The sequence below is a fragment of the Schistocerca piceifrons genome, chromosome 6 (genome assembly GCF_021461385.2).
Source record: "Schistocerca piceifrons isolate TAMUIC-IGC-003096 chromosome 6, iqSchPice1.1, whole genome shotgun sequence".
Classification (NCBI taxonomy): domain Eukaryota; kingdom Metazoa; phylum Arthropoda; class Insecta; order Orthoptera; family Acrididae; genus Schistocerca; species Schistocerca piceifrons.
In genome coordinates this window covers 142,468,061-142,730,641 of record NC_060143.1, presented here as the reverse complement: position 1 = coordinate 142,730,641, position 262,581 = coordinate 142,468,061, and the positions used below count along the sequence as shown (strand labels likewise).

The 262,581-nt window shown below is 39.2% G+C and overlaps 2 protein-coding genes across 2 annotated transcripts; both read left to right on the top strand.

Moving 5' to 3' along the window:
• The first annotated feature begins 35,515 nt into the window (after positions 1-35,515).
• On the top strand, positions 35,516-206,209 carry LOC124802525 (exportin-2). Its single transcript, XM_047263370.1, has 20 exons — positions 35,516-35,844; positions 35,970-36,115; positions 69,831-70,023; positions 76,226-76,371; positions 76,980-77,087; positions 121,757-121,849; positions 121,988-122,155; positions 122,286-122,415; positions 122,501-122,664; positions 127,138-127,324; positions 133,441-133,639; positions 164,152-164,255; positions 164,338-164,494; positions 172,912-173,003; positions 181,879-182,081; positions 190,495-190,592; positions 190,669-190,836; positions 198,584-198,730; positions 205,160-205,320; positions 205,421-206,209. Exons 1-20 carry the CDS (start codon positions 35,760-35,762, stop codon positions 205,573-205,575), a joined length of 2,904 nt encoding a protein of 967 aa, XP_047119326.1. The 5' UTR covers positions 35,516-35,759; the 3' UTR covers positions 205,576-206,209.
• Positions 206,210-233,465: 27,256 nt separating this feature from the next.
• LOC124803197 (ATPase family AAA domain-containing protein 2-like) lies at positions 233,466-241,835 on the top strand. Its single transcript, XM_047264378.1, has 9 exons — positions 233,466-233,471; positions 238,241-238,308; positions 238,652-238,658; positions 238,747-238,995; positions 239,414-239,605; positions 239,865-240,046; positions 241,110-241,258; positions 241,493-241,606; positions 241,717-241,835. Exons 1-9 carry the CDS (start codon positions 233,466-233,468, stop codon positions 241,833-241,835), a joined length of 1,086 nt encoding a protein of 361 aa, XP_047120334.1.
• Positions 241,836-262,581: the final 20,746 nt, after the last annotated feature.

Sequence of the window (262,581 nt, the reverse complement as noted above, 5' to 3'; positions counted from 1 at the left end):
ATGGCCAACTCTTTCTTTCTTAGGGAATATTGTTGACAGGAGGGAAGGCTACAAAAGTCAAGAAGCTGCATCCTTTATTCAATATTCATTTATTTAAAAGGTCGCTTCAGTGCTCGCCATTCACAAATGTTTGACTTTTGAAATATTGCCACTGTACAGATCCGTCTTCAAGAGAGTGGTCTGCAAACCATTCTCTTCTTAATGCGGCCCTCCTTCGAATAATTACTTCTGTTAATAATTATTACTGTTAATGTTAATAATTATTGGTGTTAATGAAAAAGCGTCATCACCAATTAAAACCGCATTTTATAGCATGCCATGTGTTCTCCATTGTAATGCACACAATGTAATATGTAATTTCAGTTCTGGCGACAGTGCTTCATGCATTACGGTATCTTTATTCCTTATCGCATAATTAACTCTATGTAGAAGAATCGTGAACAGTTCTGGCTACATTTTAAGATAATTAAAAGAACTTCTTGGTCTTCTATTACAAATTATTTCAGCAAGAAAGCTAAGCAACCGAGCTGACAATTTTCCTTCACCCAGTCACAAATCGAAACACGTTTCTTATTTTTTTCTTATGCAGTGATTCCACGCAACAAACTTTAACTCCATCACAACTCGTACGACGTGCATCTGCCAAAACTTTCATTTCAGACACGACTTAGGAACCCACAAAACGATGAAACTGAAGTGTATACTTGTTTCGCCATGCCTACAGTCAAATATGAAACCATTTGCGTGCAACTCATTCCACGCAACGAGTGCTGCAACCCAATGTCGTCGTGTAAACTGGGCTTTACACTTCACTTGACTACATAAAACACGAATATTTTTGTAAATGGAATTACTTTAGTTTCAAAAGCGCATGTGTTGACTTTTCTTGCTATTTATGGGTCAGATTTAGCAAGAATAATGTGGAATTGGTTTCTTCTGTGTTGGGAAACAGTTTCTTTACTCTTTATTACAACATTTGTGCGGTTTTTCCTTAAGTTATAGTTGTGGCGGCTTATTTGACACGTTAAATAATGGAGGTATTACATTCCATACCGGTTTACTGCGTTTCACAGTCACTGATTTGGCTGAAAATGTAGCAAATAAAACTCTGCTTTGTTGGATAGATATATGACGTCTTTTTGCAAAAGGTTGAGTCGTCTGGTATTTACTAGCAGTTTTATGTTATTAAACGGAAACGACGTTGTTCAGCACATGTCTGTACATTACATGAGAGGTGAAAAAAACCGACCAGTGAAATACTGTGCCGTGCCTCCCAAGATGGTAAGGAAACTAAATGATGGTAAATAAGGTCTCATTTTTTAGTAACTGTTGATTTTTGTGGCATTACACACACTCCCTATTGTTAAAACTATGTTACAAATCAGTATAAATGTTAGTGTTCGCACTTATCTGATTTCGTACTCAGAACTGCCAGTTGCTGGCTGCTTGGGGCGCGGCTATCGCTGTGGGTAACGAACATGAGAGGGAGTGTCGTGACTGTTTTGTCAGACTGAGAAGATACCTTGACAACAGAAACATCTATGGATATGTTTGAAAGGAGCACAGCCACAGTACTTCTCGTGGCGTATGTACAAATAAAGGTATGTGATAGCTTCGTCGAAGCACGTACACTGTTAATATTGCTGTAGGTCAACGCCAGCTTAATGTTATGTATTCCTGTGCAATATCATGTGTTCATGTGTACTTTTAGTTCTCTATGGAACAGTGCATTGACATATGGTCGGTAGTGAGTGAAATGAGGATACAAATATGTATCTAGCAAAACCCAGGGGGCCGCACATAAGGTCTCTCTGGTTAGTCTGACAAACAGGATCCACGTGCTGTCTGTGGCTCATTTGTCCCCCAGCCAGATGCAGTCGTTTGATCTGATTCAGAGGAAACCTCTCAGCCTGCAAGATCTGGGCAGTCAGAGAGGGTGGGGTTATTGGTAGCTCGGAGCTCCAATGTTAGGCGCATTAAGGGACCCCTTAGGGACATGGCTGCCAAGTGAAGAAAGTCGATGTGCACTCTGTGCGCTTACTGGGTGGAGTCATTCCAGACATGGATCAGGTCCTTCCAGTTGCAATGAAGAGCACAGGGTGAAGCCAACTGCAGGTAGTGGCTCACGTTGGTACCAACGATGTGTCACTTTGGACAGGAAGGGATTCTCTTTGGATTCAAATGGCTAACAGAAGTGGTAAAGGCTTTGTGAGATGAAAGCAGAGCTTACCATTTGTAGCATAGTTGACAGGACTGATTTGGGACCTCTGTTACAGAGCCGAGAGCACGGTCTGAATCAGAGGCTCAGACAGTTCTGTGTTCCTTGTCGGCCGCAGGATTCACGACTTGCGCCATAGGGTGGTCGAGTTTCAGGTTCCGCTGTATAGGTCAGGAGCCCACTATACGCAGGAGGTAGCTACATGGGTAGCATGGGCTATGTGGCATGGACTGGACGGTTTTTTTAGCGTAGAAGCTCTCAGGGAAACGTAATTCGGGCTGAACTCTCAACGGGTGCGGGTCAAACACAGGAAGTACATAGATACAGGAACCATGGGTATAACAGTTGCAGACTGTCGTAGATGTGTTGAGAAAGTACCAGAGCTCCAAGCGCTAATAGAAAGCAATGATGAACAAATTGTTATAAGCACTGAAAACTGGCTAAAGCCGGAGAAGTTCAGTTGAAATTTGTGCAAAGAACCTAAAAGTGTTCCGAAAGGATGAACTAAACGGAGTTGGGGGTGGCGTGTTTGTTGCTGTTCATCTAGTAGCGAAACTGGAGTACACAGTTCAAGTGAGTTAGTACGGGCAGAGGTTATTCTTGGCAATTGGAATTAAATAATTGGATCGTTTTACCGACCTCTAACTCAGATGATAAATTTGCTCAAAGAAAATTTCAGTTAAGTTTCAAACATGTACCCGACTCATACAATGATAATTGGAGGTGATTTTTATTTACCCTCGACATATTGGTCAAAATAAATGTTTAAATTTGGAGGTAGACATAAAACATCATTGGAAATTGTGCTAAGCACATTGTCTGAAAATTATTTTGAGCAGTTAGTTCACGAACCCATGTAAATAGTAAATGGTTGTAAAAACACACTTGACATTTTAGCAAAAACAATCTTGAGCTAATTATGAGCATAAAAAAATACAGGGATTAGCGAACACAGGGCTGTTGTAGTCGGACAGAATATTCTAACACCAAAATCCTCCTAAAATAAACGAGAAATATACTTATTAAAAAAACAGTTAAAATTCACTTGACGCCTTTCTGAGAGACAATCTCCACACCTTCCAAATTAACAATGTACCAGTAAGTGTAATGGCTTGAATTCACAGAAACAGTATCAACAGCAACTGAGAGATTTATACTATTAGGAGGTCGTTTGTGTTGTTACCCCCCAGACGATAATTACACGAAATATTTGCCAGTATTTGTAAGCAGTGGATCCTTGAAGTACAACATACATGGACACCGAGAAGTAAGTTTAAACAGTTTATGAACAAAAGACTGATTATAAAACATGCACGCTACGCGCATCCATCATCACTGTGTCTGACATCCTAACACTGGCTATTTATGGTCGTATCAAAAGGCTCCGTGGTGAGCTAAGAAGAGAGACATACTCGTGCTCGAGGCCGCTTTAGTTACATGCCACGCTGCGGATGGCGGCCAGTGGTTTACTCTCCTGTGGCGCACTGCAGCTGGACGCACGTCTACTGACCAAACAAATTGTCAGTATTCCGAGATAGGTCGGCTGGCGAGCACGTGTTACATACTGTACAGTTAGATGCAAACCGGTAGACTCTCCCCAGAGAAAAAGAGCAACCCTAGGTGGCTCAAAACAACCTCCTGGGCGCTATGAATTTATTTCGCCATTCGTGGCATCAGAAGGCATTGCAACATGTATTTCATTTGCAGACACAGTAACGTTTGGTACAGAGAAGCAAGCTTTCAGGATGACAGTTTCACACATGACAAATGCTGTTGACAAAAGACAATTATTAAAAGCAATAAAAACACAATACTGACAATCAAGTATGCATTTACATTACTGGATGAATCGGAGGACTTAATTCTATTTGCTGCTTTTAATGAAGTTTAACTCACTATTGCAAGAAATTACATTTTCATGGATATCCTTAATTAAATCGCTGTCTTCAGAAAAACTTGATTACGAATGCTTTCCATATGTTAAAATGTAGGAATCATTGTAATAAACAGATAACATTCTGGTAAATAGCAAATGTCCAGTTGCATGAAATGTAGTTGGCAATACTCTAGGCATATCAAATAGTTCACATCATAAATCACAATGTGTGGCATTCTAGATTAATCCACTATCATTCAGTTTGAGTGCAAAGGGTAGCTCAGGCGTATCATAATTTTTACATGTAAATGTTATATAAAGGGTTGAGTGAAATGAGAAAATTGTACCTTCAGAACTTGGTTTAAGAAATGGACGATATAGATGCGTTAAAATTCTAGGGCACTCTTTTCTTGGGGGATGATTCATAAACAATTCTTCCTCACAGCTGCTGTAAGTAGGCTGTTTATGTTTTCTCTATGTAAGTAGGCTGTTTATGTTTTCTCTATGTAAGTAGGCTGTTTATGTTTTCTTATTGGCAACGTTACGTAGCGCTCAATATGAAAATCACTGGCTGTGCTGTGTGCAGTCTGTGGCTAGTTTGCATTGTTGTCTGCCATTGTAGAGGGGCAGCTGGATGTTAACAGCGCGTAGCGTTCCGCAGTTGGAGGTGAGCCGCCAGCAGTGGTGGATGTGGGGAGAGAGATGGCGGAGATTTGTAATTTGTCATGAACTGATATATATATTATGACTTGTGATGATATCAAGGTAAATACATTGTTTGTTCTCTATTAATATCTTTCATTTGCTAACTATCCCTATCAGTAGTTAGTGCCTTCCATAGTTTGAATCTTTTATTTAGCTGGCAGTAGTGGCGCTCGCTGTATTGCAGTAGCTTGAGCAGCGAAGATTTTTGTGAGGTAAGTGATTTGTGAAAGGTATAGTTAAATGTTAGTCAGGGCCATTGTTTTGTAGGGAATTTTGAAAGTCAGATTGCGTTGCGCTAAAAATATTGTGTGTCAGGTTAAGCACAGTCGTGTAAAATTGTTGAGAGGGGACGTTTCATATGTCGACCCTTAGCCTAGGATACCTCACTGGAATCTTCTGATTTTTTTCTTGTAGTTTGTGTAATTAGTGTAGCTTTTGTTTATTGCTAGCGCGTAATTGTAGAGAGAATTTCCTTTGTAGTTGTAGCCTTTCATTGTTGTATAGTAAAACAGTTGTGGCATGCATGTAGATTTGCACCAAGTATTTCGCAGCTGCAATTAACTAGATATTATTTTCAGTGCTATGTTAATGTGTTCTCTTATTTTTGATCTTCAAATTGTGTTTTTCTGTGTTGTCGTGTGAAATATTGTGACAATAATGGCGTGTGAAAAACGTAATACTAGGCTCCAAAGTAAACTGAGAAATGACAGTGAAGACGAAAGCAGTGTGTTAGCGCCACCGAGTAGTGAAGTAACTGATGTTCAAAGTAGTAATTTGGTAATTGTGAATAGGGAAATGGAGCGGGCGGCGAACAATGGCATGGACAGTGAAACAATTAGTGAAGAGGGAAGCATTATCGATCGATCGGTCGGCAACAGCTCGCCTCAGGAATCCGAAATGACAGGACACAATTTCGCAAATACTGTAGATTCAGGTTTTGGGTCATCACCGTTTTCTCAAATAACTCAAGACACATTTTCTGCTTGTCAAAATGTGAATGTTGCCGGTGCAAATGCACTGCCGAAAAGCGTAGAGAAACAGATTCCAGACACTAATACATTATTATTGCAATTAATGCAACAAATGGAACAAAATCAGAGACAAACACAGCAAAAGCTTCAAAAGTTAGACACACTGGAACAAAATCAGAGACAAACACAGCAACAGCTTCAAAAGTTAGACTCATTGGAACAAACTCTTGAACAAACGCGTGAAGATTTAACTGCTGAGTTACATAACATTGAATCGAAATGTCAGAAAGTGTGTAATGACGTAAAAACACAAATTTGTGAGCATTTTCAACCTATTTTTTCGCGGCATGAAAATGCATTACAGAATCACGAAGCAGCCATAAAAGAACTGCAAACCATTGTTCATGAAAATCATGAGACCTTGTGGGCTAAAATTGACTCAGTTGCATCTACCGATTCGGTTACGCAACTTGCAAAAACTCAGGAAAACTTAAAGGACACAGTAGATTCGATTTCAACACAAATGGACACTCTGAAGCTTGGTTCAGAAAAACACACTGAGGAAATGTGTTCATTATCAGAGAAAGTAGTTGAACTTTCGGATCAGCTAAATAATTTATCTACGAAGGTAGATGATAATCTGAATGACGCAGAATCTGAATGACACAGAACAGAGCGAACAAATTAGGAAACTGAAACAAAATCTGAATCAAATTGATACGCAACACCAAAGAGAAATCCGGGAAGTACAAGATCAGCTGACACAGGTAATACAAGAATTACGTATTTCAGGAGACACTCGCGCTCCAACACGGGAAGAGGGACTTAGAAATACGCAAAAGCCACAAAATAATAACACAGGGCATTTCGGTAATTATGAAAGAAATTGGCAAGGTACACCGAATTTTGAGATGGAACCGCCGACACGACGTAACTATGACCGAGATGCTACTCGCCGACACGATGATTTTGACTATAAGTTGTTCATTACTACACGTAAATTCAAAACGTTTAAGAATTCTGCCAACGACATTCATCCACAAGCGTGGCTCCATCAATTCTCTCATTGTTTCCCTCCCAACTGGTCATTGGAGCACAGGTTAGAATTTATGTGTGGCTACTTGGAGAATGAACCAGCTGTAAGAATGCTATCGGTAATTCACGATTGCCACAGTGAAGGAGATTTTTATCATGCCTTCCTCTCAGCGTATTGGTCTCAAGCTACACAAGATCGTGTAAAACATAGCATCATGATGATGAAACACTTTGAACAATCTGAATTTTCCAGTCTTGTCAAATATTTTGAAGACATGTTGCATAAGAATCAATATCTTTCAAACCCATACAGCCCCTCAGAACTCATCCGCATTTGCTTAATCAAACTGCCTGAACATTTACGACATATTATTTTGGCAGGACGTTGCAAAGACGACATTGAAGCATTTCAGGGACTCTTACAAGAATTAGAAATTGACACTGACAGTCGCCGGATGCGAAAACAGGAAAACAATCACTACAGGTCACATACGTCACAATTCCGTGACGACAGAAACAATAACTGGACACGACAAGGCTATTCTTACAACGCAAATCGTGACCAAAACAGACACCACCCATATGACAACCACTGGCAGAGTAATAATAGTTACAGAGAAAGATCGCATTTCCGTAGTAATGAATATGACAGAGATAACCAAAGAAACAGACAATATGGGAACAAAAACGATTATTATCAAGGGAAACAGAATAATTTCAGACGCAACAGTTCAGCGCGCAGTTACGATTCAGGGAGAAATTCTCCACCACGTGACCGACACGAAAGAAACTGTGTAAACTACCGACAAAACGACAGACCTGAATTCCATCAGAACTGGCGAGCTTTAAACAGAGCTGGGCCCTCTCGTCACGGTGAATTTGTAGAAGTTAGGCCTCCTAATCCCAATAACGACGCGCGCCAACAAAGGAACAGACAATGACTCGCACCGCAGGCAGCCGCGTGCGCCAGGTGGCTCAGAGAAAAATAACATTGACGCTAACCTTGTGAAAAATTTCAGTATTCTTTACCGACGTATACTGCATGATAATTGCGTTCAAGCTGAAATTCTGAGTACTTTGAAGAGTAAAGGACTGCACCACGTTTCTCATGTAAAACCGTTTATTGAAAGATAATCTGCTTTTTAACTTTTTCATTGCCATAAAACTTTTCACTTTACATTACTAGTATGCTTGTCAGATTTAGAATCTGTTAACATGTAACAATGTTTGAAGTTAAATATCCAATCAAGAACCAAGAGAACTTATTTAAACAGAAATGACGAATGCATTGTTATAGTAAACAGACGTCACAGTGTTATTGTGTGTGTACATTCTTGCTTGTTTGTTGCACGATTACGTAACGACTATAAGGCTCACATACTTAGAACATTTACCAGTACTGCTAATGAGATTTTAATGCAACATTTTGGTTTATTTGAAAATACATTCTGAATATAAGTGCTTTCTGAGAGATACCAGATGACACAGAGGTTAGTTTATGTGACAGCTACACGATTTTTATCACGACGCTACTAATGAGTGACAATTTACAATGTTGCTTTTGCGGTGTATCTGTTTTATATCTGCACAGTTTTCTGAATTCTTCTGGAAATCAAAACATGTTTTATTAGTAACTTTTGTGGTATAGCTACAAGGAGACAGCCTTTTCCATAGCACAACAATACGTTACAGCACAGTACTTTCATCATCACAACTATAAGCGTAATAACTAAGATATCTCTACGCAAAGCATTTCACTTTTGTTTATCATGAGGTAAGTACATTGGCTTCTGCAGAACTTAGCTTTTGGAGGAAAATAACTACGACACTTTCACAGAGATTATCTTACAACAATATGCACATTTAACGCTACAGGACACTTATTTGAGTGATTAATTTTGTACTTAAAATATTTATTTTTAAAGAGTTTTGAAGTACAAAGAAAGTTTTTCGTGATACATTTCATTCCATTGCTGTAATTTGTAACAACTGAGGGCATAATTACATTTATCCTCAGGGGGGTACACGCTTACTTTGTGTACCATGTGTGTGGCAACCACAAGGAACCCTAGCTAATATGGTATTTGCTTATACAACTTTACACGTCGGTACCATATTTCTCTAACATACAAATTACACAGCTATCTGATCATTTAACTGAGAGATAAACATTTTTTTACTACGTCAGTGACAGATGTTTACGCAATTACAGAGTTGGATTACTTCACACTTACGAAATTGTATTTCGTCTGTACTGTGTGAACTCTTCACATTTTTTCGGAACCATTGTGATACTATGAGAGCTTTGAATGATATATTTGGTAAGGGAGCATGATTTTAAAGTACGTTTGAGGCAGATGACACTTTTGACATGAGCAGAGAATTTTCTTTAGGTTTGGAATTATTGCAGAAAGCTACGACGATTTTGAGATTTGACTGAGGTGTTAATGATGTTATTTTTACGACGACGATGTGTATTATGCTGCTGAGGTATGTTTATGATTAATAGGCTGAGGCTATATGAGTTATTTGATTATGCTTCATATTTATAATGACGAAATATTGACGAGTGTCGATGGATACGTATATGTGTAATAAGGTAAGGAATAAGGAGTAGGGGTTAGGGACTCTGATTTATGAAAAGGTTGTTGGAAACCAAGAATCGTACTTTAAGAGTTATGAAATGTGTGTCTATATGCATGAATGTATCACAATGCCACTGAAAATTTTTTTGGACACTGTTATATTTATAGGGTTTTGTTTCTACAGATTTGCAACGCTAATTCTTGACCTGTGAAATATTTTTATATGAGACTACCACGGTAGCAGAATCTCCTGTCGTAAATATTTCCGTACGAAAGTTAAGTGACCACCTGCACGTAATGCGTCGCGGGCACCCAGCTGTGTCAGACGCCTGGAGAAAAAGCCATTATTGCGAGCCCTTTTCAGCGGCACAGGTAGCACAAAAAAAAAAAGGGGAGGCCATTATCCTTGGAAATATTCGTACATCTGCACACCTGATTATGACAAGTGTCTTTCTATGAGAGTTGAGAGCTACTGACTTACGAAATGTCACATGACTATTGAATGATGTTTTTATGCTTTGCTTTTCGTAGTTGCTTATTTCACTTGATACCTGTTTTTCAGCTGTGTTGCAGCATTGCTTTTATAAAATGAAATGCATTTGCTAATGTAAACACTTTCTGTCAACAGATCTATTAAATAATTATTTTATGATCCACATTCTTTAAAAAAGGAGCACTTGGAAAGGAAAGAACAATAAGAAGGAACTAGTAACTGCATTCATAATTTTCTTTTCCAGTAATTGGTAACTTTTTGGTAGAATAACTTCTTGTGGTGCACCACTTTAATTACATAGACATTAAGATGATACATTTCCCTTATCTGCATTGTTGTTTAGTGTAATATTTTTTCTGCTTGCGCTATGTCATGTTTAGGTATAAGTTGCTGCTGTTTGCCAGGCATAGTGTTATTGAATTTGACTTTTGCTCATTTATGCTGCTAGCTTTGCCAATTTGCATTTTTTGCATTGCTGTTTGTGTTGATTTGTTATGTGATGCTGCATTGCCTCGTCCCTTAGTTTAGCATCTGAGCTCAGTAGATTTAAGTTAGCTTAAGAGGGGGTAGCCTCTAAGAGAATGAGTTGCGATGAATTGGAAGAAATGCATTGAGAAAACAGGTTTAGGTAGGATTTTCTTGGAAATAAATGTTGAGGTAAGAAATGTGTGAACATATAAATACAGAAAGCATGCTTAGATAGAATTTTTTGGTGGAAACAAAGGATGAAATAAGAGGAAAGATATATGAAGTTTTGGGTTGGACTGCAGTACCAAATGTTACACTGAAAACGAACCCTGTCCTTTCCTATTGGTGTTATCCCACTATGTGTGTGTGTACCCTTGTGTATTTGTTTTCTTCCTGTCTCTGTGTAGTTTCATAGAATTTTTTCTTCTTTTAATATTAAGCTACATTCACTATGATGAGGAATACTGTTATCCTCAAATATAATTGGCATTAATAATATGTTATTTACCTTATAAATATGCTTACACATTATTTATTCTGTTTAATGCTCATGTGTGAAGTTGATGTTTCAAAAGTTATTGTGATCTTTTATGTATGTACTCATGTCATAATTCCTGTAACACTGACGTATATGTCTATTTCTATTCTTTTGTAACGCCTGTTTTACTACAAATGTTATCTGTATTGTTATGTTCTTTAATGATGTATTTTGTACCTTTGTTATTGTATTCTTCTGTTATAAAATTGTAATTGTCACCAGTTCATGATATTATTAACTTGTAAGTTCCATTTCACTGCACACGTTTCTGTTGGTCATAGTATATGGACAATATGTGAGAAGTAGGGACTGATAGTGTTTGCACGTGTGTTGGTAATTCAGCAAGGGACTGGATAACAGCACTGCTGGTTCTAAGGACAATTAAAAGAAAAACTTTCTGAGTGCACAAGTGGTGGTTTATGGACTTGCTATATTCTCTGCAAGAATCTTCGACGGTGATTGTGCACCTGCACAGTCACAACAGATGGCTGCTGGCTATCTCTACAAGGACTACAGTGGGTCTGCATCTATGATGACCCACCATGCCATTATTTCTACAAGGACTGCAGTGGGTCTGCACCTCTGGTGGCCCACCAATACCGTAATCTCTACCAGGACTACAGTGGGTCTGCTCTGTGATGACCTACCTACCAATACTCTTCAAAATTTCGACTGGCTCTGCTGTGGGTTTGCTCTGTTGTGGCCCATTACCTGTATGCATATCAAGAGTCAGCACTGTCTTTCCATTGGAAGAACAACACTACTTCTTCAAGACTGCATGGAAATCCACTACTTCCATGTGCATTTTCTTTTACTGCTCAGACTTTGAGAAAAAACACTGCTATTCTACTGTTATGTACGATTAGGACTGTCTTTATGGACTGTGAGAAAATTTTAGCTTTTGACCAACATTGTATCAATAAGTGTGTGCATTTGACATGTTTGTTATTTTAATTATGAAAAATTTTATCAAATCATTATTGGCCACTGCCCAAAAAATATTTTGTAAAATTTTTGTGGGGAGCATGGGGGCTATGTAAGTAGGCTGTTTATGTTTTCTCTATGTAAGTAGGCTGTTTATGTTTTCTCTATGTAAGTAGGCTGTTTATGTTTTCTCTATGTAAGTAGGCTGTTTATGTTTTCTTATTGGCAACGTTACGTAGCGCTCAATATGAAAATCACTGGCTGTGCTGTGTGCAGTCTGTGGCTAGTTTGCATTGTTGTCTGCCATTGTAGAGGGGCAGCTGGATGTTAACAGCGCGTAGCGTTCCGCAGTTGGAGGTGAGCCGCCAGCAGTGGTGGATGTGGGGAGAGAGATGGCGGAGATTTGTAATTTGTCATGAACTGATATATATATTATGACTTGTGATGATATCAAGGTAAATACATTGTTTGTTCTCTATTAATATCTTTCATTTGCTAACTATCCCTATCAGTAGTTAGTGCCTTCCATAGTTTGAATCTTTTATTTAGCTGGCAGTAGTGGCGCTCGCTGTATTGCAGTAGCTTGAGCAGCGAAGATTTTTGTGAGGTAAGTGATTTGTGAAAGGTATAGTTAAATGTTAGTCAGGGCCATTGTTTTGTAGGGAATTTTGAAAGTCAGATTGCGTTGCGCTAAAAATATTGTGTGTCAGGTTAAGCACAGTCGTGTAAAATTGTTGAGAGGGGACGTTTCACTGCTCACTCTACTATCTAAAGCCCGGTCCACACGCAACGATCTGTCTGCGCAGACATCGGTGCAGATGTCTGTACATGCAAAAGATCGCTGCAAATGTGGTGTGTTCACACGACACAAACCCCAATCTACTACTCGCCCGCCATCTGTCGGTGTAGAAAAGAAATATCAGTGGCAAGCGACTACGCTCCCCGTAAACGTCAAACATTTAATTCAGTTATTTTGAAATATAGAAATGGAGGAAGTTCTGTTGTGGCCTGTGTTCGCAACTTGTGTTGCAAAAAACATTCAGACCAACCGCAGGAAACTGAGAAAGCGGGCAAAATGGTGTAGACAGTGGCTGCTAAAGCGAAAGCAGTTTTCTCACGTAAATTTACTGAGAGAGTTGCAGGACGAACCTAACGACTGGCGAAATTATTTGCGGATGGATGTCGAAACTTATAATTATCTCTTAAAGCTTGTAACCCTTCATATTATGAGAAAAAATACTTGTATAAGAAGGGCAATTTCTCCTCATGAACGGCTGGCGGTAACATTGACACTCCAATTTCATCTTCAATTGTACTCCTGCTTGGTCTTGGTGTTTCTTGATCACTAAGAAAGCCAAGCAGATCAAAATACCATAACGTTGGCTGGTATACTTGATCTACTCCTACACCAGATCTAGATTTCTGAACTTTGGATAACTCAATTAGCGCATTGTATGCTGCAGTCTTTTTGTCTCGGTCACTATATTCTTTACTTTTAATCTTCCACAAACATGGGTGGTTTCTACATATTTCAATGAATTCACTTACAAACTCTTGAGAACACTGACGAGTATCAGCCAATTTAATGCCCTGTGCACGCAAACACTAGACTGAGCAAACAGCTGTTTCGCGCCAGATTTGCGGCGATCTCCTGTCCACACGCTCCAACTTGTCTGCGCAGATGTGGTTTGAACCCACAGATTTGAGAGGTTTCGCTCAAACCTCCAACTCCAACTTCCAGGTTTGCACACACTTCAGGTTGGTGCAAATCTTCTGTCCACACGCAACGATCTGTCTGCGCAGATGTGATGTGCGCAGACATTTGCGCAGACAGATCGTAACGTGTGGATGGGCCTTAAGAATACTGCCATTTCAGGGCAATTTAACTTATGATTACGTTTACACATATGAAAATCATTTTTAGTTAGAACAAAAAATATCTTCAGTCCTTGCTTATCAGTAGATAATCAATTACAACATACTTTACATGATACCTGCCTGTCTTCATTTCACAGGGTAAATATAAATATTGTTGTTGTTGTTGTTGTTGTTGTGGTCTTCAGTCCTGAGACTGGTTTGATGCAGCTCTCCATGGTACTCTATCCTGTACAAGCGTCTTCATCTCCCAGTACCTACTACAACCTACATCCTTCTGAATCTGCTTAGTGTATTCATCTCTTGGTCTCCCTCTACGATTTTTACCCTCCACACTGCCCTCCAATACTAAATTGGTGATCCCTTGATGCCTCAGAACATGTCCTACCAACCAATCCCTTCTTCTGGTCAAGTTGGGCCACAAACTTCTCTTCTCACCAATCCTATTCAATACTTCCTCATTAGTTATGTGATCTACCCATCTAATCTTCAGCATTCTTCTGTAGCACCACATTTCGAAAGCTTCTATTCTCTTCTTGTCCAAACTATTTATCGTCCATGTTTCATTTCCATACATGGCTACACTCCATACAAATACTTTCAGAAAAGACTTCGTGATACTTAAATCTATACTCGATGTTAACAAATTTCTCTTCTTCAGAAACGCTTTCCTTGCCATTACCAGTCTACATTTTATATCCTCTCTACTTCGACCATCATCAGTTATTTTGCTCCGCAAATAGCAAAACTCCTTTACTACTTTAAGTGTCTCATTTCCTAATCTAATTCCCTCAGCATCACCCGACTTAATTCGACTACATTCCATTATCCTCGTTTTGCTTTTGTTGATGTTCATCTTATATCCTCCTTTCAAGACGCTATCCATTCCATTCAACTGCTCTTCCAAGTCCTTTGCTGTCTCTGACAGAATTACAATGTCATTGGCGAACCTCAAAGTTTTTATTTCTTCTCCATGGATTTTATTACCTACTCCGAATTTTTCTTTTGTTTCCTTTACTGCTTGTTCAATATACAGATTGAATAACATCGGGGAGAGGCTACAACCCTGTCTTACTCCCTTCCCAACAACTGCTTCCCTTTCATGTCCCTCGACTCTTATAACTGCCATCTGGTTTCCGTACAAATTGTAAATAGCCTTTTGCTCCCTGTATTTTACCCCTGCTACCTTCAGAATCTGAAAGAGAGTATTCCAGTCAACACTGTCAAAAGCTTTTTCTAAGTCTACAAATCCTAGAAACGTAGGTTTGCCTTTCCTTAATCTTTCTTCCAAGATAAGTCGTAAGGTCAGTATTGCCTCACGTGTTCCAGTATTTCTACGGAATCCAAACTGATCTTCCCTGAGGTCGGCTTCTACTAGTTTTTCCATTCGTCTGTAAAGAATTCGTATTAGTATTTTGCAGCTGTGGCTTATTAAACTGGCTGTTCGGTAATTTTCACATCTGTCAACACCTGCTTTCTTTGGGATTGGAATTACTACATTCTTGTTGAAGTAAGAGGGTTTTTTGCCTGTTTCATACATCTTGCTCACCAGATGGTAGAGTTTTGTGAGGACTGGCACTCCCAAGGCCGTCAGTAGTTCCAATGGAATGTTGTCTACTCCGGGGGCCTTGTTTCGACTCAAGTCTTTCAGTGCTCTGTCAAACTCTTCACGCAGTATCGTATCTCCCATTTCATCTTCATCTACATCCTCTTCCATTTCCATAATATTGTCCTCAAGTACATCGCCCTTGTATAGACACTCTATATACTCCTTCCACCTTTCTGCTTTCTCTTCTTTGCTTAGAACTGAATGTCCATCTGAGCTCTTGATGTTCATACAAGTGGTTCTCTTATCCCCAAAGGTCTCTTTAATTTTCCTGTAGGCAGTATCTATCTTACCCCTAGTGAAATAAGCCTCTACATCCTTACATTTGTCCTCTAGCCATCCCTGCTTAGCCATTTTGCACTTCCTGTCGATCTCATTTTTGAGACGTTTGTATTCCTTTTTGCCTGCTTCATTTACTGCATTTTTATATTTTCTCCTTTCATCAATTAAATTCAATATTTCTTCTGTTACCCAAGGATTTCTACTAGCCCTCGTCTTTTTACCTACTTGATCCTCTGCTGCCTTCACTACTTCATCCCTCAAAGCTACCCATTCTTCTTCTAGTGTATTTCTTTCCCCCATTCCTGTCAATTGTTCCATTATGCACTCCCTGAAACTCTGTACAACCTCTGTTTCTTTCAGTTTATCCAGGTCCTATCTCCTTAAATTCTCACCTTTTTGCAGTTTCTTCAGTTTTAATCTACAGGTCATAACCAATAGATTGTGGTCAGAGTCCACATCTGCCCCTGGAAATGTCTTACAATTTTAAACCTGGTTCCTAAATCTCTGTCTTACCATTATATAATCTATCTGATACCTTTTAGTATCTCCAGGGTTCTTCCATGTATACAACCTTGTTTCATGATTCTTAAACCAAGTGTTAGCTATGATTAAGTTATGCTCTGTGCAAAATTCTACCAGACGGCTTCCTCTTTCATTTCTCTCCCCCAATCCATATTCACCCACTACGTTTCCTTCTCTCCCTTTTCCTACTCTCGAATTCCAGTCACCAATGACTATTAAATTTTCGTCACCCTTAACTATCTGAATAACATCTTTTATCTCATCATACATTTCTTCAATTTCATCGTCGTCTGCAGAGCTAGTTGGCATATAAACTTGTACTACTGTAGTAGGCGTGGGCTTCGTGTCTATCTTGGCCACAATAATGCGTTCACTATGCTGTTTGTAGTAGCTTACCCGCATTCCTATTTTCCTATTCATTATTAAACCTACTCCTGCATTACCCCTATTTGATTTTGTGTTTATAAACCTGTAGTCACCTGACCAGAAGTCTTGTTCCTCCTGCCACCGAACTTCACTAATTCCCACTATATCTAACTTTAACCTATCCATTTCCCTTTTTAAATTTTCTAATCTACCTGCCCGATTAAGGGATCTAACATTCCACGCTCCGATCCATAGAACACCAGTTTTCTTTCTCCTGATAACGACATCCTCTTGAGTAGTCCCTGCCCGGAGATCCAAATGGGGGACTATTTTGCCTCCAGAATATTTTACCCAAGAGGACGCCATCATCATTTAATCACACAGTAAAGCTGCATGCCCTCGGGAAATATTACGGCCGTAGTTTCCCCTTGCTTTCAGCCGTTCGCAGTACCAGCACAGCAAGGCTGTTTTGGTTATTGTTACAAGACCAGATCAGTCAATCATCCAGACTGTTGCCTTTGCAACTATTGAAAAGGCTGCTGCCGCTCTTCAGGAACCACACGTTTGTCTGGCCTCTCAACAGATACCCCTCCATTGTGGTTGCACCTATGGTACGGCTATCTGTATCGCTGAGACACACAAGCCTCCCCACTAACAGCAAGGTCCATCGTTCATGGGGGGAGGATATAAATCTTATACATTTCAAAATTATGCTTTGATCTAGCAATGGGTGTAGAAACAATAACAGTTAGTTCATCTTGAATCATTAAAGAGTGTGTGGTGGTTAACTTGTAGTAAGCATATAAATTGTTAAGAGGGTAAATCATATTAAAAGTTGCATCTAGCTTCCGTTCAATTGATAGTAGGATCTTTTTAAAAGTTCTTCTGGGTGTAGTAGTACAAACAATCATTTGAACTACTTCCTAAGGCTATTCTTAAGTTAAAGGCATTAGTTTTAACATTTGATAAACTATCAGTAATCCTTAACAAAAGAGTGTTTAAATCTAAGTGTGCACTCACAGCATTTAAGCCTTGGAATAGATCTTGGATATATACGTTCAATTCTTTACGAATTACGTGCAAATGTGAGACAAATTGCTTTACAATTTGTTCAATGAAAACTGTGTGGCTTGTAATGGTTCATTGAATATTCTTTATTACGATAATTTCATTGGAGGGGTTAGTTGAATTTATACTGGACTGTTGTTCAAGAGCTAATATTTTGCCTTTAACTTCCAGTAGAACTCAACTAGTTAAAGTACTAAATACAGTATGAAGGATACTCCCTCCAAAATCAAACCAGTCACGATTATGCCTAATTAAAGTCTTCTGGATCAAAAGCTAAAAAAAACAGTTATCTCTTGTTCATAATTAGCAAATGTAGACTCCACCTGCATTTTGGCTGTGATCCAGTTATTATACCAAGATGTACCCATTTCCAAAATTGTATCATTACCCTTAACAGAAAGCATTAGATCAATTTGCAGAATTGAACTATTGCTGGATTTCACTCAGATTGTACTTGAGTACAAATTTTGCATTACTGTTGAAACTACCATGTCTGATCGTGGTTGAAACAAAAACACCTGTACTCTGTGGTACTACTATTTCAGAATTGGTAGAATACGCTATCATAGCAAACATTAGAATAAAAATGAACATGGTTAATTAGTTCTAAATACTAGAGTTAACAATGAATAAAAAATAAATAAATTTCTTGTGATAACCTGTTGAATACAAGGTTTAGCCTTACATGTGGACTCGTGTAATAGCTTCAATACTAAATTATCACAACACATTGACATAAGCACGCGGCTGAAATAAACACACACATTGCACTCTCACACACTACACACGTTTACGCAGATTGTAGGGGTGTCTGGAACAGGATCGCTCAGAATGTGGCAAAGTCTCGGCCTCGAAAACTGGACTGCAACCTCGCAATTCTCGCTTCCTGGGTTTGAGAACAACAGGTCTTCCTCTCGGTCAGTCCTCATCCTATTTTTACGCTACAAGAAATCTGCCCAGAAATGGTTTTACGCGATTGACATGAACGACAAAGAACTAAAGGGCAGTTGGAGCATAAGAGTGACTGGCCACAACATCTCCAAGACTGGATATGGTGCTTTCCAAAACTTCTTAAACTTTTTTACTTGACTCTTCCTTAGCATCATATTGCTCAGATACAGAAGATCTCCAACCCTATACTGTGGCACTGCTGCTTGGCGGTCGTGTTGTCATGCTTGCTGACGAAACGATTGATGATTTCGCTGTTTCACTTCACTCCATGCTTCCTTTAGTTTGCGTGCTAGATCCCTTATGTGTTCATTGCTGATTCCGGAAGTCGATCGTGCCAAGTCTAAGGGTGAATGCATTCTTCTTCTGTAGACAATTTCATATGAACTTAGGCCAGTTGAGCTGTACATTTTGGCATAGCAACAACTTACCAAGTATGGTAAACAGACATCCCAATTGTCGTGTTTACTGCTGGCTAACCATTTCAATAATTGTTCTGTGGACTCGCTCGCCTCTTCCATTTCCTTCAGGGTGTGATGGTGTAGTCCTTAATGGAGTGATTTGCATGAGCTTACAAGTCTGTTTAAGTAATTCACTCATAAAATTCGTTCCTTGCTCACGAATTATACTTAATGGTGATCCAAACTACAGAATCCATTCTTTCACAAAAATTTTAGCTATAGTCTCAGCGCTCTGATCAGGAATTGGTATCATGAGAAGTTATCTATTCAAATTATCTAACATTCTCAATATGTATATGTTTCCATCTTTTGTCTTTGGCAACGGTCCTGCAACATCTAGTCCTACAATCTCAAATGGTTCACTTGTCTCTGGCAGTTCTTGCAGTGGTGCTCTACTTCTTCCTAAATTATTCCGTCTGTTACAGGAACAAAATCAAACACGTCAGCTTTGCGACTCGGCCAGCAAAACATTTGAGGTATTTTAATGTCTGTTGCTTTCTTACTGCAATGCCCTGATAATAAAGAATTGTTTTGTTCTCTCATGATTTGCTCTTTCATGCTTTCTGGAATAACTAGGCGGTTTCTTTTACTAGTGATTTTGTACAATAATCCATCTATTTCGACAAAACGTTGATCATTTTTCCATAATTTGCATTGTGGATCATCTTCATGAGCTGCCTTTAACTCATCTTCTCGACTTCTTGTAAAACAAACATTGACTTTTCGGCTCATTGGATCAGCATTGACATGTTGTTTACCAGGTCAGTGAATAACCTTAAATTGGTACTCACTCAGTCTTAAAGCCCATTTTGTTAATCTGGAACTTGGATCCTTTAAGCTCAACAGCCATTTAAGTGTGGCATGTTCTGTAATACCTGTAAATTGTCTTCCTATTAAGAAACATCTGTTGCGTGTTATACCAAAAACCAAAACAAAAAGATCCTTCTCAGTACCAGTATAATTACTTTCTGCTTTGTTTAATTGTCTGGAAGGAAATGAGGTTGGATGTTCATGACTGTCAACTTATTGAGACAAGATTGCACCTATGGCAAAATTGGATTCATCTGTTGAAAGATTAAAAGGTTTACTGAAATCCGGATAGGTTAACACTGGGGCTGTGGTTAGGGCAGTTTTAAGTTCTTCCATTGCCTTTTTGAATTCTGTTGGCCAATTACATGTGGCTCCTTTCTTCAGTAGCTGTGTCACTGTACGTGCTGTATTTGCAAAACCAGTTATAAATCGTCTGTAGAAATTTGACAGTCCCAAGAATGATTGTAGTTCTTTCAAACTCTGTGGTTCAGGAAAATTCTTTACGTCTTCAATTAATTTTGAATCAGGTCGAGCACCTTCACTGGTTATAACATGACCAAGGTAATTAACTTTGTGCAAAATGACATTTATCTATTGATAAAGACAGGTTTGCACTTCTTATAGGCTCAAAAACAGCTTTTAGCATCATTTAGGTAAACAAGTGCTTGTGTTGGTGTGAGCCCTTGAAACACTGAATCTATCAGGCATTGAAATGTAGCTGGAGCATTACAAAGTCGAAATGGCACACAAAGATACTTGTATACTCCGGTTGCAGTTACAAATGAAGTTTTTGCTTGATCATCAGGATGCACTGTTAACTGGTGATAACCACTTGTTAAATCACATAGTGAATAAATTCGAGGAGGAGATTAGTGTTTAATGTCCTGTCAACTAGGAGGTAATTAGGGACAGAGCAGAAGCTTCATTAGGGAAGGATGGGGAAGGAAATCGACCATTCTCTTTCACAGAAACCATCCTGGCATTTGCCTGAAGCAATTTTGGGAAAGCACAGAAAACCTAAATCAGTATGGTCGGACGTGGATTTGAACCATCTTCCCCCTGAATGAAAGCCCAGTGTGCTAACCCCTGCGCCATCTCGCTCAGTGGTAAAAAAAAACAGCATCTGCACAAGTAATCCAAGGTTTCCACTAAATTTGGTTAGGGGTAAATGTAAGGTGTGGTCACAGCATTCAAAGATCGGTAATCAATACAAAAATGGAACTGTGGTTCTCCAGAAATTGACTTCTTCTTTACAATTACAACCGGCAAACACCATGGTGGGTCTGAAGGATCTCTTGGTTTTATAATTCCAGCTTCTAATTGTTCTTTAACGATGTCTTCTACCAACTCTCTTTGACTGAATGGTATTCGGTAAGGTTTCTGTGTGATTGGGGCTGCATTCCCTGTATGAATACGTTGCTGAACTAAATGAGTGACAGGTAAATTTGCAAGTTCTTGGAATAAATCTGAATAATTCAGCAAAACTGGCGCTAAAATCTTCTGTTCATCAGCTGACAAATGTTATATCTTCTTCCAGATCTTGCTCTTCAGTTCATTATTAACTTCGTCTCCTTGATGAAATTTTGCGGTACTGTTACAAAAATCTGCGTATAACTGCAGCGTTTGTTACCTCATCTGGAATCTGTATTACGTTACTTTTACTTACGCTCAACACTTCAGCAACTTTCGTTCCTCATGGCAAAATAACATCCTCATTGCTCATATTCGTTATTGTAACCCGGACTTTTGTGACATTCTGTCTCACCATTGAAGCGACACCTAAAGTTCTACCAACATAACAATGCATTGTATCCAGTAACTCACTTTTCTCGGATCGCTCAATTAATAACAAAGTTCCTTCTTGCCTCAGGGTGACTTAACTTCAACATAGATTGTCTTTCCTGCTCCCTTGGGAATTTGTTGAGGCTGATCGATTTGAACATTGACACGGATGGTCTGAACTGATGCATCATTTGGGCCATCCATTCCTGCAACATCAGTATTGATGCCCCTTTGAGTACGATCTAAAGAACGATTTCCTTGGTTGTAGCTGCTACAGCCTAGTCTGATCTTTCTTTCTGCGACGAATATCTCTGCCTCGTTAGCGGACAAGAAATCAAATCGAAGTACACCATCGTAATGCGTTTCGTTATTTGAAATTACTTGCACCCTTGCTGTGTATTTATCATTATCTTTGCTTTCACCTTCATCTTGGCCTTGCCCAAGAATTAATTATCGACTTCTCCATAGTTACGGAGTTTTCCTTTGTTTAACCCTCGCACTTTTAATAGCGGCGGTTTCAATTTACCCCGTTTATCTATGCAACACCACATTAATGAGGTCTGTGCTCCTGTGTAAATAGTCTGATGTTTCTCCCACGATATAAAGCACCTGTCACGAAGTCATTTTCGGTCTGATTTTCGCTGGAACTAACAAGAATCATTGACTCTGACAGGGGGCTGACGGAGTGGTGGCCCATGTATGCCGCAGGGGAGTGTCATAGGACCGTTGCTATTCACAATATACATAAATGACCTTGTGGTTGACATCGGAAGTTCACTCAGGCTTTTTGCGGATGATGCTGTAGTATATCGAGAGGTTGTAACAATGGAAAATTGTACTGAAATGCAGGAGGATCTGTAGTGAATTGACGCATGGTGCAGGGAATGACAATTGAATCTCAATGTAGACAAGTGTAACGTGCTGCGAATACATAGAAAGATAGATCCCTTATCATTTAGCTACAAAATAGCAGGTCAGCAACCGGAAGCAGTTAATTCCATAAATTATCTGGGAGTACGCATTAGGAGTGATTTAAAATGGAATGATCTTATAAAGTTGATCGTCGGTAAAGCAGATGCCAGACTGAGATTCATTGGAAGAATCCTAAGGAAATGCAATCCGAAAACAAAGGAAGTAGGTTACAGTACGCTTGTTCACCCACTGCTTGAATACTGCTCAGTAGTGTGGGATCCATACCAGATAGGGTTAATAGAAGACATAGAGAAGTTCCAACAGAGAGCAGCGCGCTTCGTTACAGGATCATTTAGTAATCGCAAAAGCGCTACGGAGATGATAGATAAACTCCAGTGGAAGACTCTGCAGCAGAGACGCTCAGTAGCTCGATACGGGCTTGGTTAAAGTTTCGAGAACATACCTTCACCGAAGAGTCAAGCAATATATTGCTCCCTCCTACGTATATCTCGCGAAGAGACCATGAGGATAAAATCAGAGAGATTAGAGCCCACACAGAAGCATAACGACAATCTTTTTTTCCACGAACAATACGAGACTGGAATAGAAGGGAGAACTGATAGAGGTACTCCGGGTACCCTCCGCCACACACCGTCAGGTGGCTTGCGGAGTATGGATGTAGATGTAGATGTAGATATTCGTTTAAAGATTTGGCAGATTGTCTGTTGTTCGCATTCCTTTTTTTCTTGTTGTGACAATCTCTCGAAACATGACCATGCATTCCGCAATGAAAGCAGATACGATTCTCTATCCAATCCTTATGCTTGTGACCCAGCTTATTGCATCTGCAGCATTGTACTGTTCTGTTGAAAACTATGCGTTCTTGTTTCTGCATATCATTCAGTCGTCTTAGTGATTCAACGAAACCAACAGCTGATTCTATTGCTTCCTGAAACGTTTTACAACGTGCCAAACTAACAGATTTGCTTACTTCCTCTCCGTACAACCCATGCATAATGTGTCCAAGGCTCCCTGGTTGGCTTCGAACAACTGAACGCGATTTTCATTTTTCATATTTTACTAACTCGTTCGTTTGAGCCTTGATGTTTCGAATTCTGTCGGCAAACTGCTCCATAGATTGGTCTTGTCGCATTCACCAACTGTAAAGCTGCTCTCTGTAAAATCTGATCGCGTATTTATGTTTAAATCTCTGAACTACAACCGTTCTAAACTCATTGTAATCTTTTGTTTTCACACAAGTAGGCTCCACGCTAATGATATCTTGTGCTTGTCCCTGAATTCTTAATTTGGCAACCATTAGCTTATCGGAATCTGTCCCTAACAGGGTGGCACTTTCAAGTTTACGAATAAACATTTTCACATCTTTGGGTTTCCCACTAAACACTGGTACTGATGACAATAATGAAAAATTCTTTATTGTAGTTGTACTAGGACTGCATGAACAATTATTTGACAAGTCTTTCGGAATGTTACGTTCGCTTCTTTCTGCTTTTATCTGCCAAACCTCTTCTTGCAGTTAATTGATAACAGTTTGTAGATCGACAACGTTACTCTGGCTGGATTGTGGCATTTCATCTAATTCAATGCCAATAAGTCACTCAAGCGTAAAATAAAAATCCATCAATCCCTTTTGTATTGTAGCCAAACTGGAGTAGACCAACCTGAATTCTAGCATTGGATGTCCCTGCATAGTCGGAAGATGTTCATGCTGCTGCTGCTCGAAGTTCACATTGTGCTGCACCTCTTCAGGACTGTAGATTTTCCATAATTATCCTACTTCTGACACCACTTCTATAAGGAAGTTGCTTGTGTTGTTGCCCCCAGACGGTAATTACACGAAATATTTGTCAGGATTTGTAAGCAGTGGGCCCTTGAAGTACAGAATCCGAGAACACTGAGAAGTAAGTTTAAACAGTTTATTAACAAAAGACTGGTTATAAAACATGCACGCTACGCGCACCCATCATTACTGTGTCTGACATCCTAACACCAGGTATTTATGGTCATATCGAAAGGCTCCATGGTGAGCTAAGAAGAGAGACATATTCGCACTGCCAATGGCTTACACTCCTGTGGCGCACTGCAGCTGGACGCACGTTTACTGACCAAGCAGATTGTTAGAATTCCACGTTTGGTCGGCTGTCGAGCGCGTGTTACATACTGTACAGCTGTGTACAAACCCGTAGACCCTTACAATACTAAATAAATTAACAAACAAGAGATGATTCCCCTTGGTACCAAAAAGGGTCAGAACACTGTTCCTGAAACAACAAAAAAAGCAAGCTGAATTCAAATGAACGCAAAATCTCTAAGATTGGCGATCTTTTACAGAAGATCGAAATTTAGCACAGCCTTCAAAGTGCGATACTTATAATAGTTTCCACAGTGAAACTTTGTTTCGAAACCTGGCAGAAAACCCAAAGAGGTTCTGATTGTATTCTAGCTTCAAGGCACAACTAATGTTTTCTCTGGGCAGTAGCAATGGAAATACTATCGATGACTGTGCTGCTAAAGCAGAGTTGCTAAACACAGCCTTCCGAAATTCCTTCACCAATGAAGACCATCGAAATATTCCAGAATTCGAGTCAAGAACAGCTGCCAACATGAATAAATTATAAGTAGATATCTTCAGAGTAGTAAAGCAAACTTCAGCCATTTAATAACAGTAAGTCTTCTGGACCAGACTGTATACCAATTAGGTTCCTTTCGGAGTATGCTGATGCAATAGCTCCATACATAACTATCATGTACAACTGCTTGCAGACAAAAGATCCATACCCAAGGACAGGAATGCTGTACAGGTCACACTAACATTCAGGAAAGGTAGTAGGAGTAATCCATTAAATTTCAGGCCCTTATCATTAACGTCGATATGCAGCAGTAATTCGGAACATATATTGTGTTCTAACATTATTAATTACCTTGAAGAAATGGTCTATTGACACACAATCAACAACGATTTAGAAAACATCGTTCTTGTGAAACATTACTAGCTCCTTACACACAAGAAGTTGAGTGCTACTGACAAGGTATTTCAAATTGATTCCCTATTTATAGATTTCCAGAAGACTTTTGACACTGTACGATCGAAGCAGCTTGAAGTGAATTGCATGCTTGTGGAATATCGCCTTAGTTATGGGACAGGATTTGTGATTTCCTCTCAGAGAGGTCACAGTTCGTAGTAACTGATAGAAAGTCATCAAATAAAACAGAAGTGGTTTCTGGCATTCCCCAGGGTAGTGTTATAGACCCTCCTTAACTATATAAATGATTTAAGAGGACAACCTGAGAAGCCTTGTTAGATTGCTTGCAGATGATGCTGTCATTTTTTGTCTAGTAAAATCATCAAGAGGTCAAAACAAATTGAAAAACGATTTAGCAAAGTTATCTATATGGTGCGAAATTTCGAAGTTGACACTAAGTAATAAGAAGTGTTGTCGTCCACATGAGCTCTAAAAGGGATCTGTTAAACTTCGGTTACATGATAAATCAGTCAAATGTAATGGCCGTAAATTCAACGAAATACCTAGGAATTACTATTACGAACAATTTGAATTGGAAAGAACACATATAAAATGTTGTGAGGAAGGCAAACCAAAGGCTGCGTTCTATCGCCAGAAGACTTAGAAAATGTAACAGATCTACTAAAGAGACTCCTACACTACACTTGTCCATCCTCTTTTCGAGAATTGCTTCATGGTCTTGGAGCCTTATCGGATAGGATTCACGGAGTGCATAGAAAAAGTTCAATGAAGAGAAGAACATTCGTATTATCACGAAATAGAGGGGAGAGTGTCACTGACCTAATACTCAATCTGGTGTGGCCATCATTCAAACAAAGGCGTTTTTCGTTACAGCGAAATCTTCAGACCAAATTTCAATCAACAACTTTCTTCTCCGAATGCGAAAATATTTTGTTGACGCCGACCTAAACAGGGAGAAACGATCATCATAGTAAAATAAAGGAATTCAGAGCTCGTATGCAAAGAAATATGTGTTCGTTTTCTCTGCGCACTATTCTAAATCGGAATTCTTGAGAATTAGTGTGAAGGTGGTTCGATTAACCCCCTGTGAGGCACTTAAGTGTGATTTGCAGGTTGTCTGTGTAAATGTACATGATTTTTATTTATGAGGCGCACTAAACAATAAAGTGTATTCTGAAAATCCTCTCACAATAGACGATCTTAAACGGAACATTACTACAGATTTAGCAACATCACGCTGGCAGTATCACATGTGTTGCTGGTAACGTCATCACACGAAGTCAGCAATGCCTGAATGCACATTGTCACCATTACCAACATCTCTTGTAAACCGGTAACTACGTGTTTTTAATGTTACTGTCATCTATTCTTTTTTGGTTTAGGTATATTAGATTATTTGTTTTAGTTGTAAATATTTGTCATGTACTATTGTTTCTCTGACATGTTCTACATTCTGGAGGACCTCCTCACTACAGATCATTTCGAATGAAAGTAAATCCAGTCTAATGGAACGTTTTGAGTTGGTTTATTGTTTCCTGAATCTCAGACATGAGGCATACTGGTTATATGTGGGATACCATGTGTATTTCCTACCGGTAACTCATCACTTATAGCCCTTTATTCATTTCAATAATGATGTTATTCTTTTATGTGGCTGGTTTTCCTGTCCCTCATATTCCACAACGACTTTGCCAGAATTACTGATTTCTGATGTTATGTACATGTTCTTTGATTTTTCAATAAGTTTCCTTAGTAAATTTGAGTAGATTTATAGCATGCAACTGCTGTAAGATCTCTACTTGATCTTGCCAACATGTAGATGTCACTTTTCGTTCCACAAGATAGTATAATCCCTCTAGTGATCCATGGTTTTTTACATGACCATTCAATATCCTCTCTGATTAGCTATTTGCAAATAATGCTATGAATTTATCAGGTAATACATTACATTTTATGTTTGCATTTGTTTCATCATATATTTAATCCCAGGTCGTCTCTTGTAAACTTTTTGTAAAAACATTTGTCCCAGAGTCATTAATTATTCTAACATTTCAACTGAGGAGTATTGATACTGCAACGCACTGTGTTCTTTATCAAAACAGATTGTGGATCACGATCAGAGAGGGCATTTGATACTGGGTAAATAATTATTTTCTTGCTTTGAGCATCACTAGAGAACATTATTGATTAGGATCCCACTGTCCTTATCAACGTGTGTTGTACAGTAAATTAATGAAGTCAACCAATATGATCTAAATAAGTTTTCCGAAAAAAATTCTGTCAGAATCCTTTAAAAATCTGCACTGAAGTCACCACAGATCATTAACTGCTTGTTGCCATCTGACAGATAGCACAGCAAGGAGTCCAGATGGCTCATAAGTAGTTCAAAATTGCCCAATGGGGGCTATATACAGTTTGCAATTAAAAGTGTCTATTTTTCAGTATTGATTCACAAACACACACTTGTATGCGCTGTTCACTACATACTCTATTTTTCTCAGTATATTTGAACTTGCATTCTGTCTTAATGTGTGTAAGAATTACTCCTTTTCCCACTTAGTTCTTCGTGAGTAAGATGGTAGAGTGTAATGTTTTGTATGTAACTTATCTACACCCATGGTTATGTTGTGTTCTGACTGGCACGCACAGGATGCCTGTCTTCTTAGAGCTCTCTAAATTTTCCAGACCGACAAGAAGCACTTCTAACTTATTACTCAATCCTCTAATACTTTGATAAAATAAGCCCACTTTCGTTTTCTGAGCATTCTGAAGTACTTTGTGGGGTTCTTCTGCTTTTTCGACTTATTTCAAAACAGGGTGTCTAAATCCTGATTCTAACCTAAAGATTAAGCTTTGTTGCTAGTCCAGTGCAAATTTTTGTATAATAGTCATGTCTCCCTCAATATCTTTCTCTTTGAGGTATATCTGTTTCCTTTACATGTTGTATTAGGCTTTTAGTAGTTCAAATGTCTTACTTGTACTGGAGTTAGCTAGTGAGACCTCATAAATATTGACCACTGTTGCCTGCAAAACTACTTCACACACGATCCAGAAAGCCACTTAACAATAAATAAACCGCCACAAATTTAAACAAACAATTTGCAGTGTCTGAAGTTTTCAGTCAATATTTTTATGAAACTCTACAAATTCTTGGCGATATACAAATAAATTCCACCTACTAATCAATCTGATTTTACCCACAGTATTTTTTTCACTTCAATTTGCAGCTATATTGAATGCATTTCTTTGTAAGATATTAGATACCCTACTGGTATGTATAAAAATCAGCTTTACAAATGTAGTAGAGGGCAAGTAATTTGGTGGTCTTGCGTCATACAATTCAGATTGCTCTCTCACTGCTTCAATTCCTCTTTCGTCACTTACGATAAATTTCTACAAAAGAACGAAACGAAACAATTTCATAACAAATAATAAACTGATATTAACCACTAAACCACAACAAAACTAAATATGAAGATCTGCACATGGTTATATCTCGAGAGGAATGACTCAAATGTGCATGGGGATCACATGATCAACAATGGACATATAACATCAGCTGTCGAAACTGTTTTGCCAAGAAACCTTCATGATGCCATGAAATGATGTGATGGGATGGGATATCCAGTGTGGATGCCGCCATTTCAAATGCATTGTAGAATATTTTTACGGGATTGAACATGACATGATTTGATGTGATGGCCAATGTGATTTGGCCTTTACATATTTTTTCGTGCTTAGCACAACGCATTTCAAACTTTAATCTTTTATCAAGGGCAAATTCTTACAGGTAAAGATTTGTGCACCATGATGAGATGAAGCCCTTGAATCTTGTTAGTCGGCTAAACCTGAAAAAATATGTGTCTGGTGCACTGTCTCATTTTTTAAATCATAAGTAACAGTTTCAGGCTCTACAAAAACATCGACTACGATGAATGAAATATGTTTGTTTCAGAATGAAAACCGGGACCTAACAAATTTAGTTATGTTACCATCATGGAGGTAAAAAAAAAAGAAGGGAGGTGGCAGTATAGATTTATGTTGTATGTTGTTTTGAAGCCAGAGTGGGAGGGGCCTCCTGCCATCTCAAATAGCCCAAACAATTAGCAGACTACTGTTTACGTTTGCTTCTTGTTCATTATTTCTGTTGTGAGCACGCAAAAACTGTTTTAAATACTGAAGAAGTGTAGTGTGAGGTCGGCAATTTCGAACGTTTTTCTGTTCTTAAATGCGTATCTGCTCTAGTAATACGACACATATGGCCTCGTCAGTGTTGATCTATTTCGGATAACAAGAAAAAAAGGGAAGTGATGTGAAAGGCATCGGTTCGTTATCTGTTTAATTCTGGTTTTACTTTCTTTGTATCGATAGCAAGTGAAGCTGGAAATTCGAAATCAATGCTTGTTTGCATACTGGTACTGATCTCTTGTTGCTTCTTTTTTGTTATATCTTCAGCTTTCAGCTCATATACACATAGTTTTTCATGTTCACGTTTGCAAAGAAAGATACCTACGTGTTCTTTGATGCCTATAAACGTGCGCAATGAGGGAAGAATCAAGGAATGCAGTCATATCTTGTGCATGTCAGTAATGTGAACGATTGTTGAAATGTCAGAGAAACAGAGCTTCCATCCAGGCTAGTTTATTGGATTGTCAGTGTATTAGTTTCACTGTAGATTACCCATGTTCTCTTACGAGACGTCATTCAGTGTGTGACCAATAACAGCAATTTACAGGGCAAAAAAAGATGTAATGCTTTAAACATATTCCAGCACTGTGCTATACTGTAAATACGATTAAGGGAATGCTCTCAAATGCTTTTATCCTCTGAACTGGATATTATACTCTAACATGCATGTAAGTTTTTTTTGAGTAATGCCACCATAAACTGTGTAATATATAGGGTTACCTTTCCAACAACAACAGGTTTGCTTCTTTTCTCAGAATACTTCTCGCCAGTAATGCTGTCAGTTTTTCAAGGATAACCAAACATATCACAATTTGAATGTACATCTACTTTGATCATCTGCTTAATTTTGCTTCCGAATTTCGTGTAGAGGTATTCAAACAATAGAAGTCTTTACTATTCATTGCGATACACCAGTAGTTAGTTAGTTTCGTGTTCCATGCATCATCTGTACGATAAATCTTGAGGAACGAGTAATTTTATTTTAACATCAATTTTTCTTGTAGATATGCCTCCGAGCTGATAATTTATAAGCTATTTGTTTTTTAATTAAAGACAGATGTTAGTCAGTAAGTCTTAGTCATTACCATTTACATATTACAATAATAGATGGTCTTCTGTCGAACAGAAGGGGCTGTCGAAGATAAATGTTTTCAGTTTTGTTTCAAATGTTACTTTGCTGCTTGTCAACCATTTTATATCACTGGGTAAGTGATGAAACGACGCAAAGCGAGAACGTGCTCTCGCGCACACACACACACACACACACACAGACACACACACACTACCGCTGCCTCCGGCTGTTCTAGGCAGAATCCTTTTTAAAGAGCGAGGAAATGTGAACAATGAATAATTATGCTTGAGATGCGGCACCTAGCCATGTGCTGTGCAGGGACGATAGCATTGATACAGGGCGGATTCCAGGTCGTTTGCGATATGGAAGGCAATGAAAAGAATATGAAAGATGAGAAAGAATAGACACTCGGCAAAATAAGGGAAATCTAAAGTCAAACGAAAGAAATAAAATCACTACATTAAAAGAAAACAGTGCAACCATAATTCATGTATATAAAAGAAAGTATTGTTTGGGCTGCCCCACTTACCAATTAGATCTGATTCCTTCAGACTTTAAATTATGGTTTGGATGTATTAGTACATCCATAAACAATGCAAGCTGGAATTTTTTATGAAGCAACTACCTCTCCATACCATCAAAGCACCCAACAAGCTCGAACTGGGCACCAACTCGTCAGAGTGACTTCATGGGGAAGTATCACAATGGTGAACCTAATTAGATTAGATTAGATTAATTATTCATTCCATAGACCCACAAAAGAGGGTATCCTCCTGCATGTGTAACATGTCAGATAAACACATTACAAAAATGTAACTAGGAAAAACTTAGTTTCATTAATTTTAATGATCCTCAGTCAATAAACAGTAAAATTATGTACATGAATTAAAATTAAACTTCTAATATTTACAGGTTTAATACTTACATCTGCTTTCATTAAATCCATCATTCACACAGCACCTAGTTACTTGGCTATTACAACCAAGTATTGTCAAAAATTAAAGTAAATAATTCGCTTCAATGATTCTCAGTTAAGAACAGTCAAATTACGTACAAGCTTTAAAATTAAACTTCCACTATTTACAGACTTAACACTTACATCTGCTTTCCATACATTCATCATTCACACAGTAGGTAGTTACTTGGCTGTTACAACCAAGTATTTACAAACGTAAGACATACATATGCTTTCCATACACCCATCATTCACACAGTAGGAAGCTACTTGGCTGCTACAACCAAGTATTGTCGAAAATTAAATATAATAAATTTTCATTAAAGTGGTCTACTGCACTTGTTGAGAAATTCATCGATGGAATACAAGGAGATGGCCACCAAAAATTCTTTTAAATTATGTTTAAATTGTGACTTGTCTGAAACTAAACTCTTTCTGGTTGCTGGTAACTTATTGAAAATATGCGTTGCTGAATACTGGACTCCTTTCTGGCCAAGAGTAAGTGCTTTTAAATCTTTATGTATATTGTTCTTATTCCTAATATTGATACTGCGTACTATGCAGTTAGTTGGAAAAATAGATTTATTATTTACACCAAACTTCATTAAGGAATAAATAGGCTGGGAAGCTGTGGTTAGTATGCCCAGTTCTTTGAATAGGTTTCGACATGAAGTTCTTGGGTTTACACTACACATCACCCTTATTGTGCGCTTCTGTACCCTAAAAATGTTTTCTCGGTATGTAGAGTTACCCCAAAATATGATACCATTGGACATAATGGAGTGAAAATAAGCAAAATATGCATTTTTTAAATTTATATCTCCTGTGTCTGACATAATTTGCATTGCATTGCAGACATGTTTAGGTGCTATAAAAGTTCGTTAGTATGTCGATCCCAACTAAACTTATTATCAAGCTGTACTCCCAAGAATTTCACACCCGCAACTTTTCCTATTTCCATGTCATATTTTATACACACACTAAAAGGAAATCTCTTGGAAGTTCTGAGCTGCATATAGTGAGTCTTTTCAAAGTTTAATGGCAGTGAATTGGTTATGAACCACTTATTAATCTCAGTAAAAATTTGATTAGCTGCCGTTTCTAAATTTAATTTCTAAATTTATATTTGATTTACTATTTATTGCAATCTCAAATAAGACAAACTTGACATCTGGTAATGTAACAGATAGCAGGTCATTAATATACACAAGAAAACGAGGTGGTCCTAGTATGGAACCTTGGGGAACACCCCATGTAACTTCTTCCCTGTCAGATGATGTTTGATTGCCTACTGCATAAGTGTTTTGTAATGACACCCTTTGTTTTCTACCAGTGATGTCATAATATTTTAATTTACTTAAAGAATGCTGTGATTCACACAGTCAAAAGCCTTTGACAGGTCACAGGATATGCCAGTTACCTCTTATTTGTTGTCTAATGAATTAAGGACATTTTCACTGTAAGTGTAAATAGCCTTCGCAATATCAGAACCCTTAAGAAACCATAATTGTGACTTAGACAGTATGCTATTTTCACTAAGGTGCTTAAGTAGACGCTTGAACATAACCTTTTCAAAGTTTTTTGAAAAAGGTGGCAAAAGTGAGACCGGTCGGCAGTTTGGCGCTATTTCTTTGTCCCCTTTCTTGTGGAGAGGTATAACTTCCCCACATTAAACCCAGTCCGGGAATGTTCCTGCGATAAGTGATTGATTACACAAATAACTTAAGATACGACTAAACTCACATGAACACTCTTTTATTAACTTTGTTGATATGATATCATAACCACTAGAATGCTTTGCTTTAAAGGTGTTTATGATGGATTCTATTTATTTGGGTGAAGTAAGTGCCAATTCCATTTTACTGAGATTGCTTGAGTGCACTGGTCTCAGATATTCCATTGCATTATTTACTGAACCTGACAAACCCATGCTATCAGTAACAGAGACAAAATACTTGTTTAAATGGTTTATGGAACAATATGCATTTGTTACCAGGGTTTCATTTATTTTTATAAGTATTTGTTCCTCCTCATTTCTGGTCCTACCTGTCTCTGTCTTACCTATATCCCATATTGTTTTTATTTTATTGCTGGATGTATTTATCTTCTTCTCATAATGCAGGTGTTCAGATTTTTGATAACCTTCTTCAGTAGTTTTCAGTAATTTTTGTAATGAGCTGTAATGTAGTATCAAAGGTGTCCCTACATACCAGATAGAGTTTCCTTTTTGTCTCATATGATATCTTTATCCTTTGTGTGATCCATGGTTTCTTGTTAGACTTCTGCTTAATTTTAGTTACCTTAAGGGGAAAACAAGTTTCAAATAAGGCGCTAGCTTTATTAATGAATGTTTTGTATTTTCATTTGTGTCTTGGATGCTGTAAACATCCATCCAATTAATTTCTTTGAGCAATCTCCTAAATTTCTTAGTTTTTGACTGTTTTATTGGACTTCTGTACTCAGTTCTGATATATGTTTTACCATGACAATTTTCAAAATTTAATGTTAGGTGTTGCATGTCATGGTCAGATAGCCCATTTACTACTGGTTTTGTAATGTGGCTTAGTTGCCTAGAATTATCTATAAAGATATTACCAATGGCAGGCTTAGAACATATGTATATCATAGTTGGGAAAATTACAGTAGAAATTAAATTGAATAACAATGTAACTGATTTCAGTAACTGTTCACTGATAGTGTTTTTCAGGACATCTATATTAAAATCACCAGCAACCACTAGTTCTTTTTTAATTTTAGATGAGGTAATAAATCTTCAAGACCGTTTATAAACAGGTTGAAATTTCCTAAGGTGCTCTGTATATGGCCACTATTATAAAGGACCTATTATGAAATTCTATCTCTGTTGCAAATGCTTCTAAGTGCTCGAAGCAAAATTTATTAATGTCAGTGTTCTTAATTTAAAACTGTTTTCAACAAATAAGGCAACTATCCCTTTCTCCATATTTTGTCTACAGAAGTAAGAGGCTTACTTAAATTCTGTAAGGTTTAACATATCTATGCCAGTGGTCACATGATTTTCAGAAAGGCAGCATATATCAACTGGGTTCGATTACTCTAATTCATCAATGCACATAAGTAGTTCATTAATTTGACATCTAAGCCCTCGAATATTTGTATGCAATAAAGATTGTTGGCATTTCACATTTACCGAGACGAAATGGATTGGAAATAAAATTTCCGCTGATTGCTTTAAATTTTTAACCAACAGCTGTGTTCACTGATCCAATGTGCCAGGATTTTGCTGTTTGATTTCTTTCTGAAACTGAAGGTTTGTTTCAGTCTTTACTTCTCTCCGATTTCGACTTCGTTCTGTCCTACCTATCCTAAAAAAGAAGGTGCTGCTTCAACACCTATGACCACTGGTATATTACCAGTCATGTGAGTGCCTCCCCCGCTTACATTTCTTGCTATTAGCCCAGTCAGTTTATCCTTCCATTTCCTGTTGAGATGTAGGCCATGTCTATTATAATCCCACCTACTGAGAGTATCAACAGGAACCAAACCAATATATGACATCACACCTGACCCAAGTACTCATTCCAGCTCCAAATTAACTCTGCCGACAGAAGAGTTTAAATGAAGTCGGTCATGGCGTCTCAGAACAGACACTGGTATGTCTTGTTGCTGATACAATAATGTTTTGGTCTTCTTAAGATGGCGGACCTCGGCTTAAAGTTTGTGACGTAATTACAACTCCCTTCCTACTCATAGAGTAAATATCTACTCTATGTTCCTACCAACAAGATTTGCATGTCAGAGATGAGTCTCATTGGTCTGCGAACTTCTTTTTTGTATACACGACGGTTTTAATGTCAGTTTACGGTTAGCAGTATATCTTTGAAAGAAAGACTTTGGAACGGTTTCTGTTTGTCGCCGGGAAAAGTTTGTGATACTCAGATTTACGATTGCACAATTATTCTTCTTATTCGGCATGTTTTTTGCTACGTAGTTTTCTGTTGACTGTTTATGCACGGACGGTAAACATAAGGCTTGAGAAGTTTCATACTCGTCGTTTGTACAGCGGCCAAGTTTTAGCAGAGCCGTTGTGTCACCGGCAGTGCCACTTTCATAACATGGAGTTAAGTGACGAAAATTTGAAAACGTTATCCCAGTATCTACAGCACACACTGAATCCAGACAGTGAAATCAGGAGACCAGGTAATAAATCCATTTAAAGAAAGTGAAAGTCAAAACTTAGAACATTGGGGGTGTTGACAAACTGATGTTGCTGTGTAAATCCCAGAAGAATAGATCATTATTTTATAACCTCCTATTCATTACAGCCGAAAAGTTTCTGGAGTCAGTTGAAGTGAATCAAAACTATCCTCTACTGCTGTTGCATTTAGTCGACAGAAAAGATGCTGACATGACTATACGAATTGCTGGAGCAGTTGCCTTTAAGAACTATATCAAGAGAAACTGGAGTGTGGTGAGCACTAAATGTACTGATCTGTTCACGTAATACGTATGTACCACAGCGGATTGATGTAGTATGTATTTCTGTGCTCTTTAAGCTGCTGGTACAGAGGCTTCATGGCAAAAGGATCAAGAACTTTTATTTCCTTTCATCCTTGCACATTCTCTTTGTTTTTATAAATTTATTTGCTGAATGACCAATGTTGATTATGATAAGTAATTGAAACTAAACACTCCAGTATTAATTGCACTCTGAGAAATAAAATTCTCTTTTCAGAATGAGATTTTCACTCTGCAGCAGAGTGTGCGCTGATATGAAACTTCCTGACAGATTAAAACTGTGTGCCAGACCGTGCATGGCTAAGCCATGTCTCCGCAATATCCTTTCTTTCAGGAGTGCTAGTTCTGCAAGGTTCGCAGGAGAGCTTCTGTTAAGTTTGGAAGGTAGGAGACGAGGTACTGGCAGAAGTAAAGCTTTGAGGACGGGGTACGAGTCGTGCTTGGGTAGTTCAGTTGGTAGAGCACTTGCCCGCGAAAAGCAAAGTTCCCGAGTTCGAGTCTCGGTCCGGCACACAGTTTTAATCTGCCAGGAAGTTTCAGAATTCTGTTATCTGAGACCTTATGTAAGATGGCCCATGGCATATGCCAAATTTTTTACTTTATGTAGTGTACAGCCTCAAGGTACTTGAGAATGCTGATTTGTCTGTTGCTCTCTGGTGTTACCCTGAATGTTTGTTTATTATTGACTATGTAGGGACCTTGCAGTTAAACAACTTCTACTGAATTGTACTCATTAAAGGTAAAAATATGAAGAACTTAGGTTGTTGTACATGGCAATTCTTTGTTATATATTGATTTCATTGTGTCTGTCTATTAAGGTAGTTTGGCTCTAGGAATTAGAATAAAGAAAGGAATATTTAGGGTGTTTATTCTGTTGACATTCAGTTTACTAGGAAGAGAGTACTCACTCTGTTGAAGTGCCTGTTCTGTTGTTGGAGGAACAGTCACAACATTTCCATGAAGTATAAAAGAGAAGCCTGCATGGTTTGATATTAGTGAGACTCCCCAGCCTTCTGAATTCTTCTCCATTGTCATTAAGGATCTACCACCTTCCATGGGAAAAGCCAATAAGTTATTTGATTTACACATGGAGACAAAACACCAATGCCCGCAAGTAAAACCAGCCAATACCCTTAAAGAATGGTAGGATAGCCTTTACTAAGTCCTTATTAGACACAATTTCTTCAGGACTTAATGACCCGGATATTTATGCCGGCCTCCAGTGTTTAGTCTTGGAAGATTAAGTGTGGTGCGCTTTCATCCCCTGTAACACTCTTGTGACAGGCTTCCCTAGAGAGATCACACTCCCCGTTCTAGGCTGGCTCCAGTACCTTCTTGACTGGTCATTACATCAGACTGTCTCCTGAATATTATCATGGTTCGTTCTTCCCCTACTTCCAATTGTTACATTGAAAGATTTATTGAGGCAGCTGGAAGATATTGTCGAGTCAGCAATCATTTTCTGAACCGTTCGTGTATTTACATATGATTTGACTCTCAGCAGCTGTATGAAATATAATTCCAAATTATTCACCGAATGCAAATTTCATGACATCATCTACAATGGGTATAGACGTATTACCCATTTGTGACATGAATCTTTGTAGCAGAGTGGGATTCGAACCAGATTTCCTGCTGATTGCGCGTGGTCAACTCAATCAATTTTGTCTATCCATGCAACCTCCCTGGTTCGATTCAAACCTCCATATGTCACTGTCTACTTCCTTATGTTGTAGTCTTATGTATGTCTACCTACAATATAAGGAAGTGGTCAGTGACATGGAGATTTGGATCTAGCTGGTCAGCATTTGCAGATAGTTAAATTGTTCATGTGTATGCTCATGATAAGTGGGAAATCTAGGTTCAATGCCCAGTCCGGTGCATATTTTCACATGTCACAGCTCAGTAATATGTCTATACCTATTGCAGGTGATGTCAAGAAATTCGCATGCAGCAAATAATTCGGAATAATGTTTCAATATTTACCACATTCGTTATACAAGTTGGCACAGAGCCAACTGACACATTTCAAATGTGAATAGTGCGCTGCCACGATAGCTTGTCATTGTTGCTAGTAGGGGGAATGAGAGAGGGGTTTTCATGATACGTGCCACCACAGTATTTAGGTCACATTGGAGTGTTGGAATATGCAACACTGTGTTACTTGTGTTCATAATTACTGCAAAGCAAATTCTGTCATGGAAGTGCTGCATATCTGTCGATGACAGTTCAGTATTGGCCAACATGATTGCATTACAGTATTGGTTTGGGGTAAGAAATTTGAAGGAACTGGTAGCATGTTAGACGTGAAGCATGGAGCTCCACGAACGGTGCGAATGCCAGAGAACCTGTAGATAGTGAGGGAAGCTTTTAAACACAGTCCTCGCTGTTTGGCACACCAGCAATATCACATTTTAAGCATCAGTAGGGTTGTTAAAACCTGATGCTAAAAAAAGAGAAAATTTCACACTTATAAGCTGCAGGTTCCACAGCAAATTAACAAAAGAAATAAGGGAGCAAGACTTGCTTCCTGCACCACCATGAGTGGTTTGTTATGGAGAAATCCAACCATTCTGAGTAGTGTGCTAATGACCAACAAAGCACATTTTCATGTTTCTGGGAGGGTAAACAATCAGAACATGAAATACTGGTCACCAGTGAACTCCAAGGAACTACCTGAAAAGCCCTTGCATTGTCCTAATGTGATGGTTTGGTGTGGAGTCAGTGCTTTCAGAATTGTAGTCTTGTATTTCATTCAAAATGACAATGAACAGTGATGTGTGGTTAGAATATTATTGGACTGTGTTGAAAGGCTTTGTAGGACAAAAGTTAAGATACCTAGGAATTGATCCTAATAATCTGTGTTTCCAGCAGGATGGAGCAACAGGCCATACCATATATGAAGAGTATGGCTGTAGTTGGTAAAGTGTTCAGAACTGTTATGTCTCGTTTTGGTGGAATCGCTTGACCAGCTCAGCTGTCTGACCTCAGTGTACAGATTTTCTGCTGAGTGTTCTTGATGTGTGTTGCATAGGCATATCTTGAATATTCATAAACTTAGGAAGCAATTGGTGATGAAGTTGCAGCCATTAATGAGGACCTATGGAGGTGCGTGTATGCCACTTCAAGAAGTGTTTGCAATAAGGCATTGATGCAAACAGAGGCCACATGCCTGAAGTTGTTTAAAAAATAAATACCTTGTAATCAGAGGTAAATAAATGTTGTACTTGGTCATATGTATAGGCATAATCTGTATCACTTCGGCAGTGGGGCTACCTTCATAGTCTCAGATGTTATTGAGTTTAGCATATGTTAAAATTCAGGAGGAAGTAACAAACACGTGTTTTTTTGTTTTCTCCAAAATAATTCCTACCCCGAGATACAGGCCTCTAAAGATGACAACCGTGAACACCATTTTGAAAATGTGAATTTCGGAAACATTTTTAAAATGCTGTATCTCTGTAACAGTTCTAGATATTTTGTTTTTTTTTTTTTTTTTTTTTTTTTTTTATTTGAAAGATAATTGCCTTATGATTACAGTGGTATCCTCTATTTGGAAATAGCTGTCAATGTTTTTTTACTGTCGCCTTGTGATTTTTTTTTTTTACAATTTACAGATTTTTTTTTTAATTTCAAAAATGCCAATCCAGAAAAGTTAGATTTTTTCCTGTCAATTAGTACCTTGTAGTACTATATTCTCTGCAGAGGAGAGCTTCCACATTTAAGTTGGGCAGGTTTTGTTTTAAAACAATCATTTTTTTTTAACTTTCATGCGAAATACGGAAGCGTCCAATCCCGCCCGTCTGCTTTGACCCATGACGTCACAAATATGGCGGAAACGACCATAAACCACATTTCCAATATGGCGCATATAAAGTCGGTACGTACACATTATGAGGACGAAAATACATCGAAAAACAAACACACACAGTTTCCACAAAAAGCCTAATGGCACTAACGGGACAAGTGCGGGAAATGGGGTGTTTTTGGGTGGGGGCAAACTAAATGTAAACAAATTTAGACACCCGCCTCCATACAAAACCACACAAAAAGACGAAAAAAACTGACATCACAAAAATCCCCAAATACCACTAAATATATCATCTGGAATCAGACACTTCCCTTGACCTGTATTGCTAAACAGCAGCTCCCGATCCCATAAATTAGGATCAAACAATTCCCTTGGCGTATATAGCTCAAAAACATCTCCTGATACCAATATCAACATACACAGCCACACATTGGGATCGAACACTTCCCTTGACCTGCGCACTTTCAATTTTATCCATCATATCCATTCCTGAACAAAAACAACAACCGATTAATTTTATTAAAATTACCAGACGATGTACAGCGAACAACACTAAATTAACCTTCACACAAAATCGTTAACTCACTGAAACGAATTCCACTACAAACACAGCTGACATTTGAACAATTCTGGATAATGAGCAAAAGCAAACTGAGCCCATTACACCACACATACGAAAACCCTGAACATACCACCAGAGAGCACAACAAACCACAACACGATGACATCTACAAACACGCCACACACACAAACCAAATTCCGCGCCGTCGTGACGTCACACACGGCAACACCCTTACATCACGGGTCAAAGCCGATGCGTGGGATCGGACGCTTCTGTCGACCCCTTTCATGGGTAATGTATGTCTTCACTGGAGTTGTTTCTTACTAATTACTTTGTTACAGTATTTATTTCTATTGTCTTTGTTGCAGTTATTTCCTATCACTTTCTTTGTTGCAGTTATTTATTTTCATTTTCAATGTTGCAGATATTTTTTACTCTTTGTTGTCGTTTCTTGTCAGTTTCTTTGTCGTGGTTGTTCATTGCAGGTTTCTGTATTGTAGTTGTTCAGTGCTAATTTGTTTACTGAAGAGGCTTCTGAGTAATCTGAGACCATCCAGTGAGTCCGGTGTTTTTGTGAACAGTTTGCCAGTTGACACTGTTGCAGTGTGTTTTGTGAAAAGAACTATTTGAAATGTCTTCTGACTGAGGCCACAGGAGAGTGAAGTGTGTTGACTATTTGCATATCCATAAAAGGGTGATATCTATAAGACCGACAAAAAGACTTTGTTCAGGTTGGGAATAAGTGTTCTCATTTGGAGACTGTTTCAAAGTGAAGATGTTTCCAGTGACAACTTTTTGTGTTCTAAATGTTGTGACAGAATAACAACAATGATAGTACTTGAACAAGGTGAAGCCTCCCATGGTGCAGATGATTAGATGATCCAAATTTTGCATCAATAGAGGAAGAATTAAATGCCCTGAATGAGTTAACTACAGAGGTAGGTGTTTCTCCTGTTAAGAAACCGTGGTCAGCGAAGTTGAGTCATATGCTCAGTGCATCACGAAAGCACGGAGAAATTGCTAAAGCTATTGATGAATACACTACAACAAAACTGACCACACTCTTCAAAGTAGAAATTCCATCTTCAGAAGAAAATGAACCAAAGCACTCTTGCAAGCAATTTTTCACAAATATCATTTCAGCTGTTGAATATTGTGCATCCTGCAGTGAAAAGGTGCAAGTTTTAACTCCTAGTCCAGAGAAATTTTCAAAGAAAACAATTTTGAACCACGTTCCATCAGTATCAAAGTACATTGTAGACAAATCAGGGAATGTGAGGTCTGTAAAAGGAGTCTTTGGAAGACCAGATCCCTGTTATGGTCATTCTGTAGAACCAGCTCAAGTTCAAGTAGTACAGTCATTTTATCTGGAAGAGAAATGGGACTGTTCTTGCCAGAGTGCCAACAAAAAAGACACTATAACTGTAACAGTTTAAGGTCAAAAAGTTGTGAACGTGAAGAGGTACATGACTTGCTGTATTAAAGAAACTTTTGCAATTTATAAGAGCAACTTCACATATTGGAAGATCAAAATTTTATGCACTACGACCTAAGTGCGTAGTTTCACACCCACCTAGAGGTGTCTGTTTACGTGTGTACTGCGCAAATTTTGAACTTTGTGTCGTAACTTTGAAGAACTTACTGGAGCATGTGACATATAACACCTTGATTGGGCATGTGAAGTCATTAGTAGTCTGTGACATAAAGCAAGAGACTTGTTTGTTTCAAGAATGTGGTGACTGCCCTGGAAAGGGAGGACTGTCTTTACAGGCACTTGGCCTGGAAGACATAGCACATAACTCTGCATAAATTACATATGTGACGTGGGAGGAGAGTAAACTAATTAAGAAAACTGTTGCCTTCGACAGTTTCATTGATGAACTTGGTAAATGGTCTGTGAAAGCAGTAACACCCCAGCATCTGAAGAAAGTGCAACAACAACATATTGCAGAAGTGAAAGGGTGTGTACAGGCTGAAGAACTACCTTTACTGCTGCACTGTGATTTTGCTGAGAACTGGTCTGTGATTCTCCCACAAGAAGTACAAGGGTATCATTGGAGTAATGATCAGGTTTCAGTTTTTACTGGAATGACATATTTTTAACACAAGACCACAAGTGATGCAGTTATAAGTGATGACACAGGGCACTACTCAGCACATGCTTTGCTAGCAATGTGCAAAATTCTTCAACTGCAAACAGGGGCAGAGAAGATCATAATTATTTCTGATGGTACTCCTAGTTATTTTAAAAATCATTACCAGCTGTTTGAATTGAGTAAGTTGCTTCTAGGAGGCCTGCTGAAGCACCATGCTACAAAGCAATCTTTCCAGATGGAATACAGCTGTGATTCAGAATGCTGAGGATTTTACGAGAGTCGTGAAATCTTATACATCCACTGCCCTCATTCTTTTGTCCAAAGAGGAAATTGAAGAATTCCGTGAGCAGAAACGAGAAGATTGGTCCAAACTACTCTAGGGAAAGGAATTCATAAGACACATTTGTGGACTCAAAGTGATTGGCAAACTCATATTGCACGCACTTTGAAGAGCAAGAAAGAAGAAATTTCATTCGTTCGACCAGCACCTCAGAAACAGCAGGATAATATTCAGAATCACAACAGCAGAATAATATTCAGATTCACAACAGCAGGATAATATTCAGATTCACAACCTGAGAAGGTGTGTGTGTGTGTGTGTGTGTGTGTGTGTGTGTGTGTATATGACTGTGACTTGTGGATTGCAGATATTGTAGACACCAGTTATGAGTTAAATGAAATTGTAGTGAACTTTATGCTACCACGTGGACCAGCTGCTGTATATAGGTTTCCAGCTGAAGAACAGCAACAGTGCTGTCAGTGCTCACTCCCTGTTCACAATGTTTTGAAGATTGTAAGTGCTCCAGTTCCTATTGGTTCAACAGGTAGGCACCACTCTATATCAAAGGAAAATACTGAAGCAGTGGAACACATTTTTAGTTCAGTGACTGGCTAATTTCAGTGCAAAACAGAGTGCATGAAAGTTGTATAAATTGAAACTTTTAAGTCTTTAGGCTAGGATTTGATTTTTATGAGCCTGTTACGTGATAATGCGGTAATAAAACAGGTTTTATGTAAGGCAAAAATTTCAATTGCTTATAAAACCTGTTCCACTTCAAATTGGAAGCTTTTCTTGTCAGGGAATGTAGAACTATACAGTACTAATCAACAGAAAAAAAAACAAAATTTTATGGACTGGCATGTTTGAAAAAAAAAATTATTACAAAAAAGTTCAGAACACTACAGTAAAAGAACTTTGACAGATAAGTCCAAATGGAGGATTTCTTTGTAATCATAAAGAAATTATCTTTCAAATAAAACAAGCCCCAACAAAACATCTAGAACTGTTCCAGAGATACAGCATTTTAAAATTTTTTCCAAAATTTGCATCTTCAAAATTGTATGCGCAGTCATCTTTGGTGGGTTTATCTCGGAGCAGAAATGTTTTTGGAAAAATAAAAAAATACATGTTCCTTAATTAGTCCATCATTGTAACATATGCTATATTCAATAACATCCAAGACGATGAAGGCAAGATTTTTTCCTAGCCTGCCTGAATTGATATGGAATACGCCTATAGACACTTTCAGTTGTTTTTTCTCTGCTTGTGTATTTAATATACAACTAGCTGAAAAATGCCAGTTAGCTCCACACCACCCTGTTTTAGTGTGGGGTTCTGCCTATAGACACTTTCAGTTATTTTTTCTCTGCTTCTGTATTTAATATACAACTAGCTGAAAAATGCCAGTAGGCTCCACACCACCCGGTTTTAGTGTGGGGTTCTGGATGTCTTTAAAGGTTTACAGTTTTTAACCTGTATGCCCCTGCTGCTGCCTCCGCTGTAACCCAAAGATGTAATGGCGGCATGACCAGCGTTGTTTCTACCCCAGCAGAGGGCTGCTAATTCCATCTCTTGTGATTAGACAGGCCAATCTCTGCACCCTCCCATACCCCCAATCAGTAACGTTATTTTCTATCTTATTCCACCATATTATAGCCCTGTAAGTTGTCTTCTTTCAAAGATTTATATTCAGTATATGGTCCTGGGGCTTAGACACCAGTTTTTATCACAGGCCCATTGTCCTTTCCTTCTTGCAAACTTTAATATTCTTACCTGCTTACCTTGAAATATCCAGGTTGTTGTTCTACTGAGGTATATTCCTGTTTGTGCATTTTTTGGTGATTTGACAGTTCTCTAAACACAAGTTCCTAATGGCAAATGTCACTTTATCTGCTGTTTCCTCAAGATCTGGTGGATTTCTTATTGAAGTTTTAGTATCATTTAAGTATTAGTTTAGGTCTTTCCTATATTTCCCCCATGCGTTTTCCTTGGATTCCTATAGGCCATGGTCTATTTAACATCTGTTTCAATCCCAAACCTAATATACTTCAGATTAGATAATGATAGCTCCATTACCACAGGCCACTGTTTGATGTAACTGCCAATTAAGATGGACCCAAATGTTATGTCAGTTACTTCTTCCCTCCTTCTATTCCTGAAGGTAGGTTTCCTACCCTGTTCAAGATATCTAAATTACTTGCCAATACATATTCCACTATGTACTCAACTCTGCTCTTTGTGTTGCTGCATACAACAGGTTGTAGACATTAGCATCACAATCTACTAACAGTTGTTCATTTAGCGCAAGCAACTTTCTACTATTCTCCTCCTTTATAGGGAAGTAAGAGCACTGTCCTCATTAGGAAGTTAAGCTGAGGCAAATACAAATTCCCTTGTGCTTCCTTCATCACGCTTTTTCATCCTGATGGTCACCAAGTTCCTGGAACAGAAGTTCACCCTCGGCATGAGTTAAATTCCATTCTTGACATAAGTGCATGTGTGGGGTTTTTTATATTTCTAGTGTAAGTCCACTTACCTCCAGCTCTTCAGAGGCCTGATACACCCTCTAATATAAACAGAGGGGTTCTAGTTCTGTACCCTTACTTTCTCAGAGTATTTGGAAGAACATCCATAAGATGTTTCAGTCCTAAAATCAGTATCTCCATAGTCTAGTAGAGTTTCATGCTGTCTTGACCAGAAGCTTCGCCTCCTCCACAGAGCACAATCCCCCCAAGATATTCCACTGTTCCCATCCCCTAATAGACAAAGATTAGAGTAACCTTCTGAATTTGATGTCTAGACATGTCCCTCCCCTCCACTCTCCCCCAATCTTTTCAAAGAGAACCATCTTAAGTAGCTCCTCCTGCTGTGAGGCGGTGCTCACTAGTAGATATCCTGTTGGATGGCGGACTGTGGTGGGCAGGAGTAGCTGAATCAGTGAAAACAAAGTGTTGTAATGGGCTCTGCGAGTGGCTGATGTAGATGGCGATTCTCTATTGGACATGGGTGTAGGTGCAGCTGAAGAAGACAGCTCGTGGATGCAAAAGACCTTTTATTGTTGTTTATTTACATTCATTCTTCGTGACATTTGTTAATCTCACAATGCTGGCCTTGCAGCTTTAGCACCTACAAAGTAGCTGCTGTGTCAGAGGATGTATCGACTAGCCAGGTGTAGCAGCGTGACTGCACTGTCTGTGGCTGTTACAGAGAAACCATCGTGTCCCAGTACCACGAGTAGCCATTGTGCCCCAGTGGCAAAGGGCTGGGGGTCTTCTGTGCGAGCCCCAGAACATGAAGGTGGAGGGAACATGCTGGTGCAGGGTTGGGATAGTGGCAGAGTGCTGAGCTGCCTGGGGGATCAGTCATCAGTTGGAAGGTCGAGGCCAAGTGGCGATGGTGGTGGCTGTGTCATAATGTGTTGTTGTCCTCATGGCAACAAATAGTACAGAGGAGATGTCGTAACACAGACCAGCTGTTTATCATTGGCTGGCCTTGTGGGGAGGGGGGGGGGGGGAATCTAAATACAGCTATCTGTTGGTTGACCATGTGGAAGGAATTTCACTGCCACATTCCTCTGTGCTGTTGAACCCATCTGCTGTTGTGGAAGCTTGCTGAAGGGGTGGCCAGTGTCCTGTGCAGCTGTTGATTCTAGGTAGTAGGTTGATGCAGAGGTGTCTGCTCGATGGAGGGTGCTTCTTTTGTCAGAATAAGTTGCTGACTTGGAACTGTCAATGCCTAGCACTCAGTACTCCCTCTACAGCACTGGGCATTAGCTTTGGTTTGTGCCATTATATTTCCTTGTAACTAGGGAAAATCCAATCCTCTGGATTCCTGCCTTTAAACTGGCCGCAACAGAAGTCCTGATATATTTACAGTTATTTACGCTTTGTGTCAACATCTCTTACTTCATTCACAATGTAACTTGTTGCTTTGTGCTATTTACGCTTCCATTGCTGTTATAATACCATTTGGCACATCCAGTGAGTTTTTGGTTCTTGTTTTTGCTCTGTTCTTTGACTGTTCCTTTTCGCCAATATGACCAGTATGAAGCACGTTGTAGGTTGCAGGTTGGAAGGGATGGAATTTGACAGCTATACGCTTGAACTTTTAGTAACCAATACCTATTATTGCTAAAATTATGCAGATAGTTGAGGTTGTGGTTCCTATTGTTATGACTTAGTGGTGATGTTCTGTGTGGCACCTTTTCACGTTGTCTAGTAAGTGTTCAGTTTATATGCATCCATTTTGCACGGTTAACATCTGATATAGGGAGGCAAGAAGAGTTGAGTTGAAGCGTTATTAAAGTATGTTATGTTTTTAGGGGTATGATTTCAAAGGGTGTGTCAGGTAGGTAAATTAATGTATGGTTAATACTTAGGGTGGTGGTTCCCCTAATGGTGGTTGGTGGCCATAATGTTGGTGCCATTGACTGTGTAGTTCTTTGCACTGCTCACCACTGTAAAGTCTTTGCTTGTAACAAGTAAAAATGGTGACCACTGGGGTTGCCATGGAATGTAACCAGTCCAGTCCTATCCTTTGCAAAACTTCCATTTTATCTGTCATCTCCCCCTTGCACCACACTGTTGCTGATTTTTGGGAGCTGAACAGAGTGATCTCTCATGACATGGGGCTGATGTGTACCTGTTGTCTGTGGCAAATGGTGACTGCCCCGATTCAGCAGTGCAGTAATTCCTGTGCAGAGAGTAGGGCACGAATATTTGTCAGATACTATCTCTAATCAGACATAAATAAGCTGATTTTGCTAGCAATCATTATAAAACCAATGACTGATGCGCACTGTATACATACTAGCCCTCATTGACAAACTTCTTGCTGTTACCAACTTGGCAGAATAGACAACTGTTTCTACATCAGTGAAATGTAGAGGCAAACAGTGGAAAACCCAAGATGGAATATAACAGTACAGGGTGATTCAAAAAGAATACCACAACTTTAAAAATGTGTATTTAATGAAAGAAACATAATATAACCTTCTGTTATACATCATTACAAAGAGTATTTAAAAAGTTTTTTTTTCACTCAAAAACAAGTTCAGAGATGTTCAATATGGCCCCCTCCAGACACTAGAGCAATATCAACCCGATACTCCAACTCGTTCCACACTCTCTGTAGCATATCAGGCGTAACAGTTTGGATAGCTGCTGTTATTTCTTGTTTCAAATCATCAATGGTGGCTGGGAGAGGTGGCCGAAACACCATATCCTTAACATACCCCCATAAGAAAAAATCGCAGGGGGTAAGATCAGGGCTTCTTGGAGGCCGTCCAGAACTTTTCCCATTGCACAAGCACCCATTCTCTGTAAACTGTTTATACCAACGTTTAATACACCACCTATCAGGAGGTTTAACACCATACTTCGTTCGAAATGCACGCTGAACAACTGTCGTCGATTCACTTCTGCCGTACTCAATAACACAAAAAGCTTTCTGTTGAGCGGTCGCCATCTTAGAATCAACTGACGCTGACGCCTAGTCAACAGCGCCTCAAGCGAACAAATGTACAACTAAATGAAACTTTATAGCTCCCGTAATTCGCCGACAGATAGTGCTTAGCTCTGCCTTTTGTCGTTGCAGAGTTTTAAATTCCTAAAGTTGTGGTATTCTTTTTGAATCACCCTGTATTATGAAAAGAATAGTTGTTACTCACCATATAGCAGAGCCACTGAGTCGCAGATAGGTACAACAAAAAGATTCTTGGAAAGTGAGCTTTCGGCCAACAAAGCCTTTGTCGAAAATAAAAACACACACACACACACACACACACACACAAACACACACAAGTGCATCTCACACATGCATGACCACAGTCTCTGGCAGCTGGAGTTAGACTGTGAGCAGCAGTGTATGATGGGAGAGGCAACCAGGTGGGGATGAGGAGGCGGCCCCCACCCATTTGACAACCCTACCACTACTATTGAAATTTAGTATACTTGTACCTGAATAACAGAAATCCTGTCTCTATGTTGCCATGCGTAACCCTCTTACTAAATTTAGTTTAGTTTCCAAATAAAGTGCACTATGGGAGGATAGTCCTGGTAATAGGAAAAGCTAATCAATAGAGTTACCGTATTTACTCGAATCTAAGCCGCACTCGATTCTAAGCCGCACCTGATAAATGAGACTCGAAACCAAGGGGGAAAAAAATTCCCGAATCTAAGCTGCACCTGAAATTTGAGACTCAAAATTCAAGGGGAGAGAAAAGTTTTAGGTCGCACCTCCAAATCGAAACAAAGTTGGTCCATTGTAATATGAGACACAATTTAGGTCGAATGAATGACGATACTGCTACAGTAGTTTGGTTACAGTCGTAAGCTTAGCAGTTAAGCTTTACCAGGTAGCCACTGCTATGCGTCAGGCGCTCCGTCCGTATTTATACGGGTACCCTTCCTTTTCCACGTGCTTCATCTGGTTTGAATTGCTTGCTTAATTTTCTTTGATCTGATAAGTGCCGTTCTCTTTGTTATAGGTGTTTACGTCACTCTAAGCTGAAGATGCATTACTGTACTGTGTCATGTATTGTTTGTCGCATTCTGATGAGTGTTTACGGCCTGTCGCCGCTCGCGGCATGGCTTGTTTTTGTGCATGCTACCGCCGCTAACAATTAAAAAAAAGAGAGAGAGGAATTGTCTCATTAGCGAAACAATGGCAAGAGACTGCTATTTGTTGTTACTTACACTGCTACTTTCTTTGATAATGATCAACAAGAACCAAATAATAGACTGCGTATGATTGAAGATGTTCTGAACGAGTGGTTAGGGAAAATTTTTCTCCGTTTGAAAATCTTTGCAGACGCCTCTTTAGTACATTACATTCTGCACAGAAATTAGTCATCTTAGATTCAAAAATCTAGTCAATTGCCGTGCTTCATTTCTGACCGTGTCACTATTACGCATAAGAGTAATACGAATATAAACATGACGTGATATGTATATTCTTCCGCGTTTGCTGTTGTCTCACTCTAGGCAGACAGAATTTAAATGAGATAGCAGCAAACATGAAAGAATACATGGCAAAATGTTTATATTTGTATTATTCTTATGGTGAAGAGAATACTGCATGTGATTCACAATTCATAAAAGTTCCTATTAGCAACCATCTCTTCTCACAGGTAGGAAAAAATTCAGAACGTAGAGTTGGCCATATTGACAAACATCCCTAACAGTCTGGCCAATCAGATTTTCTTAGTACATTGAAATGCTGCAACATTCGAAGATGAACAACACGGAACTTGTATTTACTTCGATGGATAATGTATGAAAATGCAGTGGTTGAAACTCGGGGCGGAGGAAAAAAAGCTCGTCTTCCAGCTTTTTTCAAAATTTATTTACTGACGCAGAGGTTTTGGTGCCAATATTTATCTTTGTGCTTGTAAAGCATGCCTGTGTAGTGCTACATATATTCGGCGGCAGAAGTTAGTTGTGGCGGCACCTACCAACATTTTTCAGAACTTCCGCTTACTTTGCACTCGATTCTAAGCCGCAGGCGGTTTTTTGGATTACAAAAACCGGAAAAAAAGTGCGGTTTAGATTCGAGTAAATACGGTACCCTTTTTACAGGATTTGACCATGGATAAGTAAATCATATTATTCAGTTATTTCTGAAAATCTTACCCATCGGTTAGAAAGAAACACAGTATGAATAATATTATACTGAAGCTAGGACAACTCGGTTCCAAGTTCATTTAGTGGTTTAAAATGTGTACTAAAGGTTGCTAGCCTGTCCAGGCGGTGAAACTGTGAAGTATTGAAAAGCAGAAGTATGAATTTTGCCTACTTTTTTGCTACTGTTTAATTAAGTTGCTCCTTCAAATAAATATTACTCCATGTAAATACTGTTGGTGCAGACACTGGAATTACTTGATTGCTACACCCTTATACATTATGTTTTTAAAAGAGAAAAAAACCCAGTAGATAACTTCAAGGAAGCCCCCCCCCCCCCAAAAAAAAGCGCCATGGGGAGCTTTATAAAAGTGCTTTCCATAGCCAACAAACTTAAATACTAAAATCTCTGCCCAAACTCTTTGCCTTTACATATGTCTGCTTGTGCCTGTATATGTGCGAATTGATATGAGTGTGTGTGTGTGTGTGTGTGTGTGTGTGTGTGTGTGTGTGTGTGTGTGTGTGTGTGTGTGTGTGTGTCTATATACCTGTCCCTTTTTCCCCCTAAGGTAAATCTTTCCGTTCCCAGGATTGGAATGACTCCTTACCCTCTCCCTTAAAACCCACATCCTTTCGTCTTTCCCTCTCCTTCCCTCTTTCCTGATGAAGCAACTGTGGGTTGCGAAAGCTTGAATTTTGTGTGTGTGTTTGTGTTTGTTAGTGTCTCTGTCAACATACCAACGCTTTTGTGTGGTAAGTTACATCATCTTTGTTTTTAGATATAGTTTTCCCACGTGGAATGTTTCCCTCTATTATATTCATATCATAAATACTAAGATACTTTGATAGTAAAACACACATTTTTTTATACTGAACATTTCCCATCAAGAAAACCTCTTTCTTACTGGAATTCCTCTTTGAACTAACTCTTGTTTAGTCATTTAACAGTTTCTAGTAACTTTGCCTCACTCTGACTGAATTTTACCTAAGCAAACTTTTACTATAACATTTTGCAATAGTTAAGAAAACTTTTAAAACAAGAACAGTTTGACTTTATTTCTATGTAATGTGCTAATGCATGGGCGTCTTATTACTCTAACTAAACTTTTCATTACGCCTTCCAGTGAAACAACAAGACAACTTTTCTTTAACTATTGCTCAGAATGAAAATATTTTTGAACACACTAACTTTATGATGCAAAATTACATTTAAATTTACCCTATTCGATTTCATCAACACTATCCGCAGTAAACATCAACAAAAGCAAAACAAGGATAATGGAATGTAGTCGAATTAAGTCGGGTGATGCTGAGGGAATTAGATTAGGAAATGAGGCACTTAAAGTAGTAAAGGAGTTTTGCTATTTGGGGAGCTAAATAACTCATGATGGTCAAAGTAGAGAGGATATAAAATGTAGGCTGGCAATGGCAAGGAAAGCGTTTCTGAAGAAGAGAAATTTGTTAACATCCAGTATTGATTTAAGTGTCAGGAAGTCATTTCTGAAAGTATTCGTATGGAGTGTAGCCATGTATGGAAGTGAAACATGGATGATAAATAGTTTGGACAAGAAGAGAATAGAAGCTTTCGAAATGTGGTGCTACAGAAGAATGCTGAAGATTAGATGGGTAGATCACATAACTAATGAGGAAGTATTGAATAGGATTGGGGAGAAGAGAAGTTTGTGGCACAACTTGACCAGAAGAAGGGATCGGTTGGTAGGACATGTTCTGAGGCATCAAGGGATCACCAATTTAGTATTGGAGGGCAGCGTGGAGGGTAAAAATCTTAGGGGGAGACCAAGAGATGAATACACTAAGCAGATTCAGAAGGATGTAGGTTGCAGTAGGTACTGGGAGATGAAAAAGCTTGCACAGGATAGAGTAGCATGGAGAGCTGCATCAAACCAGTCTCAGGACTGAAGACCACAACAACAACAACATTCAATTTACACTCTTCCACTACTGAGACATAATTTCATAACTACAAGATTTAGTCCCTCACACACATATCTCATTATTTACACACAAAAAACAATAATTTAAATGGTGCCTCTTTATATTAAATTGGCACTTGGATAAGTATGGAAAACAGGATACTCGGATTAATCAAACACAAGGAAGGAACCCTATATAGGTGTATGTTTAGGGTGAAATAACAGGGTAAACTAGTTTCTTTATAGTTCAAAAATGATTATTCACTAATAAAACACAGTTTAAATTAATGGTTCATGCTGTACAAAAGTAAAATACCAAAAATAAACCTTATCTGGTGGCTGTACGCTTGGGTGTGGTGAACAATTATGGTAGCTACACTATCCGCAGTACGACCTGCAAGTATCTTGTTATATGGGCTCAGTTTTTCTTCTTGGGCATTGTTCAGTTTTACTTACAGTAGCCCAACAAATCACAGCTATGCCGTAAGCCATTTGCAGTTTTCATCCGAGGCATTTTTGTGCAAATTTGCAGGCAAATTTTCTTCTGCTCCACAAGGGTGCTGCTTCAATCACTGCTGCCTACAAACTTTTTGACTTACTTCCCGCACTTGCTCTAGGTAATGTGCCAGTTTGCCCATGCAACCTTTTCCACTCCCCAGAGCCACTTTAGTTTCAAACAAAAGCACACTGGCTTTTACATAACACCTGTTTCTTACATTGCTCCTAAGTGTGACCATTTCTTACAGTTGTCAAATTTACATCAACATGAACAGTTTGTACATACAAATATTTTTAAATACAAAATATCATTAGCAAATTATTTAACTTAATAGACAATTTACATAATATTTTACTTACATTACTCAACTACAATGCAAAGAACTGCAACCTCCAGTATAGCACTTTTTACTTTACATTTATAGAAAGTACAGTACCAGTATGTGAAAATTTTAAAGCAAAAAAACTATAAAAAATTTAGATGAACCATAAACAAATAGTGTTATAAGTTGCCTTTTCTATCATGTGCTGCTGCTCGCAGTCTATCTCCAGCTGCCAGAGACTGGTCTCGTGTGTGTGTGTGTGTGTGTGTGTGTGTGTGTGTGTGTGTGTGTGTGAGGGGGGATCTATTCTCAGCAAAGGCCTTGTTGGCCTTATGGCGAGCAGCAATGAAAAGTACTCTTTTCACAAAATAATTAACATATTGTACTGTGTAACACTGATGTTTTCTTACTAGCCTAAACATTAAGGTTCTACCACCATTGACAACATGGCAAGTAAAAATTTCACCCAAAAGTTCCTTCAACCTAGTACCTAAACAAAACGTATCTGCTTGATAGATTCTCAGGAATTATGCTGAAGAATATTGTAGAAACCGCACAATATTTCAGCGAGACAACTGCCCGCCATCTTCAAGTGCTACTGTCGCGTCGTGGAGAAGCTCGCCAATTTATATGTTGGCTTTCTAGAACGAACAGCACAGGCACCAGCGGGGGCATAACGTCATCGAAGACCAATCATGGGTGGCGTCGAATACGAGAGCTCTCTGCTGGAGAAACAGGTTGCGGTCTGCGGAAGCGCGCCATGGCGCGGGAAATGCTGCCGGGAGCGACGGACCCCTTTCACGAGCGCGAAGTGTTGGCACGCGATTTAAGCATCTGTGCTAAGGTTTCCCATCTGTGTTGACTCGGTGCAGCTGCTAATGATTCCCTATGATGTTGCTGATGATTCCCTAATGCCGCCAAGGCTGGCTCCCAGGCTTTGCTCAGGTGAAACCCCATGTCTCTGTTTATTAAGTCACTGCTTATACGTATTTCAACCGTCTCTTTGATGATGGAGTCCCAGTATGTGGAAGCATATGAGAGGATCTTGCTTTCTTCATAGTTCAAACCGTGTCACGTGTCGAGGCCGTGTTCACCAACCGCAGATTTCTCTGGCTGACCCAACCTTGTGTGACGTTTCTGTTCGTCGCATCTGTCTTTAACTGTACAACACATCTGGCCAATATAAGACTTCCCACAGTGGCTCGGGATTTTATATATTCCTGGTCTCCTCAGGCCGAGGTTGTCTTTAACAGAGCCCAGCATTGATTGCACTCATGCTGGGGGCCGGATAACACATTTAATCTGGTATTTCTTGGAAATTCTGCCCATCTTAAAAGACACGCCACCGACATACGGTAGAAAAACCAACCACCAGGTGTTCTCTGCTTCTTCAGGCTGTTCTTGAGGTTTGGAGCGTGCTGGTCGAAATGCATTCCGGATCTGCTTCTCGGAGTATCAGTTCTGGGCAAACACAGAACGGAGATGGCTAAGCTCTGCCGATAAGATGTCCTGATCTGAGATGGCTCTAGCTCTATGCACTAGCATCCGTAATACACCGCTGCGCTGTGAGGGATGATGACAGCTCGTAGCTTGTAAATACAAGTCTGTGTGGGTAGGCTTCCGGAACATACTAGGACCCAGGGAGCCGTTTCCTTTTCTATGAACCAAAACATCCAGAAATGGGAGCTCACCATCTTTCTTTACCTCCATGGTGAAACAGATGCTTGGATGGAGGGAGTTCATAAGTCCCATAGTGCTCAGAACCATTTTTGAGGGAGTTCAGATGTTCCAGAAAATAAAGAAACGTTGCTCTCCCATGCGGTCATAACACAAATGTATCATCTACATATCTCCAAAAACGTTTGGGTTTCAAAACCGCTGTCTGAAGTGCTTTGCCCTCAAAATCTTCCATAAAAAGATTAGCTACTATGGGAGACGGAGGGTTACCCATAGCAACACCGTCAGTCTGCTCAAAATACTGCTCGTTAAATATAAAGTAAGTCGAGGTAAGCACATGTTTGAAAAGGTGTAAGATGTCCTCTTCCTGCTTAGCTCCTATGAGTTGTAATGAGTCCATCAGCGGCACTCGTGTGAACAAAGAAACCACATCGAAACTCACTAGTAAGTCGGTAGATTCAAGGCGCAGGTTCTTCAGTTGCCGTATAAAATCTTCTGAGTTTCGAATATGGTGTTCAAGTTTCACCACCATGGGACTCAGAAGAGAAGCCAGATGTTTAACTAGGTGGTATGTTGGGGCACCTATAGTACTGATGATAGGGCGAAACGGAACATTTTCCTTATGTATCTTTGGCAGGCCATAAAGTTGTGGCAGAACTGGTGCTCGTTCTCTTAAACTCACATGGTCAGGAAGTTGGCTGAATCTGAGGAGAGCGGATGTCTTCTGTTGTACGGCATCCGTTGGATCTTTCTGGAGACGATGATACGCTGTATCCTGTAGTAAGTCCATCATCTTGCCAAAATAAGATGTAGCAGGCAGAAGAACAGTGGCATTATCCTTGTCAGCTGGTAAAATTGCTATATCATTGTCTTCTTTTAAAGATCGGAGCACTCTTCTTTCTTCAATGGTGACGTTCTGCTTGGGTGCAGGCATCCTGGTTATTGATCTGCAAGCCTCCCGCTTTATTTATTCAGCAGCATCATTCGGAAGTTTTAAAACATCTTGTTCTATGGCACTGATGGCTCCTTGATGGACAAAGTCTTGGGAGTAGGCGCAAAATTAAGTCCCTTTTCTAACACTGACATTGCAGCGTCACTCAGTGGTTTATCTGTGAGATTAAACACAGTCCGTCTGCTAAATTTCTCTTCTTGCAATGACTGGTGTGTAAGGCGTTGGAACTTGGGAGTTTGACGCGCCGTGATTTGCTGCCGCGCCCAGTCTGAAAGCGCCCAAGTAGAGCTGTCCACCCACTCCCAGAAATACGCTGACAGACATGACGAGATCTTCAGATGAAGTGAGAGCAGGCTTCTGGCGACTTGGTCTAATACTCATCTAGTATAATGGATTCTTTCTCTCACCAGTGCCCTGCTTGCTCATTGTTTAATTCTCCTGGCCGCCGCAGAGTCCACATAATGGGTATACTTGGTGAAAGTCGGTGTAGTTTGCTGGTCCTGACATATCAGTAAGAAGTAAGACGGTGGCGTGTCTTTTAAGATGTGCAGAATTTTCAAGAAATACCGGATTAAATGTGTTTTCTGGCCCCCAGCACGAGTGCAATCAATGCTGGGCTCTGTTAAAGACAACCTCGGCCTGAGGAGACCAGGAATATATAAAATCCCGTGCCACTGTGGGAAGTCTTATATTGGCCAGATGTGTCGTACGGTTAAAGACAGCTGCTACGAACAGATACGTCACACGAGGTTGGGTCAGCCAGAGAAATCTGCGGTTGCTGAACATGGCCTCGACACGAAACACGGTATGAACTATGAAGAAAGCAAGATCCTCTCATATGCTTCCACATACTGGGACTCCATCATCAAAGAGACGGTTGAAATACGTATAAGCAGTGACTTAATAAACAGAGACATGGGGTTTCACCTGAGCAAAGCCTGGGAGCCAGCCTTGGCGGCATTAAGGAATTGTCAGCCGTGGATTAGCAACTGCACCAAGTCAACGCAGATGGGAAACCCTAGCACAGATACTTAAATCGCGTGCCAATACCTTGCGTGCGTGCGAACGGGGTCCGTCGCTCCCGGCCGCATTGCCCGCGCCGCGGCGTGCTTCCGCAGATCACGACCCATTTCTCCATCAGAGGGCTCTCGTATTCGATGCCACCCATGATTGGTCTTTGATGTCGTTATGTCCCTGCTGTCGCCTGCACTATTCTAGAAAGCCAACATATAAATTGGCAAGCTTCTCCACGACGCGACAGTAGCACCTGAAGATGGCGAGCAGTTCTCTTGCTGAAATATTGTGCGGTTTCTACAGTATTATCTGGCGTAATTCCCGCGAACCTATCAAGCAGATGCAGTGCCGGGTAAGCCTCAAGCAGCACAAAATGTGTCTGTTTTACTCACTTGTGAGCCTCTTCGTAATAGCAACACCGTCATGGACTTGGTACTTTTTAAAACATAACCGTAACATATATGCCCACATATCCTTAATTATACTAAGGAAACACATGAAATTCACATACATATTGTATCCGTAGCTATTTTGCAATCCATCTGATGACAGTAAGGCGGGGTCTCCAAACTAAGACCAGTGGGCCAACACCGACCCATGAACATCATCAGTCCAGCATGTTGTAACAGATCAGACAAGCATGGTATGTGGCCTGCCATAATTTTTTATATTACAGTCAAATTTTGCTTATTGAGCACCTCCCATAAAGAGTGATTCACAACAGGTAGAAGCAAATTAAGACACTGACTTGCTTAACAAATGCTGCTTCGCATGAGGAGCCTGTATAGTAATTTTTTTTTTTTTTTTTCAGTCTTTAATAACCATTTAAAAAAATCACCTTCTGGCCTGGATTAGTCACTTTAGCCATTATAAATGAATACTAAGTCATGCAGTTTTCTATAAATTACTGTAAATTGGAGGCTTCGACAATACTGTATTCAGTCAACTGTCTGGATCACAGTGCACCTCCCACCACAATTGTTATCACCTTGTTCCACTGCTTGGGCTTCCACAACGCTGTTGCAAATTCTGCGCAACAGCATTGCAAGATCTATTCTTCACCAGTGCTTGGAAATCCTCCCATACAGCATCTGTTTATGAATTCCAATTCTGATACATCATTGTTAACTAACACAAATTCATTAAAGATTGCCCATAAGGCACTCTCTTTTTCAGCAAATTACTATAAATAAAAAATTACAATATTTTATATTTGTTAGAATACCTGTTTTTTCAGAATGGAACACATTGACTTATTCTACATGGATTCCTAGGGGAAAAAAGCATTCCACTTAATGTCTGTTAATTACGAATAAGATTCGGGAATGAATTGTGCTCATTAAGCAAAGTAAAACTGACATTGTAAAATTTACACTGTAAATAAATCATACAAAATACATTAAATAATCAGTTATTTTTTTATGACCAATTCAGATATATATTAACTGACATGTAATATAATAGAAGATTTTAACTGTAGTTAATTGTATGAGATTTTCTGAAAATTTGCATATCTAAGAGACACACATAGGGAAGAAATTAAAGATTGTAATTATGAAAAATGAGATTTATGTAGGCCGTAGCTGTAAATTTCCAGTTAAAATTGTTTGCAGCTGTGGATGAAGTGTACTAGTGGAAGTTAACAGCAGCTACTTCAAATGCTCTTCAGCTAGTTTAGACCTGTAAATATTTTTTGTATGTTTCATTTTGGAGCTGTTTTTTCATAGAGATAAGTAGTGCTGAAAATTGGTAAGAACAATTATATTTTGCTGTTCAGGTCACAGATCTTGCTGCTACACACAAGATGTTGCTGTACTACTGCAATTAACTTTTCTACTCTCCGGAAGATGTCACTACTATAAATTTAGCATTGTTGGAAGTAGTCATTACAATACATAGACTGAAACATGCACATCATCTATCACTGCGGCTTGGACACTTCCACATAAGTGCCAACAGAAATTACGGGACGGAGTCCACCCCCACTCCCTGTCTAGACCAGAAACAAAAACTGACATGTAATTCAACATTACAGTATGTTGGTATGATAAACTGTAGTTGGTCCTTGGGGCTTAACGGAAAACGTAGTGTGGCCATAAAGCTAAAACGTTTGGCAACCTCACTTTTAAGGCATAAATATGTGTTGGAATAACCATAGGTTCAAGGCACTCTTTTGCCCTTGGGGTGGGAAACTGCCCCTAAAAGGCAGAAGAATCAGCAATGAACAGTGGCAAGAGGATGCAGAAGGCAATGGAAACCACTGCAATAAAGACACATAATGTGTTTCCACTGTAATGTGGCCTGGAATTGAAAAATTATCATGATGATGATCTCTCCATTGACAAAAGATCCTGGACTAGCCCCCATTTGGATCTCTGGGAATGGGTTGCCAAATAGGAGGTGACCATGAGAAAAAGGTTGAATAGCAAATGAAAAGATAGCATTCTAAAAGTTGGAGAATGGAATGTCAGAAGTTTGAACATGGTAGGGAACCTAGAAAATATTAAAAGGGAGATGCTAAGCCTTGGTCTAGATATAGTGGGGATCAGTGAAGTAAATGGAAAGAAGACAAGGATTTCTGGTTAGACGACTGTAGGGTCATATCAACAACAGAAAATGGAGTAATGGGAGTAGGATTCATTATGAATAGGAAGGTAGGACAGAGAGTGAGTTGCTGTGAACAGTTCAGTGATGGGGTTGTTCTCATCAGAGTCGACAGCAAACCAACACCGACAACATTAGTTCAGGTATACATGCCAACGTCTCAAGTGGAAGATGAAGTGATAGAGAAAGTATGTGAGGATATGGAAGAGATAATTCAGTATGTAAAGGCAGATGAAAATCTAATCGTTATGGGGGACTGGAATGCGATTGTAGGGGAAGGAGTGAAAGAAAAGGCTATGGGAGAATATGGGCATGGTACTAGGAATGAGAGAGAAGAAAGAGTAACCTGAATTCTGCAATAAATTTCAGGTAGTAAGAATCACAAGAGGAGGAGGTACATTTGGAAAACACCAGGAGATACGGGAAGATTTCAGTTACATTACGCCACGGTCGGGCAAAGAATGCAAAATCAGAAACTGGATTGTAAGCCGTACCCAGGGGCAGGTATAGATTGGGATCACAACTTGGTAATGGTGAAGAGTAGGCTGAAGTTTGAGAGACAAGTCAGGAAGATAGAATGCTCAAAGAAGTGGGATAAGGAAGTACTAAGAAAGGAAGACATACACTTCAAGTTCTCTGAGGCTATAGGTAAAGCAGTAAAGAATAGCTTCGTAGGTAGTTCAGTTAGAAGAGTAATGGACATCCCTAAAAAGGGAAATCACAGAAGTTGGAGGGGAAAATGTAGGTACGAGGAAGGTAACTGTGAGGAAACCATGGGTAGTGGAAGAAATAGGTAAGTTGATCAACAAAAGAAGGAAGTACAAAAATGTTCAGGGAAATTCAGGAATATAGAAATATAGGTTACTTGGGAATGAAATAAACAGGACATTCAGGGAAGGTAAGGCAAAATGGCTGCATGAAAAATGGGAAGAAATCGAGCAGTAATGATTATTGGAAGGACTGACTACGTACAGAAAAGTCAAAGCAACTAACGGTGAAATTAAATGCAAGGGTTGTAACATCCAAGAGTGAAATGGGAATTCCACTGTTAAATGCAGAGGAGAGACTGGGTAGGTGGAAAGAGTACATTGAAAGCCTCTGTGAGAGCGAAGACTTGTCTGATGACGAGATAGAAGAGGTAGGGGATCCAGTATTAAAATTAGAATTTAGAAGAGCTTTGGAAGAGTTAAGATTGAATAAGGCAGTAGAGATAGATAACATTCCATCAGAATTTCTAAAATCAATGGGATAAATGGCAACAAAATGACTATTCACATTGGTGTGGAAAATGTATGAGTCTGGTGATATACCGCCCTTCTTTTGACGAAACAGCATCCACACAATTCTGGAGGTTGCAAGAGCTGACAAGTGTGAGAATTATCGCACAATCAGAATAACAGCTCATGTGTCCAATTTGCTGATAAGTATAATATACAGAAGAATGGAAAATAAAATTACAGATATTTTAGATGACAATCGGTTCCTAGGGAAAGGCACCAGAGAAGCAATTCTGACATTACGGTTGATAAATGAAGCAAGATTAAAGAAAAATTAAGACACGATCATATGATTTATCAACTTGGAAAAAGCATTCAATAGTGTAAAATGGTGCAATGTGTTCGAAATTCTGAAGAAAATAAATGTAAGCTATAGGGAAAGATGGGTGATATACGATATGTACAAGAACCAAGTGGAAACGATAAGAGTGATTACAAAGAATGAAGTGCTTGGATTAAAAAGGGTATAAGATGGGGATACATTTTTTTCGCCACTACTGTTCAATCTGTACACTGAAGAACCAATGAAGGAAATAAAAGAATGGTTCAAGAGTGGGATTGAAATTCAATTTGAGAGGATATCAGTGATAACATTTGCTGGTGACATTGCTATCCTCAGTGAAAATGAAGAATTGCAGTTTCTGTTGAATGGAGTGAATAGTCTTAACGACTACAGAATATGGATAGGGAGTAAATTGAAGAAAGACGAAAACAATGAAAAATAGCAGAAATGTGAACAGCGAGAAACTTAACAGCAGGATTGGTGATAACAAAATAGAGGAAGTTAAGAAATTCCACTACGTAGGCAACAAAATAATCCATGATGGAAAGAGCAGGGAGGACATCAAAAGCAGATTAGCACTGGCAAAAAGGACATTTGGGTGGCCAAGAGAGGTCTGACAGTATCAAACATAGGCCTTAATTTGAGGAAGAAATTTCTGAGAATGTGTGTTTGGGGCACAGCATTGCATGATAGTGAAATATGGATTGTGAGAAAACTGGAAAAGAAGAAAATTGAAGCATTTGAGATGTGGTACTACAGGAGAATGTTGAAAATTAAGTGGATTGCTAAGGTAATGTGGTTCTCTGGGAGATTGGCAAGGAAAGGGTTGTTAAGGAAAACACCAACAAAAAGAAGGGACAGGCTGGTAGGATGTATGTCTCATCAGGGGATAACTTCCATGGTATTAGACGGTGCTGTAGAAGGAAAAACTGTAGAGGAAAATAGAGATTGAAATACTTCAAGCAAATAATTGATGATGTAGTGCTACTTTGAGATGAAGAGGTTGGCACAGGAGAGGCATTCTTGGTGGGCTGCTTTAAGCCATTCGGAAGAATGATAAAAAAAAAAAAAAAAAAAAACTTCCTGCTTAAGATGCACCCTAGTACATATTGCTAATGTCACATAAGAGTATAAATTGCTTTTGGTGGTCTGCAAAAGTGAGAGCTGGACCAATGGTCAACCAATCTTTGAGTTTTACAAATGCTTTTTCACCATCTGGATACAACTGAAATTTCACTTCTTTTCTAGCAATTGTGTGGATGGATTTGTGATTTCAACAAATTTTGGAATAAATATTCTATAGTAATTAGCTATCCCCAAATATAACTGCAATTCTTTCTCTGTAGTGGGTATTGGGAACAAGATTGGTGCGTATGCTATCCTGGCATATTTATACAAGAGTCGTCTTACAGTGCACATAAAGTATATTAGTGTTGGATCATGCAGTATTTACAGAATACTATTAAAACATCAAGATCGATTTCATTCTCAATTTTTGTATCAAATAAAATAAAGATTGCAAATATATAATTGCTCACATTAATTTAATATTACTGTTCCACAGGTCAATTTTAAAGTTTACATCTGTTTACACAGTTGCAAGTTGCTGTATGGTCCATGACATGTAATGTCATTTTTTTTAGCTTCTTGACCTTGCTCAATTTGTGAGTGTTGGACAGGAAGAAAAACTGCTTGTAAGCCTGGGCTACAATTTAAAAAAACAAAAGTTTGTTATATTATAAATCTGTTTACAAGATGGCCACTGTGTTCCTCTTAGGCTGTATGCTTAGGCTATATAAGATGAAACAGATGCAGCCTCAACTGGAGAGTGCAGTCTGTCTAGGGAAGCTATCCACAGTATTCACTGTCAGAGTATTCTTAGAAAAGAATCTATACATGTGTTACAAAGATTGTACGTACATTTATTCAGACAGCCAAGCAGCTGTGAAAACTGTATCAGCCCTGGCAATGAAATTATTAAGGCAATGGTAAAATCTTAACTATATAGCTGGATCAGGATACAACATGTAGAACATTGGACTAAAATCTAAAAACAAAAACATGATGGTGCAAACATGTTTTAAGAGAAGTTGTGCAGTCCTGGGCCTGAACATGTGGAGGATTTAAACTCGTGGTAGGTCTAATCACTGGCCAATGGAACTTCAGTGAATACGTGCAGATGAAGGCCCTGGAGGAAGAAGCCCTTAAATGAGGGCTGTGTGGTACAGGGGATGAGACCACACCACATTTAATATTCTGATGCGAAGCATTGGAGAGCAAAAGGTGCAAAATAGCTGTATCATTAATTCCTGAAGAAATTGTGGTTAACAGGGATCTAGTAAAGGGATCCCTACTACTATTTAAGGGTACTGGTTGGCTTTTGTAGAATGACACAATGTGGGCAATCTATGGGGTACAGTGTAGTTGTATTGGTCATAACGAAGCATAAATGACTGTACTTAGAAGAATTAATATATCAGCAAAAATAAACACTTTTCGAAACTGTAATGTAAGTAGATAGGTGAAAAATATACTTGCCAAGCAGCAGTAGCTGGAAACACACATGAAAGTTAAGGAAATGTGCAAGCTTTTAGAACCACTGCCTCCTCATTCTGGCAGAAGGGTTGAAGGGGAAGGAAGATGGGGGGAAAGAAAAGAAATGGCGAGGTTTAGAAAGTGGGGAAAGTTGCGGGAAAGTCACTCAGAACCTTGGGTCAGGGGAGACTTCCTGGACGGGATGAGAAGGAAGGACTGATTGCTGAGGACGGCATTGGATATGATTTGAAAACCTCAAAACTTAAAGGTGGAAGACAGGACAATAAGCAAAATGAGATTACTGACAAAATCTCATGGAAGAATTAATAAGAGCTGAAAGCTGAGCTGAGTTATACATGGTAGTGTGTGTGTGTGTGTGTGTGTGTGTGTGTGTGTGTACACTGTGGTATTGCCATACTCTTGAAGACGTAGTGCCCACCTGGCTTGTCCTGTTGGATCCTTAAGACCTGTCAACCTACAAAGTGAATGATGGTTTGTAACAACTGTGAATGGCCTTCCATAGAGATACTGTCGAAATTTGCACATGGTCCAGATCACAACAGGACATTCTCTTTCTGTAGTTGAGTAGTTTCTCTCGGCTTTTGTAAGTGTACTAGAAGCATAGGCTATAACCTTCTCTTTTCCATCCGAAATTTGCACCAGAACAGCACTGATCCCATGCCCACTGGCATCTGTGTGTAGTTTTGTAGGTGCTCTCTCATCATACAGACCAAGTACAGGGTCAGTCATTAGAGCTTTTCACAGCACATCGAAAGAATCTTGTTGAGCACCACCCCAGATAAATTTAGCATCAGCTTTTAACAACTCTTGGAGTGGTCTGGCTTTGATACAAAAGTCTTTGATAAAACGATGAGAATAAGAACTTAATTCTTGGAAGCTTCTCACATCTCTAACACTTTTAGGAATAGGAAATTCAGTTATAGGTCTTACCTTTTCGGGTCTGGCCACACACCTTCATTTGAAACAAGGTGTCCAAGTATTTTGATTTCTTTTTCTCCAAAGAGACAGTTTCTTGGATTAAGTTTCAGACCGCCTTGTTGGAAACACTTTAGAATGGCCCTCAATCTTTTTGCGTGTTCATCAGATGTGTCCGAGAACTCTGTAATGTCATCTAAATAGCAAAGACACATCAGGTGACGTAGAAGATTATCCATCATCCATTCAAAAGTTGCTGGTGCATTACACAAACCAAACAGCATTACCTTAAACTCATACAGGCCCTCAGGGGTGGTGATTGCAGTTTTTTCATGATCAGCTCATCTACTTCGATTTGCCAGTATCCCGAGTACACGTCCATGGTTGAGAAAAAATTAGTGCCCTATAGACAGTCTAGTGTATCGTCAATTAGTGGAAGGGGGTAAACATGCCTTTTAGTTATCTTATTAAGTTTCCTGTAATCAACACAAAAGTGCCAACTGCCATCCTTCTTCCTGGTGAGAACTAGTGGCGACGGCCATGGGCTCTGCGAAGGTCGAATGATGTCATTCTTCATAATTTTCTCTACCACATCACAAATTATTCGACGGTCTGTTGCTGACACACGGTATGCTGTCTGGCTTATTGGTTGATAGTCTCCAGTGCTGATCCGGTGCTTCACCTTTGATGAGTCTAATTTGCTCTTCACCTGTGGATTGAAGCATTCAGAGAACTCTTGAAGAATGGCAAGTAGTTTCTTCTGTTGTTCCTTAGTGAGAGCTGGTGATAGTAGAACTCGAAGTTCTTGCCTTGTAGTGGTAGTGCCAATTTCGCCCACAGACTCGACGTGGGAGGTTTCTATGATGCTCAGCTGTTCGGCAATTAATGGCTCAGCGTTTGCTACGTACATGCGTCTTGGAAGGATCTGCGGTTCTTGGCGACAGTTAAATATTCACAATTCATCGAATCTGTTCGTAAATGAGATGACAGAGGCTGGGATGACCAAGTTATTCTCCAGTGGTATGCTTCTCTTACATTCTACTACAAGATCCGTGGGTTGATGCATGGCATGACATATGATAGTTACTTTTGTAGAGCTGACTGCAGGAATGATCACTTCATCCAGCACACACAGTCTCCACACACTCGGATGCGCATCTTCCTGTCCACAGTATCTCATCTCATCTAGCATAATCTTCGAGTGACCACCATCTATAATTGCCTGAGAAGCTTTCAAAAAGTCCCATCCAAGAATGACGTTATGACTACACTCTTGTAAGATGATGAATTCTAAGGGCTGTGTATGGCCACTTATACCCACACGAATGACACATCTTCCTGTAGATTTTATGTATTTCCCATTAGCCACCTTCAGTAGAGATATTTTGTTGTCAACGAATACGGATTTCTGCAAATAGCGACGGTACTTCTCCGAAACAACAGAATATGATGCTCCAGAGTCCACAAGAGCTTGGGCTGGTTGGCCATCCATGAGGATATCGATGTAGTTTCCTATCATTTTTATAGTGATTGATGGCGGAGGATTTTTCTTTTCGGCGGCCTCACCTTCAAGGAAGGTCGCACCCTTTAGTTTTACAGATTGCGGCGGCTAGGTGATCGGCTGAAGCTTCTAAATGGTGATGGAGATCTTGATTGGCATGTTGGGGAGCATCCTCTCCAGCGGCTAGCTTGTGGCAATGTTCACCTACGTTGTCCTGCACCCACACCTTCTTGTTCATCTTCGCAATCCTGAAGTTGGCGTTGGCTAAGGTCGATCTGCTGTCTTCTGGTGCGGGCGTCATCAAATATCCGCCACCTTTCTTGACAATAGCGCACCACATGTCCTGTTCGTCCGCAGTGGAAACATACTCATTGGTTATCCTGGGTCCTCCAGACATCAGTCTTCCTTGGTGCCCAAACAGGTTCCTCATGCGTCATTGTAGGGACATAACTTCGCCTGGGTCACCGTTTTAAAGGGGAATAAAGGACGAGAAATTGGGTTCAACGTCTGTTCCACTTCCTACCTTATGACCTCTTGAAGTGTCTCGGTTTTTTGCTCACCGTGCAATCCAAGTGCCTTCTGAACTTCCTCACTCACTATCTGATGAAGAACACTGCAAAATCAGTTCCTTCCTCCATCACAGTCATTGATATGATGTTTGGAAGCCGTTCAAACTTCTTGCATGTAATTCTTTTTTGATGCATTGTCTCAGTATACTGGTGCCATTTTATGAAGTTGTCTGCTGTCGAAGTCTCCTTCAGGAGTAGGGCTTCATACATGTCCTCAGCAACACCCTTCAAGAGATGTGCTACCTTATCTTCCTCTTTCATTCTAGGATCCACTATTTTACACAGCTCAAAGGTGTCTAGAATGTACAATGCTGTAGTCTCTCCTGGACCCTGTGCCTGCACTTTAATTTATCTTGGCCTTTGCACTTCTGTCATTATGTGTCGCTGAAATACTTTGCAGTTCCGCCTGGAATACTTCCTAGCTTGTGAACTTTTCCTCGTTGTTCTCATACCATTGCTTGGCAGTGCCCTCCAAGTAGAAAAATACATTAGCCAAACACAATGGTGTCATCCCATTTGTTAAATTTGGCTATACACTCATAAACCTTCAGCCACTTGTTTGGATCTTGGCCATCGTCACCCGAGAACCCGGAAGGCTGTCTCATGTGGTGGCACACAGTTGCTGTCATCATAACGCCCTCTTCTTCTTCTGTCTCCAATAGATTGTGATCTGTTGAATATGGCTCGAACTCGGGTTTCTCGCCACGTAAACAGCGGCTCTGTTGTGGCCTGATGGGAGCCACTGTGTCGTCGATAATGTGTGCTATCACAAGTTCCAATACCCAGTGCCTCCACCTGAATAATGTCATGTAGAAGAAGGAGTAATTAGGTGAATGATGAACACTAACTTCACTTAACGAAGGTTTATTCAGCTCTTGCACATACAAGAGCGTGGAGCGAACTGCCTCCGGCCAGAACACATACAGTATATATACAGCTACAGAACAGTCCAGTACGATGATTCTTGACATTTGTGGATACTTCTAGAATGTACTCGATCTGCATATAGGAATTAAAATTGTACAGTCCAGGTGAGTTTTGAACTCACGACCCTCGATGCATCAGTTTACTATCATACCCACTACACCACAGTGCTACTCAGCTTCTTCTGCGACAATATTAATCAAGGTGAGCAGGAAGGATGTCATAGGTTTGGAATCAGGTGGGTGCTGGTTGAGGTGATGTTCAGCAGGAGACAGACTGTTGACATGGGGAACATTGGCATGGAGGGTAGTGGCATCAATGTAGGCAAGTGAGGTTTGAGGGGGGGAATGGGGAGGACACAGGTTTCAGACAATCTTAGAAATGGTAGGTGTCTTCAGTATCGGAGGGGGAGGCTTTGTGCTATAGGGTGCAGGTGCTGATTAACTGAGGCAGACAAAACTTCAGTAAATGCTTTGAAGCCTGTAACTTTGGGATGGCCAGCATGGTTGGATTTGTGGATGTTAGGAAGAAGGAAAAGGTGGGAATTGCATCGTTTCAGTGGGGCAAGAGGTTCTAAGGATTGAGGTGTTACTCCTTGTGAGGGGCCAGAGGTTTTAAGGAGGTATGGTAAAGTTCATCACCACTGATACCCCACTTTTTCATATTAATCTTGCACCTACTCACCCTTGTTCACAATGTGATTGGGGTCTTCTACTGTAGCAGAACATAAGTGTGTGTGAAGATAATTTGGTTTTGTGAATAGACAAGAGGGACCATACAAAAAGTCATCAACATTCTCTACAGGTTGTCTTTTGAATTTCCCTAAAAAATTTCTACACTGTATAGAGAGTGCTGGATAGATAATTTATTTCACTTAGAACCTGTATCTGGAAGGAAGAAGTGTAAAACATTTGACTCAGTATCACATCTATGCTTATTGTCAAAAGTACAAGCATATGGTGTGTCATTGACATTTGTGACTGGATTGAGGGCACAGTGGGTTATCTTGAACGGAGTCATCATGAGATGTAGAAGTAACTTCAGATGTGCCCCAGGGAAGTGTTTTGGGACCCTTTCTGTTCATGTTGTATTTTAACGGCCTTGCAGACAATATTAATTGTAACCTCAGACTTTTTGCAAATAATGCATTTATCTGTAATGAAGTACTGTCCAAAAGACTGCATAAATAGTCAGTCAGACTTGTTAAGATTTCAAACTGGTGCAAAGATTGGCAACTTGCATTAAATGTTTGGAAGTGTAAAATTGTGCATTTCACAAAACAGAATAATGTAGTGTCCTTTGATATCAGTGAATCACAGTTAGTAAAAGAAAGGCACACACCATTCATACACAGAATGTGGACATCCCAGCCTGAGATGCTGGAGTTGGTGGTAATGTGTGCATGAGGCATGCTTGTTTGTGTGTATGAATGGTGTGTGCCTCTCTTTTACTGATGAAGGCTGTAGCTGAAAGCTTTATGTAAGTGTCTTTTAATTATGCCTGTCTGTAACTTAACGTGCTTTCTTTATAATATGTAACACTCTGTCTTTTCCTGTATTGTCGGTATTCCTACCTGGAGTTTCTACTGTTTGGTATTAATACTTTATAGATGTATGAAATGGAATACCAATAAAATCGATTATTTGTTGTAAATAAAGTAATAAACAGCATTAAAGAGCAGTGGTAGGTAAAATTTACCTGAGTCACTAGAAGGGTTAATAAAATAAGTAGAAACAAATATGCTTGAAATGTGCAAAATATTAAAAAAAGAGAGTAAAATACAATCTTACATAAAATTGCTACCCACTTTCTCCAAACCTCCTTCAAATTCCCAAAATCATGCAATCTTATAGCTTTAAGATACTGCAGGTTTGGTCAGACAATGTAAAATGTTCTTTTAAAATGTGAATGATACGGGGAGGAGGCTAAAATAATGACACAGGGATATGTGGATGACTGATGTAAGAGTGGTGGGAGAGCTTAGCCATTTCAAGTGAGGTTGGAGAATCAGTCCATTTCTGCATTACAGTGACAACATAAAGTAAAAACTCTTTTGTAAAGATTTTCTTATGAAATTATGCATGTGATAACCATTAATCTGGCTCCCACTTGGCGTACCACCCCTATTTAGTCAAAAGTAGTATTAGCTGTTGTGAATACATGCCTTTATTTTTCTCCAGTGTTATCTTGGCCTTCAATAGTTAGTTGATAGAGGAAGGGCCTCTTTCGACAGGTGCTGACAACATATGAACTTTGTATTTTGCACATTGCAGAGTGAAGATGCAGCGGACCGAATCCATGCCCAAGACAGGGATGCTGTTAAACAGTTAATAGTGAATCTCATGCTACATTCACCAGAAGCGATACAGAAGCAGTTAAGTGATGCAATATCTATTATTGGACGTCATGATTTTCCAAACAAGTGGCCCAATCTAATCTCGCAAATGGTTGAGAAGTTTGACACAGGTATGTTTATTCTCCAAGTTGATTCAACAGAATCATAAACACAAAGTCAAAATTATTTTGAATTTGTTAAGTTAAGCAACAGACTTCATTCTGCTTAAGGTGCTGGTCCATAAAAGGATTTTTCAAATTACACATGTAAATTTGTATGTCTTACTGCTGCTGCTGCTGCTACCCAAAGAAAATCTGATATGTGTTGTCAGCACTTTTGTAGATGACTGTGTTAATGTTTAGGCATTTAGTAAATGTAATGCCATTCATCTTCATCTTTTGAAATTATGAAATTGGTAGTAAAGCTCATGACACTGCAAGCCCGAGGCCTGAGTTGAAATGTGTAAGTTTGGTTGAGAGTTGGTGAAGCCAACAAATGTGTCCTAACAGCAGCCTAATTTTTCAGATGACGATTGTGGCAGTGGACTGATTTGTAGGGTAGCCAGACATGTAGATTAGGTTGGAAGGTGATAAGTTTAGTTGTGAGTAGTTAGCAAAGTTAACAATTGTGAAGTGATGATAATCTAGTTTTTAAAATTCATCGTGAGTTCCGTAGTTATGCTTGTGTCCCCATTGAAAACTGCAATTTTTCTCTCTCAAGTCTATTATCTTCAAGTTTTTAATATTCCCTCCTCCTCCCAAAACCCCCATATTCCCGTGGGGTCCTTATACTCTGACAACTAAAACATATGCACTTGTGTGATGTCCAAGTCACCATATGTGTTATGGAGTGCAAATGAATGTTTGCCTTATTGATAGCATCACTGTTCAAAGTGGATGCAGTGTATCCTTTTTTGCTGAACTTGGGTGCAGTCATGAAATTTACCATTGGCAGAACTTTATTTTTAAATAAAAAATCATGTTGCTTTTATTGCTTTCTTCTGTAGTGTGACATTTGACATCTGATTTAAGTTTGTAAGCAGATACAAAGCTTGGAAACAAGTCTAGTGGTGTGCTCGTAAGAAGGCAGCAGTGTGATCATGATGTGTTCAGAGCCAGAGAATACTTTGGAGTGTTGGCAGTTTTCTCTCTGTCTCTGTCCTATGCCTAACACTTCGGTTGTCAGCTACTCTGGTAACTGGCAATGCCGGGATGAATGCTGTACTGGGCCAGTGTTTCTGCTTCTGACTCTCCCTAGCAGAATTTATATTGCTTGGGAAAACTATCACTGTCATTTCTTAGCGTAATATGTGCTGTGTTTGCTTTATACCACCTGGCACGAACACTCTAGTGGGTAAATAACCTTGTCATACCTAAACTGACATGCTAAACAGTGCTAAATGTTCTATGTGCACCCTAAAGTGCTTGCTACAAGATGATGTGGCAGAGTAACTCTAATGACTGAAGTGTCACTTTGTACACTGTTCCTTCCCACCAGGCAACCTCCGCTCCCAGTAGTCTCCTTAAGTGCACACCACTATAACAACTGGCTAAAAGTTAAGAACATTAGCAAGGGTACTATATATGTGTTTTAATATACCAATGAAAACAATCAGGTTTTGACAAAATAATTTAACTCGATAGATAAAAAATCTACTTACCAAGCAACGGCAGAACACACATATAAAAGAATATTGTAATTAGGCAAGCTTTAGGAGCCAGTGGCTCCTTCTTCAGGCATAGCGGTTGAAGGGGAGGGAAGAGGGGTGAAGGAAAAGGAATGGAGAGGTCTAGGAAAAGGTAAATTTCAGGAAATTCACCCAGAAGTGTGGGTCGGGGGAGACTTACGCATGAGATGAGAAGGAAAGACTGATTGTTGGGGACTCTGCTGCCCAAGGAAAGACTGATTGTTGGGCAGCAGAGTCCCAAACAATCAGTCTTTCCTTCACATCCCATGTGATAAGTCTCCCCTGACCTGTGGTTATGGGTGACTTTCCCAAAATCTACTCGTTTTTCTAGACCTTTCCAGTCATTTTCCTTCACCCTTCTTCCTTCCCCTTCAACTGCTCTGCCTGAAGGAGGAGCCACTGGCTCTGAAAGGTTGCCTGATGACAATCCTCTTTTATGCGTGTGTTCTGTCGCCACTTGGTGAGTAGATTTGTTATCTATCCAATCCATCTATCTATTTGTTATCTATCCAATTACATTATATATATGTTTTGTACCTCTTGAAGTGTGACGGGAATGCAAGATTGAATGTTAACAACTGTGTCATTAACTACTGCAAGACTGACAAACACTCGCTTCCTTGGGAGTTACTGAAATTAGTTACTAATGTACCACTGTAACACAGCCTTGGGCTTTGCTGTATGTTCGAAGAAACACCCATAGATAAAGGTAGAAACTTGAAACAGTGTAGATGGTTCTCAGTTTTGGCATTTGTGACGTTGTGTCATTTTTCTCAACTGTGATGAGTTGTGTAAAACGAGCCTGCCATCAGCTACTCAAAACTGAACTCACTGTCAGCTTACTAGCAATAGATCCTAAGCATCCTTGCCCACAGTACTCTTATTAGCAACTTTGGCCAGCAACTGTACCCTCTGACTGAATTAGGTTGAGGAAGAAATTTATTGTATTGTGGGATTATGCCTACTCTGCCAGCATCACATATTACATCAAGTTCCTTGGGCAGCTGGATTCTTAGCAAACGACTCCCAAAGGCTGCCGTGGCCACCAGACAGCCATCTGAATGCCATTGGAGGTTGTTGGCCACACACAACATTTTCTTATACTGACCATGCGACAGAAAGCAGGAGAACTTGTATTCTAGCAGGTGGGGCTGTACTTAGGCTAGCACTCGGGCCCTGAGAAGTCAGTTCACTCAAAGAGAGCTTTCTGGACCAGGTGCCAAATGTAGTCACATTTCATCCATCAGGAGCTCACAAGGGAGACACTGTTACTGTCACTGCTGCTCATGTCAGACACTGCATTCTGGACCGTCCATTGCTGTCTTTCCAGAAGAAGACTTAGGCCGCTGTCTTTCCAGAAGAAGACGTGCCCTCGGTTAGCGACCGACTGATGGACTTGTAATAATTCTGTGTTCGCCTTTATAGTCGGCTTCGCCAAACATGGTAAATTTACTGTTGTGAACTGTGACTTTGACAAGTCCCTTCAAGACTTGTTTTGGTATCTAGAGTGTGAAGACTTCAATTTACAACTTTTTTTTTGGCTATTAATAGACCTTCTACCTCAAGTACTGTCTGTGCTATAACAGGATGATTTATTTTGTTAGTGACTGCATTCAAACTGATGTCAACATAGGAAAATTGTGTTACCTATACTAAAATAATATGGAATTCCTTGTATACCTGGGCCTCCTTCACTTGACAGCCTGCAGCGGATACTTTATAATCACTATTTTTACCATCCCTTCTTTCTTGGGTTGAAAGAAATGTTATAAAAATGGATAGTTATTTGTGCTCGCAAGAGTGAAAAGAAACAGACTGGTTATTAAGTGTGTATCTACCAGCAGACCTTCAGCTTTGATGATGAAATTGTGGAGGGACTATGAATTTAATGTGATGTAGTACATGAACTATATATAAATTTGTGCAAATGATGGGAAAAATCCACTTTGGTCAAATGATGACATAGGAAAGTTACTCTCCACGCCACGGAGTGTAGCAGTGCAGTTAATTAAAAATGATATATTTAGTCACATGTAGGGTGTAAAAGTACTGGAATGAAAATGACTGAAATGCTGACTAAAAATCTGTAATTTCACTTTTTGATGTTATAAGGGTGAGGGGAAGGGTTCTTGAAACTGAGTCACAGCCCCAGATTTTGTTGATCCCTGCATAGGTACAAAAAGGCCAATAGACCGATGGTATAACTCCCTTGTCCATCAAATATATCTGTATTTAAAAACTGCTGCCAAAGAAGCAGTGTATAGCAGTACCACAAGGCTCCCCCCCCCCCCCCCCCCCCCCCCAACCTCTCCTCGCCACATACTGTCTGTTATTCTCTATTCTGATATTTTGACAAGTTTGCTTTTGTGATTCAGCCCAATTTTTCTTATACAAACATTTTTATGGGTTCAAGTAAACTAGTATTTAGGTGATTTCATCAGATAACCAAGTGTACTACTCATTTTTTGAACAGTGGGACACACATTTAAATGTTGTAAAAGTTCTGTGTGTCACCTGGGCCTCTCCCAAAACATTTGGAGATTTTTGTGTGTTTACAAGTTGATTGGTTAACCCAGATAATAAATTGAGAATTTCTCAACAGAGAGCATGTTGTCTTGGATAAAGAGTCATTGACAGACGTAGAAGGAACGTCTTGTCATGTCCCAGGGAAGTGTTTTGGAACCTTTGCTGTCCGTGTTGTTTCCTAATAACCTGACAGACAACATAAATGGTAACCTCAGACTTCTTGCTGGCAATACTGGTGTCTGCAAGGAAGTACTAACCAAAAAAACTGCACAAATATCCATTCATATCTTGATAAGATTTCAAAGTAATATAAAAATTGGCAAGTCATTGATATTGGGGTCATGGGATACTACATTAAAAAAAAAAAAAAAAAAAAAAAAATGTGGTCATGGGATGGGATACTACATTTTAAAACAAAAATGTTGTATCCTATGACCGTAATATCAGTGAGTCAGTATTGGAATCAGTCAACTCCTATAAATACTTTGGTGTAATCATTAGTGTGGTTATGAAATGGAATGATCTCATAGCCTTAATTGTGGGTGAAGCAGGTGGCAAACTGTTTTTCATCAGTAGGATGCTGGTAAAATGCAATTGCTTACAAAACACTGGTGGATCCCATCCTAGAATACTACTCAAGTGTTTAGGATCCGTGTCACATAACAAGTGTGATGTCAAGTACAGGGTGAGTCAGAAAGGACTTAACAACTTTGGAATGATATAGAAATTTATTGAGGTAACTTACAGAACTGGCAGATGTGTCATTTTGTAACAAACAACCGCAAGTTTCACACAAGAGTGACAAGTGTCATTTTGATTTCATGTGACAACCGTTTGTGGTGCAGCAAACATCCTACTGGTAATCAATTTTTTCCCTACACTTGTTATAACAAATTGGGCATAAGTTGTGCAACAGCAGTGTAGATTGGATTTTTCAGGACGGCTAAATGGTTTGGGAGGGGAGGAAAAAATGCGCACACCCACACCCACCCTCTCTCTCTCTCTCTCTCTCTCTCTCTCTCTCTCTCTCTCTCTCTCTCTCTATTTCTTTCTTTCTCTCTCTTTAATGAAAACCCAAAGAAATAAATCCAGTGGTGTCAAGTCCGGGGAGCGAGGTGCCCATGTGATTAGCCTTTCATGGCCAGTGCACCGACCTGGGAAGCGATTATTGAGGAAAGCTCGAACTTCCGAGAGGAAATGAAGTGGTGCATCGTCTTGTTGGTGATTAACCATCCCAGCTCTGTCATCTTCATCAATCTGTGGAATTAAAAAAGAATTCAAGCATATCCAGATACACAATATCAGTGACATCACACTCCGCACCAGGGAGAGTAACACATTTTAAGCGCACTATGCTGGTGCTCGTGGTGGTGGGGTACTGGTGCACTATGTGAATCAGACTTGAGCCTGTTTGCTGCAAAATGACACATCTACTGATTCTGTAAGTTATCTCAGTAAATTTCTAAATCATTCCAAAGTTGTAAAGTCCTTATTGTTTCTCTGGTTGGAATAATATATAAGGGCGAAGAAACAGTTGGACGATTCATCATGGATTTGCTTCATGAAAGCTTTGAAACGGAGTTGTTATGTTTCATACAGACAGAAAAGAATGTGGTGTGCAATTCTTTTGAATAACCGCTCCTCAGTGTGACGTTTCTCATCCCACCCTAATACTGCTCCCCACCCCCCCCCCCCCTCTCTCTCTCTCTCTCTCTCTCTCTCTCTCTCTCTCTCTCTCTCTCTCGTAGTGCTATTTTGTGTCTTCCCTTTTTATGAGGTCAAGTTAGTCTTGGCTGTGGGCTCATTTCTTCCATTGTCCCAGTCTTCCTTGTATCCACTCAACTCGTTTTTCCTCACATTATTCTGCTTCATGTAATATGTTTTTTACATGCAGTATAATTTAATTAAAAATCAATTATTCTTGTGTTTGAATGGCTGTTACAAATGTGTACCATTCTTGTCCACTCTTATCTTTAGGTTACTGCAATTTCAAACACTATATTGATAATAGAAAATATCTTCTTCTCTTTACTGACTACACATGACAACTGACAATGTGTATCTCTTAATTTGAGAGGGCTTTAGAATTTACATTGAAATGGCTCACTTTTTTGTTTCAGGAGATTTCCATGTCATCAATGGTGTCCTTCATACAGCTCATTCATTGTTCAAACGATACAGACATGAATTTAAATCGCAGGAACTATGGACAGAAATCAAAGAAGTCCTAGACAATTTCGCTGAGCCGCTTACAAAGCTTTTTGTGGTAGGTACCTTTTTCTACATTATAAAATATATATTAACACTTGCCAGTGATTGTATTATGTGCTAGATCATTTGTGCTTTGGAAAAGATGGGATTCATCTTTTCACAGTGTGACACATTTTTAGTTTTTATTAAAAATGAAACTCCTCCAGATGTACTTCACATTTTATATTTATTGACTACTGGTTTCGACGTTGCATCAACGCTATCTTCAGGCCTGTACACTTTGATGAAATCAATTGTGTGTGGCTGAGTACTAGAAGTCCACAGTGAGACCAGTAATTGCTCTACATCACGATGTGGAGCACGTACTGGTCTCATCACGGACTTCTAGTACTCAGCCACACACAATTGATTTCATCAAAGTGTACGGGCCTGAAGATGGCTTTGACGCAATGTTGAAACTAGTAGCGAATAAATATAAAATCTTAAGTACAGCTGGAGGAGTTTCATTTTTAATAAAAATTATACCAGCTGTATCACATCATAATCCAATTTAAATATGGATGTAAGAAGATATTTTTAGTTGTTGTTCTACTCTCTTTACAATTACTGTTGCTCACTATGTTACCTGTTTCATGACCGTTGCCCTTTGTTGTCTTTTTAAAGGCCACAATGAACCTAAGAACTGTGCATGCTAACAATCCAGAAGCTTTGAAAGTAATCTACAGCTCCTTGGTCATTATATGTAAAGTTTTCTACTCTCTCAATTTCCAGGTATGTATCATTTTGTGGTTAAGACGTTTTGTTTAGGATACAGATAGATGTTAATTTTAGCCCAGAGGTACATATGCAACTCGTGGTTAATGTACAAATCCTGGTCAAAATGGTGTTGGGAATTGTCGAATTTTGTGTGCCATTAGGTTTTTATTGGAGAGAGATTTTTATCACCCCCTTGAGTGTACTGCCTATTATGTAAATATGGTCTATAGGCTAAGTTTAATGGCTGTTTTAGATTTGGAGATCTCACTGACTTAGGAATTAATTTCTATGAACGTCAGGGGTAAGCATTATCACAATTGTTTTTCTAAGTGAGCAGACAAAACTGTTGTACAGTAATGCAAAATGTACAGAGTCGTTGTGACAATATTGTGTGTGTATTGCTTATTTTGACTTTAACATTCTAAAGTTACACATGCCCTGGGTGGTGCTACGTGGCTTGCATTTCATGGAGCTGTAGCAACAGTATCTGGGTACAGGTTTGACAAACCAGAGGTTCGTGAACTGAGAGCTTTTCAGGTTAGTAAGTCCTATTTTCCAGTGAGCTCTGGTCTTACTTCAACAACCACTGTTCATGAGGCCTGTGGAATGTTCCCTCTTTTGCAAAGAAGATGGGGGGGGGGGGGAATCTATGGGGGGAAAATCTATTATTTTGTCCACCTTAAGGTGGACAAAATAATAGATCTTTGAAAATATGAGTAGATAAAAAAATGTACTCACCAAACAATGGGCAGAGAAAACACTTAAGAGGAAATTCGATGTTTCAGAGCCAGTGGTTTCTTCTCCTGATAGAACAGTTGTACTGAAAGGAAGAGGGATGGGGGAAATGGATGGCTAAAGCTATGGGAAATGGGAATAGTTACAAAAAATTATGCCAGAATCCCAAGTAAGAGGAGACTTACTACATAGGATGAGAAGGAAAGGCTGACTGTTGGTGTGTGCACCACAAAAGATTTGAAAACCTCAAAACTTAAAGGTGGAAGGTAGGGTAATAAGCGAGACATAGATTACTGAAAAACAATCATGAGAGAGTCAAAAAGAGTGGCAAGCTAAGTGCATTATACATGGCAGACATGTGAGGAGGACAATCAGGTTAGGCAGGTTGGAAAATAAAAAAAATATACAAAAATAAAAGAGGGCAAAGAGAAGGAATAGTTACTGAAAATAAAGGAAATGCTGAGACCACAGAAATTAAGGAAACTCTAGACCAGGTGAGTGACGAGACTCAATCGTGTTTTAAAGGCAGTTCCCATATGTGGTGTTCTGGGAACTGTTGTCAGGGGGGAAAAGCCAGGTAGCACGTTTGGTGAAATAGGCACTGAGGTGATTACTATCGTGCTGTAGAGCATACTGTGCAACAGAATATTGTGTGTTGGCAATATACACTATGTCTGTGCCGTTTCGTCCTAACTTATAACATGGTGGTAGTCATACCATCGTATTAGGCCAAATACATAACATTACGTAACAGCTGGTACATGACATGTCATTTCACAGCTTGCTCTCCCTTTGATAGTATATGTTTTACCTGTTACAGGGCTGGTGTAGGTGCTAGTAGCCATTAGGAGGGTGCATCAGGCAAGTCTTAAAGTGAGGATGGTCGCAGGGATAGGAGCCGTAGAGAAGGGAATTGGGTGCAGGAGGAGGATAGGTTCTGACCAAGATATTGAAGAGGTTGGTAGGGGCTTGACTAAAAGCTGATGTGGGTGGGATGGACAAAATACCTGACAGATTGGACCTTATTTCAGGGCATAATTTTAGGAAGTTTTAGGCCTATCTTAGTAGCTGCATAATACATTAAAGACCAGGATATTACTGAGTGACAAGAAGTGTACTCCTACAATGATTGAATCGATGGTGTGGGAAATCTGCTTTTGAACTAGGTTGGCAGGATAATTATGTACAGTGAAGGCAGAGATGAGAATGGATATGTATTGTAGTAAAATGTATGCATCTGAACAAATCCATGTGCAGAAAATTTATTTCCAATTGTGAATATGAATCATCATCAGCTGTATATTGGAATGACAATAATGAAAATTTTGTGCTGGACTGGGACACAAACCCGATTTCCCAGTTGATTTGAGTGTTCGCCCTAACCGCTTTGGCTATCCATGCATAAATCACGGCCAGACCCAAACTTCCATATATTGTCATCCATGTGTCACATAACACGAGTGCATACTGTGACACATAAATGATAAAATATAGAACTTGGGATGTGGCTGTGATATGTGGATGGATAGCATGAGCAGTTAAGGTGGCCGCTTGCATAGAGTGGGAAATCTGGGCTCAAGTCATGGTCCGGCACAAATTTTCATTGTCGTTATTCTAATATACAGCAAATGATGGTTCATATTTATAATCGTGAATACATTTCCTCTATTTCGTGATGGCTGCAGTGCCTATTCCTTCAGTCGTGTTTGTCTGTCCGAAGGAACATTGCATCATACTTCTTAATAACACAGGCACTGCTATTTCATAAATATAGTTGCCTCAAATGCCAAGGCTGTATGGCAGGGAACATTTGACATGAAAATAATGCCAACTGTCAAGATGTAACTACTGTTGTTTTATTGTATATTGTGAATAGAAGCTGACCTTGCTGAGAATGAGACCATCATCAAGGAAGGTGGCATGAGATTTGGACTAGGACATGTGAAACTGAATTTAAAGAATGTGCTTACCATAACCAGCTTTATGCTTTCCAACAACTACTTTACCTTTAAGAGGCATGCTTCAAACAGATCAGCGGTCACGGGAACCAGGATGGCTCCTTCTTGTGCCAGTCTTTTCATGGGTCACTTGGAGGGTTCTTTCCTGGGATCCATAAGCCTTCAGCCACAGGTTTGGTTTAGATACATTGATATCTTCGCCACATGGGCTCATGGAGGGGCTGATCCGTTGAAATTTTTTAGATCTCTAAACAAACTGACAGAAAAAAAAAATCGCAGCACCAAGGAGGAGTTGTGCAACATAAATGAAAGTCGGTAGGGGTGTTTCTAAATCTGAAGGATGATGACTCTTAAAATTTTGCGCTAGGTGCATAAGAGTGGTGCTAATAGTGTCATTATGAGGATACAAATCAGGTTTGCTTTAAATACATGCTGTAACAGTTGTGAACATTAAGTTACCTTTGAGATTGGACATGGTGAGATGACACCTTTTAGGTGACAAAGACATCGTTACTAACACAAATGTGCAATACAGCTACAAGAAGCTGGATGTTACAGTATTTTCCAAGTGTGACCCATTAATCTCATGGTGTGGTAATATTCACACCCATCAGCACCTGCATTCTTTGGAACTGGCATTGTTGCATTCTTCTTGAAGTCTGAGGGTATTTCGTCCATCTCATGTACATTGCACATTCATCATTTGTTATTTCAATCTCCTTACCATCTGTGGATCTGATACATATATCAACTTGTACTACGGTGGTGGATGTTGGCTTCACATCTATCTTGGCTATAATGATGCCTTTGCTATGCGATACATAGTAGCTTAATCCAGTTCCTATTTTCTTATTTGGATTTAGACCGCCTCCTGCATTACTATTAACTGATTTTGTGTTGAATAAAATAACAAGTTTACTATGACCAGTCACTGATTATTTATCTCCACGATACGTTTCTAAGTCTTGAACCTCCATCAGGTGGATTTACATTTTTTAGTAGGGCATATGTTTGCATTGTGTTAAGATTTTTGGAGGAACTTGGGGCTATGTGTAGTGGAGAAATAAAACACTATTTCAGAAGATGTTTTTAAATACTAAAAACTACACTTATATATAACAGAAAAAATAAGTAAAATAGAATAACTCCAGTAGTCATAGGTTCCTTTCACTGTTGTAACACATACTGTCATATTTTGTGATCAAAGATGGCATCTGGAAACTATTAGGTGCAAGAAGCATATAGCAAAAGAGAAATATTATCACAAAGTACAAAGAATATATGTGGGAATAAATATTTCAGGTGATATATAAATCCGATTTTGTCAAGTTTATATAGCTTAAATTTCATACTCATTTATATAATCAGGTGACATTTTGCAAACTTTAAGTAGAATAATTATCTTGGCAACAGTGGTAAAATTATACATATACAACAATTTTGGTTGGTATTCAGAGATAGTGATGAATGGCTGGAGGTGGAGGGAGAGAAAGAGAGAAGAGAAAGAGAGTGGAAGGAGTGATTGGATGAGAGCAAACTTTCCAAAGCAGGGGATTCTGAAGATTATATCTGGTACAAGTAATAACTATAAAGGTTGGGGTAATGCATTGTTTGTGCCTTACGTATTGTTTCAAACTGAGAGGGGGTACAAGCTGTTGGTGTGATGGTATTTTTGTAAATGAGCCCAGTCCATTGTACATTTGGGGGATGTCATGGTAACACAACTACATATTTATGGGAAATATTAAGGCAGGTGATGTGTGTGTTTGTGTGCATTGCAAATTTAATAACATAGGCTGTTGGTGAAAACAGAATGATGCTATTGTAAATGTTGTCATTTTTGTCATTTAAGATGGATTCAAATGGTTTTCTTTGGTGTTTGTATGTTTAGAATGTTTCAAGGATGTCTAGTTATTTGCCTTTAGGTTGAATGTGTAAGATGCAGATATTTGTGTTGTTAACATGATGTTTTGTTCGTGCAGGTGGATGTCTGTTGCTGATGTGAGATATTTTTTGTTTTCTAGTGTTGATGTGTGTTTTTTGGCTCTAATGTCAAATGATGTACCTGTCTGACCTATGTTGAAACAGTCATAGTCCAAACATTCAGTTTTGTACACACCCAAACGATGGAGTGGGTTTCGTGCGTTGCTGTTGTGAGAAAACTTGTGTCGAATCTTGTTGTCTATGGTAGAGTTTATGTTTATTCCTTTTCATTTGAGGACATTGGCAATCTGATATGAAATATTACCTAGAAATAGGAATGTATAGAAGGTGTTTTCGTTATGTTTTTTGTGATGTGATTGTTTTGCACTATTGAATGTTTTATGGTGACTACTATGGAGCTGTTATAGCCATTTTCGATAGCTGTTTGTTTTATTATTTCAGTTTTTTGTTCACATGTATCTTTGGAGAGTGGTGGTTGGATAGCACTACTGATCATGTACTGGAATGCTGCAATGTTGTGGGCTGTGGGGTGACAGGAGAAGCAGTGGTTCAGTTCACTGATGTCATCTTTTGTGCCAATGATTAAAATGATAGTGTCATCCCTTAGTAGTAGATGATGTTCCTGAGGAGGTGGTGATTGGAATTCAGGACTTTGTCTTATAAATTGTTTATAAATATTCCAGCTAACAATCTGGAAAGGTTTGAGCTCATTGTTAGGCCATCTGTTTGTAGAGTTTATTGTTGAATTTGAAATAGTTGTCTGAAAGTGTTAATTCAAACCGGTCCATTCATTCAGTAATCTGAGTTAAAGGGATTTTTTTGTGCTTTTGTAGGTTGGTATTAACTATCTGTAGTGTGGGCTCTATTGGCACAGAGCAATTTTTGAAGAGCATTTTATTGAGTTTGAATGTTGGGCTGTTCCTACTGTTCACGATTGGCCTGATGGGGTCTCATTTTTGTGTATCTTTGGTTGTGATCTGAGTTAAGGTGCTTGTGGGCTCATTGTTACAATGTGTCTAGCTTCTTGGATGGTGAGTAGGAAGTTTGTGTTATTTGAAATGTGTTTAATGTCTTTTTGTATTCTGGGTGTTGGATCTTTAGGTATTTCTGTTATATAGTGGCTTGGAAGAAGTCGAAAGTTTTTCCTAAGTGTGTTGCTCTGATCATTAGAACAGTTGTATTATACTTGTCAGCTCTTGCAATTATTTCATTTTTCATGTTTAGTTTAGTCTCAATGGTACATAAGAGGGCTTCTTCTCTTGTAGGCTGAGAATGGTTTTGCAATGTCCTTCTCAATAATTTTATTAATTTTGTTGCAGGCTGCTAATTTGTCATTTTGCTTCTTGCATGCGATAGTTGAAATCTGCGTGACACTGCTGATGAGCTTCTCTTGGTTCTTTTGGTCCAGTGGAGTTTGAATGCTGTGTTTTAACCTTTTGCAGAGTAGTGCCTCTTCTTCTGCAGTGATTATTATGTTGCTGTTGTTAAGGAAAGATACGTAGAATATGTGTTTCCTTCGGCTGTTTTGGTTCATTTTGGGAGGTAACTACTGTGTCATGAGGTTAGCTAGTTATTTCTTCTGTGAGGCTTCCATTTTCTGTATGATGACTTCGCTGTACTTTACATCTACATCTACATTTATACTCTGCAAGCCACGCAACAGTGTGTGGCGGAGGGCACTTTACGTGCCACTGTCATTACCTCCCTTTCCTGTTCCAGTCGCGTATGGTTCTGTTCCAGTCGCGTATGGTTCGCGGGAAGAACGACTGCCGGAAAGCCTCTGTGCGCGCTCGAATCTCTCTAATTTTACATTCGTGATCTCCTCGGGAGGTATAAATAGGTGGAAGCAATATATTCGACACCTCATCCAGAAACGCATCCTCCCGAAGCCTGGACAGTAAGCTACGCCGCGATGCAGAGCGCCTCTCTTGCAGAGTCTGCCACTTAAGTTTGCTAAACGTCTCTGTAATGCTATCACGCTTACCAAATAACCCTGTGACGAAATGAGCCGCTCTTCTTTGGATCTTCTCTATCTCCTGTGCCAACCTGATCTGGTACGGGTCCCACACTGATGAGCAGTACTCAAATATAGGTCGAAGGAGTGTTTTGTAAGCCACCTCCTTTGTTGATGGACTACATTTTCTAAGGACTCTCCCAATGAATCTCAACCTGGCACCAGCCTTACCAACAATTAATTTTATATGATCATTCCACTTTAAATCATTCTGTACGCATACTCCCAGATATTTTACAGAAGTAACTGCTACCAATGTTTGTTCCGCTATCATATAATCATACAATAAAGGACCCTTCTTTCTATGTATTCGCAATACGTTACATTTCTCTATGTTAAGAGTCAGTTGCCACTCCCTGCACCAAGTGCCTATCCGCTGCAGATCTTCCTGCATTTTGGTGCAATTTTCTAATGCTGCAACTTCTCTGTATACTACAGCGTCATCCGCAAAAAGCAGCGTGGAACTTCCGACACTATCTACTAGGTCATTTATATATAGTGTGAAAAGCAATGGACCCATAACACTCCCCTGTGGCATGCCAGAGGTTACTATAACGTCTGTAGACGTCTCTCCATTGAGAACAACATGCTGTGTTCTGTTCGCTAAAAACTCTTCAATCCAGCCACACAGCTGGTCTGATATTCCGTAGGCTCTTACTTTGTTTATCAGGTGACAGTGTAGAACTGTATCGAACGCCTTCCGGAAGTCAAGGAATGTGGCGTCTATCTGTGAGCCTGTATCTAATACTTTCTGGGTCACATGAACAAATAAAATGAGTTGCGTCTCACACGATTGCTGTTTCCGGAATCCATGCTGATTCCTACAGAATAGATTCTGGGTTTCCAGAAATGACATGATACGCGAGCAAAACACGTGTTCTAAAATTCTACAACAGTTCGATGTCAGAGATACAGGCCTATAGTTTTGCGCATCTGCTCGGCGACCCTTCTTGAAACTGGAACTACCTTTGCTCTTTTCCAATCATTTGGAACCTTCTGTTCCTCTAGAGAACTGTGTTACACGGCTGTTAGAACGGGGGCAAGTTCTTTCGCGTACTCTGTGTAGAGTCGGTGTCGTCGTAACTGCCGTCTGCGTCACGTCTGCTGTGCAGCGAGCTACGTTAATTTAAGTATTAACTGTATTTTTCTTACTTGTCACTTCTTCGACCATATGTTTTTGCTTTTAGGAAGCTTTAATTGTCGAGTGCTAGTAATAGTGTTCCATAAATTTTGTGTTTGTTTTGAATACAGTCAGAGAGAGTCCCTTTAGTCAGCCACAGTGCCAGTAGTGCTAGTGTTTGTTTTGAATACAGTCCAGAGACAGGTAGTGCTATTTTCATTGTTTTCTACAAGAAGTGTCTAGTAACCACAGTTTAGTCAACTATCAGCCGCCTTTTGTGAATTAGCGGTGTAGTTAAAAGTTGATTAACTCTCTACAGTAAATTGATTTCTTAGGATGGATAGGATGTGTGACTGCTGTGTACAGATGCAGGAGGAGCTGGCCACTGTTCGCGAACAGCTGAACGTGTTGATGGCCACGGTCAGCCGTCTTCAGGCTGCTGCCTCGGAGTGTAGCAGCAGTGGGGAGTCTGGTGAGTCGCATGGTACACCCCAGGTGTTACATGCTTCACCCACTGTCCCTGTTGTCAAGACATCTTCGCGGGTACCGGGCGCGGTTGGGCCATCCTCTCCCCAAGGGGAGTGGCGGGTTCAGCGGCGTTCACGGCGCACGAGGCGGAGGGTCAATGTGGAGGCTGGCCGTGTGGCATCGCCCGCTCTGCCTGTGAGTGGACATGTGGCCGCTCCTTCAGCAGGCGTACGGGGGGAGGGGTTTATTAGTGATTGGGAGCTCCAATGTTAGGCGGGTGATGGAGCTCCTTAGGGAAATAGCGGAAAGGTCGGGGAAGAAGGCCAGTGTTCACTCTGTCTGCTTGCCAGGGGGTCTCATCCAAGATGTGGAGGAGGCCCTGCCGGCGGTGATAGAGAGCACAGGTTCAGACATGGTAATTGGATGTCTCTATAGGCCCCCTGGCTCAACAGCTGTTGTGGCTGAGCATCTGAAGGATAATTTGGAAAATATTTCGAGTAGATTTCTCCGCCATGTTATAGTTCCGGGTGGAGATTTTAATTTGCCGGATGTAGACTGGGAGACTCAAACGTTCATAACGGGTGGCGAGGACAAAGAATCCAGTGAATTTTTTTTAAGTACTTTATCTGAAAACTACCTTGAGCAGTTAAACAGAGAACTGACTCGTGGCGATAACATATTAGACCTTCTGGTGACAAACAGACCCGAACTATTGGAAACAGTTAACGCAGAACAGGGAATCAGTGATCTTAAAGCAGTTACTGCATTGATGATTTCAGCTGTATATAGAAATATTAAAAAAGGTAGGAAGATTTTTCTGTTTAGCAAAAGTGACAAAAAGCAGATTTCAGAGTACCTGACGGCTCAACACAAAAGTTTTGTCTCAAGTACAGATAGTGTTGAGGATCAGTGGACAAAGTTCAAAACCATCGTACAATATGCATTAGATGAGTATGTGCCAAGCAAGATCGTAAGAGATGGAAAAGAGCCACCATGGTACAACAACTGAGTTAGAAAACTGCTGCGGAAGCAAAGGGAACTTCACAGCAAACATAAACATAGCCAAAGCCTTGCGGACAAACGAAAATTATGCGAAGCGAAATGTAGTGTGAGGAGGGCTGTGCGAGAGGCGTTCAATGAATTCGAAAGTAAAGTTCTATGTACTGACTTGGCAGAAAATCCTAAGTAATTTTGGTCTTATGTCAAAGCGTTAGGTAGATCAAAATAAAATGTCTAGACACTCTGTGACCAAAATGGTACTGAAACAGAGGATGACAGACTAAAGGCCGAAATACTAAATGTCTTTTTCCAAAGCTGTTCCACAGAGGAAGACTGCACTGTAGTTCCTTCTCTAGATTGTCGTACAGATGACAAAATGGTAGATATCGAAATAGACGACAGAGGGATAGAGAAACAATTAAAATCGCTCAAAAGAGGAAAGACCGCTGGACCTGATGGGATACCAGTTTGATTTTACACAGAATACGTGAAGGAACTTGCCCCCCTTCTTGCAGCGGTGTACCGTAGGTCTCTAGAAGTGCGTAGTGTTCCAAAGGATTGGAAAAGGGCACAGGTCATCCTCGTTTTCAAGAAGGGACATTGAACAGATGTGCAGAACTATAGACCTATATCTCTAACGTTGATCAGTTGTAGAATTTTGGAACACGTATTATGTTCGAGTATAATGACTTTTCTGGAGACTAGAAATCTACTCTGTAGGAATCAGCATGGGTTTCGAAAAAGATGATCGTGTGAAACCCAGCTTGTGCTATTCATCCACGAGACTCAGAGGGCCATAGACACGGGTTCACAGGTAGATGCCGTGTTTTTTGACTTCCGCAAGGCGTTCGATACAGTTCCCCACAGTCGTTTAATGAACAAAGTAAGAGCATATGGACTATCAGACCAATTGTGTGATTGGATTGTAGAGTTCCTAGATAACAGAACGCAGCATGTCATTCTCAATGGAGAGAAGTCTTCTGAAGTAAGAGTGATTTCAGGTGTGCCACAGGGGATTGTCGTAGGACCATTGCTATTGACAATGTACATAAATGACCTTGTGGATGACATCGGAAGTTCACTGAGGCTTTTTGCGGATGATGTTGTGGTACATCGAGAGGTTGTAACAATGGAAAATTGTACTGAAATGCAGGAGGATCTGTAGTGAATTGACGCATGGTGCAGGGAATGGCAATTGAATCTCAATGTAGACAAGTGTAATGTGCTGCAAATACATAGAAAGAAAGATCCCTTATCATGTAGCTACAATGTAGCAGGTCAGCAACTGGAAGCAGTTAATTCTATAAATTATCTGGGAGTACGCATTAGGAGTGATTTAAAATGGAATGATCATATAAAGTTGATCGTCGGTAAAGCAGATGCCAGACTGAGATTCATTGGAAGAATTCTAAGGAAATGCAATCTGAAAACAAAGGAAGTAGGTTACAGTACGCTTGTTCGCCCACTGCTTGAATACTGCTCAGCAGTGTGGGATCTGTACCAGATAGGGTTGATAGAAGAGATAGAGAAGATCCAATGGAGAGCAGCGCGCTTCGTTACAGGATCATTTAGTAATCGCGAAAGCGTTACGGAGATGATAGATAAACTCCAGTGGAAGACTCTGCAGGAGAGATGCTCAGTAGCTCGGTACAGGCTTTTGTTTAGGTTTCGAGAACATACCTTCACCAAGGAGTCAAGCAGTATATTGCTCCCTCCTACGTATATCTCGTGAAGAGACCATGAGGATAAAATCAGAGCAATTAGAGCCTACACAGAGGCATACCGACAATCTTTCTTTCCACAAACAATACGAGACTGGAATAGAAGGGAGAACAGATAGAGGTACTCAAGGTACCCTCCGCCACACACCGTCAGGTGGCTTGCGGAGTATGGATGTAGATGTAGATGTAGAATGGAACTGGTATCCCATCATGTTCAGTGGACTTTCCTCTGTTGAGTAATTTCAGTTGCTTTTCTATTCCTTGGACTCTTATTTCAATGTCAGCCTCTCTTTTTTTTTTTTTTTGTGCGAGGATTTAGAGAAGGAACTGCAGTGCGGTCTTCCTCTGTGGAACAGCTTTATGTGTGTCATCCGCTATTTCAATGCCATTATCATCCCAGAGTGTTTGGATATGCTGTTTCGATCCACTTACTGATTTAACGTAAGACCATAACTTCCTAGGATTTTCTGTCAAGTCAGTACATAGAATTTTACTTTCAAATTCACTGAACGCTTCACGCATAGCCCTCCTTACGCTAACTTTGACATCGTTTAGCTTCTGTTTGTCTGAGAGGTTTTGGCTGCGTTTAAACTTGCAGCGAAGCTCTCATGCTTTCACAGTAGTTTCCTAACTTTGTTGTTGAACCACGGTGGGTTTTTCCCGTCGCTCAGTTTTACTTGGCACATACCTATCTAAAATGCATTTTGCAATTGCCTTGAACTTTTTCCATAAACACTCAACATTCTGACTTTTTTGGTTATGTAATCATATTCTAGTCTATGAAGCAACTTTCCCAACTGAAATTTTGCATTATAAAGCTGTGTGTTGAACGTTTATCTTGTACTGCAACTATGACATCTCTACTGAGTTTGAATATGTATATTAAGAGTGCATCTTACTGTTTCAAAACAAATGTTAAAGTTACCTGAAGGTGCCCTGCTATATAAGAATTATTTAAAGTCAGCTCTATGGCACACACTTCAAACTGTTGATCTATACAAAAATTCAGCACATTAATTACACTACACATGATGCTGTTTCTGGCATAGATCCCTACTCCATCTTTTTCTATAAATTTTCTACAGTAAGATGTTGCTAAGCAGTAATTATTTATAGCAAGTTTTTCAATATCTGACATAACATGATGCTCACTAAAGCACAGAACATTGGCACAATCTATACCTTGTGGCTCCTGGATGTTAATTAAGAGTTCCCTAATCTTGTTGCTCAGGCTACATATGTTTTGATGGTAAATAGTCAGACCCTAAAAAAGAAATATCAGTTGACAGAGTGGGTTTGGTATTCTTCACTATCCATTTATTCAAGTTATTGATTGTTTTGTATATGCTACTGCCCTGTTCTGCACCAATTGAGGTGAAGGCCGTGAGTGGTGTAAAGTTCATTACTAAAATTTTGCACATTAACCATTTGTACATTTGCGTAACAATTGCAAATTTCTGCATATTGACTGTTTGTACATGCTACTGCCCTGTTAACACATAAGAATTGAGGCAAGTCATTCCTGTGTGGAATATCGAGAACAATGACGTTTGAGTCATTTAGGTGGTTTAGAGCAGAATTTAAAGCTTTAACAGCAAGCAAACTATCATTGTGTGCAACATCATTTGCACCACCATTACAATGAAGTCTTCCTTCATTGTCTTTCAAGAGATATTGTTTATGGTTGAAAGTACTTGTTCAAGACAAGCGTCAGGTTTAATAAAACCTGAAGCATTTACTTCACTGTTTACGCTTTTTATTTCGTGTGCAAGGCCTCTAAGATGACTATCATCCATTAAACATACATTTATTCTTCTTGCTGCATTTGTGGTGTTAGTTAAATTAACAGTCAACTTGATTGTTGAATTTACCTTGCTTCTGTTTGCGAGTGATGGTTTTGGCTGGCGAGGTTCCACATTTTGCTTAATAACAGGATTTTCTTTCAGATGGTGCACGATTTGATCTTTTGTAGATAGGCCTACCATTTTTTGGAGCACAGCAGGAGAATTTATTACTAAAGATGATGAAATGATTGCGCTATGGTTAGCGTTACCGGTATACCCAGAATGTGTTGGAATACTTGAAAGGGCAACGGAATCTTTGGTCACTGTGTGCACTTTATTTATGTCGAATTCACTTACGCCCTGCTTGGCGGTATTTAGTTTTCTGAGCTCATTTTCAAGACATTTGAGTCTATCATCAGCTAACACTTTGTTTTCTGCCAAGGATCTGTGCACAATTTCTTGCAATGAATTAATAGTTTCAACTAGTTTTACTTTGTCAGGATGGACTTCACATGTTACACACTTACAGTTTGATCTAGATGATTTCTCACTGTGGATTTTTTGCGTGGCACTAGACTTGAAACTTGCTATTGATGCTGGAAATTTGAAAATTTAAAATGACTGGAGGCACAAATTCACTAAACTTCTCAATCGCCACCATCTTGTTCAATGACTGCAAATGACTGAAAGCGGGGGAAACTACAGCCGTTATTTTTCGCTGAGGACAAGTAGCGCATTTTTATGGTTTAATTAATGATGGCATCCTCTTGGATAAAATATTCTGGAGGTAAAATAGTACCTCATTTGGATCTCTGAGCAAGGAGTTTGCAAGAGGATGACTTAAAAACAAAAATAGCATTCTAGAAGTCAGAGTGGTGAATGTTATACCCCTTAACTGCACATGTGTGTTACAGAATTTAAGAAGGAAAATGGTTAGGTTGACATTAGATATAGTGGAAATTAGTGAACTGAGGTGGCAGGAAGAACAGAATCTCTGTTCACGGCAGTCCTGCCGAAATTTTCACTCTACAGCGGAGTGTGCGCTGATATGAAACTTCCTGGCAGATTAAAACTGTGTGCCGGGCCGAGACTCGAACTTGGGACCTATTTTCATTCTAGAAACATCCCCCAGTCTGTGGCTAAGCCATGTCTCCGCAATATCCTTTCCTCCAGGAGTGCTAATTCTGCAAGGTTTGCAGGAGAGTTACTGTGAAGTTTGGAAGGTAGGAGACGAGGTACTGGCGGAATTAAAGCTGTGAGGATGGGGCGCGAGTCATGCTTGGGTAGCTCAGATGGTAGAGCACTTGCCCGCGAAAGGCAAAGGTCCCGAGTTCGAGTCTCGGCCTGGCACACAGTTTTAATCTGCCGGGAAGTTTCATATCAACGCACACTCCGCTGTAAAGTGAAAATTTCATTCTAGAAAGTCCTGAATGGTCTCTCTGACCATGATGGACAAAGACTCACCATTAACAATTCAAGTATTTGTGAGATTAATGGTGGTCCCAACTGGAAAATTAGTAGGAAATCTACTGATGAAACTATTGAGATCTGGGGTCCAGTATATAATGGAGAAAATGCTAATTCCAAATACAACCTTTTCAGTAATGAAGTGGCTCTAATACAGGGGTTCCCAAACTGGGGGGCGCGCCCCCCTGGGGGGGGGGGGGGGGGGGGGCGTGATGATGTTGCAAGGGGGGCGCGAGTGGAGTTAGCGGTATAAACCTAATATTTCTTTTTAATATCGATATTTTAATAAAAGTGAATGTGCAGGTATTAATGATAGATTATGGTGCTAAATGCAATTGTTTGGCGTCCCACTTCCCGCAATCCTATCTCAATAACCTATCCTAGAACATACAGCTTTTGAAGATCACGTTTAGAATGTCATGTTTAGAATGTCACACGCAGAAACTCAAAATTACGAAGGCGATATGCGTTAATTCTAATATATCAGATTTTTAAACAACTTACTTCTGACAACTGGAAAACAGAAAAGTCAGGTATTAACTATTCCGTACATTTGTACACATGAACTGAACGTAATCGTGTTATAACTTTTAGCAGTAGTAGGCTATGTTCATCAGAGTAATAATCACTTATACTGCGTAACTGCAAAAATGCCGTTTTATTACCCTGTCAACCCGCGGATCCCCATGTGATGCGATTACAGTGACTTTAATAGACTGTATACGCTTCAAATGAACTGGCGGGTTCGTAATTTGGACGCCAGGGTCATGCCCTTTGTCACCAGAAAAATGTGCACGACGTGAATGTGAAACTAGTACAAGTGTTCGTTCTGAGCAGAGTACTTCACGCCGTTCTGGAAACATTGTTGTGACTGCTAACAATGAAACATAACCCAGCTGGGTAGAATTTTTCTTCTGCCTTTTTGAAATACGGCATAATTTCGTTTGAAATTAGTGTACGTTCTTTGCTGCAACAATGGCTTCTTTTAGTACAAATACAGAGATAACTGCTTGGCACTGTGCACAGTTTCCAGCGATGAGTGATGTGTATCCATGAAATTTCTCCCAGCAAGAGCCCTGCTCGGCCACCAGGTCGTAGACAGACAGTGCACTGACTACCTGCGCTGCGGCTGGGCTTCCCCGTTCTTCGCCCCGCTCCTCACAGGCAGTCATCTGAGGTGCCGACAGACGACAGTAGCTTTTCTTTATTTCAGTTGGTTGCTTGCAGTTGTTGACACATCTGATGTATTAGATTTTGCTGAAATCGCGTTGAATCTTTCACAGTTGTGCCTCAGTAAAATCAGTGTTAGTGCGAAATTATACTGTTAACTCCTTGTTTTCTTTTTACCTCACCATGAGTGTTGTGAAAAAACGTAAATATAATGATGATTATATCAAATACGGTTTTGCTTCTATACAAAAAAATGTTGACGAGCCGCAATGTATTATTTGCTATGAGGTATTGAGCAATGATTCCATGAGACCTTTTCGTCTGGAACGCCATTTGTGGGAAAAGCATGGTGCATTGAAAGAGAAGCCGAAGGAATTTTTTGCTGCAAAATGTGATAATTTGAAACGAATGAAGTTGGACACTGCTGGATCCTTCGCTCAGACATCAGAAAAGGTACTGGAAGCCTCGTATGAGTTATCGCTACCTATTTCAAGGACTAAGAAAAGTCATATTATCGCAGGGACACTAGTCAAACCCTGTTTGTTGAAAGCTGCTGATATTGTTCTTGGGTCAGAAAGCAAACGAAAACTTTCACAAATACCGCTTTCTGACAATACTGTGAAACGTCGGATTGATGATGTGGCCGAAGACATACAAAATCAATTAGTTACGACCGTCAAACACTCGCAATTTTTCGCAATACAGTTAGACAAGACTACCGATGTTGCGAATTGTTGCCAGCTGCTAGCTTTTGTTCGCTATATAGAAAATGAAGCAATTAAAGAAGAGTTGCTGTTTTCTACAGAGTTAAAGATAACTTCAGAAGCAATTCATATAATGGCAGCTGTCTCTGAATTCTTTTGTAAAAATGAGTTATCATGACCGAAACTGATAGGCGTATGCACAGACGGCGCCCCATCAGTGCTTGGATGTCGCTCAGGATTCGTGCAGACGGTCAGAAAAAAAACCCTAGTGTTACTGCTATCCACTGTGTAATACACCTTCAAGCATTGGCAGCTAAGACACTTCCAAAGGAACTCAATGTCGTCTTGAAATTGTGCATCAAAATTGTGATTCATATTAAAAAGAGTGCGTTAAATTGCAGGTTATTTACGACTTTTTGTGAAGACTTGGGACCAGACTATAAAACACTTTTATTTCATACAGAAGTACGCTGGCTCTCAAAAGGAAATATGCTAGGAAGATTATTTGAACTTCGAGGCGAAGTGATGCAGTTTTTGGAAAATAACAAACAAACTGAATTGTATGTGGAATTTAGAAAGCCCGTTGTTCATGTTGCACTGGCTTATCTGTAAGATATTTTCGAGTCTTTAAGCACATTGAATTTGAAATTACTAGGTGGAGAATCAAACGTAATTTTTCATCGTGATGCCATCAAAGCGTTTACTGATAAGTTGCAACTATGGGAACGTAAAATTTTATCCTGCAATTATTCCTGCTTTCCCAGATTGTTTGGAATCCTAGAAGAAGCCCGATTTCAAAACGATTTTAAGGATACTGATACTAAGAGTAAAATATCGAACCATATGCAGCACCTTATTGATGAATTCGAACGATACTTCCCTAACAGTTGTGATGATAAAATTTATTATAGGTTAACGACGGATCCATTTCACATTGACGTGGATGTGTTGCCAGACAGACTACAAGAGAAAGTCTTAGAAATTAAAAATGATTCTGCAGCGAAGTATGACTTTGAGAAGATGGATAAGCCTTTATTTTGGGTGAAATATCTCACGGTGTATCCCAGCACAGCAGAACAAGCACTGAAACTGTATTTACCATTTTAAAGCACTTATTTGTGCGAAAGAGCATTTTCAGCGGTAGGTGCGATATAAAATAAGCTTAGAAGCAAACTCAGTATTGCCAATGATTTACGTTGCACAGTTTCTACTATTCAGCCAAGAATTCGAAATCTTGTAAAAAAATATGCAAGCTCATCCTTCACATTGATTTTTTTTTTCTTGCCATATGTGTGTGGAAATAATATTTTTATAATAAATATGTCACATTATAAGAGAACTTGTTATTTTCCACCTACCTATCCTTACATGTAGGTAATACTGTAAAATTATAAAAAACTACGTCGAAGAAACAATATAAAATAAACATAGTGAATCTGTTCCATCATCTTTCGGGCGTGCACTCGGGACAGCGACAATTCTTCTTGCGATATTTCTGCTGGAAACCTCCCAGCCATCTTCAAGGCGAGTCGTAGAATCACATAGTGAATCTGATTTAAATATAAACACTGCGTGTGATCCTTATGGATTCTGATGTTACGTAGGGTATGTTATTTCAACAAATAATAGTATTTCTTCTGGATGAAGACACAGTGAAAGTTTATCCTAGATATGGCAGGCGAAGAGTAGTCCTAAAATCGTATACTGGTGAAGAAATGGTGTGCAGCCGGGGAATGTAAGCAAGGTAAGGAAGTTGTTTTATTCATATTTGTTAAAGTTCTGTGTAGTCTGCAATATTATTTCATAAAACTTATTTTTTATTTTTTGTCTGGTTCTGGGAACTGGGCCTTTGTCGCTGTTCGGTAAATGTCGTCGTTGACATAAATGCCAACCTATGCGCAATGAAAATGGGGAGCGCTATAGGCGTACAAATCAGTGATGTTCGTTGACACAGTGACTGAGCGACTATTTTTGATAATGAGTGAAAGTAATAAGCTACACTCAACTTAAAATAATGGCCCGCATCCACTAATCTGCAAGGGTCGCAAATATTTTTCCTTGTTTACCAAGGACTTTCTTTACTTTAGCAGTGGCTTATAATCACTAGAGTAGACTGATGACGTAATAACTGCGACTCGATACATTAACAGCCCACCATGTTACATGACGTCACCATCACAAATGTTTCAATAGTTTCTTGATAATTAATAAAAATCTCTATATTTTTTTAGGGGGGGGGGGAAGTTTTTTTTTTTTCGGCAGAAGGGGGGCGTGACAAACAAAAGTTTGGGAACCTCTGCTCTAATATTTGAAAGTACCTTCCCAAAAAGAATATATAAAACCCATACTAAAAAATCCACCAACAAGCTTTGGATTACCACTGGAGTTAGGATTTCTTGCAAAAAAATGAGATGACCCTAACCTTTTAAATAACTATAAAAAATACTGTAAAATATTGAACAAAGTCATTCAGAAATCAAAAAGTATGCATCTGTGCTCAAAAATTAATAACTCCACTAATAAAATTGAAACTACGTGGGAAGTGATACGAAATAGGACTGGTGGAAATTACCGCAACAAGACCCAAAATATTGCTGTTAACAATGAAGGTAAGCTAGTTCAGAATCAAGATATTGTAGCTAAAATCTTTAATGAGCACTTTTTAACTGTTGCTGAGAAAACAGCATGCAGAGGCTCTTCAGAAAAAGCAATAAAAACTCTTGAAAGAAGTTTTCCCTAACTGTATGGACATGATAGGTATGGCCCCCATAGCCGTGCAAGAAGTAAGAAAAACCATAGTGTCTCTAAAAAGTAAAAATTCATCGGGTGTAGACAGTATTTCCAGCAAACTACTAAAAGCCAGCTGTAATCAACTCTCTAATGTTCTAGCTCATATATTCAATTCCTCTCTAAATCAAGGTATCTTCCCTGACAGAATGAAGTATGTTACAGTGAAGCCCCTCTACAAAAAAGGTGATCCCACAGATGTTTCCCACTATCATCCTGTCTCTCTTGTAACAGCAATTTCTTAAATCTTTGAAAAATTAATATACGTCAGGATTGTCAATCACCTTGAAAAATTTGCACTAGTTAGTAAACAACAACTTGGTTTCAGATCAGGTATATCTACAACCGAAGCAATTTACGCACTTACAAATAACGTTTTAGAATGCCTTGACAAGAAAAAATTACCCGTTGGTATATTCAGGAAAAGCAGCCCAATATGGAATCCGTGGACAAATTGGTAACTGGCTCAGATCATATCTAGAAGACAGACAACAAAAAATAGTATTAGGTGTTAACAATCTTCAAGTAGGAGAGGTAGAGTCTGACTGGGGAACAGTACATCATGGAGTTCCACAAGAGTCAGTCCTTGGTCCCCTCCTATTTATTATATACATATTAATGATCTACCCCTGTCCTCAAACAGTGCTAGCAATATCACAGTGTTTGCAGATGACACAAGTATAGTGACAGCCAGCAAAACCTCCACTGACGTCGAGTTAAATGCCAACCAAGCACTTCCAAATGCTCTGAACTGGTTCACAGCAAATTCTCTAGTAATAAACCTCAGTAAAACAAATTACATGTGGTTCCAGTCCAGTTACATAAGCCCAGAGGAGATTAAAATTGCACACGAGAGCAAACAGTTACAGAGCATTCAGTGCACAAAGTTCCTAGGCATTCACATAGATAACCTGCTCAGCTGGGAATTCCACATACAGCAAACACTAAAAAACCTTATCTCAGCAACATTTGCCATCCAAATAATTGCCAAAATTGGAGACATCAATGTATCAGTGTCTGCATATTTTGGCTACTTCCATTCAGTGACGTGCTATAGAATAATCTTTTGAGGGAGTCACCACTTTCAAAAAAGATTTTTGTAAGCCAGAAAAAAGTAGTCTGAATTATATGTAGTGTTCCTCCAAGAACCTCATGTCGCAGTCTTGTTAAACAGTCGGGTATATTAACCACTGCCTCACAATATCTCCTCTCACTCATGGCTTTCACACTTCACACTTTTCAATTCCTCTGAATATGAAACAAATGAGGCATACCGTCATTATAACACAAGACGGAAAGGTGAATGGAAAAATCTCTCTCTGGTACAAAAAAGGGTAAAGTACACAAGTACAAAAATCTTTAACGCACTCCCGAGTAATATAAAGCGTCTAAAAGAAAATAAAACGCTATTAAAAAAAATAAATAAATAAAGGAATTCCTACTGGAAAAATATTTCTACTCTTAAGATGATTCTTCAGCAGAGATAAATAATTTGAGTAGTAATTCAGATTATTTCCTTTGTCATTGTATCTGTATTGTTTTTTATCACTATTGTATTTTTGTATTGTATTGTTTATTATCTCTATTATATTGTTGTATTGTACCAGTTGTGAATCATTCATTTATCATGTGTAATATACCAGTATGTATTGTATTGTATGATATCTATATTGTATTTGCTTTGACTTGTTCCACATCCATGCGTAATCACGCTATACTGGATCTATGGAATATGTATGTCAAATAAATAAATAAATAAATAAAAAGTACCAGCACAGTGAGGATTTGTGGCTAAGTAGACTTTTCCAGCGTATTAACAGATCAAATTCTTGTTGGGTCTTCAGCCGGATCAAAGTGTCATCTGCATACAGTATTTCTGCGGGCCACCTGGCCACCATCATTAGGTGAGAAAAGCTAGTCTGCTCTCGCTGATAACTGATTCAAACTGTGAAACAACAGAACCTTTATGTACAATGAAAATATGAAATCGCCTGTGCTAAAGTAATGCACAAGTGCTGAATTGTTGCTGCGGCCCTCTGGCACAAGAAGAGCTGCAGTGCCGCCAGTGGTGAATACTGTCGAAAAACGATATATCGTTAAAAATTATTACTCATAGCCAGCCAATTCAGATGCTATTGTTTCTTATCTGATAAAACAGAATCCTAAGTTTTACTTTTCTTGTGTCCATTATCATGGTTGACAATATTATCTGTTAGTATGATTTAGACAGATTCTTGTAAAACATAGTCCCAGTAACGCAAAGCATTTGTGTCTCATTGCGTCCTATGTCCCTCTGTAATACAGTGCTCAGCCACCACAGATTTATCGAGTTGTAATAATCACATATGGTGATGATGATCAACAACATCTGTCATTGACAGTACAAATAGCTTGGCCAGTGTGTATTTTACTGCACTCACATGGTATTTTGTAAATGCCAGGATTTCTCAAACCTAAACTGTCCATAACGGAGCCAAGAAGTGCTCTAATCTTAAGTGGTGGACGGAATACACATCTGATTTCATGTTTCTTCAAAACTCTACCTATCTTGGCAGACACATTCCCAGCATGTGGAACGAAACCCACGGAACTGAAAGTGTCTTTAGCTGATTTAGGTAGTGGTCCAGACTCAAAAGAATGTCGAATCTGCCTGTCTGTGTAGCCATTGCGATTAAAAACACCCTTAAACTGTTGCAGCTCTTGTGATAAATTCTCAGCATCCAAGATAGCACATGCTCTTTTGACCAAGGTCCATAGCACTCCTGTAAGTTGAAATGGTGGATGACAGCTGGTAGCAAGTAAATACCTATCGGTATGTGTTAGTCCACCTATTTTTTATTCAGTGACAAATATTTTGAACAGACTGATGGTGTGGCCATGGGGAGTCCTTTATCTCCCATGGTCACTAATCTTTTCATGGAGGACTTGAGGATATGACCTGAAAACATGTTTTGTGAAACTTACTTGTTTTTTGAGGAATGTTGATGATATGTTTCTTGATTGGTGATGTGGAATAGGTTCTTTGCACCAGTTACTGGACCATTTCAGTTGTCTTCATCCTATTATCAAATTCACTATGGAAATTGAAAAGAAGGGGACATTACCCTTTTTGGATGTAGTGGTTTATAAAAAAGATGACTGAACTCTTGGACACAGAATTTATAGGAAACTGACACATACTGATAGGTGTTTACTTGCTATCAGCTGTCGCCCACTGTTTCAACGTATAGGAGTCCTATGGACCTTGCTTAAAACAGCTTTTGCTATCTTGGATACTGAGAATTTACCGCAAGAGCTGCAACATGTTAAGGACATGTTTAATCATAAGGGTTATATGGACAGACAGATTTAAAGTGCTTTTGAGTTTGGACCAGCACCTAAACGAGCTGAAGACACTTTTAACTCTGTGGCTTTCCTTCCACACACTGGGAACGTGTCTGCCAAGATAGGTAGGGTTTTGAAGAAACATGAAGTGAGATGTGTATTCCATCCGCCACCTAAGATTAGAGCACTTCTTGGCTCTGTTACGGATAATTTAGGTTTAAGGAAGCATAATGTTTACAAAATTCTGTGTGACTGCAATAAAATATACATTGGTAAAACTATTCGTACCGTCAATGACAGATGTTGAACATCATCGACATATACGATTATTACAACGTGACACATCTGTGGTGGCTGAGCACTGTCTTACAAAGGGACATAGGTTGCTGTGCAATGAACACAAGTGGTTGCAAACACTTTACGTTACTGGGATTGTGTTTTAAAAGAATCTGTTGAAATCAGATTAACACATAATATCACTTACCGTGATAATGAATACCCGGTAAGTAAAACTTGGAATCCTGTTTTATCAGATATGAAGAAACAGTGGCATGTGAACCGGCTGGCTATGAGTAATAATTTTTAACAATATATTGTTTTTCGACAGTATTCACCAATGGAGGTGCTGCAACTCTTCTTCCACCTGGAGACCACAGCAACGATCTAGCAGTTTAGCATTACTTTGGTGCATGCAGTTTCATATTTTGTCTGCCTATATAGATTCCGTCATTTCACAGTTTGAATCAGTTATCGGTGAGAGTGGATTAGCTTTTCTCACTTGATGGTGGCGGCCAGGTGGACTGTGGAAATATTGTGTGCAGATGACAGTTTGATCCGGTTGAAGACCCAACAAGAATTTGATCTGTTAATACGCCAGGGAAGTCTACTTAGTCACATAACCTTGCTGTGCTGGTGCTGCAAATGGCTGAAAGCAAGTGAAACTACAGCTGTTATTTTTCCCCAAAGACATGTTGCTCTGCTGTACAGTGTAATGAATGATGGCATCGTTTTGGGTAAAATGTTCTGGAGGTAAAATAGTCGCCTGTTCGACAAATTTAGAAAGACCATATCAGTCAATCATCCAGACAGTTGTCCCTGCACCCACTGAAAAAGCTATTGCCCCTCTTCAGGGAACCACTTTTGTCTGTCCCCTCTTTTTCTGTTGTGGTTGCCTCTTTGGTTCAGCTGTGTGTATTTTGGATGCGTGCAAGCCCCCCAGCTTGTCCGTGTCAGTGTTTTGTGGGGGAGAGTATTAACACTAGAATGGTGAAAGTTGTCAAAATGACCCCTGTCATACTTTCATTGCCATATTCTGTTTATTTACTTCATTAATGAAGTTGTATGACTTTTCCAAACTTTTTCTCCTCTTTACGATGATGTATTACGATTTACAAAATACCTATATTTTCTTTTACATTCTATTTGATGTACTTAGAATGCTGGAAGGAATCAATTTGACCCCACTGTAATTTCTCTTCTTGAATATATGTAAATTATCCAGCAATGAAGTGGCAACAGTCAGCAATCACGCAGAGTAGTTGCTGCTCACTGTTGCAACTTGAAATGTGTAAATTCAAATCTACCACAATTTATATCACGTCATTCAGGTAACAGTCATTGTCTGCAAACCACACTTTCGGACACGGGCTGGTGGTGGTGATGATGATGATGATGATGATGATGATGATGTACCTGAGACAAGTGAAGGTGAAGACATTGTGACCAAGAAGCAATTAATGGGAGAGGATTTACATGCTGATTTATGTCAGTCATCACCTTTTTTATCGCAGAAGGCACAGTTTGAAGCGTCTACAAAGATGGTTGCTAGGGATGGGACTGTGTGGGAGATTGCCAATTTTTCATCTTCTGGGTGGAGGTCAGCTGTGAATGTTCCGAAGGAGAGAGGAAGTCCAACTGTTTATAGTTGCCAACGAGTAGATGACTCTGTCACAAGTGCCTCTGGTGTTATTTTTGACATAGCAGTGCTACATCTCTTGAAGAAATACACAAATGAAATGCTCAAAAAGTACTAAAAAACAGTGGCTGGACTGTGTCACTTGAGGAACTGGAGAAACTGATAGCCATTATGTATGCTTGGGGTGTCATTTGTACAAAAGGTGTGTCTGGATATCTCTGGTCACACTCTTGGGGGTCTACTTTTGTCAAGAACATTATTTCAAGGGACAGATTTCAGGAGTTTCGCAGATTTCTCTGTTTGGATGAAAAATCAACTTGAGCTGACCACCTGGCAACCAACAAATTTGCCCTTGCATCTGAAATTTGGAGAAAGTTAATTGAAAACAGTATTCGTTCTAAACACCTTGGATAAAATATAACCATTGATGAGCAACTATTTACGAAGCAAAACAAGATGCAAGTTCACTCAGTTAATGGCCAACGAACCAGACAAATATGGTCTGAAATTGTGGTTGGCTGTCAATGTGACAACTAAGGGAAAAAAAATGGATAAAAAGAAGCAACCACTTGGGCAATATGTCGTTCTGTGACTCATGGAGCTATCTGTAAGTAAAGGAAGAAATGTGACAACAGACAACCTCTTCGTAGTTCTTCAACTTTCTAAGGAAACCAGAAACTTCATTAGTTGGTACAATGAACAAGATTTGTCTTGAAATCCTGGTGAAGTAAGAAAGTCCAATGCTGAAATACACTCTGCCACCATCCTGCACCATAGTGGCAACACGGACTGCACCATGACTGAAAACCAAGGGAAGAAGAATAAAAAATGGTGTTCTTTTGTTTACACTGCATGGTGAAGTAGTAATAGGTAAGGAAGGAAAGAAGAAACTGTAAACCATAACATTGTACAATGCAACAAAGTATGGAGTGGATGTGATTGGTCAAATGACCCGTAAATATACTACAAAGGTTGCATGTGGGAGATAGCTAATACATGTCCTCTATAACATCTTGGGTGTGGCAGCAGTAAATGCATGGGTCATCTACAACATAGTAACGAACAAGAAAATGGAAAGGAAGTATTTCATACTTCAGCCGACAGATGAACTCAAGGGAATGAAAGAGCAAGAACATCAGGCAAAGAAAGAGGATACAGGACTGAATTCACGTAGGAAGCAGAGGAAGTGCCAAATCATCCCCTGCAAAGACAAGACCAGTGAAAACTGTGTAAGGTGCCACAAAGTTGTGTGTGAAAAATGTGTGCATAACACAAAAATCATCTGTGCTGAGTGTGCTTAGCAGATTGCAGTGGCTTGAGTGAAAAGTAATACAAAGCCGTGTGCAGAATACACGCGAGAGTAATATAGAGTAAATATACTAAATCTGTTTAGAATGTTTTGCAAATAGTTAATAAATGAAAATCTACAGTTTATGAAACTTGTTAGCATTAGCAACAATAAATTTGTAAGATATTTTGTTGTTGAAATAACTAAGTAATTATTAATTATTGTGGTAAATAATTATTGTGATTACAAAAAAAGTATGGATTAGAAAACACTCAGACAAAAGTACTTGTTTAAGTTAAATATGAAAATATTTTTTGTGGAGTCAAAATGACCCGTTTCCACTGTTTTAGGAATGTCAGAAACTCTGTTGTAGTTCTAGTGTCAGCATAGCTGCTATTTGAATTTGGCTATATGTAGATTTTTTACCAATGAGTTCACATAACAGAAAATAGCTTTAGTTTAGTAACACCAGTATGTATGTAATACTCTTGCAGTAGGTATGTTACTAGTTTATAAATTAATATTAGTCAGTGGATTAGGACGAATTGCCCAGAAAAACTTCTTCAGCTGAAAATAAGGCACTTAGCTTCATGGTGGACTTAGGTTGTTGGGGAATACTCACAATTCCAGGACTAAATAAAGCAAAAAGAATACCTTTTTGGAAAACACTCTTCCGAACTAATTGCAAATAAAAATTACAGGACATGTCACAAAGATCAAAACATGTCACAAAGACCAAAACATGTTTCTGATTTTAAAAAAAGTGAGGAAGCTGTGGAAGAAGTAATCATTTATATTATTTCTCAAGTCAACATCCGTTTTTCTCAACATGTACTAATTGCACAGGTAGGCCTTTGTTTGTTACATGGTGAATATTTATGTTATGCAAATATTTTACTCTTTGGACTCCTTATATAATTATATGTAGACAAGAGCATTTACCAGTGGGTGAATACGTATGATAAGAGCTGCTCAGGTTCAGCTAATGTAATTTACAACCATGTGATGTAAGAAGGCCCACTTCTCCTGAAGAAGATATTTTTGTAAATATCTAAATCTAGGTCAAGGGCTAAATAAACCTTTGGGTTGCAACTGGTTGCTAATTTTTTTTAACCACTTCGTTCTAAAACCTTTCAATGTAAAACATCTTGATCAAATTTGTCGATTCCGTTTACCCATTTTGGCATGCAATGTTTCTTCCCTGTAAACAGAATTCTCACATTTCCAGTTGCCTGCTGAGACAACTTGGCTTCTTTAACAATTCGCCTGAAAGTTTGTACACCAGTACTGCCACAGCTGCTGCAGTGGCGAACATGCAGACAGGCTCACCTGAATCTGCCTTAAATTTGAAGAATGAGTACACTTCAAAAATAAGGTCTCTTGTCTGTTTGTGAAACAGTTGGTGCTGTCTAGGTGTGTCATACATTATCACAGAAAGCATAGAATATACACAAAACCACAGAAATCAATGAATCGTAGGTCTGCACATGTGAATCATGGTAGAAGGTCAAATGTGAGGGAGATTTGTAGAGTACAGGATATGGAAAATGACTGTGCACTAATTGGGTAGTGCCATGCATCCCTGGGACAGAGGCCATCAACCCTGTCGCGAGCTATAGCGTGATCTTCATACCTTCCTTGCTTCATCCATCATTCATTACATTGCTTCCAAGTTAGCAAAATTCCTTCACTTCATCTGCTCCATAGTCCCAACTTTTGGTGTCAAGTTTATAGCTAAGCTTGTGATGGTGTGTGTGCTTGTTACACTGTTCATTCCATTCAACATGCCCTGCAATTCTTCCTCTGTTTCAAAGGATAGGCAGTGTCGATAGTGAATGTTATCTGAAATATCATTTCATTGCTTTGTTGATGAAGAAATTGAATAGTAAGGGCAAAAGACTACGTACATCGTTACACACTTTTAATTCAAATGTTTCATTCTTGGACTTCCACTCTTATTTTTCCACTTGGCTCTTTTATATATTGGATATTACCTATCACAATTGGTTTGAAGATCATTTTGGACAGTTTGAGCAAATGATTTTGCCTCCCAGATTGCCCAACGTGAATCCAATCGAACATTTATGGGATGTAATTGGGTAGTCAGTTCAAACACTTTTGAAATTATGGACTACTGTAGAGGCAGCATGGCTTAGTATTTCTGCAGGGGAATTCCAAAGACTTGTTGAATCCATGCCATATTAAGTTTCTGCACTATGCCAGGCAAAAGGAGGTCCGACGTGATATTAGGAGGTATCCTATGACTTTTGTCATCTCAGTGTATATTGCTATATTCGTGTCTTTCCTGAGCTTTTTTTTTACTCCCTTTGTTCATCAATCAATCAGTTGAGGTATTTCTTCTATTATACAGAGTTTCTTTGCTGTTACCTCCTTTGTACTTATTTTTGTCTATAACGCTTTTTAGAGTTGTCAATTCCTCTACAACTGACCTGCATGTGGTGGTATTCATTATTGCAGTATTTACAGTCTTAGAGAACTTCAAATGCACCTCATCATTTCTCAGTGCTTCAGTACCTTACTTCTTTCCACACTGATTTTTCCAGTTGATTCTCTTTTATTTCAGTTTGCTCTTCCTCGTTACATATTTGTGGTCTGAGTTTGTACCTTCTCCTGGGGATGCCTTCCAATCCTATATCAGATTTTGGAACATCTGTTTGACCATGGTGTAATCGATCTGGAATCTTCCCACATTCCCAAGCCTTTTCGAAATAGTCCTGTCCTTTTCCTCTTGTGATTTTTGAACAGTATATTCGCATTTAGCATCTGACTTTAGTGCAGAACACAGATAGTCTTTCTCCTCTCTCATTCCTACTACCAAGTCCATATTCTCCTGTAACTCTGTCTTCTGTTACTTCCTCTAACACAGTGTTCCAGTCACTCATGATTGTTACATTTCTGTCTCCCTTTATGTACTGAATTACATGTTCAGTACCCTCATATATATTTTCCCTATCTCTTCATCTCCTGTTTGACACGTGTAAGGGACATTCGGAAATGATTTACAATTGCATTATTTTACAAATACTACTCAAACTGTAGGTGCATCCTGTCATAAGACAGTCAACTGATTCTCATACCATACATACACATTAAATGGCAGTTATTAACACTGTATAGTGAAAGAACAGCACTTGTTTGTTGTTAAGTATGGAAAATTGTGGACAAGATGGAAGGCAACAATCATGGGCAAAGGTGGACTACAAGGTTTTTAGAGAAGCAAGGAGTCGAAACAACAGATAATCATAAAAGTTTAACTTTGGTATATGGTCAAGGAGCTCCAGTACAAAAGGGTGTTTACAGCTGGATCACTGAGTTTGTTAGTGGAAGGGAATCTGCATGCAAGAATGTGAGCACTGGGCATTGCAGTCTCCGGGGAACATTAAGCTTTCGTCAGAAGCAGTATGTTCTGTGGTACCATTACATGACTTAGATGCAGGATTCAGCAAAGGTGACAGGGAAAGTGGTTGAAAGAAGTGCTTCTCCAACACAACAATGTGTGGCTTCACATCAACAAAACCATTACTGCAAAGTTGACATAAGTGAGGTTCATTGTTGTGCTACACCCTACATATTCACTGGATATAACTTCATTTAATTATGCTTTATTCAGTGACATGTAGGACACGTCACAGGGCAAGAGGTTTGGTAACACTGAAGATTTGCAGGCAGCTGTCCACGAGTGAGTGTGTAGTACCCCCATTCAATGGTTCCTTGATGCAATAGTGAAGTTGCCTGGAAGATGGCAGCAGTGTGTTGACATTAGTGGGGATTGTGTTGAGAGAGCCCATGTATATTGACCTTACTCGTTAATAAATAAGCTACCGAAAACTACTGCTGTGAATCATTTCCCAATGCCACTCATATATATGCACTGTTACTGTTGACATTGAATCTTTGCATTTCCCTTTTCAGAATTTCTATCTTCTCTGCAACATTCTGGCTTCTGATATTCCTTGCTCCACCTCATTGAATATTATCTTTTTGTTGATTATTCAGTCATTTTCTGATGGTCACTTCCCCTTGGCAGTCCTTCCGAGATATGTGACTGTACGGCTAGTCTAGATTTGTTTGCCAATAGAGAAATCATTGTGATACATTTTCAGCAAAAAAATTGGTCCAAGAGCAGTGAGCAAGTTGGTATACAGTGATCTCGTACATAGAAGCTTACATGAAGCCCATGGACTTGGGACCATTCGTCTACTCAACAAGGGGACAATTTTTGAATACTACACAATTCCTCTAGCTTAGACAAATGGAGCAAATCGGTTGCTTCTTTTTGCATTAGATGTCTTGTACGGTGCACTTTAAGGGGCTTATGGAGGCACCATTTAGTGCATGGGTGGTTTCTGAGAAAACCCGAAAAAAGCGTTTTTCACCATTTTTTGCCATCAACAGCAGATATCTAAGTAACTAGCTGCAGCAAATTGTTCAGATTTTAATGGTACATTCTCTAGGTGTATATCTAGAAGTGCCATCTTCCCATTTTTAAAAACCCGGAAAATATGATTTTTGGGTACCAAAACTGAGTTGTGGATTTTAAGATGCCTGTGCACAGCTGCACAGTCGCACAGAAAAAAATGGCTGTAATTTTTATAATAAGTTTGTTAGATCTTGATCTCAAACAATCTTGGAAATTTCTGAGAGACAAAGTTTCAAAGTTACCCTACTTGTACATGTAAAATACGCACGTAAAATCTGGTGTGATGCAAACATGTGGTTTATAAAGTGATGTAACATGAAGAAATATGCTTTACAGTGTCTGCGCTATCTTCAAAAGGTTGCTGGGAACCCCATGTTGCTCTACTGAAGCACACGCAAAATTTTTGTGCATGCAAATTAGATCTGAGGTGTAAAATTGGTTTTGCATTACTTTTACATCTACATCTACATGGATACTCTGCAAATCACATTCAAGTGCCTGGCAGAAGATTCATCAAACCACGTTCACAATTTTCTATTATTCCAATCTCGTATAGCGCGTGGAAAGAATGAACATCTATATCTTTCTGTACGAGCTCTGATTTCCCTTATTTTATGGTGGTGATCATTCCTCCCTATGCAGGTCAGTGTCAATAAAATGTTTTCGCATTCGGAGGAGAAAGTTTGTGATTGGAATTTCGTAAGTAGATTCCGCCGCAACAAAAAAAGCCTTTCTTTTAATGATTTCCAGCCCAAATCCTGTATCATTTCTGTGACACTCTTTCCCATATTTTGCGATAACACAAAACGTGCTGCCTTTCTTTGAACTTTTTCGATGTCCTCCGTCAGTCCTATCTGGTAAGGAACCCAAACCACGCAGCAGTATTCTAAAAGAGGACGGAGAAGCGTAGTGTAGGCAGTCTCCTTGGTAGGTCTGTTACATTTTCTAAGTGTCCTGCCAATAAAACGCAGTTTTTGGTTAGCCTTCCCCACAACATTTTCTATGTGTTCCTTCCAGTTTAAGTTGTTCATAATTGTAATACCTAGGTACTTAGTTGAATTTATGGCTTTTAGATTAGACTGATTTATCGTGTAACTGAAGTTTAACAAGTTCCTTTTAGCACTCATGTGGATGACCTCACACTTTTTGTTAGTTAGGGTCAACTGCCACTTTTCGCACCATTCAGATATCTTTTCTAAATCATTTTGCAGTTTGTTTTGATCCTCTGATGACTTTATTAGTCGATAAATGACAGCGTCATCTGCGAGAAAGAGATGGAGAAAGTGGAATTTGGTGAGAGCCAGCGATAATGAGAGACAGTCTGTGATAGTGACAACAAGGAAGAGAGAGATAGCGACAATGAGAAGAGACAGCAGCAGTACGGAGGAATGAATGAGATAGTAAAAGTAAGAGAGGGCAAGAGGGAGAGTAAAAGATACAGAATCTTCGGGACAACTAGACCTGAAGAAATTGTGTCTAGCAAAAAACTGGTAGAGTGACTCCTTGCACTATTTAAGGGCATTGGTTGGCTTTACTAGATATACAGGGAGCGATACCCCACAATAAACTTAGTTTCGGTGCAGACAGTGGCGGGTTAGACAAGAGGCAGTAGTAGTAGGTTTAAATGAAGGAAACTGTGCTGAGAGACTGGAGACAGTGACAGTTACAGAGACGCAAAGAGATAATGACAATGAGCTGTGTTGCATGTTAAAAAGAGCACAAATATGTTTGCATGCCATACAGGAAGTTAGAATGAGGCAGCCAGTACCCCTCTTTTCAGTCAGAGTGTTTTCATCAGGAGTGTATTCAACTTTTTTGTGCTCCAATATGAGCATTTTTCTGCTGGTAGTGTGAATGATCAAACTGACTGACTTTTCTGCTAAAGTATTCTTTCCACATGAACTGAGTTCTGCCAAATATTGCCCCATATGGGGAGGAGGAATGAAAGTTAACAAATTTCCTGAATGTAGTTGTGACTGAGAAACTATACACTACTGAAAGTAAGAGACAACCTGTTGTGAATGTAGTAACTGAATGATAGTATGTATTAGTTGTGTCCAAAACATCACTGGTTTTTTGTCTAACCCGCCACTGTCCGCACCAAAACTAAGTTTATTGCGTGGCATCGCCCCCTGTATATCTATTAAAGCTACAAGTTTTTTGTTAGACACAATTTCTTCAGGTCTAGTTGTCCCGAAGATTCTGTATCTTTTACTCTCCAATGCCATGCATTCGAAGATTAGGTGTGATGCAGTTTCTTCACCCTCACCACAGGTCCTACATTTGGGGTCCTCTTCCGTTGTACCCATTGTGTGAAGGTGTTTTTTGAAATTCTCATGGCCGGTCATCAGTCCAGTCATGAGTTTGATCTCTTTCCTGTTCAATCCCAGGATTACAGTGCTGCTTTTAAAACACGACTTGGGCGTCATTACCTTGCCATGTTTTTGTTTATGGACCTTGGTTCATTGTCCTATGTGCTGTTTCCTACGCCAGTTCTGTACTTCTAATTTGATCATAGCCTTGGTGATTGTCAGGACAGGTTCCGGTCCAATAAATGGAGTTGTTGCCCCTATCCTAGCCAATCTGTCAGCTTGTTCATTGCCACAGATCCCTGAGTGGCCAGGGACCCACACTAGGTTTAGCCTATTGCTTCTCCCTAGCTCCACCAAATCCTGTGGCATTCTGCAACAATCTTAGACCTTGTTGCAGGACTGCTAATGATTTCAGGGCTGCCTGGCTGTCTGAATAGATGTAGATGCTACTACCCTTGTAGCACCTACACATATTCTCCTCCACACATGCCCTGATTGCAGTAATTTTGGCTTGGAATACAGAGACCAGTTTTCCTAGAGAGATGATGCCCTCCTGTCTTGGCTGAACCCCGTACACCCCTGCCCCAACGCCTTGGTCTATTTTTGACACATCAGTGAACAAAACAATGTCCCACGTACGGTGTCGAACTGTTTTTCCCACTGCTCCTTGCTTCCAATTATTATATTGTAAAGCATGTCGAAGCAGTTGGGAGTTATTAAATAGTTGGCAGGCATTTCTCCAACCATTCCTGTATTTACCTCACTCACTATGTTAGTGTGTGATTCTGGATATCTGAATGAGACCCAGTTTTTACCAGTTTTAAGTCTGTGTGCCCCAGCTGCTGTCTCCATCTTGACCCAAAGATGTAGTGGAGGCATGTCCAGCATGGCTTCCATTCCAGCAGTTGGTGTGCTGCTAATTCCACCTGTTATGGCTAAGCAGACCAAATTCTGCACCTTAGCAAGCTCCTTAGCTGCAACCCGCTGTTCTAACTTCTTCCACCACACTACAGCCCCGTAGATCTGACCACTGTGGTGTATATCCAGCGCATATCCCTGGGGCTTAGGCCCCAGTTTTTGCAACAAGCCCTTCTAGTGCTCACTAGAGAACTTTTTGTCTTGGAGCAGATACTCTTAATGTGAGGGGTCCATGTTAGCTTCTCATCTACGGTTACCCCTAGATATTTCACTATCCCGTTCACAGGTAGAGTTTCATTGAAGAGCTTTAGATTCCAACTTGAGTGTTGAATATGTCTCTTCGTAAATGGCACCACAACAGTCTTCTTAGGATTAACCCTCAGATCCTGTTTGATGCACCAATTCTGCACAATGTCCAAACTTTCTTGTGCCATATTTGTAACTGTGTCAGTAAATTTGCCAAGTATTACTATGACAAGGTCATCTGTGTATCCTTGTCAGAAGCATTGTCTGGAATTTAATTCCTCAATGAGTTCGTTCACCACTAAATTCCACAATAGAGGGGACAAAACTACTCCTTGTGGGTAGCCTCTAGTGGTGTTAACTACAATCTTTTCATTCATCATGGTAGCCTCTACTTTTCTTCCACTAAGCATGGCCCTGGTCCTCCTGCATATAGTGGTTCCCAGATTATGCACCTCTGCTGCCCTTACCATGGAATCGAAGGCCGTGTTACTGAAGGCCCCCTCGATATCCAGGAAGATGCAGAGGGCTTTTCTTGGAAGTGAAGTGCTTTCTCCAACTTCCCAACGAGTTGGTGGAGAGCTGACTTGCACATGATTTACCTGGTTGATTGCATGTTGGTTTGAATGTAGAGGAGCCCTACTTAGCCTCCTCTCCCCAACATATACATTAACCAGTTTTTCCAATGTTTTGAGAATGGAGGAGGACAGACTGATTGATCTCATGTCCTTAGCTTTGGTATGATCAATTCTCCCTGGATTTGGAATGAAAACAACCTTCACTGCCCTCCAAGCATTGGGAATGTTTCCTACTGCTAGGCTAACCCTGAATAGCCTGCATAGGACTCTTATGAGCTTCTCTCCTGCCTGTTGCAGGAGAGCTAGAAAAATTCCATCTGGGCCAGGTGACTTGAACGGTTGGAATGTTCCCACCACCCATTGGATTTTATTAAAGTTCACACACTCCTTGGCTGATTCCCAGTCCTTTCTTCGAGTGCCTGAGATCCAGTGTCTCTCCCGGATCACATCCTGGACTGTGTTGTCCAGCAGGGCATATTGAGGGAAGTGAGTTTTGAGGAGCAGTTCCAGCATCTCATGTGGTGTCTTTGTGTATTCCCCATCCGCCTTCCTCAACGTATCTCCTGAATTGGTTGGTACTCCAGTGAGAATCTTGTGAAGTCTGGCTTGTGCGGCCGTGCTCTCCACTTCCTCACAAAATACCTTCCAGGATGCCTTCTTTGCTTGTCTGATTGCAAGATTGTAGTTGACAAGGGCCTCACAATATTTAGCCCATTGTCCTTTACGTCTCGCAATATTAAACAGTCTCCATGCCTGTTTTCTTTGCATTTCTAAGTTGTTATTCCACCAAGGCACACTCCTATTTGTGCACTTCTTGGTGATTGTGCAGTTGTCCTGATATGAGGTCACTATGGCAGAGGTAACAGAGTCTGCTACTTCCTCAAATTCTACTGGATTCCTTATTGTGGTTTTAATTTCCGATAAGCCTAAATCAAGTCCCTCCAACACCACGTGCCATTGTTTGACTTAGCTGACCATCATCATGGAACTAAAGGTTATGTCAATTACTTCTTCCCTTCTGCTATTCCTGAATGTAGGTTCATTGCCCCTATTCAGGACCTCTAAATTGCTAGCTAAAAGGAATTCAAGACGTACTCGCCACTACTGTTGGTGTCCTTGCTGCCCCATACTAGGTTGTGGACATTGGTGTCCCATCCCACAAGCAGTTGGTCACCTTGTCGATGGCAAGTCTCTACCAGTCTCCTCACCTCCAAGGGAGGAGGAGATCTGTCTTTGTAAGAAAGGTATGCTTAGGCCAAAACGATTTCCCTCGTGGTATCTTCCTCACATTGCTGCATTTTAATGGTCACAAAGTCCCTAGAGCAGAAATCCATCATTGGCATGAAAGAAATTCCATTTCTTGCATAGGTGTATGTTCTGGTGTTTCTTAGATTTCTAGCATAAATCAGCTTACCTCCAGTGCCACTGAGGCCCGGTACACCCCCTTTATATAAATAGGGTTCTTGAATCAGGGCCACGTCCACTTCCTGCCTCCCCAGGCAGTGACTCAGGGCAGCAGAGGCCCCTTTACTGTGCTGCAGATTAATCTGCAGCACCTCCAGTCTCCGTCTTGCTGCTATCTGTGAGAACCCTGACGGTGACCTGCGAGAACCCTAAAAACAATTTTAGGTCCTGCTCCCGCATCGCCTTCAAGGACTTCTCTCCGACCTCCACTACCAAGGTTCATTCTTCTGGTGCAACCTTCTGGTTGATCACTCTCCAGTCTTATGTCGAGACTTTTGGGTTCTGGGCACCTATTTTCCCAAACAGTGTCTTAGGAGAGACTTCCTTAAGGATCTTTGGTATCCATATTGATATCTTTGTGGTCTTAAGAAGCTCCACTGCCGTCTTAACCAGCAGCTTCGCATCTTCCCACGGGGATATCATGGGCATCTTATCCTTGAGGCATTCCACCGTGTGCACCCCCTCACAGAAAAAAATGAGGGCACCATGATCTAGATAGACCCCCCTGAAGCTGGGTCCTGGGCCAGCGTCCCTCCAATCTTTTCAAAGAGGGCCATCTGTACCAATTCCCCTGCTGCGAGGTGATGGCCACCAGTGGATAGCCTTCCTGGGTAACTGCCATACTAAAAACTGAGACTCCAGTACTATAGGTCTGTTTCTCTATTTCTTGCCTCGGTTTTTTCTGGACTTGCTTATCCAGGGAGGATTCCTCCCTTATCTGCTTGCTACCTGCCTCTGACGTAGTGGGGGTCTGCTTATCCCCTTCAACCTGAGACAGTTTCTTCCTGGGGTCTTAGGTTCAAGTCCCTTTAATTCCCCCCACTTGTCTTTAGGAAGCCATTCTTTCCCTTCCTTTTTCCTCTGTTCCCTGAGTAGTTTCCTCCTCTGGACCCCAGACAAGCCTTTGATCTGGTCTAGCTTCTTGGTTACAGTTCCCACTTCTGGCTCAGGCCTAGACCCTGATTCAGAAGTGGGAGTGCCTTCCATCGGTACTGACCCTGATGTTTGGATATCTGAGGTCTCAGTTTGCCCCTCAGTTTGTTTTTGTGTGTTTTCTTTAATTGTGTCCTTATTGGTCCCACGAAATTTGGGGATCTACAAGGCTCACACCACGAATACCCTGTGCATTGTAAGGCTACTTACTCAGGGAGGTCACCTGGTATCCCTGAGGCTCTGCTTGAGACACGTCTTCCCATGTGCCACGCACCCCTCGGCACGGATCGCATCACACTTTGGGTCGGGTCAGGGAATTGGGTAGGGCATAGGAGTGGATAGGGAAGATGGGACGTTGTGGGACACTCTTAGTCTGATCCATCGGCTGAGGCCTTTCTGGCACTAGGTCCTCTACCTTCAGTATAGCCCTCAGCTTCACGTGGATATGCAAGCCTCTCCACCCGCATGGACAGTGCTTCATCAAGGTGGTGCCCCCACAGAGGGGTGTGTGTGTGTGTGTGTGTGTGTGTGTGTGTGTCCGCGCGCGCATGTGTGTCTGGGGCGCATTGTGATATGGTGCTTATTGGTGGTAGGATTCGCATGTCCCCCAGTATAAAGCAGTAACGAAATAGGCCACAGTTGACAGTGCTTCTGTAATGACAGTCCACACTATTGGCAGATCTACATGACGCATCGCAGGATGTGACACGGAAGCAGAAAGAGGTCTGGGTTTCTGAGTGCCATCTGTAGGCTGCTGCATGGACTTGACAGGCACCATTCGAGTGATTGTGCCTATGTGGTGACAAGCTCTCGTGGTATTTGTTGTGTACCTCTAGTTACAGCAAAAATTCAACACTTAAAACACTTTCATGAAGGAAATCAGAAATAATGTTCAAACAAGTATTACTCCTGTAGGGAATATGAAGCCAAAATAAGGCTAATTGTAGTGTGCGCAGAGGCACTTACGCCGCCATTCTTCCTGTGGTCCGTACATGGGTGGAATGAGAAGAAACTCTAATGGGTATCATCATCTGCCGTGCTATTAACAGTGGTTTGCAGAATGTGGATGAAGATGTAGTTTGCATTATAATGGAAAGACAACCACGAAAGAGTGAATCAGATACCTTTTTACAGCATTGCTTCACCACATAGTTTCTTGTTTTTACATGCAGTATTACCACTTGTCATATGCTGCCACTTGCCTGTCGTTACTATGCTGTTAAAGAAAATATTATGTGGACAGGTGTACAATAAGTCTGACCAATAAAAGAAAGTAACTAACACACACAACAACAACTAACAATAAAACATTATACCTGCTCCCACTCCCAATTAGAGAGCATACCAATTTGTGTTGTTTGTTGCATGCAAATGGGATTTGTACCTTGTAACTCCACTATGTGTTATATTCTGTTAAGACGGCAGCCTTATGTGCAGTCTTACATCAGTCTACTGTTTTAGATTGAAGGGAGAAGTGTGGAAATAGTATTAAGGATTTTTTTTTGGTATCATCTGACTTGCTTGCTTTGGGGTATTTCCATCTGTATTCAGAGTGGATGATTCATAATTTGTCACTCCTTAACCATTCATCTATATATGTTACTGTAGAGTCCCGTTAATCCGAAGTAATTGGGACCAGACCTTGTTCGGATTACCGATTTGTTCAGAGTAGCCGGAATTACGATGACGAGTTTCTAGAATGAAGTATACTAAGCAGATAAGTAGGTACACCATGGTAACAAATGGGAACAAGTGTGGGAACAATGGCTCACTCTCACTCCCTGCCCTTGTTGTTGTGCATTGTTGAGATCTTTGTAGTGTCTGACGTCAGTGCACTGCCAGTTGGCTCCAAAGAACTTGATATGTTAATTATCGATCGCTGGCACGCATAACAGTTGTATTGTATTCGTTTGGATGTAGTGGTGTATGTATTTTCGTCATGAGTAAATGGAAACATACAACATTAACTCTCAAAGAAAATCTGAATGCTTTGAAGCATATAGACAATGGTGAGAATGTATATAAAGTGGCAACGGTACTAGGTGTTGGTAAAGCAACCATTTGTGATTGGAAGAAGAACCAAGTGAAGCTTGAACAGTTCTGTGCAATGTCTTCGGGTTAAAACACTCGAAATTTGGCAGACTTTGAAACAGTCCCAGTACAATAAAGTGGATGAAGCTCTTTTTCCTTTGGTTTACACAGGAAAGAGAAAGGGAAACTCCTTTGAGTGGAGTACTGTTTCAAGAGAAGGCTGTTTACCTGAACAAGTTAATGAATAGTGATGAGTCTTTAAGTGTGAGTATGGGTTAGTTGGAGAGATTCAAAAAAAGTCATGGAATCCATCGGCTAACAATTGCTGGAGAGAAGCTTTTTTCTGACTATTATGCAGCGAAGGAATACTTGGGTGAGTTTGAAAAAATGATAAGAGAGGAAAAATATTCTCACCAACAAATTTATAACGCTGATGAAACTGGCATAGGGCACTGCCAACAGAAAGCCTGGCGTCAAAAGCAGAAGACCATGCTCTGGTTTTAAAATGTGACTTTATTAGCATGCAGCCACGCTGTTGGTAATCACAAGCTGCCTTAAATGCTGATTGGCAAATCTGCTAGGCTCAGAGATTTTAAAAATTGCAACATGAAGTCCCTGCCTATATATTATTTGCAACCAGAAAAGAGCATGGATGGATGGTATAAGCTGTTCAAAGAATGGTTTCACGGCCAGTTTGTTCCCCCTGTTCAAGAGTTTTCTAAGGAAAATCATTTGTCGCCCCGTGCAATGCTTTTCATTTATAACACGCCATCTCACCCCAGCACTGAGGAATTATGCGATGGAGGAATTGTGGCGAAGTTTTTGCTGCTGAATGTTACACTGCTTCTACAGCCGATCGACCAGGGCACACTGCAAACATTAAAACTGATTTACAGAAAACAATTTTTAAGAATGCTGATCCAAGATGATAGCATTCTTTTAGTGGACAAAATAAAAAAGACCAATGTGAAGGGTGTTGATTATTGCGCCGTTGAGGCATGGCAGAATATTTCAGAAAATACTCTGAGAAAATCGTGGAAAAAACTGTGGTCATCTCTTGAATTTCAGGACAACCTAGTTGAAAATGAAGAGGAAAATCTACTACAAATGATACAGATATTCCCTGGATGTGAAGAGGCTAGTGAAGGAGACGTAGATGAGTGGATGGCAGCAGATGGGGCATGTGTGGAGAACCTTACTGATGCTGATTTAGTTGCTGCTGTGACTCAAGACCAGGAAGAAGTGGCCTGCTGTGATAGAAGTGACAATGAGCTTGAAAGTGACAAAGGAGAGCTGGTGCCACACAGTGATGCAGCAGAAGCCCTTGACCTCACACTATGTTATTTGGAGCAACAGCCCACTGCTACACCTGCAGACTGTCTTCATTACGCCAGAAAACAATGACTTAGTTTTTGTCATCTAAAAAGTAGGGATAAAATTTCCGCTGTATTTTAGTAAGTTTGACAGCTTTTCTTTCATTGTTATGCATTGTTTAAACATAATGTTTTCTTCCCAGCTTTTCTAATACATGTTTACTGTACTGTATAAGTTAAAATAGTGTGTATATACAGCAGTTTACCGTGCAGTTTTCCATACGTAGACTAACATTTTCCATATTCGGATTAACTGAATGTTCGGATTAGTGGGACTCTGCTGTACTAGTTTAAAGTCACTCATTGTGTTTTTCTGTCTGTGTGTGAGGGATAATTTCAGAAACTACTGTAGGCATTTTGATAATGTTTCCACTGATAGATTGATGCACAAGGAAAGATTGTGTATACACTATGTGATCAAAAGTATCGGGACACCTGGATGAAAATGACTTAAAAGTTCAATGGCACCCTACATCGGTAATGCTGCAATTCAGTATGGTGTTGGCCCACCCTTAGTGTTGATTACAGCTTCCACTCTTAAAGCATACGTTCAGTCAGGTGCTGGAAGGTTTCTTGGGGAACAACAGCCCATTGTTCATGGAGTGCTGCACTGAGGAGAGTTATCAATGTCGGTCGGTGAGACCTGGCACGAAGTCGGCATTCCAAAACACCTCATTGGTGTTCTATGGGATCAGGTCAGGACTCTGTGCAAGCCAGGGATGTTATTGTCGTGTAACCATTCCGCCACAGGCCGTGCATTATGAACAGGTGCTCGATCGTGTTGGAAGATGCAATCATCATCCCCAAATTGCTCTTCAACAGTGGGAAGCAAGAAGGTGCTTAAAACATCGATGTAGGCCTGTGCTGTGATAGTGCCATGCAAAACAACAAGGGGTGCAAGCCGCCTCCATGAAAACCACAACCACACCGTAACACCACAGCCTCCGAATTTTACTGTTACACGCTGGCAGATGACATTCACCGGGCATATGCCATATCCACACCCTGCCATTGGATCGCCATATTTTGTACTGTGATTTGTCACTCCACACAATGTTTTTCCACTGTTCAATCGTCCAATGTTTATGCTGCTTACACCAAGCGAGGCGTCGTTTGGCATTTACCGGCGTGATGTGTGGCTTATGAGCAGCCGCTCGACCATGAAATCACAGTTTTCTCACCTCCCACCCAACTGCCATAGTACTTGCAGTGGATCCTGATGCAGTTTGGAAATCCTGTCATGGTCTGGGTAGATGTCTGCCTATTACACATTATGAGCCTCTTCAACTGTTAGTGGTCTTTGTCAGTCAGCTGATGAGGTCGGCCTGTACGCTTTTGTGCTATACCTGTCCATTCACATTTCCACCTCACTAACACATCAAAAACAGTGGCCCTAGGGATGTTTAGGAGTGTGGAAATCTCGCGCACAGACGTATGACACAATGACACCCAATCACCTGACCATGTTCGAAGTCTGTGAGTGCCGCGGAGCACCCCATTCTGCTCTTTCACAATGTCTAATGACTGCTGAGGGTGCTGATGTGGAGTACATGGCAGTAGGTGGCAGCACAATGCACCTAACATGAAAAAGTATGTTTTTGGGGGTGTCCGGATACTTTTGATCACATAGTGTATAATCTATTACTGCTATAACATACAAGTTGTCTGGTTGTAGATACTTATGACGGGACTTTGCCTACCCATCATCACTGATTTCATCCAAATTTGTGGTATGCAGGACTTTACAGAAATTAAGTGGTTGAAGTGGGAGTGCCAGATAGCCAAGCGTTTAGTGAAAGTAGCATTTTTGGTGCAGATCAGATGAGGCGTGAGCCATTTAAGTTGGTGTAGTTTCTAGGCATCTGTTGGTACAGAGGAAGGAGTACCGAACACTAATTCAAGGGTTGCGGGGTTGAGTTCTTTGTGGAAATTTGTTTCTTATTTATTTTCAGGTTTTATGTTACTTAAACTGCATACAAACCAAAACAATGTTCAGTATGCTTTATTTATTAACATTTTCATAAAAGGGAATGCAAAAGAAAATTTCTTATTGAAAATGACTTTCCAAGAAGAAATTGTAATTCAAGTGGAAAGGACTTCATTAAGAATGATTTACTCCCAAACTGTCCATTGAGAAAGAACCTTTTATAAATGTAAACCATATTTGTTCTTCATATAGGAACATTAAAACAACAGGCAATTTCCAAAATAGAGTTTATTTTTAATGGTCAATGTCACCCACCCCAGTGTGTGTAAGTCATCAAATTTAAAGTAATGAAAGTATCTAATTTTGTATACAAGGTTCTCCTGTATGTTCTACAAACCCTTCCTGCAAATTCATTTGCAATCCTAAATTTTACTTTGCCTTTCCTTTTCTTGCCTTTTATGGAAATGGTTAATGAAAACAATATATTGAACATTATTTCGGTTTATTTGGGGTGTAAGTAATGCGAAAAGGAAAATAAAAAAAGTTTTCACAGAAAGAATTGACCACATAACCCTTGGATTACCATTCTGTACTCTTTCCGCTGCCTCAACCACTGTGTGGAAACCATGCTAATGTAAATGGCTCATAACTCACCCAACCTGCATCGAAAATGCTATTTTTTATTAAATGCGTGGCAATCTGGAGCTCTCACTTATGTCACCTTCATTTCTGGCTGAGCTCTAAACAAACCATAAATTTGAATGAAATTTGTTATGACGAGTTGGTGTGGTCTCCTTATTAGTTCTAACTGTGCGACCAATGGGGTGGGTAGTTGGTGCTTTTCTGATTTACATTGTCAACATTTGGTTTAATTTTAACACTAATATTAGAAAATCAAAAATAGAAGATTTTGTATGTGCGTGCGCTCAGTTGTGTGTGCATGCGTGGGTGCATGCGTGCAAGAGAAAGTGTTTTATATGAGGCATATTCAAAAAGTAAGTTTACTAGATTTTTAAATTTTGTGGAAAAAGTGAATCTGAAAAAAAGAAAGGGGAAAAAAGATACCGATTATTGTTGATGCTCTTGTTGACTATTTTTCCACATAATCACCATCCTGTTCAAAGTACGAGTATGTGGTGAGCTGTGGTACTAACTTCTTCATGCCCTCCTCAAAGAACTCTCCTACCGGTGCCCTCCCCCACTTTAGAAACTCTTTCTGCACCTGCTCATTAATTGAAAATTTAATTCCACTCATATGTGCCTTCGGGGAAGTGAAAAAATTATAATCTATAGGTGGCAAATCAGGGGAATATGGGGTGTGGTATCAAATATCCCAACAAGATGAGTCCAAGAGTGCCTTGGTGGCCAAGGCTGTGTGAGGACAGGCATTGTCATGAAAAAGCACATTCCTCTCACCAGTATTTGCCTCGTTTTGTTTTCAGTGCTTCCTTCAAGTTTTTTTTATGGTCTCACAATAGTGTGTGTTGATGGTCTCCCCCTGAGGCAGAAATTTGACCAAAATGATGCCGTTTTGGTCCCAAAACACTGAGGCCATAATTTTTTTCCCTTTGAAATTGTGGTTTTGAATTTTTTGACAGATGAGAAATTGGTGTCACACCATTGTGATCATTGTCTTTTTGTCTCAGATGTGTAATGAGACACCCATGTTTCATCTCTAGTCACAGTAGAATTCATAAAATCCCCACCTTCCAATTCAAGTCCCTCAAAATCATGGGCACTATACCTTTTTTTTCTTGTGGTACTCTGTCATCTGCTTGAGACCATTATTATGCACAGTTTCCGGTATCCCAACATTTCTGTGAGTAAGTGTCTTGTGTAAGAGAGTTCTGGAGAGGTGTGGAACATCACAGAAATTTCATCCGCTATCAGTCGACAGTCTTTGTAAGTGCACAATTTTTTTGTATCCACTCATCAGTCAAAATGGAAGGTCTTCCTACACCACCTAAACATGCTCATTCTGTTCATAACACATTCACCATAAATCATTTTGATGCACGAAAATATTGTGGTAGGTGATGTTCCTTCTGCAGTTGGGAAGTGGATCACACACATGGGTCACACTTGGCGGGATTTCTTTCTGACATTTTCCACCTCTATTGGACACTACACTGTGAGTTTGTGTTCTGCTGTGTTCCTGTGATACTCGCTCTGGTTATGGGATACCCTCTAATGCTTAGTTTTGCCAGCACTCAAAAGAGGTCTCATATTTATCAACTGCAGAGTAATTAAGTCACTTAGAGTTTGTCTCCAACAAACAGCAGAAGTGCACATACTATTACTGTTGACAACAGTATATTGCTGAATTCATCTGTGATTCAGTATTTGATTTGAGTGAGTTGCTTTTAACTAACTGTCTCTTCTTATCTCTGAATTTTTATACTTTATGCATGATCATCAAGAAATGTCACTTTCCCATTTTGTTCCATTAACAAGATTCACTAAAGGAAACCTAAACATAATTTAGAAGAAGAAGAAGAAGAAGAAGAAGAAGAAAAAGATGTGTTGATTTTTCATAATGATACTGCACTGACCTGCAGAAGCTAGTGCAGAAAGAATACCATTATGAATATAGCTGCTGTGTTTAGCAATAGTAGGTTGCAATCTTTTTTGTCAATTTCCTGTGTCTGTAAATGAATCTAAAATCCATGATGTTGGATCCTAGTACCTGTTAAGCAAAACTAGGAAGTTTAGGGTGGTACAAAAGTGAGATTATAAATTGTTAATGGAGAATACTATTGGTGTTAAATATGAAAACCTTCATTTTTTAAAAATCGTGTATATAGATGTAGATGATTTCAGTTTCTGATGATTAACATCTTTCAGGCAGATTTAAGATAGCCAGAAAGGTGATTGAAGTTTTGTTTTTTTGTTCTTTCCTTTGTCATGAACTGTTTTGGCACTGTAGTTCAGTACTTCATTTTTATAATTTTGTATTTGATTAAAATGTTTCACTGAAGTTTTTTGAGTTGCACTCTCACATTCATTGTAAAGATAAAGTAAAACTGTGAGCAGTTATTGTCCTCATGATTGTATTTGTCTGTGCAGGATCTTCCAGAATTTTTTGAGGACAATATGGGGACATGGATGTCAAATTTCCATGAACTACTGACTGTTGATGTTCCATGTCTCAAAAATGAGGTATTTGTAATAATATATTCCTTTTGTATTGGCAAATATTTCATTTTTCTCTCTATGTTTGTTCTACTTGCACAGTTCATAAAGTTAATGTAAATACTTCATTTAGCTCCGCCCCACTCTCTCCATTTTCATTTCTAGGATGAAGAGGAAGCTGGACTTCTTGAGCAGTTGAAATCACAGATATGTGACAATGTTGCATTATATGCTTTGAAATATGATGAAGAGTTCCAGAGTTACCTTCCACAGTTCGTGACAGATATTTGGAACCTGCTAATTTCAACAGGAACGCAACCTAAGTATGACTTGGTAAGTACAAGGGCTACTGCCATTGTTGCAGATTTTCGCTTTGTTTAGTTTATTATATGTGGTGAGGGAGAGATAAGGAAGTGAACAGGCATATCATTTAGATTGTGGTTTGTTTGTATAATCTTAACAGTTAGTCAGCAATGCTCTGCAGTTCCTGGCAACTGTTGCAAACCGTTCACAATACCGACATCTGTTTGAAGATCCCATCATTATGAGCAGCATATGTGAGAAAATTGTAATACCTAATATGGAATTTAGAGGTTAGTAACGGCACTTGAATGTTATGTGGATGACGATGTGATAGGCTTTGCAGTTTCTGCTCTGTACTTTTTTCCTGTGTTTTAGCATCTGACGAGGAATTGTTTGAAGATAACCCAGAGGAATATATTAGACGTGACATTGAAGGTTCGGATGTTGATACGAGACGGCGTTCTGTATGTGACTTGGTAAAAGTTTTGTCACAGTACTTTGAAGCAAAAATGATTGAGGTGTTTGGACAGTATGTACAGGTAAGATAACGTAAATTTGTGATTAGATCAAAAGGCGTGAAGATTAGAATGAAGTAGGGAAGGAAATAATCCCTTTATGTTGTATGTGTGTTGGTGTTTGGAGATGATGATATGTTTTTTAAAAATAATTTTTGTTATGAGACACAATCACATTTATGTTTTTATATTACCCGTTTTGAATGGGTCAAGTCATCATCAGATTCACAAAAAAATTAAATCTTCTGTATAATTTGACAGAAAGACCATGTGTTGTCGCTAACTTCAGATGTTTTATACAGCCAAAGCTAAAATAAAAGTAAAAACAATTCACTAGCACCATCTTATAGTGGCTGAAAATGATAAAACCAGTGCATAGTATACCATTACACTAACAATATAAAATGTCCTATCATGAAATGTAACAGAACCTTTGAATAGCCATCAGCTGTGCCCAATAAGGCACATTATTTGGATACACAGGAAGAGCTAGCAGCAAGGAGCAGGACAGGTTGCCAAATGGACAATCTTGGTTTATTGCGCACAGTTCACACACATTCACTTGTGCTCAGGTGTGCTTGTGAGACGAAGTTGAGATTCCTGTCTACCTGAAAGACTCATCTGACTGTGAAGTAAATAAATTGTCAATGAAAGAGATAGCATCTTTTAGGGATTCATATCCAGTTAATCATTGGTAGTTAATTTTTAACAATGTGAATTAGGATAGATGACTTTTCACCACATAGAGGGGATATTCAGCAGTAGACAGGCACATTTAAAAGTACAATTAAGAGTAGAGTAAACTATTGGACAGAGTCCTGTAGGTTTAGAAACACACACACACACACACACACACACACACACACACACACACACACACACACGGCCGCCGCCGTCTTCTGGTGCTGAGGCCCAACTGAAGTGAGCAGCATTTTTGTTGGGTGGGTTGTGGGAGTACAGGAATGTGTGGGGGAGGGAGAGGGAGGAATAGCAAGGTAGGGATGGGGAAAGATGCAGTTTGTACTGCCTGTGGGAGAGGACAGGGACAGGATGGTGAGTGGCTAGGTGATGCATCAGGAATCTATGCTTGGAGTGGGTGGAGGGAAGAGGATGCTGCACCTAGCAGTCCACAGTCTCGTCCCCACCATGTCTTTGCACAATCTCACAGGCAGCATAACAGTGTCCCCAACCCTACCCTGCTGTCTCTCCTCCTCCCAGCTCCACATCTCATCTATATCGCAACTTCCCTCTCCAACTGAGGTCACTGATCCCCTCAGTGCACAGAGGTGACAGTGACCATGTATGTGAGTTGTGCATGTATGAATGAATGTGTGTGTCTATTTGTAAATCTGTATTCCATAGCTTAGCCTACTTTTAATTGTACATTTAAATGTGCCTGTCTGCCATTCAATGCTGCCTCTGTGTGGTGAGTAGCAATGTATCTTCGTTGTTACTCCACCCTGGTTTTCCCTAGTTTTATTTTTACTTTTTATTGTTTTTAATGTAATCTGTCTAGAATATGAGTAAAGATATTTTATAACAGTTTGGCATGTGTTACCAGTGTATTATTATTGAATTTGATCACTTTTAACCACTGACAGATGGTGGTGGTGCCTAGTTTTTACTTTTTATTTTGGTTCTGCTATATAAAGTCTAGCAGAACACCTTTTAAGTTAGTGGCAAAGTATATGGATAACAGAATTTTACTGGCTCTTTATCTTATGATACTGAATATATATTAAATATAACATGCCAAATTATTTAGAAGTTTTGATTTTTGTTTTTACAGGTGAACAAAATTATTTGAAATGGTCAAAACCAGTAATCTAAAAGTATAATTGTTTCTGGCAGTAAAAATTGTTTTAAACAAACACTGATTCCTCTTTAAGACTTAAGTTTGCTTGAATTTTACAGACTTTGTTTCCATAAAAAATAATTTTTTTGGATGCATGTTAAGAAAAAGACAAAATCAAAAGACTAATGATTTTGAACATAATAGAGGGAAACGTTCCACGTGGGAAAAATATATCTAAAAACAAAGATGATGTGACTTACCAAACGAAAGTGCTGGCAGGTCAATAGACACACAAACAAACACAAACATACACACAAAATTCAAGCTTTCGCAACAAACGGTTGCTTCATCAGGAAAGAGGGAAGGAGAGGGAAAGACGAAAGGATGTGGGTTTTAAGGGAGAGGGTAAGGAGTCATTCCAATCCCGGGAGCGGAAAGACTTACCTTAGGGGGAAAAAAGTGTGTGTGCGAGTGTAACCTGTCCTTTTCTCCCCCTAAGGTAAGTCTTTCCGCTCCCGGGATTGGAATGACTCCTTACCCTCTCCCTTAAAACCCACATCCTTTCGTCTTTCCCTCTCCTTCCCTCTTTCCTGATGAAGCAACTGTTTGTTGCGAAAGCTCGAATTTTGTGTGTATGTTTGTGGTATCGACCTGCCAGCACTTTCGTTTGGTAAGTCACATCATCTTTGTTTTTAGACTAATGATTTTGTGTGATTAGAGGAATGGTGGTTGGAGCTATGTGCAAGAGACATTCCATTTTGGAAATTGTTATGGAGTTCAGTATTCTTAGAGCCACAATGTCAAGTGTGCACCAAGGATACCAAATTTTGGGCACTACCTCTCACCATGGACAATGCAATGGCCAATGGCCTTCACTTAACAACTGAGAGCAGTGACGTTTGCATAGAGCTGTCAGTGCTAACAGGCAAGCAACACTGCATGAAATAACCAGGGACATACAGCAAACGTATCTGTTTGGACTGGCGAAATCTGGTGTAATAAGCCATGGCAACAGACGACTGACGCCATCATCTGCAATGCCTTTCCTGAGCTTGTTGACCATATTTGTTGGACCGTGGAAAACTGTGGCCTGGTCAGATGAGTCCTGAATTCAGTTGGTAAGAGCTGATGGTAGGGTTACAGTGTGGTGTTGACCCGCAAAGTCATGGACTCAAGTTGTAAAGAAGGCACTGTGCAAGCTGTTGGTGGCTCCATAATGGTGTGGGTCCAACTGAACCATTCATTGACTGGTAATAATTACGTTCAAATACTTTGAGACCATTTGCAGCCATTCATGGACTTCATCTTCCCAAAAAACAATGAAATTTTTGTGGACAATAATGTGCCATGTGAATGGATCACAATTGCTTGTGATTAGTTTGAAGAACGTTCTGGACGATTTGAATGAATGATTTGGCCACCAAGATTGCCTGACATGAATCCTATTGAACATTTGTGGGACATAATCGAGAGCTCAGTTTGTGCATAAAATCCTGCACCAGCAGTACTTTTGCAATTATGGATGGCTATAGAGGCAGGATGGCTCAGTATTTCTCTAGGAGACCTTCAACAACTTGATGGGTGCATGCCACATTAAGTTGCTGCACTACACTAAGCAGGTGGTGGTCTGGCACGATATTAGGAGATATCCCATGGCTTTTGTCACCTCAGTGTATTACAGGAAAGCAAAAGAATTTCTGTATGAATTGATTAGGAAGACAAGTAAAAGCATTGTCTGCAGGTGCCAAATAAACTGTTTTGACCACAGGTCTTTCAAGGAATAGTGGAACAGTCATCTGTTGGATTTAGCATATAGGTAATAAATGGACATCAAGAGTATAGAAACAGATTAAATAATTTTTTTTTTTTTTAAATAGGCACATTGGAAATAGTAGGACTAGGACAGTTGAAGGCAGTCAAAGCAGATAGCTAGCAAGAAAGGACGACTTGAGACATGAATGTGGCAGACAAATGACAAGAAATTGGCCAACATATGTGGGGAAGGGAAGGGGGTTGGAAATCATGAGGGAGAAAGTATATGCAGAAAAGAGGAAGAAACAGAGCCCCGCCACTCACTCACTCACTCACACACACACACACACACACACACACACACACACACACACACACAACCACCACCACCACCACCACCACCATTATCAGGATTGTCTCTATCCTCTAGACCAACTGAGTGAAGTATCGGATCTGATGTCTGCATCTCAGGGGAAAGGTCACTGCTGAAATGACTCTAATGCCCAAGTCTCTTGCAACCATACCAGTGGGCTAAATTCTGTCACATATTTCGAATTCAGTGATGTTAAAGTAATTACATTGTGAGCTTCTATATCAGCAAATTTAATTGACATAAAACTTCAGTGAATACAGATATAGTTTTCTCAGTGACTACACAGAACAATCAGCCATTAGCTAAGGAAATACATTGCGCTATGTGTTGGTGCTACCTAACAGAGATGTGCTCTGCTAAATATTATGAAAAATGGAAAGTAAAATCTGTTGTGGCTTAGAACCCATAAGGAACTGATCCACTAAGAAATACTAAAAGATATCGAGTTATTTCCTTGTGTTTAATGTGTATTTAAATGGAAACGAAACTAAAAAAGTAAATTAAAACTGTGTAGAAGAGCTTAAATGAGTTAGGAAAAATAATGATCATTCCATCTTCAGTGTTTGTTATTTTTAAGGCAATGATACAGAGGTACGGTGAGAGCCCAGAACAAAACTGGCGAAGTAAAGATGCTGCTCTGTACTTGGTCACGTCTCTTGCTGCCAGAGGACAGACACAAAAACATGGCATAACACAGTCTAGCCAGCTGGTTGATCTCAACAGTTTCGCACAGGAGCACATACTAACAGAGCTTCAGAAACCAGGTAAGAAGATATAGGCAGAATATTTGGATTTATTTTGTACAATAATCAAGAAATCTTCACATGTAGTTTGAATTTCTTTTAATGATATAATCCCTGGTAAGCAGAATGACCTTTTTTTTTACACAACAAAGAAAAACTGATCCCTCAGGTTTTCTTGGCGTGGTTGATCAGTGGGGTGCTTTCGGGTGTTTTGACGTATTTGTAGGTGCCATTCTTCTCCACAATATTTGGATCCTTCTACCCAGTACTATTGTCTCTGATCTCCGAAGACAGCATGTGCTTTTATCCTGACATCCTCCTGGATTTAACCTTCCTTAACAAAGGCTCCCCCGTCTCTCTTTCATTTGTATTTATTTATTTGACTATTTCAGCCGTGTCCCATTTGTGACTTATTTCTGGCTTCAGTTGTCAGAGACTGCAGTCGTGCGTGCGTGTGTGTGTGTGTGTGTGTGTGTGTGTGTGTGTGTGTGTGTGTATTTCTCTGTTGTTGTCTATTTTTTATGGAGGCCTTACTGGCCAAAAGCTCATTTGTGACAGTCTGTTTTTGTGCCTATCTGCGAATCAGCATCTCCGCTATGTGGTGAGTAGCAATTTTCCTTTTCATAATATTGTTACTTTTATTTTAAGATACTTATTGCAATGTTCTTGCTTTCTCGTGGAAAAAGAGTCACCACTTATTTTGCTGATTTACTGTGATCTCTTCTTCTTCTTATTTTTTCTTTACCAATCTCTCTCTTCCCTGAATTCCAATTTACTTCTTTCTCCTGTTTATTTGTTTTTCTGTTCTATTAAGTCAATGCCTTATCTGCAACCCTTTTTGCTTTCATTCTTCTTTTAATTTGTTATGGCTAGGATCTTTTGAAACTTTTTAATGTCTGCTTGGTGTAAACATTGAGGTTGTACTACAGTGTCTGAATTTGGTGTGATAAGAGGGTGTTTGATTTGCAATTATTCTGGCAATGGTTTTTAATGCTGTCTTCATCTTTCTGACTCTTTCTTCGACTGATGCCTACCTGTTTATGTTTGAGGTGAAAATCTCACCTAGGTACTTGAACTTCTGTATTCTTTTAATGTCACCATACCTTTTTTGATTGACATTAGTGTATCTTTTGTATCTGTTCTGCACTCTCTTTTCAAAAGAAATTTATAATCACATCCTCTCTGTTATTTCTCTTAGGATTTATATATGTTTAGTATTAATGTCTAAATTTTGTGTAGAAAATACTACATCATCTTAGAAAGTGATGCATCTGAATTTACGGCCAGTCTTTTGATAGTCTAATCCTATTCTGTTTTCGATTATGTATCAGTTCCTTCTGTCTGGTCATTTTTGACTTACCTTCTCCTGGGTACAGTAAAATAGAATGAGCGAGAAGCCAAATGTTTCATATAGCTCTCTTAAGAATTCAACTCATGTTCGTGTGTTCATTAATGTTTGTTGTGTAAGTACTCTAGTCATCAATTCCAAGCTTTTTCAGTACTTCTTGGTCTATGCAGTATACACCTTCTTAAAATGAACAAATGTTGTAATATTTTATCTCCTCTCATCATTTTGGTCTTGATCAAGGAATTAATGGTGATGGCCTATTCTGCGCATTTCTGACTTTTGTTTGGCACACTCCTAGTTGATGAGCAATGTTACTTTCTGACCCTTTGGATGGTATCTTGTATGTGACTGAAAGAAGTTATAGTTTTTGCAGTTGTTGACATTTGTTTTGTCCCTTTTGTTGTGTAATCATCTCCACAGGCGTCTTTTCTATGTCACACATAAATTTTATAATATGTTTATTTACTTTATTATGATTGTGTCTCATTTGCTTACCTTATAATAAGGAAATAAGAATGCTGAAAGTTAGGATAGTTTATTCTACTTTCATTTGTGGCTTTTGGCAGTAATGAGAATTTTAGCTCTTAAAGGTAAGTCCTAGCAACCCATTTAGTATTATGTTGGAGACCTTGTGATGACTGCCATAAATATGACCCTAGTTAATTGTTTAACATGTTGTCTAATCACATTTTTATGTGATCGATAACTTACTTCTATCTGTTCCCTGTTGAAGGATTTTTCTGTTTATTTTATTCTGTCTGAAAAATTGTTGTTTTTTGTGTTCTTGTAATACATATTAATTAATCTATTAATTGAAGTATTGTCAATTGGGAATTAGTGGATAAAAATTTGAAATGTTATTGTGAGCTGCTGAGAATGACTTCAGTGTAGCATTATCATTTTTAATACAATTTCTATATTTTTAAGACATCACTTTGATATGATCCACCATCTCTTTTCACCTCTACATGCATATTACTCCCGTCACCCTGTGTAATTGTTTTTGCCCATTATTTTATTTTGCTGCCCTCTATGAATGTTCTCACCTACCACTCTCAGCTGCAAGTTAACTGTTCCTGGATGCTGTGGCAGATGTCATATTACCTTTCACTTATGATAAGGATTTTCTGTTAATTTCTTTACTAATGTCTTTAGTTCCTCTTCCTGTCTTCTACCTATCGTTTTTTATCTTCCATAGCACCACATGTCAAATTCTTCCATATTCTTGTGCCCTGTTTTTTGATTGTAGACATTTCTCACCTTAAAATATCTTGTGCTTTCTAGACAAAAGAATTATTACACTTAATTTGCTTCTTTGTCTTCCCCAGCTGTTCTGATAAGCAAATGATTACTGTCTTTCCCATGATTAATCACCTTTTAGCTTTGTTTATCCTGAACACACATTCTGTTTTAAGTATTTTGTCCATTTCGTTCAACAGGTCTTACAAGTCTTCCTTACTTTTGGCCGAAATGAGGTTGTTAATGCTAACCTGTGCATTGATGTCTTTTACTTTTGTGCTTTTATTACTCTTCCGAAAATTTGTTTTACTTCTTGTCTTGCTTCTTTTTGTAAAAGTTATAATGATGATAACCTGCAATTCTGCCTTACACTCTTTTTTTATATTAGATTTTTGTTATTCACTTGTTTTATATAGATGCTTGTCTGCCTGTACTTTACCCCTATCTTGTTAGAATTTAAAAATTCTTATTCCACAAGCATTCTTTCTTTTTGTTGATACATATTGCATTGAACCAAGAACATACCAATTTTCCATTTAAAAATGACAATATTATGAAAAGTGTAATTGTTACTGACCGTATAGCAGAGATGCTGAGTCCCAGGTAGGCCCAACAAAAAGACTGTCAGACAGAGCTATTGGCCAAATAGGCCTTCACCAGACTAGGCAGGAAAACACACACACACACACACACACACACACACACACTGAGTCTGGCTGCCAAGGCCAGACTGGTTTCATTTTGTGTGTGTGTGTGTGTGTGTGTGTGTGTGTGTGTGTGTGTGTGTGTGTTCTGATGAAGGTCTGTTTGGCCAAAACTTTGTTTGACAGTCTTTCTGTTTTGCCTATCTGCGACTCAGCATCTCTGCTATATGGTGAGTAGCAACTATCTTTTTCGTAATATTGTGATTCTTTGATCCTGGATATTCCATTGTTCAACTAAAGATGAAAATTATTTTGAGATAACATTATAGCTGAAATATTTGTTACTATAATAATAATAACACATTTGAATATAATAGAGGGAAACATTCCACGTGGGAGAAATATATCTAAAAACAAAGATGATGTAACTTACCAAACGAAAGTGTTGGTACGTTGTTAGACACACAAACACACACACACAAAATTCACACACAAAAGTAGTTTCACTTTGTATTCACCTTTTCCTACTGTGGGTTGCGAAAGCTTGAATTTTGTGTGTGTGTTTGTGTTTGTTTGTGTGTCTATCAACATACCAACACTTTCGTTTGGTAAGTTACATCATCTTTGTTTTTAAATATAGTAACAACATTTGTTATATAAAAATAAAAGGTAGATTTTGGAACAGCTAAAATTGGTAAGACATGTCGTAGTTAAAACTACTACAGTACATCCACATTCGTGCTCAACAAGCTGTGGTAATTTATTAAAAATATCAGATTTTACAAAAATATATTCAGCATTGTAAAATATAAGTCATTTAGTGGAAGAAAATGATGGAAAAATTTGATTACATTATCAAAACATGAAAGACATAATTAGCAAGGTTATATCATAGAATCAGCTGCTGTTATACTTGACTACACAACAGCTGAAAAGTGTATTTTACTAAGTTAAGCTACACTAAACTGTGTTGTTGTTGTTCCTTAAGATGGAAGTAATACAGGGTGTTCAAAAAGTCTCTCCGCAGTGCTGTGTGATTGTTAGCCGTGCGTGCCATATGGTTGGTTGGTTGGTTGGTTGGTTGTTGGGGAAGGAGACCAGACAGCAAGGTCATCGGTCTCATCGGATTAGGGAAGGTCGGGGAAGGAAGTCGGATGTGCCCTTTGAAAGGAACCATCCCGGAATTTGCCTGGAGCGATTTAGGGAAATCACGGAAAACCTAAATCAGGATGGCCGGACACGGGATTGAACCGTTGTCCTCCCGAATGCAAGTCCAGTGTCTAACCACTGCGCCACCTCGCTCGGTTGCGTGCCATATGCTGCAGTGAATATAGCGAAATGAAACTCAGTGAAGTACAAGTTATTAATTTATTGAATAAGCAGTTTTACAGAGATAAATGAAATGGGGGAATGTTGGGAGAGTAGTCCACTTGAAGGGAAGTAACCCAGGTAGGCGAACAATTGTACGGCATGCACAGCTAACAATCATACGGCACTACGGGGAGAATTTTTGAACACCCCGTAGTTTAACAGAGTACTTTAAATGTACTGACCTCCCAAATTTCTGCCAGATCAGCACATTTTAAGTGTTGTGATTTGTATAAAAAGATCTACTCATCATTTGGAGGCAAGAGAAAACGGATATAAAAGTTACAGAAATGTGCGAGGTTTTGGAGAAAGTGGCTCCTTCTGCTGGCAGAAGGGTTGAAGCAGAAGGAAGAGGCATGAAGGAAAAGGGAAGGTTTAGAAACTGGGAGAGATATGGAAAAGTCACCCTGAAGAGCTGTTCAAGGGAGACTTACTCCTGTTAGACTCCCTTAACCCAAGGTTCTGGGCCACTTTTCTGTAACTCTCCCCAGTTCTTAAACCTTAGCCAGTCCTTTTCTTTTTTCATTCCTCGTCCTTTCCCTTCAGCCCTTCTGCCAGAAGGAGTAGTTACTGCCTGTGAAAACTTGCCCATTCCCAGAACTTTTGTGTGTGTTTGCCCACTCCACCACTTGGTTAGTAGATTTTTTTTATCAGTCCAATTATATTTTGAAAAATTGATTATTTTAGTTGATTTGTAGAAAAATATAATAGAAAGGGGCGTTTCATGTTATTAAAATAGAAATACCTCATCCATACATTGCTATTGCCTTTCAGAACTGCTGTCTTATTTAGTTGTGAATTGAAGCCTGTATAGTTGAGATCACATTGCTATGGCTCAAACATTTACGTATATATTAGTTTGCAACTATTGTCTGTTGCTTATATGTACATTGCTGTTGCTTTATCATTTCAGCACTGTTGTTGATTACACAGTCTGGTTTACGTAGAATTGTTACAAATTTTTAAACCTTTTTGTGCTCTACACTAATTTCATTCATTTCACTGTGGCTTCTTGCAAGTATAAGCACAATTACTCCATTCATTATCTAGCTCACTAGTTTTATTGTAACCATTGGCATAATTATAGCAATTTCCTCGTGTGTAGCTTTCCACATTTTATGATTATGACATTTAAACAAAATTCTTGAACTGTCTGCATCACCTCTGCTTCAAACAAACAAACATGAGATATAGGGAAAAAGACAGAATTTTCATACCATCTTACAAATTTAAACCTCTAACTAGCAAATAGCATTCTCCAACACTGTTACTTGGTGAATGAGGCACCTTTCCACCTTATTCAAGTTAAATGTAGTAGGTTTATTAATTATATAGTAACTTGTAAGTCAACCTAAGATGTGATTTATCTTGTGTGGGAATGTAAAACTTTTGTCCGAAGATGAGTCTAGCAACAGTGGTTGAATTGTTGTTTACACGTAAATCTGGCAAGTGAAATATTTTAAAGAAAAAATATTTGAAACTAAATACTAAATTATTTTGTGTCAACTTCTTTAATTATATTCTTACAATTCTTTCAGTGAATACTATTCCAGTCTTGAAGGCTGACTCTATAAAGTACATCATGATGTTCCGAAGTGTGCTGCCCAGGGAAATGGTAGTGGGCTCTCTTCCCCAGATTGTTAAACACCTCACTGCTGTCAGTCATGTGGTGCACACATATGCTGCATGTGCAATAGAAAAAATTTTGGTAATGAAGACACCTGATGGAAGCCCAGTGTAAGTAGACACACAATTAAGTATTTCTAAAAATGTAGGTGAAACAGCTGGCAATATTCATAATAGTAATTAGTCAACTTGCTGGGAATATGTAAGAATGCCTGCAGTTGTCAGTGCTATAGATTTGTCCATATAAAGTTTGTCAAGATTGTTAAAAGCCTACAGCTATATGCAGTGTGGTATAATTGTGATAAATGGGATTTATTTATTTAGATAATATTTGTCTGGAAATTTCAAGGAGTTAATATAGGAAAAATATTTTTATTGCTTGAGATACTGTACTCAAAAGGGGACCACGCCTACTCCTCACCACCAGTTTAATTCACACTTTTGGTATATGTAGAGCTTGGCCACAAAAAGAAGTTGACAGAAATGGAAACTCCAGATGACAGTGTTCAGAAAAAAAGTATGGAAATTTTATTTGCAATCCCAAATTTTCATTTGTCTTTCCTATTCATGACTTTTATTAAAATGTTAATAAGTAAAATATATTTGGTATTGTTGTGATTTATTTTCAGTGAAAGTAATGTAAAAATTGAGGATAAATCTGAAAAAAAGTTTCCTTGTAGGGGCTTGACCCTGTGACTAGGTTGAAGGTCAGTAGCCTTTCTGTTGTGCCAACCATTGGCTATAAACTACAGTAAAATAGATCGCTCATACCTCGCCCAAACCAGGCCAAAAATGCTACTTTTTCCAAACATTTGGCCGCCTGGAGCTCCCACTTCTGTCTGGTTCAGTTGTGGGCAAGCCGTGCATATACAACAGATTTGGCCAAAATTGGTGATGAGTGGGTGTGGTCCCCTAGTCAGTCCACTCTAACAATGAGTTATTGATTACATTATGCACACAACTATAGAAAGCTATTTGAAAATAAGTGGAAGGTATTTCATTTTATCTAGCATGTGCCATTTCATTGTATGTTATTAGTGACATTAAAACGATCAATTTTCAAGTGTTTCCTCAGTCATGGAACTAGAGAAGGTGATACCACATTAGCGTTGAAGCAACTAGCTCTTTTTCTAGCAATAGTACACACATTCATACGTACAATCGCACAGGCACCCAAATGTACGCACCTGTGGCCACGGCAAGACATATTATTGATACTCAGTTATTGAAAGCAGTTGCCTGAGCTGATGGAGATGGGGAGGCGATGGGGAAGGATGCAGGGAGGGGGCAGCAGGAAAGAAGTGTCTCTTTTGACAGATGACTTCGTGGTTACACAACATGACGAAAACAGATATAGGAAGGAGAGGGGGGAGGGTAAAATAGGAGGGTGAAAAAGAGAGAAATGTGAAGATAGAGGGAGAGAGGGAGGGGAAAGAAAAAAGTGATAGGTTAAAAGGGGGAAGAGAGTGGGGAGGGACGGGGAAAATGCCCACATGGAGGAGGGGGGTAAGAGGAGCGGTGGGAGTAGGCAGTACGTGATCTGGATGCAGAACGAGTGGTGTGGACAGAAGAGAGAAGGGAAAAAGCAAGGTGAGGCAGTGGGAACAGGATAGCAGATATTTAAGTTAGAGCGATTGTGAGAAAGCAGGATGTGTTGGAGAGAGAATTCCCATCTGTGTAGTTCAGAGAAACATGTGCTGGAAGGGAGTACCCAAATGGCCCATATAGTGAAGCAGCTATTGAAGTCATTTGTGTTATGGTGTGCAGCTTGTTGCAAGCGACTGGATCATCAAGTTTGCCGTTTGCCACAGTTTGGAGGTGGCCATTCATGCAAGTAGCCACTTGGTTACTTGTCATGCTCATGTGGACTTCTGAACAGTAACTGCAGCATGGCTAGTGTATAACATGGGTAGAAAATGCCTGTGACTGGACTGTGGTGAGAGGTGATAGGTGAATGCATGGGGCATATATTGTACGTGGGCCGACCACAAGGATTGAGAGTATGATTGGGATAGAGGTGGACATTGATATTTTGTAGGTTGGGTGGGCAGCAGTACACTACTTTTGGGGGATGTGGGTAGGATTTTCCTCATTTAAGGACAGGACAAGAGGTAATCGAAGATCTGGTGGACAATGTGGTTGAGCTTTTCAAGGCTAGTGTAATACTGAGTGAACATAGGAGTGCTGGTTGGTGGATGGTTAAGAGTTTTAATGGTGTCAGAGGAGCAGGTGGCATGGGAGATTTGTTTATGGATGAGCTGGATAGGATATTACCTATCGGTAAAAGCCTCTGATAAGGTTATCAGTATATTTCGACGACTCCTGCTTTCCACTCTAAATACAGTAGCCACGGATTGTGAGGCTGTAAGGAAGAGACATATTGATTTGTCTGTACACTTGGCCTTTGAAAATGAAATAATTTTCGGTGTTGTCTTGGAGGATTAGGAAAGAGGTACTGGGTATGGTATCAGGGCGTTGGGAGATGTTGGTGACCGACAAGGAGTCTGGCCATAATGAGACCGGAACTGTGAAGATGTGGTGAAAGAAGTGAGAAATGTCTTGAATGTAAGATGGGAGATCACAGGCAATAGTTTGGAGCTGTTGGTCAGCAAAGGCAGAGGCTCATTCCATGAGAGTACTGTACCTGGCCACAGTGGAATGACAGTAGGGAGACCTGTGGGGTTGGTTTTGTGGAGTTTCGGAGTAGGTAAAAGGTAGGAGCCGTAGGGAGGAGGTTGCTGTTGTGAGGAGGCAGATAGATTAAGATATCAGCTTTTGAGGTGGCTAGGCTGCCTCCTCACACCAACAACCATTGCACTCCTATCTTTTACCTGCGTGCTCCACAAACGTCACAAACCCATCCTCACAGACCTCCTGACTGGTTGTCCCTTTGTGGCTGGTTACAATTCTCCCACAGAAGGAACCTCTGCTTTTGCTGATCAACACCTTCAAACTATTGTCCTTAACCTCCCATCCTACATTCAAGACACTCAACACTTCTCACACCACTTCTCCACAGTTGTCAGTCACTGCGGATGCAATGTGCTTGAACACAAACATCCCCCCTGTCCATGACATTGTGGCCTTGTAATACTACCTTTTCCAATGTCCTCTGGATACCAAACTCACTACACCTCTTCCCTAATCCTCCTAGCCATCTACATCCTGACCCACAATTATTTTGTTTCCGAAGATCAAATGTATGAACAAATGCATGGTACTGCCATGTGTACTCACGTGACACCATCTTGTGTCAACTTACATATGGGAGGAATACTTCCTTTACAGTCAGCACCTTAAACCTTTTGTGTTGTTCATATTCATTGAGAATATTTTCGTTATCTGGATTCATTGCTGGGACCATCTTCACTCTTTCCACCATAACCTCAACACCTGTTCCCAAATCTGCTTCACCTGGTCCTTTTCAACTCATTGAGCCTCCTACCTAGATGTCGAACTCCAATAAAAGGCAGGACCACAAGTAAAAGTAGCCATGTTGTATATCAGCCATGATGCAATTCCTGTACAACATTCTACTTGGGCATGACAAATAATTGTCTGCTTGCCTGAATGGTCACTACCAAACTGTGGCAAATTGCAGTCTTGATCATCCAGTTGCCGAACATGTTCCCTTTCTCTCTCTCCCTCTTCACCTTGACCTTCACCTTCACCTTCTTTCCTTCCCTTCCCCCTTTCCCTGCCTCCAAGTTCCTGCCCTCTTCCTCTTCCTACATCCCTTTTTTTGTGATATTCTGTGTACTCTTTTCATCGTGTTATTAGCAATACAGGGGAATTTTTGGTCATATCTTATGGGCTGAAGATGCCTGTATATTGTTTCAACTTTTGTCATATCAACATTTTCTGATGGTAACTCATTAACATCCAATCATTTAGCTCTTTATTGTTTTGGGGTTAATGCATTCTGAAGATACCATGACTTGTCACAAGTCTTAGCTCTTTTTTTTTAGAGGGAGAATGAAGTACCCTGATCATTGTTCTTCATTTTTCCATGAAGTTGATAATGTTTAGGAATAAAAACATGCAGAATGGGGTGTGTGTGGAACAGGAAGAACCGGGGGGGGGTAGTGCTTCTTTCCTCCTTTATTATGATATATTGCGTAGGATTTAGTACAATGTTCTTTTGCTGTTGGTGGTTGTTCCCTGGGAATAGTAGGGACATAAAAATGCCAAGATGCCAAGCACTTAGCTTGGCTCTGAGATAACACTTATAGCAATGAAACTTTTAATTTTTTTGTATTGGTACAAATTGCATCTGCAGAATAGTGTTGTTCACACTGTTTTTCAACTGTCTGCTGCATTGGAGAGTGGCTGTATTTCTCTTGATGGTGGTCCATGTGATAGCATTCCTTAATTAAACTACAGATAAAATGCCAAGAAAGTGTTAAATAATTTGATGATTTACCTGTTAAAAGTTGTATGAAATTTCTGAGACCACAGGGATATTGTAAGAGAGTACTATATTTTGTACCTGAAGAATTAAAAGATGTGCAGTATGTGCACTACATTGGTTTAATGTGGACTAAAAGTAAATGCAAAACAGATTTTGCATTAATATTTGGCCATTTGAGAAAAGTGAAAGTAGACTGGTTTCTTACTGTAGATGAGACTTAGCATTGCATTGATTGCAATAAATCAACTTCATCTGCCAGGAGAGTTGTACCAAATGTTCAAGGATGTGAAAGGGATTCCTCTTGTTAATTACCATGCAGCTGACGCAAACACAAGTATTTTGCTTCAAATAGATTGAAAATGTATGGGGGAAATAAGCACATTTTTCTTTGGGGCAATAAAGTAATGTTGACAATATGAACAGTAGAGAATTTGAGGTATGAATTGTTAAGAAATTCACATTCTTCACAATATTGATTGTCACCTACAATTATTTATAACAGAAATATGTCTTTAAATATCAGGTTGTAGCAGTTGTAGCTAAATACTTTATGGTTCTTCCGCAGTTGTTCTTCAGGGATAGAATATAATCATTGGGCAAAGTTCAGTGAGTTAGAGGCTACTATGCTGAAAAATAAATGCTTCATTGGCCTATAAACAGCCTTTCACTGACAGGGTAAGAACTTCTTACCTAGGCCTCATTATTACTTCAATTTCGATCAGTTGATTCCTGCTTCACATCCCCCCCCCCCCCCCCCCCCCTCCCCCCACCTGCTCTAGAGAAACTGTTAGGACTGGTAGCAAGATTCATTGTTTGAGTGTTGCTTCCTCCAACATTTCTTCTCTGAGATCATTAGTATTCCATAGTGTGTACTGCAGTAGTGTCATACTTGTCAATACTTGCAATGTTAAGACATTGATGTTTTCTCTCCTGGGGCTGCAATACCTCATTTACCTTGGAGAGGATTCCTCATTTTCTGGCAGTCCACATATTGTGATATAACCTACCTGATATTTATTCATATATTATTTGCTGGACAATCTGACATTCAGGTTCAACTGCTGTGAAAATTATCTCTAGGAAGAGGGGGAAGAAGCGCAGCTTAGCACCAAACCGGTTGTCATTAATACATATAATCCAGAAACTATTTGCAGTTGGTTTTTACAAAAAATGACCATGTACCCAATAAAAATGAAATCTTTTCCTTGATGTAATCCTTCTCCTTCTTCTCATTTCAGTAGTGAGGAGTCTACCATTGCACACTATTGTCATGGTATTGTTTTATTAAAAGTTGTGCCAAGTGATTAATGCATGCCTTTTTTATGTACAACAGGGTCGGTTCAGATGACTTCATCTTACACCCTGTCCATGCTGTTTTTCTAGCATTAACAAATTTTCATTCAAATGGCATTTTTAGGAGTAGTGTAGTGTTTATAGCCAACGGAGTATATAAAATGTCACCTCGTATTTGTGAAATAGCGTCTTAAGCCTCTCAGAATCACAGTTGTCTGAATTTTCTGTCTATAAGGTAATGCACAGTGAGAACTGCATATTTTAATACTGTTGGAAAGTCTGCTTTGAACCACAGGCCAGGAAGTCTGAAAGAGAGACACACAGAACACTTACTACAGTATAAAGCACGTTATCTTTATTTGTAAGTTTGTTCATGCAGGCATCAAGCTTACTTATTGACCCCATGTATTCCTCTTTCATTTGCAAGGAACTGTCAAAGAGCTGCTACTATGCTGAGTAGTAGTACTGGAACAGTAATTCTTTGAAGTCATGCTGTATGTACTCTAAAGATTATGCTTGTGGAGCTGTCCAAGGGAAAACTATCAGTTGATTTCATTACTAGTTTTCATCTGTGCACTTTAACCTGCGATATCAGTAGCACATGGTTAATGGAATATTAATGAAGAAATGTACATGCATGTTCAGGCCAAGGAAGCATACAGGATCAAAAAAGCAAACATACTCTAGTGTATAGCTACCACATGAAAAGGTTAAGTGGTTTGTCACTATTGTGTGTATAGATTATGATTCATGTTTTCATGTTGCAAGTTGTCCCCCCCCCCCTCCCCCCCCCCCCCCCCCCCCACACACACACACACACAGACAGAGAGAGTTTTCTGGAGAGAATTTTGCTACAGAAGACCAGCATTTCAGAAACACTTATTCACAAATATTGATCCCTAACCAAATTCTCCCTCTGGTGGCTCACAACTCTTTTGTGAACATGTACACAGCAATTGTGGGCACGAAGTCACTGCGGTGTGTCTTTTCCCATGCTACTGTTCCCTTCTTCCCCTTCTCACCCCATCCTGTCTGTGCCACCTCTTGCCACCTCCAGCACTCAAGGGGCAAAAATCTTTCATGGGTACGTGATGAGCACGGAATAACGAACCACTGCAGTACCCTTTCTCCTCCTCTTTCTGCAAGTTTTCTACACCATGCAGCATCTCTCTCATCCATGTTTCCATCTTCTTCCATCCTACCAGTTCTCTTCTTGCATCCCCATGTCCTGTTACATACCTCACTCCATCGTTCCAGTGTAGCCAGGGTCTTGCTCTTTTTCTGTGTTGTGGAGTTCTCCAGTGCCATATTTTAAAGGGCTATCTTTACTCTGGAATTCTTCTAAGATGTCCATACCATGTTAGCCGTTTATTTTCAGTTGTGTCTACAATATCTTTTGTAGCTCCCATCTGTTCTCATAGCACTTCATTTCTTATTTTGTCTCTTCTTGTTACTGTACAACTTCATCTCCAAAACTCAATTGCCATTACCTGTAATTTCTTCTCATCAACCCTGGAGACTTCCCACAGTTCAGCACCATACAAAGGAATACATTCAGCTACAGTTTCATGTATACCCGTTTTCAAAATTTTGATGTCGTTTTATTCCAAGTAATGGAGGTAACTGCTTAAATGCCACCTTTCCCTTTCCTGTTATGGTCGTGATTTCTTCATTGCTTCTGCCTTTATCCAAAATGATTGTCCCCAAATATTTATATGAATAGCTACATTTTACTATAGATCCATCAACCATAAACAGGATCCCTTCCTATACCTCGGACCAAATATTCAATCTTTATGAAGTTAATTTTCATGCCCCATTACTCATATTCTTCTTTAAGATTTTTTGACGTGTAAGACACATTCTCTTCTTGCCCAGCAGAGATGACCTGATTGTCGGCAAAATTTAGGAAGAACAGGATGTCATCACCTACTCTAAGGCTGCCTTCACAGTGGCACCAACAATGGTTGTCAGACACTGTCACCAGAGGTCACTCAATAACATCAGCTGACAGCGTGGTCATAGTGTGTCTGATCTGCTTTGTCAGTTTTTGGCAGGGTCAAGAAGGTTACGTTAGGTGAGAATCTATTCCATGTATGAAGTAGGTTAGATTTTAACCCCTTACGGTGCGGTGGATACCACCCCACTTCTGTGCTTGAATAGTGACTTCTGTTATTAACCCTTTGACTGCTAGAGGCGCTCCATCTGCTTGGCACATTGAGGCACTGCGGCCTGCGGCGTAGTCCAGCTACCTGCGCTAAGTGCCTGTTCTGGAGCAACCCGCGCTGCCTCACCCGATCTGTGCTGAATATTTCTGGAGTGACTACGACGACTCCAGGTGAAGCACTGTGACCTCTCACAGCTGATACAGAATAAATGCTCACACTACGTAGTTTCTCTACAGATGAATTACTGCAGAATCAAACTGAATTGTTAAAATTATTTTCCGTCGCTGAGAATAATATCTTGCTTGTAGTTTTTTCACACGATTTTTGTAGCTTGTGCCGAAATCTACAGGGTTCATTAGATTTACCTCAATAGTTTACTGTTCTTTCTTGCATGCTTGTTTACAACATCTGCATTTCTCTGTTGGTTCCTCACTGTACTGATGCAAGAACAAGTAAAATAAGCCATAGATTACAGATAACTGTATAATTTGTTTAGAAACTTGTTTGGAAATTTCACTTGGCCTACTATTTGTTTCTGAGAATACAACAAACTGGGTGCTCAGCCATCTGCTGTCAGATACTGTACCTGTAATAGGTACATTGTGTAAAGTGTTCCTTCCAAGCACAGATGCAGCCATCCTTTGCAGATGATAATCAGTGCTATTATAATTTGGAATCGCTGGAAATGACTGTTGAAAGCTGTGAAATCTCTCTCTCTCTCTCTCTCTCTCTCTCTCTCTCTCTCTCTCTCTCTCTTTTTTACGTTAAATTCACTTATAAAGAAGATTGAAAGTTATGAACTGTAAATTTAGTAGTTCTTGTTACACTTTGTGAATATATATTCCATCCTCTTTTTGATCTGGGCATTGGACAAGCACTGGCCAAGTTAAAAATATATTTTTATTTTGTTTCTTGCTTTTTTATAATTGTTTCATTTTTGAAGTTTTTCCTGATATTATTGTATTTGTTCTGTGCTGCGATTAGTAATTCGTTTTCGTGTGGTAATTTTCAAAACATGGTATGACACGCAAGGGTACCTTGCAAGTTTCACATTCGTAAGTGCTTTCTCAATGCACCTTCAGTTTCCAGCAAACAATGAATTTATGTGTTAGCGTACTTCTCTTGGAATGCTCACTTGTTATAATGTTTGGAAAATGCCTACCCATAAACCTTAGAGGATTACCATCAGAACATCTTCCCCTGCCAGCTTCTCTGTGCTCTAATGCATATGTTTCTGCACGTTCCAATACCAGTGACTGATGAAATCCTGCTGTTGACGTTTTACGACCTGAGTGTTTAAAACACACAGACAATTGTTTTTCATGTGCAATGTACAGAGCTAAGCAGCATATCAGAATGGTCAACTGCTCCCATACTCAAGTTATAATTTACAATGCTTTGTGGTTTCTTAATTTTCTCTCTAGTATTCCTGTCAGTCTTCCCCATGTCTACCATTGCTGCGCTGGTACATGTGGTCAACATCCGCACTTTCCTTTTGTCACACCACTTTATATCAATTATTGTATTGTTTTGTTGTTGTCTTCAGTCCTGACTGGTTTGATGCAGCTCTCCATGCTACTCTATCCTGTGCAAGCTTTTTCATCTCTCAGTACCTACTGCAGCCTACATCCTTCTGAATCTGCCTAGTGTATTCATCTCTTGGTCTCCCTCTACGATTTTTACCCTCCACGCTACCCTCCAATACTAAATTGGTGATCCCTTGATGCCTCAGAACATGTCCTACCAACCGATCCCTTCTTCTGGTCAAGTTGTGCCACATACTTCTCTTCTCCCCAATCCTATTCAATACTTCCTCATTAGTTATGTGATCTACCCATCTAATCTTCAGCATTCTTCTGTAGCACCACATTTCGAAAGCTTCTATTCTCTTCTTGTCCAAACTATTTATCGTCCATGTTTCACTTCCATACATGGCTACACTCCATACGAATACTTTCAGAAATGACTTCCTGACACTTAAATCAATACTGGATGTTAACAAATTTCTCTTCTTCAGAAACGCTTTCCTTGCCATTGCCAGTCTACATTTTATATCCTCTCTACTTCTACCATCATCAGTTATTTTGCTCCCCAAATAGCAAAACTCCTTTACTACTTTAAGTGCCTCATTTCCTAATCTAATTCCCTCAGCATCACCCGACTTAATTCGACTACATTCCATTATCCTTGTTTTGCTTTTGTTGATGTTCATCTTATATCCTCCTTTCAAGACACTGTCCATTCCATTCAACTGCTCTTCCAAGTCCTTTGCTGTCTCTGACAGAATTACAATGCCATCGGCGAACCTCAAAGTTTTTATTTCTTCTCCATGAATTTTAATACCTACTCCGAATTTTTCTTTTGTTTCCTTTACTGCTTGCTCAATATACAGATTGAACAACATCGGGGAGAGGCTACAACCCTGTCTTACTCCCTTCCCAACCACTGCTTCCCTTTCATGTCCCTCGACTCTTATAATTGCCATCTGGTTTCTGTACAAATTGTAAATAGCCTTTCGCTCCCTGTATTTTACCCCTGCCACCTTTAGAATTTGAAAGAGAGTCTTCCAGTCAACATTGTCAAAAGCTTTCTCTAAGTCTACAAATGCTAGAAACGTAGGTTTGCCTTTCCTTAATCTTTCTTCTAAGATAAGTCGTAAGGTCAGTATTGCCTCACGTGTTCCAGTGTTTCTACGGAATCCAAACTGATCTTCCCCGAGGTTGGCTTCTACTAGTTTTTCCATTCGTCTGTAAAGAATTCGTGTTAGTATTTTGCAGCTGTAACTTATTAAGCTGATAGTTCGGTAATTTTCACATCTGTCAACACCTGCTTTCTTTGGGATTGGAATTATTATATTCTTCTTGAAGTCTGAGGGTATTTCGCCTGTTTCATACATCTTGCTCACCAGATGGTAGAGTTTTGTCAGGACTGGCTCTCCCACGGCCGTCAGTAGTTCCAATGGAATATTGTCTACTCCGGGGGCCTTGTTTCGACTCAGGTCTTTCAGTGCTCTGTCAAACTCTTCACGCAGTATCGTATCTCCCATTTCATCTTCATCTACATCCTCTTCCATTTCCATAATATTGTCCTCAAGTACATCGCCCTTGTATAGACCCTCTATATACCCCTTCCACCTTTCTGCTTTCCCTTCTTTGCTTAGAACTGGGTTTCCATCTGAGCTCTTGATATTCATACAAGTCGTTCTCTTATCTCCAAAGGTCCTTTTAATTTTCCTGTAGGCGGTATCTATCTTACCCCTAGTGAGATAGGCCTCTACATCCTTACATTTGTCCTCTAGCCATCCCTGCTTAGCCATTTTGCACTTCCTGTCGATCACATTTTTGAGACGTTTGTATTCCTTTTTGCCTGTTTCACTTACTGCATTTTTATATTTTCTCCTTTCATCAATTAAATTCAATATTTCTTCTGTTACCCAAGGATTTCTACTAGCCCTCGTCTTTTTACCTACTTGGTCCTCTGCTGCCTTCACTACTTCATCCCTCAAAGCTACCCATTCTTCTTCTACTGTATTTATTTCCCCCATTCCTGTCAATTGCTCCCTTATGCTCTCCCTGAATCTCTGTACAACCTCTGGTTCTTTTAGTTTATCCAGGTCCCATCTCCTTAAATTCCCACCTTTTTGTAGTTTCTTCAGTTTTAATCTACAGTTCATAACCAATAGATTGTGGTCAGAGTCCACATCTGCCCCTGGAAATGTCTTACAATTTAAAACCTGGTTCCTAAATCTCTGTCTTACCATTATATAATCTATCTGATACCTTTTAGTATCTCCAGGGTTCTTCCAGGTATACAACCTTCTTTCATGATTCTTAAACCAAGTGTTAGTTATGATTATGTTGTGCTCTGTGCAAAATTCTACCAGGCGGCTTCCTCTTTCATTTCTGTCCCCCAATCCATATTCACCTACTATGTTTCCTTCTCTCCCTTTTCCTACACTCGAATTCCAGTCACCCATGACTATTAAATTTTCGTTTCCCTTCACAATCTGGATAATTTATTTTATTTCATCATACATTTCTTCAATTTCTTCGTCATCTGCAGAGCTAGTTGGCATATAAACTTGTACTACTGTAGTAGGTGTGGGCTTCGTATCTATCTTGGCCACAATAATGCGTTCACTATGCTGTTTGTAGTAGCTTACCCGCATTCCTATTTTCCTATTCATTATTAAACCTACTCCTGCATTACCCCTATTTGATTTTGTGTTTATAACCATGTAGTCACCTGACCAGAAGTCTTGTTCCTCCTGCCACCGAACTTCACTAATTCCCACTATATCTAACTTCAACCTATCCATTTCCCTTTTTAAATTTTCTAACCTACCTGCCCGATTAAGGGATCTGACATTATTGTATTAGTGTACATAAATTGAATATCTCCTCATTTCACTTTCTTCTGAAGTTTCGGCATATTGCATCTGTTCCTAGGGACAGTACCACGTGTGTTTGTCCGATGACTGTGAAGCCAGGAACAGAAGCTTGGGCTTGAGTACCAAGTACTGAGGTAGATAGTATGTCTGTATTCTAAATAGGGCTTTATTAGTGTAGCCACTATCTCACCACTTTTCCCCAAATTGTGGAACTCAGTTTCTGTTGATGTCCCTGTATAAACACTGAAATTTAAGACTGGTTATGTCTTTTAATCACATAACACAAGTGTTTTTATTCTGAATCTACTCTGTTTCAATGGAATAAATTCTCTGCCTTTTTATAATAACAAACTTTCATAAATGCAGAGTTTCTGATGTGCACAATGGAAATCTGTACAAACTTTATCAACAGTGTCCCTAATTTTGAATAATCTGTCTTGTTCAGTATTGACAGAGTTGTCACTGAAATGCAACTTTCTCATAACAAACAAAATGCGGTCCCTTGACATGAGTTCTCTAAAAATTGGAGTATTTAGAACAACACTTCTAGTCCAGTATTTGCTAATTTCAGTTTTTTCGTGTGAGGCATCAGAACACAAACAGCTCTGAAACAATACATTTCTTCATATCTAGTATCTTTCCACTTTGATATTCAAGAATGCACTGTCTCTGGAGTATTCTCCTTGGTGAATAAAAAAAACCAATTCATTTAGACAGCTCTATATTTCATCAGTTCTTCTGTGAAGAACAACATGAAAACTGACAGAATACTTGGCTCATTCCCTATTTGATACACATATCCTGATAGAGTATCATCAAATGTATGATTAACTGGTCAAAAATCATTTTCTTTCCAGTCAAATTTATTGCTAGGGTGTGATTTCTTTGTAGGGGTTTCACTGTCATTTTCTGTCTTCAGATCAGAACAACTAACATCTCTTGTTGAAACACGAGAGTGCACTGACACTCATGCTGACATGGATGGTTTAGGACTACAGCTTTCCGATTCTGTGGGGGAGCTATCACTTTTGTCAAGATCAAGTAGTTCATCCTTACTGTCGCTCCTCGTAAGAATCTCCATGATTTCTTCCTCAGTGCATCCACGATGTCTTGCCATTTTCTTTGTAAAATACAGGATGTGAGGAGCACCGAAGTAAATTCTGATGAACAGTAAACTGTAGTGTGAAGCCTAGGCTCACAACAGACAGAGATTGAGACGACAAGCGAGCAGTCACAACTGCGAAAGGCTGCTGAGGCATGGGGTGGGAAGTCCGCTGTGCAAATCAGGTAGTGGCACATCTGCACTCATCATCAGCACACAGGAGCCTGCACATGGATGTGACTCAACCCATCAACAGCACTCAAACTGGTGCCCATAACTAAACTCGTCATTATCACCCAGGGAGCAGCAAGCAGCATGACGAGTAAACTTGTCACCAGCAGTCAAAGGATTAAAGAGGTGCCACATGTATGTGAATGAGCTCTCTTATTGCGTAAACAATGTGGCTAGTACGAGGGTTGCCCAGTAAATAATGCCCCATATTTTTTTTCTCCGAAATAAAAAATATTAGAAATGTGACACTTTAGGTGCGAGTTATTTGAAGTTTCCCGCGTGTGTACGCAAAGTTTCAATTTCCTCCGACAGAGAGCGGTGGTGTAGGAATGTTCTAAAATGGCGTCTGCAGGTGACATCCATCATAAACAACGTGCAGTGATTGAATTTCTCGTAGCAGTGGAAGAAACCGTGGACAATATTCATAAACGCTTGTACAAAGTCTACGGAACATCTGCAGTCGATAGGAGTACTGTTGGTCGCTGGGCACAGAGGGTGAAAGCATCAGAGGGCGGTGCTGCGGAGCTCCGAGATTTGCCGCGGTCGGGAAGGCCTCCCACGGCTGTCACGCCTGACATGTTGCAGCGGGCTGATGTTCTCATTCGACGGGATCGACGCATTACGACTCGACAGAGGCTTATGTCAAAACATTAGACAAACTTAAGCAGCGCTTCCGGCGCCTTGGGCGTCATGTTAACCCACAGGATGTTTTGATTCAGCATGATAACGCTCGTCCTCACACAAGTTTGAGGACTTGTGAACACATCGCGAAAGTGAGTTGGATAGTGTTACCCCATCCACCCTACAGCCCCGATTTGGCTCCTTCAGACTTTCACTTGTTTGGGCCAATGAAGAATTTCATTCGTGGAAGACGTTTTGCCGATGACGAAGAAGTGATTCACGAAGTGACAACCTGGCTCCGTAGGCAGAGTACAGATTTTTACCGGCAGGGAATACACGCTCTTGTGTCTCGCTGGAAAAAGGCCGTCGAACTTGAAGGAGATTATGTGGAAAAATAAAGCAAGTAGACAAAACATCAGTCTTTCACATATGTAAATTTGATTGTTGTGGAATAAATACTTCTGGAGAAAAAAAATATGGGGCATTATTTACTGGGCAACCCTCGTACTATACTCAGTTGTTGGAATAAGCAGACAAGTTTTAGGAATATATGAGATGATGGGAGAAACATTCCGTTAAATACTCAAGGTAATTTGTGGTGACCTTGGAAAGCAAGTCATAAACAATGTTTGAGTGAATTTATTTAAAGTTGTGCTGATGTACGTCAATTAACCTTCAATGACTGTCATTTATGGCACGAGTGAATGACAAGCACAAAGTGTAGCATAAAATACCCTGAAAACCTAAAACTGGAAATATATACCATACACCACATTTGCAAACCACCAGAATTGCTACCCTACTGGCATAAAGTGCCAATAAGCAGTGATAATAATTTGTAGACAACTAATGACAACTTACCACAAAAAAGATCCAGTGCGGTAGCTATAAGCATATAAGATACGCCACCCTTTTCACTTGAACAAATTATTTTTTGAGGTAGACGTGCAATTTCAGTCCGTAGATTCCAAACTATAACCTGCTTATAATACTTTCATCCTCAGGATGCCACAAACTCACTCTTTCTTGGATGAAACTTATCAGTTTCTTACGCTCCATATTTTGTGTGTGAGAACGTTGGTCTATTTGGCCAAAGAAAGCAAAATGGTTTGAATTTCACTGAATGTCGTCTGAAGTCTGTACGTTCGGGAGATGAGATCAGCTATAGTGTGACCACACACGTAGTGGTATACTGATTTATAAAGATCGGCCGACTCTCGCCAATGTTGGTCGGTGGCGGAATCCACCGATATCAGAGCCGCTGTGACTGCAGCCTGATCCCATATTTTGCACTTCTTTTTCCAATTTTTCAGTGCAGCATTCATACTGTGGCTGGTCCAGTTTCTCTCCATTCTCATTACAATTGTTTTGGTAAGCACTAATTTTTTGAAAGGGGAACCGAAGTGCACATTGAAGCAGGAAATGGTCAGAACCACATTCTGTTTCCCTGTAGACTCTGCAATCCTCCACATTTATACAATTACTTCCTTCCCTATAACATGATCAGTTATAGAATATAACTTTCTTGCAGGCTGTATCCAGGTGTATATATATGGATCTCTTAGTGTTGAAAAAAGCAATTCGATATCTGAAGACTGTGCTGTCTTCGCATTTCTAACAGCCTCTCTCCATTATCATTCACAGTATTGTCCCCAAATTTGCCTACAATCTTGCTTGCACCCTACTTACCTACTATTCCATTAAAATCTCCTAAAAGATACAGCTCCTTCCTGTTGCTAATGCCATCTAGGAGGTTTGACAAATTATAAAAGAAATTATTCTTCTCAGCATCAGTAGCATTATTTGTGGGTGCATGTGCTGCAATGACCACTACGTCATATCCTTCTAGCTTCATATCCACACGCACCTGATATTCGTTAACACAATCCCATTTCTTAGTGCAGCATTTCCACTTTTTATGTACTGCAGTGGATATCCCCTTTTTTGCCCAGCACTGTTTGTTCACTTCACTGTAAATATGAACATAATCATCTATTTCCTTTACTCCTTTAACTTTCTTTTGTTTCTTTTAGTGCTATTACACGTACATTGTTCCAGTGGGTTTCTTTGAATTCTTCTGTTTTTGTTGTTGTGATGCCCTGAGTGTTCTGTGTACCCAAGTTCATATACCATTTTAATTTCCCAGATTGATTCCATTTAATTCTGATAGGGTCCCAGGCTTTACTCTTGGACTTTTTGCAGACTGATGTTTTCTGATTGATGGGGAGCAGACTCAAAGCCTCAACCCCCAACGTGGAGGTTAAAGTAATTTTTGATCAAGATTTTCTTCCTTTAAACCGATTGTTGTTCTGGACTTAAGGGCTCAGTCCACCCTGTGTTTTAATTAGAATTCCACTGGCTCCACTGTACTGAGGTCCATCTTCTACACTGTTGCTACTACTGCAGACAGAATAGGAAACTGAAAGACACCCTCGGGCCTCAAAAACTAATACTGTTGGGGCCTTGGAGGGGGGGGGGGGGGAACTGGTACAAGTAAGTGGAAGTAATTGCAGACTTAGTTAATGGCCCATGTGGTTGCCACCACTATTCCCAAGAAAGGGCCCCTCTAGGTGAACTACATGTTGTCTGGAATCTCACCAACTGACAATTCTGGCATTGGCGACCCTACCAGCATAGCTCAGTGGATCACTGAGACACAAACCTTCCCACCAGTGTAAGTGTGGTAGTCAATGGGGTGGGTGTATACTTCCTTTTCTTTCTTTCCTGTACAGCATCCCTCCCTCCTGCTATTATGTTTGTTTGATCTTTGTCCACCTGTCTGTCACCTAGGTCTTGTCTTGTTTTATTCTCATGATTTATTACATTACTTCTTACCTTTTTTTAAAATTTCTTTTGCTCCCTACCCACTTTGACCAACATTCTTTTCCAAATTTCTCCAAAGTAAAACTGTGCGGGGAAGGGCAGCCAGTATGGTATGAGTATCTGTCCAGTGGCATTCATCCTGAAACACAGTTCTGGGGAAACTACTTGCCACATTCTAAATATAACATGGTAGCCAGTCCATTGTAAGAGTATTGCTGCACAGCTTTAGCCCCCCATACAGTGCAGGGATTTCACTGCAGGGGTCTCTGCTGTAAATTGTCCATGAATGTCAAGGAATAAGTACCCATCCCCATTGGAACTCCTGGCAATACTCACAACCCCAAATGTCTTTTGCCATGACTGGCTGCACCCATGGAGATAACCACCCAGCTAGAGTGGGTAACACCAGGCTAGGCAGTCTGCCATGAAGCAACTTACTTACTGAAGTCTGCATTTGTGAGAGTCTTGCAGTCTTTCACATCAAAAGACTCACTACAGTGCTTGCAAGTACACCACCAAAGACCATTGGCTATGCCATGGGAGGAGGGCCACAGGTATGGATGTGGAGAATCTTATACTCTGCAGTACCTAGTTTGCACAAAAGCAGATCCTTTCTAATGACCGAACCTTCTTCGAGGAGCATGTCAAGGTGTAGCAGCAGTTCATAAGTTGTGGAGTGGCTCCTTCTTGAACAAGTGTGTGGACTCTGCTCAGTCTTGAGCCTTTATCTCGTATACTTCTGTGTGTAACATTCATTTCATTACACCCCATAGGAGCTTAAAAACAAAATGCAAGGCATTATCTTTCACTGGTACTTGGTATTACAATCAGGTGAAGAACTGCATATCAACCTGGAATGTAAGACTGCATGTCGACCTGGATTTTAAGGAGACAGTTTGTCAGCCATACTATAAGGGGTCAAAGGGCAAATAGAGTTGTCACAGGAGCATTGACTCTTAAGTGTTCCCAAGAGGACCATGCTTCCAGAAAAGGTGAAGATCATTGATTACAACTGTGACGTCAAGTCCTACCTTCTACCACCTATTGTAAACAATGTGTGGATAATTGACAAGATCCATTTCCATTTGTCCATCTACTTTGACAAGCAGAACTTAAGATTTCGGAGTGATATGAATCCTAAACAGCATCAGCAACCTCTCCAGTCCACAAAAGTTATTGTGAACTGCACTATGCACTTATCAGGGTTCATGGGGCCCTACTTTTTCAACAGTGACCCAGACAATACTGTGACATTGATTTCACAGAGATGCACAGATATGCTGGAAAGCAATTTTACTCCAAAACTTCCTCAGTGCAAAGTTGATGAGGAGACGTTTTTTCATCAAGGTGGAGCAGCCTCCCAAATGTCAAAAGTAAGCATGAATGTTGTTAATGTTTTATTTCCAAATCACATGATCTCTCTAAATGGGGATATCACATGGCTTCCTCACTCACTGGAATAGCATGTGACTTTTTCTTGTGATATTACCTGAAGGGTAAAGTGTATCAGGTAACTTACCATGAACAGTTGAGGCATCAAAAGAATGGTTCCAATAGGAGGCGGTACAAATTGCATCATGCTGGAGATGCTGTGGAATTTGATGAATAACTTCAAAGTTAGCCTGGATGAATGCCTGAACTGATGTCATCTTACTGGAGTTATTTTTCAAATTTAGTTACATTCACTTAATTTTCTTAAATGATTTTGTAAGTAATTTAAGGTGGTAAAAGTACAATTGGGAAAAATGGGTTGATAATCTTGTATAAACTTTTCAAAATTACTGTTTACTCTGCCTCACCCTGTGCGAGACCTGTTCAGTTATAATACTTCAGTGCTAAAAGCGGTGAACTCCTCCACCCTGTTATGGTGACCAGTCTCACACTGTCCTGGGATATAACCTTGCAGCCTATCCAGACAACATTCAGCTCTCATCAGATGGAACTGCCTTAATCTGAGGCCTCTCTTACAATACTAGGGACTACTGATCCCCCATCCTCAGGTGGAGAATTGTACTCATCTCCTGTGTTCCAGTCTAAAGATTCTACTTGTCACTGTTTGCTACTCTTCTGTTCCTGTCCTTATGTCAGACAGATCTTCGTAGATCTCGAAAACATCAAAAAGTTCAAAAGACAAGTCAACAAAGACGAAGGTGATTGGTGATTCCAGCAGGGCCAGCAGCTCGGGTATTTCTCCTGCATGGAAATGCATACTCCCTCCCTCCCCTAGGTGTGTGCCAATTTCTGTGGTTTACTTGACCACCAATGACCAACAACTATTGCCAGCTTCAGTTTCACAGTGGTATTTCTACTGATCCATCTGTCCTCGTGGAGCGTTTTCTGACGCACTTTGTGGTGGCATAAGCAATTGCCACTTGCCCTTCCACTTTCCAGGCACATAAGCTGAGGATGGAGAACACCTTCCTGCCCTTTACTGTTCTCTGTTCAGAGCCATATAACCAACCATAGATGGAGTGTTGTGTCCTCAACTCATCCCACCAAGTGGCCATGAGATCCTGATGTGATCTGTAGTCAAATGATCCAACACCTCAGTGTGAATCGGAAAAATTACCTTCTCAGGGTTTTTAATCATTTGTTAGACAGAGGTGAATTCCCCTCACAATGGCCAAATATTATCATTATCCCAATCGTTAAACCAGGAAAGGACCCAACTTCCATTGCAATTTACCAACCAATCTGCCTTATTTGTGTGCTATGTAAGCTACTTGAGAGGATGGTGGTCCGTTAATTGTGCTGGCCCTTAATTTGTTGGACTTTTTTTCCACCTACCAGTGTGGTGTTTCACAACCAACCATCTGGTCGGATTAGAAACAGCAACACAATTACTCTTTACTTAACACCACTATCTTACTGCAATTTTCTTCACCTTACATAAAGAATACAACACTGATGTTTTTGTTGTTTTATTGTGACTGCACTCCAAGCTGAGCCTTTAGTGATGATCCGCTGATATTCATCTGCAACCTCCAGTCCTACCGATCATTTTGGGCTAGAATCAGAATACACCTCAGTTCCTCACAGTTTAGATGAAAAATATATCCCAGTGCTCCATCTTTAGTGTCGACTTCTACACTCAGTGGGACCTACAGTTTGTCCTGCCTGACATATAAAAGACTTTTTCATTTGCTACTGCTCCCAGCTTATGGCCCTCACTGAGTGACCACTCCAAGGAGCCATTTGAAGGGTGTTCTCTTGAGTACAAGACCATGTCTTTAATTTCTCCCCTTACAAAATCTGGTTCATTCACTTTTGTCATAACACCATGATGCGCCGGGATTCAGACTTTTCCTAGGAACCCAAATTCTTGAAGTGGTTGTACAATTACGGTTTGTTGATGATAAACTGATGTGGTTGCCCACATCTGTCAGCTGATATTAAGTTACATTCAGAAACTGAATGCACTCTCTCATTCCTCAGTCTCACCTGTCGCCTCTTCCTTTGCTCTATTATTTTTCTTATAGGGCTCTGATTTTACTGCAACTGGACTGTTAATGACAGTTATATACATTTCTGCAGGACCATTAGCTTTGCAACTGTTAGACCTATTCTGCTATGAGGGGTAAGGCTTGCCCCAAAGACTTTTGTCCATTAGACAACATTCTAGAGGAGTATTTTTGGCTGCATCAACTAGCACTCGTCTATGCCTCCCCCTGTCTGCCAATTGCCATCTGTTATGATAAAGAACATGGAATATCCAGTTATTTTTATTTTATATATATACAAACCCTGACTGATAAGTTTAAATTCCAAGTATTTTGTTAGAGAAAATGGTGTGCTTCTGGAAGTAGGGTGTGGAACCTGTCATTTTCAACACCTTACCCTGATAGAAGATTCATCACAGAAAGGGCACGGGGGAGGACCTATGGCGGACCTATCTATACCCCTTGCCAGCAATATTTGTTTCAAGGTTTCCAATGTGGTCATGGCACCATTTTAAACAGTGACAAACAGATTGATGAAACACCGTGACAGCATCAAAATAATGACAGTGACTGAATTATTTTGTGTTTTTTAATTTTCCTTTCTTAGTTTCTCTTGACAGTAAGTGACAGTTCTATTTTTTGAGTAAGTTGTCAACTTTTATTTAAGCTCATTCTCCTTCCCAAATTATTATTATTATTATTATTATTATTTATGTAATGGTTTTGAAAGTTTTAAGATGGGGGTAGTTAAAACCTTTCAGCAAGAGATTTTTGTTTGTGTCAGAAAGTTTATGTTTATGAGTTACTGCCTTGTTCCAATTTATTTAAGAAATATATAATTATGAACTGTAAACTTTTAATATTCTGTCCTGAGAAAGTTTAGTTTTGGACATACACCACTTGGCAGCCAACCTGCCCTTGCAGCTTTAGTGCCTTCCTGACAGTGGCTCACATCTTACTGGAGTGCCCTCCTCTCACCAGACTTCTATGAATACAAGCACCTTAAGCATTCCTTATACTTGATACTTACTTACTTAAAGAACAGTTAAACAGGTTTTGTGTTTTCAATAATAAAAGGGGTTTTATTCCCAACGTTTATGTTTTGACCATACTGGGTCTTGAGTGGGACAGTTGTGGGAGGATTACTTCTCTCAGCATGTTGAGCCCTGAGAGGAGGGGTCCTTACCTATGTCTGACACTCTCCTGCTGTGCTTGTCTGTCTCTGCCTGTCCTGGTGGCCGTATTTTTTTTCTTATGTTTTATTATCATCTTTGTATTTCTTATCTTTGCTATTCTTTTAGTCCCTTCCTGTTTTATATGTCCTGACTTCCCATTCACTAGTATTGTTTATTACATCAGTTCCATCCGTGCATCAAGTCAGTTGGGTGTTGTCATGGAGAGGGTGCGTCTCACTGCAGATAAACCTTGAGAGGTGCAGTTTGTTCTCCATCCTACAAAGTGATCTGGGACTTCACTGCTTGTCTTGTTCAGCTACTCTAACTCCAAGCATAGTTATAGCCCAGATGCCTCAACTCTACCAGTACTAAGCTCCATGGTAGTTACAAGCAGATGGCATTTACCAATAACCAGTACACTACCTTTCTCTACCAAATTTATCAGCTCATATGGCATCAATTGACACACATGAATCAGAGTGATTCTATCAGAAGTTCATATGGCACCCTTTCATTCACTTGAATTGGTGACTCCTGTTGTAAGTTTCCACTTCACTGACAACAAAACAGTGCTTACCACGCCTTTTAACAGCACCTTTTTGTTTGTATACATCTCATATGTACAAAGATTCTGCATCACAAACCAGTTGTTTGCTTCGTGTTTCGTGGAAATAAATCCAGTCTTATGTTTCTCTGATGTATTGCAGTGTTTGCAAAAACAGTGGGGAGTGGGAAAATAATTTGTGTACTGTTTGCCACTCAGAATTATTCTCGGTGGTGGGAACCAGTGTGAAATAGAAATAGAAGGGCTCTTTTTACTGCAATTTTGATGATGTGGATGATCACAAGACTTCAAGCGTTGTCAGAATGAGAGGTGCAGTTTTCCTTTTTTGTGTCAGAAGAATAGTTCTTTCCCTTCACTGCCAAAAGAATCAATTTTGTGATTTGGTAACTGGAGACTTAGTACAGTGAGTCATCATTTATCTAGCCTTCAGGAAGTTGGATCTCCATTTCATCTGTGATTTCATTTTTCTCCTTCCCCCCCCCCCCCCCCCCCCCCCCTCACTAAAATTAATGTTTTGATACAATGGAAGTAATAGTGCCAACAGTTGACGACGGCAATAATTAATGATTATGGAAGTGGTGGCACACCAGTGCAGATGTTGACACCATCTGTGACATAATTACACAATTATTGATCAATGCCATGCTGCCATGGGCTATGTAAGGCCACTATAGCAGAGTTTGGATCGTCAGTTGCTCCTGACGATGATGATGGCGATAATTGTCAAAAGCGTGAATTGAAGTGCAAGTCAGTCAATATGTGGATTTTGGCTTGGTTTTAGCTCACAAGTTAATAATGCATTGTACAGTATTGTATTGCTCTCATTTGTTACGTTTGTAAAATGACATCGGGAGGGAAGGTGGGACGATGTCCAAAAGTACTGCAGTGCAAAGGATGATTAAAAGAGAACTGTTGTATAAAACATTGCTGCTGAATTTGGTGTTGGAATTTTTACAGTGTCAGATTTGAAGAATAACTGGAAATAAGTGAAAATAAAGGACAGTTTGTAGTGACAAGCAAAACAGGCTAAGAATGCATTGCTAGGTTATGCACTTTTCATGTGGTTTAGTGCAAACAAGGAGACTGGTGTTCTGATTTCAAGCCCAACATTGCAAGAAGAAGCAGTAAATTTACAGAACCGGCTTTCTAATGGTGAAACTGACTTCACTGCCAGCCGAGTTGGATACAGAGGTGGAAAGATCGACAAGGAATCCATCAGGATTCAGTGACTGGTGAAAGCCTTTCAGGGAAGACAGTAGTTACTGAAAATTTCAAAAAACAAATTGAAAATATTTATTATTATGTTGTTGTTGTTGTTGTTGTTGTTGTTGTGGTCTTCAGTCCTGAGACTGGTTTGATGCAGCTCTCCATGCTACCCTATCCTGTGCAAGGTTCTTCATCTCCCAGTACTTACTGCATCCTACATCCTTCTGAATCTGCTTAGTGTATTCATCTCTTGGTCTCCCTCTACGATTTTTACCCTCCACGCTGCCCTCCAATACTAAATTGGTGATCCCTTGATGCCTCAGAACATGTCCTACCAACCGATCCCTTCTTCTAGTCAAGTTGTACCACAAGCTCCTCTTCTCCCCAATTCTATTCAATACCTCCTCATTAGTTATGTGATCATCCCATCTAATCTTCAGCAGCCTTCTGTAGCACCACATTTCGAAAGCTTCTATTCTCTTCTTGTCTAAGCTGTTTATCGTCCACGTTTCACTTCCATACATGGCTACACTCCATACAAATACTTTCAGAAACGACTTCCTGACACTTAAATCAATACTGGATGTTAACAAATTTCTCTTCTTAAGAAACGCTTTCCTTGCCATTGCCAGTCTACATTTTATATCCTCTCTACTTCGACCATCATCAGTTATTTTGCTCCCCAAATAGCAAAACTCCTTTACTACTTTAAGTGTCTCATTTCCTAATCTAATCCCCTCAGCATCACCCGACTTAATTCAACTACATTCCATTATCCTCGTTTTGCTTTTGTTGATGTTCATCTTATACCCCCTTTCAAGACACTGTCCATTCCGTTCAACTGCTCTTCCAAGTCCTTTGCTGTCTCTGACAGAATTACAATGTCATCGGCGAACCTCAAAGTTTTTATTTCTTCTCCATGGATTTTAATACATACTCCGAATTTTTCTTTTGTTTCCTTTATTGCTTGCTCAATATACAGATTGAATAACATTGGGGATAGGCTACAACCCTGTCTCACTCCCTTCCCAACCACTGCTTCCCTTTCATGCCCCTTGACTCTTATAACTGCCATCTGCTTTCTATACAAATTGTAAATAGCCTTTCGCTCTCTGTATTTTATCCCTGCCATCTTCAGAATTTGAAAGAGAGTACTCCAATCAACATTGTCAAAAGCTTTCTCTAAGTCTACAAATGCTAGAAACGTAGGTTTGCCTTTCCTTAATCTTTCTTCTAAGATAAGTCGTAGGGTCAGTATTGCCTCAGGTGCCAACATTTCTACGGAATCCAAACTGATCTTCCCTGAGGTCGGCTTCTATCAGTTTTTCCATTCGTCTGTAAATAATTCGCGTTAGAATTTTGCAGCTGTGACTTATTAAACTGATAGTTCGGTAATTTTCACATCTGTCAACACCTGCTTTCTTTGGGATTGGAATTATTATATTCTTCTTGAAGTTTGAGGGTATTTCGCCTGTCTCATACACCTTGCTCACCAGATGGTAGAGTTTTGTCAGGACTGGCTCTCCCAAGGTTGTCAGTAGTTCTAATGGAATGTTGTCTACTCCGGGGGCCTTGTTTCGACTCAGGTCTTTCAGTGCTCTGTCAAACTCTTCACGCAATATCATATCTCCCATTTCACCTTCATCTACATCCTCTTCCATTTTCATAATATTGTCCTCAAGTACATCGCCCTTGTATAGGCCCTCTATATACTCCTTCCACCTTTCTGCTTTCCCATCTTTGCTTAGAACTGGGTTTCCATCAAAGCTCTTGATATTCTTGCAAGTGGTTCTCCATTCTCCAAAGGTGTCTTTAATTTTTCTGTAGGCGGTATCTATCTTACCCCTAGTGAGATAAGCCTCTACATCCTTACATTTGTCCTCTAGCTATCCGTGCTTAGCCGTTTTGCAATTCCTGTCAATATTATTTTTGAGACGTTTGTATTCCTTTCTGCCTGCTTCATTTTCTGTATTTTTATATTTTCTCCTTTCATCAATTAAATTCAATATTTCTTCTGTTACCCAAGGGTTTCTACTAGCCCTCGTCTTTTTACCTATTTGATCCTCTGCTACCTTCACTATTTCATCCCTCAAAGGTACCCATTCTTCTTCTACTGTATTTCTTTCCCCCATTCCTGTCAATTGTTCCCTTATGTTCTCCCTGAAAACCTGTACAATCTCTGGTTCTTTCAGTTTATCCAGGTCCCATCTCCTTAAATTCCCATCTTTTTGCAGTTTCTTCACTTTTAATCTACAGTTCATAACCAATAGATTGTGGTCAGAGTCCACATCTGCCCCTGGAAATGTCTTACAATTTAAAACCTGGTTCCTAAATCTCTGTCTTACCATTATATAATCTATCTGATACCTTTTAGTATCTCCAGGGTTCTTCCATGTATACAGCCTTCTTTTATGATTCTTAAACCAAGTATTAGCTATGATTAAGTTATGCTCTGCGCAAAATTCTACCAGGCGGCTTCCTCTTTCATTTCTTAGCCCCAATCCATATTCACCTAATATTATTTCCTTCTCTCCCTTTTCCTACTGATGAATTCCAGTCACCCATGACTATTAAATTTTCATCTCCCTTCACTACCTGAATAATTTCTTTTATCTCATCATACATTTCATCAATTTCTTCGTCATCTGCAGAGCTAGTTGGCATATAAACTTGTACTACTGTAGTAGGTGTGGGCTTCGTATCTATCTTGGCCACAATAATGCGTTCACTATGCTGTTTGTAGTAGCTTACCCGTACACCTATTTTTTTATTCATTATTAAACCTACTCCTGCATTACCCCTATTTGATTTTGTATTTATAACCCTGTACTCACCTGACCGGAAGTCCTGTTCCTCCTGCCACCGAACTTCACTAATTCCCACTATATCTAACTTTAACCTATCCATTTCCCTTTTTAAATTTTCTAACCTACCTGCCCGATTAAGGGATCTGACATTCCACGCTCCGATCCGTAGAACGCCAGTTTTCTTTCTGCTGATAACGACATCCTCTTGAGTAGTCCCCGCCCGGAGATCCGAATGGGGGACTATTTTACCTCCGGAATATTTTACCCAAGAGGACGCCATCATCATTTAACCATACAGTAAAGCTGCATGCCCTCGGGAAAAATAACGGCTGTAGTTTCCCCTTGCTTTCAGCTGTTCGCAGTACCAGAACAGCAAGGCCATTTTGGTTAATGTTACAAGGCCAGATCAATCAATCATCCAGACTGTTGCCCCTGCAACTACTGAAAAGGAACCACACGTTTGTCTGGCCTCTCAACAGATACCCCTCCGTTGTGGTTGCACCTACGGTACGGCTATCTGTATCGTTGAGGCATGCAAGCCTCCCCACCAACGGCAAGGTCCGTGGTTCATGGGGGGGATTTATTATTATTATTATTATTTATAATGCCATTGAATCAGTGGTCTTTTTTATTGGATGCTATTCAGTAAGACATTAGCTTCCAGATTAGATGACCTTGCAAAAAGGCTATAAAAATGACAAAATTACAAAAGTGGCTTGCAGTAATGTGCCTAGGAAACAAAAACCTATGCTTTAAAACATGTGAATGGGTCCTCCTTGCAAGAATCTTATAAGTTACAACACAATGCTTGGATGGAAAATTTGCTTTTTAAAAATTAGGTCTTTGAAGATTTTGTGCCCAGTGTAGCAAAATTTCTAAAAGCAGCATAACTGCCTCCGAAGGCCATGTTGTTGTTTTACTGTATCTGTCAGTGGCAGCGTCAAAGTGAAATTTATGCTGTCAGTGTATAAGATAAAGCTACTGAGGAAGCTAATTGAAGAAGGAAAATGGCATGATGACACTTTTTTGAGACCTGTAAATATGTCATTATACATTTTGCTTCACGATTCCTATTACAGGCTTCTAGGGGTTGTAGAGAGGACATAGTAGATAACATTTTTATAAGGGATCTGTGTCCAGAAATGTATCGTTTCAGTATAAGTTTGAAGATCGGACCACTTTCAAATCACCTGCTTCACAGTGTGCTATATAATTGCAAGTCTACACAATTCAAGTATGGAGAACATTTTTTGGATCACCTCAATCCATCACATACGAATTTTGTCTGACTCCAACAACAGCTATGAGAAACTGGTGTGTTTGCAACTAGGAGGGTTGACTGTGGCTCTCTTTGGTTGTGCATCATGAGTATGAAAGCATGCATTGTGGATACACCTTGTGCAACAAACAGCAGGGTGTCACGTGCAGCAGCTCCCATAGAGCACACAGGTCAGAGCTCATTGTCTTCATTATGTGGGTGTGGTGAATGGGGAGATTTGAAAGTGATCCGATCTTCAAACTTATTTTGTGTCCAAACGGACATTTCCTGACAAGAGTTCATTTCCAAAACTTTATCTACTAAATCTCCTCTACAACTTCTAAAAGCCTGTAACATGGGTTACGAAACACCCTGAATGATTGAATTTACATAGGGTCTTGTTGCCAAGTCATCACTCATGGAGACCAGGAAAAATTCGTAGCCAGTCATTTGCAAGTTCACTGATGCTGTGTGCACATTAAATAAATAAAATTGACGTGTTGGAGTTCATTGTTGGATTTATGAGAGGCATTTCATGAATAATGTACAGATTGATATTACTGTGGATTGTTCGATGCAACAATCAAAATTATGTCAGATGTAGTCGAGAGCTTGAGGAAGAAGCACATATTTTTGTTTTTTCGCTCTGTATTCTAACATAAAATTGGTGAGAGATAGAAATGGATCCTGCAAGGATCTTGGGTACTGTGACATTTGAAGAGGTCATACTTCAAGACTGAAACTTTACGTGGCAAAAACCTGATGGAAATCCACAGTTCATTAAGTGAAGTTTGTGATGAGTTTACAGTGGACTGTAGTGCAGTTTCACATTGGGTTAATTGTTTTCTTGGAGGTTGTATGAGCATGGACGATAATGCAAGTCTTGGAAAGCCAAAAATGTCAACATGTGAACCAAGTGTGAAACTTGTAGCAGATGCTCTTGAAGATTGCAGTGCGACTTTTGAGGAACTCTCTGAAACCCTGTGAATTCCCTCAACATCAGTATTCCATACTCTGACAAGTGATTTGAAGAAGAGAAAAAATTGTGAGAGATGGGGCCCACACTGTTTGACTGCTGAAGAGAAGCAGAAACACCTGGACGTTGCAACCTTGTTCAATTTGAACATGAAGGTCAAGGATTCTTGTGTCGAACTGTCACTGTTGGTGAATTGTGGATTAGAGACTTTGAACTGGAATTGAAATCACAATCCAATGGGTGGAAAGCTTCAGATTCTTCACATCCAAAAACATTTGATGCACTGTCAAAACTCAAGAAAATGATGATTTTTGCTTATGATCACCAAGAAATCATCATGATAAGAGTCCCTTGTGGAAAAAGTGTCACAGCAATGTATATTATTGTCACTTCATGCAAAACCTGTGCAGAAGATGCACAAAACCCAATCTCAGTTGCTCGAGGCTGGGCCACTCATTCTCCATGATAATACTTGCCTGCATATCAGCAATGTTGTAGCATAAGAATTGCACAAATATGGATGGGAAGTGTTGCCACATCCTCCCAACAGCCTCTACATGAGTCCACTAGACTTCGACTTGTTCCCAAAGTTGAAAAACCATATGCATCGACGTTGCTATCTTTTTCTGGAAGAACATTCTACCACTGTTACCCCAGCCATTTGACAGATGAGCAGAAGTGGTGTCCTGCATGGAATAATAGAGCTTTCGAGACAGTGGGATTCAGTCATAGAGAGGGAAGGAGACTTTAAAGGACCTTAAAGGGCTACTGAAAATAAATAAATAAAAAATAAATATGTAAGTAAAAAAATAGTGTGCATTATTTATGAAATTTCCCTCACAGAAATGTAGAGTACGCATTTACAAATGTTCCAGAGTGCTCGGACATAGGTGTTAATGACGTAAATGACTGGCTGTAAAACAACAATTTTCTGATAATGAAATTATCATAGTTTGTTCATTGCAGACAATAACAATAATCTTGATGATTCGGCTGATGAAGTTGGTGCTCAGTCTGCAGACATTGACACATACAGTGGCAACAACACAGCTGGACACAAAATAATTGTTTATTTGGAATGCCAAATGAAAATAACTTTGGCTAAACTAATACTGTTGAAACATGTCATCCTGCTGCACATAAATGTCACAAATCTGGCTAAAAAACTTACCAATTTTTCCAGTGTACAAAACTATAGATTTTTTCAATGTTTAGTCAAAATTTTATTAAAATAGTGTATAATTTGTGTGTTTACGTGAAAATAAATATGGTTATTACATTTAACCCTTGACATTTTGATTTTTGAATTTGACGCTGTAAAAATCTTATATTTTCCATGTTATTGCTTTGAGTCTGAATTTCCACAGTTATCAAACAATAAATGTGTACAAATTGAGCTGGTGATACCATCATTTATGTTGTATGATAAAGTGACTTTGATGTGAGTCGCCTTGGCTCTCAGGCTCTTAACTCTCTTGTTGTTTCCTCCTCGTGGTGATATGTCCCATCATGCCTTCAAGGTTGTGGAATGAGACAAAATGCACATTGTCATGCAGCTGTAGCTATGATGTACTGGTTCTGTGGGTTGCAATAATAACTAATTACACTTATGATAGTTAAATGTTGGAGGCCTGTGTCGTATCTACTCTTCAGCCTCAAGTGCCTGAATAAAAATTACTGTGTGGAAAAATAACAAGACTTACTTCATAGTGTGGTGAAAGTGACACAACTTGAGCAGAATTAGAGGAACTTTTAAGGCAACTGATCTCATTCTGAGCAAATGGTTTATTTCTTAGGGCCAAACATGAGTCAGGCAAAGGGAAAATATTGATGAAAGTGTAGGCTACATATGTTACAAACTTTGATAATAAATGACATATGTTTTTAATATTCGATTTGCTTATCTTCCTTTGCTGATTCTGTGTGTTTGTTCTGTAGTTTGTACAACTTTGAATATGGTAACTAGGTACACTGTACCTAGTTACTGTTTATCTCTGCAATCCATTTTTTTCTTTCACATATTGACGATACCATAATTAAAATCATTAATACTACAATTACAGTTATTGTGAACATTTTTGTATTTTTCTGTACATTTTTGGTAAATACGCCACAGACACTATACACATTTTCAAAGAATTGCATTGTCTTTAATAGGGTGAAAATTGAAGAAGTGACTACCATTGCTCGTGAACTTCTAACAAATCTGTTTTCCGCGTTGGATCTGCCTGGATCACAAGAAAATGAATATGTTATGAAAGGTAAGAAGTTGGTTCATACTATCTGTGTTGGCATATTTCAGCTCTTTCTTTATTGTTGTTAACTAATATTTTAATGTTTCAGCTATTATGAGGAGCTTCTCTGCATTGCAGGCTCAAGTTATTCCACACCTTGGTGATCTTCTTCCAAAATTGACCCAGAAATTAGCATTGGTTGCTCGTAATCCAAGCAAACCTCATTTCAATCATTATTTGTTTGAAACTTTATGTTTATCAATCAAGTAAGTGTGCTAACAAGTGGATAAAATAATACCTAACTGTTAAATGTAAGCTTATATCTCCTTCTGGGTGTTGCCAGAAAATGATCTGTGTAGCAATATTTGTATTATTCTTTTGGACTGTTCAGTTCAGTCTAAGTAGTAAGTACGCCATAACGGACTAGCACTTAAAGATTTCTATGCTTAAAATTAGTGTGTGTTGACTGTCATATCATCATTGTGTGATTAAGTGATTCTCTGGTATTTGTAAGATGAATAGCTATATTTTCTCTCATTTCAATCCTTATTGCACTCATTTCGGAATGCTAAATGAACACGGAAAGTAAGTGACATAATGTAGCCAAAATGGATAATTTATGGTAGATTGAACTGGATTGTTTGATTATAGTACAGAGTAGTGATTATGATAAACTTTGGATTCACCAGTTCCATACTTTATAATTGTTGTTGGTGACAAATCCGATGACTGTCAATATTTATAATCTGTTTGTGCTTGGTAGGTGTTATTATTACATCTGCACATTATGTATTCAGATATCACATTTGTTGTGATCTCATACCATGGAAATATTACAGATTTTTAGCTATAACTTAAAGTTAGAAGATCACATGCTAAGTATGGGATAAGTATCTCCATGAAGATAAGTACTGATGTGGTCTCCAACTTAGCTGGGTTGAAAATGTACCTGGTTCTGCTTTCATGTTGTTATGATCCATGGATTCCATAACTCACTCAGTTCGATGTTCTAGAGCAAAGACAACACATATGGTACTTTGGAGATTCTGTGTATGTAGGCATACACAAATGGATGTTCATTTACGGATCTCCAATTATCATAATCCATTCTGAATATTAGAAGTATTCTGAACTTCAGTGGAGTGTATGGAGACCGTATCAGCTTAACAGCTTAAAGGTGATGTTGAAAGCAAATTAGTATTTGGAACCTCAGATTCTGAAAGTGCTATTTCAAGGCAGGGCAAACATAAACATGAAATTTGTTGCTGCAGCTCATTAACATTTGAAAGAATCAGAGGAAATGCAGTACAGTGTAACACCACTTTCATGTCCCTGGAATTAACATTCTCCCACTGTTTGTGACTTTTTTTATTGATCCCTTCAGTTAATTCCCATCTGCATTTACATTATCATCATGACAAATTTACCTTCATTTACTCATAAGGAAACAATATTAATGGAGAGAGAGAGAGAGAGAGAGAGAGAGAGAGAGAGAGAGAGAGAGAGAGAGAGAGAGAAATGTAATTCAGAAATGGTGACACTGGAAAGGTGTCGGCTTTCAGGTAATGTTAACAAACATTATGCAGTAATCTTTATTAAGCTCTGTTCTTCTTAGTTCTTTGGTAGAACTCATTAAAAGCTGGAACAATTCCTACCACTAGTGCTTTGTCTCCTCACACTACCAACGTAACCAATAACTACACTGTGTAGAGTTTTTCATAGTTATGCTATTGAACGAAGTGCTGGGTTGGGCTGTAACTTAAGTGTTAGTCAAAGCTGAAGGACAGTTGGCAGTGGTTAAAAACCCTGTGTAGTCTCTCTTCCAGATAATGTACAAACTATCTTCGAACTATCACAGGTGTGGACTCTCCTGCAAAAACATTCGTAACTACATTGGAATTGTTGGCATATTATTTCAGTAAAAAAGCTGTAACTTTGATTTGCAGAGAGATGTTGTCAAGTGGTGTACAGTTTTTTTCAGAATATGTAGAGATTTACATAGTAGGAGTTAGGTTGGGAACTAATGAAAAAGCCTAAACAATTTAAATGTGATCATAATTAGCACACACCATTGCGCTTCTTCCAGAGTATGTCCTGATTTCCAAGTTGATTGTCAGAATGGAAACCTGGCAGCACAGCTAAAATTTAACTGCACATTCCACTCTGTCACACCCTACAGAACTATATTTCATTATGCCACTGTGTTCTTACAAACATTTAACTACTTGATGACGTTAATACAAGGCAGTTTGATAAGTGGTAATTTTCCATGAAAGAATGGAACATTTTCATTGCACCTGCATGGTAGGTGAGCTTGATTATTTCCAGGATTGTATGAAGAATTTCAACAATGTACAGTGTACAGTTAATTGTTGATAGTTGTCTGAATTGGTCAGTGTGTCAGCTGCAATTAAAAAGGGAGAAAACAGAGTTTCATGCTGTTATTAAACATTTCATGCGAAGGGTTGGGCTGCCACACAAATCAAAACAGAATTGGATGAAGTTCATGTGGACCCTGCACCATCATTGAAGACTAAGCACGGAAAACAAAGCTCGCTCCAGCTGTCCAGTTAAGGTCACCACAAAGTAAACCGTTGATAAAATTCATGATATGGTAATATGAGACTGCTGAATAAAAGTTGGTGAGATTTCTGAGACTGTAGGCATCTCAACTGAGTGAGTGAATAATTTCCTGTGTGGAGAACTGGCTATGAAGAAGTTGTGTTTGAGGTGGGTGCTGCAATTCCTCAAGTTGGCCAAAAGTGTAGCCAGCATAACATTTCAACATAATGTCAGGTGATGTTTAATCACAATCCGCGAGATTTGTGCAAATTTGTGTCTCAGGTAACCTGGATTCATCATTACACACCAGAGTCAAAATGGCAATCAAAACAACGAACAAAGGCTGGTGAAAGTGTGCCAAAGAAGACAAAGACCATTTGGTCAGCTTGTAAGGTAATGGGCACTATTTTTTATGATTGCCAAGGAATGATCCTTTTATAAGTCTTGGAAAACTGGACCCATGTAGGCTTCATTGCTGGATCGTTTGAAACTTTTGTTGACTGAACAATAGTCCAAGGTTAGCATGCAAAAAAGTGTTTTTTCACCAGGATAATGCACCACCCGACACATCAGCGATAACTATGGTGAAAGTGCGTGAATTGGTTTCTCACCCACCTTTTCACCAGACGTACACACGACTTCTTCCTGTTCCCTAACTTGAAACTTTGACTTGCAGGGAAGAAATTGTCATCAAATGAAGAAGTGATAGTTGCAGTTAACGAATGTTTTGGAGAGTTTGATAGAAACTATTTTACCGAAGGGATGAAAAAGCTAGAGGATCACTGGACCAAATTATTATTATTATTATTATTATTATTATTATTATTATTACTATCATATGCATCAATTACAGTAATACACATTTAGCAAAACAAAGAAATATATATAAAAATGAACATGTGAAATTATATACAGTGCACAAGTTTTAAAACGGCTCAGACTACACTCAGATGCTGATGGACTCGATCCAGTAGAGTACCTCATGGGATGCTTGATGGAGCTTCTTAAAGCCACCAGGGAAGCATCTGATTGGACATTCATTTACATTGTGGCTCATTGTTTGGGTGTCACCACAGTCACACACACTGTCACTTGAAAAGCCCCACCTGTGCATGTTGTATTTGCACCTACCCTCTTCAGTCCGATATCATTTTAACTGCACCCACACCTCCCTTGGTTGGTGGAATCCTGGAACTGGAACTGTTGGATGTCTACAAGTTCGTGGTTTCAGGTTCTTGCAGCTTGCCACTGACATTTCCACTCTGTGTCCTGGTTGAATCCTGTGGATAACATTTGGACTCCCATTTCATGTGCTGGTCTTCTAGATTTGAGGCGTTTCCTGGGCAGTGATAGCAAATTGTCATGAAGAGGGATCAAGTTGTTTTCAGAAACTTGCTGACAGAGGTTGTAGAGAGCAGCCTTTCGGCGGAGGTCTGGTGGACAGATGTTTGAAAGCACTGGTAGCCAGCAAGTAGGTGTAGACCGGACTGTACCACTAATTTCTCTCATAACTGAGTTCGGTTGGATGTCTACTTTCACTACATGGTCGCTTCGGAGCCAAACTGGTGCACAGTATTCTGCTGCAGAGTATACCAGTGCAAGGGATGCTCCTCGGAGGACTGATGTGGTTGCTCCCCATGTACTGCCTGCCAGCTTTCTCACAAGGTTCACTCACGTTTGTATCTTCTTGGCCAAGTTGGAAAGGTGTTTTTTGTATGTTAAAAGTTCTGTCCAGAGTGACTCCCAGGTATTTTGGGCTTTCGTTGTATCTGACTTTGCCCAGAGGGCCGAACTGTGAACTGATCTTTTCTGATGAAAGGTGATTAGAGAGGTGGAACAGGCTTACCTCGGTTTTAGAAACATTTGGTCTCGGTCGCCATGTCTCAAAATACTCATAAAGTTTAGTAAGGCTGTTTGTTAGGTGTTCTTCACATTCAGAAAGGTCTTCACTCTGATATGAAATTGCCAGGTCATCTGCATATTGAAATTTTCGGCGGGTCAAATTTGGCAGGTCAGCTATGTAGAGGTTGAATAACACTGGAGCAAGGACAGAGCCCTGAGGTAATCTGTCACTGAGTACATGCCATCTGCTTTTCTCTTCTCCTTGATGTACTTTAAACTGCCTAAAGCTTAACATGTTACTTAAGAGGTTGCCTAGAGTTTTGTGAGATATTGCTCTAAAAAAATTTCAATAATAGGCCCTTGCACGTCACCGTGTCATAAGCTGCTGACAGGTCAATGAACACTACTCCAGTTTTAAGTTTCTTTTGGTATCCAAATTCTGTGTGAGTAGTCAAGGAGAGCACTCGTTCACAGTAGCTTCTATAAGGTCTGAATTCAGTTTGTTCAGGTGGTATCATAGCATTAATTTGATCTTGGATTCGGTTTAGAATCATTCTTTCCAATAACTTGTAAGCACAGCTAAGGAGAGATATTGGGCAGAAGTGTTCTGCAGCTGATCCCTCTTTCCCTGGCTTTTTGAAAACGATAATTTTTGCTCTTTTAAATTTTTTGGGTAATGTTGCTGTACGAAGAATTTCGTTAAAAAGGCAAACTAGCTAGTTTCGCGTTACCAGTCCACTGTGCACCAAAAATTCAGGGTAAAGCCCATCTGCACCTGCAGCTTTTCTACATTTCGTATGCTTAAGGGCTGTCTACAGTTCAGTGATTGCATATGGAGAAGAGAATTCCAGGTTATGTTGCAGAGATTTCCTGACTTCCGTAAGCTCTCTATTTACTTGCTGAAGATTTGCTTTATCTGTTGGGACCTTGGAAACTCTCACTAAGTGATTGGCGATTGAGTCGCATGAGACCGTTGAGTTTTCTTTTTTGTGGGAAGAGTCTTTTCCAAGTTTGTGAATCAGCGTCCATGCTTTTCTACTGGAATGCATGATATTGAGGTCCCTTGTTTCTTTATGCCATTTTTCTCTCCTTCGTTCATTCAAGGAATTCATAAGGTTCGTAGTTGTTTCTTGGTCTCCACTTTCCTTGAATTAGTTAAACAGCTGGTTGATCTCTTCATTCCAGAATGTATTCTTTCAGGCATCCTCTGGGTATGCTCTTTTTGGCAGTAGATATTATGATCTTTAACAACTTTGAGTAGGATTTTGGAAGTGCAGGGATCTGTGTTATTGACTTGTCCAGCAATTTAGAAAATTTATCCCAATCTGCTTTTTGAAAGCTGGATTAAATGTATATCCCTCAAACCACTCTAGTAGAACATAATTCTGTTACTGGGTCTGCACTTTACGTAATCAGTCAACATAACCTTTGCCAACTGACATCCTGTATGTCACATATTTAAAAAAAAAAAATTTCTAGCGTTTGACATAGCAAGTATTCGAATTTAAATTAGATATACTTCTTGTCATATATATGATCTCCAGGTGTGATATAGACATGAAAATCACCAATAGAATAAATTAAAAGAAACTAAAGTTCTAGATTTTTTTGCCAGAAGTATGAACTACCATTATGTTCATGAAATGTAAACTTATTTATCTGATTAAAAAAATAATTTCCCACATTTTCCATTTTCCCACAATTAATGCCATTTTTAAAAGTCCCCTTAAAAGTGTAAAAGAGGGTTTCACTTCACGTGTTTCTGACGCGGGTAATGTAGGTCTATGAAAATTAGATATGAATAGGTTTCACTGGAAGTGTAACCTAGAATACATATGAGAACCAAATGGTTAAGGATTGCATCCAGTGAACATAAATGATACATCTAAATCTTTTTACAGTTCAGTAAGTCTGTAGTTAGTGAGCAGTTGAAGACAAGAACAGCAAAGCTATATTCCAGACCTAAACCATATGTGTGGTCAAAATCTGGTTGCCCAATGATCTCATCAACTGTTAATAGCAGATGCCAATTAAATAGGACATATAATCTACTACTATCAATAGTGCATGTTATACAACAATGTTGACTCATGAGTTTTTGATAAGACTTGGTGAGACAGTATATGGGACAGTGGAAAGGACTGTCAATTTTTGTAATTAGTGACTGATAGAAAAATGTATAATACAGTGGATGCATGTGTAACAGACTGCTGCTGCAGCTGATAATAATTATTTACTTTGCACCCATGAACATTGGATTAACCTGAGGCAATGTAGTTGTGACTTGCAGATGATTGCTTCACCGAAACTGATCGCCGATGAATAAATACGCGTTATAGCTGCTTTTGGTTGACGTGTGATGCTGTTTTTTTTTTTTTAAGTACATTGAACATCTGCAGTACTGATTGTACAAAATATTCTACTGTATCTTTTGATCAACAACCAACTGCTACATCGATAAATGTCTGCTGTCAAATTGTGGCCCAAGAGCTGCGTTGATTACCCAGCAGTACAACATGCCAATGAGCACAGTATGTGTAACTTCATTGTCTTTTTCACAAATATCCCCCTCCAAATCAGCTTCTCTGTATTATAAACGTGGGAAGATAATAAATGCTGAATTGTGTAGCTGAATTGTCAGCACAATCTCCCTCTTCATATCATCTGTGCACCTGCCCATGCATTTTTCTCATGCCTTCAGTTCGTTACATGCCATATGCAATTTGCTCTGTGAAGTATTTTTCTTATTGGTTTAGTGTTTTATGTAGCTGCTGGCTCACTTCTTGTAGTTGAAGCTGAGTCAGAACACGTTAGAGATCTGTCACCTGACACAATATCTGACATATTTACTTTTTTATAAAATCCAGTTGCCATAGATGATTCTGTTGAAGAAGAGATCATGCTAATCATTGGTTCTAAAATCCCATGTATAGACGAGGAAAGGCTTGACTCCCTCACATTCTGCAGTTGTTACTGGAGCAAAAGAAGACAACTTCTACTCATAACAAAAAAGGACAGCCATTAGTTTTCTTTTATGAACATATATTTCCTTCAATGTGTGTACAGATCATTAGAGTGACTCATGAATTAGAGCAGAACAGAACTTTGCATATGGCATAAGCTTCAAAGTCTCAACATGTCACTCAAAATTACAATATATTTTGTCACAGAACCATCTTGTCTTTCGTTCTTGGAGAGTGTGGTTGCTCCTTGACAGTCAAGCCACCACCAAGCTGCGAAGCCAAAACAGCAGGTGAAACCGTTTACTTGTCGCCACACCTTGCCGTTTTTTTTGTATTGCTATCCTCCCGTTTAATGTTTGCACATATGAAAACAGACACCTGCACACGGTATATGTTCCGCAACATACTCCCTTCTTAATATTATTCTGCAAGATCATCTTTCCTTGTACTACACAAGGAGTGTTAAGTGTTGTTTACCTAAATGGCATGTAACACTTCATCTGCCTATTCATAGTAAGTTTGCCACTTTCTGCCATCCCTCAACCATCCTTCTGTCTTAACGTTTCCTGACCGAGCGAGGTGGCGCAGTGGTAGCACACTGGACTCGCATTCGGGAGGACGACGGTTCAATTCTGTCTCCAGCCATCCTGATTTAGGTTTTCCGTGATTTCCCTAAATCGTTTCAGGCAAATGCCGGGATGGTTCCTTTGAAAGGGCACGGCCGATTTCCTTCCCAATCCTTCCCTAACCCGAGCTTGCGCTCCATCTCTAATGACCTTGTTGTCGACGGGACGTTAAACACTAACCTAACCTAACCTAACCTAACGTTTCCTGCCTCCTACCCCTCTTCACCTAACACAGTCCCTCACCCAGTTGGAGTTTCAATGGAGAAAAAGTGTGTGTGGTGATGACTATGTAATTTTGTGTGTGTGTTTTGACAGCTCAGAAGATAGACATTGCTTGAAGCTTAGCAACATTGTAACAATATCAATCTTGTTTATTTGTCTATTCACCACTCAACACTTCAACTATATGGTGAGTGGTTATCTTTACTCCTTCAATTATTTATATTCCACTCAGGATTTTCCAGCACTAATAAAGTATTACATCCTGCAAGAAAAGTAATTTATTGGTATTTGGGAACTGTGGTGCTTCGGCGGGATTGAGAACGTGGCTTTGCACTGTAAAATTGTATAACAGATAACTTGCAAGAACTGTTTTATTCCAAAGTATTAAGTAATGAACAAATAGTGTGTGAACTTACAAGTGTTTTTGTTGTCTGAGTGTGTTATTCATGTTTGTCTTTCATGTTGCAGGATCGTATGCACTTCAAACAAGACGGCTGTATCTACGTTTGAAGCAAATTTATTTCCACTTTTCCAGTGGATACTCCAGCAAGATGTTCAAGGTAATGTTCTACAAAAAAAATTAAATAATTTTCTCCTAAAAGTAAAACTCATTGAATAGTAGAGGTGATGAGTTGTTGACAGGTACATAAACAAGACTGAAAACTTCATTAGTGTGCAGATGAATCCTTTTCGAGCTACAGTTCTTTACTCCTAAATTATTTAGACTCATTAATAGAACTTTCCTTTGCCATATGTACAGTTTGACAAGCAGTGCTGCATATACTCCAATTTTGGAAATAAAAATAACTTATCTTAAAGTGGTACCACAAGTAGTAGTAGTAGTAGTAGTAGTAGTAAATATTGTACATATGAAGTAAATACTGTCACCTCACAGTGTTCTGCTGTATGTCTTACATAAGTGAAATGAACAATGGAAAATCTGGGATGGAATAACAATAATGAAATAGACTAGACCGTTACTCTCCACATGGAGGAGACTTTGAATGACAGACGAGCACATGTAAAGTACATTTAAAAGTAGACTAAGCTATTTGACTAAGTCCATCAAATGAAGAAAAACACAATACGTAAAATAAGGGAAAGGCAACAACTTACCTATAGTGGACTAATGTATGGACCATGGAAACAAGTAGCAGGAAACACCAGACACACTCAAGTACACAAATTCCTGGCCGTGGCATGTTTGGTTATTGAATGATGCGAGTCACCACCTACAGCCCTGACTAGTGCTTTCAGTGACTGATAATTGATAATCAGTCTTGCCATGTCCAAGAGAGTGTGCATTTGAGTGTCTGCTTGGGTTTGTGTATGAATGTGTCTACTTTTACTAGAGAGAGAGAGAGAGAGAGAGAGAGAGAGAGAGATAGAGAGAGAGAGAGAGAGAGAGAGAGAGAGAGAGATAGATATCAAAAGCTAGTGCGAATAATGTTTCCTGTTAAAAGTTTCTATTCTCCACACATCATTCCATCATAGGTGAGTGGTTGCCTGTCTAGATTAGGTTAGAACAAGTGCACATGACATGCATTCATCTCCTGGAGATGCGACCGGAATATGGTGAGCAGTGATTGCAGCTGGGGTGGGTAGTGGTGGTACAGAAGAGGTGTGGGTGAGGAGGTGGAGGAATAATAAGGTAGGGGTTGGGAAGATGCTGCTGTGCATTTTGTCTGAGAGTGTACAGGAGTGTAGTGGGGACCTGATAGTAGCCTGTTAGATGTGGCATTGAGAGGCTGTGCTGGGAGAGAAAAATGGAGGATGAGAGGAGAAGAAAAGGAGGTAGATGGTGTGTGTGTGTGTGTGTCCAGAAAAGCTAGTGTTGATGTAAAGATTCCAGAAGGCACAAGGTGTGAAGTGGTCAAAATTGAGCACACCATGTTGTGTGGCATTCATAGCAATTGAATGGTTCAGCTGTCTCTTGCCCAAAGTTTGGTGGTGGCCTTTCATGTGGAAGACAGCTTGTTATTGATCATGTCCACATAGAATGCTGTACACAGTTTGCAGTTAAGATGCTACAACACATGGCTGCTTTTAAAGGTAGCCACATTTTTGGTGGTGTAAGAAGTGCCTGTGATGGGAGTGGAGTAGGTGTAGAGGGAGGATGTATAGGATGGGCCTTGCTTCTAGGTCTGTTACAGGGATATAAGTCTGGGGCAAAGGGTTGGGATCAGGAGTGGAATAGAGATGACAGTGATATTGTGTAGGTTGGGTGGACAGCGGAATACCACTTTGGCAGGGAGTGGAGTATAATGAGGAGGATATTTCTCATTTTAGGGAATGATAGGAGATAGTCCAAACTCCGGTGTAGAACATGAGTCAGTTGCTCCTATCATGAGTGGTACCAAGTCCTGAGCAGGGAGCTGTTTTTTGAGTCAGTTCGAAGCCAAGTGTATAATTGTTGCCCCAAACTTCAGTCGGTGTTCTAGCACAAAAGTGTCATGTCAGTTCCATCTGGAATTTGAAAATCAAATAACAGGATTGCACCATTCTAAACTCTTAAGTACTGGACAATGTGATAAGTTTGAATGTGACTGTCAACTACTGACTCAGCAAGTCAGTAAGAAAACCGTCGGGTTGTTCTGAATCTCACTTCATTTAGCAAAATTACTTATAGTGAAATTTATCTATTCCTTGAAATGAAGTCACTTTTACCTTTGAGGAGACTGGTGCTCTTGATATGTAACCAAGCTTTTTGAACTTTCAGTTTTACTCAGATTTCTGTTGAGTGGAACAGATAACCACTTGCACCCTTACAGACATCATTGTGTATACATAATAAAAATAAAACTACTTACAGACATCATTGTGTATACATAATAAAAATAAAACTACATTTCAGAACTTGTGGATCATGAACATAAATTTAGTGCAAAAACACAGAAAGCAAGCTAATTACATTATTTATTTGTTTCATTCAGTGATCATCTCACAATGATATAGGATTTATCATCATAATACAATGAAAATAACTCTGTCTAATATACCTAAAAACAAAGATGATGTGCAGGTCGATAGACACACATTATATACATACCAAATGAATGTAGAAATATGCTTTTTACAAGGATAGGACACATAGTTGGCCATGACATTACTGAACAATCCATTGTGGCGTTTGCCTGAAATTATTCAGAAAACCTAAATCAGGATGGATGGACTGAGCAAACTCCAGCCTCCTGAATATGAAGTCAGTGCCTTAACGAATGGACTGCCTCATTCGCTTGGTCTTGATTGTTTGATGTTCTTTTGCACCAGATAACTTGTAAAACATGGGTTTGGACTGCTCCAGTGTACACACCCACAATTGTTTACAGGCCATGAACATGTTGCTATGTTCCTTGCAGTCCCTCCAGTTTGCTCAAAGAACTGAATCCATGCCTGTAAACATGCTACTTTTTCCAGTGCACACTCTCTGTCCCCCCTTAAGTCCATCTGGAAAACTGGGTCACTGTTCCTCCATTACAAGTGAGATGCTATGCTCAGGAGAATGACAAGAAATTACAATAATGCACTACAGATCTTGGCATATTTTCAGTTGTCCCCTTTTTGTTGTTAACCTCTACTCTGAGTCCTCTGCACAATCTTTGACTATCTAATACTTAGGGAGTATGTTTTATATGCCTTTTTAAATAGATGTATTTTTGTGATCTTTTGCATTAGCTTGAGCAATTTATTGCACATTTCTTCTCAGATAGAAAATACTGTTTTCATTTTTTTTTTTTTTTTTTTTTTTTTTTGTCAAAACTGGCACTCTTTCCGTGATTGTGTGTTCAACTATTAGTGAAATACTTAAATACTTACTAATGTTTTACCTGGCATGCACCGCAGGGTGGTCAATGTACTCCCTTGGTGCAGTAAAGATAACCTGTTTTTTAAATAGTTATTTACAGTGATCCCTCAACCACTATTTTTAGTTATTATTCTTACAAATTTTTTTTTTGTAGTTTGAAAATAGTATCCATGTTTTATGTCTCTGATCCCTAGAAAAGAATCCTGTAGCTCACAGGTGGGCTGTAGCCTTGGCTCAGGCATCACTCTGTGGAAGCAGAGGTTAGCAGAGGGCCACACCTTTTAAAATGATTGCATGCATTAGTTAATGTCGCATTTCATAAAAGCTATAAATTTTTACGTAAAAATTCCAATTGTCTTGATGTAAAATATCTGACTGTCTTGGTGGGCCATGCAAAAACCATTAGCAGGATGCTGTTTGCCCACACCAAATATAGCTGATACATAGTGACGCAGAAGATATACAATTATCAAATTAACTGTTCAACATTATGTGTGATAAATAATGGATAAAAGCTACAAATCTTGGCCTCGATGAAAGGGGTGGTACCAGTATTTACTAGGAGTAATTATACATCAGACATCAGGTTCATACAGTTGCGAATTACCGTATGTGTAATAATCATTTTTGTAAAATGCAAGAAAATGTAATGCAGTGGATAGCTTCTGAACAAAGTATATTATTTAATTATGTCTAAAAATGAAGCAACATGTGAAAAATAGTAGCAGCAGTCCAAAAAATTACAGAAAGTGCGAAGGATGAGACAAAAAATATGCAAAATAATGTAGGTATGACGAGGAGGTGGGTGTCCAATGTGATATCAATAGTCATTTGCTGTGCTGGTGGTGCATCAGCATTCAGTAGCTGTAGAGCAGGCAGACAATCAGCTTACAGTGTAATGTGAATGCGGGTTTGTGTTGATATCAGGTGGGCTGTGGCAGACATTGTCATCACCGGCAAACCTCTTTTAGAATAAGGACCGAGGTTTACAGTAAGGACCAAATTGTGATTAACTCAGTTACAGCAAGTCTTAAAAAATGTCAGTGTAGATACCATTTCCAAATTTACATTGTTCATTAAGGGGGTTCTCACAGTCATTGTTCATGTTGGTGTAGATTTCATCTTCTTTCTGCACATTAAGTGAGATGTTTTTGTGTTTGTGACGTAAAATTTTGAAATCAGACTGAATACGTCACAGTATGAGCATTTGTGACCGTGGTTTCAGCATATGCTGTATTATTATTATTATGTTTGTACATATGTTCCTTGTATTGTGTGATAAAAGTTTCTGCCGGTTTGGCTGATATCTACTTTGTCACAACTACCGCACTTGTAATGTATTGGTTGCAGGTCATTGCAGTGTATGTTGACAAATGTATGAACTTCACTTTTGGCTTCAGTTCTATCCATTTAATTACTATTTCTTTCTAGAAAGACAATGAACACACAATGTTATAGCTTAGGGCAACATGTGGTACATGTTTGACAGTATGTGGTTTTTTATGTGGGGCACTTCTAAATGAATGATGTGAACAAATAATTTTTTGGACAGAAATTTTCTACTCATTTTCATTAAATGAAAGAGTCAAGTATGCGTGTTTTGGTTGCGATATCAAACAACAGTTGTTTAGGTTTTTGAAATACTTACGTAATACTTTCGTAATTTTGGCAATATTCACTTTTTTTTTTTTAACCCTCAATTTTGCTTTCTGAATTGTTGTAGGAAGAGGTAGCAAATTAACATTCTGAAAATATAGTGGGAGTCAGTGCTAGTATGTTGCACATTTGCAGCACTTAATGACATGGTGTATCATACCAAATATACATCTACATTTACACTCTGCAAGCCACCTTGCAGTGTGTGATGGGGATGCTTTGTGTACCACTGTCACTTTCACCCTTCCCATTTCAGTCATGAATAGTTCATGGGAAGAACAATTGCTGGTAAGACTCCGTGTCAACTCCAATCTCTCCAATTTTATCTCCATGGTCTTTTTGCGAGATATATGTAAGGAAAAGTAATATATTTGTTGGCTCTTCTAGGAATGTATGCTCTTGGAACTTTAACAATAAACCACACAGTTGTGCAGAAAGCCTCTTTTGCAGTGTCTGCCACTGGAGTTGGTTGATCACCTTTGTGACACATTCATCCTTACTAAAAGAACATGTAATGAAACATGATGCTCTTCTTGGCTCCTCTCTATTTCCTGTCAGTTTCCTATCTTGTACAGATCCAGTACTGATGAACAGTATTCGAGTATTGGTTGAACAAATGATTTGTAAACTACTTTCTGTGTTGATGGACTGCATGGCCTGAGGATTTCTCCAATGAATCTATAATGTATCTGCCTTACTTGTGATTAATTGTATGTGATAATTCCATTTCAGATCACTCCATATGTATAGTCACAGAAATTTTATAGAAGTAACTGCTTCCAGTGATTGTCCTGCAATTGGGTAATCATACAGTAAAGAACATTTCTGTCTATGTTTTCACAATACACTACATCTGTTTATTTGAGAGTCAGTTGCCACTTTCTGCACCAAGTAGTTCCTCCCCAGGTCATCTTGCATTTTGTTACTGTTTTATAGCATCGTGACTTCTCTGTATACTACAGCATCATCTGCCAAAAGCCTCAAGAAACTTCTGATGTTATCTACAAGGTCATTTATTTATATTGTGAAAAGTAATAGTCTGATAACAGTCCCATGGGGCACTCCTAAGGTAATTTTACATCTAAAGACTTCTCTCCATTCAAAATGATACGCTGTGATCTGTTTGTTAGAAACTCTTCTGGTGGCCGGTTTGTGAGAGGTGGTGCACTGGGTAAAAAGCTGTCGACTCACATATTTGCAAGGAGCAGTATACAAATCCTTGTTCATCCATTCAGATTCAGGTGCTGTAAGTTGGTAGTATTGCACTGATCCCTGCTAGGAGAAGATATCTCAAAAGTCTCATTGTAAATTCAGTGTTAAAAGTATGTGTAAGGCCAGTGCTTGATTGTACCACACGGTGTTCGATTTCTCATAATTGTAGTGTTACTATATTAACAGAACTGCAAGAGTTGTATTTGATCCGGGTATTTTCATCCCTTGCAGTGATCTTGAGTAATGAGAAGTATTTATCTAGTGACTGCATTGCAATGCTGCATGAAACCAATTGTACCTGTTGTCTGTAGTCTCTAGTTGCCTTATGGTGTCCAAAGTGCAGTAGTAATGCTGTAAGACATTTTTAAAAGTTGTGCTCCATCTGTGTGTGTTTAATCTTAAAATGATATTGATTGCATATGGCAGAATGTTAATCATTTTTATGGTTCACTTTTATTACCACTTCTTTCTATAAATACTATAGGAATATTATATCCTTCACGTTCTCTGTTATTAACGATTTTGTGAAGACTGTCCTTTGAAATTACAGTTCTGTCAATATACTCATGTGATGTGAGACAGTATTGCCCATGCCAAGCAGGATTTTTAGCATTTCTTAGCATTGAAATATATAGTGTACAATGTAGACTCTGAGATACAAAACTACCTGGCCACTCGACACGGTACAGAAGTTGAGGAACTTGATCGATATTTGGGAGATGAGATATTGAAATCCTCAGCCAACTATCCAGATTAAAAATTTTCCTGAATTAGCTATGAGATGTGATTCCTTTTTAAAGGATGTGACTGAATTCGGTCCCTGTCTTTGCCTTGTGTTCTGAGCTAGTGTTCTGTTTAATGACATCGTTGTTGGAGGACATCAAATCTTAGTCTTATTATTATTAATTTTTTTTTTTTTGGGTGAGTTGGCTGTTACAGTAAATAAATCTAAGTCCTCCGTAACTTAATGCATCACACTACATGGTCCAGTCACATTAATGTGAGCACCACCTGCGAATGATGTAAATATGTAATAATGAGTAAGAGATGACAGGTGGCAGCACTAGCAGTAGAGGGTATATAAAGCATGTCGGGGGACATGAAGGACAGTGGAGTTGTTGTCATAATGTGGGAATGGAGTGATCTAGCTGACATGCAAAAGGGCAAGATCGTGCATGGTTCTGAAACAGCACGATAGCAACTACAAGCAAGACACTTCAATGTGTCACCGAGCTCACAGTGTACATGCATAGTTCAAAGAGCACCAGGATGAGTTTACCATACACTCCCATCCACCAGGCTTCCTGGATTTAAATCTAGTTGAGTACCTGTGGGACCACCTTGACCGGGCTGTTCACACCTTGGATCCTCAACCAATAGACCTAGTGCAGCTGGCCATGCCACTGGAGTTGGCATGGCTCCATGTCTCTGTTGGTACCTTCCAGAACCTCATTTATTCTGTTCCTGCATTTCTTGCAGTAGTCTCTACTGCAAAAGGCGGCTAAGCAGGCTTTTGACAGGTGGTCACATAAATGTGACTGGACAGTGTATTTGTTTATTTGTGAGCACTATTCACTAGAGTCTATTGTCTTTAAAACACCTCATTGGTAAAGACAGCAGTAGAGGTTTGTGCACTGTAATAATATTCTAATCTATCATCTGTTATGTGAAAGGAAACTCTTCCATTACCTGTTTAAAGTGAAACTTCTTGGCAGATTAAAACTGTATGCCGGACCGAGACTCGAACTCAGGACCTTTGCCTTTTGCGGGCAAGTGCTCTGCCAAGTGAGCTACCCAAGCATGACTCACGCCCCGTCCTCACAGCTTTACTTCTGCCAATACCTCGTCTCCTACCTTCCAAACTTTACAGCTCCTCTCCTGCGAACCTTGCAGAACTAGCACTCCTGAAAGAAAGGATATTGCAGAGACATGGCTTAGCCACAGCTGCAGAGTGAAAATCTCATTCTGGAAACATCCTCCAGGCTGTGGCTAAGCGATGTCTCCGCAGTATCCTTTCTTTCAGGAGTGCTAGTTCTGCAAGGTTTGCAGGAGAGGAGCTGTAAAGTTTGGAAGGTAGGAGACGAGATACTGGCAGAAGTAAAGCTGTGAGGACGGGGCATGAGTTGTGCTTGGGTAGCTCAGTTGGTAGAGCACTTGCCTGCGAAAGGCAAAGGTCCTGGGTTCGAATCTCAGTCCGGCACACAGTTTTAATCTGCTAGGAAGTTTCATATCAGCGCACACTCCGCTGCAGAGTGATAATCTCATTCTGGAAACCTGTTTAAAGTGTCTCATAAATTTTTTGAAAGTACTTCCAAAAAATAGCTTACAAACATACATTAAAATATACAATATGTGTAATTACACAAGTTGATGTGTTGATATAACTGTAGGAGAAAATGATACTTTGTCCACTTTGCCAGAACTGTCATAAAATTGTGTTACATGATGGTACTGTATGTGATTAACATAGACTTTGTTATAATGTAAATGTTTATCTTCTATACTTCTGGTTACATTGATCAGGACACTTTGAAAACATCTTGTACTCTTAAGTGTACTGAAAACAGAAACTGTCGTGAAGTTTGTGGCCATACTTATTCTTTGAAAACATGTTTTATAACTTAAAGAAAGTCATTTCTCCCAGGAAGTTAATAGTACTTACCTGATATGTATTTATGTTGTCTGTAAAACTGAGGGAATACCTTATTTTTGAAATGGTGAATCATCTAATGAAATTTGCTATTTCGTATTTCTCCCTTCAGAGTTTGTGCCATATGTCTTCCAAATGCTGTCACTGATGTTGGAGCAGCATACGTCTGGTGTCCCAGAACCATATATGCTGCTGTTCCCATGCCTGCTCGCACCTGTTCTGTGGGAGCGCCCAGGAAATATTCACCCACTTGTGGGACTTCTGAGAGCATTCATTGCTCAGGGTGGTTCACAAATAGTTGCTACCCAGAAAGTGGTAAGTTAATTTATTTTCTTATCTTTGCACTTAAAGGCTTACCTTGTCTTTAAATGCATTTGTAGTTCATAGTCACTTGAATGTGATTCCACTGGAATACAAGTAGGTAAGAATCATTATGGTGTGATGTTTCATCTGTATATCATCATCATCTTCATCGCTGTCGTCATCATCAAGTGTTTCATCAAGTATTGTTATCTCATGTCTACTAATGCCTACAAAAATAAAACAAAAATGTTGGTCTCCCATTGTACAGGAAGTCAACTTCCATAGGATGGTTACAGATTACTGTAGCTCATAACATGACTTGGGTCAGTGTTGGACTAAGACAGTGATTGTTGCCACAGTTACTTGTGACGAATGCGAACAGTACCATACTCACTCTTGTTCTGTGTTGACTAAAATAAAATACCAGTCTTCATTGCCAGAATTTTATTAGCTTTCCTTTTGACATGCATAACAATTAACTGCACCCTGCTGACAGCAGTAAAGAAAGTGTACTTGAAACTGAAGGATCATAATTTAGCAGGTTGTGCTGTCATAAAACATTGGACTGTTATTTGAAGAATGGCTATTCAAATTCTTGTCTGACCGTCCAGATTTAGGTTTTCCTTGATGTCTGTAAATCGCATTGAGCACAACTGGCTTCCTTCCCCATTCCAAGTTTGTGCCACATGTCTAATGACGTCAGTGTGAATGGAATGTTAAATCCTAAGTTTCCTTCCTTCCTTTCTCCCTCCCTGTTGTTATAAATTTATGGTTCTTGAACCTCTTCCTACTTCAGATTACACTTCTAAACTTCTGGTTTTGTAATTTCAGATTCTAATTTTCAAAGCTTTTCTGACTTTTGTTCCTATTTCGTTTCTTTATAGAACTGTGCTTTTGCTGGCTGCTGATCTTTAATCTTAATATTAATGCTCATGTCACTGAAGTTCACTATTGCGTACGTCACGAATGTAAAGCTTTACTTGGGATCATGGCTTATGGTTTTAAAGGATGCTGTTCCTGCTCGTTGAATTTTGTCTCTATCTTTGCTAAGCAGAGGACAAATATACCATGCGTAGGACTTATTCAGTGGTACTAATATTATGTTACTTCATATTATGCAGCCCAAATATATATTTCTGTGTGTCTTTGTTTGCAACCTCCATGATATTAGAATTTACAAATTAATTCTAGCACTTGGAAAAGGAAGCAAAAGCAGCAAATTCGCTTTTGGTAGTTGGCACCTTGAGTCGCCTACCAAATGAACTTTGTCTTTTGCTAGGCAAATATGATCAGTGTCCACATGCTGGAAGATATATATCATCTCAGAAATCAGCCATCTAACATATTAGTGAGTTTTGATGTTGTCTCTGTTTTCATTTGATTGTCTTTATTGTGTTGTTAAGGCTACAGCAGCTATCAAGAGAGAGATTCCATGTGAACATACTAGTGGGCTGCGGAATTCAGAACGACAAGGCTGTGCACCAAGTTGGAAGTTCTTACTCACAGGGGTCTGAAAATTTAGGGCAGTCTTCTGAAGTTGTCCAGTGCAGTATCAATTGTTTGGTCTCCAACAGAGGTGTCTGGGTGGCAACATCATCTATAGTGAATTTACTGCCTTTCCCCTCTTCTGTCCACCCACACTTCTCATGTGACCTGCCATACAAAATTTTCTGCCACAGCAGCTGACTATCATCAAATAGACATCTGAAGATCACGAGCATCTGCCTTGTAGAAATAGTGAGGAATTTATGTAACAGTAGCTGATGTTGCACATGAAACCCTTATAGACTGCTGTTATATTGGAGAGCCTCAAACAACATACAGTTTTAGTCAGTCTCTTTTCAGAAAGATGATGATATGTTTTTATATTTTGATTCCTACTAAATAAATTGTGTAAAGTCACCACAAAATTTTATTTAGAAATATGCTGATTGGCAGTGTTTGTTGAATGTGACTGCTGTGACTGTGTTGAATCAATTAAATGCTGATGTATTGTGCTAAAACTAAAAACGGTAAGACTGGCTTATGATAATATTAAGCAGTAACACATTTGAGGTGAGCCTGTCAACATCAGACTGTTTGAGAAGAAAACATGTTTGTGACCAACAAAAATGCACTGTAGTTAGTTACATGAACCTAGTCATTATCAGACATTTGTTAGAACTGTAGTGATGGAAGACTGACATCTGGCACCTATGTGTTGGGTGGTTTAGAAACCAATGTTGTGTCAAAAACTGACAAACTCAGTGAAAAAGAAAGTAATGTTTCACTATGGAAACATAATTAGAAGACCTGGTACCAGTCTCTGATTTTCAGTGGAATTTTGAACACGACCATTCGCCACAGCCATCAAATTGCTATCTAGACCCATGTATACACTGAACTTAGGTACAAACTGTTACAGTTCTGTGCATCATGTGACTGCTGATGATGGGTGAACTGAAGTAGTTGTCTCATACAGTAGTAACATAGCATAACGTTGTTGTTGTGATTTGTACCATAGTAAGTAACCATTTAATTAATTTAGCAACGTTCAGTAATTATGCAGAATGATTTGATTGTGTTTTAAAGCACACATAATAACCTTTTTTATGTTTATTTCAAGAACATATGATGTTAATTGTGTCTTAAAGAAACTCTAAGTGAAATTTAGTGTGAAACATGGAATCAAGTAAATAAATGTGTACTTCAGAGGCATTAAATGTCTCAGCACTATTGCAGAGTGTGGAATTAAGTTACAAACTTTGATTTGTTTGATTCCATTTTTGATGTTCATTTCTGCCAAGTAAAGTATGCATTTTGAAACAAACGTGAGCTACATGTATTGCAAAAGGTGACCTGGAAACTGCAGTTCATTGGTGGTGAAATGGAACATTTATTTTATACTTGGGCTTTAACACAAACCCCTCAGAACACTTGGCCAGCCCATTTTTAAAACTATCAATAGTATATAGGAGTCATATTAGGTGTAGTAATATGCATCCATAGCCATATTGTACCATGCTCTTCCAGCTTAGGTGCCCAAGTATGGGCAGCTGGGTGCCTGTGGGCAGAAGTAGGCAAGCTTCTACATCTGTAAGGCTACTCTTCAGATCACACTCAAGTGCCTGGCAGAGGCGTACACTGGGCAGTCGGTCAGTCAGGTTATAGCTTGCATGGTCATAGGCCATGGCCGGGTGCCTGGTGGCAGAGGTGGGCAGTGGCTTGTGTGCATGATGGAACAAAGTGTGTGTGTGTGTGTGTGTGTGTGTGTGTGTGTGTGTGTGGTGGAGTAGGGCCACCTGGCGTTGACCCACAGGTAAGATGGTAGGTGTTCATGGTCACCAATGCAGGGGGTAACGTTGGAACAGCCTGTGGTACACATTATAAATGACAGTACCTACCTTTAGAGGGGGGAAATTCTAAATACCCAGCTGGTGAATCTCACTCAACCTAAGGGCCGAATGACCTGCCCATCCTTTCTCTCCTTCCCCAACCTATTTCGGTTTCATAACTGATGAAGAGGCTATTCATTTTGCCTTCATGATTTTATGGTTTTCTTAAGTGATTTTTCTTTTTTGTATAGTATTAAATTGCTTTCTTTAGTCAATATGAGACAAAAACATCTCAGTGGTTTAAAATTATGTGCAGATCCAGGTATCTTACCTGGACTTCTGCTTTCATGATCAAGGCTCTTATTATTTCATCTATCTAGGTGTGACACTTGACAGCATTAATCTTCCAGTTCTCCTCTCCTACCTTTGAAAGTGGTCAAAGGCTATTGCACAAACTTTCCTGGACGTGCACTCTTAGAAAAAAAAGTTGTCACATAGAAACATTTAACCACAGCGTAGGGTCTGTTCCCAGAATTTATCCTCCACTGTGCTGAGAATTAAACATGCTGGCACGTAAGTCTAATATGTTGGGCAGTTTCACATCACCCACACTCATCTGATGAGTGAAAGATTAAATCTAATAAGTGGTAGTTGTGAGACACTGCTGCTCTAAGTGATCAGTAAAGATATGTGGAGAAAATCTGTGAGGCACATATTCATTAGTTATTTCTTCTTTTAATGTGTGTTCTAAACAGGCCTCCTCTCTCTCTCTCTCTCTCTCTCTCTCTCTCTCTCTCTCTCTCTCTCTCTCTCGCTCGCTCGCTCTGCCTGTGTGTAAGTAATGTTATTTGACGAAGTGTTCCTGTTGGGGATCAACTGGAATGACCTCTCTTTTCGTTACATTGTGCTATCACAGTAATGCGGCAAGCAACCTCACTTCTAACTCTCCATAAACTATTTTTACTTGCAATGCCAATAACTACTCATGTCTATCCAGGCAGTTAGTATTGTGCATTTGATTCACTTAATTACTTTCAGTAATTTAGATAAAGGATTGCCTTATAAAATTTGTTTTAATCACACCATTTTACTCAAGAAAGGAAGTGCAGTTAATCAGTTCAGATTACAGAGAGAAATAATAATGAAGATGTGTATCTTTTGCGCAGTACCTAACCTGCTACTCTCTGAAACAATAAATGTTTCTGAAGACATAATGACACACTGAACCATGGCCATTAAAAAAAAGTCACTTCCTTCCTGTTCATTTTTCTTCTACTTCAGCAAAGTTTGTGGCAGTACCTGGCCAAGACAGAAGGAGTACTTACCATTATTCAACCTTTCTGAAAGTTCTGTTGAACTAAAATGATGTAAAAGCTTATTATTGAAATATGGTGATCCTGACTGTTTGTTAGTAGTAGTGTATGTATGTCTCTAAGGTTAAAGTAGCAGAGCTAATCCATTCTCCAAATCTCAGTTAACTCAGTTATGTGTACTAAATTATTTCTTGTGCTTTAACTTGGTGATGGTGGTTACTGTATATTTATTTTACCAATTATTCAAAAAATGTAACCACCTCAAAACATACATTAACTTTTTCCTCACCTTCACTGTAAGCATAAAAATTTGCACAATTGAAAATACTATCTGAGTAGGTTTGCGTGGAGTTCACTTAAGTGCACTGGCTCTCTGAATATAATGCAAATGTATTGAAACAGATAATTCCTATGTCCGTTGTTTCTAGCAAAAATATTGTCACATTGTAATTACACCAGTCTAAACAGAGCATTTGAAACTAATCTCAAACTCGCTAACACAAATACTGTAGGCAGTACTGGGGTTAACAGGATAGTTTGTAATTGATGAGGCATATTTCATCAAATTAATGAAAGTTGAATTGTAACCATGTTTCATGAACAATCAAAACAATACATGCTTGAAAATATAATATAGTGTGTATAGATAAAAAAATCTCATCACCAAGCAGTGGCAGTAGAAAACACAAATGAAAGATATGGACATGTACAAACCTTTGGAGTCAGTGGCTTCTTCTTCTGGCGGAAGGGTTGAAGGGAAGGGAAGAGGGATGAATGAAATGTGGAGAGTTACGGAAAAGTCGCCCAGAATCTGAGTCAGGTTAAACTTTCTAGGTGGTATGAAATGGGAAGACTGACTGTTGGTGCCTGCCTGCACTGGATAAGATCTGAAAACCTGAGATCTTAATGGTGGAAGATAGGATGATAAGCAAGACAGAGAGTATTGAATAAAGACCATGCAAGAGTCAATAAGAGTGGAAAGATAAGTGTATTATACCAGATAGACTGGTAAGAGGGATGGGGAAAAAATAGACAGATCGCAAAAAAAAAAATAAATAAATAAATAAAAAGATATAGAAAAATAAAAGGGAGAGAAGGGAAGTTATAGTTACTGAAAAGAAATGCTGAGAGTACAGAAACTAATGTAAATGTAGGCCAGGTGGGTGTCGAGAACTAAGCACATGTTGTAATGCCAGTTGTTACCTACAAAGTTCTGAGAAACTGATGTCAGGAGGTAGAATCCAGGTGGCAAGTGTAGTGAAACAGGAACCAAAGTCACAACTGTCGCATTATAAAGTGTGTTCTGCAACAGGATATTGTGTGTTACCAGTATACACACTCTGCCTATGCCCATTCACCCTGATAGTTCGGTGGTAATCATTCCAGTGTAAAAGGCCAAACAATGTTTACATGACAGCAAGTGACAAGTGCATTTTTACAAGTGGCTCTCCCTTTGATAGTATATGTTTTACCAGTTACAGAGTGGGCGTTGGTGCTGGTAGGACGGTGCATAGGTCAAGTGAGGACAGTCACGTAGATAGTAGCCATAGAGTAGGAAAATGGCTGCAGAAAGAGCATAAGGTCTGACAATATATTGAAGATGCTGGGTGGGTGGGATGATTGACTAAAAGCTATTTCAGATGTGGTGGGCAAAGTGTCATATAGAATGCACTGCATTTCAGGGCATGATTTTGGGAAGTCATAGCATTCCAGAATGAAATTTTCACACCGCAGTAGAGTGTGCGTTGATTTGAAACCTCCTGGCAGATTTAAATTGTGTGCTAGACCAAGTCTTGACTAGGGACATTTGCATTTTGTGGGCAAGTTTGGAAGGTAGGAGACAAGGTACTGGCAAAAGTAAATCTGAGAGGATGACTCATTAGTTGTGATTGGGTAGCTCAGTCAGTAGAGCACTTGCCTGCGAAAGGCAATCATACTGGGTTTGAGTCTTTGGTCTCACACACAATTTTAATCTGCCAGGAAATTTAATATCTGTGAATGCTCCACTGCAGAGTGAAAATTTAATTCTGGAGACATTCCACAGGCTGTGGCTAAGCCATTTCTCTGCAAGACCCTTTCTTCCTGGAGTGGTAAGTTTTGTAGGAGAGCATCTGTGAAATTTGGAAGATAGGAGATAAGGTACTGGAAGAAGTAAAGCCGTGAGGACAGATCATGAGTTGTGCTTGGGTAGCTCAGTGGCTGGGCACTTGACCACGAAAGGCAAAAGTCCCAAGTTCGAGTCTCGGTTTAGCAAACAGTTTTAATCTGCCAGGACGTTTCGGTCATAACCTTGTCAAAGTAACTGATTAAAACATTCAAGACCAGGATAGTGCTGAGTAACTAAGGTGCACTCCTAAACTCCTAAGCAGTTTTTTTGGAGTGATCAGCAGTACCACGATTGAATATGATTACCCAGGAAATCTCCACAATTCTATAGCTCTTTATTCTTCTCACCTTACATCACAAATCATGCACACCATTCACACTACTGTCCATTCGATCACTGTACTCATACAAAACCTATACAGATGGATTTTATATCCGAAATGATTATCACAGAGCACTGGCTCAGTCATCCACAATAAGTGTATGATTCACTCCATACAAAGTCCACAACAGACTTTGGAGACTAAATGTTCTGGCTCCATAGACCAACTAGGACTGCTCCAACTTGAACATTCTGGTGCACAAGCTAATTTGCTGCACCCTCTGCATCATCAGTGCTTCCTGTTTCACAGTTAATTCAAAATTGATCTTAACAAGGGTGCAATTCTACATAATGTTTTACAGTAGTAATTTCTTTGGGGTATCCATACAGTTCTGTTATTACAAATTTAAGTTGAAAAAGAAACAGAATGAAAATTCAACTTCACAATTACTGGTTAACTTGAAAATTACATTAAACAGTGTGTGCAAAAATTTTATATAAGTACATAGGAAAACATAAGAACAATTAGTTATTTGTGTGTATTTAGGGGAAATGTGTTACAGTGTGTTATGTAACCAAGTGCAAATAGTTCTCAGCATTCTTTGAGTCAAACATTCCATGGCATATTGTCAAAGAGAACTGTACTTAAATCAGCACACAAATGATGCAGAAAATCTTGTGTCTTGAAGCAAAATGACTGTAATGTATAACAAGGAAAATAAAATACTTAAATTTTAAATTGATAGCAAGTATTAATATCAAGGAGGTGGAGGTCCCATTTGTCAACTGTTAGATGTACAATAAATGATATAGCAGGCAGTCCTAGGTTGTGATGCCACAGCTTTCTTTTTCTTGATATGTCTGGCTGGCAGGCAGGTTTGTTGGCCGGCCTAACTTACTGAACCACATGTTTCTTCTTGTGATTGAGAAGGAAAGTGTGGCTGAAGAGAATGTCTTTTACTTCCTTTTACCTAGCATTACTGTTCTTAGGCAACATTATTTTGTGTTATATATTCTTTTCCCCTTCTGTTCCCACAATGAGAATTTTGAATATGCTACATTTGTTCAGTTAACTTAAGTTTCACTTTTGATGCATAAGGACTTATGTCCTACTATTGCCGCCCGGTGTGGCTGAGCGGTTCTAGGCGCTACAGTCTGGAACTGTGCGACCGCTATGGTCGCAGGTTCGAATCCTGCCTTGGGCATGGATGTGTGTGCTGTCCTTAGGTTAGTTAGGTTTAATTAGTTCTAAGTACTAGGGGACTGATAACCTCAGAAGTTAAGTCTCATAGTGCTCAGAGCCATTTGAACCATTTTTGTCCTACTATTGGCTTCATAAAACTGTGATGAATAACATTTTCATTTTTCAGAGTGGTCTATTGGGTGTGTTTCAAAAATTAATAGCATCTAAAGCAAATGATCATGAGGGCTTTTTCTTGATGCAATCTTTAATTGAGCACCTGCCCACGTGAGTAAATTAGTTATATAAATAGCTCTTTTGCATGTTGTGATTTTGTGGATGCTAATAGGTTTTCTCTTTACAGTGACGCATTGTCACCCTACATGAAACAAGTATTCGTCCTTTTGTTTCAAAGATTGTCGTCATCAAAAACCACCAAATTCATTAAGGGGCTTCTTGTATTTTTCTGCCTGTACTGTTTGCAGTATGGACCTGCAAGCCTTATAGGCATGATAGATGGCATACAACAACAGTAAGTATTGTATGATCTGAAAATTCTTACAATTCTACTTTTTTGTGGCTCTAAACTACTAAGTGAGCTTTTGTGTATAGATGAGGAGTTCTTTATGTACTCATGAAATTTTAATGTGTAAAATAGACTGATAGGTGTGGATTATGAGAAGTTGTGAGCTTTTGGATGTAATTTAATTACATGATGTGAAACATTAATAGTCACTACATCGAGATGAATGATCTTGAACAAATTGTCAAGACTGGTAAAATGTTAGTGCACATTCTATGGGTTGCTATAATGAGATCATGGATTGTTATTCTTCCTTTCAGCTTATATACTATTATTTTCATGATACAAGTGATTTTGAACTCAAGATCATCATGTTCTTTCCATCTTATTGTATTCTATTTGCTGCTCCCTATCTTTTTCTCAGCACACTTCCATAGCTTTATCTGAGTCCTTTCAGGATTGTTATTATTCTCATCTACAAGATAAACAGCTTAGTTCTAAAAAAAAGTTCTGGGTCTTGTTCCAGAAAATTTCTAAGGTAATTTCTTTGCACATCAAACCATTTCTTTGCTGCATCAAACCAGTCTCAGGACTGAAGACCACAACAACAACAACATCTCCCCCCCCCCCCCCCCCCACCCTACCTACCCCCTTCACACACACACACACACACACACACACACACACACACACACACAGATGACTGTTACACATTATAGCTTTTGCCCAAAGCCTTCCCCAGCAAAGAAAATACACACAAGCAAGCAAACCTCATGCACACATGACTGCCACTACCAGGAACTCCGACCGGAATGCAACTGTCGCATGAATAGCAATCTGGACTTAAGGGGAGGGATAAAAGGGTACAGGTGGGAGGGGGGGGGGGGAGAAGGGCACTGTCTGCCAGGGATGCAGGCACTAGAGACTGCCAGGCACATCATTGGGAGGTAGGGTGTTGGGGGAAAACCAGGAAGTGAAAAAGGAGAGGAATGGGGAAGGGGAAAGGACATGTGAGTACATTGGCAGAGGTGGCACACAAGGAGGATGAGGCAGTGTGAAAAGGGAGGAGGTGGTAGGACAACAGGGTGAAAACTGCTGAGTGGAAAGTGTGTGGACAGTAGATTGCCATAGGTTGCGGCTGGGATAATTTTGGATGTGGTGAGTGTGTTGTAAGGACAACTCCCATCTGCACAGTTCAGAAAAGCTTATGGTGAAGGGGAGGCTCCAGATGGCCCAGGTTGCGAAGCAGCCATTGAATCAAGCATGTACGTTGGACCACAAGGTGGGCTAGTGGTCTACTTTGATCTTTGCCACCATTTGGTGACAGCCATTCATACTGGTGGACAGACGGTTGGTAATCGTACCAGTATAAAAAGCTGTACAATGGTTGCAGCAGAGTTAGTGTACAACATGACTGCTTTCACAAGTGGCCCAAGCTTTGATGGTGTAAGACAAGCCTGTGAAAGGACTAGAATACAAAGTGCTGGGTGGGTGCATTGTGCAGGCCTTGATCCCTGTGGCAAGGGGTTGGGATTGGGATTGACATAGGTAGGAAGTCCCTCATTTCAAAGCATGGTCATAGATAATCAAAGCCCTGATGATGAAGGATTTGGTTCAGTTGTGAAATGGCATGGGAAATCTGTGAACTAGATCCAGGGGATAGTGCCTGTCTGTGATGGCCTCAATGAGACCTTCAGAACAATGGTAAAGTGAATTGTCATCACAACAGGTACACCGTCCGTGGGTGGAGGGGCTGTATGGGAGGTATTTTTTGGTGTGGAAGGAATGGCAGCTATCAAAATGGAGGTACTGTTGCTGATTGCTGTGTTTATGTGGACAGAGGTGCAATTAGAGCCAGCAGGAGAGAGGAGCTGGTCAATGTGTAGGAAGGTTGAATTCTTGGTTAAGGAGGATCAGGTGAAGTGGATGGGAGAGAAGGTGTTGAGTTTGTGAGGGAGTGAGGGTAGGCTGTCTTGGTCCTGAGTGCAGATCATGAAAATATCGTCAATTAACCTGAACCAGACCAAGGGTTTGGGGTTTTGGGAACCTAGGAATGTTTCCTCTAGATGGCCCATAAATAGGTTGGCATAGAAGAGTGCCATGCGGGTGCCCATGGCTGTGCTGCAGATTTGTTTGTATACTTTCCCAGCAAAGGAGAATTCAGTAATGTGTTTGGAAAAAGTTAATTAGCTGAATGAGGTAGTGGGTTTGGTGTCTGAAGGATGTAGGGAATGATAGTGTTCAGTTGCAGCCAGATCATTGGCATGAGGGATGTTGGTGTACAGGAAAGTGACATTAATAGTGACCAGTACCAGTAAAAGGGTGGGGATGGTGGAGAGTCAATGAAGGAAGTGGTTGGTGTCTTTGATGTGGGAGGCTAGATTACAGGCAGTTGGTTGAAGGTATTTGTCAATGAGAGGCAAAATCCTTTCAGTGGAAGCACAATAACCAGCTGCAATGGGGTGTCCAGAATTGTAGGCTTTGTGAATTTTTGAGAACATGTAGAAGGTGAGTGTGTGGGATGTTGTAGGAGCAAGAAGGGAAATGGATTCAAGGGGGGTGGCACTGGGAAGGTCCTAAGGCTTTACGCAGAGATTGGAGATTATGTTGGACTGCTGAGACAAGATCACTCTGGCAGAATTTATTAATGGACAAGTCAGGTAGTTGGCAGGTGCCCTTCGGCAACTTATCAGGACAGTAGTGGAGCCTTTGACTGCTGCAGGGGGAATGATTAAGTCAGGATCTGTTTTGAGACTGTATATGGCTGTGCTTTCCTGTGCGGAAAGTTTGGTGTCCTTAGGAAGGGACGTGGGGAAGGAGGGTGAGCCCAGGTTGGAGGTAAAGAAGGTGACCAGGGTGGTTAAATGGAAGGGGGAAGGATCATGGCTGGATGGTGGTGTGAATTTGGAGAGGTAGGTTAAATTTGGGTGGAAGGCTAAAGATGAGGCCTTTGGATAGAGTTGAAACTTCAGCCTAGTTTGCCACCTTCGTAGACATTGACGTCTTCCTGTCTTATGGCTACATCCACACCTCTGTCCACAATTCCACCAACCACCAACAGTACCACCAGTTTGACAGCTACCATCCCTGTCGCACCAGAAAGTCCCTCCTGCACAGCCCTGGCACCAAGGGATGGTGTATATGCAGTGACAAGAACTTCCTTTCCCAGTATTCTGTAGGTCTCACCAAGGCTCTCACAGACAGGCACTACCCCCCTTTCCAAGCCACAAACATATTTCCCATGCCATTTCCCCCACACACCAACAATCTTCTCACCACCTGCAAGAGCTAGCTACAAAAGAGTGCCCCTTTAATTATCCAATACCGCTCAAGACTATAATAACTGAACAACCTCCTTCAATCAGGCCTTTGATTATCTATCATTATGTCCTGAAATAGGGACATCCTACCAACATCCTTTTCTCTCCTCCTAAAGTGGTATTCTATTGTCCACCCAAACTACACAACATCCTGGTCCATCCCTGTGCCGCTCCCATTCCTAACACCACAGGGATCATATCCCTGTGGAAGACACAGGTGCAAGACTTGCGCAATGTGCCCACCCACTACTTCCTATTCCAATCCTATTACAGTATTATCTTACCCCATCAAAGGCTGGGCCACCTGTGAGACCATTTGTGTTGTATCCCAGCTCTCCTGCAACTATCGCACAGCTATATATATTGGTATGACTACCAACCAGCTATCCACCAGGATGAATAGTCATCTCCCAATTGTGGCCAAGATCAAACTGGACAACCCTGTTGCGCAAGACACTGCTGAACATCACGTGCTTGATTTCAATAACTGCTTCACAACCACAACCATCTGTATTCTCCTCTCCACCTCCAGCTTTATTGAATTGCACAGATGAGAGTTATCCTTACTACACAATCTCTGCTCCCAAAGTTATCCAGGCCTCAACCTACAGTACAGTAACCTACTGTCCCCACACCCTTCAGTTTCCACCTCCTCGTCCTGTCACCTTTTCCCCTTTCATATTCCCTCAATCTCTTTGTGTACCACCCTCTGCCATTCTAGTTGGAGCTACTGGGGGTAGCGGTCATGTATGTGTGAGGTGTGCTTGCTTATGTGAATGTGTTGTAATAAAGTCCAGTGAAGCAGAGGTGAGAATGATGGTTAGTGCTGCAAAGAGTCTTCACCTGAACAAATAAATTTGCCTCAAATGCCCAGGCTGTATAGGAGAGGACGTTTGACATGGAAAGGTTAACAACTGTCAAAATTAAGTACTGTTGTTCATTAGTAGGTTTAATGTAAACAGAAGTAGATAGCTGAACCCTCCACCTTGAACCTTGATGAGCATGAGATAAACAGCAAGAAAAGTGGGGTGGAATTTAGAATAGGACCATGTGAGATAAATTTAGTGATTCGAAAACTTCAGAGGGGCTTTCCTGGGATCCATAAACCTTCAGCTCTTGATTTGGTTTATATTCATCAATGACATCTTTGCTATATGGAACCATAGTTAGGCTGAACTGTTAAAATTTTATGAATTCTCCCAATTAAATTTCAATTGGCCCTTTTCCAAATCTCGTGTCACGTTCCTTGATGTTGAACTCACCTCACCAAAGGTCAGCTACACACTTCTGTTGCTATTAAAACTACTAACAAACAACAGTACTTACATTTTGACTGTAGTTGTCCTTTCCATGTCAAATGTTCCCTCCTATACAGCATAGGCGTTCGAGGCAAACATATTTTTTCAGATGGAGACACTTTACAGCAGTACACCACCTTTCTCACCACAGCCTTCCCCAGATGTAATTACCTAGCTAGCCTAGTTTAAAAGCAGTCTTCCCAGGCTGTCACATCAAATCCTGGTACTGGTGGCCACTCCAAAAAACAGCTTAGGAGTACACCTTTGTCACTCAGTACTATCCTGATATTGAATGTGCTAGTCAGCTACTTTGATGAGGCTGTGACTTCCTAAAATCATTGCTGAAATTTGGTCTATTCTGTATGACATTTTGTCCACTACACCTATTGCAGCATTTCGTCATCATCCCCTTGCCTCCCCCAAATCTCCACAATATCCTCATCAGACCCTATGCTTCTGCACCCAAATTTTACCCTATGGCTCATACTCTTGTGACTGTCCCCACTGTAAACTTAGCCTATGCATCCTGCTACCACCATGTGTACCATTCATGTAATTGGTGAAATGTACTCCATCAAAGGGAGAGCCAACTGTGGAACAACACATGTGGTGTACCAGTATGTAATTTAAACATGGTCCTGCATTCTACATTGGTATGCTTACCACCAAGTTATCAGTTGGTATGAATGGAAACAGACAGTGTGTGTGTACAGGCAACACACAATCTCCTGTTGCAGAGCATGCTGTACAACATGACATACATAATGTTGATGCCCGTTTCACCACACGTGCCACCTGCCACCCCCCTCCCCCCTCCACCCTGTTCCCCTGACACCAGTTTTACAGAACTCCACAGGTGAGAACTGGCATTACAACATGTTCTACCCTCCTCTTCCCTTCTCCACACCCACCTGGCTTATATTTATATTAATAATGGACTTAGCTTTCCACTGTTATTAACTCTTGTGCGATATTTGGTCAGTAATCTCTGTCTTTCTTTTTACTGTATCTTCCACCTATAAGCTGTCAGGTTCTCATATCCCATTTTGTGCAATCCTCAACAGTCGGCCTTTCCTTCCCTTCCCATCTGGTAAGACTCTCCTGACCTGTGGTTTCGGGTGACTTGACAATAACTCTCCCCATTTCCTAAACCTCACCAGTCCATTTGCTTCATCCCCCTTCCTTCCTCCTTCCCTCTTCATCCCTTCTCCCAGGAGAAGGAGCCACTGGCTCCGAAAGCTCTCCTGCCACCACTTGGTGAGCAGATCTTTTTTTCTATCCAATTATATTATGTTTTAAAAAATTGATTATTTTTGTTGATGCATTCTGATTGTCTGCTTGTGTCTGTATATGTGTGGATGGATATGTGTGTGTGTGTGTGCGCGAGTGTATACCCGTCCTTTTTTCCCCCCTAAGGTAACTCTTTCCGCTCCCGGGATTGGAATGACTCCTTACCCTCTCCCTTTAAACCCACATCCTTTCGTCTTTCCCTCTCCTTCCCTCTTTCCTGATGAGGCAACAGTTTGTTGCGAAAGCTTGAATTTTGTGTGTATTTGTGTTTGTTTGTGTGTCTGTCGACCTGCCAGCACTTTCATTTGGTAAGTCACATCATCTTTGTTTTTAGATACATTCTGATATTATGATTGACATGTTGAATTGCAGTATTATTTTGTTTAACGTGTCTTTATTTAATAATGTTGAAAGTCTGTTGCAAGCAAAAATTCACCAATTTTACGTTGTTTAAATGATCATAATAAAACAAAAGAGAAAAGTATAATACCTCTTCTGTGTTCATTCATTTTTGCCAAAAATTGTTCTAGATGCTGTGTTTTGTCATCATTCTGCCATTTAATCAAATTTTAATAGTCATCATCAGTAAAATAAGTATTTTTTTGATAGGTTTCTTCATAGGCATTTCTGGTTGAAGATGAGAAATTGCAGCGCCTGTTGTACGTTGGACTTCTTCACTTGTAATATACTGTATAGTATATTGCACTCTTAATCTAATGAAATGGCCTCAGTCTCTGCTAACCTTTGTCTTGTACCCTCCTCCATCCATGTCCCCAGGATGTCTACGCCATCTCCCCACCCACACACTCTTTACTTTAGTGAGCTCCATGTATTCATTAATGTATACCTACATGTTTCCTCTGTAGGCTCCATCTTATACTGCCTTATCTTGCTCAACCCCCTAACCTATGCATCTGCACCATTGTGTAATCCATGCAGATGTCCTTTGCCTGCCCAGGACAAGCTTAATAGTGCCACATCCCTGTTCCATTCCCAAGCTATCTTGCCCTCTACAGCTGCTGCCTCACCTTCCCTCCCCTCTTTACAACAATTTTAGAGTTTGATATTTTGGTTTTTAAATTTATTTACAGTTAGCTTATAGTTTGATTAAAACTAATTTTCAGTTAAGATTTCACGACGTGTACATTATTTCCTTTAGTCGCATCTGTCATTATCACGCTAAATCATTTTCAGCATCACACACACACACACACACACACACACACGTGTAACCTTGATTCACTTACAGTCTTCCGTCAGTGTGGCATGTCATTTGCTATTGAGTACTGCTGGCAGTCCATTTAACTTTCACTGGCTGCAGTGGTCCAGAATGGACTCCATGCATGTTGACAGCTGGCTTCCCATTGTCAGAGACTTAGTTGATTACTGATATGTGAATGCTATAGTGCCATGTAACAGATGTCAAATAACGACTATTTTTAATAAGAGTGTTGATGTAAAACACCAGATAACAAGTAGTTTTAATCAGGGTGTAGTTGCAAAACACCTGAAGTTGTGGAGGGAGACCAAGACTTGTCTTCAGTAAGCGGGTTCAATTAGATGTAGATGTGGTAGTTATGTCAACATTGTTAAAACTGAGAAAGACTATCTCTTCATAGCTTTATTACATCTTATTTTAAATGATATGAACACTTTCTAATACAGACATGTCCATGCTGCAATTTATGTAATGTTCTGTCATGAATCATTTCAGCAAAATCTGACACTCAATAATTAAAACATATAAAAAGTGAATGATAATGAAACACATTTGTAGTACTTCTTGTGTGTCCTTTAGAACATCTTTGTGCGTAGTTATACTTCATTAATTTTATACTTTGATTGCAGAATGTTTGGCATGGTGTTAGAACGCCTTTTTATTCCTGATCTTCAAAAAATCTCTGGAAATATTGAAAGGAAAATTGCAGCAGTGGGTGTTACAAAACTCTTGTGTGAAAGTCCAGAACTTGTTAATGGACCTTATTCACAGTTTTGGTAAGTATTCCATGAAATTGATATCAGCTCTATTGACTGATTTACAACTATAGACTGTTGTGGAAATATGGAATGGCAGAAAGGGATGAAAGAGAAAGCTGCCTGGTAGAATTTTGCAGAGAGCATAATTTAGTCATCACTAACACTTGGTTTACGATCATGAAAGGAGATTGTATATGTGGAAGAGACCCGGGGACACCTTAAGGTTTCAGGAAGACTATATGATAGTAAGGCAGAGGTTTTGAAAGCAGGTTTTAAATTGTAAGACATTTCTAGGGACTGATGTCGACACTGACCACAATTTATTGGCTATGAACTGTAGATTTAAACTAAAGAAATTGCAAAAAAATGGGAAATTAAGGATATGGGACCTGGATAAGTTGAAAGGATCAGAGTTTGTTATCATCAAACAGTGGAAAATCCAGGATGGAATGTAACAATATTACGAAAAGGAAAGTTGCTACTCACCATATAGTGGAGATGCTGTGTTGCAGATAGACGCAACAAAAAGAGCGTCACAAATAAAGCTTTCGGCCATTAAGGCCTTTGTTGACGACACACACACACACACACACACACACACACACACACACACACACACACACACACACACACACTCTGCAGGCAACTGAAACCACACTGCGAGCCGCAGCATCAGTGCATGATGGGAGCGGCGGCGACTGGGTGGGGGTAAGGAGGAGGCTGGAATGGGGACGGGGAGGGATAGTATAGTGGTGGTGGTGGCAGACAGTGTAGTGCTGTAGGTTAGATGGATGGCAGGGGAGAGGTGGGGAGGGGGCACAAAGTAGCAGAAAATGAGAGAAATAAAAAGACTGGGTGTAATGGTGGAATGACGGCTGCGATGTGCTGGAATGGGAACAGGGAAGGGGCTGGATGGGTGAGAACATTGACTAACGGAGGTTGAGGGCTTTGATTCCCTCTCATATGGCCTGAGATGAGGGGCATCATCCCCAAATTCCTATCCACATCTCCCAAAATTGTGTTCTGCTGCACACCCTATCTGCAGAATATCACTGTCAATCCAGATTTCAGTCCTGCTCCCAATCCTGCATCCCCTAGGTCATTCTTTCGCGGTCAGCTCAGGTCCAAGACCTGTCCCATACACCCACCCATCATGTCCTACCACAGTCCACTCACAGGTATTTCTTACGCTGTAAAAGGCAAGGCTGTATGTGAAAGCAGCCATGTTTTGTATCAACTGTACTTCAGTTACTGTACGGCATTCTGTTTGGGCATAACAAATAACCAAGTCCTCCCTCTCTCTACTTCTTATACACTCTACCCATTGAACTCCATTCATATTGTTTTGCAGCCAGTGAATCGTCTGTCGAAAGACCTGCCTCACATTATCCCACTATCCCCTTCTCACAACCATCTGCCCAGGCAGCAGCCATGGTAATCAGCAGTTTCGCCGTGGCCACAGGCATGTGCATTTGAATATCTGTGTGGTTGAGTGAGTGTATGTGTATACTTCAACTAGAGAAGGAGCAAGACCTCGAAAGCTAATAAAATACTGTTTCTGTTGTGTTTTTCTATGCACCACACGTTGGTCAGCTATAGATCACTCTGTAAGATATAAACAGATTATACAACAGTGTCCACCTGTGTCTGTGTACCATTCAGTTTAACAGAGGAAGCAGACAGTGTTTTCTTCCTCCAGATTAGAAACTTTACAACTGATTTAGTTGATTAAATTCAACTGGCAATTTGATGAATAGCATTAAGCAGTGTGATGATTGTTAATTGTCAATATTGTATACAGATTACCTTTCATTGACTTGCATGTATCCAGTTAATGAACTACCTTGACTCGTTCCACATCCTTGAAGGATCTCCTTATTGATGGAATCTAAAGAATGTGTTGAATGAAGAAATGCTACAGCCAGTTTTAGTTTCAAATTTAGTTACTAGATGGTCTAGACACTGATATTTCTCTCTCTCAGGATCAACATCACTTTGGCCCATGTCTGAATCTTTCAGGACCCATTAACACTTTTGCATTTTGCACTCTCATATCTTGAATTTATAGTATGCATACCATGAAATTCGGAACGTTACAGTATCCAGATATAGTTCTGCTGATATTCTACTTTAATGCTTCTCTATGCAACATGCTTAATGAGATTCAATACTTTACACTACATAAAAGTCCATACTTAAAAAACCAACAAATGGAAGAAAAAAGTAATTTTCATGTACTGCAGAACGAGAGAAAGTCTAACAAAGGGTTCATGGTGTGCTTGCTTGTAAATGTTAGTAAGAAATGCTTCATAGTCTGAGGCAAGTTCATCTAAGGAGCCAAAAAATGCACACAAACAGGTTTTGGGATGAGAACCTAGGTGGGAGTAATCATTTCTGCATTCAGAAACCCCTAAAGGCAGCCATATGGATTCTGGCAGGCTGTTTAGTGACACCTACAGTCAGCTGGGAGACCGGTGGCCTGGTGAATAGAATATACCATACACACCCATTTGAGACTGGACTGGCAGACAACTCAAGATCCCTTGTAATTGTGTTCCCCAGTGATGAAGTAATGCTTGTAGTTGTTCCTTAACCTTTTTGAATTCCATCTGTCCTCAAGTTATTAATTTTCTGTAGTTAGTACTGTTCATGAACACATCTCGATTTTTTTCCATCAGTCAAGTGTCAGCACTTTTCTTCCTAATTCGATTGTGATACTTGGATGACTTCATTTTCCATAGGCATTCACTTTGGTATCTGCTGATAAACTCCTCCAGGCATTGATTTTCTTGTAGAACAAATGGAATGGCCACATCAGCAACACTGACTCCGTAGTGTATACAGTATTCATAATTACAATTAATAAAATATTCTGGGCTATTATGCTGTAGTTGAATGTATTTCACATTTAAATCGATTGTTTTGTACCCATCTGCATAGGACATATTAAAGGGGGACGTAGATTTTTTGAGTGATTCATGCCTTGGCTCTCTACTGTCTGTAGCAAAATTCTGTATACATGCACTTTTGTGCAGTGGTGTGATGTCACATCTTGAATACCCGAGTGCGTATAGCTGTTGTTGACTGCTGTCTTCTACTTCTATGACCCAATAGTGGAAGATGTTACACATCATCTTCAGCACTAGAATCCAGATGTCATATAGTTTCACACCCTCCTCCTTCCTATTGAAATTCCTGGGGTATTTTACAATCTCTGTGGCCCTCCTGTATAGCCTTTCATTTTATCTGCATTTGGCTGCCGGTAGTTGAGTCCTATCTGAAAGAATGTGGTGGTCTCCTGGCTGCTAGGCATGTTCCACAAGAGTTGCTCTGTCAGTATCCCCTTTCGGCAATTGCCCTTGTGCTCTTCTAATCGTTTTTTGACCATTCTTTTTGTAGTACCTTCATACACCTCCCCACAGCTACGTGGAATCTGATAAATTTCTGTTTTCTGTAGCGGTTGGCGAGCATCCGTAGCCCATTTTAGGTGATTTTTGTCTCTTCTGGGTGAGTTTTTAGATCAATGTGATGTTCCATTTTTGCTCCAAGCGGTCGTTAATGCCCTTAATGGAAGGCAGAAAAGCCTTTAATTTGACAGGCACTTGTGCATTGCTCTGATTTCTGCACTGTGATCTTAACTCTCTTTTTACTTCAGTGGACAAATAACCATTTTTGAGCAGTGACTCCATGAGATGTTTCAGTTCTGCATCAAGCAGCTCTGGTCCACAGATGTTCCTTGCTCTATCCGCCAACATTTTCATGTCGGCTCTCTTTTTTGCTTGAATCCCAGTTAGGTAACAGTCTGTGTGTGAGTTTTTGATGAAGGTGTGACCTAGGCTACCATCTTCTTTATTGAAAACCAGCACATCAAGAAAATTTCCTCTGTGGAAGGGGGTGAAATGTTGGGTTTAAATGTGAAATCTATTCAACCATGGCATAATAGCCTGGAACAGCTTGTGACATTTCTGGCTGTAAAAGTTTACATTTTGCAGTATTCATAATGTCAGCAGTACAAAAGATATTTGTGATAGCTATTACATGTAACTGAATGCCACCAAAAAGTTTTTGTGATGGATTTGTTTTATAAAATGTTCTCTGTGAACTTGTAGTCTTTAAGGTTTATAAAATTTGGTGCTTTTCACAATGCCCATTTTGTAAAATGTAGTAACTATAATCATGAGGAACATACCAGTAATATCCAGCTTCATCATTAACTTTTTCCCTACATAACTCCTAGTATATTCCAGGCCAGTTCTGAGTGAGAAAACCATACATGATTCATTCAACACTCTTGTTTTTAGCAACAAAATAAATGCAGAAAAATGTAATTATAATAATATAAACATACTATTCTCAGGTGCTGCAGAAGCAAGGGCAGAATTAGTAACATAAAACAGAGGCCTGTATTGGGAATCTGAATAAAAAAACAGAATTAATAGAAATCAGAATAAATTATGCAATTTGTATTTGTACACACATGAAGTAATTTATGCATACTTGAAGTAGTAATGAGTATCTGACAATAACACCAGCATTTTACTCGGGTACCACATCAGTGTTTATTAAAGCAGCTGTGGTAATATGGGGTATCAAATGAAGGTTGACTGTTACTCTAGGTTATCCATCTTGAGCTGATTGTGATCTAACACCAGACGCATTTTGCTTTTATTTATAAAGCATCTTCTGTGGTTATTGGTGTTTCTGTACATAATCTGCTCCTCCTCTCCTTGCTAGCAGCGGTAATGTTGAGGATTTCGTGATAGGGAGGATAGGGCATATTAGCTTGGATGAAGAGTGATTAAAAGATGCCGAAGTAACTTCAGAAGTGCACCAGGGAAGTATGTTGGAATCTTTGCTGTTCATATTGTTTATTAATGTTAATACTAACCCCTCTTTTATCACATGATGCAGTTATCTGAAATGTAGTACTATCTGAAAAAAGTTGCACAAATATTGAGTAAGATCTTGATAAGATTTCTACATTGCCCAAAGATTGGCAGCTTGCTGTAAATTTTCAGAAATGTAAAATTGTTCAGATTGCAGAACACAGAAAAATTGTCCCCAATGACTGCAATGTCAGTGAGTCACTATTGAAATCACCTAGCCTAAATTGTAATGATATGCACATAAGGCTGGTGGTGGGGAAGTGCACAGTGGCAAGGAGCAGTATACCATGTAACAATCCAGCCAGTAACGTCATTCTGCCACATCTGCCTGTAGCTCCAGGATGAGTGTAGAATATTTAATGTGGTTTTTATGTTAGTTGAGGTATGTTGAGGTTGCTTAGCTACTACAGTGTTCATTATGGGTGGTGTAAAGCAAACAGGATAAATATTAAATTAAGAAGTGACAGTGACAATTTATCAACTGTATAATAAGCTCTATTGGCTCTGTGTGTGTGTGTGTGTGTGTGGAGCGGGGCAGGGGGAAGGAGGACAACACATGCACCCTTGTCAAATTGATATTTGCAGCTGCTGATATATAAGCAGGTCTTTGGCAAAAGGCAGTGAGCTAGTGACAAGAGCTGCTTTGTAACTCTGCGACATTAGCATGTAGAGTAACTAGAATCTGTTTGCCCTCTTTGAGATACAGAATGTTAATGTATTGCCTCCAATTTCAGAATTCGCTATGGGCTTTACATCAGTGGCGGCCATTATATGCTACTTGCTAGACATTCTTCAATAACAGACTGCCCTATTGGAATCAAATACAGTGTGCTATTATTCATGTACACAAAATGTCTAAAGTTCAAGCCCCAGTTCAGCACACAGTTTTAATCTGACAGGAAGTTTCGTATCAGTGCACTCTCCACTCCAGATTGAAAATTCATTCAGTCTATGTGTTGTTTAACAGCAAAGCAGCATTGCTGTATGAAAGGGTGCCCATATTTTTTGAACACAGTGTTTGTCCTTTGGTTAGTGGTAGTTTATTTTTAAAAGTTTCACTATTCGTAATTTGAGAAGGCAGTATTTATACATTTCCCCCGAATAATCCTGTGCAATACTTGACCATTTTGGAAGATAATAGTTTTACTTTAAACTTCTTGTTTTTGGCATCATGATGTCAGTTGTTATTTCCATTTTCTCATTGACTTCAGCACTTTTGTCATGGCTGAAGGAATTTTATTTGCTATGTGTTCATGATTCTGGCCTTTGGACAACACATAGTGAAATACTTTCTCCCTCCTATCCCTGATTCAATTGATTGTTTTATGGATCTCTTCTTTCATGAAATTTGTGCAGTATTTTTGCTGGCTGGAGATTTTGCTGCTCTTATCCTATTCCACTGATGAACAGCATATGAATTCACTGTAGTGGAAAGATATAAACTAGCTTATGACTCCAGTTTTTGTGCAGTAATGACCCGTAACTCATATAGACACCACATCATGCAGAGATCAAAAGTCATTTTATAGTGCAATTTTTTTTTTGTTTTAATGTTTCACAGGGTTCCTCTCCTGCAAGCTCTCATTGGCTTGTTTGAGCTGCCTGAAGATGAATCCCTTCTTCCTGACGACCATTTCATTGAAGTAGAAGATACTCCTGGATATCAGCCAGTATTTTCACAGCTGTTGTTTGCAAACAAGAGAGATAGTGATCCTCTCCAAGGTAAAATATTGATGTTGATGTGAACAGAACAAACCTTATGTACATAGGAACACATCTTCTCCATAGTTATGCTTTTCTTTTCTCTGTTGTTTTTCCACAGGTGTTGCGGATGTCAGGTTACATCTTGCACAGAGTTTATCAAAGTTGTCTGTTGCATATCCTGGCCGCCTTCAGCCTATGTTGGGAGGCATCAGTGAACCACATAGAGTGCACTTGAAGACGTACCTTGATGCAGCAAAAGTTGAAATTTCCTAGTATCTTAACACAACTGTTCTGTTAATGTTTCACATTGAAATGCTGTATACATTATATGTTTTTTGTATAATAATACATGTAAAACTAGAATTTTAAATGAGCTTTTTAATAATACAGTAATCAGCTGTATATTACAACTGTCTACCACATACAGAAACATGCTGCTGGATCACTGAAGAGGGACATATAGGAAGATAGCCAAAATTAGAGTTGTGTGATGAGTGTTGAAACTGAAACAGAACATTATTGGTGTCTCAGCATAGTGCAAATAGATGTGGAATATGGAACATTATACAGAGAAGCAACATAGCAACTTATATGAAAATATGTGATATTTTGACTGTGCAACAACTTAACAAATACTGTAGAATACAGGATGAATGTACAGATAGGCTGATATTTTTCAAACTGTAAGATGAATGCAGTGCAACATCTACACTTACGTGTTCTGTGTTTGTGTGTCACAAATTGTTAATCATCTTGTAACTGTTCAAGATTGCATATGTGATTCAAGATAAATGTGTTTTCTTACCAAACATACAGTCATTAAAATTACAAAATGCTGTTATTGAAAGCATATTTTTGTGTCTGATGCAGTTCGGTGAAGCTGAATAAACACATTTGCAAACTGAAATGCTCCTGTTGGTATCATGGTCATTCTGAAAGTTTTGAGAACGAAATGAAAATTGGTTGCTCACAAAAGACTTACCTTGATGAATTCATAGTGCTTAAATGTTATAGTTGCTCATGCTTCCTTGAAAAATCATGTATTGTAAGCTAAAAAGTGTGCATCATTTGGGATGTTGGTGAGGTATGCTTCATAGGTGTTGTATACAGCTGCTTACTAAGATTTGAGACAGTGCTTAGGAAGACATACGGGAGCAGACCAGTGATTACTCTGGATTACTCAAAAGTGAGTATAGTGTGTTGTCCACTTGTATCAGAGGGTGTGTTCTCCATTCTTTTTCCTATGGTCCGTACTGTTTTCAATGGATGATCACTATTGAGGAGCCCCAAATGCATGACTACTGCTTCACCCTGCCTCATATCGGGACTGCAGTTTTTCTGTTAACCAGTTGTTCTGTTGATTATAGTTTCTAACTTGTCTAAATTAGTCAAGTGGCTCCTTTAGTGTGGGGTTTGACTGCGTGCTGTTCTGCAATCCATGTCAATATGAAGATATCCAGGTAATATCTTAAAAGATGGTTGCTGATTCAGTGCTGTGAGTACGTTGAACCAAACACAAACGTGATGATTGGTCAGCAGCCATAGTTCTTGTACACTGGTGTTGTTCCACTGTTGGAAGGAGGTCCAACTTATGTATTAGATATCTTATTACTATTACTATTACTTATTAGGATATTCTGATGTATTAACAGCCATCAAAATTTTTCCTAATCATACTTTAGCTAAGTAATTTTTATTTCAAAAATGGTATTCAGTCACAGTCTCTGTAAACACACCATGAAAATGGATGACATTGCTTCCTGCTTTGTAGTGAAACAGGCACACGGAACACCTTTAATGGTGAGAAATAAGTTGTTCTTAATGTTTTTCACAAGATTACAGAGAAAAACCAGCTTTGACATTCTTCGAGAAACACTATGTTAAAAATACAAGGGAAGGTATTGTAATTAAATGCGTGGCATAAAAGGTAGCGTCTTAGAATAACAGTCATGTATGCTGGCAGTCAGTGGTTCTAAACACGTCGTTGTCTGTAATCTTTTTTGTTCAGTTTGAATACCTAAATCATTTAAATATGAAATTCATCAAATATAGGTTAATTAGAGCACATGTAACCATTATCTTTTTCTTAAAAGACGTGTCTTCTAGTTTCTAATTACAAACCACATGCAAAATTCTGTATTTCATTGCAAATATACATTCTTAGGTATCAATATTTTATAGAAGATTGTTAGAAGTTAAGAAAACATTACACAATTAAATTTTTTTGGAGACAAATCAAATATCAAGTACCCTTTATTTGAATATGCTCATCGTTTTGTAGGACAGCTTTGGTCACACAAGAGCCAGAATGATAGGCATCATAGAAAAACGGAAAACAATTTTCATGGTGTTGAACACACTGTAGAAATGTTGCACTTTTTCAGTTGTCTCTGTAAAACTGCAGTCTGAACCCAATAGAATTGATTTGGAGTCAGCTTAAGAAATTTGTTGTGAGAAATAACAAGACATTTAAGTTGTCAAATGTACTGGAACTAATGCAAGAAGCTTTGACATCTCTGTGCCGATAATGGTGAAATGCAGAGCAGCACATCGTAAAAGAGGAGGCAGAGGAAATGTGGATTTTTTGGAGCTTGGGATTTTGTTGCTGATGGCCTTGTTATCAATGCAGTAGTACTGAAATGTACAGTATCGCTTGGAATCAGTATGGAAGTAGTTCGGAGATTACCAGACGACTGACTGTCACACCTTCAGTGGCTTCAATATTTAACTTCATGGGAAATCAGCAGTGTGCTTTTATGCCACACAAAGCTAATGCAGAAAAATTACCCTTGTTAAAGTCAGGAATTTTTGTCAGTCTTGTGTTTAATTACAAGACTATGTTAGCTAAGATGTCACATTTTCCATATGGTCACCTAAGAAGTGTATCGCCTGAGTTTTGCCGTATATTATTCCCTTCTGTTTAAAAATTAAATGACATTCAAAGCTATATTGTTCTTTGCTTGTCTGCTTTTACACCTTAACTGCAACTGTTCACATCACTGCAGGTTAGTTGGATCACTTTCCTGGCCAGTGCCGTCCAAGTTAAATGTGCTGGTAAAGCCGTACACATAATGCACAGAATAAAACGTATCTTCATTATCATACTTGACTGTGCGCGAGACAGCTTGGCGTCCACCTCCACATGAAACAAAGTCCAATGAGGTTCCAACACAGGAGAATATATAGTGTAATGTTTACATGAGGTTTATTCTTACAATGAACGGAGTATAGTGCCTGCCATTGTTCATTCTGTGAATGTGAAACAGCCTTAAGTAATGGCTCTTGTTGGGAGCCAAGCCTGCATTAGTATTGAAGGAATTTCTTTCATATCCAAATTTGTTGAACCAACACAAGACTCCTCACATACAGGAAATCCATACTATTTTTTCTGGATTATGGAACACAGACTTTTGTAAACCTTATCAAGGAACAAGAGTGGCCAGATGTTTATAGTGCTGATACAGTAGACGATATATATAATGCTTTCCTCAAGACTTTTCTCGTGCTCTTTGAAAGTTGCTTTCCGTTAGAACGTTCAAAACAGGGTACTAGCACAAACAGGTAGCCTGGGTGGCTGACTAAACGGATAAGAATATCTTGTAGAACAAAGTGGCAATTATATCAAAACGTTAGAAACAGTCAAAATCTAAATGCAGCAGCCCATGACAAACAGTACTGTAAGGTGCTTAAAAAAGTTATTAGGAAGGCAAAAAGTATGTGGTATGCAGATAGAATAGCTAAGTCTCAGGATAAAATTAAAACCATATGGTCAGGCGTAAAGGAAGTGGCTGGTCTGCAGAGACAGGTCGAGAATATAGAATCAGTGCGTAGTGGGGATGTCCGTGTTACTGATAAGTCGCATATATGTACAGTACTTAATAATCACTTTCTGAATATAGCAGGTGAACTAAATAGAAACCTAGTCCCAACAGGGAATCATATAGCGCTCTTAGAAAAAAGTGTTCCGAGACTGTTACCTGAAATGCTCCTCCATGATACTGACAAGAGGGAGATTGAGTTAATAATTAAATCTCTAAAGACCAAGAACTCTCATGGATATGACGGGGTATCTAGCAGAATACTGAAGTATTGTTCCACGTATGTTAGCTCAGTACTTAGCCATATCTGTAACTTTTCCTTTAGGAGTGGTCGGTTTCCTGACCGATTAAAGTACTCGGTAGTGAAGCCACTTTATAAAAAAGGAGACAGGGATGATGTTGACAATTATAGACCTATTTCTATGCCATCAGTGTTTGCTAAAGTTATCGAGAGGGTTGTATATACAAGGTTACTGCAGCATTTAAATTCACATAATTTGCTGTCAAATGTACAGTTTGGTTTTAGAAATGGCTTAACAACTGAAAATGCTATAGTCTCTTTTCTCTGTGAGGTTTTGGACGGATTAAATAAAAGGTTGCGAACGTTAGGTGTTTTCTTTGATTTAACGAAGGCTTTTGACTGTGTTGACCACAAAATATTACTGCAGTAGTTGGAACATTATGGAGTAAGGGGAATAGCTTACAATTGGTTCGCCTCCTACTTTAAGAGCAGAAAGCAGAAGGTAATCCTCCGCAATATTGAGAGTGGTAATGATTTTCAGTCCCAATGGGGCACTGTTAAATGGGGCGTTCCCCAAGGGTCGGTGCTGGGGCCACTGCTGTTTCTTATTTATGTAAATGATATGCCTTCTAGTATTACAGGTGATTCAAAAATATTTCTGTTTGCTGATGACACCACCTTGGTAGTGAAGGATCTTGTGTGTAATATTGAAACATTATCAAATAATGTAGTTCATGATATAAGTTCGTGGCTTGTGGAAAATAATTTCATGCTAAATCACAGTAAGACTCAGTTTTTACAGTTTCTAACCCGCAATTCAACAAGAAATGACATTTTAATCAGACAGAATGGGCATGTTATAAGCGAGACGGAACAGTTCAAGTTCCTAGGCGTACGGATAGATAGTAAGCTGTTGTGGAAAGCCCATGTCCAGGATCTTGTTCAGAAACTAAATGCCGCTTTATTTACCATTCGAACAGTATCTGAAATAAGTGACATTTCAACACGAAAAGTAGTATACTTCGCATATTTTCATACGCTTATGTCATATGGTATTATTTTTTAGGGTAATTCTTCTGATTCAAAAAGGGTATTTTTGGCTCAAAAACGGGCGGTTCGAGCTATGTATGGTGTAAGTTCGAAAACCTCTTGTCGACCCCTATTCAATAGTCTGGGAATTTTGACATTGCCCTCACAGTATGTATTTTCTTTAATGTCGTTTGTTGTTAGCAATATTAGCTTATTCCCAAGAGTTAGCAGCTTTCACTCAGTTAATACTAGGCAGAAATCAAATCTGCATGTGGAATGCACTTCCTTGACTCTTGTGCAGAAAGGAGTGCAGTATTCTGCTGCATCCATTTTCAATAAGCTACCACAAGAACTCAAAAATCTTAGCAGTAGCCCAAACACTTTTAAGTCTAAACTGAAGAATTTCCTCATGGCTCACTCCTTCTATTCTGTCGAGGAGCTCCTGGAAGAGCTAAAAAATTAAGCAAATTCCAGTGTTACATTCTTGATTTTCTTTATTTAAACTAACGACTTGTCGCCTGAATATGTTTCTTATATTTCATTTTATCTGTTTCTACAATCGTGTTATAATTTCATGTATTGACTCGTTCCATGACCATGGAGACTTCTCCTAAATGTGGTCCCACGGAACAATAAATAAATAAATAAAAAATGAATTTCAGTGTAATTAGAGATATGGAGAGATGCCTGGAAACTAACATTCTTCTAAGAACTGGAATTGAGTCCTTACATCTCTCTTTGTGACTTAAGGAAGCGAGCCTGGGTAGATCCCAGTGCCCAATTCAGGTGTTCACATCACACTACTGGGAGTACCCACAAGGTAACAATCTTGATGGATCACTTCATAGAGAACAAATATGGATGAGCTGTTCACCAACCCACACAAAAGATATTATGAGGAGTCATAGTCTGCTACCCACCGAACTAAATATATCATGGGTAATACAGAGACTGACTAATAGCTGACAAGTGGCCAGTATGCAAACTTGTCATGTGGATCCCAAACACTAATGTTTAGAAGCACTGGGAACTGAGTTGAGACTGCCGTGAACCCAGCTCTGTTGAGGTTTACCTATGTTCATGTCTGTCATGAAACACTTCAGAGCATGGAATGCTAGTAAACCAAGAGTGAAGGTGTTCAAGGCTCTACTGCTGCATCAGAGTTCCTAGATTGTATGTGCTGTGGCCCAGATGGAAGAAAGTCGAGAGTAGTGGACTGATGAAACTCGAACAATTGCATCTGGCTGTGGCATATGCCCAGTTACTCTTGTGCCCGCACATTGCTAAATGTAGAGTAATGTGGACTCGAACCTGGTACCCTGCCATTTGATCTTATTGACATAGCTGTCCATCCACATCTCTCATCCATCCCCCACAGCTTCAGTTATGCCAGTACTTGAATCGTATTTTGCAAACTTCTCAAACTCTCCTACGTAAATTACTTGACTAGAACTCCTTGGAAGAAAGGGCATTACAGAGAAAAGGCCTTGCTACTGCCTAGAGCAGCGGTTGTCAAACTTTTTTATTTAAAAGCCAATATAGACATTGTAGGGCTACACCTTGGGTTGCAGAGGAACTGAATTTTCACCAAACCAGGGTCATTAATAGAAGCTTGCTGCTTACACATTTTGAATCTGCATAGTATAAGTTAACAAGCCACATACTTTTAAGTGAAAAAATAACATATTGGAAACAAAACATTTTTCTGAAGTCTTACATAGTGACCAGTTTTCCATACCTAAGCAGGTACTATGGCCAGTGGCATAGCAACAGGGCCCCATGTTTGTTTATCTGATTTCTGGTCTCATTTGCTAGACATCTTGTTACTGTAGTGTCTGAAAGTATACCAAATGGCTGCAACACACTGTTTTCATTCAGGTTTTTACATTAGGTCAAAAGTAACAGAACAGAAATGGTTTTAAATAATTTACCTTAATTCAAAATTGTCTCAGAAGGTTAGAACAAAGGATGTTAACTTCATATATAAAAGGGTTTAGAAGTCATCTGTTGTCTTATGCATGTTGTTTGGTAGGAGCTAACTTAGTATCATAAACATCCTAGCCACTTTTCCTGACGAGTGTGTGGCCACTTTTCCTGATTGGACACCATGTCACAAAGGGATCAACAGAAGAAAAACTGAAATAAATAACAAAGAACTACATTTGTAGGCCAAAGACATTGTTTAAACATTGATGTTGTAAATAATTATTACTCTCTGTGCAAGTGATGTTATAGGAATACTTTAAATCCTCAGACGACTGAAAACCAGTAAAGCTGTTAATAAAAAGTAACGGAACAAATTTCCTCTGTCTGCCTGACAACAATGGTGATGTATATTACAATTACTCTGACCATCCTTGGTAGACAGTAACACTGTTCAATGCAAAAAATACGCAGTGGCCATTTTTCACATCTTGGTCATTTAATTACAGTTTCACCTTCTGACCTTACTATGAACTGGTAACCAGTATAAATTAATATGTAATATTAATTAATAACACTAACTGCAATATGAGACATGATCACAGATGTTCACTAAATGTTCTGAATGTTCTATTAGTCATAGAATTGTAATGCAACTGCTGTAATTTGTTTTCATACTGCTGCAAACATGTTCCACATTTGAAGATGTGTATTCATGAATGATGTTACTTCCATTTGACATTTACACTATAACAGCTTATTGATGCTAGTGTAGCGCATGCTTGTCAGCATTGGGAGATGAACAATAAAATGTTTCTCCTCTTACTTCTATTAACCCCATAGTGAGTGGTATGCTACATACCACTCTGTCCGTGAGATAAGCAGTAAACTTTGCTTAGATCATGGCCGAATTCACAAACGTCAGTTAAAATTAAGCACATATTAAAATATTACAGCCTCTGTAATTATTATTGTTTTGTTACCGAGTGAGAAAAGTACTCTTAAAGAAGCCCTTAATGTTAGCTGACATTTCTGGATTCTGCTGTTAGTTGCTAGAAGTATATTATTACAAAATATGGCTAAATACCATGGACCACACAAACACTTGATCGTGCCACATCTTGATGACCACTGGGTTAGAGGATTGTTTTCAGAATGAATCTTTCACACTACAGTGGACTGCATACTGGTTTGAAAATTCAGGGAAAAACTGTGTGCAGGATCAGGGCTTTGAAGTGAATCTATGAGGGAGATTTGTATGTCATTCCTGGATGCTCAGTCAGTAAGAGCATCTCTCTTGAAAGGTTAGGTTTCAGGATTAAGTCCTGGTCTAGGTCGACAGTTTTTATTTTCCAGGAAGTTTCAAACAGCTCACGCACTGCTGCAGAGTGAAGGAGTTATTTTAGCAACATGGACCTTAAGAAACAAACTCTGTGTACCAATAATTATCATCTCAAAAAAGTAGTTGTTTTTTGTTTGTTCACAGGAATGTGTCTGCAGTGCAGGTATTTTATTGCGTACCGGGATGGTAGACTTGTAACTGCAAACAAAAAATTATTTATGTAACTATTTTTTTCAAAGTGATAATTAAACTTTGACTAGCCCAGTATAAAGTGCCTACAAATTGCATAACTGTTGGAGTATTGGAAGAGAGATTTTGGAGTACAGTAAGACTATTGGAAGAGTGCTAAAAGATGAACAGATAGATGTAAAATCAAGACAAATCAAAGGAATTTGATACCAGATGAATTGTGTGGCCATTGCTTGAATTCTCAGCTGGAATTAGCATCATGTGTGACGTGAGTTTAGCATTGTGAACTCTGTTTCTGTTCAACAAAGTTGATGGAGCACTGTAAGCCCTGTTCTCCGTGTGTAAGTTGAAACTGTGTATCTCGAGCTTCATTGCCTTAGTTTTACAGGAACCAGCATAATGTATTTCGTTAACTGCATAAATCGTGGCAGGAACAATAGTTTCAGTAATGTTAAAGATTTATTGTGGCTTCTTTCTCCACATATATCTCAGTATCATTAAAGTTGGAACTTAAGTGCTGACATTGTACAGTTCTATAACATTTGCACGCTGTCAACAGTCAACATAATTCACATAATTCTTACATATAAATTTCTTTACGCAGATTACTGATAATTACTCAGATTTATGAGTTAAATGTATGACAAATGTTGGTAACTTTAACATAATATCTCTGATTCTTCATAATAACAACAATCTCTAGAATTATAATTTAGCATTCTTGATTTCAACTGCCCTAAGAACTTCACTTTGGTGATGGTGATTGATACTCATAAAGACAACATTGTCTATTTTATGAACACACATAATATATATTGTGGTATATGATATATATTATTTCATATATTTTTCAGTGTTAAAAAAACAAAAATGAGGTCACAGCATTTGTTAAAGTTACGGGTTTTTTGAATTATGATTTGAGATGCAATTATGCATTTAATGTTTGGATTTTGTTTCAGGTCAACTGTTTTGGTGTGATCTGCATTCTATTTATTCTGTCCTATTAAATTTTTTGAAGAAATATAAATTAACAGAGTGGAATAGATTTTTATAAATATGTAACTTTTGGAGTTAAAGTGTTTCATCAGATTATGTAATAATTTGCATTCTTTAATAATTTGGTTGAGTTTTTAGTTCTTTACACAAGATGTGGTCATTGTTGAAGTGAATCATGTATTAGCCACAATTAAATTGTTTCTTAGGAGTTTATCTTCGGACACATATATGTCACAAATAAGGTTGTCATTACTGTTCATCGGAAACCTTTTATTTCCTTTATCAATGGGTGAGAATATAAATTGAACATTGTAAAATTATAGAAGCATAAATATTAAGTCTAGTATTGTGATGTCTATTTCTTCATTTGGGGGTTTTATTTTCTGATATTTGAGCATGCAGATGTGTAGTATCGACATGGCAAACAGTATTGTAGTGTCCAGTACATGACCTTATTCAATATTGTAGTATCCAATACAGTGCTTAGTATGTTCTAATGCGTAGCTCTGTGAGATGAAATAATATAAGCAGCAGAGGAACAACTAGACAGAATGACAAACTCCGCGGGAATCCATGGAAAATAAATGAGGCTTTCTATTTAATGAAAGAAGAAAATACAAATAAGCAGTGAACAAAGCAGACAAGACAGAATACAGAATATCAAAATTGAACTTGATAGAAAGTGCAAAATGGCTGAGCAGGAATTGCTAGAGGAGACAGCTGTAGAGGCCAGCATGACTGTGGGAAAGATAGATGCTACCTATATCTATATTCAGGAATAATATGAATATCAGAAGCTCAGATGGGAAGCCTGTACTAAGCAAAGAACAGAAAGTGGAAGAAACATACAGAAGAGCCCTATAAAGTAAACAAACTTGAATAAATTGTTGTGGAAAAGGAGAAGGAACCAGGTTCAGATAAGATGGCAGATTTACTAGTGTGAATAGATTTTCATAGAGAACTGAAAGGCCTAAGTTGAAACAGGCACCAGTGGTAGACAACATTCCATCAGAGTTGTTCATGTACCTGAGAAAACTTTAGCAAAACTGTCCTACCTGATATGTGTTTCATGATAAGAAAACCATCTTTCCACTATGGTATCCCACTTGACTTCATGAACCATCTCCGTAATAACTCACATGTTGATCAAATCTACGAGTAACAAATCTTGCTGCTCACCTCTGAATTGCTTCGATGTCTTCCTTTAATTGAACCTGGTGGGGATCTCAAGTGATGATGATTACTGTTTTAGGGTGACAACAACGAGGTTATCAGCGCCCATTCCCAAAATAAATGTTGACAAGTGCAGCCAAGATCTGTTAAACAAGGATCAAACAGTCGATCAGTGCTGAAGAATAGGTTACACTAGTGTTCTATACACAGTCCCCATTATAGTAAACTACACTTTACTAAAATTCTCTCAATAAAGTGGAACTTCAAGAATTAATCACACTAATACCAAAAAATATAGTTGCTGACAAGGGTATTACTGAGCCATTAGTTTTATAAGTCATAGTTCCAGACTACTAACACAAATTAATTACAGAAGATCAGAAACACTGGTATAAACTGACCATTGGGAAGTTCAGTTTGAGTTCCAGAGAAATGTAGAAACAAACAAGCAATACTGACTCTGTGATTTATGGTATTAAATACACTGAAGAAATTCAAACTGTTGATTATAGTGTAGTAGCCTAGTCATCACTGTAGAGTCTTGTACCACAGGGAGGAAAGGGAGAGGATGTTGTTATGGGTGGGCAGTATCCTCTTTCTACAACACAAATGCACACATGGATTAATATGGTTCTTTATTTACATGAAGCTGCTACTTAACTTGAATAAAGTCCATGTGTTGTGGTACAAGCTCATCAGTAATAGTCCTCTTGCAGACAATATCAGTAATCTTGCTATTATAAACTGTAGTCTTGCCATAGTCACTAATCTGGTTGCTATGTGTGGTTGTAGCCTGTGACATGAACCGAAACTTCCCGGCGAGTAACTGACTGATGCCAAGTGGAAGAGTCAGTCCGTGAGGCAGGTCAGCGGCGGCGTGTTGCTTGCGGGTGTGTCTCTGGCCTCTCTTGTGATAGGCGTGCCGATCCAGTGCCTACTATTGATCTTCGTGCTACATCTTTGCTGACTGATGTGCTGGCGACAGCTTACACCAGCACATATAGCACTGGTTGATTTAGAATTTTTTTTTTTTATAATGTTAACTGAAATACACTCTCTGAAATGCTGAAGGTACCAAGGATAAAATACAGGGAGCAAGTTTTTTGTAATTTGTACAGAAAGAAGACTGGCTTTTAAATAGTCGAAGGACTTGAAAGGAAATCAGTAGCTTACAACAAGAATACAGAAAAACTGCTCTGTTAAAACAGTTGCATTCGTTTCATCACAACATCACTTTGCTTTCTACAGTGAATTAGCAACATGAAATTAAAGCTTGAGCCATTGTGAATTACAGTTATTGTGCCACCCTTACCTAATGGTGTGTTTTTTGTTCCTTGTATTGTATGGTCTGTCCATGTTTTTGCAACATGACATGCACACAAACCCAGGTCTGGTCAGGTCATGTCTGGTCATGTCGGGCTATCTGGGTGACCAAAACTGGGGTTTTGTCATTCATAAAAATTCCATCATTGTTTGGTAATATGAAGTCCGTGAATAACCATTCCAGTAAATGATTGGTTCTGTTAGACCAGAGGATCCATCTATTTCATGTAAATACAGCCCACACCATTATGGATCCACCACCAGATTGCCCAGTGCCTTGTGGACAACTTGGGCCCATGGCTTTGTGGGGTCAGCGCCACACTCAAGCCCTACTATCAGCTCTTACCAACTGAAATAGGGACTCGTCTAACCAGGCTACGGTTTTCAGTTGTGTGATGTCCAACTGATATGGCCACAAGCCTGGGAGAGGCACTGCAGGCAATGTTGTGCTGTTAGCAAAGGCATTCGCATAAGTCATCTGCTGCTGTTGCTCATTAATACCAATTTGCCACACTGTCCTCACAGATGTATTCGTCTTACATCCCATACTGATTTCCAGTTATTTAATACAGTGTTGCATGTCTGTTAGTACTGACAACGCTACGCAAACGCTTCTCCTCTCGGTCATTAAGTGAAGACTGTTGGCCAATGTGTTGACCATGGTGGGAGGTTGAGAGGTAATGCCTGAAATTTGGTATACTTGGCTTACTGTTGACACTGTGGAACTTGGAATATTGAATTCCGTAACAATTTCTGAAATGGAGTGTCCCACACGTCTAATTCCGACTAGCATTCAGCATTGAAAGTCTGCTTTAATTCCCGTCATGTGGCCATAATCAAGTCCGAAACCTTATTACATGAATCACCTGAGTACAAATGACAGCTCTGTCAATCACTGTCTTTTTTACCTTGTGTATGCGATACTAGTGGCATCTGTATATGTTCATATCACTATCCCATGACTTATGTCACCTCAGTGTACAGCGCTATGTACAAATGTGTTATTTTATGTGTACTACCAGCTATAGGAAGGGTTCACTTTTCTCCCTTATGTGTTAACATGTACCACTTGCTCATCTTTGTGGCCGTATTTCTTGGAATAGTTTTTGTACAGCTTTAAATTTTTATTCTTTACTAATCCTTGTTGTTTCCGAAATTTGTTTGCCTACAACTACACAGTGCATCTGGAAACTGAACATAGGTTCTCTGCTCTGCACCCAGATACCTTTGTCACTTTGCCAATGGCACTTTCTTAGAACAGCATTTACTTTATGGATACGTAAGCGACAGTTAAAAAAAGTTTCTTCCTCATTTTGTGGGAAAAATTGTTTGTGCATGATGAAAAAATCTCAGTTTTCAATCGTCATTTATTCCATCAATTTTGAGTCTATTGCACGTTATAAACGTTAGTGGTGGTTTTCTCAAAAACAGAGGGATGCTGAGCAAAAATATTTTAGTCTTTCATTTTAGGATGTACGAAAGTGGCCTACCACCTATGAGCTGAAGCAGTTAACTTTGTGTGAGGCCTTTCCCTTGTTAGAAGCTGAAGGGAAGTTTATTCATTGCATTGGAAATAATCATACAAAATCCTGTATATTACATATTGTTGGAATGACTCTCCATTTGTCCTTACCTCTTGTTTTCCCCAGAATTTTAAGTAAATGAATGACCTGTTGTTGCTTAATATTAGAGCTGGTCGTGGACGGTGTTCACTGATGAGTAATTGAGGGTGTTCAAGGAGTGCACTTCCTTTTGTTATCTGCAGTCTTATCATAGGAGGTGATGAGGAGAGTGAAATGGCATTAATCTGAAGAAACACAATAGATGGACATTGACACAACCAGCTTTAAATGATTATTCTAAGAAAATACCACAATCCCCCTATGTATCACCCAGATAGGGGTCATGAGGATAAAATTAGAATGACTACTGCATGCACAGAGGCATTCCAGCAATCATTCTTCCCCTGCTCTATATATGAATGGAATGAGTAGAATGGGACATATCCTCTGACATGCACCTCACAGTGGTATTTAGAGTATAGATGTAGATGTAGCGACATTTTCTGTTCTAATGTACTTTATTGTCAAAGGATAGCACCAAAAGCTAGCAAGTTTTCTTTCTTTTGTGTGTACCTAGTGGCAACTCAACACTTGTGCTTTTTGGTGAGTGATCTCCTTGAATCCAAAAGTCTTTACATTCTACAAGAACTTCCCTACAACATTTATGCTTTACATCTGTGTCTACATCAACATGACTACTCTGCAGTCCAAACACAAGTGTTTGACAGAGGTCTTATCACACCACTTTCAGACTATTTCTCGACCATTCCACACTCAGATAGCATGTGGAAAACATGAACTTCTAAATCTTCCCATGTGACCTCTGAGTTCTCTTATTTTATTACATTGTTTATTTCTCCCCATGTGTGGCAGTCAACAAAATATTTTGGCATTCGGAGGAGAAAATATGAGATCGAAATTTTTGGATGGAAAGGTCTTGCTGCAATGAAAAATGCCTTTGTTTTAATGATTGTTACCCCAAATTGCTTATCACATCTGTGACACTCTTTCCCTTAGTTCACAACAATACAAAATGAGCTGCCCTTCTTTGAACTTTTTTGGTGTCCTCCATCAATCCTACTTAGTAAGGACAACATACCAACCAGCAATACTGCAGAATAGGATGGATGTAGTGTAGGAAGTCTCTTTAGCAGATTTGTTGCATCTTCTAAGTGTTCTGCCAGCAAAATGTGGTGTTTGGTTTTCCTTCCTCGTAAAATTTTCTGTGTGATGATTCAAATATAAGTTCTTCATTATTGTAATCCCTAGATATTTAGTTACATTGACAATCTTTAAATTTGTGTGATTTACTGTGTAACTGAAATGTAACAGAATTTGTGTAGCACTCATGTGGAGAACTTCACATATTATTGAAGAGGGTCAATTTCCACTTTTTGCATCACGCAGATATCTTGTCTAAAACATATTTCAATCGTGATGGTGTTCTAATGATTCTATTTCACAGTAAACTTTACTGTCATCAGCTAATGATCTAAGAGGGCTGTTCATATTGCCTTCGAAATTGTTTATATAGATTAAGAGCAGCAGAGGGCCTTTAACATTTCCTTGGGGTGTGTCACATATCACTTCGGTTGTGTGGGTAGTCCTGTGCCTCAAATGGAGGAATGTATAATTTCCGCAATCATTTTAAATGATCCTACAAAGATTATTGTAATGATGGGGGGCTCAAGAACTGTTGTTTTTTTCTCTGCCCTAGACTTATTGTTTGCAAAATACAGAACAAAATTAATCATTTAATGGGGTATTAAAAAATTCAAATTCTATGCAGTTTTATTCCCCACAGTTTGTAGCTGCCTGTGCTGGGGAAAAATTTGTCTCATCATATAGTACTAGCAATTTCAGAACAGCTTGTGAACCACGTGTTGCTGGCAGTATGACAGAAATAGACCACTATAATTTGTCCATTCAAAAGCTCCCATCACAACTCTTGATTTTATGAAATTCAATTGCTCTGCCATCTCTTGACACAGAAGTATCAGAAAAAAAATTGTTTGTCGCTCAATATATATTTTGTGATGCATGTACAGGCAATAAAATGATCTACAGAGACAAAATATAAATAGTTCAGTAGTATAACAGAGGTCTAAGAAGAAATTGTATTGTATTATATGTATGTTTAAATTTAAGCTTTCTAGAAGTTCTTGTAGTACGTGAATGAGCACCACCCATGATTTTATGCTCTTTTCAATAATAAAATAATTTACTGCAACAGGAGATACTTCATTACTTTTTACTTGAATGAAGTACAATAGAATCAAAGGATACTTAAATCCAGGTATATTAGTAAAATAATTTTACAATGCTGTTTATGAACTATTTATTTTTATTAATTTGCAAATTTGTTTTAGATCTACAGAGATTTTTAGCTGACAATGTAGGACCTCATGTAATATGCTCAAAAAGTAACAGAACCAAAATTCTGAATAGTTTCATTTGAAAAAACGAATTTGGCACGAGCATTTTGTTGCTTAAGAATCTTATGATAACATGCTTTTCCTAGTTTTATGAGGCTATAATGACTATTTGTCAAAGTGAAAACAGATTGTCAATATTTCTAGCAAGTCAAAAGTATCTTAAGTGAAACAGATGTCTCATGTTATACATGGAATTCCAGGAAACAACACTACACTGAGACCATGAAAGCTATTGATTTGAAATTCCTGCTCCTTTGTCAACTAGAGAAACTCAGAGGCTTGAATTTAAGTGGGGTGAGAAATCCATCTCTGGAAAACTTTTCTGTGGCTGGCATTGTTTATAATTCTAGTATTCCTCCCTTGGGTCTCCCTCCCAAACCCTTGTTAAGTGATGCAGTTCTGTCTCATACTCTTTCAACATCTAAAATTAGAAGACGAATCTTTGAAGCCAGTGGAAGTGTTCTTGGATGATCTTCTTTATGATGTGCATTCAAATGTACCTTACTGCTACTAACACAGTAATAATACAAAATGCTAGTTTACAACAACATAGACAAGTACAGGACACTCAAAAATGCAGTTTCACAGTGGGAGCAAAGAAAAGACAAAGGTCACTGATGCTCAGATCCATGCTGTACTATTGGATAACAGTGTGGTAACAATGTGTTCTATGTCTGCTGCTCTGTTGTTGGTGTGTGGCGGGAAACAAGTTTAGCATTGGTGTCAGCAAGCCAACAGCATACTTTCTTCTCTAACAGGCTAAATGTCAAATTTCTCATAGACACCCAAAAATGCACAGTTTTGCAGTTGTGACGACATAGTTACAATGGCAGATGGGTACAGAGGGAAAGGAAAGAGCTGGTGTAGCTGGGTATGTGAAAAGGTATGAGCAAGGAAGAGCATATAGAAGTAAGCAGAAGAGAAGAAGGGTGGACAGATGGAGTGTAAGGGCGTTTGGAGAGACATAAGGGAGCCTTTAAAGTGATTGATATTTACTGTGTGCAGCATGTTCAATGGAATTTAAGATTATAACAACTTGGCTGTGGTCATTCATGTTAGCAGACAGCTTGTAACAGCTCAAATAAAACAACATTATGATTGACAGATGTCATTGGTGCAGAAGGGCATTATTGGCTAATCTCCTCCCTTCGTGCCATGTAACCTGCCTTAAATGCCAAGGCTATTCAGGTGCCTAGAAAAACATCAACAAACTGGAAGTATGGAACCCAAGAAAGAGCTGCAGTTGACTACCTGGCCCCTACCACTGCAATCGCAAAATTATTTTAATTGAAGTATAATGATCATTCTCAAATAAAAAGTATGGATAGTGACTGCTAATTGTTTACTATAGTGTGGCTGTTTTTGCAATGGGTCAATAGGAAATGGTAACAGAATTATAAATGAACTATTGCTTGATTTTTTAGCAGCTTTTGTGTTTACTAGTTATATATTTGCTTTTAGTTTCTACAGAAATTCTATAGAAGTTGGATATTTTGCTTGGTATCTGATAAGCAAATAATCTTATTTGTCAGCATTAAATAAGATCCTAGAGCAGAATTAGGAGTATTCAGTTTGCCATTTTGTAAAATGAAATTTCACATTATTTGCACACATTATTATTTCCATGTGTAGTATCATATTTGAGGTCTCTCCACATCTATTAAAACATGTACCAGCATGAGGACTTTTCTATTATGAATATTCTAACTCTCCAGTGTAACAAAGCTGTCAACACTTTTCTCAAATGCTATATATTGGTTTGGTGAATAAGTACATAAAATTTTTGTATAAGTTTACTAAACACAACAGATACGCGTAGTGGAGATTTAGTCAACAATAATGTTTTCTCCTTTGTTATTTACAACAGTCTGCCAATGCTGGGATTACTTCTTGATTCCCTGACTGTAGGAATCAGGTGGTTTTGAGGTGAAGAACATGTTGAGCCACATTCGGAGCGCATTTCCGTCCTGAAAGGAACTTCCTTTAAGGTTGTTTGATAGAGAGCCATAAAGGTGAAAATCTGAGGGTGCGAGATCAGGTGAATAAGGTGGGTGGGGAATGACTTCCCAACTCAACTCCTGTACAATGTTTTTTCTCAGTCTAGCAGAATGTGAGCGGGCATTATTGTGGAATAGCGTCACTTCATGCAATCTTCCTGTCTGTTGTTCTTGGATTGCATCTGTAAGATATCTCAGTTGTTGACAGGAAATGTCAGCAGTGGTGCTTACGTCTTGGAGAAGCAATTCATAAGCACATCACGCCATCACTGTTTCACCAGATGCATAAGGTTACCTTTTGTAGATACGCGTAGGTCTTCGCACAGGGAGTTGCTACTTTGTTTGGGCTCAACCATTCCTTTCTTTTCCTTATGTTAGCATAAAGATGCCATTTCTCATTACCAGTAACGATACAAGATAGTAATGGTCAGTATTGCTCTGTGCAAGCAGAGATGCACATATGGCCACATACTGATATTTGTGATTTTGGTTTAGAGCATGTGGTACCCATACACCCAATTTTTAAATCTTCCCCATTGCTTGTAAATGTCATGTGATTGTGGAGTGATCACAGCTCATCGCATTTGCCAGTTCTCGAGCACTCTGTGGACTCATATTTGGCAGGACGACGGTTCAATCCCGTCTCCGGCCATCCTGATTTAGGTTTTCCGTGATTTCCTAAATCACTTCAGGCAAATACCGGGATGGTTCCTTTGAAACGGCATGGCCAATTTCCTTCCCCATCCTCCCCTCACCCGAGCTTGTGCTCCGTCTCTAATGACCTCGTTGTCGACGGGACATTAAACACTAATCTCCTCCTCCTCAAGCACTCTGGTATGTATCATTATGGGTTAATGTGTTTAAATGATCTTTGTCAAAACACAAAGGTCTTCCTGTATATGGTGGGTCACTAATGTAAAAAAATCCTCCTCGAAGTGAGAAAACCATTTTTTTACCATGCTCTGTCTGAGGGCATTATCCCCATACACAGTTCAAATGTTTCTGCCTGCCTCCTGTGCTGTCAGCTATCTATTGAAATCAAACAGAAGAATATAATGGAAATGTTCTGATTTCTCCACTTGGCACTCTATTTTCTAGTGTACATAGCTTCACTCACTACCTCCAAATGACAAAATGACAATACATACACTCAAATACCAAATGTGAACTGCAAATAAAAAGTGACAATCAATAAATAAACCCATAGCAACCACAATAAAAACGTGCAAAACAAAAACACTATGAACTTATGCATCAACCTAATGGTTCTTGTAGAGATTCTTTTTTATAAGTTAGCTTTCATGTTATACTGCTTCTGGTATTCCTTTTGACTCAACCAACAACTAAGGTGGTACAATGGTTGAGGAACTAGATTCCTAATAGGGAGAACAGTGTTTCAGATTTAGGTTTCTTGTGATATCGTCCAGGCTGTTAAAGAGAATGCCAGAACAGTATTTCCAGTCCAAGTTTTGCTGAGGTCCTAATGACCTGCCATACAAAGCACTCTGAACTCCAGACTTATTCGTGTTATAGAAGGAAAATCATTTTGACACTGATTTTGACACGCCGAGCCAATGAAGTAGAGGGGGGAGAAAATAAAGAAATATGAATTGGATAAAAATTTCTAATGTGGCAGTTTATAACTGCATGAATCTATGTAGTGCAAATGACATATCTTTGTTATAGTTTTTTCCCTTTTTCATTTCACACTCCAACAACTATCTTTGTACATGACTTATGAGACAAAATTATTTGATCTATACTATGTTCCAGAGATTATACTATTGATAACCATGATAATATTAAGTGTGACACAATATCTATAAAAAGGTAATGGACATATGAAATTCTGAACTGTGAGTGTATCTTCATTGTGACATTCACAAATGTTGATAACCTGCCTCCAGAAACATGGTCTCACACACATGGTACTGCAATGTTGCTTGTTCTAGAGGTACCTACTTTTAACCCTGGTGGTGAAAGAAATTTTCGTTTTTGATATTTGACAAGCTGAAGAGAGGTGTTCAGCACTTTTTAATCACCAGACTGTGTATAAATATTCCATATTAAATGCCAAACCTATCTGCAGTCTTTCATGCAATGTGGGTTTGCGATGCTGTTGGTTTTGATATGCCCATGGATGGTGGTACTATCTGAGAGGAATTGGCTGTATGCTGGCAGTGGGTTTCATACTCACACTTTATTTCATTTCATGCACATCCTTACCAACAATCAAGGGAATATATTTTTGAGAAAAAATAATGTGCTTTTTGCATATTCCTGGTGTATACCATGAACTGGGTAGCTTACAAAAGTCTGTTATGATAGTTGTGGGAACAGACTGATCTGCAATATAGCCAAAGATTTAGGTTTTTTGTTCACAACATTCCCTTCATAACAAGTGAAACCTGTTTTGCGATTGTCCCACAATTTCTAATCTTTAACAGTGCCAATATTTACTTCATGTTCAAGAAACTTTACTAATGGCTACAATCACAAGTTAACTTAATAAATATTCTATCACATATTAGAGAAATTTCAGTATACTTTGACATATTACTTACATAGCTGTTATATTTTCCGTTTTTATTATTTGCTTAAAGACTAGTTCAGCACCACTATTCATTAACCTATACAGTTTTCATCTTACTTTGTACTCCTTGACTGTGTGACCTTCATGCCAAAAGTCACAATAAATAAACAAAAAAATAATACTTGGTATTCCATTAATCTGTGTAAATTCTGAGCCACTTCAGATTGTTTATTCTTTGGATCTGTGATGTAGCCTCCTGACACTTTCACCTGATATTATACCTAACAAAATTTATTTAGTGCACCAACGCAGTTTATGTTAATTTCCAATTTGCATTCTGTATGCATCACAGCTGTATTAATTGCAGCTTTTGGATAATTTCCCCTTAGTTTCAAAATTGAAGTTAAGTAAGAGGATTCATATTGTAATGGAAAGGTATGTTTAGTTTTGCTAGTGGTAGTTACATGTTTACTACTTGCTAGTGAGAACTAAATAACCAGATATGCCTGTTCAATATTATCTCACACAGGACAATTTCTTACCATTAATTAAAAATGTTTTAAGTGTCCTGTTCACATGGTGTAGAATTGTAATGTGCCTGACATACATCCATAACCTTTCATGAAATACTGAAACTGAACTGGTCATTATCATCTCCACAGTAAAGTTTGTGGATTTCATCCTGGAGACATTAGCTGTACCTTATAATGTACCATATTTCACATTTTCGAAAGACGCACTATATTTTTTGCCATATCGTACAGGAGAGCACAAAACACTACAGAGCATTTAATTTGATATGTGACTGTCTTTTTAATTTAAAAAAAAATATTTATCTGTATATTGAAGAATCTTAGAGTAATCAAGGCATGTTCATTTTATAGTGATACTTTGTTGTTTCTCATGTGTATCAACATGTCACCCTTTCAGTATTTTTTTTATTTGCAACCAGTTAGATCATTTACATAATGCATATTCTCAACATGTATATTTGTCGACTCAAAATTCAAAAGTAAGGATGCACATTTGTAAAGAGAGTTTGTTTCATGCCAATTAAATCACCAAACAACTGCACCCTCTACACAGGGCACTGTTGGAATGAAATGGAATTGTCTTGGTGTTAACATATTGAATGGAATTATCTCAATATCGTGTTATTTACATATAACCTTTGGGAAAAACCGAGTGACTTTCTAATCAAACACTAAAACAGAATTTACAGAACAATAGAAAAACACATATACACATTCATATATGCACATCTCACAAACATGGCCACTGTCATCTCCAAGAGAGAGAGAGAGAGAGAGAGAGAGAGTGTGTTTTTTCTAAATCTGATAAAGGAATTTGTCTCATAGCTTAGTCTACTCTTAAATGTTTCCTTAAAATTGCTTGTCTGCTACTCATTATGTCCTCAGTGTGGTGAGTAACATTCTGTCCTAGTCCATATTGTTCCTCCATCCCAGATTTTCAATTGTTTGAAATTGAGGTAACATATAGATAATCTAATCAAGCAGTTCAGTTCGGCGAGTTTTGTTCTTAATAACATCATTGTGTTGATTTAAAGAAAGTGTTGGCTAACTTTTCATTTTTTCCCCTTGATGTTATCTTTTGGAATTACTTCTAAGGCAATGTATTTAAAGTAAAGAAAGTGTCTATCCAGCAAAAGTGAGAATGAAGAATATTGCACAATGTAAATCACCATGCATCTAGCAGAAACCTTTTTAAGAATATGTTAGTGCTTACATTCACTTCCCAGTTCATTGACTTCATAATGGTTGTTGTTGCTGACAATAAAAATCAGTCTCAGCTGAACTGGGAATTACACAATCACAATGCAAAACGCAAAAATAATTGTCATGTAGACTTTGCCTTCTTGTGTACAGTTCATGTTGAGGATAAGTGCACTGGTGGGTAGATAATCAACAAGCTCCTGTCTAATACAAAGCAAAAAATTGGAAATCCTCATGAATTCAAAAGAAAACTGCAAGTATGTCTCATTAGCCACTCTTCACACAAATTATCAGAATATATAGATTCATGCTTTGAAAAGTTCTGTTAGTTACATGACAAATAGCAATGTTCATTATAAATCTGCATAAAAATTAGTAATATACTGTAAATAGGACTCAGCATTTACAGATATAGGTAAGTATTTTCTTTGTAAAATACCACTTTTAATCAATTACTTATGAAGCTTCCAGTAACAGATAAATAGCATATATCAAGCATAACAGAGAGACGGCATCTTTTTTTCAAAGTAGCAATTTTCTTTCCAATCTACTTGATTAAATTGTGCTCACATAAACATGACTAACATGCTATAATATAGTGATACTTTATTGTTAGTACATCATGCAGATTAAGTTTCTATGATTTCTTCATCATTCATTAATGTATATTTTGACATAGTCCACCTCCCTGTAAAGGTTCTTCTTGTTGATGAGGTCTATGGAACATGTGAATGAATGACTAAGTGAGTGAACACCAGACACACAAATTTACATGCACTGACAATGATATAAGTTTATGCACAAGGCAACAGCTTTAAAACATGATAATGTGCAGTAAAGTATTTAGTTGTAATTACTCCCAAAAAAGTTCACCTATATATACGTAAATTTCCCTGTTCTATTTCTTATGCAGAAGTTGCTTTTTTAGGCAACAAGACCAGTAAAAAATATCAATATACTGAGTACAAGAAAAACACAAAGCACATATTCATACTCCACAACTTATTATCTCATGATTGCAATACTGCATGCCACTACATATCTGACTTGCTTAATTTCCCTGGTTTTGTTTAAAGCTGATGTGTCCTTAATAAAATATTTATACATATGACATAGTCGTGATGATGTGTTAAATTTGGACAGATGGACACAGAGAATCCTTAAAAATATTTAAAGATTTTATCAACTTACATTTTTCTGTAATTGAAACTATTGCTAACACTGCTATTGTTATTGTTATTATAAACATTAATTGGCTCTCTGTTCAAGTAGTGTTTATGAATAGAAAAGTTCAAATTTCCATCCAGTGATTCGTATTTAGGTTTTCCCTGATATCCCTCAATCATTTAAGATGAAAACAGGGGTAGATCATTCAGCAAGGCCGTGGCCAGTTTCCCTTTCTCATCCTTGTCCAGTAGAGTTAGTACTCTAAATGCTCCATCTTCTCTGACGACATTAAGTCCTAACCTATGTACCTTTGTTCTTTTCTGCTTTCTTGTTGGGAAGTAATGTCATTGTTTTCATTACAGTTCATGAAGTCATCAGGCAATATCCTCTTACAGCCTGCCCTGTCTTTAGACAGCTCAGATGATGGACAATGTTAATTTTAACTCTATTGGAGGATTAGAGGAAAATATACAGTACTTGAAGGATGCCATCTTGCTCCCCTGGAGGAACCAAAATATATTTAAAAGATTTCATGTTAAACCTCCACGAGGAGTTTTGTTCCATGGTCCGCCAGGTAACATTCAAATGTAGTAGTATCTTTAATATGTTTAATATGATATTAGATCTTAGCCCTTCATAATTTTTTCTTCATTGTTCAGGAACAGGAAAGACTCTGACTGCAGCAGCTTTAGCCAATGAATGCAAAAGAAATAGGAAGAAGGTGTCCTTTTTTCATCAGAATGGAGCAGAGTGCCTCACCATGTGGCTTGGTGAATCTGAGAGAAAAATAAGGGAGCTGTTCAAAAATGTAAGCAATCTTTGTCACATACTCAAGAAATTTTTGTCTGCTCTTTTAATACTTTTGTATGGCATTATTTTGGCAGATATGTACTGTACATTGCTAAAAATTCTTGTAAATTATATCTAATATATTTCATAACTTTAGGGACCTTAAGTTAGTTGCTAAATGGGAAACAGCCTACATTTATTTTAGTCTCACTATATATTCTTGCTACATTCACCTCGACATTTGTACTTCCCAAGCTACCATAAGATGTGTGGCAAACTACTAAAGCACATCCTCCTATTTCAGTTATGGAGGTTGCAATTTCTCTTGAGCTGGGTTTTTAGTGGCCAATCGGTGTGTCTTTCCACCTCCACATATTCTGCTTTCCATCTTTTGTCTCAAAACAACGAGATGAGTATATAAAGCTTGTGATACTTTATATTTTGTTCTACATTATTACTGACCACAGCACGTGCTTATCATTTTATTTGAATACCACTTCCTCTTTCATGTGATTAATTTTTTAAGCATTAAATTGCATATGCAACGGACGTACCACACAAAACCAAGGGAAGGGTTTCACTACAGAATGTCATATCTAGTATGGACAGAAAACCATGCCACTCTGCACAACTGCAAAGAGATTCAATGTGGTGCTGGTACATAAAAAAAGGCTTGTTCAAGCGCACTCTTTTTGGACAGGGTTACTCACTACTGAGCCAGAATGAGACAGTAGGGCACCGACAGGAGATCTGTAATTCTGTTGTTAATATTAGAGTCACAAATCACTGTGACTGTAACTTCCAGGTTAGGGATATGTTTATAAATATTCTATCTTCTCTCACAATAGTTTTATTTTATAGTTACTGTCCAATGTGTTTTTGAGCTATAACTCCATTTTCATGGACTGTATAGACATAATGGGCGTTACATCTTCTTCAGTTTCTCACCTTCATGTGACCATTTACCATCTTTCTTATGCATTGATGAAAAAATTCCACATTTGCAAATACATTCTGAACAATTTAGCATCTTTATGACAGTACTACATGATGAATCATGTCTTTCAAAATGTAAGTGAACAATCATTGAGATCTTTGCTTGATTACTTTGAAGAGATACGTCAGAGGTGTAAATGGATCCAAAAAAATGCAATGTTTACCTGTCGATCTTTCGATGACACTATAGTCTCACTATATATTCTTACCACATTCACCACTACAACTGTACTTCACAAGCTATCTTAATACATGTGGCAAATTACTATTAGTATGTCCTATTTATCTTATGGAGGTAGCAATTACTCCTGATCTGGATTTTTTGTGGCCAATGAGTGTGTCTTTCCACTTCCTTACATTCTGATTTCCAGCTTTTTTCTCGTCAAAACAGGGAGCTGAGTACATAAAGCATGAGATATTTTACATTTTGTTCTGCATTGTTATTGACCACAACACATGCTTGTCATTTTGATTTGGATAACAAGTTTTTTAGTGTTAAGCTGCATCCACACTTGATGTGCTACACACACAAAATCAAGGAAAGTGGTTCTGTGCAGCATGCCATATCCAATGCGGACTAGAAATGGGCAAAACTGTTCTTTTGACAGATTAGATCGGATCTGATCACTCAGTGGAATTAACTAGTTCTTTTTCATAACTGGTCACTCACCATTCAGTCACAAAAATAAGTAAAAGGAAGGTACACCACCTCTTTAATTTAGGTTGCTAAACCTGTATTCTTATCTGATTTGGCCCTATTTTGAAAGAACATGTGAAGAGGAGCAATAATTTTGTGTTATGTCCCTAGTAATTTTCAGATACAAAAGTTTTAAATTTTGTCTACAGCAATAGTTGTAAATATTACAACAAAATATTAAATATTTTTCATCAAGTGGAAAAATTTTACGAATGAAGACTGATTCTTGTTATACTTTGATATTTTTATTGAAAAAAAAGCACAATATAACAATCAACACAAATGTAATTGAGGTGTATCACATTTATCATTTACAGTCAGTATTATCATATCTGTTCCCATAAAAGAGAAATTAATCGTTATTGTCATTTGTGAATAAAATTTGACCCATTTTAGTTGATGTGAGTCTCTTTTTCTTCTCAGTGCATATTTGTCCTGTTTTTGAAAATATTTGTTCACAGGCTACTGATATTGCTGTGACACATAATACTTTTAGAAACAGCATTTTTTTGTTTCCCACCAGTTTAAGGGATCACTGTTTCTAGGCAAATATCCATCCACAAATATTTGTCCAGTTTGACAATTATTACATTTTCTGGGTTGTGACTTGCTAGAAGGTGTCAAATAGTTTGATTGAACTCCTACCAGACTGAAGAAGTCTCGTGCGTAATGGTGGTAACTAGTTGAGACATGAGCTCTGTTTTTCCTTATTGAACAACCAATGTTTTCATTTCTGCAAGAGCCTTCATGTTTTGCCACCTGAAAATCCTTGCCTTTGAATTGGGGGTCCAGTAATGTTGCCTGACTAATCATTTCATTGCTGGAGATAACACCAAACCACTCTGACAACCTTTTAAATAAATTATCAACCAGTGACTTTGTTTCTTGAGTATATTCTTTATTTTTGCCTTTAAAAGGTTTGAGCTGCCATTCCATTAATCTTGCCAAGAGTTTCATTATAGAAACTGAGACTGTTTTCTATGAGGGCACCTCTTTGGTTACCTCACCAAAAACTTTCAAAATCTGTATGCCTATTGCATTATCTACCAGTCTGTGTCTTTAAAGTTTAAGGTGATCAATTTTCCACCTAAAATAGTGATGTAAGAACTTATGGGATCTTTATTTAAGGTAAATCTTTTCAACATTTAGTAAGTAGTTCCATCTGGCTGGCACATCATTTTTTTAATTTCAGTCAGTCTTTTTTTAAATTTACTTGTATTTCAGCAAGTTTGCTTAAAGTAAGGGGTTTCTGCTTAAGAAACACAAAAACTCATTTGAACTCATCAACAGTTTTCTGTATGGACTTCTGAATTGCGTGTTTTGATGTAGTATTTGGGATAACAGACTTTATGCATTTGGGAGATGTCTCCTGCAATCTGTCCATCTTTGAATTGTGAGCACTCTAAAAGGTACGAATTAAGTTCACTCTTCTCAAACTAATGTTACTTGCACTCATCCATGCATCAGATGCACAGCAGACTACCTTTTTGTTGGCCAAAAATTTTTAATTTTTACTAAAAATCGTTTTTAAAAGCTGTACATCTAAAGGTATATGTTTACTTAATGTGAACAGCTGTATAATATCTAAAAAAATTGCTTATTGGTTGTTCTAAATGACAAGCACAAAGGAGATAAATCAGAACTTGGTGGAGAACCTGATGACACTGATGGGCTGGATAGTGCTTGAGACCCAATTTCTCTTTTTTCTTGAGTTGGAAGCATACGTCAGTGAGAACAGTTCACAAGAAATGATTTATCGAATTTCTGCATCGATTGATGGTGATCTATATTGGCTTCCTGTTCCACATTGTTCCTGAGGCACTGTAGGATGCTTCGATTTTAGATGTCTCTTCAGGTTTGATGATGAGCCAGAAGCCATGACTATTATCTGCTGACAGTAGTGGCATTTTCCTTTCTCTTCCATTTTGATAAAATGGCATCAAACATCACTCGTAATTCTTCTAGGCAAAGGCAATGTGGATAACATATTGTCATGCAGCACTAGAAGTACACTGGTAAAATTAAAACATTTGCTATTAACACAGCCATTTTACATTGTAAAAGCTTAAAGTGAGAACAAATATATGTGCAGCACATTCTGTAATCAAAAGTTATAGAGTAGGATGTAGGAAGTTGTGATCTGCGAAACCTAGAGCCACAATCGTGAAGTTTGTATCACATACGAAAAGGTCTGAAACAGTCATAGTGATTAAGGAACTCATGAAGGCAAGCCTGACAATATGCGAGAATCTCAGTGTTGAAAGACAAAAATTTTGAATAATGTGATATTGGAATTTGGAATACATAGCATGTGAACAAGAGATGATAGGGTAATGGTGCAGATAAAGACTGGCAAAGAACAGTGCAGATGAACTCCAAAGTCTGTGCTTTAGGAGCTACGAACGTGTCTACTCGTGCAGCCACAATTCTACCATCGGGCTTGCATTGTTACTGTAGAACATAGTTGGCCATAACTTTCAACTCATTTTGACGAACTCCGCCATATATTTCAGAATATCGATATCCATGTCCTCCTTCTAATGAACTTGGACACCAGGCCCAAGCCAAGCATTCTCTCTAGTTCCCTACATATAGACTTCACTGTCCTAAGACATCACAGAAGTAACAGATGAGGAAGTGGTGTAGTGGCATACAAACACTTTGACTTATTACCGATCATGCTACTCACATCCAATACTAATTTAGACAAACAAGACAAATATATGTTCATAAATATCAAACAGAAATTTGCCTGATGTGAACCCTCCACAGACCTCCGACTGTAGGCGGAATAGCCTGTTTCAAAACTGACCTTTCAAAATTCAATTCAACTTAGGATCATACAAATAATGCTAGGAACACTAACATAAATAATCTGCCCCTTCACTGTCAAATTCAAGTGTGTAGTTTCTTCTCTAAATGCAACAGTATTTCAGCTTCCACCTAGCCATAATGCAGCCTATAGTCAGGTCCCCATACATATATTTGCCACGAAATCCACAAGCAAAGACGTTCAAACCTGGAATATCAGCTCACAGCATCATTACCAAACTAACGCTGTTACATAAGAAAATGCTCCCCCAAAGATAGGAAACCTGAACGGAAAACCTGCACCTTGGCTAACAGAAGAGCTAAAACAGTCCATGAATGTCAGAGACACTGTACATTGGACCCACAAACGACCTCCTACCCTTGAAAATAAAATTGATTACATTCAGAAAGCAAACATAATCAATCAAACTGAGATAAACAATAAATAAGACATGCCAAGACACTAATATAAAACATAAAGACCAGATGCTCTATAGAAAAGCTTGTGTGACCTAGGGAAGAGTAGGCATGGTAGGAGCTGCAGCTAATCCCATTGTCCCAATCAAGGAAATAAAGTAGTGCTTGACTTTAGCAATAACCTTTACTGAACTGTAAACAAAACATGATTATTTTTCAGAGGTAAATGACAGTAGTTGCAAAAATTTCTTTCTTGAGCTGACAATGCTGTTGAAAAATCCTTCAGCTCAGCATTTACTGTACAGGATGGTGTCACAGAACAAATACTCAAGCTTATTGTTGATCCACTACTGATCAGAATAACTGCTGCTCCCCAGATCTTGAAGTTCTTTCCTGCACAACACAGTAGAAACACTTGTTCCCAACGGAATACAAGCACTAGAGATCCGATTGCTAAGAAGAGTAGCTGGGTACATCCTGTATGAGGGGAGAGTGAGTGTAGACATCAGAAAAGAACTGAGAGTGAAAAACTTAAATGAGCAGATTAAAGAATACAGAAACAGCTCGAAGGATTATGTCGAAAGAATGAAAGATGAAAGATGACAGATTACCAAAATTGGTGATAATTATTACCGAGTGGGCAGAAGATATTTAGGAAGCCCAAAGGAAATCAACAATTTCAGTCAAGAGGGTGTAACAGGCAATACCTACTACATGCAGAGGGAAGAAGAAGAGATATCATATTAAAAATATTGTGGTTTTTTAAGTGACTGTGATTTTAATAAGTTTTGTTATTACATATAAAATGCTGGTCTGATGTAAGAGAACTCCTCTGGGCATTAATGAATAAATAAAAATTAACCTTAATATACAGGTTGTCACAGGATGAATGGTCAATATTCAGGGATATGACAGGAATGATCATTTGAAGCAAAAAACTTCATGTGGACGCATGCACTCTTCTGAATGGTTTCCAAGATAGAATGTATTTAATGTACATTGCTACTTATTTTCTCTGTTATTCAGTTCATTGCCATTGTGTACAATGTGCCATAATAATGTAGACAAATTCCAGACAAATAATTTGATATAGGATACGCGGTCTCTCAAGTCAAGAAACTACCTCAAACTGGCTTACCTACACCTCAATGCTTGTGCGTTGCACAAGAATTTCCATATTCTTTTGTCTTCACACAACCTAAAAGTCGTTGAGAAAAAAATGAATAGTAGGCCCCTTTTAAAGGAAATTTAATGTAGTTTAATTTTGTACTGTGATATTTTTTCACTAGTGCCCACAAATTTAATGTTACTCAAGAAAAATATACAAAAATAATTTTAAATATGTTTTTCTCAGAAACCATTTTGAATAGGGCTTGTGTCCATATTACGTTTTTGCTTTGAATTATTGTTCTGTCATATCTCTGAATATTGACCATAGCTCCTGAGACAATCTGTATACATGGACTATCTTGTATCTTAAAATAACTGTTACATTTAGTATCGTATCCACCCAAAGTAATTAAAAGGTGCATAAAGGCTTCTGACATACCAACAAAAGCAACTATAATTGCAATAGACCTAGAAGAAGATATAATAGTATACCTAACATGAACATTCAACACAACAAGAAAACAGAAGAGCAACAATACAAGAAGATGATGATTAGAACAGATCAAATAAGGATACAAAGAATTAAGATCTGAACTTGGATGGAGACGTGCTCAGTCATGAAAGTAAGTTGCAAGCTGTTTCACTCTGCCAAGAGCACAGAGAACAGGGTGCTGCCTCAAGTAGCCATGTGGTCTGTTCCATGTGATTTCATCCATGAGAGCTAGTTGCCTTGGTGGAGAGCAGTGAGCTAGTTTGAAAACTGATCCTTAAGAATGGTGGGGAGCAGTGACCTAGTGAGCTACCTTGCAATCTGATCCCTGGGAGTGGTTGGGAGCAGTGAGCTAGTGAGACAGCCTACAGTCCCATCTGTGTAAGTGGTGGGGAGTGCTGAGCTATTGGGAGGGGAGTGATGCCTGGATCTCTTTGCAGCACACTCTGACCAAGTGATGGCCGAAGGGCGCATCTTTTATGATCGCTAAGTCAAAGGGTAACATGTAACAACTCATGCAGCAGCATCTAAACGTTTATTGAGCTTCTGAAATTTGAGATTAAAAAAAAAAAAATCAAGAATGGAAACATGATGCAAGTGTTTGCTGCATTAATGTATTGTTCTGAAGGCCTCAACTCTCGTTTGCCGTGGTAGCTGTGTGGTCAGCACAGTGAATTACAAAGTGAAGGTTCTCAGGTTCAATTCCCAGCAAAGTTGAAAATTTTTTTCCCACTCACAGACTGAGTGTTGTGCTGTGCTTACTTTCATATTGTGGTAATTAGCATTACTATTGAAGTGGCTGAATGGATCCTGCCCAACAGCCGATAAATTGGAAAAAAATGAAGCTTTCTTTATTTTCTGTTTTCATAGATGAGAAAATCTTCATGTACTAATAAGGTTTGCAAATCCAAATGTGCGCGTGGTCGATAACACATTTTTTGTAGCTTGGGAAACATTTTCTTAAGGATGTGACGTAGGGCACCATTGCATCAGCCTAGCGCAGAATTTTCTTCCTGCTATTACAGCTACCAGAAATGCATTTTCAAATCAGATGAGCTACTATTAATTTTTTCTGAATCACCCATTATCCACTCTTTAGGAAGATCTGGCTCTTTGAGTCAATTCAGGAGCACAGTGGCCATCTCCAGTGTGGGCAGCAAAGACAGTAGTGTACTGACAGGAGGTGTGTGTGTGTGTGTGGGGGGAGGGGGGGTGGGGGAGGGGGGGGGGGGGGGGAGAAGTGAGTCACTGACCAAATGTTCAACATATCATAAAAATGTTCAAACTTTCCATCACTTTTTTTGGGGTTCATGGTCTGCCCTGAATTGCTATCTTGTGTCAAACTCATCATCATCTCAGAGTAACACTTGCACCCAGTGTCCTCAATTATTTGTTGTATATGTTCCAATCACTGTCTTTCCCTACAGTTTTTACTCTCTGCAGCTCCCTGTAGCATCATGAATGTTATTTCCTGATGTCTTAACACACATCCTATCATCCTGTCTCTTGTTCTTGTCAGTTTTTTTACATGTTTCTCTCCTTGCCATTCTGTGGAGATGCTTCTCATCCCTTATCCTATCAGGCCAGCTAATTTCAACATTCTTTTATAGTAACACATCATGAACACTTTGATTCTTTTTTTCTGTTTTTTCCTACAGTCCTTAGTCACTTCTATACAATGCCGTGCTGCAAATGTATGTCCTCAGAAACTTTTTCCTGAAATTAAGCTCAATGTTTGATGATAGAAGACTTCTTTTGACCAAGATTGCCTTCTTTGCCTGTGGTAGTCTGCTTTTTATGTCATTCTTGCTTCATCTGTTATGTGTTATTTTGCCTCCAAAATAGCACAATTCCTTTACTTTGTCCACTTCATGGTCCCCACTTTTGATTGTAAGTTTCTCACTAAACTCATTCCTCTATGCATTAGTTTTGTCTTTCTTCAGCTTCTTATTCATACAATGTGCTCAGCAGACTATTCATTCCATTCACTATGTCCTGTAAGCCTTCTTCACTTTTGCTGAAGGTAGGAATGTGCATCTTATAACTAATATCATACTGACCACTGCCCATAAATAAATCATTTAAAAGCTTAATTTCTTCACTTATCTTATGACTTTTCAGCTTTGGTTTCACCCACTGTTGACATTTTCTAAGTTTTTTCCCTAAGTTAAGCAACTATGAAAGTAACACTTGCAGTTTTCAGTTTTTCCTTCCATTTTTTGTGAAACTAGACCTGTAAGTATGTAAATGCCTTTATGTGTGCATTACGTTATTTTTGTTGTTCTTAAATTGTATTACTAAGACATGTCCAATATCCTTTTAAAAGTGATCCATGGATGTATAAAAAAACAACAACAACAACAACAACAACTACTACTACTACTACTACTACTACTACAGTGATGTGCAAGCGAACCCTGGGACACTGCTGTGCACCTATAAACCCTCTGCTGCATTCCATGTTGCTCTGCATCACTTGTTTATGTGCAGCATGTCCTATGTGCACCCGGCTTTATGATTTTCCTCATCTAGCCCATTCATTTTAAAGTCCTTTGTATTTTATTTTATACTTATGCAGAGTAAGTGTATGAAAATGTTGATTCCTAAAATTTTTCCATTCAGTTAAGACCTAAAAGATTCACTGCCATACTAACTTTTTGCATTTTTTTTCAGGCATATCTTAACAGACCAGCTATAATATTTTTTGATGAATTAGATGCTGTGGCACCCATACGATCTAAGCGACAGGACCATGTCCATGCTAGTGTGGTTTCAACTTTGCTGACATTAATGGATGGCCTGAAGTCCCCCCAAGATGTTGTTGTGATTGGAGCAACAAACAGACTTGATGAGATTGATCCAGCTCTCAGGCGACCTGGGAGATTTGATAAAGAACTTTTCTTCCCCCCTCCTGACTTAGAGGTGAGCAATTATGCCACAATATGGCAAAAATTTCACACATGCCACAATATGTTCTTGTGTCTTCATAACGAGATAAATTGTGCAGCAGTGAGCAACTAAGTAGTGACAAACAGGTGACAACTTTGTACCAGTTTCTGAAGCATATTTTGTTGGCTGAGGTGGGAGAGAACTGCTTGTGAAAGACAGAGATTCAGATTCTTGTGCTGGTCTACCACATAGTTCTAATTTTCATACATGTGCAGTTGACTGTCATTTATGTATCCGTTATTATGAAAACTTAAGTTCAATTGCAATAAAATTACTCTCCATTTGTACTTCTTCTCCTTATTCATATTAAATTAATATCATTAAGTAATACTTGTGAAATGAGTATGGATCTGTAACAAAATCTGATGAGTTTTTAAATATTTGGCTACAGGCTAGAAGAACAATTTTAAACATCCACACAAGACACTGGCACACTGATACTAGCACCGAGTTTATGGATCGCCTAGCCGAGAATACAGCTGGATACTGTGGTGCTGATCTAGAAGCACTTTGCACAGAAGCTCTTATGTGTGCAATGAAACGCAGCATCTCTTCAGAGCAAAGTACAGCAAAAAGTTTAATGGTACAATAAATCCTTATGACATAAAACGGTTTCTCAAAGTTTGTATGTATTGATGTTTGTGTATATAATATGAACTGAATGTATTCATAGGCTACTCCAGCAATTAATTATTCAATGTTTTATGGACAATTCTAAAGTCACCTATGAACATAACTGACAATTCTATAATCCCCCCCATAAATACAGTGTGTCATAATCCTGTCTGTAGGATGAACTTGATACTAATTGGCAATATTACTCTGATCTGATTTTTTTAAAGGTTCATGAAGATGATTTCATTGCAGCCAAATCAAAATTTGTGCCTGCTTATCTTCGGTCATCCATTTCACCAGCTTGTTCATTGTCAGAAGTAATTTGCCCATTACTACAGAAAAGAGTTGAAAGTCTCATGCAGCAACTGGAGAAGAACTATTCATTCAAATTCGTATTTCCAAAGCAGAGGTAAGTGCAAAATAACAAAAAACTGAAATCCCAAACTTTATGATTTCTTGTCAGTGAGGTCGCCGTTCATAGTAACTGATCGAAAGCCATCAAGTTAAACAGAAGTGATTACTGGTGTTCCCCAAGGTAGCGTTGTAGGTCCTCTGCTGTTTCTTATCTGTATAAATGATGGTTTGCAGATGATACAGTCATTTATCATCTAGTAAAATCATCAGAAGATCAAAACAAATTGCAAAATGATTGGAAAGTTATCTGAATAGTGTAAAAATTGGCAACTGGCACTAAATAATGAATCTGTTAAACTTCGGTTATACGATAAATCAGTCTACTATAAAGGCCTTGAAATCAACTAAATACCTAGGAATTACAATTACAAACAATTTAAACTGGAAAGAACACATAGAAAATATTATGGGGAAGGCAAACCAAAGACTGTGTTTTATTGGCAGGACACTTAAGAAATGTAACAGATCTGTTAAGGAGACTGTCTACGCTATGCTTGTCTGTCCTCTTCCGGAGTACTACTGTTCGGTCTGGGATTCTTACCAGATAGGATTTATGGAATACAGTGAGGAAGTTCAAAGAAGAGCAGCACTTTTTGTGTTATAGTGAAATAGGGAAGAGAGTGTTATGGACATGATTCAGGATTTGGGATGTTCACCATTAAAACAAAGGTTTTTTTTGCTGCGGCGAAAGCTTCCATGAAACAACTTTCTCCTCTGAAGGCAAAAATATTTTGTTGATGCTGACCTACATAGGAAGAAATGATCATCATGACAAAATAAGGAAAATCAGAGTGATAAAATTAGGCACAGAAGAATATCACCTACTCACAAGACAATACAGGACTCTGAATAGGATTGTTTAACTATTACATCAGGCTTAAGACTTTGTATTGCCTCAGAAAGATCCATTCTAACCAAAATACTCCACATTCCTCCAAGAGAAATCTTTTGTTTTCATTTCTCATTTTCATGCACCTGAACATCTAGTCTTCCCAAATATGTGTGTCTGTTTCCTCCCATTATCATCTTTATTTTTCATTTCACCATGCCACTTGTAGTTTCTTCCCATTTATTACTATTGTCAGAAATTTATTATTATTCCTTTGTCCTTATGTGCTACAAAATGTTGATTCTAATTCTTTCTCAGCGTCTTGTGCGTGTGTATCAGCCAGGATAGAGAATAACTTTCAGTTCATTTTTTACTTTTGTAATGCTTTAAATTTTAAAGAAAATTTATTTTAATAACTCATAACAAGGCAGAAACCATGGAATACAGGTTCATGCATTGTTCATTTAAAAAATCATGTTCTGTATAACCCACTATGAATGTGAAATCAGTCAAAGTATACTTAACATATTGGTTTAGCTATCAAAAACTGTTTCTGAAAGCAATGAAGTGGTGTTAAACATAATTGCTTTGCTATGTTTTGTTTAACATTAGGGAACAACTTACATAATTACCAGAAAAGTACCTACACAAAGTGTTGTAAGTCAGCATTTTCCACAACACAAATGTTATTAAGCACAAATTATTTACAGATAAATATCACAGAAGGTAATAGTGCCTAACTCTTACAAAAAGACACAAAATGAAAAGCTTTTGGAGGTGGATATCTCTTGAGCAACACTATACTCTGTAAGCTTGTGGAATAACTCACACTTCAGTGCAGGAGAGCACTGTTTGTAAGTTCAACTGGGAAGCACTCGTCCACAAACCATGCTCTCGATACATCCATATGCCACCAGTTCATTCACTGAAAACACAACTATGGGTCACGCAGTGAGTGAAGGCAGGCAGGTAAGTCTGTGTTCTAGTGAAATGTCGACAGTAGGTAACAACAAAATTCAAACTGCAGTCCAGGAGAAAACTGCATAGTGCAGTGTTGTCATCAATAGGTGCATGAGAGAGATTGCTGTAAACACCTGCTGGTTGTGACAAGTAAGGCTTTGGCAGTCAGCGGCAGCTCTTAAATTTGTCTCAGATGTTTTACCATGTGACTGAGTGTCAGTGGAAGTATCCTTCTGCACCACGCTGAGTGGCCTTGACAGGCAGGCATAATTATATTGCTTGATCCATTGATGCATCTGGCAGGATAACAAGACTGAGGACAAAATATCAGCTCATTGTAAATGATTTTCAGTGACAGGCTTCTGAAGTGTGGATGAGAGTAGAATAAAGTAGATTTCTCTGTTGCTGGTGCATGTATTGAAAAGTGACCTGCAAATGCTGCATGTTATTAGAATTATCCTTTATTTTCCACCATTTGGTGTTCCTCAGGGCTCCATTTTAGGGCCAATCCTATTCATATGCTATGTAAATGGTTTCCCAAGTTTCTTGACAATAAGCAATTGATCACTGTGTATGTAGATGACACATCTGGCGCCTGCTATGCAGACAGTGAGCCCAGCCTAGTTGAAGAGATACATGACTTTATCGAAAAGGCAACAGCTCACTTTGAAAGAGAGAACTTAAAAGTAAACATAGAAAAATCTAACATTATTCATTTTAAACCAAGCAGTCCAAACAGAAAAAATACTGTGATTGATGAAGTTCTACCAAAAGCCTGTAGAGATTATAAATTCTTGGGTTTATGCATAGATGATCGACATTCATGGAAGCAGCAAGCTGATTATGTCTGTAAAAAAATAACATCCTGTCTATATGTATTAAGAAGATTATCACTATATCTAATTCTGAAACACTAAGGACTGTATATTATGGATTAGTGTACCCTTTCTTGTCTTATGGAATATTGCTGTAGGGTGGGACATGACAAATTAATGTGAAAAGGGTTTTCATGCTGCAGAAGCGAGCCTTTAGGATCATAGCAAATGTAAAACCAGGAGCTTCTTGCAAGCCCCTATTCATTAGACACAATATTCTCACAGTTTATGCCATGTATACAGTAGAAACTATAATGCTAGTGAAAGAAGACACTAAGATCATGAAAAGAAACTTGGCTATTCACAACTATGAAACAAGGCATAGAAAAGACTTTCATGTAGTTAACGGAAGATTAACAGTGAAAAGCCCATCAAAGGAGCTATTGTTAATAACTTGTTACCAAATGTAGTTAGGATATTGACAGGGGATATTTTTAAAAAGTGAGTCAAGCAGTGGCGTATCCATATGCCCTTATTACTTGAATTTATCAAGAATTATAATGTAATAAGAAATAATGTAAACTAAAAAAATTGCAACAGTAAAAACTTTATACCTAATTGAAAATGCACATGCATGTAAAATTACATTTTGCAAGCAATAAATTGAAATTGAAACCATCTCAAGTTACACAACTTTTATAGTATTTAATAGATTTGGGCTAATAAGGCCCTTCACATTACTAAGAGATAAATAACATTACAACATACAGAATGTTCTGGTTGAGAATTATGAACTATTTAGGAATAAAGAAGACGATTCACTGAAAGAAAGGTGCACTGTGTAGCTGATAGGTACACAAGCAATAAGGTCAGAGCTTGATTAGCTTTCAGAATGCACTTTTTTTCTTAAGCTTGGAGGAAAAGCATGCACACAAACACACATACACTGACTCACTCACTCACATTCAAATGCCTGTCTCCTTACATTGTGCTCAGTTAATTGCCATCTCTCTCCTGGCCCACAATAAGCATACTGGGGTGAGGTGGGGCGTGGGGGTGGGGTGTGGGGTGGGGTGGGGTGTGGGCTGGAGAGAGGCGGTAGGCAGGGAGAGGACTGGGTGGAAGCCTCTCGTGCCTCGTGGGAGAGTGGGGAGCCATCTATGAGCTAGCTGGGGCTGCGCACACCCACCCATGCACCCACGTGTGTGTGCGCGCGTGCGCACACACACGCGCGCGCGCACACACACACACACACACACACACACACATACACACACACACACACACACACACACACACACACACTATTGTATTGGGTGAGAGGAGGGGGGGCAGTGAGTTGCCCTAGGTTTGGGCCATGAAGGTTATGCGAGTGAAGGATGTGTTGTAAGGATAAGTTCAATCTGTGCAGCTCAGAAAAGCTGGTGGTGGTGGGGAAGATCCATATGGCATAGGTTATGTAGCAGTGGCCTGGCCTCTGATGGGGTAGTATAAGCCTGTGATGGGACTGGATTAGGTAGTGCGGGGGTGGTGGATTGGGCAGGTCTTGCGTCTGGGTCTTTCACGGGGATATGATCCCTGTGGCAGGGGATTGGTGGTGGGAGTGGCTTAGGGATGGACTAGGATGTTGTGGATGTTGCATGGGTGGCAGAACATCACTTTAGAAGGGATGGGAAGTATCTTGGGTAGGATGTCCCTCATTTCAGGGCATGATGATAGAATATCAAAGTCCAAACAAAGGATATGGTTCAGTTGTCCGGGGTAGTATTGAGTGACAAGGAGGGTGCTCCTTTGTGGTTGGTTCTTAGGATGGATATGAGGATCAGGTGTGTGTGAGGATATAGCATGAGAGATCCTCACACACATCTGATCCTCACATCCATCCCAAGAATCAACCAAAAAGAAGCAACCCCCTTATCACCCAATACCATCCTGGACTGGAATGACTGAACATTGTCCTTTATCAGGGCTTTGATTATCTATCATCATGCCCTGAAATGAGTGACATCCTACCCAAGATACTTCCCATCCCTCCTAAAATGGTGTTCCGCTGCCCACACAGGAATTATATCCCTGTCGAAGACCAAGATGCAAGCCTGCCCATCCACCAACCGAGCATTACCTACTCCACTCCCATCAGAGGCCAGGCCGCCTATGAAAGCAGCCATGTTATATACCAACTCTACTGCAACCACTGCACAGTGTTTTACATTGGTATGACAAACAACCAGTTGTCAATTAGAATGAATGGCCACCACCAGACTGTTGCCAAAAACAGGACCACCCAGTGGCACAACATGCAGCAGAACACAAAATATCAATGGCTGCTTCACAGCCCATGCCATCTGGATCCTCCCCAGCACCACTAGCTTTTCTGAGCTCTGAGCTGCAAAGATGGGAGCTATCCTTACAGGACATCCTTCGCTTCCATAACCTTCCTGGTCTAAACCTAAACTAACTCACTGCCCCCGCCCCCACTGCCCAATAGTGTGTGTGTGTGTGTGTGTGTGTGTGTGTACATGCTTTCCCTGCAATCCTGAAAAAGGAAGTGAAAGCTAGGCAAGATCTGGACCTTTCATTTGTGTACCTATTGACGATGCAGGACTTCTCCCTTTTGGTGAGTCAGTTCTTTTATTCCTGAATAATCACATTACAATGTATATTGCAATTTTAAATGGTAAAAGTTCTGCTTATAGCCACCACTTCTTGCTAGTCTTGCAGACACATACATGACTTGCTTGATGTACATATATGAATGAGTTCAACTGTTTAAAATGGTGATGTACTTGCACATTGTAATATTCAATCAGCAATATGAATACTACTGATTCATTGTGAAGACAGGTTGTATAGTGAAGACAGTTTTAGACTAAAACTAGTAAACACCAAAAGAACTGTGTAACTGAGACTGTGGGAAATAAAGAATAATCTAGCTGTCTTCTGTATATACATGAAACCAATTGTTGTCGACTGTCGAACTGAGAAGGATTGCTCCTTACTACAGTAGCAGAAGGGGCATCCCACCACGTTGTGTGACAGCAAATGCTTTGTATCGATGTTACTTTGGGAAATGTGGGAAAAGATCACGTAGAAAATATAGCTCATGCCAAACCCGCTGAAGCCAAGCAGTTGGCAAACTGCACTGCAGCTGGGAGGACCATGCCTTACTGGTGCTGCAGTCAGGCAGCTGCAAATGGCTGTAACTCTGTAGCTCACACCAAGTGGCAGTGCAGTCAGATGGGCCAGCTGGTGCGATAATTCGCAGCTACCATAATTGCCATAAGATATCATTCAAAACACCACTTAGATCTGGAGCAGATAATGTTCTCACTTCCTGAGAAATTTCCTTATCTAACATTGTTATTTGACAAAATTATGAAGAAGGATAGATTATGAAGGATAATTATGAAGAGGATAGACTGCTCGCTCTCACCATGTAGCGGAGATGTTAAGTCGCAGATAGGTGCAAGAAAAAGACTGCTAAACGGGTAAGCTTTTGGCTGAAAGGCCTTCTTCTGAAGTAGACAACACACACACATTCACGCGAACACAACACACACACACACAGAAGAACTCTGTCACTGGTCACCAAGGCTGAACTGTGAACAATGGCAGATGATGGGAGAAGTAATCTGAGTGGTGGTGGTGGTGGTGTTGGTAAGAAGGAGGCTGGGGCATGGAGGGGAGGAGATAGCAGGGTAGAGATGGGGAACTGTAAATTGCTGCTTGTGGAAGCATACATGGACGTGGTAGGGGCAGGGTAGGGCAGCTAGGTGGAGTTGAGAGCTTAGGTGAAGAGGGGCAGGGGCCGGGGTGTAGAGAGAAGTAAAGAGATTGTGGGTGAATTAGTGGAACAAAGGCTGTGTAGTACTGGAGTGGGATCAGAGAAGGGGATAGGTGGGTGAAGGACAGTGACTAACGTAGGTTGAGACCAGGGCTGTTATAGGAACATAGAATATATTGCAGGGAGAGTTCCCTCCTGCACACTTCAGAAAACTGGTGCTGGTATGGAGGACCGAGATGGCACAGCCTGTGAAGCAGACTGCCTCAGCCTCCCCCTTGCCCCCACCACCCAGATTGCTTCTCCCATCACGCACAGTCTCAGTGGCCAGAGACAGAGGACATGTGTGTGTGAACGTGTTTATTTTGTCTAGTTTAAAAAAATGCCTTTTGGCCAAAAGTTTACTTGTTTAGCATTCTTTTTGTTGTACCTGTCTGCAACTCAACATCTTCACTATATGATGAGTGGCAATCTACCCTGTTTATAATATTGTCATTATTCAGTCCTCAATTTTCTGCTGTTTGATTTCAGCATTGTTATTTGAATTTTAACAATAATTTTATGCAGTGGCCCATAAACAAAATAATCACTACACCAGACAGTTGCATGGCAGCAGATACTTAGTGCTACCTGTAATGAGCTGGGTTTAGTCACTAGTTTCAATAAAATGCAGATTATTCTTAAAATATTCATTCATCAGTGCAGTATTCAGAAGTAGTATGTGACAGCTGGTTTTACGGGTATGATGGAGGTACACTGGATTCACTTGATTTTGTTTACTTTTTGTCTGACCTTGGTTTGCACTGACTTCTTCCAAAATCCAAAGGCTTCCATTCATGATGGGAACTTATTGAACATGATGACCAAAGGCTGGTTTGATGCATCTCTCCATGCTACTCCATGCTGTGCAAGCCTCTTCATCTCTGAATTACTGCTGCAAGCAATGACCATCTGGACCTGTTTACTGTACTTGTTTCTTGGTCCTCTACAGCAATGTTAACTCCCCCACGCAATCCTCCAGTACTAAAATGATGATTCCTTGACAGCTAAGAATGAGTCTTCCTTTAATCAAGTAATGCCACAAATTTCTTTTCTTCCCAGTTCTATTCATTAGTTATGTGATGACCTGCCCATTTAATCTTCAACATTCTTCTGTAGAACCACAATTTCTTCTCTCATCTTCTCTGAACTGCTTGTCATCAATGTTTCACTTCTGTACAAGGCTACAATCCATACAAGTGGCTTCAAAAAAGGCTTCCTAACTCTTAAGTTTATATTCAATGTTAATAAATTTATCTTCTTCAGAAATGATTTTCTTGCCATTTCTGGTCTGTAGTTTATATCATATCTACTTTGGTAATCATTATTTATTTTACTGCCAAACAGCAAAACTCATCTACAATTTTTAGTGCCTCATTTCCTAATCTAATTTTATCAGAATCTCTGGATTTAATTTGACTAACTTCCATTTCCCTTGTTTTGCTTTTGTTAATGTTTGTCTTATATCCATCTTTCAAGACACTGTTCATTCCATTCAACTGCACATCTGAGTCCTTTGCTGTCTCTGACATAATTTCAGTGTAATCTGCAAACCTCAGAAAGTTTTTATTTCTTTTCCCTAAACTCTAACTCCTTCGCCAAATTTTTTGTTGGTTTCCTTTTGTGCTTGCTTGGTGTACAGACTGACTAACACCAGGAATAGGCTACAGCCCAGCCTCACTTCCTTCACAACCACTGCTTCCCTTTCATGCCCTTCGACTTTTACAGTTGCTGTCTGGTTTCTGTACAAGTTATACATTGAAGTGTCAAAGAAACTGGTATAGGCATGCGTATTCAAATACAGAGATATGCAAACCGTTAAAAAATATGGCAGTGCAGTCGGCATCGCCTATATACGACAAGTGTCTCAGGCAGTTGTTAGATTGGTTACTGCTGCTACAATGGCAGGTTATCAAGATTTAATTGAGACTGAATGTGGTGTTATAGTCGGCACGTGAGCGATGGGACACAGCATCTCCAAGGTAGTGATGAAGTTGGGATTTTCTCATACGACCATTTTGTGAGTGCACCATGAATATCAATATGGTAAAACATCAAGTCTCCGACATTGTTGCGGCTGGAAAAAGATTCTGCAAGAACAGGACCAACAATGATTGAAGAGAATAGTTCAACATGACAGAAATGCAACCCTTCTGCAAACTGCAGCAGATTTCAATGCTGGGCCATCAAAAAGTGTCATTGTGAGAACCATTCAATGAAAACAACATTGATACGGGTATTTGGAGCCAAAGGCCCACACATGTATCCTTGATGACTGCATGACACAAAGCTTTATGCTTCGCCTGCACCTGTTAACACCAACATTGCACTGTTGATGACTGGAAACATGTTGCCTGGTTGGATGAATCTTGTTTCAAATTGTATCAAGTGGATGGATGTGTACAGGTATGGAGACAACCTCATGAAGGGACTGTTCAAGCTGATGGACGCTCTGTAATGGTGTGGGGAGTGTGCAGTTGAAGTCATATGGGATGCCTGATACATCTAGATATGACTCTTGACATGTGACACGTCTGTAAGCATCCTGTCTGATCACCTGCATCCATTGATGTCCATTGTGCATTCCGACAGACATGGGCAATTTAAGCAGGACAATGTGACACTCCACACATCCAGAATTGTTACAGAATGGCTCCAGGAACACTCTTCTGAGTTTAAACACTTCTGCTGGCCACCAAACTCCCCAGACATAAATGTTATTGAGCATATCTGGGATGCCTTGCCATGTGCTATTCAGAAGAGATCTCCAGCCCCTCATACCCTTATGGATTTATGGACAGCCCTGCAGGATTCACGGCATCAATTCTCTCCAGCACTAATTCAGATATTAGTTGTGTTGTGGCATTTCTGCGTGTTTGCGGGGGCTCTACATGATATTACAGGTGTACCAGTTTCTTTGGGTCTTCAGTGTATAATCTTTGATTCCTGTATTTTACCTCTGCTACCTTCATAATTTCAAAGACTGTGTTCCAGTCATCATTGCCAAAAGCTTTCTCTAAATCTACAAATCCTATAATTGTAAGTTTGCCTTTCTTTAGCCTGTCTGCTATGGTAGGTTGTAGGGTCAGTATTGCCTCGCACATTCTAGCATTTCTCTAAAACCCAAGCTAATCTTCCCCAAGGCTGGTTCCTATGAGATTTTTCATTCTTCTGTAAATAATTTGTGCCATTATTTTGCAACCATGATGTATTAAACTGGCAGTTTGGTAATTCCCACACCTGTCAGCAAGTGTTTTCTCTGGAATAGGAATTATTACATTCTTCTTGAAGTATGAGGGTATTTCCCCTGTCTTGTACATCTTACCACCAGACGGAATAGTTTTGTCATGGATGGATCTCCCAAGGATATCAACAGTCCTGAGGCAACATCATCTACTCCAGGTGCTTTTTTTTCATCTCAGGTTTTTCAGTGCTCTGTCAAATTCTTCTCACAGTATCATATCTCCCATCTCATCTTCATTTACTTCCTCTTCCTTTCGCATAATATAGCCTTCAAGTTCATTTCCCTTCAATAGCCCTGCCTCCTCCCACTATATATTCCTTCTACCTTTCAGCTTTCCCTTATTTGCTTACTACTGTTTCCCTATCTAAACTCTTATTGTTCATACAGCTGCTTCTCTTTTCTCGAAAGGCATCTTTAATTTTCCTGTAGGCATTATTTATCTTTCTGCTGATTATACAGGTTTCTATAGACTTACATTTGACCTTTAGCCATATTTCACTTTCTGTCAGCTTCTTTTATTTTTTCTTTTTTCTTTTTTTTCTTTTTTGACATCTGCTTTTTTGACCTGCTTCATTTGCTGCATTTTTGTATTTTCTCCTTTCATCAGTTAAATTCAATGTCTCCTGTGATATCCAAGGATTTATACTAGGTTCTGTCTTTTTACTTATTTCATACTCTGCTCCCTTTTCCATTTCATCTTTCGAGGCTACCCATTTGTCTTCTGCTATATTCCTTTCCTCTGTTTCAGTCAATTGTTACCCAATGCTTTCTTAGAAACTCTCAGCAACCTCTAGTTCTTTCCACTTATCCAGGTCCCACCTCCTTAATTTCCTACCTTTTTGCAGTTTCTTTAGTTTTAGTCTACAGTTCATAACCAATAAATTGTAGTCAAAATCCACATCTGCTCCTGGAAATGCCTTACATTTTAAAATCTGATACCAAAATATCTGTCTTATCATTATACAATCAATCTGAAACCTTTCTATGTCTCCAGATTCTTCCACATACACAACCTTCTTAGATGTTTCTTAAACTAAGTGTCAGTGATGAGTAACTTATGCTCTCAGCATAATTCTACCAGTGGCTTCCTCTTCCATTCTTTTTCCTCATTCCATATCTTACTAATTTTCCTGCTCTTCTTCTTTCTACTAACAAATTCCAGTCACCCACCACAGTTAAATTTTCCTCTCCCTTTACTATTTGAATTATTTCTTTTATCTCATCATAAACTCTTCCAATATCTTCATCATCTGTGGAACTAGTTGGCTCATAAACTTGTACTATTGTGGTGGGTGTTGGTTTCCTGTCTGTCTTGGCTACACTACTCCATTCACTATGCTGCTTATAATAGCATACCCACATTTCTGTTTTCCTATTCATTGTTAGACTTAGTCCTGCAATAATTCTATTTGATTTTGTATTTGTAAGGTGGCTATAACTTCGAACCTTACAAGCACTCATCTGCATACTTTGCCGTGATTTACAACTGCAATTAGGTATCATTTGATAGGTTGTATATTGTATACATGAATATTTAAAGAAGACTGACATTGTCATGTACACCATGTAAATTGTTGTTAACACTTATTGCATGAAAGGTGTCTTCATTATCAAAATGGTGTAATGAATGATTACATATACTAGTAGAGGTTGGAACACCAGTGGAGATGAAATGGAAGGCGTAATTCAAGCCCTGGGTGGAAAAGCCCACACAGGTGTGTTGGTCCTGCTTCACACAGGAAGTGCCAAGACAGACAGTCTGGGCACCTGAGCGCAGAAGCACAATACTGCAGTGCCCGGCTGGTATTGTAGTTGGGCCGGAAGAATAACCGGATAATACTTTGGAAACTCTGAAAATCTTGGATGTATTAGAGATGAAAGAGAAAGCACTACCTTGGATATCACAGGCTGGGTTATTTCCGACGATTTCTACTCTGAGAAGTGTACCATTGTATGAGTAAAGGTATTTCTTCACAAACTTCTGCGCTGAATGACAAAAGACTAAAATATGGTTGGTCGGTGTTCAGAAGAATCTGTAGAGATGGAGAATATTCCGTGGTTTCGAGAATGTGATTTGCCTTCTGAGTTACGAGGAAGGGGAACCGAGCTTTGCTGGGAAGCCAGCGGTGGAGAGAAGAGGTCTTCCGTTTTGAGCTACTGCGTTTGATGGTCATTCAGTATCAGCTTTGTTGGTACAGACAGACTTGCTGTCTTTGCTCTCAGGAGATTTTATAGTTAGAACAGTCAGGCACTGTATTGTTGCAAACTTATATGATTCTGGACTTCGCCTCCGGGTTGGGAGTCATCGTTGAGTACATAGCGTTCAGTGATTGAGAGCACTTCTTCTGCCTATACTCACCCGGAGACGTTATCTGAACTCTGTCCTTGTGGCTGGGAGTTCATGTTTCTCATCTGTAGAACACAGAGAAGTGAAGACAATATTAAATTATACTAGTCAGAGGGCCATCTTATGCCGTCCTAGTGTGCGTTGGTATGTTGATAGAGACAATAAAAAACACACAAACACACACACAAATTTCTGTTTTTTTTCTATTTTTTTTATTGTCTCTATCAACATACCAACACTTTCGTTTGGTAAGTTACAGCATCTTTGTTTTTGGATATATTTTTCACACGTGGAATGTTTTCCTCTACTTTTATATACACACACACACACACACACACACATACTGTGGCTGGAGTTCACTCCGACACACTGGATGCAGTACATTTGGTGATGGGCTTATTAAGGTTATAAAGCTAAACAGCTGTGATCAAGTAAATTTTATTTCCACTGAGGTTGCACACCACTGTAGATCATCTTTGAAAGTAGTGTCTTCTAGTGTTTGGTATGTAGATGACGTCAGTCATCTCACTTTATTTATATTAGATTTATATTAGATGGCTATAAAAAGGGGAAGATTTGGACAATTGATCAATTGTTTTAGTTAGGAAATTCATTTGTATCTCTTTATGTCAATTGGACTTTGATATAAAAACATTTGTAATATAAAAGGGGAGTTAATCTACAATAAATGAATAAGCAGATACAGCATTTATCATTTGGTAGGTACTAATTCCCTTAATCATTTATTTATGTTTATGTTGTAATTTATATGTTAAAGAGCAAGAAAAAGGAGATTATCACCATAAAGAGACCCTAAGATCTGCTTCAGGAGGTAGTCAAACAGGGCCAAATCTTCATTTTCACATTCAGTGTTTCCGTTGCGCACAGTCATTTTACACCCAGCTGGAGTAGCATCTTGGATATTTATAACCATGTACTAACCTGACCATAGATCCTGTTCATCCTGCCACTGAATTTCACTGATCTCTGCTATATCTAACTTCAACCTATCCTTCTCAGTTTAGATTTTCTAACCTACCCACCAATTACGGAAGATAACATTCCACACTCCAATCCATAGAATATGAGTTCTGCTTTTCTTGATGATGAGATTCTCCTGAGTAGTTCCCATCTGCATATAGTAATTGGGGGCTATTTCAACTCTGGAATATTTTGTACAACAGGTTTCTTCATCATTTAACCATATAGTAGAGTTGCGTATTCTTGGGAAAAAGTGACTGCTATAGTTTCCCTTTGCTTTCAGCCATTTGAAGTGCCCGCAGGGCAAGGCCATGTAAGCTGATATTACAAGACCAGACCTGGCTGTTGCCACTGCAACTACTAAAAATCCTGCTGCCCTTCTTCAGGCACCATAGGTTTGTCTGGCCTGTCCAAAGATTTCTCTCCAATGTGTTTGCACCTATGGTACAGCTATACGTGTCACTGAGGGAAGCAAGCCACCCTACCTCACTGAGGCAAGCCAGCCACTCTACCTCACTGAGGTAAGCAAGCTACCCTACCTCAGCAGTGTCTGTGTTCATGGGCCAGAGATAGACAGAATGTTAATTGTTTACTAGTACTCTAACTTGGAGTAGAGAAAGAAAGAGATTTAAGTAACACAATTTTACTACTACAATGATGAATAAGTTGAATATTAACATCTTTTTTCAGATTCATTCTGTTTTTAAATCATGAGCTAATAGTAAAAATAAATTTTCTTTGCTTGATACAGGTTCGAAATAAAAGACAAAATGCTCTTTTGTCCACGTATATTGTTGACTGGGTCTGCAGACCAAGGCCTCACATCTCACTTGGCACCTGCAATTTTGCATAGGCTGGAGCATCTGCCAGTTCATCTCTTTGATGTTACTACATTGTGCAAATATAACAACCTCACAGATTGTGGTTGTATAGAGGTTTGTATGCTTGTACTAGGAAAAGGAGCAGCTACATTAGATTTGTGGTTGCATAGAAGTGAGTATGCTTGTGCTAAGAAAGAGCAGCTACAGCAGATGTGCATTGTAGTTGCTAAGTAGTCTCCTTTTAATTCTTACAGTATGTTCTGAATTATATTAATTGTTAAATTAATAAGGAAGTAATATTATCAGAGAAATATAACATTATACGATTTATTTATCAGAACTGGGCAACAGAGTCTGTCAAGTGAGGTGGTGCAGTGGCAAGACACTTTTGAGAGGACATGATTTGGATACATGTCTGGCCATACAGATTATGGTTTTCCACAATTTTCCTACATTGCTAAGGATACTATTGGGATGGGTCCATTGAAAAGTACACAGCCAACTTCCTTTCCCATCATTGCTTTAAACTGGTTTCAATCTCTAGTGACCTAGTTGCCAACAGGACACTAGATCCCAATCTTTCTTCCTTATATTCTTTCTTCTTTCATTTCACAAGAAGCAACTGACTCAATAATAGTCATTAAGAAACTAAAATTAGATATTTTAACAGAATTAGAATTTAGAATTAATTTAACAGATATGAATTAAAATCATTAACAGAAGCATTGCCAGGTGTGATTTGAATTTAAGTAACAGTGATTAAACAGATTTCTTTTCACTAACAGTTGTCTGGCACATTTTATGGAATTTTATATGGGTTTTACATGTTTGTATGATTGGAGCAATGTGAAGATTTAGTGGAAAGACATTTCTTCTGAAGCCAAAACCACTAAATATTATTTATTTCATGATGACCAAAATAGAAGATGACAGCAAGCTTCTGCCGAGACTGGTCATGATGAAATAAATAATATTTAATGACCTTGGCTTCAGAAGAAATTTCTTTGGTTTATAGAATTTTGTCTTGGTACTAGAGCATTACTGTGATGCACACATGAATGTCGACCTGAGGTAACATGTTTCTCTGCAATTCTTCCTGTGATGGGTGGCACTAATACACTGCTGTGCAAAACGTAAGGACAAAAGTAACTTTGACATGATTTGTCACTTCCAAGTAACATAGCTTGATGAAACTTGGACCTTAAAAAGGAAGAACTGCTGCAGTGTAGTACAGAAGGTAACTGAAAGAAGTAAGGAATGAGATAAACAGAAATGACACTTTTATTCAAATACAGTAACTACACTGAAGTTACTTTGAATCATAATCGTCCAGTGGAACAGTAAGATACAGTTCCTAATACAGTGTGTGATCACCATGGTGGGCAATGCATGCTCTGCAACATGTTCCCATGCTGGCTGCAAGCTTGGTAAGTAGTTCTTGTGGTAAGCCATTCCTCAACCAGTGTGGCTGACAATTGCTGGATGGTCCTTGGTGTATGTGAAAGTGCTGCAGTATGTCTCCAATACATCCACTAAAGTTCAGTGCGATTTAAGTCAGGAGGATGGGCAGTCCAGTCCATTTGCCAAATATCCTTTCTTTCCAAGAACTGCTCCACTTGTGCTGTTCAATGAAGTCACACACTGTCATCCATAAAAATTAAATCAAGGGCAAATGAACCCCATGAAAAGATGCACATTGGGAAGGATTTCAATGTCACAATAACAATGACCATTGAGTTTACTGTGTTCAAAGATCTGGAGGTTAGTATGCCCATGCAGCATTATGCCTCCCCACACCATAACACATGGACCACCAAAATGATCATGTTCGATAATGATCGTGGATGTGTTACATATTCCCTCCTCTCACCATATGAGAGTGCATCTAGCATAGTTGAACGTGATCATTTTGGTGGTCAGGTGTTGTGGTGTGGGGAGGCATAATGTTGCATGGATGTATGAAGAATAATACATGACTGCATTCAGAAACATAGTTGGAGGAGCTCTTGGAACAAAAGATATTCGGCAAATGGACGGGCCTTTCCCTTCTCCTGACCTAAATTTCATCAAACACATGTGGTATGCATAGGGGAGAAGTATTGCAGCATGTCAACATGCACCAATGGCCATCCAGCAGTTGTCCCCCACACTACTGGAGGAAGTTCCTTTTATCTCTAACTTTTGCACATCTGTGTAGAACCTCAAGCAATGTTCCTCCAGTTGATCTCTGGTAGTTATCTGACACTGACTGTGTGATGTTTGCCTGCTTTGTTTCTGCATTGATAGTCCTCAGTGTCAAAGTACTGCATTGTTATACTGACTACTGTTATACTGACTACTGTAAATGATGTAGCTGACAGTTACTCAGCTGCATTTCACAGTTCTTCACTTTCACTGTTCACAAACCCCCAACATTACACAGTTATATGGCCAGTTCACTATTGGTAAATTTAGATAAGCCTCATTAATAGCTTGCAGGCAAATGTCAGCATACTGCTACAATAGTTTGCTGTTGAACATCTATGAGCAGTAAAAGCCTAATCAGACAGTTCACATTTCTTTCAGAATAATGCGGTACGTGTGGCACTACTTCTGAAATAAATGTAACAGACACATTCATTGTTTTAGCACACAGCCTACTGGTGTTACACGAATTCCACTGAATTATTGTTACTCTAATTGATACAGACTTCCCGTCTGAAAATCGGCCATGGACTGATTGACTCAGGACCAAAATTTGAGTCTTTATATATCTCCACAATAATAGGCACTGAAACTGTACATGGTTTGATGTTTAACTTACAGAAATTACAATTAAAATATAACTCATTCAATTAACTGTATATAGCAAAAAATTCCTTATTTTTAACACTTTCTTCTTCTACAAGGGTTAAGCCAAATTATTTGTTTAAATTATGAAATTAAAAGATATAGTTATACAAACAATACTTTTGACAAAACTGGTAATTACTTTGGAATTAATTAAGGGCTGGCTTTGCTAACATATTTTCGAATAGAGCCAAATAAATACTTTAAGAATCCTAGTGGTTCGTTGTCCACATGTTTATAATTAGTACAGAATTTATATTTGTTTATAAGTCAATAACAGAATTCAAGTCACAGAACAATTTCACCCTATAACAAAAGTTATAGTTAAAATAAATTAGGAAATTAATTAGACAGACATTCCATTAGAACTACTGACAGCGTTGGGAGAGCCAGCACTGACAAAACTCAACCATCTGGTGAGCAAGATGTATGAGACAGGCGAAATACCCTCAGACTTCAAGAAGAATATAATAATTCCAATCCCAAAGAAAGCAGGTGTTGACAGATGTGAAAATTACTGAACTATCAGTTTAATAAGTCATGGCTGCAAAATACTAATGCAAATTTTTTACAAACAAATGGAAAAACTGGTAGAAGTCAACCTCAGGGATGATCAGTTTGGATTCGTAGAAATGTTGGAACACGTGAGGCAATACTGACCCTATGACTTATCTTAGAAGATAGATTAAGGAAAGGCAAACCTACGTTTCTAGCATTTGTAGACTTAGAGAAAGCTTTTGACAATGTTGACTGGAATACTCTCTTTCAAATTCTGAAGTTGGCAGGGACAAAATATGGGTACCAAAAGGCTATTTACAATGTGTACAGAAACCAGATGGCAGTTAAGAGTCGAGGGGCATGAAAGGAAATCAGTGGTTGGGAAGGGAGTGAGACAGGGTTGTAACCTATCATCGATGTTGTTCAATCTGTATATTGAGCAAGCAGTAAAGGAAACAAAAGAAAAATTCGGAGTAGGAATTAAAATCCTTGGAGAAGAAATAAAAACTTTGAGGTTTGCCGATGACATTGTAATTCTGCCAGAGACAGCAAAGGACCTGGAAGAGCAGTTGAATGGAATGGCCAATGTCTTGAAAGGAGGATATAAGATGAACATCAGCAATAGCAAAATGAGGATAATGGAATGTAGTCAAACTAAGTCAGGTGATGCTGAGGGAATTAGATTAGGAAATGAGACACTTAAAGTAGTAGATGAGTTTTGCTATTTGGGGAGCAGAATAACTGATGATGGTCAAAGTATAGAGGATATAAAATGTAGACTGGCAATGGCAAGGAAAGCATTTCTGAAGAAGAGAAATTTGTTAACATCGAGTATAGATTTAGGTGTCAGGAAGTCATTTCTGAAAGTGGCGTGTAGCCCTGATGGAAGTGAAACATGGACAAGGAGAGAATAGAAGCTTTTGAAATGTGGTGCTACAGAAGAATGCAGAAGATTAGATGGGTAGACCATGTAACTAATGAGGAGACACTAAATAGAATTGAAGAGAAGAGGAGTTTGTGGCACAACTTGACTAGAAGAAGGGATCAGTTGGTATGACATGTTCTGAGGCATTAAGAGTTCACCAGTTTAGTATTGGAGGGCAGCGTGGAGGGAAAAAATCGTAGAGGGAGACCAAGAGATGAATACACTAAGCAGGTTCAGAAGGATGTAGGTTGCAGTAGGCATTGGGAGATGAAGAAGCTTGCACGGGGTAGAGTAGCATGGAAAGCTGCATTCAACCAGTCTCTGGACTGAAAACCACAACAACAGCAACAACAACAACACAAAATTATCCGAGAAATTAGATCTGGTGCTATATTTTTTAAGACTGGGTGCCAACCTTTCCCTTTTACGAAAAGGCAGATTATACTCATGTATGTTAATGGTGATTAGTCGAAAATGAAAAAAATGAATTTAAGGAGGCAGACAAAACAAGAGAGGAAGTAAAGAGATCCCAGCTTGCTTTGTCATGTTATCTCATTATTGGATTGACCAGATAGATATTGGAAATAGCTGACTGGGCAGTTCAGTGACCACACGTGACCACCTCAGAAAGTGGGCTTAACAATCTAAACAAAAAAATATCAGATAAGAAATATTATCAAAAACTACAGTACATATGTTTTTCAAATTCCTGCTTAAAAACATTACTCTACATCATAATGCTGTTTCAAACTGGTTAAACTTGAAAGATTTGGTGTTCTTTCACATTTGCAAAATCACTAAAATGCCAAGTCCTGGTTTTCACACCATTTATGGACTCACATCACCTCAACATCCAAAATAGGTACATTACCTCTAGCTAAACTCAAGATGTGCAGTAACATAGATTCACTAATCATTGCATTATGAAAAAAGAATAGAGTCAGCATCACACAACTTAATTACTAATCATATCAAAATTAAGGAGATGGGAATTGTACCAAATTATTGCCCTACTTCTCCACTCAATGGAGTACTATTCTCATTCAACCAGAAAATTAAATCCTCACAAAATCACCAAATGTTACCAAATAGTTGACCTGTCACATTCTTCACATCACTCTGGCACCACAGTTATCAGTTAATCAGTAAAATTACTTTTCCTCATTCCGGTATTACCACTTTAAGCTCATAATTCCTCAGAACACAAACAGAAGTTTTCAGATAACCTATAGATCCAATACTGCAGCATTATATGACTTGTACCTCACTAAAGTATTGCTCTTTCTATTAAGCTCTCATTCCCAGCTGCAGTGTCATGAATTGCACAATATATACAGTACCCAATGTTGCATAGTTCAAAAATAGACCCTCAATATAATTACACCACATTTGTTTGTCTATAGTTGTCTTTTTCATTAATTAGGTCTGTCAGCTCCATTATTTTACTTACATTTCTTACCTCATCAGATAGTGGAGTGCGTTCTCAAAAAATATCCCTTCTGCAGAGACAGGCTCCTTAACCATTAAGATCCTAACTTAATTCATTATTTTTTTGTTTCATTATTGCTTTATTATCTAATAAATAAACGCCTACTCTGCTTATCCAATGTAAAATTGATTCTACTGAAAAACACTCCACAATAACAGATCCTTATGCTAAGACAATATTAACTCTCATAACTGATCAGACAGAATTATCAATTAGAAAAACTATTATTCCACTGTATTCCATCAAATTGCTTGAGATTCTAGCCTGAAGGGCTTATTCTTTCCGCACACATTATTCGAGGCAACTAGGTATAAAGTATTATTTCCTGAAACATGTCACACATCTAGAAGTAGATAGTTATCTCCATATACTGATTGCACTGAACACAAACACTTCTATTATACCACAATTAATATTAAGACCTAGTATTCAAGTTTGTTTTTACTGCATATTGCCTCTGCTGCTGCACCCATGAGCTGATTACTTCAGATGTTAATTATAGTTTCCAGATAATCTGCACCTTCTCCTCCACATATGCTGACACTTTTCATTTTCTGTTTACCTTACCTCTTTGTTGGACAGAAATTTTTTAACCATTACACCAATTTACTTTCATCATACTCCACAAAACCAGAATAAACACAGTATCTCATAGATTTTTACCAAATACCACTGCTGTTGGCCTTTCCTTCCATTCTCTTATGATTCCATTACTTATCACTAACACAACCCTGAAACAGCTTCCCCGATCACCAGATCTCACTCTGTGTGACTTTTTTCTTTGGGGACACATTAAAGAACTGGTGTATGTACCACCTCTACCACATGATGTAGCAGAGCTCTGGTAGAGAATGCGGGAAGCGACTGCCACAGTTGATGATGCCATGCTCGGATGGGTATGGCAAGAATTCAATAACTATACTGATGTCTGCTGGGTCACTCATGGTTCACATATGTTTGTATAAATAAATAAATAAATAAATAAATAAATAAAAATAAAAATAAAAGATATTTCAGAATTTCTCTTCAAAATGCAATATGTATGACATCCATCCAATGTTTAGTTCTTGTGCAATAAATTATTGAAAGTGTTCCCGGGCTTTATGTACACCCTGTATATATAGATAACACAGGAGAAACCTTTTCTAAACTATTCCTATACTAAAGTATCCTGCTGTACAAAATCACATGGAGTTGTAGATAGAATGTTTCTGATTCACTTACAACTGCAGATAAGATAGGAGAAGAGTCTGACTGTCTCAGGAAACGTGAAAAATGAGACAGACAGCTGGGGTAAGCATAATGAATCCAGCACAGAATATTGAACACTCTACTTGCTATTTGCACAAGAAATAAGCCCCAAACATTACATTAATGCTGAGATTTTGAATCACCAAGAAACTGAACTCCAACAGCTGTCCTGCCAATTCCACAGTTAATAATACCTCTCATTGCACACTCTTTGATAGCTTTCCAGTAGCACCTATAATTTTTATTTCAGAAACATTCATTACAGCTATACCCTCTGTGTTCTTAATAGATTCAAAAAATGACTGTGAAATGCCATTCAAATCACTATAACATATATACCTTGTACACTTGCTGTTCGGTCATTCCACATCAAGAGGACTAGGGGCCCCACCCATCCATCTCCAAATCTAATGAAATTTGGTGTGAAGCTTCTATATGGTCTTGGATGGTTGTATAGCAAATTTCAGTCCAGTATCTTCAGTGGTTAAAATTTTAGGGGCTTTTAAAGAGAAGCTACTCATCTTCGCATCACATACAAAGATGCAAATGTGCCAAATTTGCTCGGCTTTTTTAGAAGTTCTAGGAAACATGGGGTCATTTGCTTTAATATACATAGACAAACTTCTTTGCTGAATCATACCATGGCAAAAATTAGGGTTTTAGCCACACCTAAATATAGATACATGCCTCTAAAGTGGCTAAAAAATTTCTTGCACTATTCTGAGAGCCAAGGTTTGACTGATCACTGTTACTTTTCATATGATCCAATCACACCAAAACTTCAGAGAGTTATTGTAACCTGTGATTTCTATGTATGGATCAAATTTAATTAACATTGGTTGCCTGAATGAAAAGACATGCATCTGCAAAGATATCCAAAATTTTTGAAGTGCAGATATTAGGGTATTTTTGGGGGGCAATATCTCATCTGTGTCTTGCTCAATCCTTTCTTTCTTGGCACAGCTGGAAAGAGCATGCTTGAAGCTTACACAGCTATACTGTTTAATTTCTGGATCTTGCATATTGATGAGTAAGAATACATTTCAAAAGTTATTATTTTAGCACTTCGAGAAGATAGAAAAGTGAAATACTTTGCTCATGAAGCGGTACCATAATTAATTTGTTTTTATTCCAGTATATAAATCAGTTTCAAACATTAATTTAACATGTAACATAAAGACAAATACAATACACAACACAGCAAATTTGCAAAACAAAAATACTAAAGAGTCAATTCCATGTTTGGTTAAACAGTTCTACAATTTTGTTAAGGACAGATTGTGGATAACTGTATTGTCTTCCTGATGATGATGTTGATGGTGCTTCTAAAGTCATCAAAATATTTTGCTGTGGAATCCAGCAGGTGTCTTTAGCAGTTGACCAGTGGAGGGAACAAGCAGAACAGTGTAGGTGCATAAACTTAACATCTTGTTGTTCATGTGAAACTTACACACATGTTTCCAACCCACCAAAAATTGTCATACGTGCATGTAATATATTGTCCTGGTAGTAAACTTGCAATTGAGAGTACTGGAATTTCTTCATCTGCTTCAAAGGCATGAATTGGGAATGCTGTAGCATCATTGGAAACTCTGCTTGCTCTGAGCTGATTACAATTAATTTGCTTAAATTGATGATTTTCTCTTGTTACAGATATTGTATGTCCCATGGCAACCTCGTTTCATGGTCAGGTTGATTGTTTTCAATCTCTTCCTTTGGTA

Excerpts from the sequence above, each read along its gene's own strand:
- LOC124802525 (XM_047263370.1), top strand. The coding sequence starts at position 35,760 with ATGGAGTTAAGTGACGAAAATTTGAAAACGTTATCCCAGTATCTACAG. Across the intron at positions 36,116-69,830 it reads TCAAGAGAAACTGGAGTGTG|AGTGAAGATGCAGCGGACCG; the intron begins GTGAGCACTAAA and ends TGCACATTGCAG. Across the intron at positions 190,837-198,583 it reads ATAGATGGCATACAACAACA|AATGTTTGGCATGGTGTTAG; the intron begins GTAAGTATTGTA and ends CTTTGATTGCAG.
- LOC124803197 (XM_047264378.1), top strand. Across the intron at positions 239,606-239,864 it reads GTACAGCAAAAAGTTTAATG|GTTCATGAAGATGATTTCAT; the intron begins GTACAATAAATC and ends ATTTTTTTAAAG. Across the intron at positions 241,607-241,716 it reads ACAGATAAATATCACAGAAG|TGCAGGAGAGCACTGTTTGT; the intron begins GTAATAGTGCCT and ends CTCACACTTCAG.